Below are 288,358 nucleotides of genomic sequence, written 5' to 3'. Positions count from 1 at the left end.
AAGAGGATTGTAGGTGATTTTAGGAGGACATGGACAGGTTAGTAGATTGAGTAGATGTCAGCTGAAATTTAATGTGCAGGAAAATCTCTAAATTCTAAGCTGCAGCTTGAATAGAACATTTACCCAGGACATGAGATGCAGCGCAAAAGCTGAACATTTAATAGGGCTTGGCATGGGTAAGCAGTAAATATCGAACACACTGACGGACAAAGCTTTGTGCAGGCAGTCTTGGGCTATTTCTTGAACTCATGGCAGTGTCAATACTCTTAACTTTCCAGATTCCTCAAAGTGCGCTGGCTTCTCCTGTATCTTTCTGAGTCCTGAGATAGGCAGCAAAGTAGAATTGAGGCCACAATTGGATCAGCTTGAGGTGTTGAACGGCCTACTTCTCTTAATTTGTATGTTTGTGTGTTCGTATGTACTTTTTTCTGACTGACACTTTTCAGCCACTCCCTCTTCACATTAGAAAAGGCTGATATGTATCAGAGCGTGATCAACCGGCTGCGTTGCACTCGTTGCCGGTAGAATCCGGAAGCCTTTACGCCTCGTGGGGATATACAAAGTCCCGTGAGGTGCTGGAATCAGAATCCCGCCCAAAAGTAGGTTTTAAACCTATGTAGGCGTGTTTAACCGGGATCTACCGGCCTCCCGGGATCTACCAGTCTCCTCAGCGAGGCCACAGCCGGGCGCCATTCAGCATTGATCCACACAAACTTGGACTAGGCGGAACAGCACCCAGGGGTCTCCCTGGTCAAAGGAGGCCCCTGGGTGAGAGGGATAGCGCAGGGTGGCCCCTGGAACACGGGCACCTTGACACTGCCCAGCTGGCACCTTAGCAATGCCACCTTGGCACTGCCCAGGTGGCACTGCCAAGTTGGCAGCAGCACTGATTAATCTAATAAGCTGATTAATCAATATAATTGCCTAGCTTTGCAGCAGCAGCTAGGCCAGAAAGCCTAAATTTAGCTGGACTGAACTCAGCCCTCTGATTATCTGTCAAATGTGTCAGTCGCATGCAGTTTATTGGGGTCATTCTGGTTTCTAGTTGGACACTTTCTATCATCCTTCTAAATTCTAGTATAGCGGAATCTTTGCCACTGACAATCATTGCCAGTTCTTGTAAAATTGTTTATGATTTAAACAAAATTATCTCACTAGGTTTACAATGTCACTAACCAGATCATAACTTGAGGATTTTCCCCTTCCCTGACGAGGCTTTAGGGATTGAACATAGAAATAAAAAAAGGGGCAGTCACACTGATAGAGGAGCAAATATGTAGGCAAATTTCTGCCTGTAAGAACAAGAGGGCAGTAATAGTAGGAGACTTTAACTATCCCAATTTCAACTGGACATCAAATGTAAGGGGAACTCGGGGAGAGAAATTCATGCAGTGTGCCCAGGAAAATCTGTTCAACGAGAGGAGATGCAATTCTAGACCTAGTCTTGGGGAACAAAGAAGGGCAAGTGGGTGAAGTGACAGTTGGTGACCATATTGGGGATAGTGATCACAATTCAGTTCGATTCAGTTAGTATTACCATGGAAAAGGACAGAGATAAAGCATATAAGGCATAAACATTTAGAACTGGGGGAAGGTAAATTTTGTAGAAATGATAAGGGTTAGGGTTAGGCTGAGGTGGATTGGCCAACACTGCTCGAGGATAAATCTGTGGAAAATCAGTGGGAAGAACTAAAAGGAGAAATCCTAATTGTACAAAGTAGACATGTCCCCTCCAAATATAGAGTGGTGCTGCCAAATCTAGACCCCTGCGCCCGCTCCTAGTCGTCTAGAGGAATGCAGGGGAAGATCAAACAGAAAAAGAAAGTGAAGATATGCATAAAGAACTAAGCACTGCAGAGAGCCTAGACGAGTATAGGAAGTGCAGGGATGAAGTCCAAAAGGAAATAAAAAATCTAGAGAGGGCATGAAAAAAGATGAGCAAGTAAATGTTTGTGGGCGCAATTCTCCGGCCTCGTTGTGCCGATGAGATACTAGATGGGATAATCATAAAGCGAGAGGAAGTACTCGAAGGATTGAAATCCTTGAAAGTTGATAAGTCGCCAGGGCCAGATGGATTGATTCCAATGCTACTGAAGGAGGTCAGGGAGGAGATAGCAGATGCTCCGAGTATGATTTTCAAATCCTCATTAGACACAGGGGAGATGCTGGAGGACTGGAGAAATGCAAACATGGTTCCATTGCTTAAAATGGGATTGAAGGAAATGCCAAAGAATTATAGGCCAGTTAGTCTTGCGTCAGTGGTGGGCAAATTAGTAGAATCAATCTTGAGAGATATGATTAACTGTCACATAGAAAGGTATGATGGACTAATCAGGGATAGTCAACATGGATTTATTAAAGGAAGGTCTTGCCTCACAAATTTGATCGAATTCTTTGAGAAAGTGACAAGAAAGGTTGATGAGGGTAGTGCAGTGGATGTGGTGTGCAAGGATTTTAGCAAGGCGTTTAACAAAGTCCCACATGACAGATTGGTCATTGGGTCACTGCCCATGTGGAGTTTGCACATTCTCGTTGTGTCTGCATGGGTCTCACCCCCACAAACCCAATGATGCGCAGCGTAGGTAGATTGGCCATGCTAAATTGGCCCTTAATTGGAATTGGATTGAATCGAATCCGGGTCCTCAGCACTGTGAGACAACAGTGCTAACCACTGAGCCACCGTGCCGCCCTTAAAAAAAGTTGGCTTAGTAACAGGAAACAAAGGGTAATGGTTGATGGCTGCCCATAGCAATTGGATAGTTGATTCAAGCGGTGTTCCACTTGCGGCTTACAAACAAGAACTCAAGCGTGCTGAGCCAGTCAATAAAACCGTGCAGTGCTGGTCTGAGGAATCTGAGGACATCCTCCGCGACTGCTTGGAGTCTGTGGACTAGCCCATATTCAAGGCCGTGGCAGCTAACCTGGGCGAGTACGCAATCACCGTCACAGACTTCATCAGTAAGTGTGTTGAGGACTGTGTACCAAAGAAGACAATACGAGTGTTCCCCAATCGGAAACCCTGGCTCAACCAAAGGGTTCACTCCCTGCTTAAGTCCCGGATGGAGGCGTTCAAGTCTGACGACCGTGACCTATATAAGAAATCCAGGTACGTCATGCGGAAAGCCATCAGGGGTGCAAAAAGACAATACCGCATCAAACTAGATTTCCAGGCCAACGACACTAACCCACGACGTCTATGGCAGGGCCTACACTAGATCACAGGCTATAAAGCAACGCCAGGCGGAATATCTGGGGCTGGAGCATCCCTACCCGATGATCTGAACAAGTTCTATGCCTGCTTTCAGCAGTCAGCCAATGTATCAGTGCCACCCGCCCCAACAGCCTTGGACACACCCATACCCACTATTACAGCCTTAGAAGTTAGAGCTGTCTTCTTGAAAGTGAATCCGCGGAAAGCGACGGGCCCCGACAGAGTCCCTGGGCGAGCACTCAGAGCATGCACAGACCAGCTAGCGAGTGTATTCGCAGATATATTCACAACCTCACTCCTCCGCTCTGAGGTCCCCACCTCCTTCAAGAAGACCACCATAATGTCAGGACCAAAGAAGAACAAGATAGCCTGCCTCAACGACTACCTACTGGCGGCCCTGACGTCTGTTATCATGAAATGCTTTGAGCGGCTAGTCATGAGACGGATCACTGCCAGCCTCCCAGATGGCCTCAATCCACTGCAGTTTGCCTATCAACGCAACCGGTCCACGCAGATGCTATCTCCCTGGCTCCATAAACAACACTCGAACACCTCTACAACCTATGTAAGACTGCTGTTCATCGACCACAACGCCTGCTTCAACACCATTATCCCGACAAGACTAATAACCAAACTCCGCAATCTTGGAATTGACTCCTCCCTGTGCAGCTGGATCCTCGACTTCCTCACCAACAGACCGCAATCTGTCAAGATAGGCAACAGCACCTCCTCCATAATAGTCCTCAACACCGGAGCCCCGCAAGGATTTGTGCTCAGTCCTCTACTGTACTCCCTATACACACATGACTGTGTGGCAAGATTTAACTCCAACTCAATCTATAAGTTTGCGGATGATACGACTGTGATGGGCTGTATCTCAAACAACGACGAATCAGACAACAGGAGGGAGATAAATCACTTGGTTGCATGGTGTACCGAAAACAACCTTTCTCTAAATGTTGGAAAGACCAAGGACTGATCATCGACTCAGGAAGCATAGCACGACACACACTCCCGTCTGCATCAATGGCTCCGAAGTGGAGATGGTCGATAGCTTTAAGTTCCTGGGGGGTCACCATTACCAACAGTCTGTCCTGGTCTACTCATGTTGATGCAACAGTCAAGAAAACCCAACAACGTCTCTACTTCCACGGAAGCTAAAGAAATTTGGCATGTTTACATCGACACTCTCAAATTTCTGTAGATGTGCAATAGAGAGCATCCTACCCAACTGCATCACAGTCTGGTATGGCAACTGCTCAGTCCAAGATTGCAAGAAACTGCAGAGTGTGATGAACTCAGCCCAACGCATCACACAAGCTTGCCACCCCCACATTGATTCTGTATACACCTCCCGCTGCCTCAGGAAAGCAGACAATATTGTCAGAGATCCCTCCCACCCAGGCATTGCCTTCTTCCAGAACCTTCTATCAGGTGGAAGGTACAGAAGACTGAAGACCCGCACATCCAAACATAGGAACAGCTTCTTCCCCACAGTTACAAGACTCCTCAACGACTCCCCCTCAGACTGATCTGTTCCCTGTAAGAATATGATTCACAACTCCCTGTGCTGCTCTTGCTCATGTATTTGCTTTGTTTGGCCCCTTGTTCCGCACTGTAACCAATCACTGTTTGTCGATGTACCATTTGTCAATGTACTCTGCTGATTATTCTTTTGTTTACTATGTACGTACTGTGAACGTTCCCTTGGCCACAGAAAAATACTTTTCACTGTACATGTGACAATAAATCAAATCAATCCACAGGGCTCAGTGTTGTGACCCTTAATGTTTGTGTTATATATTAATGATGCAGACGTGAACGTGGGGAGGGGGGTATGATTGGGAAATTTGCAGATGACACAAAGATTGGCCGAGTGGTGGACAGTGTAGCGGATAACTATAATCCTTAAAATAATATAGATGGATTGGTGGGGTGGACGACAAAGTGTCAGATGGAATTTAACACAGAAAAGTGTGAGATCATGCATTTAGGGAGGTCAGAGAGTTGCAGGGAGTACAGAATAAATGTGAATATACTAAGAGGGTTAGAGGGGTAAATGAAGTGAGACCTTGGCATACAGGTTCACAGGTCCCTAAAGGCAGCAGTTCAGGTGGACAAAGTTGCTAAGAAAGCATATGGAATGCTCCCCTTCATTGACAGTGATATAGAATATAAAAGTAAATATTTTTTGTCTTGTGCTCTCTCTCACATGCACACACATGTGGGAAGGCCCATACACGTACGTTCTCATGTGGACACATACACAGAGACCAGTGCACACAATGGCAAACAACATGTGAAACAAAAATTACTGGGCAAATTAGTTCTTCATTCCATTTCTGAGAAGTATTCATTTTGTATCACTACATCATAGAGATTGAGAGAAAATACAGGATGTCAAAAGGAAAAAGTTCTAAAATGATGCGATTTACTCTGGGTCAGGTGTCCTGGAAACCTCTCCCATGGGCTTGAATGCCTGCGGATTAATACTTGACTCAGAATGAGGAACACTACACTTTTGAAAAGTATTCTACTTTTTTGAAGTTTTTGTTTTGGGGGCTACAAAACCTCAAACAAAGCACACCAGACACGTGATCTGACAGGGTCATTTGCTACATGATCTTGGTGAAAGACAGTTCTGTCCTTGGAAGAAAGCTGAGATGCATTATTAATGGTACAAATGTATCTAAATTATTGTGTAGCTTTGTAAGAGGCCACTGTTGGATCAATGCATCAATATTTTTGTATGTTTTTTTTTCATTTAATTTTCCAGAAATCCCCTTGGTTTCTGGAAAACTGAAAACAATTTAAAGGAATTAAAGTAATGTTCCTACCTGCTGGTGTAATTGCATTGGCATCTTGGCCAAGAATTTCCATTGCAGTGGTGGGTAGTGCCTGCACACCACTGCTGCACTCCTAACCTTGGCCAATTTCACAGGGTTCGACTAACCTAAGTATTGCAAGCAGGACTCCTGACTCTGTCATACAATCAATCTTGGGTGGGGAGGAAGGATAATTACTGACAGACCTTGGGCCAGTATGCTTTACTTAAAGTAAATCCCCCTCAATCTTGTCTTAGATGATACAGTCAATCATTTGACTTAATCATATGGCTACGGTAGCTCTTCAAATTGTAAAGAAACCCATTTGTAAGATACACACTTGCCATTGACGCTGTGCAAATTATTACAAATATGTTGGATGATGAATTCATGTCCTTAAAACATGCCCACCTAAGTTGGGGTGAAGAATTTGGGGTTGCCTGCACAGTTAGCTCCCTGTCTGATTTTGCAGCCTTGCTGTTACGTTGCATCTCTATTGGAAGAACCAACCCTGTTCCAGATGTTGTCTGCCAGTTATCCTGCCATTGACAGTAGCATTCTCTCACAGCCTGTCTTGTGAAGTGGAAAATGCCCAGGCTCACCACCATGTGTGGTTACAATTTAAGCGTTGCCAACAACCACAAATAATGAAGAAAACCAGAAGTAGAGGAAAAGGGAAAACCAAAAATGTCAGACTACCCAGTCGTGGATAAAAGAACAATAAAGCACAATGTAATTGAAAACGTGACATGGACACACAGCTTAAGTTACATCTCTTTCTCTTTGTAAAGTCAATTTGAGCAAGCCAGGTCCAAGTGAAACCCACGTTACCATTTATTGTGGAGGGGCTACATGGTGTGAGAGGAATCTAGGGTGGCACGGTGGCACAGTGATTAGCACTGCTGCCTCACAGTGCCAGTGACCTGGCTGAATTTTAGCCTTGGGTGATTGGCTGTATGGAGTTTACACTTTCTCCCCGTGTCTGCGTGGGTTTCCCCCGGGTGCTCCGGTTTCCTCCCACAGTCCAAGGATGTGCAGATTAGGTGGATTGGCCATGATGAAATTGCCCTCTGGTGTCCAAATGATGTGCAGGTTAGGTGGGGTTATGTGGATAGGGCAGGGGAGTGAGCCTAGGTAAGATGCTCCTTCAGAGGCTGGTGCCAATGGGCTGAATGGCCTCCTTCTGCACTGTAGGGATTCTATGGTAAATTCAACATAGGACTAGTTATACCAAATTATTCTACTTCAAGCCCATGTATGATTACAGTGCAGATTCATTTTCTCTATCAATTGCAGTGAAAGTTCTGCCTGAAGCATTTCAAATTCCACAAGGATGCAGGTCTGATTTTATGGCCTGTTGCTGCTATCGGTGAAGCTCATGCCACCAGTGGAGCCTTGTGAAGTGTGAGATTAATGTGCCTTAATATAACCTCCAATACGTACCCCTACTAAACCAATGAAACAAATCAAAATTTTCTACACTGGTTGTATTTTGTTAATGGAAGATCCATTTAGCGGCTGTTTGAGCCCAGTTGTTACTAGATTTCAAATTGATATAGGGCCCTTACGTTTTGTCTGGTTTTAAACACTAATCTTCAGTATTATTGTAAATCTCACAAGTGCTAGGGTGACAACAATGGGTAAGGTATTGATTGCCTGTTTACCTATATTACTGAGATTCAAATCCATCCCAGATTGATGGGATGAAACTTTTCTTGGAACTGCCAGCTGTAAGGATCATATGTGAAAAGTGTTAGGGCAGTCTTAATCGAATTTCTAGTAGGCATGGGAAGTGCAGTATGATGTGTGTTCCTGACATTGGGGTGAGAAAGAGGGAACTTTCTATCTGGTTTTGCTATGCCTTGTGGTATTATCATAACTCTTAAGAACTGCAAGGGTTAATGAAGTGTCTAGAGTAGCCACTAGAGGGAGCTACAGTTACACGTATATAAGGCAGTGATGCTAAGTCTTATGGGAGAGTGCGTGCAGGAGTTAGCTAGAGAGAGTCATAAGTACAAATAGTGTGAGTGAGAGCAGATCATAGTTTATATCAGTATTAAGATTAACTGTAGATGAGTATAGTTTAAATGTTCATAATCAACTGTGAATTCTTTAGGAGTATGTGTCGAATCCAAATTAGTAGTGTTAATAAATTTATAACTTTGTTTAAGTTCAAGCTATTTTGTGGTCTTTGTGAACAACACTACGCCAACCATCCTGAATTTAGCAACACAAAGAACACCACGTGCCTGACCTGAGAAAAGTTCCATTCTAATATATTCCATTCTGTTGAGCACAGAGATTTAAGGAGGGGGAAAGAAAAGATACATGTCATGTGAAACCAGCATTTTTATGGTGTACAGTAAAGTGACTGCAATAGACACAAACTTCTTACGCATTAAGAATCCAAATTACAGTTAATTTTTTTAGATAATTGTAATATGAGAAGTGAATGTTCATTGACTGATGGCATTTACATTAATTGATCTTTTTTTCAGGCAATCTGGTGCTGTTGGCTCACGGCTAACTGGTGCTGGATGGGGAGGCTGCGCAGTATCAATGGTGCCCACCAGCAAGTTGGATAGCTTCCTGTCAAAGGTGCAAGAAGTCTATTACAGAGCTGATATTCAAAGAGCAGCTTTACAGACACACAGCCTGTTTGCCACCCAACCTGGAGCAGGAGCTACAGTTTATCATGAGGCTTAAATAAGGTGCAAGACCTGTGAGAATTAGGTGGTCTTTTATCCAAAATAAACTAGTAAGCTGATCCACTTATCACGTGTTGCTTTGTGTAGTTAAGATGCATTTGTTCAAATGAAATATTTATAGTTTTGCAAGAAACTTGAGCTCATCACAAACCATTGTTTCTTCACAAGCCTTCTTTTAATTTGTGCTGAGACCATTACTGACAATGCTCCTTTTATGATAAAAGATGTAATTGTAACTCTTAATGTTTTACTAAAAACTAGCTATACCCAAAATGAATCATCATCTGAAAATTCCATGTCACATACAATGGCATCTGAGTCTGATTCTGTTTCTACTTCTTTCCCTGCATCTTGCTCTGTTTCTATCACACCCCCTTTCTCTGCTTCTTTCTCTGCTTCTGTCTCTGCTTCTGTCTCTGCTTCTGTCTCTGCTTCTGTCTCTGCTTCTGTCTCTGCTTCTGTCTCTGCTTCTGTCTCTGCTTCTGTCTCTGCTCCTGTCTCTGCTCCTGTCTCTGCTCCTGTCTCTGCTCCTGTCTCCGCTCCTGTCTCCGCTCCTGTCTCCGCTCCCGACTCCGCTCCCGACTCCGCTCTCGACTCTGCTCCTGTCTCTGCTCCAATCTTTACTTCTTTCTTTCCTTCTGTCTCTGCCGATTCTTTCTCTGCTCCAAGATCTGCTTCCATCTCTTTTTCCATCTCCGCTTCCACCTCTTTTTCCATCTCCGCTTCCACCTCTTTTTCCATCTCCGCTTCCACCTCTTTTTCCATCTCCGCTTCCACCTCTTTTTCTGTCTCTGCTTCTGTTTCTGCTTCTATTTGAGGTTTCTCATCAAATTCAGTTGTAATGTTCTAAAGGAGATGAAGATAATAATCTTTATTAGTGTCACAAATAGGCTTACATTAACACTGCAGGTTACTGTGAAAATCCCATGGTGAAAAAATAAAATTCATGTTGCTGTTAAACTTGTGTACTATGCCAGATATTTTTAACATTGCACCTTCAGACTAGAATGTTTTGTTCGATAACATTTTTCTACCCTACATTAGGAAACAGATGTGAACAGAACAGAAAGGTGATCTAAGTAGATTGTCCACTAGGAAGACTCCATTATCATTGAAGTCCAGCTAGCGTGCATTAAAAATGTGCAAGATGGTGTTTCAACCAAGTGGTTAATTAGTGCACATCATGAATGAAATGAAAATCGCTTATTGTCACAAGTAGGCTTCAAATGAAGTTACTGTGAAAAGCCCCTAGTCACCACGTTCCGGCGCCTGTTCGGGGAGGCTGTGATGGGAAGGTTGAATGGGTAGTTTGAGGTTGATAGATAAATGCAGAGCCAGAAGAAAAGAAACTGGGATTTATAAAATGCCGCATCACCTCGTAGAAATATTTCAAAGCATGATGCCTTTGATCAGATGCATTTCTTTGAAGTAAGCAAAAGCACAGCCTAATTTATAAACTCAAACTGTGGAGTAGACCTTGAAGGAGCAACTATCTGTCTTCTAAGCAAGTTCATACTTTTGAGTGTTGATTGGTATTGACGCCTATGTGGATATGGGAAAACAAGTAAATGGATAAGCTGGGTGTTCGAAAGGTGTGCATGTATTTGTAGTTATTTTTAGTCTTGTCCTTGTGACAAGTGATCTTCAAACAAGGTTCCAAAATACGTTGATCTTGCACATCTCGTTCAGTAACATATAATGGCATTGGTAAATTTTCAATGCATGAATTAACAATCTTGTACCCACTGTAAAACTGCTTGTGAAAACAATTTTTGTATAAATTCACTAACAGTAAGTCATTTAAAAATAACATTCTGAAACAATTAAATTACGTGATTGTGATTGGTATCTACATTGCTGACTAACAATTTTGTAACTTGACGTTCCTGGTCCTGCAAGACATAAGACCTAATGCATCAGATACATTAACACTGCATGATGACTGAAGTTCTTTTCATACTGTAATCCAGAATAGTGCTAAATGTATCAGCTTCATAGAATGATTAGCAGACATCATAAATGGCATCAAGGAATCGTGAAGTTCAATTCAAACCTTAATCACATGATATGCAAACTTACCAACTTGCTGGGCATTAACTCAGACTCTTGTTCTGCGCAGTTGGAGAACTCCTTTTTCAGCCTTATGTGACATAGACAAAGAAAGGTTACAGTTTCTTCCTTTCAGGGGAAAATAATTTAAATTTTGCAATGAATTGACACTTGTAATTTTATGACTATAACAGGTTTGTATATAACTTCTGTAAAGGTAGAAGTCTCTCTCAGATTTTATTTTTTCCTCGCCTCCCTCAAAGGTACTGACCCGTGATACAACAAGGTTCCAGAGGTAACAATCCTAGCGCGACCAAAACAACATTTTCATTTTCAGGTCTAGAGTGTGAGAGGCTATTCAACTACAGACGTCAACACAGCAAACTAATCTGCCCTCACCTGACATTCACAAAATTTGCACTTTTCGTTGAGATTACTGGATAATGTTCAGACACAGTTTTACTGCTTAATTATGTAGGGATGCTATTCTGTTCTTTCCAGAATTCCAAACTTTATGCTGCTTTTACATAATGGGGAATTTTCCAGAAAACCCCGATGGAAGGTCGACATTATGTTTCACACAGATGGAAAGGCGTGCCACGATTGTCCTCCCCCAGCACCACCAGTGATGTAATGGGAATTCCGATGCCAGGATCCCCATTGCAATAAATTTACATCTATCAGGCCTCTATACCTGATAACCCCCTCACTGTTACATAATCTATTCACGTTGGCATGCCAGCAAGCAGAACCCACCAAGGGATTGGATGGGTGGGGGGGGGTCTTCATTTTTGACTTTCTTGTATTGGGTCACCATTGTGAACTGTCCCTTCAACGTTTTTGAACTATTAGCCAAACAATACAGTAGAAAAAGTCGCCATTGGGCCTACCGCTTCCAGGCTGTTTTTCCAGCCCTTTGTGCCACTCTGCTGCAAAATGGGAAAATTCCGCCCTGTGTGTTTGATGCAAGGCTGATGGTGACTGCAGGATGAGAGAGTTTTCAGTCTGCTTCCTGATTGACTGGCAATGTTTGACAAGCCAGTATGTAAAGGACACTTACTAAGCACTACTGCATAGACATTGTGATCAGGCGACTATGGCAGTTCTAAAGTTTGTTCACTTTATCTGAGTAGTTGAGCTAGGAAGCATTCTTGTAGTTCTCCTCTGGACCTTTCCAAAGACATTTGTTCCTCAGTTCCACTCTCGTAGCCACTAAGAATTGTTGAGTTCAATGGATAGTTGTTATCTGTGGCCTTGCTCTGACCTCAGCCTGCCACTGTTGTGCAGCACCATGTTCCCTCAGCGGAGCCCGCTAGATTTGTGTGCTCCCACATCTCTTGCAAGACCTCGACACCCACAACACCATGAGATAACTCAGGAGCTTTCTGATTGGTTGAAAATGTGTAGGTAACCAGTGTGAGGGGCAGCAGAGAGTGTGAAAGAGGGAAACTGATTGGCGAATCTGAGAAAGTGCGGAAGGGGGCAAGGAAAGGGAAAGCTATGATTGGATGATATGGGAGTATACAGGGATAACAGGAGGCTGAGAATAGAGGATCAGCGAGTGCAGCAAGGAAAGGAAGGTTGTGATCGGTGGATCAGCAAGCTCAGAAGGGATGGAGTTCCTTCATTGGTGGTTTAACGAGCATCCAAGGGGGACATGAAGAGTTACTTCAAAAAATTCTAGCGTTTCGGATTCTTTTTAGGGCACGCATGGAAAGTTGCTCATATCATTTTAAAGCTCAATGCAACCCCAGCCCCACCCACAAATTGTGCTGCCCTTGCTGTGATTGCACCTGGAGCCAATTCCTTTTCCAATGTATTTCACTCCTGTGGATCCCACAATATTCTACCTTGTGAAGGAACTAACTGAGGGTGAGGTACCTTATCAAAGGCTTTGTAAAGTCCAGATTGACAATGACAACCAGACTTTCCTCATCCCTGCCTTGGATGAGAGTTTGTGAGAGGTAATCTAATGGAGGTGTAAAAGATCATCTGTACAGAAAAGATTAATGTGGAAAACTGCTTTTTAAGTTACAAGAGTAACACAAATGGGCATGGCCTGAACACACAAACTGCAAACTTAGGATGGATATTAGTAATTATCTTGTGATTCAATGAATGTACAGTCCACTTGTTTCTTAAATAATTCCAGAATTTTCTTTTCTTTCATTATACCTTGTAAGTCCATTAAAAGACTTATTTGAGCTATCTGTATTCAACCATAGATTTCTGTCCATATTTCTCTCACTGTTATTGCAGTCTTCCTATTTAAAAATGAGCAGCGCTGGTCACAGCATTACGTGTCTGTTTTTAATAGTATTCCAAATGTTGTATTGACAGAACCCAGAGGCTACATCAATAGGATGCATTTATCTCCTCTCACTGCTAAAATGCTCACAAAAGAGATGTCATAATTCTGGTAACACAGTCAGCATTTGCCGTATCATTACTTCAGGCAATACAAAAATCTCACGCTCATCAATAGAATTTTGTACAAAAGTAGTACAAACCTGTCAATTTTTTTGTTAAACTGGATACGGTCCCACCTTAGTTTTTCAATTTCCCTTTGGGTTTGCTCATAGAAACTAAATGGCAGGGGTTGATGTAAAAAGCAGAACAAATAAGAACAGGTGAATCACTATTCTACATGCACAACTGCATTAATTGCTTATTATATGCTGTATAAGATATGTATGCAATTGGCACCACAGCATTACATAGATGTAAACTTTACTCTGAAATCAAAAACTTTGCTTAAGTACTTTTAAAAAAAATAAGAGTCGGGGAGGTGATAGTGTGACCCGTAATCAAAGTAAATGGAGACTTCTAACTTACTCGATTTTTTGCTGGTGGCGTACTTTGCTGAACTTCTGTGTTTCCTTGATTATATCTTGGTAGGTTGGAGCGAGTGGCGTGCATTGGTTTCAGTTAAAGTTAAAACGATAACTACTTTGGGACTATTTACTATCCTAAGATAGTAATTGCCTCGTTACTTCTTTTCTCATTAATCTTGCAATTTCATGCTTAAAAGATAGAGGACAAGTTAACAAAACGGAGCCAAAAACAACATTAGAATTTGTTTTTAAAAAACGGGGCCCAAATCAGTTCTCTGCAACTCAACATAATTTTGAAACTTCCTGGGATAATGAACAAAACCATAAGCTTAGTTAAAGGTCAAGGCTTAGCATTGAAAGTTTAATCACCAACAAATTAATTCAAAACTTAAAAATCCAGACGTAAATTAGACTCTTGCTGCAGGCTTACATTTGGCTGAATATTCCTTGCTAGCAGATTGATACCACCATGTTAGCCCACCCACCAAACTGTGAATTAATGGTTCAGGGTGATGGAAAGGTAAAAATTGATAATCCGCAGCTGCAGAGCAAATTGGTATGGCAACAAGATTATTGCAGAGTATTTAATTCAAGAAAATAATTTCCTCATATTATAACATTCTAATTTGATTACTGAACTTGTGAACTATGAACTGGCTCAGTACTAACCTCCATATGACACTTTCTACTTTCACTTCTAACAATGCTTTTCGAAATGGAAGCAATTTTTTTTTAGAAATGATTGTTTTATTTCCATGTAAAGACTTTAAAACCTGTTTTGTTAGTCTGTATTTCACAATGGCATTGCATTGTTCATGTAAAATGTATGATTTTACATTCTTTTTGCTTTTAAGTAAAATAAACCTAGGTTCTGTGTGGCTCATTTAAATCTTACTGAAGGTAACATAGTCGTTATAACCGGTTGTAAAATGTGTTTTGCCCACAGTACACCAAGCATTATGGAATGTTATTAAAATTAGCTCCTGACCAGTTCCAATATTGAGAGGTAGGTTCACAGATAGAAAAGCTCTTACTGGCAGCAAGATGTGTTCAGGTGATATGCAAAAGCACCTCTGTTCCTGCATGGAAGGATCTGGACTTCATCTGCAAATAGTTTAGACAATAAAAATGTAACGGACATTGCTTGGAACTACCAGGCAATCTAATCAATGTCATCAACCTAAAGATATTATTGTGCCCTGCATGAAATGCTGACTGAGCTACACAATCTAAACAGTGGAAGACAGCAACATGCCACTGACTATCTACACCTCCCGCTGCCTTGGGAAAGCGGGCAGCATAATCAAAGACCCCTCCCACCCGGCTTACTCACTCTTCCAACTTCTTGCATCAGGCAGGAGATACAAAAGTCTGAGAACACACACGAACAGATTCAAAAACAGCTTCTTCTCCACTGTTACCAGACTCCTGAACGACCCCCTTATGGACTGACCTGATTAATACTACACTCTTGTATGCTTCACCCGATGCCGGTGTCTATGTATTTATATTGTGTGCCTAGTGTTGCCTTATTATGTATTTTCTTTTCTTTTCATGTACTAAGTGATCTGTTTGAGCTGCTCGCAGAAAAATACTTTTCACTGTATCTCGGTACACGTGACAATAAATAAATCCAATCCAATAAGGATACCTGCCCTGCTCATATATATCCTTCTCAAGGTCTCTGGCAGAAAACAAAACTCTCTAGTATATAGTTTTGTAAAATTTAGATTATGGTAATACTGGGGTTAAAGTTCATGAAACAAGCCAAGATGAGAAGCAAACGTCCAAGTTGTATACTATCTGCTGGGAGTATTCTGCCACACAAAGAAAGGCGATGGCTATAAGGATAACAACAAAGATGATCTGAATGAAGACACTGCCTTGGGAAACAAAACTAATCTTAATTTGATATGACTATCTGCCAAACCTGCCCGCTGGAAGCAATTATACATTTAGGAAGGATAGAACTAATTAAGATGATATTTAGTTCCGAACGACATTAGTTTAATATGTAAACAATTATGCCTACGTTGTATCAGGGGACAACAGATGTAACTTGGTGTAAGACAACATGACTACACTGTACTTTTGACATTTCCTCCAATAAGATATTACATAATGGTGTCACTGCAAATTGTATGAAAATCTCAAGCTGATAAAAGGTTTCGTTGAAAATAAAATTAAGAAGTGTCACAAGTACAGAGTACAGCCCACATTACATTAGTGGTTTATATATGTTAATCTGGAAAAGTTGAGATTACTTAAGGAGAGCATTACTTTTAAATACAATTGCGTGAAAAAACTCTGATGATTTTTATTATCAGCCTGGTTGTGAAATTACTTTTAGCCTCAAGTTAGATGCGCCTCAAATGAAGCTATGTTGTTAAATTTATGCACTGTGGTGTGACAATTGAACAACTTCTAAGACCGTTGCTATTATCTTTCCTGTCCTTTATCAACCTCATTGCTTGATGGCAATAGTTATGACCCTGCTATTGTTACACAATTTTTGAAAATTACAGAAGTGTTCAGGCACTATATTACATCTTCAAATATTTCAGTTTGCATTTAAATACTAAATTGCCATAGAGATTCTAGTTTCCCACCTGTTAAGTGTCCTTGCTTTAGCTACAGTAGACTCGAGAGGCATGAGATAATTTATCATATATTGAAAGTGGTTATAATTCAAGTAAGATTAGTTTGCCAGTGCAGTCACCAGCTGTTCTGTGAGGTTGCCAAGTTTAACTCAAATGCATCACAGCTAAACCTATGCAGCATGGAATATTACTATTGTTGCTACTGTGAGAAGTATATCAGTCCATCATTAATAGAGTGCAGTATAAAATAAGATAAAGACTGTATACTGGAAAGAAGCCTGACCCTTAAAGGATATGGATTTTTGGAAATTTCAGTGCGTTGCATTTTTGGTCCTGTGGTGCTCAAGCTTCTGCCTCCGATCTTTTTCACATTGAGAAAGTGAGCGACCAGCGGGCTTCGACCAGAAAGTCTGAACAGTAAATGTTTAAATTCAGGGCCTTGGCCAGCGTAAGATGACTGTGAAAAGATAAAGTTCAGATCACTTTACTAATTGACTAAGAATATAATAAAAATATATGATTCACAACTTTTTGTTTCTCTTCAATTAGTTAGATATTCCATGATTTCAAATAGTTAATCAAAATATATCTGTCCCCATTTAGAGCCTTCTGCATTAGGCGTTTCAAAAATTTATTCCTGCGATATGTATGCCACTGGCATTATTGTCCTTGAAAAGCTGGTGGTGAGTAGTCTGTGTGGTGTAGGTGTTCCAGGATTTTGACACAGCTACACTGAAGGAATGGTGACATTTCCAAGTCAGGTTGTTGACTGGCTTCGAGGGGAAATTGCAGGAGATGCTATTCCCATGTGCCTGCTGCCCTTGTCCTTCTAAACGGTAGAAGGTGCTGCCTAAGGAACTTTGGTGAGTTCCTGCAGTGCATCTTGTAGATGCCAATGTGTGTTGGTGGTAGAAGAAGTGAATGTTTCTGGATGTGATGCCAATCATGCGGGCTGCTTTGTTCTGGATGGTGTCAGGCTTCTTGAGTGTTATTGAAGCTGCGCTCCAGACAAGTGGAGAATATTCCATCACACTCCTGACTTGTGACTTGCAGAAGGTGGACAGGCTTTGCAGAGTCAATGGGTGAGTTACTCACTGCAGAATTCCCAGCCTCTGATCTGCGCTTGGAGCCCCAATATTTATATGGCTATCCAGTTCAGTTTCTGATGAATGGAAAGCCCCAGGGTGGAGATAGTGGGAGATTCAGTGATGGTAATATCACTGAATGTCCAGGAGTGATGGTTAGATTGATGGAGATGGTCATTGCCTGACACAAATATTACTTGCCATTTGTCAGCCCAAGTCTGAATATTGCCCAGGTCTTACTGCATTTGATGTGGAGATGCCGGCATTGGACTGGGGTGAGCACAGTGCGAAGTCTTACAACATCAGGTTAAAGTCCAACAGGTTTGTTTCGATGTCACTAGCTTTCGGAGCGCTGCTCCTTCCTCAGGTGAATGAAGAGGTATGTTCCAGAAACATATATATATATATATATATATAGACAAATTCAAAGATGCCAGACAATTCTTGGAATGCGAGCATTAGCAGGTGATTAAATCTTTACAGATCCAGAGATGGGGTAACCCCAGGTTAAAGAGGTGTGAATTGTGTCAAGCCAGGACAGTCGGTAGGATTTCGCAGGCCAGATGGTGGGGGATGAATGTAATGCGACATGAATCCCAGGTCCCGGTTGAGGCCACACTCGTGTGCGGAACTTGGCTATAAGTTTCTGCTCGGCGATTCTGTGTTGTCGCGCGCCCTGAAGGCCACCTTGGAGAACGCTTAGCCGGAGATCAGAGGCTGAATGCCCTTGACTGCTGAAGTGTTCCCCGACTGGAAGGGAACATTCCTGCCTGGTGATTGTCGCACGATGTCCGTTCATTCGTTGTCGCAGTGTCTGCATGGTCTCGCCAATGTACCATGCTTCGGGATATCCTTTCCTGCAGCGTATGAGGTAGACAACGTTGGCCGAGTCGCACGAGTATGTACCGCGTACCTGGTGGGTGGTGTTTTCACGTGTAATGGTGGTATCCATGTCGATCTGGCACGTCTTGCAGAGATTGCCATGGCAGGGTTGTGTGGTGTCATGGTCACTTCTGAAGACTGGGTAGTTTGCTGCAAACAATGGTTTGTTTGAGGTTGCGCGGTTGTTTGAAGGCAAGTAGTGGGGGTGTGGAGATGACCTTGGCAAGATGTTCATCTTCATCAATGACGCGTTGAAGGCTGTGAAGAAGATGTCGTAGTTTCTCCGCTCCGGGGAAGTACTGGACGACGAAGGGTATTCTGTCGGTTGTGTCCCATGTTTGTCTTCTGAGGAGGTCGGTGCGGTTTCTCGCTGTGGCGTGTTGGAACTGTCGATCGATGAGTCGAGTGCCATATCCCGTTCGTACGAGGGCATCTTTCAGCGTCTGTAGATGTCTTGCGCTCCTCGTCTGAGCAGATCCTGTGTATACGGAGAGCTTGTCCATAGGGGATGGCTTCTTTAATGTGTTTAGGGTGGAAGCTGGAGAAGTGGAGCATCGTGAGGTTATCCGTGGGTTTGCGGTAAAGCGAAGTGCTGAGGTGACCGTCCTTGATGGAGACGAGTGTGTCCAAGAATGCAACTGATTTTGGAGAGTAGTCCATGGTGAGTCTGATGGTTGGATGGACGCTGCGACAACGAATGAACGGATATCGTGCGACAATCACCAGGCAGGAATGTTCCCTTCCAGTCGGGGAACACTTCAGCAGTCAAGGGCATTCAGCCTCTGATCTCCGGGTAAGCGTTCTCCAAGGCGGCCTTCAGGACGCGCGACAACGCAGAATCGCCGAGCAGAAACTTATAGCCAAGTTCCGCACACATGAGTGCGGCCTCAACCGGGACCTGGGATTCATGTCGCATTACATTCATCCCCCACCATCTGGCCTGCGAAATCCTAACGACTGTCCTGGCTTGACACAATTCACACCTCTTTAACCTGGGGTTACCCCATCTCTGGATCTGTAAAGATTTAATCACTTGCTAATGCTCGCATTCCAAGCATTGTCTGGCATCTTTGAATTTGTCTATATATATGTTTCTGGAACATACCTCTTCATTTACCTGAGGAAGGAGCAGCGCTCCGAAAGCTAGTGACATCGAAACAAACCTGTTGGACTTTAACTTACTGCATTTGGGCATGGACTGCTTCATTATCTGAGGAATTGCAAATGGTGCTGAACATTGTGTAATTATCAGCAAAAAAAACAATTTTTGATCTTATGATAGAAGGAAGATAATTGATGAAGCAGCTGAAGATGGTTGTGTCAAGGGAACTACCCTGAATAATGGTCTGGGACTATGATTGACCTCCAATATCCACAACCATCTTCCTTTGTGCTGGATCTGACTCCAACCAGTGGAGAGATTCCCCCCTGATTCCCAATGACTCAAGCTTTGCTCAGGCTCTTTGATGCTATACTTGATCAAATGCTGCCTTGATGTCAAGGCCAGTCATTCTCACCTCACCTGGATTTCTGCCCTTTTTGTCCATGTTTGAACCAAGGCTGTAATGCCGTCAGGAGCTGAGTGACCTTGGCAGAATCCAAACGGAGTGTCAGTGAGCAGGTTATTGCTAAGCTATTCATAGAAGCCCTACAGTGCAGAAGGGGGCATGTGGCCCATCGAGTCTTCACTGATCCTCTGAAAAAGCACCCGACCCATGTTCACTCACTCGTCCACCCCACCCTTTTAGCATAGCCAATCCATCTAACCTGCACATTTTTGGACTGTGGGAGGTAACTGGAGCACCCGGAGGAAACGTATGCAGACACAGGGAGAAAGTGCAAACTCCACACAGACAGTCACGCAAGGCCAGAATTGAACTTGGGTCCCCGGCACTGTGGATAGCCATGCTAACCACTGTGCCACCCCCAATTGTTGGCTTGATGGTATTGGTAATGGCCAGTTCCTATCACTTTACTGATGATTAAGAGTAGACTGATGGGGCGGTAATTGCCTGGGTTTGATTTGTCCTGCTTTTTGTGTACAGGACGTACCTGGGCAATTTTCCACATTGTCAGGCACATGTCAGTGTTGTAGCTGTATTGGAGCAGCTTGGTTAGGGGTGTAGCAAGTTCTGAAGTCATGTCTTCTGTACTATTGCTGGAATATTGTCAGGGTCCATAGCCTTTGCAGTATCCAGGGCAGGATTCTCTGATCCTGAGGCTAAGTGTTGACGCCATCGTAAACGCCGTTGCGTTTCTCGACGGCATCCACATGGCCTCAGGAGCAGCAATTCTGACCCCTACAGGGGGCCAGCATGGCACTGGAGTGACCCACGCCGCTCCAGCTGCCGATCCCCAGCATAAGATGGGCGCTGTGGGTCTGCGCATGCGCAGTGGGACTGGTGCCAACGCGCGCATGCGCAGTGGGACCGGCATAATTGCCGTGCATGCGCGGTGGCTCCCTTCTCCGCCCCGGCCCCGACGCAACATGGCGTAGTCCTACAGGGGCTGGCGCGGAACAAAAGAAGCCCCCAGCCCGAGATGCCGGCCCGCCGATCGGTCGGCCCCGATCGCGGGCCAGGCCACAGCGGAGGCACCCCCTGGGGTCGGGCCCCCCCCACAAGGCTGCCCCCAGATGCATCCACCTCGGTGCCGTGAGGCAGCAGTGCTATCCACTGCGCCACCGTGCTGCCCTGCCATTAGCCATTTCTTGATATCATGTGGAGCGAATTGACTGAAGACTGTGATGCCGGGGACCAAGGTGGTTCATCCACTCAGCACTTCTGGCTGAAGATTAATTGTGAATGCATCAGCCTCAACTTTTGCACGGATGTGCTGGGCTCCTCTATAATTGAGGATGAGGATATTTGTGGAGCCACCTCCTCCAGTGAGTTGTTTAATTGTTCACTACCATTCATAATTGAATGTGGCAGGACTGCAGAGTTTAGGCCTAAACCGTTGGTTGTCGAATTAGTCCTAATGTAACCTCACCAGGTTGACAACTCATTTTTAGGAATGCCTAGTGCCGCTCCTGGCATGCCATCCTGCTCTCTATAATGATCCCCTGGCTTGGTTGCAATGGTAGAGCAGGCCATGATGTTACAGATTGTGACTGAGTTACAATTCTGCTGCTGCTAATGGCCCACAGTGCTTCATGGTCGCCCACTCTTGAGTTGTTGAAATCTATCTTGTTTAGCACAGTGGTAGTGCCATACAACATGATGGTGGGTATCCTCAATGTGAAGACAAAGGCAGCAGACACCTGGGAACACCACCCACCTGGAAGCTCCTCTCGATATAGTTAGATTGGAGACTTGGGCACAGAGATGACAGATGGAGTTTAATCCGGACAAATGCGAGGTGATGCATTTTGGAGGATCAAATCTAGGTATGAATTATATTGTAAATGGCAGAATCCTTAGGAACATTACCATACAGAGGGATCTGGGTGTGCAGGTCCACAGTTCCCTAAAAGTGGTAACAGAGGTGGCCAGGATGATTAAGAAGCTTTATGGCATGCTTACCTTCATCAGCCGGGGCATTGAGTACAAGAATTGGGAAATTATGTTGCAGCTATATAAAACCTTGATTCGGCCGCATTTGGAGTATTGCGTGCAGTTCTGGTCACCACATAATCAGAAAGATGTGGAAGCTTTGGAGAGAGTGCAAAGAAGGTTCACCGGGATGTTGCCTGGTCTCAAGGGTGTTGGCTATGAGGAGAGGTTGAATAAACTAGGATTGTTTTCACATGAAAGACGGAGGCTGGGGGAGGGGAGACCTGATAGAGATCTGCAAAATTATGAGAGACATAGACAAGGTGGATAGTCAGAGGCTTTTTCCAAGGGTCAATTACAAGGGAACATAGGTTCCAGGTGAGAGTGGGAACGTTTAAGGGAGATGTGCGAGGTAGGTTCTTCATGCAGAGAGTGGTGGATGCCCGGAACGCGCTGCCAGAGGATGTGGCAGAAGTAGGCACATTAGCAACATTTATCAGGCACCTGGATGGATACATGAATAGGGAGGAAATAGAGGGATACTGACCAAGTAAGGGCAGAAGGTTTTTTTTAGTTAGGGCTTCATGATCGGCACAGGCTTGGAGGGCTGACGGGCCTGTTCCTGTGCTGTAATTTTCTTTGTTCTTTCTTTGTTCAATCTAGTCTAGAAACTATGGGTGTAATTCAGCAGCCTCAAGTTAAAGTTTGCTGAATGGCGTGTTGAGGTGGGTGTTTCTTGGTGCTGACCCCGCTATTCAACGGCGTTTCGTTTTTCTTGACCTTAGCGAGGAACTCCCTGTCAAGGCCACACTTTAAGACATTACTCACGGATCGGGGCACCATTTTTAAACCCAGTCTGATCTTTTGACCTCTCTCAGCATGGCCTCAAGAACACCCCCACCCTCCACTTCACCCAACCTGCCTCTTCTGGAGTCCTCGGGGCCCTCCTCACCCCACCTCTTACCCCTGGCACAGGAAACCTGGCACCTTGGCACTGCCAAATTGGCAGAGCCCCTGCAAGCCTGGCAGCACCATCCAAGCATTCTAGCAGTGCCTGGGTGCACTGCCAGGGTGCCAGGTAGCAGTGCCAAAGTTCCAAGCTGGCAGTGCCCAGGTGCCAGGGAGAGTGCCAGGGTACCACCCTGTCCTGTCCCCAACCATCCGGGGCCTTAACTGCCCAGTGAGACCCCCTGAGGTGCCAGTATCAAACGGTGCCCCGTTGAGGTCTTGCTGATGAGGCCGGTGAATCCCAGGCCCTGGCGAATTGGGTGAGCGCATATTTAAATAAGGCTAATGGTTCATTTAAATATGCGTACCTGGATCTTGCCAAGCGAGAGCAAGATCCAGATCGTGACATGCCATGGGATATCATTGAATCTCCTGACACGTTTCGAGTGTGACCAATTTTGATGCAGGCCAATCATGTGATTCAACGGCCTCGTCCCCACACCAAGTCAGGTGTGACGAGGTTGCTGAATCATGCCCCATGTCCTTTAGGACTCGACTATCTCAGTCAGTAGTGGTGGTACTGAGCCACTCTTGGTGATGTACATTGAAGTTTCCCACCCAGAGTACATTCTGTGCCTTTGCCACCCTCAGTGCTTCCTCCATGGTGTACGACATGGAGGAGTCCTGATTCATCAGCTCTTGGGTGGGAGGACACACCCAGGTGGAGGTTCTCTTGTCCATTTTGACCTGATGCTATGATACTTCATGGGTCCTACATGCATGGCATAAAGGGTCAAGCCCAAGTATACTTTAGTATTTGAATGAAAGGCGATTGAGAATGACTTGATAAGCTGGGGATTCACCATGGAAAGAGATGTCGCAGAGGGGATCATAAAGGGGAGAAAATATCCATTACATTGCTGTAAATAAGCAGTCATGAATGAAACTGGAAAAATGTTCACTAAAGGTAAGATTGAAATCAACGTGGAGTCACAGAGAATTCTGCATCAATTACTAACTGATGAGCCTTTCACGTAAATCTATTGAATTACTTTGTCATTATAATGTGAGCAGGATTTTTGAATTAAAATAATTATTATTATTATTGTCACAAGTAGGCTTACATTAATGCTGCAATGAAGTTACTGTGAAAACCCCCTAGTCGCCACATTCCGGCACCTGTTCCGGTACACTGAGGGAGAATTCAGAATGTCCAATTTCCCTACCAAGCACCTAAATTGAAACCGGGTCCCTGCTGGCACTGTGAAGCAACAGTGCTAACCACTGTTAGCCAATTCCCGGCTTGGGTCACTGTCTGTGCGGAGTCTGCACGTTCTCCCTGTGTCTGCGTGGGTTTCCTCCGGGTGCTCCGGTTTCCTCCCACAAGTCCCGAAAGACACGCTTTTTAGGGGAATTGGACATTCTGAACTCTCCCTCAGTGTCGCCCGATGTACCTTTTACTGTGAAAGGAAGCGATTGGCACAGTTTGGCTGTGATGTTGCTTTTTTTTAAAAATGGGAACTAATTGCCTGCACCCTATTCTGCAGATGCCCAGTTCCCACTGCTATATTTATGGGGTCAGTTTTTTTAAAGGTGAATTTAAGCAGGTTTCAAGTCATTTGAATATGTAAATGATGGACCTAACTCACATTCAACATTTGATCAGACTGAATATGCTGAACATCCCTCAATGGCCTCAAAACGTTTGGTGCCCTAATGTTTTTCAAAAATAGTCACTGATAAGATACCTCTGCCTTAGTAGGAAGCGCAGCTGTGGCTTTTGGAGTTGTCACATCTTTCGTATCCAGAGTTCTTGCATCTTTTTTTATTATCTCACGAAAGTCAAAATCAAATTTCCACCTTTCTAGAAAATCAAAAAACATTGATCAGTACCGATAGCCATTCTTTTGCTATTTCATTGTAGAACTAACTACAACATGAGAAATCACAAGCTGTTTAGAGCTTCTTTTTGCTGTTCAGTCTCACTTGCTTCAATTCTGTTTACTCCAAAGAGAATCACTAAGTTGATTTTAGATCTTCTACCACCCACACAGGTCTGGCACTTGGCAAATCTCCACCACATTCACAGAGTCATTTCCCCAACCAAGTGCTGCACTGCAAATTTGTACGGTGGCCATCAGTAAATATAGTTCAATCTGGTCATTTCTGGGAAAAACCTACTGAGAAATATTTGTAAAGTAACAGATAGCTAAATATTAAATTCCGAATTAAAGCAGAAAATGCCGGAGAAACTCAGCAGGTCTGGCAGCATCTGTGACGAGAGAAACAGAGTTAACTGTTCATGGTACATGAATCACAAGGTTAGCATGCAGGTACAGAAAGTGATTAGGAAGGCACATGGAATGCTGGCATTTATTGCAAGAGGAATGGAATATGAGGTAAGGAACTTTTAATGCAGCTAATTAGGGACTTGGTGAAATCACATCTGGAGTACTGTGCACAGTTTTGGTCTCCTCATTTGAAAGAAAATATATAATTACTTTGGAAGCAATTCAGAGAAGGCTCACTGGACTCATTCCTGGGTTGAAGCTGTATATGCATATGTATCATGTTGCAGCTAAATAGAACCTGTATAGAACCTTAGTTAGGCCACACTTGGAGTGTTCATTCTGGTCGCCACACTACCAGAAGGATGTGGAGGCTTTAGAGAGGGTGCAGAAGAGATTTACCAGGATGTTGCCTGGTATGGAGGGCATTAGCTATGAGGAGAGGTTGAATAAACTCGGTTTGTTTGAGGGGCGACCTGATAGAGGTCTACAAAATTCTGAGGGGCATAGACAGAGTGGATAGTCAGAGACTTTTTCCCGGGGTAGTGGGATCAATTACTAGGGTGCAAGGTTTGGAGGAGATGTACGAGGCAAGATTTTTACACAGAGGGTAGTGGGTGCCTGGAACTCGTTGCCGGAGGAAAGCAGGGACGATAGTGACATTTAAGGGGCATCTTGACAAATACATGGATAGGATGAGAATAGAGGGATACAGACCCTGGAATTGTAGGAGATTTTAGTTTAGACGGGCAGCATGGTCGGCGCAGGCTTGGAGGGCCGAAAGGCCTGTTCCTGTGCTGTACATCTCTTTGTTCTTTGGAGGTTTTTTCTTAAGAAAGGTTGATCCATTGGAGTTTAGAAGAATGAAAGATGAGCTTATTGAAACATACAACATCTTGAAATGACTGGATAGGGTGGTTAGGGGCTGGGTGTTTCCTCTCATGGGAGAAACTGGAACTCGGGAACATAGTTCAAGAATAAGAGGACTCCCTTTTAAGACAGAGATGTGGAGAAATATTTTTAATCAAAGGGTTATTAGCATGTGGAATTCTCTTTCCCAGAAAGCAGTGGATGTTGAGCCTTTAAATTTATTCAAAGCTGGGTTAGGTAGATTTTTGATAAGGAAGGGAGTTACAGGGGGTCAGACAGGAAAGTGGAGCTGAGACCACAGCTGGGTCAGCCAACATCTTACTCAATGGTGGAGCAGGCTCAAAAGGACTGAATGAGTCATAGATGTTTACAGCATGGAAACAGGCCTTTGGGCCCAGCTTGTCCATGCCGCCCACATCTACTCCTACATCTACATCTGTTCCTAAGGCCTATATTTCTATGTATAACTTGTTCAATTAAAACAAGCCCTGGAAGCATTTCACCGACCATTTAATTTTTATCAATAGTAACTGACCCCAACTGGAGGTTGGTACATGGTGCCCCATGTATGTATCTGAGTGTGAATGTCATCCTGGATTTGGGACGAAGATAAAACTTTGAGAATAACAGAAATGAGTTGCTTAATAGTTGCAGGCCAGATGAGGATGGGCAAAAACTACTTGGAACCACATCTGAAGAACAATTTAAAAACCTTGCATTTAGGTGGAATTTAATTATTGTTGCCTTCAAGCAGGCTAGAATATGTCTGCTGAAATTTGAGTTTTTAATGTGTCCTAAATTGACACAGGTATAAAATTGTGAAAACAATAAGCTTGATGAAGCTTTTGAAGGAGAGGGAAAAAGTAGCAGCAAGGTGTGAAATCAAATAATAGTAGAGTGATAGAAATAGAATGCATTCAATTAGACCAAAGAATTCTGTAGTGCTATTAAAAGCAAGACAGGACAGTGCGTCATTATCAGTCACAAAGGGTGTCCTTGATAACTCTGCATTGCACACAGTGAACACCATAGAATCATAGAACTTATAGTGCAGAAAGAGGCCATTTGGCCCATCGCGTCTGCCCTTGGAACGAGCACCCTACTCCTCCACCCCATCCAGTAGCCCCACCTAACCTTTTGGACACTAAAGGGTAATTTAGCATGGCCAATCTACTTAACCTGCACATCTTTGGGCTGTGGGAGGAAACCGGAGCACCCGGAGAAAACCCACGCACACACGGGGAAAAAGTGCAAACTCCACACAGACAGTCACCCAAGGCTGGAATTGAAACCGGGACCCTGGGGCTGTGAGGCAGCAGTGCAGACGACTATACCACGTGCCATGCCAAATTGAAAGGATTCATCCTGATTAAAGAGATGGTTGACATCCGAGTTAGGCATAACAACAAATAGGAGGATGATAGAAAGAAACAGGAGGCTGCAGCTTAAGAGGATAGAGGGATGAAGGGAACAATAATGGGAGCATTCTGGGAGGAGAAGACCGAGGAAAGGATTGGGCCAGATAGCTTCGTACTTACGTGGGTTAGGAGGGGATCAGGTCTCACAGAAGAAACAAAGTGTGTGAAACTAGAGGTTGGGAAATTAAGGATAAGCCATAAAGTGACCAGAGATCAGAAAAAGTACATGGAGCAACTCGCCAAGTCTCTTTTGACAGCAGCATCCAAGCACGTTATCTTTAGCACCCAGAAGGGCAAGGGCAGCAGATGCAGGGGAACCCCACCACCTGCAGGTGCTCCTCCAGGCCACACACCATCCTAACTGTATCACTCACCTTCACTGACTCTGGGTTAAAACCCTTCATTACAAAACTACGCAGGTATTTACAGCACATGGATTGCAGCAGTTCAAGAAGGTGGCTTACCACCACCTTCTTGAGACTAATTCAGATTGAACAACAAATGCTGGCCTAACCAGTGATGTTCACATCGTACAAAAAGATAAAAAGAGAGATCAGGGCAGGAAAGAGATTCCACAACTTTTGTTTTTACATCAAACAAATATTTGCCTTGAACACTTTTGTATCATTCCCAAGGCTCTTATGCTAAAAACGTATTATTATTTATAATCTTAAGTGGTATGTTAATCTCTGGCAGTGATAATCAACAGAATACTATAGGGAGGTTACTTCCAAAAGCCTGATATCTTCTCCAGGGTACCCGGAGGCTGTTGGAATACACAATATCAACAAAAATAACATTCCCACATAATTAGGAAAATATTCCACCAATTATCTTTATCATTTTCTGTTTATCCAATTCACACAGTTTTAGCCATGCAGTCTGGTAGTTAGCAATTTTAAATATGTTCATTAAGTTGGCACTAATTTGCTTTTTCCTAAATTCTTGAATCCCTGTTACGTTGTTAGTTGATAGAATGTCATAAATAATATAGAAAACACAAATATTAAAACTATTTGATGAGTTACTTTGTTTTAATATGCCAAGCAAATCTCAGTGGGGTATATATATTTTTTTCCATTTTATTAAATTAAAATAATATTAAAAACAGAACTACGGTCATTGGTTGACCAAGTTGTCAAGGGATGGAAAGAAGGTGGCAAAATTTGGGAAAGCGCGGCAAAATTTGGTTCCAACTCCATCTACATGTTGGCTGACGACACGACCATAGAGGGTTGGATTGCGAACAATGACGAGTCAGAATACAGGAGGGACCAGATGGGGGGAGTAGATCCGTGGAGATTTGTCAGGCCTTTGGCCAGAGAATTTTCTTTTTTCTCCCACGTACATAGGCCTAATCCCGGATAGATTTTTTTGTTCTGGGCAGGGCATTGATCCCGAAAGTGGAGGGAATGGAGTATTCGGCCATAGCCATTTCAGACTATGCCCCGCATTGGGTGGAGCTAGAGCTGGGGGAGGAGAGGGACCAACGCCCGTTGTGGTGGTTGGATGTGGGACTGCTGGCAGACGAGGAAGTGTGTGGGAGGGTGCGGGGGTGCATCGAAAGGTATCTGGAGGCCAACGACAATGGGGAGGTGCAGGTGGGAGTAGTATGGGAGGCGCTGAAGGCGGTGGTCAGGGGAGAGTTAATCTCCATCAGGGCTCATAGGGTGAAGAGTGAGGGCAGGGAAAGGGAGAGGTTAGTGGGGGAGATTTTAAGGGTGGACAGGAGATATGCAGAGGCCCCTGATGAGGGACTACTCAGGGAGAGACGAAGTCTCCAGATGGAGTTCGACCTGTTGACCACAGGGAAGGCACAGTGGAGGAAGGCACAGGGGGCAATATATGAATACGGGGAGAAGGCGAGTCGGATGCTGGCACATCAGCTCCGTAAGAGGATGGCAGCGAGGGAAATAGGATGGCAGGGGAACTATGGTGCGGTGTGCGGGGAAAGTGAATAAGGCATTCAAGGACTTTTACGAGGCGCTGTATAGGTCCCAGCCCCCAGGGGGAAAAGAGGGGATGTGACGATTCTTGGACCAGCTGAGGTTCCTGAGGGTGGAGGAGCAGGAGGTGGCTGGTTTGGGGGCGCCAATTGGGGTGGAGGAGCTGGTTAAAGGACTGGGGAGCATGCAGACAGGGAAGGCCCCGGGGCCGGATGGGTTCCCAGTGGAGTTTTATAGGAAGTATGTAGACCTGTTAGCCCCGTTGCTGGTAAGGACCTTCAATGAAGCAAGGGGGGGGGGGGGGGACGGGACCCTGCCCCCGACAATGTCAGAGGCGACGATCTCTTTGATCTTGAAGCGGGATAAGGACCCACTGCAATGTGGGTCGTATAGACCGATCTCGCTCCTCAACGTAGATGCTAAGTTGCTGGCAAAAATGTTGGCTACGATGATTAAGGACTGTGTCCCAGGGGTGATTCACGAGGATCAGACGGGATTCGTAAAGGGCAGGCAGCTAAATACTAATGTACTAATGTGATAATGATGCCATCGGTGGAGGGAGAGGCGGAGATAGTGGCAGCCATGGACGCGGAGAAGGCCTTTGACCGAGTAGAGTGGGAGTATCTCTGGGAAGAGCTGAGGAGGTTTGGGTTCGGGGGAGGGTTTATTATTTTGGTTTAGCTCCTGTATAGAGCCCCGGTGGCGAGTGTGGTCACGAGTATTTCCGGCTGTATCGAGGGACGAGGCAGGGGTGCCCCCTGTCCCCTCTGCTGTTTGCATTAGATATTGAACCTTTGGCCATGGCGTTAAGGGAGTCGGGGAAATGGAAGGGGGTTGTTCGAGGGGGAGAGGAACATCAACTGTCACTGTCCGCAGATGACCTGTTGCTGTATGTGGCGGATCCAGTGGAGGGGATGGTTGAGGTCATGCAGATCCTAAGGGAGTTTGGAGACTTTTCGGGCTGTAAGCTCAACGTGGGAAAGAGTGAGCTCTTTGTGGTGCATCCGGGGATCAGGGAAGAGGGATAGATGACCTAACGTTGAGGAGGGCGGAAAGGAGCTTTCGATACTTGGGGATTCAGGTAGCTAGGAGCTGGGGGGCACTGCACAAACTTAATTTGACGTGGCTGGTGGAACAGATGGAGGAGGATTTTAAAAGGTGGGACATGTTGCCACTCTCGCTGGCGGGCAGGGTACAGTCGATTAAAATGGTGGTCCATTTTTCAATGCCTCCCAATTGTGATTACCAAGGCCTTCTTTAAGAGGGTAAGCAGGGGTTCCGGTTGCGGCGATGCTCAGCTAAGCCGCATGTTTTGGCGGCTCCAGCTCCAACGGACTTTTGGGCTCTTTTTGAGAGCCCCAACGGGAATTTTTTTTGACAAAACCCGGTGTGGGGTGAAGAAATAAGGAGTTCCCCCCCCCAGTGTGCAGGAAAAAGATCGGTGGCGGTGGCCAGATCACGAAGGATCCTCGAGGGCAGCGGCAGAGAAAAGAAGGGAGCAAGATGGTGTCGGAGGGAGGCCGGGCGACATGGGGACCAGATCAGGATGAATTCCTCAGAAGGTGTGTGGAGGAGTTAAAAAAGGAGGTGCTGGCCCCGATGTTGCTGGCAATCGATGGGCTCATAGAGACACAAAAGGCCCAGGCGATAGAGCTCCGTGTGGTGAAGGAGAAGGTAACTGAAAACGAGGATGAGATCCTGGGCCTAGCGGTCAAAATGGAGACGCACGAGGCGCTACATAAGAAGTGCATCGAAAGAATTGAAGTCCTGGAAAATAGATCAAGGAGAAAGAACCTCCGGATCCTGGGTCTCCCCGAGGGAGTGGAGGGAGCTGACGGCGGGGCTTATGTGAGCACGGTGCTACATTCGCTAATGGGAGCTGAGGCCCCCTCGGGCCCCTTGGAGGTGGAAGGGGCTCACCGGGTCCCTGCGAGGAGACCAATGGCTGGAGAACCACCAAGGGCGATGGTCGTGAGATTTCACCGCTTCAATGACAGAGAGGTTGTTTTGAGCTTGGCCAAGAAGGTACGGAGTAGCAGATGGGAGAATGCGGTGATACGAGTGTATCAGGACTGGAGCGCGGAGGTGGCGAGAAGGAGAGCGAGTTTCAATCGAGCCAAGGAGGTGCTGCATAAGAAGAAAGTAAAGTTCGGGATGCTGCAGCCGGCGCGATTATGGGTCATGTACCACGATAGACACTATTATTTTGAAACGTCGGAAGAAGCATGGACCTTCATCCAAAAAGAGAAACTGGACCAGAACTGAGGGACTGATGTTGGGGGGGAAACGACAATATTGATGTATAGAAATGTAAATTGGGGAAAGGGAGGTTCACTGTATCGGGACGGTCTTTGACGGGGGGGACACTGAGAAATGTGGGCGCCGGTGGGGAAAAAAGGGACATAGGTGGGGAATGGGAACGGGGCTGTAGGGGGAGCTGCGCCATAGGGGGCGGGACGGTTCTAGGAAAGCGGGGGTCTTTTCCCACGCTAGAGAGATGATGGTGGGAAGACAGGCGCAAGGAGGATGGGAGTTCCACACACGGGGGGGGTCATGGAGAGAGCGGGAGAAGCCGGGGTCAGTTGAAGTCAGCTGACTTTCGGAAGCAATATGGGGGGAGTAACCATGCTAGATGGGGATCTAGCGGGGCGGGGGGGGGGGGGGAGGGGGGTAACTGGGTTGCTGCTGGGATCGAGAGGGAGCTGGTAAGAGAAGAGGTGGTCAGGGCGGGAATGCGCCGCCTGGGGGACTGGTGGGTGCGCGGGACCTGGACATGGGACTGGCCCAGAGTGGGTGATGGCTAGTCGACGCGGGGGGGCAGCCCCCAATCCGGCTGATCACGTGGAACGTGAGAGGCCTAAATGGGCCGATTAAGAGGGCCCGAGTGTTCGCGCACTTAAAAGGACTGAAGGCAGACGTGGCCATGCTTCAGGAGACGCATTTGAAGGTGGCGGATCAGGTTAGGTTAAGGAAAGGATGGGTGGGACAGGTGTTCCACTCAGGACAGGACGCAAAGAATAGAGGGGTGGCTATATTGGTGGGGAAACAAGTGTCGTTCGAGGCTAGGAATATAGTAGTGGACAACGGTGGCAGATATGTGATTTTGAGTGACAGACTGCAGGGAATGGAGGTCATGCTGGTAAATGTATATGCTCCGAACTGGGACGATGCGGGATTTATGAAGCGGATGCTGGGACGTATCCCGGACCTGGAGGTAGGAAACTTGGTAATGGGGGGGGATTTCAATACCGTGCTGGACCCAGGATTAGATAGATCTAGATCCAGGACCGGAAGAAGGCAAAGAGTTCTCCTTTTTCTCCCATGTCCATAAGGTATACTCCCGGATAGATTTCTTTGTTTTGGGTAGGTCGCTGATTTCGAGGGTGGAAGGAACGGAGTACTCGGCCATAGCTGTTTCAGACCATGCCCCGCACTGGGTGGATCTGGAACTAGGAGAGGAGAGGGAACAGCGCCCAATCTGGCGACTGGATGTGGGATTATTAGCGGATGAGGGGGTCTGTGGAAGGGTGTGGGGATGTATCGAAAGGTACCTGGAGGCCAATGATGATGGGGAGGTCCAAGTGGGGGTAGTATGGGAAGCGCTGAAGGCGGTGGTCAGCGGAGAGTTGATCTCCATCAGGGCTTACAAGGGGGAAACAGAGGCGAAAGAGAGGGAGATTACTGGGGGAGATTTTGAGTGTGGATAAAAGATATGCGGAGGCCCCGGACGAAGGACTATATAGGGAGAGGCGAAGACTCCAGACGGAGTTTGACCTGCTGACCACAGGGAAGGCAGAGGCACAGTGGAGGAAGGCACAGGGATGAGATACGAGTATGGGGAAAAGGCGAGTCGGCTGCTGGTCCACCAGCTTCGTAAGAGGACAGCGGCGAGGGAAATAGCGGGAGTTAGAGATGAAACGGGAACTACGGTGCGGAGAGCAGGGAAGATAAACAAGGTGTTTAAGACCTTTTATGAGAGGTTATATAGGTCCCAACCCCCGGAGGAAAAAGAGGGGATGCAGCAGTTTCTGGACCAACTAAGGTTCCCGAGGGTGGAGGAGCAGGAGGTGGCAGGCCTGGGGGCGCCAATTGGGGTGGACGAGGTGACTAAAGGGCTGGGGAACATGCAGGCAGGGAAGGTCCTGGGACCAGACGGGTTCCCGGTGGAATTTTATAGGAAATATGTGGACTTGCTGCTGGCAAGAACCTTTAACGAGGCCAGAGAAGGGAGGACTCTACCCCCGACAATGTCGGAGGCGACGATATCACTAATCCTGAAGCGAGATAAAGATCCGCTGCAATGCGGGTCTTATAGGCCTATCTCGCTCCTGAATGTGGACGCCAAGTTGCTGGCAAAAGTGCTGACAATGAGGATAGAGGATTGTGTCCCGGGGGTGATGCACGAAGACCAGACAGGGTTTGTAAAGGGGAGACAATTGAATGTCAACGTGCAACGGCTATTGGGGGTGATAATGATGCCCCCAGCAGAGGGGGAGGCAGAGATAGTGGCAGCAATGGATGCAGAGAAGGCATTTGATAGGGTAGAGTGGGAGTACTTATGGGAGGTGCTGAGGAGGTTTGGGTTCGGGGAGGGGTTTGTCAGCTGGGTTAAACTCCTCTATGGGGCCCCAGTGGCAAGTGTAGTCACAAATCGGCAAAGATCGGAGTATTTTCAGTTACATAGGGGAACAAGGCAGGGGTGCCCTCTGTCCCCATTACTGTTCGCGCTGGCAATTGAACCACTGGCTATAACTCTGAGAGACTCTAGGAAATGGAGGGGGGAGGTTAGAGGGGGAGAGGAACACCGAGTGTCACTCTATGCAGATGACCTACTGCTGTATGTGGCGGATCCAGTGGGGGGGATGATAGAGGTTATGCAGATATTGAGGGAGTTTGGAGACTTTTCGGGATATAGGCTTAACATGGGAAAGAGTGAGCTTTTCGTAATACACCCTGGGGACCAGAGTAAAGGGATAGATGGCCTGCCGCTAAGGAGGGCGGAAAGAAACTTCCGATATTTGGGGATTCAGATAGCCAGGAGCTGGGGAACTTTACACAAACTCAATTTGACTCGGCTGATGGAGCAGATGGAAGAGGATTTCAAAAGGTGGGATATGCTGCCGCTGTCACTGGCGGGCAGAGTGCAGGCCTCCCGAGGTTTCTATTTGTGTTTCAATGTCTCCCCATCTTGATCACTAAGGCCTTTTTTAAGAAAATAGATAGGAGCATTATGAGCTTTGGTGTGGGCAGGGAAGGCCCCGAGGGTAAGGAGGGGGTTCCTGCAACGTAGCAGGGACAGAGGGGGACTGGCGTTGCCAAATTTAGGCGACTATTAATGGGCCGCTCTCCCCGAAAAGGTTTACCACGAACCCAGTGGTGGCGGCAACATTAAGTATCTGGGGGCAATGGAGGCGACAGAAGGGTGTGTTGGGAGCCTCGGTGTGGTCCCCGATCAGGAACAACCATAGGTTTGCCCCAGGAAGGTTGGACGGAGGGTTCCAGAGCTGGCACCGGGCAGGAATTAGGAGAGTGGGAGACTTATTTATAGATTGGACGTTTGAGAGCTTGGGAGCACTAGAGGAAAAGTATGAGCTGCCTCCGGGGAATATCTTTAGGTATATGCAGGTGAGGGCGTTCACGAGACAACAGGTGAGGGAATTTCCGCTGCTCCCGACACAGGGGATCCAGGATAGAGTGCTTTCGGGGGGGTGGGTCGGGGAGGGCAAAGTGTCCGAAATATACCGGGAGATGAGAGAAGAGGGGGAGGAGCTGGTAGAAGAGCTGAAAGGAAAATGGGAAGAAGAGCTCGGGGAGGAGATTGAGGAGGGTTTGTGGGCTGATGCCCTAAGTAGGATAAATTCCTCTTCCTCGTGTGCCAGGCTTATCCTGATCCAATTTAAGGTGCTACATAGAGCACACATAACGGGAGCGAGGTTAAGCAGGTTCTTCGGAGTTGAGGACAGGTGCGGGAGGTGCGGGGGAAGCCCGGCGAACCACACACATATGTTTTGGTCGTGTCCAGCACTGGAGGAGTATTGGAGGGGAGTGGCAAGAGTGATCTCGAAGGTGGTGAAGGTCCGGGTCAAGCCAGGCTGGGGGTTAGCTATATTTGGGGTAGCGGATGAGCCGGGAGTGCAGGAGGCGAAAGAGGCCTACATTGTGGCCTTTGCGTCCCTGGTAGCCCGGCGTAGGATTTTACTCATGTGGAAGGAGGTGAAACCCCCCGGCGTGGAGGCCTGGATAAACGATATGGCAGGGTTCATAAAACTGGAACGGATGAAGTTTGCGCTGAGAGGATCGGCTCAGGGGTTCTCCAGGCGGTGGCAACCGTTCCTTGACTAGCGGAAAGTTAGGGGAAAATAGATAGCCAGCGGCAGCAGCCCAGAAAGGGGGGGGGGAAGGGGGGGTGCAACTTGTTTTTGTTCTAGTTGGGGTGGAGGGGGGGGGGGGGAGCACCATTTCTTGTTACTTTGTTAGTTCACTACTTTATTTAAACAATGTTATCTATTAGTTATTGTTGATTTGTAAGGGGGAAAAATTGTGTTTGAAAACTTTAATAAAATATATTTTTTTTAAAAAAGAGGGTAAGCAGGAGCATTATGGGATTTGTGTGGGCGAGTAAGACCCCGAGGGTAAGGAGGGGCTTCCTGGAGCGTAGCAGAGATAGAGGAGGGTTGGCCTTGCCGAACTTGGGTGGCTACTACTGGGCAGCCAACGTGGCGATGGTCCGTAAGTGGGTGATGGAGGGAGAGGGGGCGGCGTGGAAGAGGTTGGAGATGGCGTCCTGCAAAGGAACGAGCCTGGGGGCGCTGGTGACGGCACCGCAGCCGCTCTTGCCGACAAGGTACACCACGAGTCCGGTGGTGGCGGCAACGCTAAAGATCTGGGGGCAGTGGAAACGGCACAGGGGTGCGGTGGGAGCCTCGGTGTGGTCCCCGATCAGAGATAACCATCGGTTTGTCCCAGGAAGGATGGATGGGGGGGGTTTCAGAGCTGGCATCGGGCAGGGATTAGAAGAATGGGGGACCTGTTCATCGATGGGATGTTTGCGAGCTTAGGGGCGCTGGAGGAGAAATTTGGACTACCCCCGGGAAATGCCTTCAGGTACATGCAAGTGAGGGTGTTTGTGAGGCGGCAGGTGAGGGAATTCCCGCTGCTCCCGGCACAGGGGATTCAAGACAGGGTGATTTCGGGCGTATGGGTCGGAGAGGGCAAGGTGTCGGCGATATACTAGGAGATGAAAGAAGAGGGAGAGGCTTTGGTAGAGGAGCTGAAGGGTAAATGGGAAGAGGAGCTGGGGGAGGAGATTGAGGAGGGGCTATGGTCTGATGCCCTAAGTAGGGTTAATTCCTCTTCCTCGTGTGCCAGGCTTAGCCTGATACAATTTAAGGTGGTCCACAGAGCGCACTTGACGGGGGCGAGGCTGAGTAGGTTCTTTGGGGTGGAAGACAGATGTGGAAGGTGCTCAGGGAGCCCGGCGAACCATGTCCATATGTTTTGGTCATGCCCGGCACTGGAGGGGTTCTGGAGGGGAGTTGCGGGGACAGTATCTGAGGTGGTGAAAGTCCGGGTCAAGCCAAGCTGGGGGCTAGCACTATTTGGAGTAGTGGACGAGCCAGGAGTGCAGGAGGCGAAAGAGGCCGGTATTCTGGCCTTTGCGTCCCTAGTAGCCCGGCGAAGGATCTTGTTAATGTGGAAAGAGGCGAAGCTCCCCAGCGTGGAAGCCTGGATAAATGATACGGCAGGGTTTACCAAATTGGAGCGGATAAAGTTTGCCTTGAGAGGGTCTGCGCAGGGGTTCTACAGGCGGTGGCAACCGTTCCTGGACTATCTCGCGGAGCGTTAGATGAAGGTCGGACAGCAGCAACAGCAACCCGGGGGTGGGGGAGGGGGGGGAGGAACATTGTTCGTTTGGGGGGGGGGGGCGTGGGGAAGGTTTTTTTTTCTGGGGGGTATTTGAGCAAGGAAACACATGAATGATCCGGAAAACTGAAATGTACGGGAGGAATCCAATGTACAAAGTTCTGTATCTTATTGACTTGCCATGTTCATGTCTTGCTATGCGAGCTTTCTTTCTTTTTTTAACAGGGAGGGGGGGGGGGGGGGTGTTTGTTTGTATGGTTGAAAATGTTGTTGAAAAATTCTTAATAAAAATATTTAGAAAATAAAAAAATAACAAAACATCCAGGGGTCTCTAATGGCCTAGGAGACCCCTCCATGTGCCTTTATGCCTGGCCCACGCCTGCGAAAACCAGTACTGAACAGCGCCCTGGCGAGGTTTCCCAGGCATGGCATTAGGTCCCGGGCATCGGGAGAATCCTGCAAACACAAATGGCTGATTTAAATATGCAGATCTGGATCAAGCCTACTGAGGGTGAGATCCAGATCGCAAAGTCTCACAGGATTCTGTTATATCTCACAAGGTGTTTCGAGTGTCGCAAATCCCGCGAGAGGTCTCTTGTGAGATTCAATATCCTCGTCCGACACCAAGTCAGCCGCGAAGAGGCCATTGAATCGTGCCCTGTATATTCGGAGGAAAATGCCCTATGCGGTTCCTCAAAGGGGACACAACTGCAATGCAGCTAAGAGGATCAAAGATGAATATTTTTAGAAGCATTCAACTCTGAAACCGAGAAGATTCAAAGGAATATTCAGCTCTCAAACTCCATGAAAGCAACACACATCCTGAACTAAATTCTGCCTGTCTGAATAATTCCTTTTCTATTTAATTATCAGATTAGTACAAAGAAAGAGCAGTAACAAACGAGGCATGTATTACAGATGCATTGGAAACGATGGGTGGCACGGCGGTTAGCACTGCTATCTACAGTGGCAGGGACCTGGGTTTGATCCTGCTCTCGGGTGACTCTGTGTGGAATTTGCATGTTCGCCTGTGTCTGGGTAGTTTTCTTGCCACAGTCCGAAGATGTGCAGGTTAGGTGGATTGGCCAAGCTAAATTGCCGCTTACTGTCCAAAGATGTGGGCCGGGATTTTCCGACCCGGTGCCGGGTCGGAGAATCCCTGGGGGAACGCAAGAATCGCGCCCTGCCACCCCGACGCCGGTTTCCCCAATCTCCGGAGGCGATTCTCGGGCACTCACGGGGTTATCTCCGCGCCGGTCGGGGGCCGTTGACAGCGGCCCCCCCCCCGGCGATTCTCTGGGCCGACGTGTTTAGCCGAGTCTCGCCGACGTGTGTTACTCAGGTCCCAGACGGCGGGACCTGGAAGGTGAGTCTGCGGGGGCCATCCTGGAACAAGGTGGGGGCGGGGGGGGGCATGGTGGCCTGGCCCGCGATCAGGGCCTACCAATCGGCGGGCAGGCTGGTTCCATGGGGGCCTATTTTACTCTGCGCCGGGCCCCTGTAGGGCTACGCCATATTGCCCGGGGGCCGCGGCGGAGAAGGGAACACCCGTGCATGTGCGGAAATACACCGGCCGTTCCGCGCATGCGCGGACTTGCGCGGGCCGTTCCGCGCCGGCTGGAGCTGGAGGCATCACTCTGGCGCCAACCTAGTCCCCTAGGAAGGGGAGCATTCCCCATTATCGGGGACCGTTGACGCCGGAGTGGTTGGCATCGCTTTTCACGCCAGCGTGGGGACATAGAACATAGAACATTACAGCGCAGTACAGGCCCTTCGGCCCTCGATGTTGCGCCGACCTGTGAAACCACTCTAAAGCCCATCTACACTATTCCCTTATCGTCCATATGTCAATCCAATGACCATTTGAATGCCCTTAGTGTTGGCCAGTCCACTACTGTTGCAGGCAGGGCATTCCACGCCCTTACTACTCTCTGAGTAAAGAACCTACCTCTGACATCTGTCTTATATCTATCTCACCGCAATTTAAAGCTATGTCCCCTCGTGCTAGACATCACCATCTGAGGAAAAAGGCTCTCACTGTCCACCCTATCTAATCCTCTGATCATCTTATATGCCTCAATTAAGTCACCTCTTAACCTTCTTCTCTCTAACGAAAACAGCCTCAAGTCCCTCAGCCTTTCCTCATAAGATCTTCCCTCCATACCAGGCAACATTCTGGTAAATCTCCTCTGCACCCTTTCCAATGCTTCCACATCCTTCCTATAATGCGGCGACCAGAATTGCACACAATACTCCAAATGCGGCCGCACCAGAGTTTTGTACAGCTGCAACATGACCTCATGGCTCCGAAACTCAATCCCTCTACCAATAAAAGCTAACACACCATACGCCTTCTTAACAACCCTCTCAACCTGGGTGGCAACTTTCAGGGATCTATGTACATGGACACCGAGATCTCTCTGCTCATCCACACTACCAAAAATCTTACCATTAGTCCAGTACTCTCTTCCTGTTATTCCTTCCAAAATGAATCACCTCACACTTTTCTGCATTAAACTCCATTTGCCACCTCTCAGCCCAGCGCTGCAGCTTATCTATGTCCCTCTGTAACTTGTAACATCCTTCCGCACTGTCCACAACTCCACCGACTTTAGTGTCATCTGCAAATTTACTCACCCATCCTTCTACGCTCTCCTCCAAGTCATTTATAAAAATGACAAACAGCAGTGGCCCCAAAACAGATCCTTGTGGTACACCACTAGTAACTGGACTCCAGTCTGAACATTTCCCATCAACCACCACTCTTTGTCTTCTTCCAGCTAGCCAATTTCTGATCCAAGCTGCTAAATCACCCTGAATCACATGTCTCCGTATTTTCTGCAGTAGCCTACCATGGGGAACCTTATCAAATGCTTTACTGAAATCCACATGCACCACATCAACTGCTTTACCCTCATCCACCTGTTTGGTCACCTTCTCAAAGAACTCAATAAGGTTTGTGAGGCAAGACCTACCCTTTACAAAACCGTGTTGACTATCTCTAATCAAATTACTCCTTTCCAGATGGTTATACATCCTATCTCTTATAAACCTTTCCAAGACTTTGCCCACAACAGAAGTAAGGCTCACTGGTCTATAGTTACCGGGGTTGTCTCTACTCCCCTTCTTGAACAAGGGGACAACATCTGCTATCCTCCAGTCTTCTGGCACTATTCCTGTAGACAAAGATGACTGAAAGATCAAAGCCAAAGGCTCAGCAATCTCCTCCCTAGCCTCCCAGAGAATCCTAGGATAAATCCCATCCAGCCCAGGGGACTTATCTATTTTCACACTTTCCAGAATTGCTAACACCTCCTCCTTATGAACCTCAAGCCCTTCTAGCCTAGTCGCCTGAATCTCAGTATTCTCCTTGACAACATTGTCTTTTTCCTGTGAGAATACAATCGAAAAATATTAATTTAGCACCTCTCCTACCTCCTCGGACTCCACGCACAACTCCCACTACTGTCCTTGACTGGCCCTACTCTTACCCTAGTCATTCTTTTATTCCTCTCTTTAGGTCCTTCCTAGCTAAATTGTAATTCTCGAGCACCCTAACGGAACCTTCATGTCTCATCTTTACATAAGCCTCCTTCTTCCTCTTGACAAGTGTTTTGACTGCTTTAGTAAACCACGGTTCCCTCGCTCGATCACTTCCTCCCTGCCTGCCAAGTACATACTTATCAAGGACACGCAGTAGCTGTTCCTTGAACAAGTTCCATATTTCCATTGTGCCCACCCCCTGCAGTTTTCCTCTCCATCCGATGCATCATAAGTCTTGCCTCATCGCATCATAATTGCCTTTCCCCCAGATATAACTCTTGCCCTGCGGTATATACCTATCTCTTTCCATCATTAAAGTAAACGTAATCGAATTGTGGTCACTATCACCAAAGTGCTCACCTACCTCCAAATCTAACACCTGTCCTGGTTCATTATCCAGTATCAAATCCAATATGGCCTCGCCTCTCGTTGGCCTATCTACATACTATGTCAGGAAACCCTCCTGCACACATTGAACAAAAACGGACCCATCTAAAGTACTCGAACTATAGTGTTTCCAGTCAATATTTGGAAAGTTAAAGTCCCCCATAACAACGACCCTGTTGCTTTCGCTCCTATCCAGAATCATCTTTGCAATCCTTTCCTCTACATCTCTGGAACTTTTCAGAGGCCTATAGAAAACCCCTAACAGGATGACCTCTCCTTTCCCGTTTCTAACCTCAGCCCATACTACCTCAGTAGACGAGTCCTCATCAAAGGTCCTTTCTGCCACCGTAATACTGTCCTTGACTAACAATGCCACCCCTCCCCCTCTTTTACCACCTTCCCTGAGCTTACTGAAATATCTAAACCCCGGCACCTGCAACGACCATTCCTGTCCCTGCTCTATCCATGTCTTCGAAATGGCCACAACATCGAAGTCCCAGGTACCAACCCATGCCGCAAGTTCACCCACCAGGATGCTCCTGGCATTGAAGAAGACACACTTTAAACCACCTTCCTGCCTGCCGGTACACTCCCGCAACTTTGAAACCTTACTCATGACGTCACTACTCTCAACCTCCTGCATACTGGAGTTACAATTCACGTTCCCAACATTGCCCCATTATTGGAGAATCACATCCGTGCAGTTTAACTGGGGTTACGGAGAGAGGGCGGGGGAGTGCGCTTAGGTAGGGAGCACATTCAGAGGGTCAGTACAGACTCGATGGGCCGGATGACCTCCTTCTGCACTGTAGGGATTCTATCTCCTTCTTCATACAGGGAGAGCTAAGTTTGAAAGAACTTGAAGGTGGTATTTCAATATGGAAAAGTGTACCTCACATGTACATTCTTGCTGAATTAAGGTTGGACTGGAAGACTGACGGAATCAACCCATGGCCTTGTCCTACAGTCACGCAGCCTGTCCTCAATTTGATCAAACAGTTTATACATATATTATTACTTAATTATGACCTCACATTGAGGTCAACAGTAATCAGAATAAACCCACCAAATCTGATTTCAAAAGCAAACCAGAAAACAACAAATGAAGTGACACCATATGTAAGATGGTACATTACATCACTTCTATGAAAAAAAAGTCTAATTCACACAAACTTTCTGGATCACAAGGGTTGTTACATCTGTTTTCTGCCATTTCTATTAGATCTGAGCGAGATCTAAGCTTTTCAGTTTAAAAATTTGGTTTTGATTACATTGCCTCATCAAGGCCAAGTTCTGGTAGGCATGGTTCTTAGTTTTGGTCTCTTACATAATTATAAAGCCATAAAAAAAAGCCTCCGAACATTTTGTAAATTGACTCATTTAGAAAAAAACACCCACAAATTTTTTTTTTTTAAATGTGCGCCAGATTTCTAATTACGTGCCAGGTCACTCTGTTTGAGTATTTTTTCAAATTAATTGGGAGTTCACTCAATGTCATTGCACTGTCTTAGTTAATACCAGTTGATGTTACACAGTAAAATCTGACAAGAATTAAAAACAAAGTTGATCTGGAAAGTAACACTTAAGGGTTCTGCTACATTGAACTTGTCAAATTACTGGATGCTTGAGCATGTTCATGGGTCTAAATCCTAACTCTCTAATGTAAGAGGAGCACCCACGAAAAAACAATTTGGTCATGGTCACACTGCTGTTTGAGGGGACCTTGCTGTGTGCGAACTGCGTTTCCTACTTTACAATAGTGACTACACTTCAAAATTGCTCCAGCATGTTGAGGTTGTGGCAGGTGCTATATGAATGCAAATGTTCCTTTCCTTCTTATAAGTTATGCCAACTCCACCTTTTTTTGTCTTTTTGTGCAATTTATCTTCTGCAGATAAGACTGTACTTTGTCTGACCACAAAAAGGCTGCAGATTGATCACATGACTTTTCAGCACCCTCTTTCAGGCGAATAACAACCTCCAACCAGTTTGGCCAAGGCTCAGGTTGAAGCTCCATTCTTGCAATTTCTAGTGTGAAGAGATAGTGCTCCAGTAGTCAGCAACACCAGTGCACTCTTTTTAAGAGATTGTATGGAATTAACAGTCCCAATGAGTGCATGTCGACTATCTTAGAGTTATGTGTTGTGGTTTGCTGGGGGTGTCAAATAAACAAATTCCAGATTTTCCCCCCTCAAATTGGCTTGGGTTTAATCTGTTGTTTTTGGATGGGGGTGGAATAGGATATATTAAGGTTAACGTGCAGGTTCAATCAGTAGTTAGGAAGGCAAATGCAATGTTAGCATTCATGTCGAGAGGGCTAGAATACAAGACCAGGGATGTATTTCTGAGGCTGTATAAGGCTCTGGTCAGACCCCATTTGGAAAATTGTGAGCAGTTTTGGGCCCCTATCTAAGGAAGGACGTGCTGGCCTTGGAAAGGGTCCAGAGGAGGTTCACAAGAATGATCGCTGGAATGAAGAGCTTGTCGTATGAGGAACGGTTGAGGACTCTGGATCTGTACTCATTAGTACGAAGTCTTACAACACCAGGTTAAAGTCCAACAGGTTTGTTTCGATGTCACTAGCTTTCGGAGCGCTGCTCCTTCCTCAGGTGAATGAAGAGGTATACCTCTTCATTCACCTGAGGAAGGAGCAGCGCTCCGAAAGCTAGTGACATCGAAACAAACCTGTTGGACTTTAACCTCGTGTTGTAAGATTTCGTACTGTGCTCACCCCAGTCCAACGCCGGCATCTCCACATCATGTAATCATTAGAGTTTAGAAGGATGAGGGGGATCTTATTGAAACTTACAGGACACTGCGAGGCCTGGATAGAGGAGACGCGGAAAGGATGTTTCCACTTGTAGGACAAACTTGAACAAGAGGAAACAATCTCAGACTAAAGGGACGATCCTTTAAAACAAAGATGAGAAGGAAGTTCTGCAGCCAGAGGATGGTGAATCTATGGAAACCTTTGCCGCAGAAGGCTGTGGAGGCCAAATCACTGAGTGTCTTTAAGACAGAGATAGATATGTTCTTGATTAATAAGGGGGTCAGGGAAAGGATGCGAAAAGCAGCGTCGAAGAAAGGAGGAAACGCGGGTTCGCCGCCAAAGGAGAAGACGAGCAAAAGTGTTGACAGGATGGCGGAAGCCAAACTGCAAGGCGGGGCCGCACTACTTACGGTGGAGAAGATGACCGAGGTGATGGCGGTGGAGCTGGAAAAACAGTTTGTGAGGCACATGGAGGTCCTGAGGAAAGAGATGGCGGTCGTGTTGAGGTCATTGTTGGAGGAGGCAATCGGCCCGATGAGGGTGGAGGTGGCAAAGGTATTGGCCGAGGTGAGAGAGCAGGGCGAGAAGATGAAGGAGGTGGAGGAGGCCGTGACACGACACAGCGACCAGGTCACCTCGATGGGGGACGAGCTGCGGAGGGTGGTGGAGGTTAACAGAGGACTCCGAGCAAAGCTGGAAGACTTGGAAAACCGCTCAAGGCGGCACAATTTGAGAATTGTGGGCTTGCCCGAAGGGACAGAGGGCCCAAGGCCAACGCAATACTTCGCTAAGAAGTTGGCGGAGCTGATGGGGGAGGGTGAAAGCCCCACCCTGTACGAGCTAGACCGAGCTCATCGGTCATTAAGGCCGAAGCCCAAAGTGAACGAGCCGCCAAGGGCAGTAATTATCTGCTTCCGTAAGTTTTGCATGAAGGAGAAATTATTAAGCTGGGCGAAGCAGGAGCGTGAGGTGCTGTGGGATGGTACTGCGGTTCGGATCTGCCAGGACTGGACGGTGGAGTTGGCAAAAAGACGAGCGGCGTTTGGGCGAGTGAAGGCGGCTTTCTACAAGAAGGGGGTGCGATTTGGTGTGGTGTACCCGGCGAAGTTGAGAGTAACATATAACGCAAAAGACTTTTATTTTGAGACAGCGGAGGCGGCTGAGGCGTTCGTGAGGGCAGAAGGCTTGGGACAGACGTGAAGAGGGGAACTGGAAGAGAGACTGTGGACTGTGTTTGAGCATCTGGACAATGTACAAATGTTACAACTTTCTTTTTACTGATTTGTATTGAAATTTACTTCTCTTTGCAATGTTACAGAGTTCAAGTTAATGGCGTTCTGTGTTGCGACGGTTAAATGTTGTGTTAGTGAATTGTAGGGGTTGGATTGTTGGGTTTGTTTTGGTGTTTCTTTCTCTGGGACTGGGCAGAAGGGAGCGAGAGGTCTTGGCGGGGGGAGCCACCCGCGCTAGCTAACTAAAGTCAGTTAGTGAACGGGGGTGAGGTGAGAGGAGGACTGCGGACGTTGGAGCCTGGATAGCAGGCTTCAATGGGACTACGAGGCGAGGAAGAGGGGGTGGAGGGATGGATGTTGGGGGATGTTTTTGTAGGGGGGGTTCTTGGGAGGGGGGGAAGGGATTTGATGTTAACAATGGACAGGGGCGGGTCAGGCATATGGAACAGGGCTCAGGGGTATGATGATGGTGGATAAGAAAGGTGGGGGGGGTGAGAGACCCCCAGTAAGGATAATCACGTGGAACGTGAGAGGGCTAGGAGGTCCGGTCAAGAGGTCAAGGGCGCTTGCACATCTTAAAAGTTTGAAAGCCGATGTAGCAATGCTGCAGGAGACTCACTTGAGGGTAAAGGACCAGGTGAGACTTAAAAAGGGCTGGGTTAGCCAAGTGTTTCACTCCGGATTTGATGGAAGGGCTCGAGGGGTAGCGGTGCTGGTCAGCAAAAGGGTACGCTTCCAGATGGAGAAGGTGGTGGCAGATCAGGGGGGTAGATATGTGATTGTGACAGGGGCACTGGAGGGGAGATTAGTGGCGCTGTTAAGTGTATACGGCCCCAATTGGGACGATGTGGGATTCGCGAGGAAGGTGTTTGGGGCCATTCCCGACTTAGACACACATGAGCTGATTGTGGGGGCGACTGGAACTTGGTGCAGGAGCCAAGGTTGGACAGATCACGGCCGCGCTCGCTGGTCCCATCAGGGGGGCAAAGGCGCTGGCTGGGCTAATGGTGGAAATGGGAGGGGTAGACCCTTGGAGGTTCCTGCACCCAAGGGAATGGGAGTATTCGTTTTTCTTAGCGGTCCATAAGGTATACTCGCGGATTGACTTTTTTGTGGTGGGGAAGGCTTTGCTGGCTGGAGTCAAGGGGTCGGAATACTCTGCAATTGCAGTGTCAGATCACGCTCCACATTGGGTGGATATGGTACTGGAGAAGGGGGTAGTGCAGAGGCTGGGGTGGAAACTGGATGTGGGGCTTTTGGGGAACCAAGTGTTCTGTAAGAAAATTGAAAAGGTAATTAAGGAATATGTAGGTTTCAATTGTACGGGTGAGGTGTCGAAGGCAGTCGTCTGGGAGGCTCTAAAGGCGGTGGTGAGAGGAGAGGTAATTTTGTTTGAGGCCAGGGTGGATAAAGAGGAGAGGTTGGAGTGGCAGAGGGTAATAGATGAGATGTTGGAGGTAGATAGGTGGTATGCAGAGGATGGGGACCCGGCGAAGCTGGAAAACAGGAAGGAACTACGGGCGAGCTTCAACCGACTGTCCACCAGGAAGGCGGTGCGCCAACTGAGACGAGCAAGGGGTGCAGTTTATGAACATGGAGATAAGGTATGTTAGCAGGTCAGCTCCGGAGGGAGGCAACGGCAAGGGAAATTCTTCAGGTGAAGGATAGGGCAGGGAAGTTGGTGGTGGCCCCAGTGCTGATTAACAAGGTTTTTGAGGAGTTTTATGAGAAGTTGTACAAGTCAGAGCCACTTGGGGGAGACCGTGAGATGCAGAAATTTCTAGATGGGTTGGAGTACCCGAGGCTAGGGGAGGGGGACAGGGCTACATTAGAAGGAGCAATAGTGGAGCAGGAGATAAAGGATGCGATTGGGAGGATGCAGTCGGGGAAGGTGGCAGGGCCGGATGGGTTTCCGGTGGAATATTATAAAAAGTTCAGGGATAGGTTGGCACCCCTGATGGTGAGGATGTTGAGGAGGCGATAGAGAAGGGGGTGTTGCCGCAAACCTTGGGGCAGGCATCGATTTCCCTGTTACTAAAAAAAGATAAGGATCCGACGGAGTGTGGGTCGTATCAGCCCATATCACTTCTGAATGTGGACTTAAAAGTGTTGGCGAAGGTACTGGCGGGTAGGCTGGAGGAGTGCCTTCCGAAGGTGATAGGGGAGGATCAGACGGGGTTCGTGAAAGGGAGGCAGCTGTTTTCGAACATTAGGAGGGTTTTGAACGTTGTTATGGCACCGGCGGAAAGAAAGGAAACAGAGATAGTTGTGGCATTGGACGCCGAGAAGGCGTTTGATCGGGTAGAATGGGGGTACCTAATGGCAGTGCTGGAGCGATTTGGGATTGGACCAAAGTTTGTGAACTGGGTAAAGCTGTTATATAAGGAACCAAAGGCAAGTGTCCGCACAAATAATAGCAGTTCGAGATACTTTTCTCTCCACCGTGGGATGAGACACGGATGTCCTATGTCCCCCCTGCTGTTTGCACTTGCGATTGAGCCGTTGGCCATCGCATTGAGAAGTTCGGGAGCATGGAAAGGAATAGTGCGGGGGGGGGGGGGGGGGGTGGGGTGGTGGGGGATAGAGCATAGGGTGTCCTTATATGCCGACGACTTGCTGCTGTATGTGTCGGAGCCGAGTGCGTCGATAGGAGGAATATTTAAGCTACTGCGGGTATTTGGGTCTTTCTCGGGGTACAAGTTGAACCTGGACAAGAGTGAGTACTTTGTGGTGTCTCGGCCGGGGGTGGGGGCAGGGGGGGGGCTGCCATTCCGTAGAGCAGGGACTCATTTTAGGTATGGGACATGAGAAGTATTTGGCAGGAAGGATCAAGGAAAACCCAAAAGCTTTCTATAGGTATGTCAGGAATAAGCGAATGACTAGGGAAAGAGTAGGACCAGTCAAGGACAGGGATGGGAAATTGTGTGTGGAGTCTGAAGAGATAGGCGAGATACTAAATGAATATTTTTCGTCAGTATTCACTCAGGAAAAAGATAATGTTGTGGAGGAGAATGCTGAGCCACAGGCTAATAGAATAGATGGCATTGAGGTACGTAGGGAAGAGGTGTTGGCAATTCTGGACAGGCTGAAAATAGATAAGTCCCCGGGACCTGATGGGATTTATCCTAGGATTCTCTGGGAGGCCAGGGAAGAGATTGCTGGACCTTTGGCTTTGATTTTTATGTCATCATTGGCTACAGGGATAGTGCCAGAGGACTGGAGGATAGCAAATGTGGTCCCTTTGTTCAAAAAGGGGAGCAGAGACAACCCCGGCAACGAGAGACCGGTGAGCCTCACGTCTGTAGTGGGTAAAGTCTTGGAGGGGATTATAAGAGACAAGATTTATAATCATCTAGATAGGAATAATATGATCAGGGATAGTCAGCATGGCTTTGTGAAGGGTAGGTCATGCCTCACAAACCTTATTGAGTTCTTTGAGAAGGTGACTGAACAGGTAGATGAGGGTAGAGCAGTTGATGTGGTGTATATGGATTTCAGCAAAGCATTTGATAAGGTTCCCCACGGTAGGCTATTGCAGAAAATACGGAGGCTGGGGATTGAGGGTGATTTAGAGATGTGGATCAGAAATTGGCTAGCTGAAAGAAGACAGAGGGTGGTGGTTGATGGGAAATGTTCAGAATGGAGTTCAGTCACAAGTGGAGTACCACAAGGATCTGTTCTGGGGCCGTTGCTGTTTGTCATTTTTATCAATGACCTAGAGGAAGGCTCAGAAGGGTGGGTGAGTAAATTTGCAGACGATACTAAAGTCGGTGGTGTTGTCGATAGTGTGGAAGGATGTAGCAGGTTACAGAGGGATATAGATAAGCTGCAGAGCTGGGCTGAGAGGTGGCAAATGGAGTTTAATGTAGAGAAGTGTGAGGTGATTCACTTTGGAAGGAATAACAGGAATGCGGAATATTTGGCTAATGGTAAAGTTCTTGACAGTGTGGATGAGCAGAGGGATCTAGGTGTCCATGTACATAGATCCCTGAAAGTTGCCACCCAGGTTGATAGGGTTGTGAAGAAGGCCTATGGAGTGTTGGCCTTTATTGGTAGAGGGATTGAGTTCCGGAGTCAGGAGGTCATGTTGCAGCTGTACAGAACTCTGGTTCGGCCGCATTTGGAGTATTGCGTACAGTTCTGGTCACCGCATTATAGGAAGGACGTGGAGGCTTTGGAGCGGGTGCAGAGGAGATTTACCAGGATGTTGCCTGGTATGGAGGGAAAATCTTATGAGGAAAGGCTGATGGACTTGAGGTTGTTTTCGTTGGAGAGAAGAAGGTTGAGAGGAGACTTAATAGAGGCATACAAAATGATCAGGGGGTTGGATAGGGTGGACAGTGAGAGCCTTCTCCCGCGGATGGAAATGGCTGGCACGAGAGGACATAACTTTAAACTGAGGGGTAATAGATATAGGACAGAGGTCAGAGGTAGGTTCTTTACGCAAAGAGTAGTGAGGCCGTGGAATGCCCTACCTGCTACAGTAGTGAACTCGCCAACATTGAGGGCATTTAAAAGTTTATTGGATAAACATATGGATGATAATGGCATAGTGTAGGTTAGATGGCTTTTGTTTTGGTGCAACATCGTGGGCCGAAGGGCCTGTACTGCGCTGTATTGTTCTATGTTCTATGTATCTGGGGATGCAGGTTGCCCAGGGGTGGGGGAGGCTTTGCAAGTACAACATCACTAGTTTGGTGGGGAGAGTGAAAGCCGATCTGGCAAGGTGGGATGGCCTTCCTCTGTCACTGGCGGGTCGGATACAGGCGGTTAAAATGAATGTGTTGCCGCGATTCCTGTTTATTTTTCAATGCCTACCGATTTTCCTGCCAAAGTCTTTTTTCAGGGCGATTGAGGGAAGGATTACCTCATTCATATGGGTAGGGAAGGTGGCCAGAGTGAGAAAGGTGCTGCTACAGAGGGGAAGGCAGGCAGGGGGTTGGGTCTCCCGAACCTGTTGTACTACTACTGGGCGGCGAATGTGGAGAAAGTGCGGAGCTGGGTCAGAGGGGTTGATTCTCAGTGGGTCAGAATGGAGGAGAGTTTGTGTAGGGGGTCGGAGCTGAAGCCACTTGCAACAGCGCCGCTCCCGATAGCTCCGGGGAAATATTCAGGGAGTCCGGTAATAATAGCTTCATTGAAAATCTGGAGGCAGTTTCGCCAACACTTCGGGTTGGGTTTAGGGTCAAGGGAAATGCCGATTCGGGGGAACCACAGATTTGAGCCAGGGAGGTGGGATGGAAGTTTTCGGAAATGGGAAGAGAAGGGGATTAAGACACTAAAAGATTTGTTTCTTCGGGGTCGGTTTGCAGGATTGAGGGAGCTGGAAGCGAAGTATGGGCTAGAGCAGGGAGAAGTGTTTAGGTACATGCAGGTTCGGGATTTTGCCAGGAAGGAGATACAGAGCTTCCCAGAGGAACCGGCCTCCACATTGCTGGAGGAGGTGTTGACGACAAGGGGACTGGAGAAGGGGGCATTGTCAGTGGTGTACGGAGCTATTCTGAAAGAAGATAAGGTACCACTGGAAGGGATCAAAGCAAAGTGGGAGGAAGAGCTGGGAGAGGCTATAGAGGAGGGGGGCTGTGTAGATTAAGGGTGACTACGGGTAATCCCTGATTCCTTTTTGTCATTTGTTTATGTAAACATGTGGGCTGAGGTTTGGGGGTTGGTGGGTGGATGGGATCGTTGTTATTATGGGGATTGACATATCTTGCTGATTATTGTTTATTGTTGATGGGTGTAAATGTGGGAGAAAATGTGAAAAAGGAGAATAAAAATATTTAAAAAAAAATAAAAAATAAGGGGGTCAGGGGTTATGGGGAGAAGGCAGGAGAATGGGGAAAAATTATGAAACAAAGCTAAGCCAGACATCCCGGCGCCAGAGGAGACTAAAACGGCCACCTAGGACACGTCCAGCAAGTAGGGAACCCACCCCTCTATTGGAGGAAAATCGATAAGGACAATTGGGAAATGGCCCAATTAATTGGCCATTGGTTCAAGGCCCGCCCAAAAGCACGCAAAGCCCTTTTGGGGTATAAAAAGGACTCCCCAAGAGAGGATCACTCTCTTGACCTTGGCTCTCAGCGAGGAGAGACCTGCCTAGCAGCTACACCAGACTAAGTAAGTTCCAAGTCAACGCATGCTACGAGATAGACGCTCCTAGTTGCTATCCTGTAAACAGCTCAAACCAGCAGCCTCAGAACCGAGCAACAGCCATTGTCCCTCTGACTGAGTGGGCACCCGAAGCTAAATATAGGCTTTTTGTAATAGTGATAGTTTAGGTTGTAGAGTTTTATGCATGAGTAGATTTGACTGTGTGTAAATAAATGAGCATTGCGTTTGAACTTACTAAATGGTGTATCGAGTCTTTGATCAGTATTCGGTTTTGAACTTTGTGGCGGTGTCGAAAAATACCTGCCGACTCTTGAGCAAATGTAATTAAACAGAGCCAAATTAAGAGACAACAGCAAGTTAGCAACATTTACTGGCGACTCCGCCGGGACTCGATTTAGAAGTGGCCTAACCACTCCGAGAGAACCCAAAATTTGAATTGGAATCCAATTGGAAACAGAAAAACCACAAGTGTAAGAACAGTACCGATGAAGCCTCTGAGATTCGGAAGTGTGTTAATGCATGCGTACTAACAGGAATATAAGGTAAACCTGAGAGACTTTGTTGCGTAAAAATGTCGGGAGTTTTGTCGGCCGGAAATTAGCGTAAGCCATACCCATGTTTATATCACCACTTTATCACCCCCTGTTCCAAATTCAGTAGAGAACCTAGATAGAGAAAATGGCAATGAAGGCAATGGAATGCCTTATGAACCCCCAGAAATTCGAGGTCGCAGCTACCAGTAGAGTAGGACAGTGTCCCGTTTGGGAAGAAGAGACCAGGAAATATCTCAAAGGGAAAGGATGGCCCCTTTGGAGTGAATTCTGCACTAATGGTGAAACATGTCCCGGGAGTATAGGACATACTTGGTGGGAGAACCTGTCAGAGATACACAAGAGCTTAGGGAAAGCTCGCAAGCCGATGGCAATCGTGTCCTGTTTGGCACAATTGCGAGGCACAGAGGAGGTCGTTAGGATGCTCCGTAGAGAGATAGAGGAGAGAGACAGAAGTAGTAAGGTAGATGTGAGCGAAGTAGAGAAGGAGAATAGAGATTTAAAAGAGCAGTTAGCAGCAAGGGACAGAGAGGTGGATGATGCCAAGTGGGCACACCAGTCTTGTCTCGCGCATTTGAGTAGTTTCCAAACGCAATACGAAGAGGCCTACCAGGACACGCAACGTGCGGTCTTGGTAAGACAAGAGACAGAACAGCAAGTTGAGAAATTGCAGAAACAGTGCAATGATCGGAAAGCAGCTCTACAAGCACTCCATACTTCCACGCCGGAACAAATGCAGAGCTCCGTAGACCACGCAAAGTGCCGGAAGCAAATTGCAGAATTGCAATCTCTGCTTTCCGTTCAAAATGGGTTTCAAAGCACATTTGGACCACAATTAGATCAGGAAAATGGCCCCGACTGGCAGGAATTGAACGAGACTGCCCACAGATACGTACATGGGACATGTACGCAGGAAAACCCCCAGAAAAGGAGAGCGCCCCAATCCCCAACCGAACAGGCAGAACACACACCCATGAGCCCTGTAACCACCCACCACAGGGCCACAGCAGAAGGAGAAGCAGATTTCCTTTACATTAGCCCGTTAACCGTGACCCAATTACGGGACACGTGTGGAAAAATTACCCCGTTCCTTCCCACATCAGACCCCCACCAATTTTTTGCGTAAGTCAAACAGCAGGCAACCATGTACGACCTGGACGAAAAGGAGCAAGTGAAGCTCACAGTTTTAAGCCTCGACCCTTCAGTCGTGGCAGCCCTTCCCGACCCACAGAATGTAGGAGGAGGCACACTCCAAGAGATGCACACAGTGATCCTTGATGCAATCGGCTATAACAGAGGAGACCCCGTAGAAGGCCTAAATAAGTGTAGGCAAAAGAAGACAGAGCACCCCACAGCGTTTGCTGGACGCCTGTGGATACACTTCACAGCAGTTTTCGGAGAGTTAGCCCGTGCCCATTTGTCCCAAGATAATATGGCCAAATGGACTTGAATCCTAGTCTTTCACGCGGCAGACGCAGGACGAAAAGCTTGCGCAAATTATGACCCCTCAGATGAGGCCCACAATGAAAAATGGGTTTTGAAGAGATTGTCCCACGCTTGGGAGCAACCAATTGCAGGCAAAACAGCATTTATAACACCCAATGAAGAGCAGGCAGAGATGAACCCAGTTAAAGCGCACCAGAACCCCGCATCGGTAAATGAAGACAGGAACAGCCCACCCCAGCCCAAAGCTCAAGAATGTTACAACTGTGGACAGCTGGGACACTTTGCACGAGAGTGCAACGTGCCCCAAAAGCAGCAGAGAAGCCAACAGACAGGCACCCTAAACAGGAATAGGGCAAAGCTGATCCATAGCGTTTGTGCCCGTTCAGAGAATGCAGACATGAACGGCACCGACTGACGGTGTTTGGGCTCCCCAACTTGGGTCTGCGACACCCTTTGGGACAAGTCCGGTAGACTGGTAGTAGCAGGCAAAGTTCGGGGACACCCCATAGAATTTCTTTGGGACACAGGAGGGTCCCGCACCACACTCAATTCCTCCACGATGTTTCAGCAAGCCACGTGGCCCACAACAGACACACTCAGCGGTTTTACAGGTCATTTACAACAGGGACACATCACAGCCCCTGTAGCAATACAAATAGGGAACATCACAACTAAGCACCCCGTAGTTTTAGTTGATCTGCCCCAGACAGCAGAACATATCCTTGGGATCAATTTCATGAGCTCCCATAACCTTTCTTTTGACCCAGTTAACAAGTGTGTATGGAAAATGGCAAAGACAGCACGAGCCCCTGCCACGCTCACAGTAGGAGAGTATGTAAACAGGATTAGCTAAGGAGGAGACGTCTGGTTCGATCCTCGAGCCATTAGTGCAGACAAACAGGTTAGGGCAGTCCTGCAGGAACATAAAGCAGCATTTGCACAGCACAAGCACGATTGTGGCAAATTGGCTGGCTTTGTGAACATTACAGGTCCCGACCCCAAACCCCAGAAGCAGTACGGATTTCCCCAGGAAGCAAAGGGAGAAATCTCCAAAGTAATAGAGAGTTTGTTGGATCAAGGCGTACTCAGATCAGTAGCCTCCACAAACAACGCACCAATTTGGGCCGTCAGGAAACCCGATGGATCATGGTGACTGACCATTGATTACTGGAAATTGAACAAAGTAACCCCAGCAGCAGCCCCCACCGAAGCCACGAGTCCCGAGACCATGCTCAATCAGGGACTCCAGTCAATTTTTTTTTCAGTTTTGGACATTAGTAACGGCTTTTGGTCCATTCCATTGGCTAAAGCGTGCCAGTACAAATTCACCTTTACATTCCAAGGGCAACAGTATACGTGGACGTGCCTTCCACAAGGCTTCCACAACTCCCCCTCCATTTTACACTGACAGCTGGCAAATGGATTAGCAACATTTTCCCACCCCGATTGTCTGGTCCGGTATGTAGACGACTTGTTACTACAGACAGACACAAAGGGAGAGCACATTTTGCTTCTCGCCGAACTAGCACTCCTAAAAGAAATTGGTTGTAAAGTCAACCCCAAGAAGGCCCAGATTTACTTGGGAACAGTGATCACACATGGTAAATGCGAGATCGAGCAAAAGAGAATTGACTCGATCGTCAAATTGCCCCTTCCCCACAATGTCTCAGCCCCCTGGTCATTTTTAGGACTGGTTGGCTACTGCCGAAACCATATTGACGGTTTTGCCATGAAAAGCAGCACCCCTTTCCGAACCTCTCAAGAAGCAGGCACCTTGGGAATGACTTCCATAGCATACGGATGCCGTGGATGCTTTAAAAAGAGCACTCAGCACAGCCCCCGCACTACAGGTCCCAGATCCACTTTCCCCGTACGCTATCGAAGTAGCAAGCACAGACCGAACCCTTTCGGCCGTACTCCTCCAGGAACGCCATGACCAATTACGCCCCGTAGCATACGCCTCACGTGTGTCAGACCCCATAGAGCAAGGATTTTCTGCCTGTGAAAGGCACCTCCTCGCAGTTTTTTAGGCAGTACAATACTTCGCCTACATTACAGGACTCAACCCCATCACCATTCTCACAGAACACACTCCGACACAACTATTGTCAGATGGCCGACATAAGGATGGCACAGTCAGCCAAATCCGCGCAGCCCATTGGACCCTTCTTTTACAGGGATGGGACATCACAGTAAAACGAACCAAGACCCACACCTTCCTTGCCGATAATTTGCAGTATGCAGGCAGCCCTCATGAGTGTGAGATCATCACCACAAAGCAAAACACAGGCCCATTTATTCCCAAAACATAGGTAGTACACCCCAGAGACCCCAGTCCACAGACACGTGCGCACCCCTGAAGATTTATGTGAATGGCTCCTCCACAGTGTTAAATGGAAAGAGAATCACCAGTTGTGGTATTTACGTAAAGGACGCGCAGGGACGCGCCCTAGATGAGATTTCACAAAAGTTGCCAGGACACTTAGGCTCGCAGGCAGCAGAGCTGGCAGCAATTGCTTATATTGTAGACCACCCCGACTCGTTCCCGACCCCAGCAGATAGCTATTCGGACAGCTTGTATGTCTGCAATAGTTTGACGGAATTCCTACCCTTGTGGGAAACAAGAGGATTTGTTTCCACGGACGGTAAACCCCTACCCTCAGCCCCATTACTCCGCCATATCTTTGAGACAGCAAAGGATAGAAAATATGGAATAATTAAGGTCCGCAGTCATCACCGTTCTTCCCCCTCTGGTAACGTTAAAGCAGACGCCCTAGCGAAGGCAGGCTCCAGGCATGGTTATTTTTGGAACACCCTGAAAGCACCCCAGTACACGCAGTTCAGGTCTCACAGACCAACATTCAGGATTTAGCGAAGACACAGCGAGAGGACGAGAAACTCAGGGAAGTTTTAAAGGGAACCTTCCCAGCCCCGTATGATAAATACAGGAATGCAATAACCACACATGATGGTGTGATTTTAAAGGATGGCATTTATATAGTTCCCAGCCAGGACAGGAACCAGATCATAGATATCATAGAATTTACAGTGCAGAAGGAGGCCATTCGGCCCATCGAGTCTGCACCAGCTCTTGGAAAGAGCACCCTACCCAAGGTCAACATCTCCACCCTATCCCCATAACCCATTAACCCCACCCAACACTAAGGGCAATTTTGGACACTAAGGGCAATTTATCATGGCCAATCAACCTAACCTGCACATCTTTGGACTGTGGGAGGAAACCGGAGCACCCGGAGGAAACCCACGCACACACGGGGAGGATGTGCAGACTCCGCACAGACAGTGATCCAAGCCGGAATCGAACCTGGGACCCTGGAGCTGTGAAGCAATTGTGCTATCCACAATGCTACCGTGCTACCTGTAAATTGTCAGTTCCATGATAATCATGGGCACCAAGGAATTAAACCCACCCTAGCCCACCTCAGACGCTTTGCTGGTGGCCTGATTTAAAAACCGATGTAACGCACTACACAGAGAATTGCTTAATCTGTGCCCAGAACAATCCAGACAGATATGCGAAAAAGGCTCAACTTAATCATACCTGCCCCATTAATGGACCCTGGACAAATCTCCAGATAGACTATATAGGACCCCTACCCCCTTGCAGAAATGGTTATAAGTATGTGTTGGTGGGCATAGACACCTTCACAAAATGGGTGGAAGCATTTCCATCGCAAACTAATGCGGCCAAGACAACGGCTAAAATATTAGCACATCACATCTTTACAAGATGGGGACTCCCCCACAGTATAGAGTCCGATCAAGGCTCCCATTTCACAGGACGTGTAATGAAAAACGTACTCACGATTTTCGGCATTCGACAAAAGTTTCAAATTGCATACCACCCCCAGTCGAGTGGTATTGTAGAGAGGATGAATAGGACATTAAAAGCCACCCTCAGGAAAATGGTTCAGCAGAATAACAGCACCTGGGATTCAGTTTTCCCATTTGCTTTAATGTTTATAAGAAACACGGTATCCACGTCCACAGGATACACCCCCCCCACACCCTCATGACCGGACCCCCATGAAAGGCACTGAGTATTTATTAGGATTGGATTTGGCCATCCCCGCAGTTACAGCCCTCACGCATGAAAATGCGGTTCAACAATAGACGTGGGACCAGGAAGAAACAGAGCAAGGCATGTTTTGACAAAACAATACACGCCACTGAGTTTGCAGTAGGACAGCAAGTGATGCTTTCCCTTTACAACCCCAGTTCATTCCTTTCCCCTAAATTTTCCGGACCGTACTCCATTTCGGACAAAGTCAGCCCCTCGGTATACAAAATTACATATCCCAATGGTAAGTCTGCCTGGTTTCACATAAACCAGCTCAAGGCTTATGGCTCGCAGAATAACCACACACACCACATCCTGCTCGCAGCAGCAGACGAGCACGCCCTGCCCACAGATGATGTTTTCACACCCTCCCCCAACCAGTCCAGCCCGCTCTCAGACACGACTTCAACTCCACCCCAGAGACACGACTCCGCCTCTCCCTTCCTTCAACCAGCAGCGACAGCGACAGTGATAGCGACGGCAATGACGACAGCCACAGCACACCACATTATGATTATCCTCCTGTACCAGGCCCCACTCCCAGCGAATCGGAGTATGATTCCACTGATTCCTTCGAGATTACATATATTAAAGCCCCTGACCCAGACCCACCGCCCGACGATTACGGATTGAAACCTAGTAGCTCCAACCTCGACACACGATTCTGGCACCGAGACAATTCGTTCAGGCTCATCCGGAATGATGGGATGGACCCCAATTCGCCCCAAGCAGCTTTAGCACGGTTACTGCAGTCAAGAGTTTGGCAGCCGGGAGAAGATGATACATAGAGTCTGACTCCCACCAAACTAATCCCTTTGTGACCCTGTTCGCTATTGAGCAGTGAGGTGTCCAGATGATGGAGAAAAAGGAACCGCTGGAGAGATACGGTGTCCTTTCTGATGGAACCTGCACCATGTCTGTTGTATGTTTGTTCATCAGTGCTAATGTTAAGTGTTGTTTGTAACCTCGAAAGTTTTCACGGCCCTACGTCACCACTCCTTTAACGCCCCTGGCTGTTAATGGAACAAGTTTGTCCCCAGACAACAGTTCAGAGGAACTAGTTTGTCAACAGAAACCAGTCTAGAGGTACAAGTTTGTCGCCAGACAACCGTTCAGAGGAACTAGTTTGTTGACAGACACGACTCATAGCTACTCTCCTGATTCGAGAGGAAGCCCCCACGACGACCACATTCTTACCCGTTCTTGCCAGTTGCTCAGGCAGTGGAGAAACGACATTGGTCTCCGCCCTGCCTGAGGACCCCCCCACTGGTCAGCTACACTCGGGTAGAGCACAAACGGCATTGATCACCATCCTATCCGGGGATTCCACCCATTTCTCACCCGCCCATACGCACCCCATTTTGGCACTTTCAGTTCAAAATTCTTTTGTTTGGTTTTGGCAAACCTTAGGTTGCTTCCGGATGCTATTTACATCCTAAAACACTAGGATGGTAGATCGCACAGGCTGCGAGACAGCTCGCACTATGTCAATATTTTATCGGATGTCTTGTCCCAAATATTTGGCTTAAAAAAAATGAGGGAGTCACAGATGGTGACCAATTATAAAGGGAAATTGGCAACAAAGGACAGACAGACAGGCATACGAGAGCTTAAGCAAGATAATAGCAGATATTATGCTTGTGTTTACAGAACTCCGGAACCTCAGGAACCCCAGAGGAAGACAAGGAAGAAGACAGAAAGACGGAAAGATGAAGACGACCTCCATCATGTTCACCTGGATCTTAGCGGGATCCCTTCAGTTGCGCGCGGACGCTACCCCCCTGACCCCTACCACACAAGTAAAGGTCAGGCTTTGCAAGTTACATTGGAAGTCCAACCCCAGGAGTGTAGCCGCGCAGAGGTGCGGCAGGACATAAAGGCGGAAATTGTTGAATTTCCTGCCTTGGACAGTGAGGTCTGCTAGGCAGAACCCCTTTATCTCCACTGAGTGTGCTCCAGAGGCCAGGGAGATCCTTTGGTTTACAGGATGGGTAACAAGTGAACAGCGCCTTACCGTGTCGGGGTGTATAAAGCTCTCCGTGCTCCCAGAGTCGATCAGGCAAAACGTCTCGTGGCCGTTGATGAACACCGTCGTCGATGCCGTCGCGAGTGTCCGAGGTCGATTTTGGTCCAGCGTCACCGGGGCCAGATGGAGCAGTTGCGGGTTGTGATCGGGCAGCGTGTAGTCGGCCGTGCTGGGGGCCTGGGGCCCCCATCCACGATGGCGTCTCCCATGGATCGCACGTGGTGGTCGGGGATGGACAAAATGGCAGAAGGAGGATGGACAAAATGGCGACGCCTATCCGTCCAGCATGGTGTCCGAGCGGCAAGATGGCCACGCCCGTGGGTCGGACGTGGCCCTAGGATAGGGGGGTGGCGGTGAGTGCTGGCTGCCTGAGGTCCGAGGGGAAGATTGCCGCGGCGGTCCGGAGTCGCTGGAGACCGCGGCCACGGCTCGTGCTTGGCAGACCCCCACAAAATGGCCCTTCTTGCTGCACCCTTTGCAGGTGGAGGTGCGGGCCGGGCAGCGGGTGCGGGGATGCTTCGCCTGCCTGCAGAAGAAACAGCGGGGCCCGACGGAGTTAGCGGGGCCGTCTTACGGCGCAGGCCTGCGGGGACACGGGGAAGGTCAGTGGGGCTGCCGCTGCGGGATGCCACGCAGATCAGGGGGCCGCCGCGCGGTCGGGCGCATAGGACTGCGTGTTTCTGGAGGCAATATCCATGGACCCTGCCAGGGCCCGTGCCTCTCTTAGTCCCAGGGTGTCCTTTTCTAAGAGTCTTTGGCGGATCTCTGAGGAGCTCATACCTGCTACGAAGGCATCCCGGATTAGAAGTTCCATGTGCTCGCTGCCCGAAACTTGCGGGCAGCCACAGTTTCTGCCCAGCACCAAAAGCGAATGGTAGAAGTCCTCCAGCGATTTCCCGGGGCTTTGCCGTCTAGTTGCAAGCAGGTGACGTGCGTAGACCTGGTTTACAGGGCGTATATAATGTCCTTTTAACAGTTCGATCGCAGCATCATAGCCCTCTGCCGCCTCGATGAGGGTAAAGATTCCAGGGCTTACTCTCGAGTGCAGGAGATGCAGTTTCTGTTCTCCTGAGGAAGTGCCTCCGGCCGTCTCGAGGTAGCCTTTAAATCACGCCAGCCAGTGCTTAAATATCGCCGCCGAGTTCTCCGCGTGGGGGCTGAGTTGTAGACACTCCGGCTTGATTCGGAGATCCATTCTTTCAGCTTAAGAGTAGTCTATTAAATTGATGCACGATCAATTAAACTCAAAGACGAGGTTGTAACATAACTGAAGGCTTCAAGAGACTAAATCTGTTCCCCAGCAGCTTCGGTACAGAATGAGGGTTGCTGGGATGGCACCATTTCTTATACCCCGCCTGTCAGGGCAGAACTACATACCAAACAGCCAATGGTAAACTCCTAGGTTTACCCAATGGTCTACAGCCTCTCGGGTACTGCAATACCTGATAATACTACACCGATGCCCTCTGGTTCTCGATTCCCCAACCCTGTGAAAAAGACTGAGTGCATTCACCCTATCCATGCCTCTCATGATCTTATACACCTCTATAAGATCACCCCTCAGACCTACACTCCAAAGAAAAAAAGTCTTAGCCTGTCCAATCCCTCCCTATAACTCAGTCCCTTGAGTCCTGGCAACATCATTGTAAATCTCTTCTACACTCGCTCCAGTTTAATAATATCTTTCCTACAGCAAGGTGACCAAAACTGAACACAATACTCCAGGCGCGGCCTCACCAACGTCCTGTACAATTGCAACATAACTTCCCAACTTCTATACTCAATGCCCTGACTGATGAAGGGTTGCGAAGCTATGGAATTCCCTGCCCAGTGAAGCAGTTGAGGCTCCTTCATTAAATGTTTTCAAGGTAAAGATAGATAGTTTTTTGACCAATAAAGGAATAAAGGGTTATGGTGTTCAGGTGGGAAAGTGGAGCTGAGTCCACAAAAAAATCAGCCACGATCTCATTGAATGGCGGAGCAGGCTCGAAGGGCCAGATGGCCTACTCCTGCTCCTAGTTCTTATGTTATTATGATGACCAGCATGCCAAAAGCCTTCTTCACTGCCCTATCTATTTGTGACTCCACCTTTAGAGAACCGTGAACCTGAACTCCAAGGTCCTTCTGTTCCACGATACTCCCTAAAGTCCTACTTTGATTTGACTTTCCAAAAAGTAACACCTCACACTTATCTGAATTGACCTCCATTTGCCATTTCTTGCCCCACTAATCCTGCTGCAATTTTTGATAACCTTCCTCATTGTCTACAATACCACCTATTTTACTGTCATCTGCAAACTTACTGATCACGCCTTGCACATTCTCATCCAAATCGTTGATATAGATAACAAACAGCAATGGGCCCAGCACTGACCCCTGAGGCACACCACTAGTCACAAGCCTCCATTCCGACAAGCATCCTTCCACCATCACCCTCTTCTTCTGACCATCAAGCCAGTTATATATCCAATTTGCCAGCTCTCCCTGGATTCCATGTGATCTAACCTTCCAGAGCAACCTACCATGTGGAACTTTATCAAGGCCTTACTGAAGTCCACATAGACTACATCGACCGTCATACCCTCATCAAACTTTCTGGTCCCTTCATCAAAGAACTCTAACAAATTTGTAAGGCATGATCTCCCATGCACAAAGCCATGCTGACTACTCCTAATCAAACACTGTCTTTCCAAATCCCTGTATATCTTACTCCTCAGAATCCTCTCTAGTAACGTACCCACCACAAATGTTAGGCTTACTGGTCTATAATCCCACTTTCCAGCACTTGGTCTGTAGCCTTGTAAGCTCTGGCATTTCAAGTGCTCACCTAAATGCTTCTTAAATGTTGTGAGGGTTCCCGCCTTTACTACCCTTCCAGGCAGCAAGTTCCAGATTCCCACCATCCTCTGGGTGAAAAGGTTTTTCCTCATATCCCCTCTAAACCTCCTGCCCCTTAACTTGAAAATATGCCCCCTGGTTATTGACCCCTCGCTAAGGAGAAAAGTTCCGTTCCTATCTATATATTATAGTTTGTAATGGCAGAAAAAAGTATATGTGTTAGTCACAGTAATACAGGGGTAACCTATAATTTAGAATATGCAAAACATCTTACTCTAAAAGTTGGAAGGTTTCTTTTGAGGAGGTAATATTTTAACAGGATTTTTGAATCCAAAATAAGCTCAAGTGGTAATTTTTTACAGGTCCTACCAAAGGACCATGATGGCCCTTTCCACCCCCCCTCCCCCCCCCCACCCCCAGGCCCACCCCCTCCTCCTCAAGGAAAGAAACTGAAGAGACGTCTGTACCATCTGCACAAACTTCAAAGCATCACGTGAGATTTGCTTTAATCTATAGCTTTCAATATTTAATTCATCTGACGAAAAACACAGCCATATTTTAAGCCTCTATAGTTTTGATGGATTACATATTTATAAGTTAAAAGTTCTCTACTAGTTACTATTTTCATGCTGTTTAAACCAGGGATAACGGATGACAAAAAAAAATCCGCAAGCTTTCGTAGTTTTAAACTTTCCAAGTAACTTAGACAATTCTAAAAAATCCAGGGAAAAATTACTGCTAATGGTTCAAGCAAAATTGTAATATATGTTAACAATGTATTTACATATAGCGAAGAGCAGAACACTGCCTTCCTCAGAGACAACAAATTATGTTCATGAATTGACCTATTATTCATTTGCGTTGTGCATTTATTTAACCAATGTGTTCAGTGCATCGGAATTGAGAGAGGATTTTGGTGTGATGTCACCATGAATTAACATAGCACCACAAACCTTTTGGGCGACTGGTACTTTTCAAATTTCTACTGCAGGGGTAAATCTGAAATGTCAAAATCCATGCTTAAGGTTATTGCGACTTTACCTGGAAGAGTTGATAAAGTTCACTTCAACCTTATAGCAATAATTAAAATCAGAAGCAGCCAAAGGGACGAAGGGATATGGGGAGGGGGACGGTGGGATCAGGGTATTGAATTTGATCAGCCATGATCATAATGAATGGTGGAGCAGGCTCGAAGGGCCTAATGGAATCCTTCTGCTTCTATTTTCTATGTATGTTTCTATGTAAAATATGAGGATTATTTTTGTCAATATGGGATTTCTGAATATCTTACACTCATTAACTATCCACATCATGCAATTATCAACAGTGTCTACATGCCAATGCAAATGCCTTCACCTAGACAGGCACAAGCCTTGAAGTTAATTTAGACCAGTTTGTAAACACCCAAAATGCGTCATAGTGGCATTGTCACTGAACTAGTAATCCAGAGGCCCAGGCTGATGTTCTGGGGAACACGGGGTTCAAGTCTCACCACAGCAGCTGGTGGAATTTATATTCAGTTAATGAAATCTGGAGAGTAAAGCTAGTCTCAGTAACAGTAACCATGAAACTATCATTGATTTGTTGTAAAAACCCATCTGGTTCACTAATGTCCTTTAGGGGAGGAAATCTGCCGTCCTTACCTGGTCTGGCCTACATGTGACTCTAGTTCCAAAGCAGTGGGGTTGTCTTTCAATTACCCTCTAAAAATAGCCTAACAAGCCACCCCGTTCAAGCAAAATTAGGGATGGCCTTGCCAGTGATGCCCATATCATTTAAAAAATGTTTCCAACAAACTAAAAGCTTTCAAAGTCAATGGGTAGAATTTAATGCCTTTCCCTGAGGCAAGATTTGGGGGGTGGGGTGGAGGGGGATTGGGAACCTTGCCACCTTGCTGTCTCTTGCCTGATTACTAATGGGTAGAAGGACTCCTGGACAGCCTTCCTGCTGCCAATTGATGCCTTTAAGTGGGCAATTAATGCCCATTGTAAAGTGCTATATAAATGCTAGTCTCCCCCGGAAAGGCCATCTGTAGTCCATTCCACTGAGTCAACACTTTTCCAGCAACCATGTTGTAGCCACTGGGACATCACGTGCAGGGAGCACAATGACAGGCAGAGGCACATAAGACAGGCCTTAAAGAAATGCACAAGGGTGATTAGTTGAATTTTGTGTTAAATATGGAATGATTTGCTTTATAAATTTGATTATTTTGTGATAATTTTTGTGATATCATTGCCAGTGGATACTGTGAATGCTCAGTGAGGAAAGGAAGACGCGGGACTGTTGGTGAATTGGGGATTGGTATATTGGACACTGATGATTTCGTCATTAGGTAGAAAGGGGTTGCCTAGGTTTCCTCCGTCCTCTCCCTCTTCCCCCTTATGCTTTTCAATTACTCACTGTACAGCTGGAGGCAAGGGCTCTCTTCATGATGGTGAGGTTGTGCAGCATAGAGCAAACCACTGAGAATCACCACCCACCCCACCAAGTACGACAGAGCAGTCCAAGTCAATGGTGTCTGCTCTATCATATTTTGTGCGGTCGCATGGCTTTCAACGTGTGCATGCTGCACTTGTGCATGGATTACGTGCCGGAGTCAACTGCCATGTGCCAGTCGCTGGCCCTCACCATTGAGTAGCCAATCTTTGGTTTGCCATGTGGCTCATGTGATACTGGTACAGTGGACTGCTGCAGAATGAAGGCATCATGACAACTGCCAGCATGCGGGGAAATGAGCATTAACCTTCATGATTTGCTATCTATGGTCACCCAGCAGCTGGATATTAATGGAGTAGAATCGTTTTTGGTTCTGCTAACTGGCAGAGATAATAGCACCTACACCATGGGGAAGCCTACAATCCTAGCAAAGCTGTATGCTTGTCCAGCCTGCTTCTCTCTACGCATGAGAGTAGTTAGTTTCTGCTAACAATTGAAAAGAGAGCTTTTTAAAATTAATGATAATAATCTTTATTGTCACAAGCAGGCTTACATTAAAACTGCAAAGATGTTACTGTGAAAAGCCCCTATTGTGGCCTCCAGTGTGCAACAGTGGATGGCAAACTGCAAGATGTTACGCTACCCTCCAGCTCCAGCCTCAAAGAAGCTTGATGCATAAAAGTTCATTGCCACAGTGTGTGTCATGTTCTGAGGTTGCAGTAATAGCTGAAACAGGTGAACAATTTGCAGACATCTCCCACATTATTTCTCCACTGAGGCCCAAGTAAGAGACTTGCTGGGATTGGATTGGATTGGATTTGTTTATTGTCACGTGTACTGAGGTACAGTGAAAAGTATTTTTCTGCGAGCAGCTCAACAGATCATTAAGTACATGGGAAGAAAAAGGAATAAAAGAAAATGCATAATAGGGCAACACAACATATACAATGTAACTACATAAACACAGGCATCGGATGAAGCATACAGGGTGTAGTGTTAATGAGGTCAGTCCATAAGAGGGTCATTTAGGAGTCTGGTGACAGCGGGGAAGAAGCTGTTTTTGAGTCTGTTCGTGCGTGTTCTCAGACTTCTGTATCTCCTGCCCGATGGAAGAAGTTGGAAGAGTGAGTAAGCCGGGTGGGAGGGATCTTTGATTATGCTGCCCGCTTTCCCCAGGCAGCGGAAGGTGTAGATGGAGTCAATGGATGGGGGGCAGGTTCGTGTGATGGACTGGGCATCACATGGGTGGATATGGCTGCTGAGAACTCTACCTCTCTTTCCTCCCCCTCCAGTAGTTTGCTGTGCTCTATGTGGCCTTTGTTCGTTCTCTAACTCATGCTGCATTCCAAGGAGAATGTCTATTCGTGCATTCATATCTGAGAGAAAATGTGCAGAAGCCTTGCAACTAGCAAAAGATCCTTCAGCAACTACTATACTCTGCCCCATAGATTTTCAAAACAGGCCATAAAAGGTGGGCCATGATGCTCCAGATTGGCCATTGATTTTTTTCTTGCTATCTTCTGGGAATGCACTTTTTCCACTGCATTTGGATTTGTTCATTGTCACGTGCCGAGGTACAGTGAAAAGTATTTTTCTGAGAGCAGCTCAAGCAGATCATTTAGTACATGAAAAGAAAAGAAAAGAAAATACATAAAAGAGCAACACAAGGTCCACAATGTAAATACATAGACACAGGCATCGGGTGAAGCATAGAGGAGTATAATATTAATGAGGTCAGTGTGGTAATCACCACTAGTAGTATATTACATGTATTACGGCACTGCCCGTATAGTAGAGGTACATGGGTACATCCTTGCCTGCTGGTTCTGCCCAGTAGGCGGCGTATAAATGTGTGTGCTCGCCGGTGCTGCAGCCATTCTGGTTCCAGCTACAGGAGGCACAACATCTTTTCTCAATAAAGCCTCGATTATTCCACTACTCTTGTCTTTGTGGTAATTGATAGTGCATCAATTTATTGAGCAAAGATTTTTTTTAAATGATGGATCTCCGCATCAAGCTTGATCACCTGCAGCTGAGCCCTCAAGCAGCCAACGCTACATCCGCCTGCTTCGAAAGCTACCTTCGAACATCCGCTGAGGAACCCTCGGACTCGCAGAAACTGCAAGTCCTCTATTCACGGGTGAGCCCTGAAAATTTTCCTCTCATCCAGGATGCGCCCACTTACTCTGAAGCAATGGAGCTTCTGAAGGGACACTACGTTCGACCAGTCAATCAAATATACGCCAGGCACCTCCTGCCCACGAGACAGCAACTCCCCGGGGAGTCTTTGGATGATTTCTGGCATGCCCTGCACATCCTAGGTAGCAACTGTGACTGCCAGGTAGTTTTGGCAGTCCAGCGCACCAAACTTTTAATTCGAGACACTTACGTTACGGGCATGAAGTCTGCGTACGTCCGCCAGCGGTTACTGGAAGGGGCCACGCTTGATCTTGCGGGAACTAGGCAGCTCGCTAATTCATTAGAAGTGGCTTCCCGTAACGTCCAGTCCTACGCCCCCGACCACACGGCACCCTCGTGGGCATCGTGGGCCCCACCAGCTTCCGACTCCAGCTCACCGCAAGCCTGCGCCGCGCGGCAGCCAGCCAACTCTGGGGGGCCCAAGTGCTATTTTTGTGGGCAAAACAAACACCCCAGGCAGCGCTGCCCAGCGCGGAGCGCGACCTGCAATGGCCGTGGGAACAAGGGATACTTTGTTTCTGTTTGCCAGGCCCGGTCGGTCACCACTGTTTCCAGGCCCGGCGTTCCTACACTCCCCACGTGCGACCCACGGGCACCACCATTTTCCCCTTCGCAAGCCATGTGCGGCCCGTGGGCGCCGCCATCTTCTTCACCGCAAGCCACGTGCGGCCCATGGGCACCGCCATCTTTGATGTCGCCCACCATGATCGCCCAGTGGGTGCCGCCATATTCGGCGCCATCTTGGACGCCGTCTCAGGACCCCTGCTCGTCTGGCCGTTCATCGCCTGCCACTACCTCCACCACCGCTGACCAGCCCGGGACCTCCCAGCATCTGCCGCAGCTCGCCTCTATCACCCTGGATCAGTACCGGCCCCGCAACCTCGCGACCGCGACAACGACGCTGAAGATCGATGGGCACGAGACGACCTGTCTTTTTGACTCCGGGAGCACAGAGAGCTTCATCCACCCCACTACGGTAAGGCGTTGCTCCCTCCCGGTACACCCCATCACCCAGAAAATCTCCCTGGCTTCCGGATTCCATTCCGTGGAAATCTGGGGGTACTGCATCGCAACCCTCACCGTCCAAGGCGTAGAGTTCAGCAACCTCCGGCTCTACGTCCACTCCCACCTCTGCGTTGCCCTGTTACTCGGCCTGGACTTTCAGTGCCATCTCCAAAGCCTAACCTTAAAAGTTGGTGGACCCCTACCCCCCCCCCCCCCCCCCCCCCCTCACCATATGCGACCTCACGACCCTTAAGGTCGATCCACCTTCCCTGTTTGCGAACCTCACCCCGGATTGCAAACCCGTCGCCACTAGGAGCAGACGGTACAGTGCCCAGGGTAGGACTTTACTCAGGTCGGAGGTCCAATGGCTTCTGCGGGAAGGGGTCATTGAGGCCAGCAACAGCCCCTGGAGAGCTCAAGTGGTAGTAGTAAAGACTGGGGAGAAGCAAAGGATGGTCATTGACTACAGGCAGACCATCAATCGGTACACGCAGCTCGACGCGAACCCCCTCCCATGCATATCTGACATGGTCAACCAGATTGCGCAGTATTGAATCTTTTCCACAGTGGACCTGAAGTCCGCCTACCACCAGCTCCCCATCCGCCCGGAGGACTGCCAATACACTTCGAAGCAGATGGCCACCTCTATCACTTCCTTAGGCTTCCCTTCGGCATCACTAATGGGGTCTCGGTCTTCTAGCGAGAGATGGACCGAATGGTTGACCGGTACGGTGTGCGGGCCACCTTTCCGTACCTAGATAATGTCACCATCTGCGGCCATGATCAGCAGGACCACGACGCGAACCTCCAAAAATTCCTCCAGACCGCCAAACTCCTTAATCTCACATACAATAAGGAGAAATGCGTGTTCCGCACCAACCGCTTAGCCATCCTTGGCTATGTCGTGGAAAATGGAGTCCTATGGCCCGATCCCGACCGCATGCGCCCTCTCATGGAACTCCCACTCCCCCACTGCCCCAAGGCCCTGAAACGATGCCTGGGGTTTTTCTCCTACTATGCCCAGTGGGTCCCTAAGTATGCGGACAAGGCCCGCCCACTCATTCAGTCCACAGTTTTTCCCCTGATGGCTGAGGCCTGCCAAGCCTTCAACCGTATCAAGGCAGCCATCGCCAAGGCCATGATGCACGCGGTCGACGAGTCCCTCCACTTCCAGGTGGAGAGCGATGCATCGGATGTAGCTCTGGCTGCCACCCTCAACCAGGCGGGCAAGACTGTGGCCTTCTTTTCCCGCACCCTCCATGCCTCTGAAATCCGCCACTCCTCTGTCGAAAAGGAGGCCCAAGCCTTAGTGGAAGCTGTGCGACATTGGAGCCATTACCTGGCCGGCAGGAGATTCACTCCCCTCACTGACCAACGGTCGATCGCCTTTATGTTTAATAATACACAACGGGGCAAGATCAAAAATGACAAGATCTTGAGGTGGAGGATCGAGCTCTCCACCTATAACTATGAGATCTTGTATTGCCCGGGGAAGCTAAACGAGCCCCCTGATGCCCTATCCCACGGTACATGTGCCAGCGCACAAGTAGACCAACTCCGGGCTCTCCACTATGACCTCTGTCACCCGGGGGTCACCCGGTTCTTCCATTTCATCAAGGCCCGCAACATGCCCTACTCCATTGAGGAGGTCAGGACCGTCACCAGAGACTGCCAGGTCTGCGCAGAGTGCAAGCCGCACTTCTACCGGCCAGATCGAGCGCACCTGGTGAAAGTCTCCCGCCCCTTTGAGCGCTTCAGCATGGACTTCAAAGGGCTCCTCTCCTCCACCGACCGCAACACGTTCTTTCTGAACGTGATTGATGAGTACTCCCGGTTCCCTTTTGCCATCCCATGCCCCGATATGACTTCTGCCATGGTAATTAAAGCCCTCCACAGCATCTTCGCTCTGTTCGGTTTCCCCACCTACATCCACAACGATCGGGGATCCTCTTTTATGAGAGATGAGCTGAGTCAGTTCCTGCTCAGCAAGGGCATTGCCTCGAGCAGGCCGACCAACTACAACCCCTGGGGAAACGGACAGGTGGAGAGGGAGAACGGGAGGGTCTGGAAGGCCGTCCTGCTGGCCCTGCGGTCTAAAAATCGTCCGGTCTCCCGCTGGCAGGAGTTCCTCCCGGAAGCGCTCCAGTCCATCCGATCGCTCCTTTGCACCGTGACTAACGAGACCCCTCACGAACGTGTGTTTGCCTTCCCCAGGAAGTCCACCTCCGGGGTCTCGTTCCCAACATGGCTGACAGTTCCTGGACCCGTCCTCCTTCGGAAGCATGTGCAGACCCATAAGTCGGACCCCTTGGTCGAAAATGTCCACCTCCTACATGCGAACCCGCAGTACGTCTACGTGGCACACCCCGACGGGCACTGGACACAGTCTCCCTCCGGGACCTGGCACCCGCTGGATCCCCACCCACGACGCCCGACCTGACACCCCCCCCCCCACCCCCGGTTGTCTCATTCACCCCTGTGCCACTCAGCCTCCTTCCAGCGAACCTCACCGCAGCCCCCGCCCCAGGAGGATCCGTCCTCCCACTGGTTCCACTCAGGGGTGACGAAGACGAGGACAACACGCTCCCAGAGTCACAGGTGACCAAGTCGGCGCCCACATCACCACCAGGACTAAGGCGATCCCAGAGGAGGGTCAAGGCCCCCAACAGACTTAACTGGTAATGTTTCCACCACCCCCGCCGGACTGTTTTTTTAACAGGGGGTGAATTTGGTAGTAGTATATTACATGTATTACAGCACTGCCCGTATAGTAGAGGTACATGGCTCCGCCCAGTAGGCGGTGTATAAATGTGTGTGCTCGCCGGTGCTGCAGCCATTCTGGTGGCAGCTACAGGAGGCACAACATCTTTGCTCAATAAAGCCTCGATTGTTCCACTACTCTCGTCTTTGTGGTAATTGATAGTGCATCAGTCAGTCCATAAGAGGGCCGTTTAGGAATCTGGTAACAGCGGTGAAGAAGCTGTTTTTGAATCTGTTTGTGCATGTTCTCAGACTTTTGTATCTCCTGCCCGATGGAAGAGTTGGAAGAGTGAGTAAGCCGGGTGGGAGGGGTCTTTGATCATGCTGCCTGCTTTCCCAAGGCAGCAGGAGGTGTAGGTAGAGTCAATGGATGGGAGGCAGGTTCATGTGATGGACTGGGCTGTGTTCACGACTCTCTGAAGTTTCTTGCGGTCATGAGCTGAGCAGTTGCAATACCAGGCTGTGATGCAGCCAGATAGGATGCTTTCTATTCGCTCATAGCATGGGATCGCATTCAACGGTGGGCTCTGATGCTTCCAGAGCAAGTATAGGTGCTGTTGTGCTTTCTTGGTGATAGTGTCGACGTGGGTGGACCAGGACAGATTTTTGGTGATGTGCACTCCTAGGAATTTGAAGCTGTTAACCATCTCCACCTCAGCTCCGTTGAAGCAGACAGGGGTATGTACAGTACTTTGCTTCCTGAAGTCAATGACCAGCTCTTTAGTTTTGCTCGCATTGAGGGATAGATTGTTGTCGTTAAACCACTCCGCTAGGTTCTCTATCTCCTTCCTGTATTCTGACTCGTTGTTATTCGAGATCCGACGCACTATGGTTGTGTCGTCAGCAAACTTGTAGATGGAGCTGGATCCAAATTTTGCCACGCAGTCATGTGTGTACAGAGAGTATAGTAGAGGACTAAGTAGACAGCCTTGTGGGGCCCTGGTATTGAGGACTATTGTGGAGGACATGTTGTTGTTTATTCTTACTGATTGTGGCCTGTGGGTCAGAAGTTCAAGGATCCAGTTGCAGAGTGATGAGCCAAGTCCTAGGTTTTGGAGCTTTGCTATGAGCTTGGCTGGGATTATGGTGTTGAAGGAGGAGCTGTAGTTAATAAATAGGAGTCTGATGTAGGAGTCCTTGTTTCGAGATGCTCTAGGAATGAGTGTAGGGCCAGGGAGATGGCATCTGCTGTGGACCGATTGCGGCGATATGCGAATAGCAGTGGATCTAGGTGTTCTGGAAGTATGGGGTTGATGCGCTTTATGATCAACCTCTCGAGGCACTTCATTACGATTGGTGTCAGGGCCACCTGACGGTAGTCATTGAGGCACGTTGCCTGTTTCTTCTTTGGCACCGGAATGATGGTGGTCTTCTTGAAGCAGGTGGGGACCTCGTAGCAAAGTAGGGACAGGTTAAAGATGTCCGCAAACACATCTGCCAGCTTGTCCCGTCTGGACCTGTCGCCTACTGAGGGTTCACTTTCAGGAAGGCCGATCTGACTTCGGAAGCTGTGATGGTGGGTATGGGTGTGTTTTGGGCATAGAATGATTGAGTTCAATGGGGAGGGGTGCGCTGCTGCCGGAGATACTGCTCGGCTTTGCTTTGTAGCCAATTATGTTGTTTCGGCCTTGCCACAACTCAGTGGAACTTACCTGCTGTTGGTTGAGTTGATTGAAATTAGGAACTGATCGTGCTTGTGCAAATCATGCACTCTGCTTTGTGGTATGTTACTTTGATATAGAAACCTTGTTTGATATACAGTTTTAAAGGACCTTTTGAGTAAGTTATTTAATCAGTGCTGTCCATATGTGATATTTTTTGTTGAAGAAGAATTTATTTCACTTCCCAGCATCAATAGCAGAATGGTCATGCATTGACCTTTTGAAGGCAGAACTAAATTTCGAGTGGGAAGGATCAATGTGGGCACTATTTGAAAGTGTCAGTAAGTTCAAATTTGTATTGTAAGATCACTTGGGCAATGTTCCATAAGAATTATAAGGGGACACTCATACTGCACATTTAGAATCCATCAGAGTGCTGAGTCTTGTCCACAGTACATGAAGAGACTAGAAATTAACGAATCATTCCATTTTTCTGTCAAAAGAATATTTGTTCTGAATGGAAATAAAATGTATTTATACTCATAATCCTTCAGGCGTACCTATATAACAGATAACGAAAGCAGAAATGAATTCTCATCCAAGAGATTAGCTTTAGACAAGTCTGCTGTGCCCTTTGTATATATATAGTGATCTGTTTAATATTACTCTTACCATTTATTTTCCTAACACTTGCTAAATATAAAAAATAAACATATGACCTAACATATCAGTGTTTGATAAAGGGTTTAAAAAGAATTAAGGAAATCGGCTCCAGATGTAGATTTAATTTTGTCAGTGTCATTTTGTAGCGTTGAAACTAATGGTCTGTAGTGATCATTAGAATGAAATTGAATTAGTTATTATTTTTGAATATTTAATGTTTACAAAATCCTTGCCTAAGGGTGGACTTAGTGATGACTGAGTAGAATTTTCACTTTGAGCCCACCTGGCAGTTCAGATACAAACTGGGCTCGATTTGACGAGCACTATTTTCCATCTTTCGTTTTCATTCAAATTCATTTGAAAACTTTTGGTGTGACCCGAAGAATCAGCCAGCATTTAAAAACATTTTTGCTTTAAAGTTAGTGGTAAAACTTGGTTAAATGTGATTAAAATGTGTTTGTCACAACGGTGTCAACCTACCTCTATTGAGTAATCTAATTTTAAGTTACTGTCATATGCTTTTGAAAAATATACACAGCAATTTCCTGGTTAAGACCTATCTTAATTTTTAAAACCTACCTGAAGACCTGCAATTGGTGTCACTAATTCACTCCAGAGGTTTGGCCAATTCTGTGGATGGAGCTCACTTCCAATGCAATGATTTTAAAACTAGCATAACAGGTTGTGGAAACTTGAGTCACACTTGAGTGGAAATAGTGCAGGATGTTCCACGATCCTTTGCGCTAGTTACAGCCATTTCAAATTGCACAATTTGTAAAAATGACACAATTTAGCAGAAACCTGACGCCATGGTCTGTTTTCAGAATCTCAGGAATTTTGTGTTTTGTCATCAGATCATAGATTTTCAAACTATGAGCATATTGGACGCTATTAGCACAGGATGCTGCTACCACCAGAAACAAGAGCGGCAATGTTGTGAGGCATCACCATCGACAAGTTGCTCTCCAATTAAGTTACACACCGTCTTGACTTCAACATGCACCATCCTCCGTTATCACAGCATCAAGGTCCTGGAATTCTCAACTTACACATCACCACTACAGGATCTTCATCATAACAAGTCTACAAAAGTTTGAGGAGGAGGCTACATCTCTCAGGGGAACTAGAAATTGCTAATAAATACAGCCTTGTTTGCATCCCAAGGACATTTTAAAAAAAAAAACGTGTTTAAAGTCATATCCTGGGCCCGACGGAAGCATATGGATTGGGGATCTGGTTTTCCCAGAAGCCCTTGGAGAATGTGAAGTCCCCCGCTCAAAGTGGGTGCGGTTTCCATGGATTGGCTGGCTCAGAACCAGCCGGCACTCACCCGGAGGAGTAGCGTGAAGGAAAGTCTCTTTAACAAACTTTAATAAACCTCCTGTTTATCCTGCAACTGGCGACATGGAAAAAATAACTTTCCCTTGTTGACACTGCAACCTTCCGCCTGGACCTCCCATTGCAGGATTGGTGCCATGGTCCGTTGCGGCAACCCCCGGCAAACACCCCCTCCCCCGTCCAGTCGCACAGGCTGTGGGGCCAAGGGCAGTGGTCGCTGCTCCGCCCTCCACAGCTGGAACCTTTTGTTGGTCCACTCGAGGGTGACATGCTCCATTTGTGATGTTTGGCTACTGGTGTCGGGGTGACCACGGACAGCTGGAGCCCCTGATACACCATCAATAATACACGATGAGTGATAAACGTAACTGAGGCTTTAATACACTAAACAGCAAGTCTCCTGCCTCTGGACCCGAACTGGGCCCGGAGGCGGAGACTTGCCACTTCTATGCAGAAGCCCGAGGGGAGGAGCCACAGGTGGAGCCAACCTGGACAAGCCCAGGCATGCAGTATACTGCACAATGCATATAATACAATAACGTGGTTGACCACATTCACCCCCTGTTTAAAAAAGAGTCCGGCGGGGGTGAAGTGGTCTTAAAGGTCAAGTCTGTCGGGGACCTTGACCTTCCACCGTGATCGCCTCAGTCCCGGCTATGGTGTGGGCACCAGCGTCGAGACCTGCGTGTCTGGGAGCATGTTGTCATCTTCTTCACCCAGATGTTGAGTCAGCGAGGGGGGTGCGGTGTATGAGCGGAGGTGGTGGTGCTTGTCGCCGGTGGGCCTGCGGGTGTCAGTTCGCGAGGGAGGTGAGCAGGGGTGGGGGAAGATGGTGTAGGGTGGGGGGTGGTGGTGATGGTCTACGGGGAGCCTGCAGGAGCCAAATCCCGAAGGGAGACCGTGTCCTGCCACCCGTCCTGGCGTGCCACGTAGGCATATTGGGGGTTTCCATGGAGCAGCAGGACCTTCTCGACAAGGGGGTCAGTTTTAATGGCTTCTCACATGCTGCCGGAGAAGAACGGGCCCTGGGACTGTCAGCCAGGACGGAAGCGAGACCCAGAAGATGGACTTCCTGGCGAAGGACAGCACGGTAGCATTGTGGATAGCACAATTGCTTCACAGCTCCAGGGTCCCAGGTTCGATTCCGGCTTGGGTCACTGTCTGTGCGGAGTCTGCACATCCTCCCCGTGTGTGCGTGGGTTTCCTCCGGGTGCTCCGGTTTCCTCCCACAGTCCAAAGATGTGCAGGTTAGGTGGATTGGCCATGATAAATTGCCCTTAGTGTCCAAAATTGCCCTTAGTGTTGGGTGGGGTTACTGGGTTATGGGGATAGGGTGGAGGTGTTGACGTTGGGTAGGGTGCTCTTTCCAAGAGCCGGTGCAGACTCGATGGGCTGAATGGCCTCCTTCTGCACTGTAAATTCTATGATTCTATGTTCATGAGGAGTCTCGTTAGTAGCTGTACATAGGAGCGACCGGATGGAGTGAAGTGCATCGGGGAGGACCTCCTGCCAGCGGGAGACTGGGAGATTTTTCGACAGGACGGCCAGAAGGACGGCCTTCCAGATCGTTGCGTTCTCCCTCTCCACCTGTCCGTTTCCCTGGGGGTTGTAGCTGGTCGTCCTGCTGGAGGCGATGCCTTTGCTGAGCAGGAACTGACACAACTCGTCGCTCATAAAGGAGGAGCCCCGATCACTGTGGATGTAGGCGGGGAACCCGCACAGGGTGAAAAGGCTGTGCAGGGCCTTGATGACGGTGGCAGAAATCATGTCAGAGCAGGGGATGGCGAAGGGGAATCTTGCGTACGCGTCAGCAATGTTGAGGAAGTACACGTTACGGTCAGTGGAGGGGTGGGGCCCTTAGAAGTCCATGCTGAGGCGCTCAAAACGGCGGAGGCCTTTACCAGATGTGTTCTGTCTGGCTGATAGAAGTGCGGTTTGCACTCCGCACAGACCTGGCAGTCCCCGGTCACGGACCTGACCTCCTCGTTGGAGTAGGGCAGGTTGCGAGTCTTGCTGAAGTGGAAAAAGCAGGTGAACCCGGGTGGCAGAGGTCGTTGTGGAGGGCCCAGAGTCGGTCGACTTGTGCACTGGCACATGTACCACAGGACAGGGCATCTGGGGGCTCATTGAGCTTCCCGGGTTGATGCAAGATATCATAGCTCTAGGTGGAGAGCTCAATCCTCCACCTCAGGATCTTGTCATTCTTAAATCGGCCCCGCTGTGTGTTATTGAACATTGTGGTAGTCTGTGTAGAGGTATTTCGGTACCTGGTAATGCTGGAACACCATTGGTAGATATTGTATGCTTCCTATTGGTCAAGCTGTATGGTAGCTCCGCCCTGCGAGGCGGGGTATAAGAGCCCATGCCACCCCAGCAGCCTTCATTCTGTACCTGAGCTGCTGGGGGAAACATCTAGCTTATTAAAGCCTTCAGTTGGACTACAACCTCGCTTTAGTGGTCATTGATTGTGCATCAATTTAATAAGCTAGATTTAAAAGGATGGAGCTCTGAATTAAGCCGGAGTGTCTGCAACTCAGCCCCCACACGGCGAACTCTGAAGCAATTTTCAAGCACTGGCTGGAGTGTTTTAAAGGATATCTCGGAACGGCCGAAAACACACCCACAGGAGAACAGAAAATGCAAGTCCTGCACTCGAGGGTGAGCCCGGAAATTTACACCCTCATCGAGGACGCGGGAGACTTTGATGCGGCAATAGAGCTGCTAAAAGGACAGTATATCCGCCCAGTAAACCAGGTCTACGCCCGACATCTGCTAGTAACGAGGCGACAAATCCCTGGGGAATCGCTGGAAGAATTCTACCATGCACTCCTGGTGTTGGGGAGAAACTGCAGCTGCCCGCAAGTTTCGGCGTGCGACCACACAGAACTCTTGATCCGGGACGCTTTTGTGGCAGGTATGCTGTGCTCCCAGATCCGCCAGCAATTGCTGGAAAAAGACACCTTAGGCCTCAAGGAGGCAGGGGCCCTTGCAGGCTCCCTGAATGTGGCCTCCAGAAACGCCCGCGCCTACGTTCCCGACCGCGCGGCAGCCCCCTGGGCAGCATGGAACCCCTCCGCTGCCGTCCCTGAGACATCCCCCAACCCCCCTCAAGCTTGTGCTGAAAGGCGGCCTGGCAACCCTGGGGGGCCCCGCTGCTACTTTTGCGGGCAGGCCAAGCACCCCCGTCAGCGCTGCCCGGCCCGCGCATCCACCTGCAAGGGATGCAGTAAAAAGGGCCATTTCGTGGTGGTATGCCAGGCCCATGCGGTCGCCACAGTCTCCGGCGGCGATTGCGGACCGCCACCACAAACCTCTCCATGGTCTCTGTGCGGCCAGCGAGCACTGCCATCTTCCTACTCTAGGGCGACGTGCGGCCCTCGGGTGCCGCCATCTTGTCCCGCGGATGCCACGTTCGATGGATGGGTGCCGCCATTTTGTGCACCCCCAGCCATGTGCGACCAATGGGAGCTGCCATCTTGGATGGACTCCCAGGACCCCAGCTTGGCTGACCACACACTGCCCGAAGAGAACACTCAACTGCTGAGATTAGCCTCGGTGACTCTGGATCAGTCCCGGCCTCGAACACTCTCAACTGCTACAACGACAGTACTAATCAACGGGCACGAGACGTCCTGCTTAATCAACTCTGGGAGCACGGAGAGCTTCATTCACCCCAACGCGGTAAGCCGCTGTACTCTCCTCATCCACCCTGTTAATCAAAAAATCTCCCTGGCCTCCGGTTCCCACTCAGTAGAGATAAAGGGGTTTTGTGTAGCAAACCTCACAGTCCAGGCAAGGGAGTTTAAAAATTACCGGCTCTACGTCCTTCCCCACCTCTGCGCGGCCACACTCCTAGGTTTAGACTTCCAGTGTAATCTCCAAAGTCTAACTTTCAAATTCGGTGGCCCTATACCCCCCCTCACTGTCTGCGGCCTCGCGATCCTCAAGGTCGATCCGCCTTCCCTGTTTGCGAACCTCACCCCGGATTGCAAACCCGTCCCCACCAGGAGCAGACGGTACAGCGCGCAGGATCGGATCTTCATTAGGTCAGAGGTCCAAAGGCTACTGAGGGAAGGAGTCATTGAAGCCAGTAACAAGTCCCTGGAGAGCTCAAGTAGTGGTGGTAAAGCCTGGGGAAAAGCATAGGATGGTCATCGACTACAGTCAGACCATCAACAGGTTTACACAGCTGGACGCGTACCCTCTCCCCCGCATATCCGACCTGGTAAACAGGATCGCGCATTACAAGGACTTCTCCGCAATGGATTTTAAGTCCGCCGACCACCAGCTCCCCATCCGCACTAGTGACCGCAAATACACTGCCTTCGAGGCAGATGGGCGGCTCTATCATGTCTTAAGGGTTCCCTTCGGTGTCACCAACGGGGTCTCAGTCTTCCAGCGCGAGATGGACCGAATGGTTGACCGGTACGGTTTATGGGCAACATTCCCGTATCTCGATAATGTCACCTTCTGCGGCCACGACCAGCAGGACCATGACACCAACCCCCGAAAATTCCTCCAGACCGCAAAGATCCTTAACCTTACATACAAGGACAAATGCGTATTTAGCACCGACCGCCTAGCCATCCTCGGCTATGTAGTGCGAAATGGAGTTATAGGCCCCGACCCTGAGCGCATGCGCCCCTTTATCGACGAGTCCCTCCCCTTCCAGGTCGAGAGCTCTGGCGGCCACCCTCAACCAAGCGGGCAGACACGTGGCCTTCTTCTCACGTACCCTCCATAACTATAATTCTACCACGTTACCATGTTGTAGTATCAGGCCATCACCCCCGCCGGACTCCCCCTATCTCCACTCCGCTCCAGGAACACCCTTCTCACTCTCAGAGTCCCTCGCGCCCACACAAACCCCATTATACCCCTGTTAACCCACCTGAAAAGAGCCTTCGGGATAAACATGGTGAGGCACTGGAACAGGAACAGAAACCTTGGGAGCACCATCATTTTGATTGACTGCACCCTACCCGCCAAGGACAGCGGCAACGCGTCCCACCTCTTGAACTCCTCCTCCATTTGCTCCACCTGCCTTGTAAAATTAAGCCTATGCAGGGCCCCCCAGCTCCTGGCCACCTGGACTCCCAAATACGTGAAGCTCCGCTCCGCCTTTTTTAGTGGGAGCTCGCCAATCCCCCTCTCCTGGTCCCCTGGCTGAACTACGAACAGCTCGCTCTTCCCCATGTTGAGCTTGTACCCCTAAAAGTCCCCGAATTCCCTAAGAATCCTCATTACCTCCGGCATTCCTCCCACCGGGTCCGCCACATACAGCAGCAGGTCGTCCACATAAAGTGACACCCTATGCTCCTCCCCATCACGCACCAACCCCCTCCAGTTCCTTGACTCCCTCAGTGCCATAGCCAGGGGTTCAATCGCCAGTGCAAAGAGCAGGGGGGATAAGGGACACCCCTGTCTCGTCCCTCGGTGCAACCGAAAGTACTCGGACCTCCTCCTGTTTGTGGCCACACTCGCCATCGGGACCTCATACAACAGCCTAACCCACCTGATAAACCCCTCCCCAAACCCGAACCTCTTCAGCACCTCCCACAGGTGCCCCCATTCTACCCTATCAAAGGCTTTCTCAGCGACCATTGCCACCACTATCTCCGCCTCCCCCTCCCTCGCCGGCGTTCAAAAGCCTCCGCACATTCGCGTTCAACTTCCTCCCCTTCACAAATCCCGTCTGGTCTTCATGGAGGACCTGCGGCACACAATCCTCAATCCTCGTGGCTAAGACCTTCGCCAGCACCTTGGCATCTACATTTAGCAAGGAAATCGGTCTGTAGGACCCACACTGCAGGGGACCCTTGTCCCGCTTCAGGATCAAGGAGATCAGTGCCCGGGACATCGTCGGGGGCAAAGCCCCCCCCTCCCTTGCCTCATTGAAGGTCCTAACTAACAGCGGGCCCAACAGGTCCATATATTTCTTATAGAATTCGACCGGGAAACCGTCTGGCCCCGGTGCCTCCCTGCCTGCATGCTGCTCCTTGTGGGCCCTAATGGAGATCAGCTCTCCCCTCACCACCGCCTTCAGTGCCTCCCATACCATCCCCACTCGGACCTTCCCGTTGTCATTGGTCTCCACGTACCTCTCTAAACTTCCTCGGACCCGCTCACTCACCTCCTCGTCCGCCAACAGCCCCACCTCCAAGCGCCACAGCGTGCGCTGGTCCCTCGCCTCCCCCATCTCCAAGTCCACCCAATGCGGGGCGTGGTCCGAAATGGCTATTGCCGAATACTCAGAATCCTCTACTCTTGCTATCAGCGCCCTAATCAAGATGAAAAAGTCGATTCGGGAATAAGCCTTATGGACATGTGAGAAGAATGAAAATTCCCTAGCCCCCGGCCTTGCAAATCTCCAAGGGTCCACCCCTCCCATCTGGTCCATAAACCCCCTCAGCACTCTAGCCGCCGCTGGCTTCCTACCCGTCCTAGACCTGGAGCGATCCAGTGCCGGATCCATCACCGTGTTAAAGTCTCCCCCCATTATCAGGCCCCCCCACTTCCAAATCTGGGATCCGACCCAACATACGCTGCATAAAACCCGCATCGTCCCAGTTTGGTGCATACACATTGACCAGTACCACCCTCTCTCCCTGCAACTTACCACTTACCATTATGTTGGTATGTTGCCTCCCAGGTGCAAGGGTACGTGATGTCTCGGATCGTGTTTTCCGGGTCCTTAGGGGGGAGGGGGAGCAGCCCCAAGTCGTAGTCCAAATTGGCACTAACGACATAGGTAGGAAAGGGGACAAGGATGTCAGGCAGGCTTTCAGGGAGCTAGGATGGAAGCTCAGAACTAGAACAAACAGAGTTGTTTTCTCTGGGTTGTTGCCCGTGCCACGTGATAGTGAGATGAGGAATAGGGAGAGAGAGCAATTAAACACGTGGCTACAGGGATGGTGCAGGCGGGAGGGATTCAGATTTCTGGATAACTGGGGCTCTTTCTGGGGAAGGTGGGACCTCTACAGACAGGATGGTCTACATTTGAACCTGAGGGGCACAAATATCCTGGGGGGGAGATTTGTTAGTGCTCTTTGGGGGGGTTTAAACTAATGCAGCAGGGGCATGGTAACCTGGATTGTAGTTTTAGGGTAAGGGAGAATGAGAGTATAGAGGTCAGGAGCACAGATTTGACATCGCAGGAGGGGGCCAGTGTTCAGGTAGGTGGTTTGAAGTGTGTCTACTTCAATGCCAGGAGTATACGAAATAAGGTAGGGGAACTGGCAGCATGGGTTGGTACCTGGGACTTCGATGTTGTGGCCATTTCGGAGACATGGATAGAGCAGGGACAGGAATGGATGTTGCAGGTTCCGGGGTTTAGGTGTTTTAGTAAGCTCAGAGAAGGAGGCAAAAGAGGGGGAGGTGCGGCGCTGCTATTCAAGAGCAGTATTACGGTGGCGGAGAGGATGCTAGATGGGGACTCATCTTCCGAGGTAGTATGGGCTGAGGTTAGAAACATGAAAGGAGAGGTCACACTGTTGGGAGTCTTCTATAGGCCTCCAAATAGTTCTAGGGATGTAGAGGAAAGGATGGCGAGGATGATCCTGGATAAGAGCGAATGTAACAGGGTAGTTATTATGGGAGACTTTAACTTTCTAAATATTGACTGGAAAAGATATAGTTCGAGTACATTAGATGGGTCGTTTTTGGTACAGTGTGTGCAGGAGGGTTTCCTGACACAATATGTTGACAGGCCAACAAGAGGCGAGGCCACGTTGGATTTGGTTTTGGGTAATGAACCAGGCCAGGTGTTGGATTTGGAGGTAGGAGAGCACTTTGGGGACAGTGACCACAATTCGGTGACGTTTACATTAATGATGGAAAGGGATAAGTATACACCGCAGGGCAAGAGTTATAGCTGGGGGAAGGGCAATTATGATGCCATTAGATGTGACTTGGGGGGGATAAGGTGGAGAAGTAGGCTGCAAGTGTTGGGCACACTGGATAAGTGGAGCTTGTTCAAGGATCAGCTACTGCGTGTTCTTGATAAGTATGTACCGGTCAGGCAGGGAGGAAGGCGTCGAGCGAGGGAACCGTGGTTTACCAAAGCAGTGGAATCTCTTGTTAAGAGGAAGAAGGAGGCCTATGTGAAGATGAGGTGTGAAGTTTCAGTTGGGGCGATGGATAGTTACAAGGTAGCGAGGAAGGATCTAAAGAGAGAGCTAAGACGAGCAAGGAGGGGACATGAGAAGTATTTGGCAGGTAGGATCAAGGAAAACCCAAAAGCTTTCTATAGGTATGTCAGGAATAAGCGAATGACTAGGGAAAGAGTAGGACCAGTCAAGGACAGGGATGGGAAGTTGTGTGTGGAGTCTGAAGAGATAGGCGAGATACTAAATGAATATTTTTCGTCAGTATTCACTCAGGAAAAAGATAATGTTGTGGAGGAGAATGCTGAGACCCAGGCTAATAGAATAGGTGGCATTGAGGTACGTAGGGAAGAGGTGTTGGCAATTCTGGACAGGCTGAAAATAGATAAGTCCCCGGGTCCTGATGGGATTTATCCTATGATTCTCTGGGAGGCCAGGGAAGAGATTGCTGGACCTTTGGCTTTGATTTTTATGTCATCATTGGCTACAGGAATAGTGCCAGAGGACTGGAGGATAGCAAATGTGGTCCCTTTGTTCAAAAAGGGGAGCAGAGACAACCCCGGCAACTATAGACCGGTGAGCCTCATGTCTGTAGTGGGTAAAGTCTTGGAGGGGATTATAAGAGACAAGATTTATAATCATCTAGATAGGAATAATATGATCAGGGATAGTCAGCATGGCTTTGTGAAGGGTAGGTCATGCCTCACAAACCTTATCGAGTTCTTTGAGAAGGTGACTGAACAGGTAGACGAGGGTAGAGCAGTTGATGTGGTGTATATGGATTTCAGCAAAGCGTTTGATAAGGTTCCCCACGGTAGGCTATTGCAGAAAATACGGAGGCTGGGGATTGAGGGTGATTTAGAGATGTGGATCAGAAATTGGCTAGCTGAAAGAAGACAGAGGGTGGTGGTTGATGGGAAATGTTCAGAATGGAGTTCAGTTACAAGTGGAGCATCACAAGGATCTGTTCTGGGGCCGTTGCTGTTTGTCATTTTTATCAATGACCTAGAGGAAGGCGCAGAAGGGTGGGTGAGTAAATTTGCAGACGATACTAAAGTCGGTGGTGTTGTCGATAGTGTGGAAGGATGTAGCAGGTTACAGAGGGATATAGATAAGCTGCAGAGCTGGGCTGAGAGGTGGCAAATGGAGTTTAATGTAGAGAAGTGTGAGGTGATTCACTTTGGAAGGAATAACAGGAATGCGGAATATTTGGCTAATGGTAAAGTTCTTGGAAGTGTGGATGAGCAGAGGGATCTAGGTGTCCATGTACATAGATCCCTGAAAGTTGCCACCCAGGTTGATAGGGTTGTGAAGAAGGCCTATGGAGTGTTGGCCTTTATTGGTAGAGGGATTGAGTTCCGGAGTCAGGAGGTCATGTTGCAGCTGTACAGAACTCTGGTACGCCCGCATTTGGAGTATTGCATACAGTTCTGGTCACCGCTTATAGGAAGGACGTGGAGGCTTTGGAGAGGGTGCAGAGGAGATTTACCAGGATGTTGCCTGGTATGGAGGGAAACTCTTATGAGGAAAGGCTGATGGACTTGAGGTTGTTTTCGTTGGAGAGAAGAAGGTTAAGAGAAGACTTAATAGAGGCATACAAAATGATCAGGGGGTTAGATAGGGTGGACAGTGAGAGCCTTCTCCCGCGGATGGAAATGGCTGGCACGAGGGGACATAGCTTTAAACTGAGGGGTAATAGATATAGGACAGAGGTCAGAGGTAGGTTCTTTACACAAAGAGTAGTGAGGCCGTGGAATGCCCTACCTGCTACAGTAGTGAACTCGCCAACATCGAGGGCATTTAAAAGTTTACTGGATAAACATATGGATGATAATGGCATAGTGTAGGTTAGATGGCTTTTGTTTCGGTGCAACATCGTGGGCCGAAGGGCCTGTACTGCGCTGTATTGTTCTATGTTCTATGTACCTGCCGCCATTATCTGCCACAATGCTCGACGCCTCAAACGACACCTTCTTTCCCATCAAGATCGCCACCCCTCGATTTTTGGCATCCAGCCCCGAGTGAAACACCTGACCTACCCACCCTTTCCTCAATCTTACCTGGTCTGCCACCTTCAGGTGTGTCTCCTGAAGCATAACCACATCCACCTTGAGCCCCTTCAGGTGCGCGAACACGTGGGCCTACTTAACCGCCCCATTCAGTCCCCTTACATTCAAGGTTATCAGCCGGATCAGGGGGCTACCCGCCTCCCTCCCCCGCCGACTCGCCATGACCCCTCCTCGGCCAGCCACGTGCCCGCACCCCACACCCGGCCCGTTCCCCACAGCGGCATACCCCCGTCTCGACCCCCCCCCCCCCTCGCTCCAGCTCCTCCTTGACCATAGCAGCAGCAATTTGATTCCTCCCCCCCCAACCCCCCCCCCCCCACCCCCCCCCCCCCCCCCCCAGTCTAGGACCCATCCTAGCTGATTTACTCCCCCCATTGCACTTCCGCAAGTCAGCTGACTCCTGCTGACCCCAGCCACTCCCGCCTCTCCTTCGACTCCTCCCATTGTGTGGCACACCCTCCTCTCCCGTTCCCCATCCATAGGCTTTCCCCCTCCCCCTTCTGTTCTAGGCGCGGGAAACAACCCTTGCTTCCCCGCCCTGGCCCCACCCCCTCCAGTCTTCAGCGTGGGAAAAAGCCCCACCTACCAGGCCCCGCCACCTCTGACACAGCTCCTTTTACAGGCCCGGTCCCCTCACCCCTGACTCGGGCCTCCCCCTCCCCCGCGGGGCCCCATCTCACCTCCAAGAGCCCCCCCCCCCCCGACCAACACAACCAAAACAGTGCCCAACCCGCCCCAGCCACCCTCACCGACCCAAATGAGAAAAAACACAAAGAAAAAGAAACCCAGAGCAATACAAAGGCCCCCCCCCCCGAAACAAAAATAAACATAGCATTTCAACCGCAGTCCACAATCGCTTGTCCCGACCCTCAATCTGTGTCCAATTTCTCGGCCTGAACAAAGGCCCATGCCTCCTCCGGAGACTGAAAATAATGGTGCCGGTCCTTGTAGGTAACCCACAGTCGCGCCGGCTGCAACATGCCAAACTTCACCCCCTTCCTGTGCAGCACCGCCTTCGCTCGATTGTACCCGGCCCTCCTCTTCGCCACCTCCGCACTCCAGTCCTGATATATCCGAACCTCCGCGTTCTCCCACCTGCTGCTCTTCTCCTTCTTGGTCCACCTGAGCACACACTCCCGATCAACAAACCAATGGAACCTCACCAGCACCGCCCGCGGAGGCTCGTTAGCCTTGGGCCTCCTCGCCAGCACTCTATGGGCCCCTTCCAGCTCCAGGGGCCCCATGAAGGACCCCACTCCCATCAGCGAGTTCAACATGGTGACCACATAGGCCCCCACATCCGGCCCCTCCAGCCCCTCCGTGAGGCCCAGAATCCGCAGATTCTTCGCCTCGACCGATTCTCCATCTCCTTGAACCGCTCCTGCCATTTCTTGTAGAGCGCCTCCACCTTTACCGCCAGGCCTAAGATCTCGTCCTCATTGTCAGAGATCTTTTGTCGAGCCTCTTGGATCGACACCCCCTGGGCCGTCTGTGTCTCCAGCAGCTTATCAATAGATGCCTTCATCGGCTCTAGCAGGTCCGCTTTAATCTCTCTGAAGCAGCGCTGGATACCCTCCTGCTGCTCTTCCGCCCACTGCATCCACGCTGCCTGGTCTCCACCCGCCTCCATTTTGTCCTTCTTCCCTTGCACCTTCTTCGGGTCCACCACCACCTATTTGGCGCCCCGCTCCTAGTTGAAGCCATATACTCTTGGGGAGCTGTTGCAGACTCCTTCCCACACCAGGAAACGTCGATAAAGTGCCATTGGGGGCCCTGAAAAGAGCCCAAAAGTCCGTTTTTGCGTGAGCCGCCGAATGTGCAACTTAGCTCCGCATAGCCGCAACCGGAAGTCAGTGTCCCCACTTCTAATAATCGCTGGCGGATATAGTTAGAGTGCATGTCCGCGACATAGGCGTCTCTGATTAGCAGCTCCGCGTGCTGGGTAGCCGATATCGCCCAGCAGTCACAATTCCGGCAGAGGATGCGCAAGGCACGCAGGAATTCTGCGAGTGATTCCCCAGGGCGTTGCCGTCTCGTGGCGAGGAGATGCCTAGCATATACTTGGTTAACGGATTTAACGTAATGTCCTTTTAGCAGCGTTATTGCCTCCGCGTACGAGGGGGCGTCCCTGATGAGGTTAGAGACTCTTGGGCTCACCCATGCGTGGAGGACCTGCTTCTTCTGGAGGTCTGTGAAGTCTTCGTTGAAGGATACGAGGTACGCTTCGAAGCAGCTTAGCCAGTGTTCAAACGTTTCTGCAGTGTCGGCTGCTTGTGGGTCCAGTTCCAAGCGATCAGGCTTGAGTGAGGAGATCATCTTGAGTGAAGAGTCCATCTTTAGAAGTTTAGTGTATTAAATTGATACACCATCAATAATACACGACGAGTGATAAACGTAACTGAGGTTTTAATACACTAAACAGCAAGCCTTCTGCCTCTGGACCCAAACTGGGTCCGGAGGCGGAGACTTGCCACTTTTATACAGAAGCCCGAGGGGAGGAGCCACAGGCGGAGCCAGCCTGGACAAGCCCAGGCATGCACGATACAGCACAATGCATATAATATAATAACGTGGTTTACCACAGCCCCTGAGGTTCCATCGCCCTGGTCGGGGTCGGCGCCGGCCCAGAGATTAAGCTTACCGCTTGGATGCTCTGAATGAAGAAGAGGCCATGGTGCAACTCTATTGCTAAGCGGCCCCTCATAGCCCCCATCTGCTTCCCCGTGCAGGTGAATGGACACTGGCTGCGTATGGAGCTGGACACTGGGGCGTCAGTGTCGGTCATAGGCCAGAGCATATTCGACCACATACAAGGTGTCCGGACATTGACGTTGCCCCTCACCTCGACTCATCTGGCGATGGATACAGGAGAACAGTTGATGAGTCTAGGGATGGTGCAGACCTCCGTTGTCTACGGTCATCAGGTGGTTCAGCTCCCCCCTGGCCGTAGTTCGGGGTGAGGATCCCAGTCTCTTTGGGCACAATCGATTTTCGCTCAGCCAGGCACCACATTTTGCAGGTTGGGTCCGGCAGACTGGACTAGGTGCTAGGGAAATTCCCCAAAGTTTTTCAGCCTGGTTTAGGATCCATCCACGGGGCTATGGCCAAGATCCATGTCGATCTGGATTTTGTCGACTTGCGCGATTTATCAACGTGTGATGGAAGATATTTTGCGCCGCCTACTGTGAGTCGCGGCATATCTGGAAGACGTCCTGGTCACAGGCGCAACTGACCAGGAACATATACGGAATCTCGAGGAAGTGCTCCGGCCGTTTTCAGAATTTGCCATCTGCCTGTGGCAGAAGAAGTGTGTTTTTTAAGCTAACGAGGTTGTCTACCTGGGCTACTGTGTGTACCGAAACAGGTTCCACTCGACGCAGGACAAAGTGCGTGCCAGACAGCTGGCCCCAGCCTCAATGGACGCAACGGGGCTCCACTCCTTTCTCGGTCTGGTGAATTACTGCGGGGAGTTTGTCCCGAACTTGGCAACGGTGTTGGCCCATCTGCACCTCCTGCTGAAGAAACACCAGGACCGGCTCTGGGGTGCCACCCAGGAGGCGGTTTTCCGTCATGTCAAACTGCAATTATTCTCATCGGGCATGTTGACCCACTATGATCAGGGTGATCGGGGCCGTCCTGGCCCATCTGATGCTGGACGGTAGTGAATGACCAATCACCTTCCCGCCCAGGACATTGACCACAGTTAGTGCATGTATGCACAGATAGAGAAGGAGGTGGTCTTTGAATTTAAGCGTTTCCATCAGTGCATCTATGGTCGCTGTTTTACTGTGGTTAGGAACTACAACCCCTCCTGGGTCTTTTTTGCGAGGATAAGGTGATTCCGCTCATAGCATTGGATCGCATCCAACGGTGGGCTCTGATGCTCACTGCTTATGAGTATTGTCTGGAGATATAAGCTGGGGACTCGGCGCATGCCGATGTGTTCAGCCGGCTGCCCCTGCTGGCCATGGCCTTGCCCCCCCCCCCCCCACCAATTTGGCGGATGAGATAGTGGCTGTGTTGAACTTTATAGACTCCTTCCCAGTTACCATATGTCATATCTGCAACAGGACCCAGATGGATCCCTTCCTTGCCCGGGTATGTCACCTCGTCCTCCAGGATGGTCAGCATCACCAGTTGCCCAAGGAGCTGCGGGCATGTGGCATCTGAGGACAGCCCCCTCTCATGCGGGCTGGCAGAGAGGGCCATCCAGACCTTCAAACAGGGCCTCCAGAAACAACAAATGGGATCCTTGGACACGCGTTTGGCCCAATTCTTGTTTGTGTACTAGAACACGCCACAGGCCGTAATCAGGATGGCTTCAGTGGAACTGCTCATGTGTCGATGCCTCCACACCCACTCAGGCTTGTTGCTCCCAGACATCGGGGCAAAGGTGTGACCCAAGATCAGCAGGTGCGTGCCCCTGCCCCACATCGTTCAGCCCGCCATTTTGCCTCAGGAGACCATGTTTTCATCCAAACTTTCACCCTTGGTGTCTGTTGGCTATCCGGCACTGTGCTGCAACAGACTGGTCTGGTGTACAATCGGGATAAGTTAGGGGCCCAGCAGTTAGGACAGCATTTAGATCATCTTCTGGCATGGCGACCACCTTTGTGTCCACTACCAGTGACACATCCCATTCCTGTGGATCCAGGGCCAGGGTTCTGCGACCCCATGATGCCGTCATCCACCCGCCCACCCCCGGACCCCCAGCAGTGTCCTCTTTAGATTTAGAGATGGAGTCCAAACCCCATGGGGCATCCGGGGGGAAACCGGAGGTACAGGTTCGACCCACCACTGTTCTGTCACGGCATTCCAATCGTAAGAGAGATTCTCCGCCGGGGGTGGTGGGCCCACAACCCCTATCTTCAGAGGTTCCTCCAGCACCAAAGAGGGTTCATCGGGCCTCTTCTCCTTCAATCTCTCCTCCTCCATCCTGTTAACGGCTCACGGATAGGTTTTGGACTTCACAGCGCCAGGGTCCAGGTTCGATTCCCGCTTGGGTCACTGTCTGTGCGGAGTCTGCATGTTCTCCCCATGTCTGCGTGGGTTTCCTCCGGGTGCTTCGGTTTCCTCCTACAATCCCGAAAGACGTGCTGTTAGGTGAATTGGACATTCTGAATTCTCCCTCTGTGTACCTGAACAGGCACCAGGGTGTGGCGACTAGGGGATTTTCACAGTAACTTCATTGCAGTGTTAATGGAAGCCTACTTGTGACACGAATAAAGATTATTATTATTAAACTTCAATAAACCGCCTTTTGTCCTGTAACCCGATGTGGACTCCTTCCTTTGGGGGCGGTTACCATATAAAGTAAATGGGTTGGTTCCTGCATTGAAATCGTGGACAGAGAAAAGTTAACATTTAACTGCCTCCAAACATTTCTAACTTATATTGCCGTTTTGACTGAAGCTCGAGGTCCAGAAATGAAAATAAATGATACTAAAATGCACAAAATCCTGTTTGCAGGAATGGAGGTTCTCAGCTGGACCTGACCGAGTTCCTACAGTCTGGGATTTGCAATCTTTTCTTATATTGTCACTCCTCACATTTCCCCATCGACTTTGACCATCCTCATACAGATGGTAAGAGCTCTTTTCCCATTTAATCTATGGTAACAAAGTAACCTTTGTCACGAGCTGGTAAGCAAACTAAAAACCACTTGTGAGGTGGCAGAACACAAACGGACACTGCAGGAAAGTGATCAGCATCATAGTAGCGCCCTGTAATAAATCTTAAATTTATTGCGTAGATTAGCTCCCTAAGCTAAAACCAAAACTAGCAGTTCGAGATTTTAGGTCAGATGAAAGTAGTGATTGCAGGTTTGGGACATTAAGCAAGAGCTGAACTCGAGTTTTACATAGACCCCAAGAGGTGACTGACTGCTGGTTTATCCTTTATAAAACGGGAAATTTATGTATTTTCCTTGTCTCCCTAAGCTGACAATGGAAGGTACTTGCCAACGTACTTTTGTGGATCACATTTTTTCCCATTTGAAAGTATGTGAGAAAATGTATTTTTCTGTGTTTACACACATAAACATATGGAACTTATCTTAAACTGGGATTTTGAAATTGTAGTTAGTCCAAAACCGGCAATGTCTCTCAGGAAACAGGATTTTGTAATTGACCCTGAAAGTATGGACAGCTTTCTTCTGTTAAGGATTGTAAACTTTATTGGGAGAAAGCTTTCTAGACATCATACAAATAACAGCTTCAACGACTGAAGGTGCAAAGTCTTGTACAAGGAGCCTCGTCAATTCATACGTCAGGTTTTCATTTCGAACCTGTTCAAAGAGGGAATTAAAATATGCCCTTCCGAGTGGGACAAAATGGCCATTTAGTGAAAAATTATTAGCTCAGTGGAACATTTCTACTTATGCATACGAACATAAGAAAAGACCTGTTAGTCTATTCATCTTGTCTCAAACAGTTGTGATGCCTTATGAATGAAGATTTAAGGCACTCACCTAATTTGAGGTCTGTGAATCAATATTGCTTTGGGAAGCATATTCTAAAGATTGAGTACATTGATCATTGCAGATCATTTTGTTGGGGTTTTGACAATTCATCACCTGTGTTGATGCGTTAAGGGCAGCACGGTAGCATTGTGGTAGCGCAATTGCTTCACAGATCCAGGGTCCCAGGATCGATTCCGGCTTGGGTCACTGTCTGTGCGGAGTCTGCACACCCTCCCCGTGTGTGCGTGGGTTTCCTCCGGGTGCTCCGGTTTCCTCCCACAGTCCAAAGATGTGCAGGTTAGGTGGATTGGCCATGCTAAAATTGCCCATAGTGTCCAAAAGTGCCTTAACTGTTGGGTGGGGTTATTGGGTTATGGGGATAGGTTGGAGGGCTATTACTGGTTGATTCAAACAATCGGTGGGCTCAAAACCTCCTGGAAAACGAGCAAAGTAAGAAAATAAGGGCTAGGCTGTGTAAAATAGGAGAGTCCTGCCGAAGCTGGGGAGTCGTTTCCAGCTGTGCGACTTCGCATGTGGCGGGCTGCAGCGCCAGATCCTTGATCTAAGAGAGGGAGACTGGCTTTTGAAAAAACAACAATTCAGAATGGAAAAAGAAATAATGATAATGTGATAATAAATCAAAATTAAGCAGAATTAAAGGTGAAATCTTCTAGTTTTGGAACAGCAGGGTAGATGGATTGGCCACTAAAATTGCCCCTTAGTTGGAAAAAAAAAATAATTGGGTACTCAAAATTTAAAAAAATACAGAAGATCAGAGCAACATGCAAATGCCGATACTCGATCATGTCTACCAATCCAGGATGAAGCCAAATCACAGGAAAACTATGTGAACCATGTGTACTTTTCCCAGGTTGATACTGTACCTATTACAACTTCTCAAGTGCAAAGACACACGAGGTCAGATCTCGTGATGGACATGGTTTTGGAAGGTACACCACTGGATAAACAGAGGAGGAATCCGGAATCCAAGCCGTACCGAACAAGGGACCTTGAATTAATGGTACAAAATAAAGTACTTCTATGGGCGATCAGGGGCTTTGGCGCCGAATTCGGGAGTGACACCGGTTTTTCAATTCTCCGCACACCGAAAATCGACGTACTCATGGTGTACGCCGCATCGAGTATCTTCCGCCTCAGGCCATTGCCTGAGGTCTGCCCCGCGATGCTCCGTTGCTGACCAGTTGAATTCTCGCCGGCGTAGCTTACGTGTGCTCACACCATCCGGGATCCTCACGTGGTGGGGAAGGGCCGATCGGCGTGCAGAGGGCACTTCATTTGGGTCTGGGGGCAATGTGGGCGGCGGTCTGGGGCGCGCGAACGGCCGATGTGGGCACTACTTTAGCGGTCCAGGTCCGCAGGCTGAGTCTGCGTGGAGCACGGTGTGACTGCTGCAGGCCGCCGCCGTGCGCATGCGTGGCCTCTAACCCGGAAGTGCTGGGGGCATTTTAGCAGCTAGAGCTACGAGCTCTATGATGGCTGCTGCTAGCCCCCAGCAAAACGGGGAATCTGTGGCCTTTTGACATCAGTTTTCCTGGCGTAAAAGACCACAGCTTTCACGACGGCGTGGGGGCTTAGTCTCCAAAATGGAGAATCCAGCCCCAGGGTTATTATTCCTCCTTGCTTGCAGAGTCGTGTACTGGATCAGCTCCACAAAGAATGCACAAGGGGATATTTCTGGTGGCTGGGACCAGATTCACAAATTGAAGAAAGAGTAGGTCAATGTCAGTCTTATGCTAGGATATGGGATACTCCATCTCTTCAACCACTTCATCCTTGGGATTAGCCAAAACAGCCATGGCAGAGAGTACATATTGATTTTATGGGACCAATTGAAGGATATGTGTCTCTTGCCATGGTGGATGCACAATCCAAGTGGTCTGAAATAATTATGATGAAGTCGACGACGACTGAAAAGACAATCGAACGACTAGACAAAGTAATTGACGGTTTGTCAAACCGTTAGTGACAAATTGTTAGCGATAACGGTACTTTTTATAAACTTTATTGTCACAAGTAGGCTTACATTAACACTGCAATGAAGTTACTGTGAAAATCCCCTAGTCGCCACATTCCGGCACCTGTTCGGGTACAAGGAGGGAGAATTCAGAATGTCCAAATTACCTAACAGCACGTCTTTCGGGACTTGTGGGAGGAAACCGGAGCACCCGGACGAAACCCATGCAGACACGGGGATAATGTGCAGACTCCGCTGTCATGTGAGAGTACCTTTAAGACATGGATGTTTAAGCAATGTATCTTTAAGACAACAGTGATGTCAGAGAGTGGGTGGAGCTGGGCTTTAGATCAGCCATTTTGCAGTTAAGTTTTGCAGTTTGAAAAAAGCTTGTGAGTGTCTGTGTTTGCAGTGAGTTGGATCTCTGACATGAAAGACTATCTCTGGATCATTTGGGTGATTTAAACTCATAATAGTAAAGCCTTTAACCTGATGTGATTCTGTTTAAAGGTATTAAGTCTCTTGGAACTTTGAAGGAACATTTTGAGGAATTATTTACTGTTGCAATTTTTCTGAGTTATCTTTGAAGTAAGGGGTGTTAAGAGATCCAATGTCTATTTAAGATGTTAAGTTGAGTTCATGGAATAAACATTGTTTTGTGTTTAAAAACCCACGTGTCCATAATTGTAATCCCACACCTAGGGAACAAGCTGTGTGCTAGGAAAAGCAACAAATACATTAAAGGGAGAGATTGGTTGAACTCCATGATACATTTTGGGGTTCTGAAAACGCCTCGCCCATAACACCGCACAGACAATGACCTAAGCCAGGAATCAAACCTGTGACCAGTAATCCAGAGACCCAGGGTAATGCTCTGGGGTCCCAGGTTCAAATCCCACCACAACAAATGGTGAAACTTGAATTCAACAAAAATGTGGAATTAAAAGTGAAATGGTGACCGTGAAACCATTGTCGATTGTCATAAAAACCCATCTGGTTCACAATGTCCTTTAGGGAAGGAAATCTGCTGTCCTTGCCTGGTCTGGCCTATTTGTGACTCAAGATCCACAGCAATGTGGTTGGCTCTTAAAATGACGCTCAGTTCGAGGGCAATTAGGGACAGGCAACTAATAATAATAATAATCTTTATTAGTGTCACAAGTAGGCTTACATTACACTGCAATGAAGTGCTGGCCTCCGTGAAAGAATAAAGGAAAAAAACCGCTGTGTAACTAGAACTTCTTAGCTTTTCTAATCCTGCTACTACATTGTGTTGCATCCTCAATATCTACAATGGAGTTGGAGGCAACCTGTGATAACCTTATGCTTGTCCTCTGGAAGGTCGAAACCTGAAGGGCCCCAGCCTTCTTTTGGGGTCCTGCTGTGTGGCACTCGCCTCAGCCTGGGGAGCTGGAGCTGAAACGGTCACAGGAAGAGGGGATTTGGATGGGTGGGACATTACCAGAGTCACCTGGGTGGATGGCCCATCCGTTATGTGAATCAGCTCATCCTCTTCCCTCTGGGTGGCAGCCCATGAGCCCCTGACTTCCTCCTTATGATAGGGGGACGGTAAATGACCTTGGGAATCCCCATCATCCTTTGATAGATCCCAGCACCTGCGTCATGGAGTGCATATCCTGCAGCAGTGCAGGCCAAAAGTCTTGCACCAAGGTCTCGATGTCACTTCCTCGGCCTACTGTGGCTCTGAAAGATGTGCTCACCAGATTGTGACCCCGAGGCTACTCTAGAACTAGGTCCCACCGAGGTGTGTGTCTCAGTGCTAGTGTGGGTTAGTGCTGTGATGGTTCTTCTACATTGGGGTGGGTCAATCCCAGATCTGTCTGTGAATTAAAGAGTGTTCATTAGTGCATGGCAGACATCTTTAGAAACAGGAGACATGATTCGCAGCAGTGCTGTCCGACGGACAATGCAGTGCTGGATCCTCACTTGGTTTATCGCTGTCGACAATCAGCACAGGAGCCGTCAACATCATCACCAGCCAGCTGTATGGCTCTGCTCTAAAAGTCCAAGAGTTCTGGCATCCCTCTGCCTGTCTGAGATCTCTCCCTCTTGTTGTCTGCCAGCTTGTCCTGCATGAAAACAGATGGAGAGAGTGTAGGCGGGATGTGTGCCAGCGAAGATGATAAGGATCCTGGCAGGTGTGGATGGTGGCTGGGACCAGAGAAGTGATAAGGACACTGTGGTAGTGTGTATTGGGGGGTCATGTGGGACTGGAAGCCCTAATGTCATTGGCTGACAGATCCCGGGTCCTGGTTGGCCATTGACCTCAAGCTCCGCCCTGAAGGCGGAGTATAAGAAGCCAGAGTCTTCCCCCGCAGGCCAGTTTACTATCGAGCTGCTGGGGAACAGACACGCTTAATAAAGCCTCATTGACTTCACTCTATTCGTCTCATGGAGTCTTTGAGCGCTACAATTTATTAAGCGTGCCTAAAAAGGACTATGGAGCTCAGGATCATTCCAGAATGCCTGAGGATCAGCCCCCACGCAGTGAACGCGGCAGCAGCCTTCAAACACTGGCAGACTTGCTTCGAGGCCTACATCAGAACGACCACCGGCCGAGTCTCAGACGAACAAAAACTGCAGGTCCTGCACTCGAGGGTGAGCACGGAGATTTTCCCCCTCATTGAAGACACTGACGATTTCCAGACGGCGTTTGCAGCACTCAGAAGTCTCTACATTCGCCCAGTTAACCAAATCTACGCTCGCTACCAGCTCGCGACGAGACGGCAAGCTCCCGGAGAATCGATGGACGAGTTCTACGCCGCGCTGCTGATTTTGGGACGAGCCTGCAGCTGCCCGTCGGTGAACGCAAACGAACACACGGACATGTTAATGCGCGATGCTTTTGTGGCAGGTATGCAATCCTCCCAAATCCGCCAAAGACTTCTAGAAAAAGAGTCGCTAGGACTCTCAGAGGCACGGGCCCTAGCAGCCTCCCTAGACGTGGCCGCGCGTAATACCCGTGCCTACGGCCCCGACCGCGCGGCAGGCCATTGGGCCCCGTACGTACCCGTCGCGGCAAACCCCCTACCCCCCCCCGGACACCCCACAGGCTTTCGTGGTCCAAACGCCGAGTCGCACCGGGGGCGCCCGCTGTTATTTCTGCGGCCAGGCGAAACACCCCCGACAGCGCTGTCCGGCCCGCGCAGCCATCTGCAAAAGCTGCGGGAAAAAGGGCCATTATGCGGTTGTGTGCCGGTCCCGCAAGGTCGCCGCCGTCCCAGGAGCACAGGGAGCCCTGCAAGCAGTCTATGCGCCCCAACCCCCCCAGCACGCCATGTACGACCCGCAGGCGCAGCCGCAGCCGCTCTGGGTCCCGACCACCGCAGTCCCGGGAGAACTGGGAGTCCTGCACGCCGCCTACGCTCCCCAACCCCCCTCCCCGCAGCCCATGTATGACCCGCCGCCGGCGCTACCGCTTTGGGTCCCGGCCAACACTCTCCACGGAGAGGAGGGAGTTTTTCGCGTCCCTAACGCCACCCTAACCCCCGTCCCGCGCCCCACGCCTGACCCGCCGGCGCCACCTACTTGGACCCCGACCACCGCTGTCCCCGATGAGGGAGCTCCACGCGGTTCTTGCGCTCGCGGCCCCACGCCTGACCCGCCGGCGCCGCCGACTTTGGCCCCGACCACCGCTGTCCCCGGTGAGGGAGCTCCGCGCGGTCCTAGCGCTCGCGGTCCTAGCGCTCGCGGTGAGGGAGCTCCGCGCGGTCCTAGCCCTCGCGGTCCTAGCGCTCCCTGGCCTACCCAGCACACCATGTGCGACCCGCAGACGCCGCCATTTTGGGTCCCGACCACCACGAGGGGAGGAGGGGCGCCGCCATCTTGGAACGCCCCAGACCTGTACGACGCATGGGGGTGGCCATTTTGTCCACCCCCGCCGCCATCTTGTGACCCCCCAGCCACGTGCGATGTATGGGGGCGGCCATTTTGTTCATCCCCGACACCATCTTGGACGGCATCAACGGACCCCACTCCACTACTACAACCACGGCTCGCTTCGATTACGCTCGATCAGGCTCGGCCCCGGACACTCCAGACGACGACGACAATGGTCCTAATAAACGGCCACGAGACGCCATGCCTAGTCGACTCCGGGAGCAGGGAAAGTTTTATACACCCCGACACGGTAAGACGCTGTTCCTTGACCCCCTATCCCAGCGCACAAAAGATTTGCATGGCTGCAGGATCCCACTCCGTACAGATCCAGGGATTCTGCATAGTTACCCTTACGGTGCAGGGGAGGGAGTTCAAAAACTACAAACTTAACGTCCTTCCCCAACCCTGTGCCCCCACCTTGCTGGGATTAGATTTCCAATGTAATTTACAGAGCCTTACGTTCAAATTCGGCGGCCCAATACCCCCACTCACTATCTGCGGCCTCGCAACCCTCAAAGTGCAACCCCCGTCCTTGTTTGCGAACCTCACCCCGGATTGCAAACCCGTCGCCACTAGGAGCAGACGGTACAGCGCCCAGGACCGGACCTTCATTCGGTCCGAAGTCCAGCGGCTACTAAAGGAGGGCATAATCCACGCCAGCAATAGTCCCTGGAGAGCGCAGGTGGTAGTAGTGAAGACAGGGGAGAAACAAAGGATGGTCATTGACTACAACCAGACCATCAACAGGTACACACAACTAGACGCGTACCCTCTCCCCCGCATATCCGACATGGTCAATCGGATTGCCCAATATAAAGTCTTCTCCACCGTGGACCTCAAGTCCGCCTACCATCAGCTCCCCATCCGCCCAAGTGACCGCAAGTACACAGCCTTCGAGGCAGACGGGCGATTATACCATTTCCTACGGGTCCCTTTTGGCGTCACAAACGGGGTCTCGGTCTTCCAACGGGAGATGGACCGAATGGTTGATCAACATGGGTTGCGGGCCACGTTCCCGTATCTCGACAATGTAACCATCTGCGGCCACGATCAGCAGGACCACGACGCCAACCTCCAGAAATTCCTCCAGACCGCCAAAGCCTTGAACCTCACGTACAACGAGGACAAGTGCGTTTTTAGCACCGACCGGCTAGCCATTCTTGGCTACATAGTACGCAATGGGATAATAGGCCAGGACCCCGAACGTATGCGCGCACTCATGGAATTTCCCCTCCCGCACTGCCCAAAAGCCCTGAAACGCTGCTTGGGGTTCTTTTCGTACTACGCCCAGTGGGTCCCCCAGTACGCAGACAAGGCCCGCCCCCTAATACAGACCACGACCTTCCCTCTGTCGACAGAGGCTTGCCAGGCCTTCAGCCGCATCAAAGCGGATATCGCAAAGGCCACGATGCGCGCCATCGACGAGTCCCTCCCCTTCCAGGTCGAGAGCGACGCCTCCGACGTAGCTCTAGCGGCCACCCTTAACCAAGCGGGCAGACCCGTGGCCTTTTTCTCCCGAACCCTCCACGCCTCAGAAATCCGCCACTCCTCAGTGGAAAAGGAAGCCCAAGCCATAGTGCAAATTGTGCGACATTGGAGGCATTACCTGGCCGGCAGGAGATTCACTCTCCTCACTGACCAACGGTCGGTAGCTTTCATGTTCGATAATGCACAGCGGGGCAAAATTAAAAATGACAAGATCTTAAGGTGGAGGATCGAGCTCTCCACCTTCAACTATGAGATCTTGTACCGTCCCGGAAAGCTGAACGAGCCGTCCGATGCCCTATCCCGCGGCACATGTGCCAACGCACAAATTAACCGCCTCCAAACCCTCCACGAGGACCTCTGCCACCCGGGGGTCACTCGGTTTTACCACTTCATCAAGTCCCGCAATCTCCCATACTCTTTAGAGGAGGTCCGTACAGTCACAAGGGACTGCCACATCTGTGCGGAATGCAAGCCGCATTTTTTCAGGCCAGATGGAGCGCACCTGATTAAGGCTTCCCGCCCCTTTGAACGCCTCAGTCTCGATTTCAAAGGGCCGCTCCCCTCCACCGACCGCAACGCATATTTTCTTAATGTAGTGGACGAATACTCCCGCTTCCCTTTTGCCATTCCCTGCTCTGACATGACCGTGGCCACAGTCATTAAAGCCCTGAACAGCATCTTCACACTGTTCGGTTACCCCGCATACGTCCACAGCGACAGGGGGTCCTCTTTCATGAGTGACGAGCTGCGCCAGTTCCTGCTCAGCAAGGGCATAGCCTCAAGCAGGACGACCAGCTACAACCCCCGGGGGAACGGGCAAGTAGAAAGGGAGAACGGCACAGTCTGGAAGGCCGTCCTACTAGCCCTACGGTCCAGGGATCTCCCAGTTTCACGGTGGCAGGAGGTCGTCCCGGACGCTCTCCATTCCATCCGGTCGTTATTATGTACGAGCACTAATCAAACGCCTCACGAGCGTCTCCTTGTCTTCCCGAGGAGGTCCTCCTCTGGAACGTCACTGCCGACCTGGCTGGCGGCTCCAGGACCCATCCTGCTCCGAAAGCATGTGCGGGCACATAAGGCGGACCCGTTGGTCGAAAGGGTTCACCTCCTCCACACAAATCCCCAGTACGCCTACGTGGAGTACCCCGACGGCCGACAGGACACGGTCTCCCTGCGGGATCTGGCGCCCGCCGGCAACACGCACACCCCCCGACACCATCAACCCAACCCCCCCCTTCCTGCCACCGCCGCACCCCGCGACCGCCCCCTTCCCAGGAGGATCGGTCCCCCTCCCTTTTGCACCGACAGCTGAAACCGTACGGCTCCTGGAGGCGACAACACTGGTACAAGCACCACCACCACCGCCGGGGCCGAGGCGATCGACACGGACGACCAGACCGCCTGACCGACTCGTGGCGTCGATGTAACACAAATATGGACTGTTCACAAGAACATTTTGCTTTTCTTCCTATACCCTCTGTAAATAGTTGCAACAGGACGAAATTGTCCAATACTGTATTGCCATGTGAATGTTTTATCCTCCCAGGACCAGCCCTGTAAACCCTTACCACCATACGAAGCATCACCCCGCCGGGTTCATTTTTGACAAGGGGTGAATGTGGTAGTATGTATTGGGGGTCATGTGGGACTGGAAGCCCTAATGTCATTGGCTGACAGATCCCGGGTCCTGGTTGGCCGTTGACCTCAAGCTCCGCCCTGAAGGCGGAGTATAAGAAGCCGGAGTCTTCCCCCGCAGGCCAGTTTACTATCGAGCTGCTGGGGAACAGACACGCTTAATAAAGCCTCATCGACTTCACTCTATTCGTCTCATGGAGTCTTTGTGCGCTACAGACACGACCTGTAGAGGAGATGAAGATGTGTGTAGGAGAGTGAGTAGGAAATAAGAATTCTTTAGGCCTCTGGAATCATCCGTTGTCATAATTTACTTTCTGACAAAATAATCAGAGGAGCCTCAGGTACAGAAATGATTGTTCATTGACCAAAACATTGGAAGAGCACAACTTTGGAGAAGGGTCACCGGAGCTGACTCTACTCAACTAGAAAATCAAGTAACATTTATACATTGCAGGTCACAAAGGCAGACATTGTTTACATTTGAGGTTCACCTTTACATTTAAGCAAGTTGCAGATGTGCATTCAGGCAGAGTTGAGTATTATCCACCCCTATCTTTCTATGATCTTTCCCCAATCTCTTTCCTTGTTGTTAGAAAAGTTAGATGTGTCTGGTCTATAGGTTAAACTAGAAAACATATTGTTGACTCTCATTCTGACTTCTCGCAGATGGGGTCTCAAAAAACAAGTTGCAAGGTCACTAAGAACCAGTTAGACTGAAAACATGCTGTTCGACCCTTATCCTGACTATTTGCAGATGGTGCCATGTCAACCTTCCGTTAGCATCATTTGTGTCCATTTGCCACATCAGCATATTAATGGTTGACCTATTTGTAAAATTATCCTCTACTGCTCTAGTATATTATACTGTATAAATTCAAAAATCCCAAAGAACAATTATTAATTGCCCTAATAAATTGTTGTTAGTAAACCCTATTCATTTGCCTCCCCACGACACATCAATGGAATTTCCTCAGGGCTCCTTCTGCTTGACAACCATAACATTGGCAAATGCCCAGTAGAAATCCTGATCACACTGAGCCTCTGCTGAAATTACCGTGACAGAGTGTGGTAATACCAGGTATTGCGGTACCAGAGCGAGGAATAACCATTGGCTAGACCGTGGGGTCTACCATTGGGCAATGTACATAGCCCCGCCCTGAGAGGCGGGGTATAAGAACCAGTGCCGTCCCCAGCAGCCTTCACTTCTGTAACTTCGCTGCTGGGTACAGTTCTATCTGATTAAAGCTGAATCGATATGACTCCACGTGGACTCAAGCGTATTGATTGTGCATCAGTTTAATCAGATAAGTACTTTTGAAGGATGGATCTCCGCATCAAGCCGACGTGCCTTCAGCTCAGCCCGCACGCAGAAAACTCCACCGAGATTTTTAAGCATTGGCTGGCATGCTTCCAGAGCTACCTCGAGACGGCTGCCGACACCCCCACGGAAAGGCAGAAAATGCACCTCCTACGCTCGCGGGTGAGCCCGGCGATCTACCCCCTGATCGAAGGGGCGGCGAACTATGATAAAGCCATGGAACTGCTGGAAGGACACTACATCCATCCACTTAATCAGGTCTACGCCCGTCACCTGCTGGCAACGAGACGGCAGAGCCCAGATGAGACGCGAGAAGATTTCTACAGGGTGCTGATCGTGCTGGGCCAAAACTGCGGCTGCCCAGCGGTGACGGCGAACGAGCACTCCAAACTTTTAATTTGAGACGCCTTTGTGGCAGGTCTGATATCCCCTGATATTCGCCGAAGGCTGCTCGAAATGGAGACGTTGGGCCTCGCCGAGGCCTGGGCCCTGGCAGGGTCTATGGACGTGGCATACAGAAATGCCCTGGCGTACGCCCCCGCGCGCACCGCGCCCCCCTGGGCTGCGTGGCAACCCGCCGCGGTAGCACCCCCGACTTACCCGCCTAACCCCCAGACTTACCCGCAAACTCCGCAGGCCGGCGCAGCAAGGCGCCCCGCTCCCGCCGCAGGCCAACGCTGCTTCTTCTGCGGCCAGGCGAATCACCCGCGCGCGCGCTGCCCGACCCGCACCGTCACCTGCAAAAGGTGCGGCATGAAAGGCCGCTATGCTGCGGTCTGCCTCGCCCGCGCGGTGAACGCGGTGTCCAGCGACTACCCTCAGCCATTCCTCCAGCCGCCCGCCGTGCAACCACAGCCGTTCCTCCACGCCCCGACCGTTCCAGGCCCACCGCCGCACTCCCTTTTCCCAGCCCCGCCGGCCCAACGCGCACCGCAGTTTTTGCCCCGCCAGGCAGCGTCGCTGCCACAGCCTTTCTTCTCCACGGCAACCACGCTGGAGGAGTACGCGCAGCCATTTGGTCCCTCGCCGATCCAATCGTCGGGGTCTCCGTCCCCGAACTCCACGGGCGACCCCAGGCCGGCGCCATCCTGGACCGGACCTCAAGCCCCCAGCGCGGCTGGCTACGCGCTGCCGGGCCAAAACCCCTCGCTGCAGCTGGCCTCCGTCACACTGGAGCAGCATGCGCCGCTAGTTTACTCCTCCCCGCCCAAAACGCCGCAGCTCCAGGCCCCGACCGCCCACCTCTCCCCGCCCCGCGCCGTGGCCGCGGTCTTTTGCGCACCCGGAACGACGCAGCACGCCTCGCTCCGGGCCCCGACCGGCCAGCGCTCACCGCCCAAAACGCCGCGGCACGCCCCGCTCCAGCACTCACCTCCACCCCCCTGCCCTAGGGCGACGGCCGACCCACGGGCGCAGTCTTTCTGGCGGGTCCAGGCCGTCCAAGGCCCACCTCCGCCAGTTTGCTCCTCCCCGCCGCCATCTTCCGAGTCCCCGGACTCCACGTGCGATCCATGGCCGGCGGCATCTTGGATGGGGCCTCAAGCCCCCAGCGCGCTGGCTACGCGTCGCCCGACCAAAACCCTGTGTTGCAGCTGGCCTCCGCCACGCTGGAGCAGCGTGCGCCGCCAGTTTGCTCCTCCCCGCCACCATCTTCCGAGTCCCCGGACTCCACGTGCGATCCATGGCCGGCGGCATCTTGGATGGGGCCTCAAGCCCCCAGCGCGCTGGCTACGCGCCGCCCGACCAAAACCCTGTGTTGCAGCTGGCCTCCGCCACGCTGGAGCAGCGTGCGCCGCCAGTTTGCTCCTCCCCGCCGCCATCTTCCGAGTCCCCGGACTCCACGTGCGATCCATGGCTGACGCCATCTTGGATGGGGCCTCAAGCCCCCAGCACAGATGGCTACGCGCTGCCCGACCAAAACCCGTTGTTGCAGCTGGCCTCCGCCTCGTGGGAGCAGAGTGCGCCGCCATTTTGTCCCTCCCCACCGCCATTTTGTTTCTCCCCGCCACCATCCTCGGAATCCCCGGACTCCATGTGCGAGCCATGGACGGCATCATCTTGGATGGGGCCTCAAGCCCCCAACACGGCTGACGATGCGCTGCCCGATCTTCACTCCTTGCTGCAGCTGGCCTCTGTCACCCTGGACCAGAGTCGGCCCTGAACGCTAGCAAAGGCCACCATGACGATCGGTATCAACGGCCACGTGATGTCATGCCTCATCGACTCCGGGAGCACGGAGAGTTTCGTCCACCCCGACACGGTAAGGCGCTGTTCTCTGGTCACCTACCCCACCCAACAAATGATCTCCCTGGCCTCCGGGTCACACGCGGTGCAGATAAAAGGGTTCTGCCTCGCGAACCTCACCGTCCAAGGCAGGGAATTCCGCAATTTCCGCCTATACGTGCTGCCGCACCTCTGCGCAGCCACCCTTCTGGGACTGGATTTCCAGTGCCACCTACAAAGCCTTACTTTTAAATTCGGCGTCCCTATACCCCCCTTACTGTTTGCGGCCTTGCGACCCTTAATGTCGACCCGCCTTCCCTGTTTGCGAACCTCACCCCGGATTGCAAACCCGTCGCCACCAGGAGCAGACGGTACAGCGCCCAGGACCGGACCTTCATCAGGTCCGAGGTCCAAAGGCTGCTGAAGGAAGGGGTCATCGAAGTGAGCAACAGCCCCTGGAGGGCTCAGGTAGTGGTGGTAAAGACCGGGGAGAAGCATAGGATGGTCATAGACTATAGCCAGACCATCAACCGGTTTACGCAACTGGACGCGTACCCCCTCCCCCGTATAGCCGACCTGGTGAACGGGATTGCGCAATTCAAAGTCTTCTCCACGGTGGATCTCAAGTCTGCCTACCACCAGCTACCCCTCCGTACTAGTGACCACCAGTACACTGCCTTCGAAGCAGATGGGTGGCTCTACCGCTTTTTAAGGGTTCCCTTCGGTGTCACAAACGGGGTCTCGGTCTTCCAGCGTGAGATGGACTGAATGGTTGACCGGTACGGCTTACACGCAACGTTCCCGTATCTTGACAACGTCACCATCTGCGGCCATTACCAGCAGGACCACGACACCAACCTCCGTAAATTTCTCCAGACCTCCTGAATCTGACCTACAATAAGGAGAAGTGCGTGTTTAGCACCGACCGTCTAGCCATCCTAGGCTACGTAGTGCGAAATGGAGTCATAGGCCCCGACCCTGAACGCATGCGCCCCCTTATGGAGTTCCCACTCCCTCACTGTCCCAAGGCCCTAAAGCGCTGCCTCGGCTTCTTTAGCTACTATGCACAATGGGTCCCTAATTACGCCGACAAGGCCCGACCCCTAATCCGATCCACGACCTTCCCCCTGTCAACGGAGGCCCGCCATGCCTTCTGCCGCATCAAAGCGGACATCGCAAATGCCACGATGCGTGCCATCGCAAGTCCCTACCCTTCCAGGTCGAGAGCGACGCGTCTGACGTAGCTCTGGCCGCCACCCTCAACCAAGCAGGCAGGCCCGTGGCTTTCTTCTCCCGCACTCTCCATGCTTCCGAAATTCGCCACTCCACGGTCGAAAAGGAGGCCATGGCCATAGTGGAAGCTGTGCGGCACTGGAGGCATTACCTGGCCGGCAGGAGATTCACTCTCCTCACGGACCAACGGTCGGTGGCCTTCATGTTCGATAATGCACAGCGGGGCAAGATCAAGAACGACAAGATCTTGCGGTGGAGGATCGAACTCTCCACCTTCAATTAAGAGATCTTGTATCGTCCCGGGAAGCTGAACGAGCCTCCTGATGCCCTATCCCGCGGCACTTGTGCCACCGCGCAAGTAGACCTCCTCCGAGCCCTCCACGAGGACCTCTGCCACCCGGGAGTCACCCGGTTCTTCCATTTCGTTAAGTCCCGGAACCTGCCCTACTCCATCGAGGAGGTCAGGACTGTCACCAGGGACTGCTAAATCTGCGCGGAGTGCAAACCGCACTTCTACCGACCAGAGAGGGCGCATCTGATCAAGGCTTCCCGTCCCTTTGAATGCCTCAGCATGGACTTCAAAGGCCCCCTCCCCTCCACCGACCGCAACACGTACTTTCTTAACGTGATTGATGAGTACTCCCGGTTCCCATTTGCCATCCCCTGCCCGGATATGACCACAACCACCGTCAGCAAGGCACTCCAAACTATTTTTACACTGTTCGGTTTCCCCGCATACATCCACAGTGATAGGGGGTCCTCCTTTATGAGCGACGAGCTGCGCCAGTTCCTGCTTAGCAAAGGCATCGCCTCGAGGAGGACGACCAGCTACAACCCCCGGGGAAACGGGCAGGTAGAAAGGGAGAACGGAACGGTCTGGAAGACCGTCCTGCTGGCCCTTCGGTCCAGGAATCTCCCAGTCTCCCGCTGGCAAGAAGTCCTCCCAGTGGCCCTGCACTCCATTCGGTCACTGCTATGTACTACCATGAACCAGACACCCCATGAACGTCTCCTTGTTTTCCCCAGGAAGTCCTCCTCGGGGACCTCGCTCCCAACCTGGCTAGCAACACCTGGAACTGTTCTGCTGCGGAAACATGCGAGGGCGCACAAGTCGGACCCGCTGGTCGAAAGGGTCCACCTGCTGCATGCCAACCCCCAGTACGCCTACATAGCATTCTCCGACGGACGCCAAGATATGGTCTCCCTCCGGGACCTGGCGCCCGCCGGAGCACCACGCGCGCCCGAGCCACTGCCATCCACCCCCCGCCCCCCCCCCCCCCGTACCTGACCGGAGGGTCAGTACTGCCGCCAGAACCCGGACCCGGAGCCGAGCAGGCACCGACGCCCCCTTCAGGCACCCCTTCCTTCTGCCCATCCTTCGATCTTACAGCGCCGACTAGGGGTGCCGAAGCTGCCTGGGAGGAAGACATCACGTTCCCGGAGTCACTACTGCCGGGGCCCTCACCAGGATTGCCGCCGAAACTTAGACACTCCAGTAGGACGACCAGGCCGCCCGATCGTCTGATTGCAGCATCATGAAGAAGAATTAACAACGCAAGAACTTTCTCCGCAACCCTCGATAGCATGGTACCTGCAATACCTGGTCCTACCAGAAAAAGGCGACAGCAATACTGGCCATCACCCCGCTGGCTCTTTTTTTAACAGGGGGTGAATGTGGTAATACCAGGTATTGCGGTACCAGAGAGAGGAATAACCATTGGCTAGACCGCGGGGTCTACCATTGAGCAATGTACATAGCCCCGCCCTGAGAGGCGGGATATAAGAACCAGTGCCATCCCCAGCAGCCTTCACGTCTGTAACTTCGCTGCTGGGTACAGTTCTATCTGATTAAAGCTGAATCGATATGACTCCACGTGGTCTCAAGCGTATTGATTGTGCATCACAGAGCAGACAAAGTTTTGAGGAGGTTCACCCCCATTATATTTTTATTGAGTGTTGATTTTCCAGCCCGAATTACCTGCCTAAAGATGCTGGTATGAGGCTCTCAGCAAATTGGGCCCTGAGCCTTCTCTGCATAAAATCAACAAGGGTGCCTGATGCAGATTGCCAGCCAACATCTTGGGACAACTGTCTAGTTCCACATTGAGCTGGCCGACGGGTAAGGCTTGGGCATAGTTGGGGGAGGAAATCCAGAGAGGAGCAGCCTGCCTGCAGGACTATTGGGCAACTGTAAGTTACATAATCAAGTGGAAAAAGATACTTACCGTATTGTCAAAAACTTCCTTTCAGTACCTCTAGTTAGGCTGCTGTGGACAAGAAGCTGAGCGGGGCATGCATGGTTTATGTTGAAATTGGGAGTGGCATCCTAAAATACACATTGAGATCATGATCAGCAGATTCAAGGAGCCTAACAAATATTTCAGCAGGGCATCTTGGACATTGAGAAACTGCCAGCTCTCAATCGAACACTGCTGGGGAATGGCCAGAAACAGTGGGGTATGTGCCAGGCAATGCCCATCTTCAAAAAAGGGGCACCCAAACAACTCCACTTGACATTCGACAACATTACCATTGTCAAATCGTCCACCGTCAATATCCTGGGGTTATCGGTGAGCAGCGACATAGCGACTGTGGTTGCAAGAGCAGATCAGAGTCTGGATATTCTGCAGCAAGTGGCTCACCTCCTGACTCTACAAAGTCTTTCTACCATCCACTAGCATAAGTCAGGAGCATCATGGAATACTCTCCACACGCCTTAATTTGTGCAGCTCTAACTCCACTTAAGAAGTTCAATCCTAAGACTGGATCAACTTCAAAATATATTAATCTATCTGTATATTTACTGGCAATATCTAATCTCCAGCTGTATACGTTCTTTTTCTGTAATTCAGAATATTTTTATGAGAATCTGGCAATGATAGCATTTATAATTCCTCAAATTGTGAATAGAGTCCAGTTTAATTTCTTTATCCCCGAGCCCCAATGGTCTGTTTGGCAATCCTGCTTTTGGCATGAGAATCATAATAATCGTGAATTTTCTCCAAGGGCACGAGCAAAATTCATGATTTTAAATTAGCTATGTGAATTCCTTACACATAGCATTCTTTTAAAACATGTGTAGAGATTGGGGTAATAGTCACACAGGGTTTAAAATAGAAAACGTTGCACGCTATAAAAAGGACTTATTATTCCATTTTCATCATTTAATTTGGCTGCCCTCTTCGTTTCTGTTGAACTCCTTTCATGGTCCAGTTGATACAAATATTCTACTTATCCATTGTCTGCGTGGGGAAAACTTATAGCAGGCAAATAAAATTTTGCCTCTCTTTCAGTTAAAGAGAGGACTTCCAAGGTATTTAAGGTCAGTCTCACATGTTCTTTTATAGCATATTACAGAATAATATTAAGAATTCTAGCCACTTTCTGTGCTATCGACAATTAGATTGCAAGTGAAGAACATGGTTAAGGGAAGGGAATTTGGGCAACATAGCACTTCCAAAACGGAGTCAATGATTTCCAATCATAACTTCAGTTCTAAGTGTCGACTTACAAAATACATTAAAACATTTCTGCAGTGAGTCCATTTTTAAACTTTATCTGAACTCTTAAGGTTGAGAAAATGTGGCTTTTCCTGATTAATAACAAGAAAATGAGATGGGGGGGCGGGATGATGAATCAGGTTTGTGTTTATAAAATGTGTACCTTTGTACATATCTTAAACAAAAGGGGCACCATTTTGTGCATGTTTCTCCCCACTTTTGAGCTTTTAGAAATAAGGGAAAGTAATGTCAAATCAATTGCCAGTCAAACTGGATTCCAGGTTAATAATAATCTTTATTAGTGTCACAAGTTGGCTTATATTAACACTGCAATGAAGTTACTGTTGGGCAGCACGGTAGCATAGTGGTTAGCACAGTTGCTTCACAGCTCCAGGGTCCCAGGTTCGATTCCTGGCTGGGTCATGTCTGTGCGGAGTCTGCACATTCTCCCCGTGTCTGCGTGGGTTTCCTCTGGGTGGTCCGGTTTCCTCCCACTGTCCAAAGATGTGCGGGCTAGGTGGATTGGCCATGCTAAATTGCCCTTAATGTCCAAAAACATCTTAAGTGGAGGTTACGGGGATAGGGTAGATACGTGGGCTTCGGTAGGGTGCTCTTTGTAAGGGTCAGTGCAGATTTGATGGGCTGAATGGCCTCCTTCCGCACTGTAAATTCTATGAAAACCCCTAGTCGCCACACTCCGGTGCCTGTTCGGGTACACTGAGGGAGAATTCAGAATGTCCAATTCATCTAATAGCACATCTTTTGGGACTTGTGGGAGGAAACCGGAATGCCCGGAAGAAACGCAGACACGGGAGAAGTGCAGACTCTGCACAGGCAGTGATCCAAACCGGGAATCGAACCCGGGTCCCTAGCGCTGTGAAGCAATAGAACTATCTGCTGTGCTACCGTGGCACCCCTAAACTCATTGTAAAATTGTGCAATTTAAGGTAAGTTGGAGTTATTTTCTTACCTTGTCAAACATTTGCATGAAGAAGTAACATTTCATTTAAGATTGACTGGCATCTGCTAATTTAGTTCAAACTGAGCAGAGACAGTTTACCTATTCTTTACTTCATGTAAAGCACCAAATCTTAAATTCCCAGTGTTGTGAAAAGCTGAAGCTGATGGTAAATGTATTGCAGCTGTTCATTCAAGCTTTACAAGGTATTGTATTTCAATAACGCTGCAGATCTCTCATCATATTAATTAGATCATTTATATTTATTCATAATTGAGAATGACGCCCTTGACCTATTACTGGATTTCATCAAATTCCTGACAGTTAGGTAAAGTGAAGAAAAATATACTTAAATCTGCCTGTGATGGGAATGCTACGGAAATGTTACCTTTAAAATCATAGAATCCCTACAGTGCAGAAGGAGGCCATCCGGCCCCTCGAGTCTGCACCGACCTTGTGAAAGAACACCCTACCTAGGTCCACTACCCCGCAACCCCACCTATCCTTTTGACACTAAGGGGCAATTTAGCTTGGTCAATCCACCTAACCCGCACATCTTTGGACTTGCAGGAGGAAACCGCAGGGCCCAGAGGAAACCCATGCAGACACAGGGAGAAAGTGCAACCTCCACACAGACAGTCACCCAAGGCCAGAACTGAACCAGGTCCCTGAGGCTGATAGGCAGTAGTGCTAACCACTATGCCACTGTGTCACTATCCCAATCTGCTTGGGATGGTGAAAATAAATATCTTAATTTTAAATATTGTAAATCACACACTACTATTTATTTTATAGTTCTTAGCAATTATCAGAGAATAAAAATATATAACTAAAATTGCTTTGAAGGTTAGTATTTTTCATTTGTCTTAATGCTTTAACATTGTACTGTACACCAAGTAATGTGGCATAGGTCTTTGGATAGCAATAATTGCAAGCTTTTTTTAAAGCATAAGGTCTGATATCTTGACCTTTGAATTTATCCAGTTTTCAATCAAAGGGCTATACTAACCATTTACATTGGTAAGAATACATTATTAAATGCCAAATTCTACACTTGCCTTAGTTTTTAATTAGTAATATAAAGAGATATTGATAATTTAGGGATATTTTATAATATTCCTGTTTGAATCAACCTTTGTTCAGTCACTTGGGGTTTGAGAACTGAGTACATCATTGAAATATATCATCAAAGCACCAGCCTTAGGTTCTGTGCCAAAATGGTCCCACAAATATCTATCTCCCTGGTGAGTTTAGACAGGTTACAATTAAAAGGATCTAAATTGTTTACTTAGATGAAAAGCCTAGCAAATAGACAAGCTAATGACAGGCATTTTAGCTGTCTAGGACAATGCTTTATTCTATAGCGCTTTATTCGTGCCCACAAAAGTTATAGTGCTCTTGCAGAGATATTTTTTTTTCAAGCAACAAAGAGCCTGCCAAGGTGTCATGCCTGGCTTCATTTTTGATAAGTAAATAGCACAAGTATTGAACACTACTGTTGATTTTTAATAGTACTCCAGGAAAATAAGAGAAAACCAACAAGATGGTTAGGATATTTGTTTAAATCAAATACGTTTTCCAGGGGGAGACGTATCTATCCAGTTGCAGGATTTACCAAAAAATTAATCTTTAAAGCAAATTAGAATTGAACCGAGAGGCTGTGCCAAGCATTACAATGAATGAACTCAAATCACCAGGCACATCAGTGAGATACGTTTCAGGCCAGGATACCTTGCAGACTGTGGGATATCTTCTATTGAAACAATCTGATATGACAGAACACAGCTCTTCCTCTTTAACTAAATTGCAAATTTCTTTAGGCAGTTATATGTGTATAAATCTCCAAAAATAACGCAATAACTTTCTGAAAAACAAATACATATAACGGCCTGAAATTACTTTTAAATATTCAAATTATAGCTGTCATTCTTTTCCTAAGTATGTATTGTGGTCTTTATTGTTCAAGCTGCAGCTTTAGTACATAATAAAGCACTTTGCTGCCATCTCTAATATAATGTCAGAACTGTTTTTATGTGTTAGTATTTCCTGTGTTCTGAGACTGAGAATTATTCAAACATTGAGGACGCTGCATGTCTAATGCTCCAATCCCAAGAAAAATGCACTTATTGTACATACAGGAAACTGCAATGGAATCTTGCACTGAAATTATTACATCAAGAATTTTGATTAACCCACAAAGATATATATTTCTACTTTAGGTTGTAAGGTAGCACACCATCTTGCAATGAACTAAACAGATTTACTCAGAGTTTAAGAATTTTAGAACGTCCGAGGGGAAATTATTTTGCTCAAGGCCCATAAAGATAGGATGGGGAAGGAGGAGAAGCTGCAATTAATGGATGAGATAGTTGAGGTGGATAGGAAGTACTCTTTGGCCCCCACAAAGGAGTTGCTGGTGGAAAAAAAAGAGGCTGCAAGGGCAGTTTGACCGGTTGATGATAGGAAGGGCGGTGAGTCAGGGGAGAAGGCCAGCCGTATATTGGCACACCAGCTGTGGTGAGAGGCAGCGTCAAAGGAAATCCGTCAGGTGAAGGCAGAAGGGGGGTAAGTGGTGTCAGACCTGTAATGATATGTATATTGACTGGGATGTAAAGAGTTAACAAGTTAATGATAATGGTTCTTACCACTAGAGGGAACCACAGAAAATCATATATATATGTATACATGTGACTTTGGGGATTCTGGAAGAACGTGTTAGGGGTTAGAAGGCAGCTGGAAGAGTGCCAGGCCTAGGGGCAATTGTACTGTGGAAGCCTGCAGTTAGAGATAGCATAGTTTAATATAGAAACCTTCTACTTTAGGAATGTGAAAGGATCTTAGTTAGTAGAGTAATTAAATGTATAGTTTTGTTCATTGACAAAGCATTGTGCTCTTTATTCAACACTACGTGTCCAAGCAATCCAGGTAAAGCAAAATAGAGAACATAACATGGCACCAGAAGTGGTCCTAGAGTAGATTAGTAAGGTTTAGGGAGAACCAATCTCCGCTCGAAAAAAGAAAAAAATGAGCGAAAAAGAAATCTCAACCAGACTCCAGTAGCAACAATCAGACTACGAGAGCAACGACCAGAAGCATCACAAAAAGAAATACCGAGCCGAAACTTCATGGAGGGTCTGCAGACTCCAAAGACATTCAGGACATCGGGTAATGTAGATGTGAACTGGAAAATTTTCAGACAAGGGTTTGAACTGTATCTTTCAGCCTTAAATCTCCAAGCAGCCAGTGAGAAGTGAAAGATTACGCTTTTATTCACTTTGGCTGGACTGCAGGCCACAGAAGTGTATAACTCATTTCACTTTGAGAATGAAGTTGAAAAAAATAAGTTTGAAGTAGTCATTAAGAAATTTGATAGCTATGGGATCGTTGTTATTGATATGGGGATTGACATTACATTCGTTACTGATTACTGTTTATTGGTGGGTGTAAATTTGGGAGAAAATGTGAAAAAGGAGAATAAAACATTTTTAGATGATTCGAAAAAAAAAAAAAATTTGATAGCTATTGTGACCTTAAAAGAAATGAAAAGCTGAGTAAACGACTGCAAAAGCAAAAAAATGTAATGCTGGAAGATTCTATTAAAATGGCCCATGCGCGTAAAGCAACTAAAAATAGATGTTCCAAAATGTTGAATCGGGAAAGTGGCACGAAAATTCTCAACTCTGTTGAAGCTGTGGCGCAGCTAAAAATTCAGTGCGCTCAAAAAGATGGTCGGCTCGCGCAAGCGCACTTGAAAAACAAGCGCGCTTGGGAAGACAGGCTGTTCGCACATGCGCAGTGGAAGAAAAGACGCCGTCCGGAAGATGACCGTTCTGCGCATGCGCGCAATGTTGCTTATACTGTCATGTGAGAGTACCTTTAAGAAATGGGTATTCATAAATCGGTGTGTATATAAATATCTGTAGTGAGAGTACCTTTAAGAAATGGGTGTTCACTACTGAAGTGATGTCAGTGAGTGGGTGGAGCTGGGCTGTCTGTCAGCTTTTTACTTTCGTTTTAGGCTGTTTGCTGCAGGGTGTGTTTTAGTTTCGTTTTCAGTGTTGGAGCTGAAGCCAGACCAAGCAGGTGTACTGCTGTTCTCTCTGCCATCAAAAGACTATCTCTTGATCATTTGGTGAATTCAGAATTATAAATGTTCTCAGTAGTGAATGTAAATCTAATGTGCTTCTGGTAAAAGGTGTTTTAAGTCTTATGGATGTTAAAAGGACAGCTTACGGGTTACTTACTGTTGTATTCTTTGGGGGTTGTATTTGAATTGATGGTTGCTAAGATGTTCACTGTATGTTAAAAAGGTTAACTTGAGTTCATAGAATAAACATTGTTTTGCTTTAAAAAAAATACTTTTCCATTTCTGCTGTCCCACACCTGTAGAGTGGGCCGTGTGCTCCCCATACCACAGACTATTAAAAGTTGTGGGTCAGGTGAACTCCATGATAACACTTTGGGGTTCTCTAGACCCTGACCCACCACAGTACGCATTTGAAAAAAGAGTGCACTTAGGATGACGATCGCTTTGCGCATGAGCAATGGACGTTTGCGCGTAACGTCACAAACGGGATGACGTGTAGATGTTGTGGCCACGCCCACTTAAGAAAAGAATGCCCGGCAATCGAAAAAAGAGGTTCAAAAGGCACCAAACAGAAGCATTTTACCTCGCAAGGCAGAACATTGCCTGAATTTGAACCGACAGCTGAAGAAGACTTTTGCAGCACCATTAAACTAGCAGTTTACAGCATGAAAGACCCCAGAAAGATGGCAGTGAAAGACTCCAGAGGGAGAGCAGTGAAAGAACAAGACAATTTTAACCATTATAAGAATACAGAAGATAAATCCTACATTGAAGAATATTACTCAGATATGGCAGAGATATTTGGGTTAGATAATTATTGTGTTAGTAACATGATTGAAAAGCTAAATAACACTATACTAATGATAGATAAATCCAATACATTGATGGAATGGCAGATCATTGTGACATCGGATGACAGTAATCTGACAAATGAACAACACGAGGAAGACTATGAGGGTCTCTCTAATTTATTTGCTGAGCCAGAAGAAGAAGACTATGAAAGTCTATCCACTGTATTTTCCAGTAAGGACAATAGTGAAGAAACAGATGATGAGCAACAAAAAGAAGACTATGAAGGTCTATCCACTTTATATGCCAATAGTGACGAAGTGATCATAGTTGCATACAAGCTGTGCAGGACAAAAACGAGACTGACAGATCTCAGCTGGACTGTTCAAAGGCTGACAACCAGAGTGCAACAATGAACAGATCAAGTGACAACACATCAATTGTGAACAGCCAACAAGAACATAACAATGAAAGTGCAACAGTGATCTGATCGATTGAAAGCACATCAATCGTGAACAGCCTTACAAGAAAATTACATCTGGGAGAAGTTGACTCCAGGTGAGAAGCACCAAGGGATCACAGATACTTCAGGTCATCCAACAGGAACTGATATCACAAAGCCTGACGAGACATCAGATAATGCTAAGGACATGGATGGTAAACTAGTTAAAATTGAATCAACCAAGCGAAAAGGAACCGATCTTGAGCGCACCAAGAATAGTTATGGTGCTACAGTATATACTCAGAGGTACGACTGTAATATCAAAGGACAATTCAATGACACATGGCACTTGAATGACAACAAAGTGTTGAAACTTGCAGTCATGTTTCACAAACCATGCAAGATGGGAAGCAATCCAGGTGACAACCGGACAAGGGACTGCAGCACAGTGTGTGCAACACAGCTACCATTCACGGTAGAACAAACCGATGCGTGTGTTGACAATGCCAAGTTCACACATAATGGCACCAATGTCAGGAAGAACAGGACACTGTTCGGAAAGAAACAACGACATTCCAATGGCCTGCAAGTGGTGGTTCTTGCTGAAAAACCAGACACCAAACAGGTCTTGAAGGCAAAGGAAACACAAAAGCAACATCACAAGCACAAAAATAGATCACGTGAGATAACGAACATGGTTCAACCGTTTGAACATTTGATGGCTTGGACTGATAACTTGCTGGTACTGTATCACACTACCACAGTACATGCTCACATTTGTGGACTGTAAAAAGTTTCAAAAAACAGTTTAAAGAAAAATTGTTAACTAGTACTCAATTGCTTGTAATGAACAGACAATGATGTTGATATATGTTTGTAGAAATCTCCAAACATGTTTGGAAAAAAGGGGGATGTAATGATATGTATATTGACTGGGATGCAAAGAGTTAACAAGTTAATGATAATGCTTCTTACCACTAGAGGGAACCACAGAACAGTCATATATCTATCATGTGACTTCGGGGATTCTGGGAGAAGGAGTTAGGTGTTAGAAGGCAGCTGGAAGAGTGCCAGGCCTAGGAGCAGTTGTACTTGAGAAGTCTGCAGTTAGAAATAGCATAGTTTAATATAGAAACCTTCTACTTTAGGAATGTAAACAAATCTTAGTTAGTAGTGGAATTAAATTTGTAGTTTTGTTACTTAACAAAGTTTTGTGTTCTTTATTCAACACTACGCATCCAAGCCATCCAGGTTGGATTACTTTGACGTACAGTGGAGCCCATTCATGACTTTATTTGAGGAGCTGTTTGTCGTGAGGAGGGTGGGGAGGGGGGAGTAAATGGAGGAAATATGTACAAACTATCTTCTGTTAGATGTTTTACTATGTTGATCATATTTGGATTTGGAATAATAATTTTTAAAATTGTACAATTTTAGAACAACAATGAGTAGCTTACTGATGCAAACAATGGGCTGGATTTTACAATCACACGCTGGTGGATTTGAAGAGCAATGACAGAGGCATGTAAAATTGGATGGGTGGTCTTCTGTGACTACCCTCCCGCTCCGACCTGTCTGAAATTTTACAAGGTGCGGGGGAGGTGTTGGAAGGCCCATCTTTCCTTTGGCTCTATTGAAATGTTTAATTAATAGCCATGTAAGGGCCCCATCTGGCTGCCAACGGTATTTTACCCGTGGAAGGGTGAAGTCCACAGCATGCAGGAAGCCTGGCAGCTTTAGCTGCGTGAGCTGCTGTCAGGCAAAGGGGGAGGGACCACCCATTTGGCCACCTGGGCCATCCTTGAGAGCCAATGGAGGCTTCCTCCAATAATGGTCACCCCCCATCCACCCCCATTATTGCCCTCCCCCTGTCGTCCTGAACACAGCCCCTCAACTCCTCATTGAGACTCACGACCCTGGACTTACCTGGGCTCATTGGAATGGTGGGATTGCCAGTAGTCCCAGCAGTAGCCACTGTTCCTGCTGGCGCTGATGGAACTACGGAGCTGTTGGCCAAACTGAACGGCCGGCAGCTTTCTAAGGCAAGACTGTCTTCCAACTTAGGAGTGGAAGTCTCACCTTAAAGTAATTAATGCTGCTCCCTTTAAATCCAGCGAATATTATTATTGATTGAAGCTTTCCACTATGTGCATATAATTTCTGCTGTTTCTGAGTTTGTCAATTACTAACTTAATTGGAGGTCTTGGAAATATAACAAGGGGGTCATTGTGCCTTGAGCGCTAAAATTCCTCTTTTACTGTAAATTTCAATCACTTTTAATTTAGATTTTTCTCCCTATGAAATCTTTGATGTGCCAACACATAGCATACTTTAAAAGAGTTTTAGAATAATGCATATGACATTGAACAAAACATCTAAAGGAAAAGACAATGTAAAATCTAGCTGAGAATCAAATTGATCTGTTATTGATAAAAGGGTAAAAATCAATAAGTAATGTTGTCAATTTTTCCTAATCCCCTCATTCTTTGCCTTTCTTTATTTAACTTTCTGTACATGATTTGGCATTGACATAAACATTCTACCTTACACATCCTGGCTCAAACCCTCAATGGCTCTGGAAGGATTTTTCAGCCTGATTGGTTAGGGGAGACTGTTGAATAGCGTTGCCGGCCTCGCTGGGTCAAGTGGCAGGAAGCTCGCAGCAATTCACGCTCACCGCCACACTTAGAAAGCTTTCTGGAGAATCGCACCTCGTCTGTGTCATTTTGGGCGGGTTGGGCAGGGTGTTTCTCACCGGCTTTTTGGGTGACATCCACACCGCTATTCAACCACACTTAGGGCAATGGAAAAAGAAGAGTCCCATTTTGGGTGCATTTGGTGGGGTGTTTCCTGGTGTTTGCAGCGGCAAGAACCACCCTGCTATTAAATGGACTCTGCTACTTTTTCGGCCTCAGCCAGGAGTGCCCGCCAAGGCCTCACTGAGACTAATTTCCTGTACTAATGAGCTCAGCTCACCAGTGCAAGAAGATGGGGGGCCCGGATCTCCCTCCCCCTCCCCCCCACCGTGGCCTCTGGACACCCGAACTTACCAATTAAGGGGTCCTCAAGCCTCTCCGCACCTCACCTCATAAGGGCAGGGTGCCCTCGGGTGAGATCCAGATCGCGACGCCTCGCGTGCTCTTGATGATTTCATGAGGTGTAACAAGCGTTGAAAATCTCGCACGAGGCCCCTTGTGAGATTTAATGACCTCATCGTGTCACCGGTTCGGACACGACAAAGCTGGTAGATTGTGCCTGTATTCATTTTTGGGGGCCTTGGGAAGTTTCTCCCCAGTCAAGCCCACACTTAGAAATCTTTTCATCACTGAACTCGTCAGCCAGACCAGCTCCTCAGAGTTTGGGCTACAATTTTGAAAGGTTGCCCCGATCTCTAAATGAACTTGAGGGTTCTCCACACCATCCACCCACAGGCAATATCACTGCCCCCCCCTGTAAAAATGGGCATTACTCCACACCTCCCCAAGTGAGGACACCCCACTATGGTGCCGTTGAGGGCCCCTCTCCCATTTTTTTAGGCATCTCCACCCCCCTTTCCAGTTCCCCCCATTTCAGGGCCCCCACTCTTAACCTCCTCAACCTTTAAGAGGCCCCTTCATACCCACTCTTCAACCTCCCACCTTTCATAACACCCCTAATCCTCCATTCATGCCCATGACCTCTTTCAGGCCACGACCCGTGGCAGTGCCACTCTGTCAACTGGGCACCCTGGTGCTGCCACCCTAGAGTGCTGTCAGTGCCCCTGTCAACATGGCAGTGCCACCCAGGCACCCTTGCAAAACTGCCAGGCTGGCAGTTCTAAGGTGCCCATGTGCCAGAGGGAGAGTCAGGGTGTCACGCTGTTCTGTCCCCAACCACCCAAGGGTCTCCAATGGCTTGGGAAACATCCCCCCAGGTGCTGTTACTCCTGGTTCATGTTTGTGTGGACCAGTATTAAATGGCTTCTGGTTGAAGTCTCGCTGGGGAGGCCATTCGGTCCTGTGTGCTGGAGAATCTGGAAAAATATATTTCATTGAGCCTAATAGCTCATTTATATGTGGTGATCTGGTTTTCGCCCAGCGAGGGAGAGAGCCAGATCGCGATTTCTTGCGAGGTTTGGCTGAATCTCGTGAAACGTCTCAAGCATTACGAATCTCGTGAGATTCAATGGCCTCGTCGCGTCACCAATTCGGGCGCGATGAGTCGAGTAAATCACACTCACAAATTCCGAATCTTTAGGAGCCATATATAGGAATTGCTTTTAGGGTAAGTGTATTCGAAAGGCAAATATATTTGGCTGGATTCTCTGCCGACCCCTGCCGGTAGCAGAGTTCCCAATGCAGTGGAGAATCCAGCGTTGTCAAAAAAGTGCGATTGGCGCCCCTCCGAAGTTCTGGTTCCCCGCTTGCAGCAGTATCAAGGTTCACGCCCCCATACCAGCAGCAGGGTGAAAATGGGTCAAATGGAGGGGGAGCAGCCGCTGAACCTCGCTATTGGGCCACCCACTCAAAATGGCAGCCCAATAGCAGGATTCACGAGGGAATCTCTTTCAATCCCCGCCATGCATAAATTTGCATGGCAAAGGATAGTGAATTGCATTCCGATTCCCGCTACCACAGTGCGAGTGCAAATCAGAGGCGATTCATTTCCGGTGGGAGAACATAGGGCAGGGTTCTCTGGTTCCCCAGTAGCGTGTTTCTCGGCGGTGCGCCATTCGCTAGTGGTGGGATTCTATCTTCCAACCGCTTGTCAATGGGATTTCCCATTGTAACCATCCAACGCTGTTAGGAACCCCACAGGCATGGGTATGCTGCTGGCGGGAAAAGTGAATTGCAATGCCTGGAAAATTCCAGCCATAGTCTCCCAAATAGAGCATCCAGCCCATTATCTTACTCTTTCTAGACTAGAACATAGAACATAGAAAATACAGCACAGGACAGGCCCTTCGGCCCACGATGTTGTGCCGAACCTTTGTCCTAGATTAATCATAGATTATCATTGAATTTACAGTGCAGAAGGAGGCCATTCGGCCCTTTGAGTCTGCACCGGCTCTTGGAAAGAGCACCCTACCCAAACTCAACACCTCCACCCAACACCAAGGGCAATTTGGATATTAAGGGCAATTTACCATTGGCCAATTCACCTAACCCGCACATCTTTGTACTGTGGGAGGAAACCGGAGCACCCGGAGGAAACCCACGCAGACACGGGGAGGACGTGCAGACTCCGCACAGACAATGACCCAAGCCGGAATCGAACCTGGGACCATGGAGCTGTGAAGCAATTGTGCTATCCACAATGCTACCGTGCTGCCCTTAAGAACAAATAAATCTACACTATATAATTTTACCGTAATCCATGTACCTAGCCAATAGCTGCTTGAAGGTCCCTAATGTTTCCGACTCAACTACTTCCACAGGCAGTGCATTCCATGCCCCCACTACTCTCTGGGTAAAGAACCTACCTCTGATATCCCTCCTATATCTTCCACCTTTCACCTTAAATTTATGTCCCCTTGTAATGGTGTGTTCCACCCGGGGAAAAAGTCTCTGACTGTCTACTCTATCTATTCCCCTGATCATCTTATAAACCTCTATCAAGTCGCCCCTCATCCTTCTCCGCTCTAATGAGAAAAGGCCTAGCACCCTCAACCTTTCCTCGTAAGACCTACTCTCCATTCCAGGCAACATTCTGGTAAATCTTCTTTGCACCTTTTCCAGAGCTTCCACATCCTTCCTAAAATGAGGCGACCAGAACTGTACACAGTACTCCAAATGTGGCCTTACCAAAGTTTTGTACAGCTGCATCATCACTTCACGGCTCTTAAATTCAATCCCTCTGTTAATGAACGCGAGCACACCATAGGCCTTCTTCACAGCTCTATCCACTTGAGTGGCAACTTTCAAAGATGTATGAACATAGACCCCAAGATCTCTCTGCTCCTCCACATTGCCAAGAACTCTACCGTTAACCCTGTATTCCGCATTCATATTTGTCCTTCCAAAATGGACAACCTCACACTTTTCAGGGTTAAACTCCATCTGCCACTTCTCAGCCCAGCTCTGCATCCTATCTATGTCTCTATGAGACGTGAATTCAAATCCTGCAGTGTTATGTGTTATATTGGGTATTAGGTTATTACTGAGCAATTCTAATAGTTTGATATGCTAATAACATGCTGCGTGCAGTCCGGTGGTGGAGTCAACTATTAAGATCTGCAATCAGTTGAGAAGGCACTTTAAATTGAGCCACATGTCGGTGCTGACGCCACTGTTTGGGAATCATAGGTTTGAGTTGGGGAGTGGTGGATGGGATGTATAGGCCATGGAGGGAGGAAGTCAGGAATATGGGGCTGGATTCTCCGATTCTGGGGCTATGTCCCCTCAGCGGCGTTTTACGCCAGACAAAATGGTGCAAAACAGCCACCGATCCTCCGTTTTGCTGGGGCTAGCAAGACAGCAGTGTAGAGCACACGGCTCTAGCTGCCAATACGCCCCAGAGAATTGCCGGGTCCGTGTCCGCGCATGCGCATGGCGGCGGCCTGCAGCGCAAAAGGAGCAGTCTTCATTCCCCTAATTACCAGAGTATATGCTACTGGAGAAAATGAGGTGAGGAAGGGTAGGATTGAGGATGGCTGGGAGAGCAGGGCAAGGCATTAGTGAAAAGGATCAAGTGGAAGTGGGAGGAGGAGCTGGGAAGGGCGATAGATGGGAGACTGTGGCGTGAGGTGATGTGGCGAGTGAACTCAACCTCCTCCTGTGCAAGAATGAGTTTGATACAATTTAAAGTGGTGCACAGGGTCCATATGACTCGGGCTCGGATGAGTGTTTTTTTTCCGGGAAGCAGAAAACTCATTCTTGCACAGGAGGAGGTTGGCTGGGGGACCTGTACGAGTTTCTCTGGTTGGAGATGTTCTTATATTGGAAGAAAATATCTTTTAAAAAAAATATACTGTGTACATTATCATATGAAATTATGCAATGTGTGAGTCTTTCAAGTGACAGTTGATTATGGTTCAGGAAAAGTATGGGAAGTTTAGGGAGCCTTGGATAACGAGGGATATTGTGAACCTCGTCAAAAAGAAAAAGGAGACTTTTGTACGGTCTTGAAGGGTGGGGACAGTCGAAACCCTTGAGGAGTATAAAGAAAGTAGGAAGGTATTGAAGCGAGAAGTTAGAGGGACTAGGAGACCATAAGACAGAGGAGCAGAATCAGGCCACTCGGCCCCATTCTCCTGCCTTCTCCCCATAACCCCTGATCGCCTTATTGATCAAAAACCTATCTATCTCTGTTTTAAAGACACTCAGTGATTTGGCCTCCACAGCCTTCTGCGGCAAAGAGTTCCACAGATTCACCACCCTCTGGCTGAAGAAATTCCTCCTCATCTCTATTTTGAAGGATTGTCCCTTTAGTCTGCGATTGTGTCCTCTGCTTCCAGTCCTCAACCGTTCCTCATATGACAAGCTCTTCATTCTCGGGATCATGAGGAGGGGGTCATGAAAAGTCCTTGGCAAGTAGGATTAAGGTGAATCCGAAAGCTTATTATTCATATGTACAAAGTAAGAGGGTGGCCAGGGAAAGGATTGGACCACTTAAGGACAGTGGGGGAATCTATGTGTTGAGCCAGAGGAAATGGGCAAGGTACTAAATGAGTACTTTGCATTAGTGTTCACCAAAGAAAAGGACTTTGTGGAAGATGGTTCTTGGGTAGTGTGTGTGGATAGTCTGGGTCAGGTTGACATCAAAAAGGAGGTATTGGGCATTTTAAAAGACATTAAAGTAGATGGGATCCTGGGTCTGATAGGATTTACCCAGAATACTGAGAGAAGCAAGGGAGGGGCCTTGACTGACATCTTTGTATTCTCATTGACTACAGGTGAGGTCCCAGAGGACTGGAGAATAGCTAATGTGGTACCACTGTTTAAGAAAGGTAGCAGGGATAATCCAGAAAACTAGAGGTCAGTGAGCCTCATGTCGGTAGTAGATAAATTATTGGAGAGAATTCTCAGAGACAGGATTTATACCGATTTGGAAACAAATGCTAACTCCCCTGGGAGGGGCCTCCCTATTACAGATGCCACTGGGGGGAGGGTCTCCCTATCTCAGGGGTCTCTGGGGAGGGGGGCCTCTGGTAGACGGGGGGGGGGGGGTGCAGGCAGTACCTTGCAGGGGCTGGCCCTCAGTTGGGCCTGGATGGTCTTTACCAGCGTGGCCCTGGTATGGTTAACCTCGCGGTGGGCCACCACGACAGGGCCATGCTGGTAAAGACTACAGCTGATCCATGCCCACATGATTCCCAGCTATGGGGACCGGAGAATCATGGATGGCCGGAGCATAGGGTGCTGGGCCCACTAAATGCATGTAAATGGGTCATTAAGGCCCATTTTAACTAATTTACATCCACTGAAGGTGTGTGGACCTCTATCCTGCTACCAGCAGGGGGTCGGAGCATCACAATCAAGTCCTGGGTCTGGCAGGATGTCTGATCTGTTTAATTTCATTTCCCTTCACACTTGAAGGGATCTCAAGAACTCTGCTGTGATGTTTATAAACATCTTATGAGTGATAGCTCATGACCACATCAAAAGCAGTTAAACAGTTTCTGATGAGTAAAAGAGGAAGTGAAAGCACTTAACTCTAAGATGTTTATAAATAAAGCTTCGACAAAGAGTCAACCAGACTTGGAAACTTAGCTCCCTTCTCTCTCCACAGATGCTGTCAGACCTGCTGAGACTGTCCAATATTTTCTGTTTTGGTTTCATATAAATCTAAGTTTGTTGTGTGGAACTTGGAGCCACCATTGAACTTAGTAATATTATAGTTGTGGGCTAGCAGTACAGATGTTATTCACCACTTGAACTGGTTAAAAATCTAGAAAATTAACACAATCAGGAAGAAGATACTTTACCAATGAGGAAGGCCCTTAACCAATAAGAAGGACGAAAACTGAGAACATTCAGAGAACAATGTCGATAAACATTGATGACAGACTCTCCAGTCAGGAACTGGGGTTATTACTCCATCAGATTCTGAGTCCTGGCAACATGAGAAAAACTCCGAATGGAGTTGTCAAACCCTTGACATTAGTGTTAGCTGGAATCAGATGACGATTTGACTTTGGCACATGTATTGATGCGTAATTGGCACTACTTGACATTGACCGGAAATTTGGGAAGTCATATCATTACAATGTTGCATGATTAATTTCTGGGGAAAAAAACAGGAATTTACAGAGAAAAGATATACCGAGAGCAGTTTTGTCATGAACCTTCCCGTTCAACTTGATGGTGATAGTGAAATTGCTCGACGTCTATATTATTGAGTTATTCCTGCTGCAACAATTTATGATTATTATTTAATATCATAGAGTACCTGTTAATTACATTATTAAGGGGCCTCCAATGCCACTCAACCTAAGGAGGCCCTCATGCCTGCATCTTTTGTAGACTAATTTGTAGAGATTGATTGCTATAATTAGTCAAAATAACGACATTATCATCATATAATATGTCTATAGAATGGTATAAAGCAAACCAGATGGTCATTGGTCTTTTACCATCTAACAATTTTATGTTCCTTTGAAAACAGTGCAATGATACATCCACTGGGTATTCCAGTGTTTCTGGTCCTAATAGCTGGAAAACTGGGTCTTTAGTTCATCAGTCAAGAATGTTTGTACATCTAACACACCTATCCTGCCATTTGATCATTGATTTCTCAAGGATCAGTACGATACCAATTCCCAAACATATCTGAGTGTTCCCTTTTTATTTTTAAAATTTTTCTCTCCATTTTTTCACTTGTATGATCCACTTTTTCTTTCCCACACTTTGGGTGGAATTTTCCAGCCCTGTTGTGGCAGGGGCAGGACTGTGAAATGCAACAAGCTGTTCAAAGGTCGACTGTCATCAGCGGGATCGGAAAATCCCACCAGTAGAGGGTCCATAAAATTCTGCCTTCTATTACTCTCTTTGTTTCTTTCCACTTCATTTGGTTGTAATTCCTTCTCCATCATTCACTCTCACTTTTCGTTGTCCTTTTCTTTCATTGGTTAAGGAAATAAGCTTTTTGGCATGATATCCATGAGCACCCAGATGCTGCGCTATTATCCTATCCTTGCCTATCAATTTGTAGCAAAAATATATTGTGAGGTCAATGATGAGCAGAAAAGTCCAATTCAACTTGCCACCATCAAACCTAACATTGTAACAATTTTGGGTCAAGTGTTAGGTACAATGTTACATTTGTCTTCACAGACTGCTATGTCACCCTTATTCAATATTTCCCCCTTTTTATTTTCTACTCTGTTGACCTTTGGTTGTGTATTTCCAATTCTGTAAATCTTGACTTGTTATGCAGTGGTGATCTTCTTAGTACAGCTCCTCTGCTCAATTCTCCGCAGCTTGCAGTCCTGCGCTATTCTCTTCAGTTACTCGGAAAAGCCTTCCGTTTTCAACTTCAATAAGCAATATGGCGGTGGAAAGAGGACATGAGCTGGTTTCCTGTTGTCTTTCTCATGTGTACTTAAAAGAAACGTCCTCTTGGCAAAGGACCCTCTGCCTTTAAGCAGCCATTGTCCATCGAGGTTCTAGATCTTTTTCCATCACTAAAAATTTGCTCTTTCTGAGCCATTGGCCATGGTTCTTTACCTTGAACATGGAACCATTAGCTGGGTCTGGGGTGACTCACAAAGTGTGTGAATGACCATCCCCTGAGGTCCCAAATGTCCCTGCTATTATCTAGCATATTATCAAGAGAAAGATAATTTAGAATAATAAGACAGAACTCAATCTCGCTGGGAACTATTGTGGTACAGCATGATATAGCCATAATGTTTTGTACTATGAAATAGTAAGGATTTGGCTTCCTGCCTCTATTTTCCTAAACTGTCAGCTTTCCATTTTTTGTGTTGGGAACCATCTGGGGCGGGATTCTCCGTTTCTGAGACCAAGTGTTGACACCAAAGCAGAATTTGTAGACTTTCACGACAGCAAAACTGGCGCCAAACCTGCATCGATTCACGAGACTCTGGGGTGGTCCCGGCAGATTGGAAATTAGTAAACGTGTCACCACTGTCTAAAAAAGGAGGTAGGCAGAAAGCGCGTAATTATTGGCCAGTTAGCTTAACTTCGGTAGTAGGAAAGATTCTGGAATCTATCATCAAGAAAGAAATGGCGAGGCATCTGGATGGAAATTGTCCCATTGGACAGATGCAGCATGGGTTCATAAAGAGCAGGTTAACTAATTTAATGGATTTTTTCAGGACATTACCAGTGCAGTAGACAACGGGGAGCAAATGGACATGGTATATCTAGATTTCCAGAAAGCTTTTGACAAGGTGCCACACAAAAAGGTTGCTACATAAGATAAAGATTCATGGCGTTAAGGGTAAAGTCGTAGCATGGATAGAGGATTGGTTAATTAATAGAAAACAAAGAGTGGGGATTAATGGGTGTTTCTCTGGTTGGCAATCAGTAGCTAGTGGTGTCCCTCAGGGATCACTGTTGGGCCCACAATTGTTCAAATTTATATAGATGATTTGGAGTTGGAACCAAGTGCAATGTGTCCAAGTTTGCAGATGACACTAAGATGAGTGGTAAAGCAAAAAGTGCAGAGGATACTGGAAGTCTGCAGAGGGATTTGGTTAGTTTAAGTGAATGGGCTAGGGTCTGGCAGATGGAATACAATCTTGACAAATGTGAGGTTATCCATTTTGGTAGGGATAACAACAAAAGGGATTATTATTTAAATGATAAAATATTAAAACATGCTGCTGTGCAGAGAGACCTGGGTGTCCTAGTGCGTGAGTTGCAAAAAGTTGGTTTACAGGTGCAACAGGTGATTAAGAAGGCGAATGGAGCTTTGTCCTTCATTGCTAGAGAGATGGAGTTTAAGACTAGGGAGGTTATGCTGCAACTGTATAAGATGTTAGTGAGGCCACACCTGGAGTATTGTGTTCAGTTTTGGTCTCCTTACCTGAGAAAGGATGTACTGGCGCTGGAGGGTGTGCAGAGGAGATTCACTAGGTTAATCCCAGAGTTGAGGGGGTTGGATTACGAGGAGAGGTTGAGTAGACTGGGACTGTAGTCGTTGGAATTTATAAGGATGCGGGGGGATCTTATAGAAACATATAAAATTATGAAGGGAATAGAAAGGATAGATGCGGGCAGGTTGTTTCCACTGGCGGGTGAAAGCAGAACTAGGGGGCATAGCCTCAAAATAAGGAGAAGTAGATTTAGGACTGAGCTTAGGAGGAACTTCTTCACCCAAAGGGTTGAGAATCTATGGAATTCCCTGCCCAGTGAAGCAGCTGAGGCTCCTTCATTAAATGTTTTCAAGATAAAAATAGATTTTTTTTGAAGAATAGAGGAATAAAGGGTTATGGTGTTCAGGTGGGAAAGTGGAGCTGAGTCCACAAAAGATCAGCCATGATCTCATTGAGTGGCGGAGCAGGCTCGAAGGACCAGATGGCCTTATCCTGCTCCTAGTTCTTATGTTCTTATGATTCAGCTAGCACCGGCGCCACGTGGAACACAATCGATTCCAATGAAAAACGGTGTGGGATTCGTTGGGTCCGTGATTGACACTCGGGAAACTGAGAAGCTGCAGCCGCACACATACATTACACCCCACACACACTCATCCCAGCCAAGAAGATGGCACAGGTTGTGCTGGAGTGCGCCCATAAAACTATTGGGTTGGCTGGGGCCAGAGGGCACCTGGAGGAGTGTGGCCTGGGGAGACCCTATACGACCCGTGGCCCTAAGTTCACAGTGGGCTGTTAGTGGCATATGCAGCTGCATGCTGTTTGCCGACTGTGGATGTTCCATGCCCATCCACCCTGATCCCACAGCCCACTTCCTCGCCACCCCCCACTACTCCCCCCGGCCCTGGCAGAAGCCCACCGGCACAACTGTGAGCAAACTATGGCGATGTTGGACACTTTCCGTACCCCCTCTCTCTCTTTCAGCAGCCATGACGCCCGTTTCACGATTTCTAAAAGCACAAGTGAACCGTGCCATCGGGAACTCGGCCAATCGGAGGCGGAGCAACGCAGAGGCCCCAGAGAATACCGGGTCTGGCCCACAAATGACATGCAAATGGTATTTACTGTATGTGTGTTCCGGACCACATTGCCGTCTCTATCAAGGTGACGGAGAATTGCGATTTGGCGTTGGAACAGGGGGCATCATTCTCCGACCCCCCGCCGGGTCGGAGAATGGCCATTGGCCGCCGTGAATCCCGCCCCCGCCGAAGTCTCCAGTACCGGAGATTGGGCGGGGGCGGGAATCGGGCCGCGCCGGTTGGCGGGACCCCACGTTCAATTCTCCGGCCCGGATGGGCTGAAGTCCCGCCCAGAAATTGCCTGTCCCACCGGCGTAAATCAAACCTGGTATTTACCGGCGGGACCAGGCGGCGTGGGCGGGCTCCGGGGTCCTGGGGGGGGGGCGCGGGGCGATCTGACCCCGGGGGGTGCCCCCACGGTGGCCTGGCCCGCGATCGGGGCCCACCGATCCACGGGCGGGCCTGTGCCGTGGGGGCACTCTCTCCCTTCCGCCTCCGCCACGGCCTCCACCATGGCGGAGGCGGAAGAGACTCTCCCCACTGCGCATGCGCGGGAAACTTTCAGCGGCCGCTGACGCTCCCGCGCATGCGCCGGGAAACTGTCAGCGGCCGCTGACGCTCCCACGCATGCGCCGCATTTCCGCGCCAGCTGGCGGGGAAACAAACGCCATTTCTGCCAGCTGGCGGGGCGGAAATCCCTCCGGCGTCAGCCTAGCCCCTCAATGTTGGGGCTAGGCCGCCAAAGATGCGGAGCATTCCGCACCTTCGGGCCGACGCAATGCCCGTCTGATTGGCGCCGTCTTTGGCGCCAGTCGGCGGACATCGCGCCGTTGGGGGAGAATTTCGCCCCTGTTCTCTGCCCAATTGCGTTTCGCGATTTCAGCATCAACCAACGGAGAATCCCGTCCCTGAGCTCCCAAAGACGATGGCGAAACATGAGGGTGAATCATCCTGGTAACTCTCCTAGCTGCTGGCTCCAGAGTCTTTGGGAGCTGAACTCTAACCCATTCTGTCGGCTTGGAAAATTACATGAAGGTTAATTCTGCTTTCCCAGCAACACTTTGCTAATGTGGAGCAAAAGCTGGAGAATCAGGGTGTACTCGTCGCAGCCTTATTGCCAACCCAAGCCTTTTTTGAGTGCAGCTTCACATTTGGGTGTACAGAAATAGCTCTTATCTACAGATTTTAAAATTGTCACGTTCAAGACTTTAAAAAAAATCATGATCCTCTTTTTCCTCACTCAACGTGGAATATTTTATGTGGCAACACAGTGAAGAACCTTGAAAATTCATCCATTGACTGCAGCTGAGTATAAATATCAGTCATGGCAGGAATTAAAGAATACATCTCTGTTAGTCCAACATTTAACTATTGGACTGATAAACATTTTCTGTAAGCAGGTCGGTTAAAGTGTACTTAAAATCTTCCAAGAAGTTCTGAGAATTCAAAGCCCTCTCTCAAAGAAGGTTACTTTGCAGATTGCTAATGCCTCTTCTACTTAATTCTCCCATTAATTACAGTATAGATTTCAATATTTTAAAAAGAAACTTTTGATCTTTTGAGGTCTGTAGTATTTACAACCGGAGGTTTGGAGGTGCCACGTTCACATAAAAGAAAAATAATGGGTGGAGTGTGAAGTTGTCAAAGGAAATAAAGCTCTGTGATATATCAGAAATTAAACAAAGAGTCTAGTGGATTCTGAAGCTATAACACCACAGTGTTAGACAGCCGATCAGAAACCATGATTTTATTCCCTCTCCTGACAACAACAAAAAAAATCACACTCCGATTACCCCTACAGGGCACGTTTACTGGGTTGGGTTGTTCAAAGAAAGGAGGGAAAGTGTGACACAAAGGGGTCGCTTACCACATTGCTCATAGCTACTTTCTAGTAGGCCATGATGGTATCCCTGGAGATGTTTATGGGTAGGTACACACTGACTTCTCAGTTCAAAGCTCTTCCCCCGGCCCCGGGGGTGGGGGGGGGGATAGAAAAATAGGTTAAAATAGAAAACTTTGCATGTTTTAACATGTGATAACATAGAATGGAGATAGAAACATCATGTTGGAAACACAACTTTCTTTTTCATTGCTACAAAACAAGTACTTTGCACGGCACAACGTGCATGCCAACTTGTTTTTCCAATCATCAATAAGTTAATCTGTTTTAAAGCATGGTATTAATTCGATTAAATGTGCAAAATGAAGAGAAGACTTCATTCTATTAAAGCAATTGGTAATTTTACATATTTCAAGTGTATAAAATAACACTTAGTAGGTGTAACTTGCCATGTTTTAGAATCAATCTATAGATACTTTTGATCTTACTTGGAGCAATATATCCATCAAATGATCAGAACATTTCAATGCAATGAATAATTCCAGGCATTCCTCCTTTGGAAAAAGCTTATAACTCATTCATGCCTGCAGCATTTATGAGCTTTCGGTCTTTCACGTTCATAAAAGAATGCCCATAACTTACCGATACCACAGGGCTAGCCTCTGTTATCAATACTTCACATTGTTGGTGGTCACTCAGAAATGTTAGAGAACTTTCCCTCAATTTGCAGGATCAATCTAAGTGGTAATAACTGTGCACCTTTAAAGGTTTTGAACTCAGAAAAAGCAAGTAAAACCTTTGCTCACCAATGCCAGCAACTCCCACAATGAAATTCATCATTCGGTATTACACAAACTAATTTCATAGCATTGCTTACAAGAAATAGTCAGGTGGTATAATTTCCTCGGCTGCCACTTCACATGAGGGAGCAAAATAATCCCCAATTAATGTGGCAAGCAAACAATACTTGGCCAATTAAAGATCAATTGTTTTAACACAGAATTTTTTTTTTTTTAATGCATTTCAACATATTGGAGCCTTTAGTGTTGAGATAGGATAAAATTCCCAAAAGCACACTGAGGATATGAAGGAAGACTCGTATTTCTACATGCCGTAGATTCATTCTTGAATCTTGTTTGTTCAACAGATGGGAATATATCTGGAGGGACAGAGCACATTTTTCTACCATGATTGGAGCAGATCTGAATTACTGAGCAGAGAATAAATAATTGTGATATTGTGTGGAAATGAGAAAGACCACTGTGAGTTCATGACCATGTGGACATCTAACAAAGGGAACCTCACTTCTTCTTTGTTCATGTATCCAACTGACAGCTGACTGGCTAAGATCTAATTACTTCCAAGTGAGGTCAGGGAAAGGCATTTATCGAACAGAACTGCACAACAACAGGCTCAAGATGCCCAGAAAATCCCTCTCGTGTTAACACTTGATTTATGGAAACAATTATGATTCTGTTGGAATCCTCCTGGACTTAGGAAATAGTCCACAACACCGCACGAGCTGATGATGTGAGGGGGGAGGAGAAACAATGGATTTCTTCCATCCACAGTTTGTCTTCAACAAAAACAAAAGTAAGTTTTATACACAAATTGTCTGTTATTATGTTATTCATACAAAAATATTTTGCCATAGGATTGTTTGAATTATGCTGGCTCAGATTAAACATGTGTAGTTGACATCGAGGTAGTTCTGAATGTTTCCAGCCGGTCTAGACATTGAAACAAGAATTGTGTGTGGGAAACATGGGACGTTCCATGGAAAACATTTGGTTCGCCACATAAAAAGAGCGGTGATTACTAATGAATGAATGCATACAAGATGACAAGTGTACAGAAGCTTAGGGGAATTGATTATGCAACAGTGCTTAGCAGAGTAGTTAAAACAGCAGTGGAGTGCTCGCATGGAACACACACCATGCTACAAACATCACACTTTTTAAATCATACTGATACTGCAGCATGCAGCAGTTATTGAAAAAACAAACTACCTACTGTACTTTTTTGGCTTTACGTTTTTTAAACTAGAAACTGGCAACTCGATCTATTTTTAAAACAAACTTTGGAATACACCTCCAAAGCTTGTTGCTATGGTTGTAATTTATTTGTAACAACTAACTGTAATAGCTTGTTAAAGTTAAGTGATACTTCTGCTTGCAGCTTTATTATCGTCAAAGCTCTCTGTACAAAAGGAAGATTCTGATAGCAAGGAAGATCAAGACATTCAAGACCACTGCAAATTGATTTGTTTATAGTGGAAATTGACAGTGCATCAGTTCTCTGAAGAAACCCTGGCTCAGCACCATAAACCTTCACAAGAAACCTTACACACATTCTAAACTGCTAGTGCCACAAATAAAAAAGAGACCCAAGGTCGCGGAGTCCAGGCAGAAGCTGAGACCCCAAACTAGCAGTATCGTCTCATTCATACTTTAAATTGCAGTATGTTGTTCATGAGAACCCAGAGCAGTGCACTATAATGCGCAAATGGATGCAAACATGGATCCTGCCAACTCTGTTGTACAGACTATACTTTCATTGTATTCTTCTAGCAGGGAGTGTGTCTTTTGCTTGCAATGACATGACTCCAGACCAACTAGCTGGAAGCGTGAACTGTTCCTCCAGTCCTGAGCGGCACACCAGAAGTTACGACTACATGGAAGGTGGAGATGTAAGAATAAGGAAACTTTTCTGTCGAACACAGTTTTATCTGAGAATTGATAAAAAGGGCAAAATCAAAGGCACAGATAATCCCAGCTGCAATTACTGTAAGTAACATTTTAATTAGCTTTGAATATTACATATTTAAATGTTTTAGCACACTAAATGAGTGCATAATTTCAAGTTTACTGGGTCTTACACAGCAAACTGAGAATTAATTCAAAATCATTTCTGTATGCCTGAAACATCTGGTGCTCATTTTCAAAAATGTGTAGCTCTTAGCGATATGTACCCAACAGATTTTAATTCTGCTAATGTATTACGTTGACAGCTGGTAAACGTTTGCAAAAATTATCCCTTTTATTCAAACTGACAAGGAACTGAGACATCAGATAACACTTTAGACCAAAGTAAAAATCATTAGTGTTATCTGTTTTTCATGTAAGTTGACATTTGAAAAGTAGATTACTGGGAAAGTGGAACTCTGTGACATTTCCTTACTTCAGCCTGTACAGCTTTGAATGCTTGATTCCTTAGCGGGAAATTTAAAACGATTTGTACACCGATGCATTGTACCTACACAACTCCAAAAGGGTAGAACATAAACTTACTTAGTATCCTGAATGCATTCCATCTAAAATAATTGTATTTTACTCAGATTAAATCAGAGATCAGCGCTGGCCATACCAACTGGAAATAAGTGTTAAAAAACTGTCTCTAAACATTTTTCTGAAATTATTTATAGACGTAAGCAATTTCAGGTGGTCACAAGGGCAATATGTCTCAACCATGTCAAAATTACCTCAATTAAAAAACTGTGTTATGCCTTTCTAATTAATGTTACCGCGTGTAAAGCTATCTCAAACAGGGATCACTACTACAATATGTGCAGTACTACCCATTCAGCAGCAAGGAGGAGATGTGGTTGTATGAAAATGTAGTTGTGTCTAAAGCCTGTAACTTTTATAATGCCTTACAAGCACCATGAACCAGCGAAAGAGCTCCCATACAATAATTCACGATACAGGAGCATTAACTCCTTGACCCAATTACCAATGCAACACTGCATCTGATACATTACGGAAAAGAAATAGCATGATCAACAATGTGACAATTCATGAAGTGTTGCACATTTGCTTATCAAAAAGAGTGAAGATGGGGTGGTGAGAAAATAAAGATGGAATATAAAAGAGGAAAATAAAATTACAGCCCAGGTTCCCCATGTCTGTTGCAAAATAGAAAAAAAATAAGAACTGAAGGTTGATTTTTAAAAACTGATATTGTTAAAGGGCATTTGAACCTAGTCTGCCAAACTTTCAACCATTTGCGACTCTTACACTTCTGTCCCAAGAAATTACGGACTGTTCAATATTTTTGTATTCTTTTCCTTATTACTCTCCCTTCCCCCAGTTAACTTCTTGCAAATGGCCACTTTTGCCAGTCAAGTGGTTGGTTAAATCTATGAAAAGTCTATAGACATCATCAGTTCCTTATTCAATCCACTAGGAGACATGCTTGAGTATAGCAGGTTAACAAGTCCTTCTTCCTCAGCACGTTTCCCCTGCTCATTAGACTAATTCACAAAAAGTCAAACTTCAAAAGAACTGATAATATTACAATTTCTGCCTTAGTTGAAAGTGCAACAAACACCAGCCGAGAATAGTTAGCTCTTGTCCAACTTAAGTTTATTGTCAATGGAAATTATTTTAAATTTTGCTCTGTGCCATTGGCAAAAGTAACACTACTAAATTTGCGAAATTTAAATACAACCAGTATTTCACACAGCTGAAAAATAAAGTGGTGAAACATCACAAACACTGCACAGGTTGCAATGCGACAGCAACTGGATCTCATCAACAATTCTCTGTAGTTACAAATGTCATCAGCAGTTAGAGCCTGATGAGCAGTTCATGTACTTTATGTGGTTTAATTACGGATTTGCTCTGCTTCTCTGGTATTCAAATCTGATGAAAGCAGGCATTGTACCATTTTCACACACATTACAAGCACCTCTCCCTCATGACCTATTAGGTAAAGCTATCATTTAGTGTAGCACTAAGCTACACAGACCAGATGGTCCTAGGTTAGATCAATGATGTGTATTAAGTGAACTGATCTGCCAGTTCCGTGATAGGGTTGCTAGAATTAATTTCAGTGTTTATAGCAAGGAGAACATCATCTAGAGTTCCTTAGTCTGATTTCTAGCCTACAACTTCTGGATAGGAGGTATTTCTGGCCTCTTATGAGGAATGATTGACTTTGATGTCCCCTGTGATATTTATACCAAGGACCCAATTTTAACCCTGAGTGGACCGGTTTTGATTGGGTTAAAATCTTACCTGAACTGAGCATGCATGATAAATGGTCGCTTCAACACAGAATTAAAGGGATGCTTAAAACTGTTTCACTATGCTCCAGAGTCAACCCACTAAGTGTGTGGGGGAGAGGAGGAGGATAGTTGAGGGGGGGGGGGGGGGGGGGAGTGGTGGGGGAGAAAAGAATTGTGTTTCTTAATGCTGTATAACTGGTAACTACAAGTTTAATTGCATTGCAGTTACTGGGCCCCTGAAATGAACCCTATTTCCAGCGCAATGAGATATCCATAAAGACATATCAACAACACATGCAAGATATAATCATATCAAACAATCAAATTTGCAAATATCAATTCACTCATGCAGGTGTCTTTAATTTAGAAAAGGAAATTGTCTCAGTTTAAAGAAATATGTTTGCTGCATATGTTCAATGTTGTAGTTTACTTTAAAAGAATGTATGGAGTAAACATTACAACTTTGGTTCCTATTCAGGTTTGCAGGCCTTCTCACAAATGTTATTCTGTATATTAGATGAACAACAACAGGACATAATCAGCATCAGTTGCAGGAAGGAAAAATTGTACAAGGTTACCAAAGCATAAGCCATAGACTTTCCATAGCTCTCCGATATCATTTGTGTGGAAAGGAACTGTGAACACTGTATTTAAACTTCAGCCTTTAATAGAGCTCTAGCAATGTTTTACTGAGAACTCTGGAACAGAAGAGGCAGTGTGTGAGGTATTTCCTCATGGCATTTAGAATAGACCACTTGAATTGATACAGAGGGTATAAGCACTCCTGTAGCTTCCCTGGCATAAGTTTAAAGATCTGGTTTGAGTGCTGGTACAGCTGCTCCAGTCATAATCTAATGGGTAATGAACAAGCTATTGTTACAGTATGAAGTTGGACATAATCCTCAAGTCATCTGCTCAGCACAGTTTGTAACTGTACCAAGCTCAGGAACACGATAGCTGACTTCTTTTCAACCTACCAAATAGGTTTTCATAGAATAATACAACACAGAATGAGGCTATTTGGCCTCTTGTGCCTGTGCTGACACTTCCCTGCTCTTCCCCATAGCACTGCATTTTTTTCCCCTTTGAATATTTATATAATTTTCTTTTGAATAATACTATTGAATCTAGTTTCACTCCCTTTCAGGGCAATACATTCCAGATCATAACAACTTTGCTTACACCACATGAACTGTAGTGGTTCAAGAAGACAGCTCACCACACTTCTCAAGTGCAATTAGGGAAATGCAATAAATTCTGCTCCAGCCAGCGATGCCCACAGCCCATGAATGAATTTTTAAAAATTGTTGTATTAAAAAAATGGTTCCTCTTGCTGCCTCTAGCTCTTTTGCCAACCACCTTACATCTGTGTCCTCTGGTTGCTGACCCGTCGAACATCGGAAACAGTTTCCCTTCATTTACTCTACCAAAACTATTCATGGTCTTGAACAAATCTCGTCATAGCCTTCTCTGCTCTATGTAGAACAACTCCAACTTCTCTAGTATCGCTGCTTAACTGAAGTCCCTGATCCCTGGTAACATTCTAGTCACACCTTCTCCATGGTCTTGACATCGTTCCCAAAGTGTGGTGCCCAGAATTAGACAATTGCTCCAGCTGAGGACTAACCATTGTTTTAGCAGAAAGTCCTTGCTTTAGTACTTTTCTTCTTTAATGAAGCCAAGGATTCCTTCTGCTTTTAAACAGCTTTTCACCTCATCCTGACATCTTCCAGTTAGCTATGGTGCATTAAGCAGAATCTTGAAGTCGGCAATAGTGAGCCAAACCATTTTTGAGGATTCATATCCTTGTGACAAGTTTTGTAGTCATAAATTCTCCTTGTCTGCCCTAAAATGGGGAAGATGTCCTTACTGAGTGACAATGCTAATTATTTTTCTACTTAATGGAAATTTGCAATATTTATAAAATGGAGGTAGTTAAGAAATAGCATGGGCTGTATCCTCAACATGGTTATTCCTGGCTCTGAAAATGTACACAATTTATCCATTTACCGCTGAATTCTGTGATTATTTATCTACAGTGGTTTTGTTGCCACTTGTCTTTCAGCAAGCATTATCATCAGTGAAAAGACCATCTGCGGGATTCTCTATCGGCGGGATACTCCGCTTCGCCAGTAACGCACCCATGCCCGCAGTGAGGTGGCCACAATGAGAATGCCGCTGCCGGCAGGGGTGCGCCGCTTTGGAAAACAGGGCTGGTGGGACGGAGAATCCCGCCCCATGATTTTTGATGACATCCAGCAGGTTGTTGATAAAGATGATAAACATCAGTGGACCGTGCACATTTTCCTGAGTAGGTGTTACAAAAAATTGACAAACTTAAATTTTGCCGGCGGGACCTATTCTCTAGATCCTCCACCTTCTCCTGGAGCCTTTTGAGTCCTCTTGATCAAACTTGAATAAAAGGTAATATAAGATTATGAAGGCAGAGTGAGCTAACGTTTACTGGAAAACTAGGGCAGCAAAGTTCCGGCTGTTCACTGGCGGGATCTTCCGATCCCTCCGATGTGGGTTTACTGGCACTGCTGGCCAATGGCAGGCTGCCTCCATCTCTGCGAAATACATGATGGGTTGGGTGGAATATCCTGCCTTAGATTAAAAGATAGGACAGTAAAGGTGCAGTGGCAGACTTTTCAGGGGATATTGGGCGGAATTTTCCCGTAATTTGTCAGTGTCAAGCTCTGACTGAAAACTGCTGTGTGCCTCTTCAGATGCACAGTCGAGTTTTCAGATCAGGGACGACATTCTTCATCCCACTGGCATGCCGTCGGGATTCTCCATTTTGCCGGCTGGCCAATGGGGTTTCCCATTATGGGGCAGCCCCACGCCATCAGGAAACCCCCGGGCTGCCGGCGCAATGAAGAATCCCGACGGCGGAGAATTCAAACCCAGATCTTTAGCCACTCTGGCAGAAGAAAATCTGGGGGCTTGGTTAACGCCATCTTTAAAGGGTGCCCCAATCAGCACTAAAGTTAAACAACCCCCCTCCACCCTTCCTGGATGGGAGGCCCCCGCCACTAGCATTAGTGTGATTCCCCCCACCATGGAGATATTGGGGTCCCCCCCCAAAACCGCACAAGTATCGGGGCTCTACCCACACACCTTCATCACTGCTGTAATATTGCTGGCACTCTCCCCCCTCACAGCCAAGTCTATCCCCCCCTTCACATACAGGTCTCCCTCCTTCACAAGCACGTTTCCCCCCCCCCCCCCCACTTCACAGGAAAGTTCCCCTCCCCTCAAAGGCATTGCATTTTCCCTTCCATCCCCCCACCACAGATAAGGGGAACCCCCTAATGGGGCTTCCAAGAGGGCCTGCCCCCGGCATTGCCCCGACACAGGTTTGCATTGCCAGATTGGCACTGCCCTGGCACCAAGTGCCAAGGCACTTCCCAGGCATGTTCCTTCTCTCCCATGGGGTTATACTTTCCTTGGCGCCCCCGATGGGATCCCCTTGAATGCATCCCATCTTTAAATACCTGTTGTGAACCTCGCAAATGGCTGTCGGTTTTGTTTGAATATTCAGTGAGGGGATCATGTGACCAGAAGGCCCGTTAATAATATTAAAATGTCAAGGGGACAGGAGAGGAGACTGAAGGAGCTGCCACTCAGGATGGTAGAGAGGAGTTTTCGCTACCTGGGAATACAGGTGGCTCGGAAATGGGAGGCAGTACACAGGCCCAACCAAACCTGGCTGGTGGAGCAAATGGAGGGGGACTTTAAAAGATTGGATATAGTCCCATTATCGTTGGCGGGGAGGGTACAGACCGTGAAAATGACAGTCCTCCCCAGATTTTTGTTTGTCTTCCAGTGCCTCCCCACCTTCATCCCTAAAGCCCTTTTCAAGTGGGTAAACAAGATTATTTCGGGCTTTGTATGGGCGAATAAAACCCCGCGGGTGAAGAAAATGTTGTTGGAGCACAGTCGGGGGGAGGGTGGGTTGGCGCTGCTGAACTTTTGCAACTAGTACTGGGCGACGAATATAGCGATGATTAGGAAGTGGGTAATGGGGGAGGGGTCGGCATGGGAGCAGATGGAGGCGGCATCATGCAAAGGCACCAGTTTGGGAGCACTGGTAACGGCACCTCTGCCGTTCTCGCGGGCCCGGTACTCCACTAGACCAGTGGTGGTTGCGGCATTGAGGATCTGGGGGCAATGGAGGAGGTATAAGTAGGTGGAGGGTGCGCAGTCTGCACCCCGATTTGCAATAACCGCAGGTTCGCGCCGGGCAGGATAGATGGCGGGTTCCGAAGTTGGCAGAGAGCAGGAATTAGACAGATGGGGGATCTATTCATAGACGGGAGTTTTCCCAGTCTGAAGGCGATGGAGGACAAGTTCAAGCTGCCGCCGGGGAATGGTTTCAGATATTTACAAATCCGGCACTTTCTGAGGAAACAGGTGTTGGCTTTCCTGCTGATGCCGCCACGGGGGATACAGGACAGAGTAGTCTCTGGTATCTGGGTGGGGGAGGGGAAGGTGTCAGATGTCTATCAGGAGTTGTTGGAGGTGGAGGAGACCCCGGTGAAGGAACTGAAAGGCAAGTGGGAGGAGGAGCTAGATGGGGAGTTAGAGGCGGGTCTGTGGGTGGACGCCTTAAGCAGGGTTAATTCCGCCTCATCATGTGCCAGGCTCAGTCTAATACAGTTTAAGGTGCTACACCGGGCACACATGATGGCGGCGAGGATGAGCAAGTCTTTCGGGGTAGACGATAGATGTGAGAGGTGTGCGGGAAGCCCAGCAAACCATGTACACATGTTCTGGGCATGCCCGAAGCTTGGAGGATTCTGGCAAGGGGTTTGCCAAGGCTGTGTCCAAGGTGCTAGGTACGCGGGTGGTGCCGAGTCCAGAGATGGCGATCTTTGGAGTGTCAGAAGACCCGGAAGTTCAGGGAGTGAACGAGGCCGACGTTTTGGCCTTTGCCTCCCTGGTAGCCCGGAGACGGATCCTTTTAATGTGGAGGGACCCGAAGCCCCCGAGTGTGGAGACTTGGGTCAGTGACATGGCTGGGTTTCTCAGTCTCGAGAAAATAAAGTTTGCCTTGAGGGGGGGTCAATGCTGGGGTTCTCTCGGAGGTGGCAGCCGTTCGTCGACTTTCTCAGGGAAAATTAAAATGTCAGCAGAAGCAGCATTGTGAAGGGGGCGGGAGGGGGGTGCGGGTAGGTGCAATATGGTTAAGGGTTGTACAGAAGGGGTTGGGTGGGAAATGTCTAGTTTACCATGTTGATGTTTATGTTAGCCATGATGTGGAGATGCCGGCGTTGGACTAGGGTGAGCACAGTACGAAGTCTTACAACACCAGGTTAAAGTCCAACAGGTTTGTTTCGATGTCACTAGCTTTCGGAGCGCTGCTCCTTCCTCAGGTGAATGAAGAGGTCTGTTCCAGAAACACATATATAGACAAATTCAAAGATGCCAAACAATGCTTGGAATGCGAGCATTAGCAGGTGATTAAATCTTTACAGATCCAGAGATGGGGTAACCCCAGGTTAAAGAGGTGTGAATTGTCTCAAGCCAGGACAGTAGGTAGGATTTCGCAGGCCAGATGGTGGGGGATGAATGTAATGTGACATGAATCCCAGGTCCCGGTTGAGGCCGCACTCATGTGTGCGGAACTTGGCTATAAGTTTCTGCTCGGCGATTCTGCGTTGTCGCGGGTCCTGAAGGACGCCTTGGAGAACGCTCACCCGGAGATCAGAGGCTGAATGCCCTTGACTGCTGAAGTGTTCCCCGACTGGGAGGGAACATTCCTGCCAGGTGATTGTTGCGCGATGTCCGTTCATTCGTTGTTGCAGCGTCTGCATGGTCTCGCCAATGTACGACGCTTCGGGACATCCTTTCCTGCAGCGTATGAGGTAGACAACGTTGGCCGAGTCGCACGAGTATGTACCGCGTACCTGGTGGGTGGTGTTCTCACGTGTAATAGTGGTATCCATGTCGATGATCTGGCACGTCTTGCAGAGATTGCCATGACAGGGTTGTGTGGTGTCGTCGTCACTGTTCTGAAGACTGGGTAGTTTGCTGCAAACAATGGTTCATTTGAGGTTGCGCGGTTGTTTGAAGGCAAGTAGTGGGGGTGTGGGGATGACCTTGGCAAGATGTTCACCGTCATCAATGACGTGTTGAAGGCTGTGAAGAAGATGACGTAGTTTCTCCGCTCCGGGGAAGTACTGGATGACGAAGGGTATTCTATCGGTTGTGTCCCATGTTTGTCTTCTGAGGAGGTCGGTCCGGTTTTTCGATGTGGCGCGTTGGAACTGTCGATCGATGAGTCGAGTGCCATATCCCGTTCGTACGAGGGCATCTTTCAACGTCTGTAGATGGCTGTTACGCTCCTCCTCGTCTGAGCAGATCCTGTGTATACGGAGCGCTTGTCCATAGGGGATGGCTTCTTTAATGTGTTTAGGGTGGAAGCTGGAGAAGTGGAGCATCATGAGGTTATCCGTGGGTTTGCGGTAAAGCGAAGTGCTGAGGTGACCGTCCTTGATGGAGACGAGTGTGTCCAAGAATGCAACTGATTTTGGAGAGTAGTCCATGGTGAGTCTGATGGTTCGATGGAACTTATTAATGTCATCGTGTAGTCGTTTCAGTGATTCTTCGCCGTGGGTCCAAAGGAAAAAAATGTCATCGATGTATCTGGTGTATAACATCGGTTGAAGGTCCTGTGCGGTGAGTAGGTCCTGTTCAAACTTGTGCATGAAGATGTTGGCGTATTGGGGTGCGAATTTGGTCCCCATGGCTGTTCCGTGCGTCTGGATGAAGAACTTGTTGTCGAAGGTGAAGACGTTGTGATCCAGAATGAAGCAAATGAGTTGCAGAATTGCGTCTGGAGATTGGCAGTTGTCGGTGTTGAGTACTGAGGCTGTTGCAGCAATGCCGTCGTCATGGGGGATGCTGATGTAGAGTGCCGAGACGTCCATTGTGACGAGGAATGTTCCTGGTTCAACTGGTCCATGGGTGCTGAGTTTCTGTAGGAAGTCTGTCGTGTCGCGACAGAAGCTGGGTGCACCTTGTACGATGGGTTTCAAGATGCCCTCGATGTAGCCAGAGAGGTTCTCACACAGGGTCCCATTGCCTGAAACGATTGGGCGGCCTGGTGTGTTGGCCTTATGTATTTTTGGGAGGCAGTAGAGATCTCCAATGCGGAGAGTACGTGGGATGAGAGCACGTAGGGTGCTCTGAAGATCTGGATCCAAGGTCTTGATCAGTCTGTTAAGTTGGCGGATGTGTTCCTTGGTTGGATCTGCGGGTAACTGTCTGTAGTGTTCTTGGTTGTTCAGTTGTCGGTATACTTCTTTGCAGTAGTCCGTTCTGTTCAGTACGACAGTGGCCCCCCCTTTGTCTGCTGGTTTGATGACGATGCTGTGGTTGGTCTTGAGAGCACGGATGGCATTGCGTTGTGCTTGGGTGACGTTCGGGGTTGTCTTGTGAATGCGACTGATGAATCTGGCATTGACGCGACTCCTGACGGCTTGAGCATACATCAAAATGGACCCCATCAGTCTCGCGGCAGACACGGAGGAATTCATCAGGCGAATGAGGCTCCGGGAATTCTTCCACAGACCCCAAGAGGCCAACAGCGAACCCAAGCAGACTACTAATGAACCGGAACAGCAGACCGAGAGATCTGCGGTGCGACAACCGAAGAGGAAAGAGTCGGATTGGACCCCTCCGGAAGGCCGCTGCCTTAGACTCGACATGTATGCTCAAGCCGTCAGGAGTCGCGTCAATGCCAGATTCATCAGTCGCATTCACAAGACAATCCCGAACGTCACCCAAGCACAACGCAATGCCATCCGCGCTCTCAAGACCAACCACAGCATCGTCATCAAACCAGCAGACAAAGGTACTTTGTACCTTTACGACAGGTTCTGTCGTACTGAACAGAACGGACTACTGCAAAGAAGTATACCGACAACTGAACAACCAAGAACACTACAGACAGTTACCCGCAGATCCGACCAAGGAACACATCCGCCAACTTAACAGACTGATCAAGACCTTGGATCCAGATCTTCAGAGCACCCTACGTGCTCTCATCCCACGTACTCCCCGCATTGGAGATCTCTACTGCCTCCCAAAAATACATAAGGCCAACACACCAGGCCGCCCAATCGTTTCAGGCAATGGGACCCTGTGTGAGAACCTCTCTGGCTACATCGAGGGCATCTTGAAACCCATCGTACAAGGTACACCCAGCTTCTGTCGCGACACGACGGACTTCCTACAGAAACTCAGCACCCATGGACCAGTTGAACCAGGAACATTCCTCGTCACAATGGACATCTCGGCATTCTACACCAGCATCCCCCATGACGACGGCATTGCTGCAACAGCCTCAGTACTCAACACCGACAACTGCCAATCTCCAGACGCAATTCTGCAACTCATCCGCTTCATTCTGGATCACAACGTCTTCACCTTCGACAACAAGTTCTTCATCCAGACGCACGGAACAGCCATGGGGACCAAATTCGCACCCCAATACGCCAACATCTTCATGCACAAGTTTGAACAGGACCTACTCACCGCACAGGACCTTCAACCGATGTTATACACCAGATACATCGATGACATTTTTTTCCTTTGGACCCACGGCGAAGAATCACTGAAACGACTACACGATGACATTAATAAGTTCCATCCAACCATCAGACTCACCATGGACTACTCTCCAAAATCAATTGCATTCTTGGACACACTCGTCTCCATCAAGGACGGTCACCTCAGCACTTCGCTTTACCGCAAACCCACGGATAACCTCATGATGCTCCACTTCTCCAGCTTCCACCCTAAACACATTAAAGAAGCCATCCCCTATGGACAAGCGCTGCGTATACACAGGATCTGCTCAGACGAGGAGGCGCGTAACAGACATCTACAGACGTTGAAAGATGCCCTCGTACGAACGGGATATGGCACTCGACTCATCGATCGACAGTTCCAACGCGCCACATCGAAAAACCGGACCGACCTCCTCAGAAGACAAACATGGGACACAACCGACAGAATACCCTTCGTCATCCAGTACTTCCCCGGAGCGGAGAAACTACGTCATCGTCTTCACAGCCTTCAACACGTCATTGATGACGATGAGCATCTTGCCAAGGTCATCCCCACACCCCCACTACTTGCCTTCAAACAACCGCGCAACCTCAAACGAACCATTGTTTGCAGCAAACTACCCAGTCTTCAGAACAGTGACCACGACACCACACAACCCTGTCATGGCAATCTCTGCAAGACGTGCCAGATCATCGACATGGATACCACTATTACACGTGAGAACACCACCCACCAGGTACGCGGTACATACTCGTGCGACTCGGCCAACGTTGTCTACCTCATACGCTGCAGGAAAGGATGTCCCGAAGCGTCGTACATTGGCGAGACCATGCAGACGCTGCGACAACGAATGAACGGACATCGCGCAACAATCACCAGGCAGGAATGTTCCCTTCCAGTCGGGGAACACTTCAGCAGTCAAGGGCATTCAGCCTCTGATCTCCGGGTAAGCGTTCTCCAAGGCGGCCTTCAGGACCCGCAACAACGCAGAATCGCCGAGCAGAAACTTATAGCCAAGTTCCGCACACATGAGTGCGGCCTCAACCGGGACCTGGGATTCATGTCACATTACATTCATCCCCCACCATCTGGCCTGCAAAATCCTACCAACTGTCCTGACTTGAGACAATTCACACCTCTTTAACCTGGGGTTACCCCATCTCTGGATCTGTAAAGATTTAATCACCTGCTAATGCTCGCATTCCAAGCATTGTTTGGCATCTTTGAATTTGTCTATATATGTGTTTCTGGAACAGACCTCTTCATTCACCTGAGGAAGGAGCAGCGCTCCGAAAGCTAGTGACATCGAAACAAACCTGTTGGACTTTAACCTGGTGTTGTAAGACTTCGTACGATGTTTATGTTATTATTGTTTGTTATTGTTATAAAAATTTTGCAAATGCTTCAATAAAAATATTTTTAAAAATAATAATAATATTAAAATGTAGTCAAATGTATTTAAATGAGGTTCCCGTTGTTGCGTTACATGGGCAGGAAAAAATAGGAAACTTGATCTTGCCGATAAGAATCTCATTTCCGGTCTCTCGTGGATTTTGTGTCCGCGACGTTGCTTTTGCTCGCGGCAGACTGGAGCACAAATTTACCCCCATTTAATAAGCCTCAGCAAGGATTCATCCCAGTAAGAAAGAAAGAATCTTTGAGAAGGTGGCATAATTCCTGGCTAAATGAGGAAGTTACGGAGAGTATTAGATTGGAAGAAACACTGTAAAAATTGCGAAGATTTGGATTTGGTACACCGAGGTACAGTGAAAAATATTGTTCTGTCTACAGTCCAGGCAGATCGTTCCAAACATGAAAAACAAAGGACATAATGATAGACACACAATGTAAAATACATAGACACAAGCATATGGTGTGTGGTGCTATTCAGTAGAGAAGATGCGTGGAGAGATCAGTTCAGATTAGTGTTAGGTTAGAAGATTGGTCAGGTTTTAAGAGCCAGCAAAGAACGTTTAAAAATAAGGAAGAGGGAGAAAGTAGGGTTTGAGAGAAAGCTAAATAGTAATGTAACACAGAGCTGTAAGTGTAAAAGTATCCTGCGGGTCTACCAAGACCTGAGTGTGGAGGTTGCCAGGAGAGCAGGCTTCAACCAGATTAGGTTGATCTTTTTTAAGACAAAGGAGAAGTTCGGACTGTTGTATCCGGTCCGTCTCTGGGTCACGTATGAGGAACAGCACTTTTATTTTGAGTCGCCTGAGGACGGGCTGGACTTTGTGAAAAGGAAAGGACAGGTGGTGGACTGAGAACTTTTGAACTTGGCTGCAGCGTTCATGTTTTTTTTTTCTTTTTGTTTCTCCGTTCTTAAAAAAAATGTTTCTCGATTTTGATTTTGTGGAAGCTGTTTGTAATGCCTTCTGTATTGATTTGGGACCAGTGGCAGAGCTGAGTGAGTTAAAGTTTTCATTTGCACTGTTGGGGGATGGCGGTGTGCTTGTTTAGATTCTGTTTTTTTTTCTGTTGGGCAATTGTGTGGGGATTGTTTGATGTTGGAGTATGTTTGTATGAGTGGGGGTGGGGAGTGAACAATAGGTGGGAGACTATCTGGCGCCAGGGATGGGGGCCACCAAGTTAGCTGGGCGGGCTAGCTCACGGAAGCACAGTGGGGGGTGTGCATATGTTTGGTTTATCTAAGGGGTTGGGTTACGGAGTGTTGTTACTAGGGGGGGGATTGTTCTGCTGACGAGGGAGGGACTTGGGCCAAGGGACAGAGAGGAGGTTGGGGGCAGAGGCTGCCTGGGGTCGGGCCGGTGGAGGTGCGGAGCATGGGCTGGAGGCGGGTCCAAAAAAGAGGATGGCTGATCGGCGAAGGGATGAGCCCCCCAACTAGGCTGGTCACCTGGAATGTTTGAGGGTTAAATGAGCCGGTCAAAAGTGCATGCAGAATTACCTACAGGTTAATGACATGGGGGAAGTCTCAGCAGCGTTGGTCTGGGAGGTGCTGAAGGCAATGGTGAGAGGGGTGCTAATTTCGATCCAGGCTGATAGGGACAGGATGGACGGGCAGAAACGGACCGACTGGTTAAGGAGATCTTACAGATAGACAGGAGGTATGCGGTGACCCCAGGGGTGGAGCTCTTAAGGGAACATCGGAGGCTGCCGGCTGAGTTTGGGGTTTTGTCCACAGGTAAGGCAGTGGAGCAGCTTAGAAAGGCGAGGAGTGCGTTTTACGAATATGGGGAGAATGCCAGCAGAATGCTTGCACAGCAGCTTAGGAAGAGGGAGGCGGCCAGGGAAATAGAGAGGGTGGTTGATGGGGATGGGAAGTTGGTAGGGGAGTCGGCAGGCCTAAACAGGGCGTTTAGGGACTTTTACAGTCGGCTCTATTGCTCGGAACCCCCTACGGGGCCGGAGGTGATGAAACGCTTTTTGGATGGACTGACCTTCCCCAGGGTGGGTAGGGAGCTGGTAGATGGGCTGGGGGCCCCGATTAGGGCCGAAGAAATAGTCGAGGGCTTGAAGGCAATGCAGTCTGGTAAAGCCCCGGGGCCGGACGGGTACCTGTGGAGTTCTATAAAAAGTATTCAGGGATTTTAGGGCCGTTGCTGGTCAAGGTTATCAATGAGGCAAGGGACAGAGGGGTGCTGCCCCCGACGATGTCGCAGGCCACTATTTAGTTGATACTGAAGCGGGACAAGAACCCGGAGCTATGCGGGTCATATAGGCTGATCTCCCTGCTTAATGTGGATGCCAAGCTGCTGGCCAAGGTTTGGCCTCCAGGATTGAGGATTGTGTGCCGGATGTGATTATGGAGGATCAAACCGGGTTTGTCAAGGGCAGGCAGTTGGTGGCCAATATAAGAAGGCTGCTTAATGTGATCATGGTGCCCCCGGACAGTAGGGAGGTTGAGGTAGTTGTGGCAATGGATGCGGAAAAGGCGTTCGACCGGGTGGAGTGGACTATCTGTGGGAGGGGCTGGGACGATTTGGGTTCGGTAAGGGCTTTATCAACTGGGTCAGGCTGTTGTACCAGGCCCCGGAGGCTAGTGTAAGGACGACTAGGACGACCTTGGACTATTTTAGACTGTACCGGGGGACAAGACAGGGGTGCCCCCTTTCTCCACTGTTGTTTGCGTTAGCTATAGAGCCGCTGGCAATTGCTCTGAGAGCTTCAAGGGGCTGGAAGGGGCTGGTTCGGGGGGAGGGGTGGGGGGCGGAACATAGAGTCTCGCTGTATGCGGACGACCTGCTCTTATACGTATCGGATCCAGGGGCAGGGGATGGGCAAAATTATACCGATTTTGGGGGAATTTGGCCGGTTTTCTGGGTATAAACTGAATATGACAAAGAGTGAGATGTTTGTGGTCCAGGCGAGGGTCAGGAGGGTCGGCCGAGGGAGCTGCCGTTTAGGTTGGTAGGGGACAGTTTCAGGGACTTAGGGATACAAGTGGCGCGCGACTGGGGCCGGTTACACAAGTTGAACTGGTCCCGGTTGGTTGAACAGATGAGGGGAGAGTTCCGGAGATGGGATGCGCTCCCGCTGTCGTGAGCTGGGAGAGTGCAGACGGTCAAAGTGACGGTCCTACCGAGATTTCTGTTCGTATTTCAGTGTCTCCCAATTTTCATACCACGGTCCTTTTTTAAGAGGGTTAATAAAATCATCCTGGGCTTTGTGTGGGCGGGTAAGTCCCCGCGAGTGAAGAAGGTGATGCTCGAGCGGAATCGGGGGGAGGGGGGGCTTGCGCTGCCGAATTTTAGCAATTATTACTGGGCGACTAACATAGCCACGATAAAGAAGTGGGTGGTGGGGGCGGGGTTGGTTTGGGAGCAGATGGAGGCAGCTTCCTGTAGGGGCACCGGTCTGGGGGCGTTGATAACGGCATTTCTGCCGTTCCCGCCGGTGAGGTACTCCACCAGCCCCGTAGTGGTGGCGGCCCTGAGAATCTGGGGTCAGCAGAGAAGGTACGTTGGAGCAGTGGGAGCATCGGTCTGGTCCCCAATACGTGACAATCAGCGGTTTGCCCCAAGGTGCTTGGATGGGATGGGGGGTTCTGAGTATGGTGAAGGGTGTGAATTGAGTGGATGGGGGACTTGTTTTTAGAGGGGAGCTTTCCTAGCTTGAAGGCGCTGGAGGAGAAGCTTGGGTTGGCAAGGGGGAACAAATTTGGATATTTACAGGTGCGGGTGTTTCTGCGCAGGCAGGTATCATCCTTTCCACTCCTGCCACTAAGGGGGATCCAGGATAGGATAGTGTCTAGGGGTTGGGTGGGATGGGGAGCGTCTCGGACATCTACAAAGAACTCATGGGGGCACAGGAGACGCAGACCGAGGAGCTGAAGCGTAAGTGGGAGGAGGAGCTTGGTGGTGAGATGGAGGATGGCTTATGGGCAGACGCGTTGAGCATAGTCAACGCGATCGCAACATGCTCCAGGCTCAGTTTGATCCAATTTAAGGTGGTCCACAGGGGCCACATGACAGTGGCCCGGATGAGTAGATTCTTTGGGGTGGAGGACAGGTGTGTAAAATGTGCGGGGGGGGACTAGCGAACTATGTTCACATGTTCTGGACGTGTCCAAAACCTAGGGGATATTGGCAGGGGTTTGGGGACGTCATGTTCAGAGTATTGAAAACAAGGGTGGCAATGAGGTCAGAGGTGGCGATTTTTGGGGTGTCGGAAGATCCGGGAATCCAGGAGGAGAAAGGGGCAGATGTTCTGGCCTTTGCTTCCCTGGTAGCCCGGAGACGGATACTGCTAGCTTGGAGGGACTCAAAGCCCCTGAAGTCGGAGACCTGGCTGACTGACATGGCAAGCTTTCTCAGCCTAGAGAAGATAAAGTTCGCCCGGAGGTGGCAACCATTCATCGACTTCTTCGCGGAGAATTAATCGTCAGCAGGGGTGGGGGGGGGATTAGGGTAGCGTAGAATAGGGGGTCCATTAGGCGGGTCTTGGCAGATGGGAGTCGGTGATTGCACTATGTCTATAGGGGACTGAAGGCGGATGTGGTAATGTTGCAGGAGATGCACCTTAGAGTAGCTGACCAGATTAGATTGAGGAAAGGCTGGGTCAGTCAGGTCTTTCACTCAGCACTGGATTCAAACACTAGAGGGTCGCGATCCTGATCAATAAGCGGGTGGTGTTTGAGGCGGGTACAATAGTCTCGGATGTGGGAGGCCGGTACATTATGGTCAGTGGGAAACTGGAGGGCTGCAGGTGGTATTAGTAAATGTGTATGCGCCAAATTGGGATGATGGGGAGTTTATAAAGAGAATGCTGGGGATTATACTGGACCTGGACGCGTACAGGTTGGTCATGGGAGGGGACTTCAACACAGTTATTGACCCTCCCTTGGACTGGTCAAGCTCAAAAACGGGCAGGGTGCCAGCAATGGCAAAGGAACTAAAAGGGTTCATGGAGCAGATGGGGGGGTGGATCTATGGAGATTTGGACAGCCGAGGATGAAGGAGTTCTCCTTCTACTCACACGTGCATAACGTGTACTCCTGGATCGATTTCTTCGTTTTGAGCAGGGCCTTACTGGCAGGGGTGGTGGACACGGGGTACTCACAATCTCGGACCATGCTCCGCACTGGGTTGACCGGCAGATTAGTAAAGACAGTAACCAGCACTCGCACTGGACGTTAGATGTGGGACTTTTGGCTGACGAAGGGGTGTGCGAGCAGCTGAGGAAATGTATTCAGAACGACCTGCAGGTCAACGACACGGGGGAAATTTCAGCAGCGGTGGTCTGGGAAGCACTGAAGTAATTGGTTAGAGGGGAGCTGATCTCGATACGGGCCCACAGGGAGAAGGTAGACAGGGCAGAGACGGACTGACTGGTTAAGGAGAGACTACAGATCGATAGGAGGTGTGCGGAGACCCCAGAGGCAGGGAACGGCGGAGGCTAGAGGCGGAGTTCGGCTTGTTAACCACAGGGAAGGCGGTGGAGCAGCTGAGAAAGGCGAGGGGGGCGATCTATGAGTATGGAGAGAAGGCCAGCAGAATGCTTGCACAGCAGCTTAGAAAGAGGGAGGCAGCCAGGGAGATAGGGAAAGTAAATGATGGAGATGGGAACCTTGTTGGAGATTCAGCAGGGGTGAATAAGACGTTTACGGATTTCTACAGTAGGCTGTATAGGTCAGAATCCCCTACGGGGCCGGAGGGGATGAGGATGTTCAGTAAGGCAAGGGAAAGAGGGGTGCTGCCCCCGACGATGACACAGGCCACGATTTCGCTGATTCTGAAGTGGGCCAAGGACCCGGAGCTGTGTGGGTCCTACAGGCCGATTTTCCTGTTGAATGTGGACGCCAAACTGCTGGCCAAAATTTTGTCCTCCAGGATTGAGGATTGTGTTCCAGACGTTATTGGGGAGGACCAGACGGGGTTTGTTAAGGGTAGGCAGTTGGTGGCCAATGTAGGAAGGCTGTTAAATGTGATCATGATGCCCCTGGAAGGTAGGGAGGTGGAGGTAGCGATCGCAATGGATGCAGAAAAGGCTTTTGATCGGGTAGAATGGGATTATCTGTGGGAAGTACTGGGGCGGTTCGGATTTGGGTGGGGCTTTATCGACTGGATCAGGTTGCTGTATCAGGCTCCTGTGGCAAGTGTACGGACGAATAGGACAACATTGGACTATTTTAGACTGCACCTGGGGACGAGACAGGGATGCCCCCTCTCCCCACTGTTGTTCGCGCTAGCTATAGAACCGTTGGCAATTGCTCTGAGAGCCTCAAGGGGCTGGTCCGGGGGGGGGCGGAGCACAGAGTCTCGCTGTGTTCAGACGACCTGCTCCTGTATGTATCGGACCCATTAGAGGGGATGGAAGAAATCATGAGGATTCTAGGGGAATTTGGCCGGTTTTCGATTGTTATGAGCGAGGCGTTTTCAGAACCCCACAATGTATCATGGAGTTCAACCAACCTCTCCCTTTAATGGATTTGTTGCTTTTCCTAGCACACAGCGTTTTCCCTAGATGTGGGATTACAATTTTGGACACGTGGGTTTTGAAACACAAAACACTGTTTATTCCATGAACTTAACTTAACATCTTAAATAAACATTGGATCTCTGAACACCCCTTACTTCAAAGATAACTCAGAAAATATTACAACAGTAAATAATTCCTTAAAATGTTCCTTCAAACTTCCAAGATACTTACCACCTTTAGACAAAATCACATCAGGTTAAAGGATATATATTTTTTCTGTAGAATGGCAGAGACATATTAGCTTAGTTGATTTCAGCTCCAGCACCTTGTTTTTTTCATGCAGCTCTCTGGACACACACAGACATACACAACCTGCTTTCTCCAACTGGCTTTCTCCTTTTAATCAGCTCACAGCAAAACAGCCAGGCACTTTGAAGCTACTCTCAGCAAAACAGCCAGGCACTTTGAAGCTGCTCTCAGCAAAACCAGCCAGGCACTTCTAAAACTGAAACTAAAAACCTGCAAAATGGCTGACCTGATCTGAGCTCCACCCACTCTATGACATCACTGTTTTCTTAAAGGTACATTGCTTACACATCCATTTCTTAAAGGCATTCTTGCATGACACCTCCCCCCAAGAAAAATAAATAAACCATCAACTTCAAGATGGTTTTATTTTTCACTTTTGCACCATCCACTAAGAAATGTACACAGTAAATATACCTTTTCGTTTAAAAAAAAACAATTCATGCACACAGGCATAATAATCTAGTCCATTTTTCTTTGTTCTTCTTCCTCCAACCGAAAACCTTCTCGATTGACAGTCTCTTTGAACAAAGTCTCTGCACGATCCATCCATTCTTCTGCTCCTCGGCATTTCTCTTTAGAATCAGATACTTTAGTTCAATCTGACCACAAAGTCCCTTGCAATTCTCCAATACAGGAACATTGGTGATCACAGCTTTCAGGCAGTCAAATGCCTGTTGAAAGTCCGCTATCCATTGAAATTTTGTTTAGGTTTCTTTAGCAAGTCCATCAGTGGAGTAATCACGCCACAAAACCTTTGCACAATTGTTCGATCAAATTCATTCATGCTAAGAAATCGCATTATTTCCCTTTGTCTTGAAGATAACGGAAACTCCGCAAGGAAAGTGATTTGGGCTTCTCCAAATTCACTTTCGGCTAGGTTCATCACCAAACCTGCCATCTGAAGTCGACCGAAGAACTCCATACGATGTTTTAAATGTTCTTTCCATGTCTGGAAGTTGGAAATAAAAGCGGAGTGTCCCACTTTCTCCATGCAATCCCTCAAACGTGGGATGGGATAAGAGTCCATTCTTGTAAATGCATTCCCCTTTCTGTAGTCCACACACAACTGTTGGGTACCGTCTGATTTAGGTACCATCACTATGGGTGAGCTCCATTGGCTGCAACCCCCTTCAATTATGCCATTTTTAAGCATACTCGCAATCTCTTTGTCAACCTGTGCCAAATTTAAAGGGTTAAGTCTATATGGATGTTGTTTGATAGGAACAGCATTTCCCACATCTACATCATGTATAGCCATTTTAGTACTTCCCAATTTATCTCTACAAACTTGCCCATGTGATATCAATAACTCTTTCTGGTCAGTTTGTTTTTCCTCTGGAAGGTAACTTAACAATTCATCCCAATTTTTAAGAACATCCTCATTTTCCAATTTAATTTGAGGTATGTCAAATTCACAGTCGTCTGGATTTGGTTTGTCACTTTGAGTTAAAATCATTAAAACCTCCTTTTCCTCTCCTTCCCTTTCAAAGTACCTTTTAAGCATATTCACATGACACACTCGGTGAGTCTTCCTTCTATCTGGTGTTTTTACCACATAATTCACCTCACTTAATTTCCTTTCAATCTGATACGGTCCACAAAACCTTGCTTTTAAAGGATCCCCTACCACTGGTAACAACACTAAAACTTTATCCCCACTGGCAAAACTACAAACTTTGGATTTCTTGTCCGCTACCCGTTTCATCACATTTTGTGCAACTTTCAAATGTTGTCTAGCCAATTCACCTGCTCTATTTAATCACTCCCTAAAATTTGACACGTAATCCAATAGTGTAATTTCTGATTTCTCACCCACCAATTTTTCCTTAATCAATTTAAGTGGTCCTCTTACCTCATGACCAAAAATTAGTTCAAAAGGACTAAATTTGGTAGTCTCATTAGGTACATCCCTAATTGCAAACAATACGAATGGGATTCCTTTATCCCAATCCTCTGGATAGTCTTGACAATACGCCCTCAACATTGTCTTCAATGTCTGATGCCACCTTTCTAACACTCCCTGCGATTCTGGATGGTACGCAATTGATTTAAATTCTTTTATTCCTAAGCTATCCATAACTTCTTTGAATAACTTTGAAGTAAAATTTGTTCCTTGATCCGATTGAATTTCTGTGGGTAGTCCATATCTAGTAAAGAATTTAAGTAACTCCGCCACCATCCTTTTAGCTGTAATATTACGTACTGGAATGGCCTCTGGAAACCTAGTAGACACATCCATTACAGTCAAAAGATATTGATTCCCACTTTTTGTTTTAGGAAGCGGTCCTACACAATCGATTAGGACCCTTGTAAAAGGTTCCTCAAATGCTGGAATGGGTATTAAGGGCGCTGGTTTTATCACTGCTTGAGGTTTCCCTATCACTTGACATGTGTGACATGATTGACAAAATTTAACTACATCTTTATGTAGTCCCAGGCCAATAAAAATGTTTCTGTATTTTAGCTTGAGTTTTCCTTATTCCCAAATGACCTCCTACTTGTACCTCATGTGCAACTCGCAACACCTCCTTTCTATACCCTACCAGCAATACTACTTGATGAACTTCTACCCACTTTTCATCCGCCTGCATATGTACAGGTCTCCATTTTCTCATCAAGACATCATTTTTACGGTAATAATATTCTGGTATACTCTCAGATTCCTCTTCCGTATATGCTTTCTGATATATCCGTTTATTTCTACATCTTTCTGTTGTAACTCCGCCAATTTTCCTGAACTAAAAATATCTGCCTCATTCTCCACCTGTTCTTGTTCTTTTTCAACCATCTGATCAAAAATCGCTTCTGTAAATTGCACTTCAACTTCATCTTCACTCTTTGATTTCTCCTCTTGTCTTAACCTGTGACTTTGCGACCTTGTTACTACACAATCTGGAAAAATCCCAGGATATTCGTCCTTCAACACTTCAGTTGACTGATTTTCCACTGGCTTATCAAACACAGAAGGCATCACTCCCACCTGCGATCCAGCTATATCATTACCCAAGATAAACTGTATTCCTGGACAACATAGTTTATCTATTACTCCTACTACCACTTCACCACTCTTCACTGGACTTTCCAACCTTACCTTATATAATGGAACGCTACTCCTCTCACCCTGAATTCCACATATCACCACCTTTTCTGTCAATATTCTTCCCAAACTACATAATTCCTCATCTCTTACCACTAAAGATTGACTAGCCCCTATATCTCTTAAAATTGTGACTTCTTTACCTGCTCTTCCTGATACACATGAGTAAACTTTACCCACACAAGTAAATTCTTTAAGACATCTGGCACCTTCTTAACAATTACTTCTTGAACAGGCTGTACAATCGTTTGCACCTCCTTTGCTTCCCTTGGGCTTTCCTTTACCATTTTAACAAACCCCACTGTCTTATCCTGTTTTATCACATCAGCCTTCCCAGTGCTTTTCTTCAACCACCAACACTATGACTTTACATGGCCTAGTTTATTACAGTGAAAACATCTGAAACGTTTCATTTCTTTTCCACCCTCCTGGATTTCCTTTTTAATCTGTGGTACACTCTCTTTATTGTCTCCCATCAGATCACCTTTACCACTTGAGAATTTCTCATGTCCCCAGTTTCTATCCCTCACTGGCTGAAACTGATGTCGGAAACCAATCTTTGATTTATGAACTAATTCATAATCATCTGCCATTTCCGCCGCTAATCTTGCAGTTTTAACCCTCTGTTCTTCCACATGAGTTCTCACTACATCAGGAATTGAATTTTTAAACTCCTCCAAAAGTATACTTCTCCGAGAGCTTCATACGTTTGGTCGATTTTCAAAGCACTTATCCACCTATCAAAATTACTCTCTTTGAGCCTTTCAAACTCCATGCATGTTTGACCAAATTCTTTCCTTAAATTTCTAAACCTTTGTCTGTAAGCTTCAGGCACTAGCTCATATGCACTTAAGATGGATTTCTTCACATCCTCATACGTTCCAGATACCTCCTCCGGTAGTGATGCAAACACTTCACTAGCTCTATCTACCAGCTTTGTTTGAATCAGTAACACCCACATGTCCTGTGGCCATTTCATTTGTTCAGCTACCTTCTCAAATGAAATGAAAAAGGCTTCCACTTCCTTCTCGACAAACCTTGGCAATGCTTGGACATATTTAAATAGATTCCCACCAAGCCTTTGACTATGACGCTCTTTCTCACTATCCTCATCACTATCATCCAACTGTACGTTTCCCTTTACGTCTGCAAATTTTAACTGATTGTCATGTTTCATGGCCATTTTCTGAAGTTCAAACTCCCTCTCTTTATCTTTTTCCCTGATCTGTATCTCCCTTTCTTTTTCTTTTTGTTCTGCTAGGACTATTCTTTCTTTTCTCCTTTCTTCTCTCTCCTTTTCTTTTTCCTCTCTCTCTCTTTCTCTTTCTTTTTCCTCTCTCTCTCTTTCTCTTTCTTTTTCCTCTCTCTCTTTTTCTCTTTCTTTTTCCTCTCTCTCACTCTCGTATTCCAGTCGTTTTAATTCTTTCTCATGTTCCATTTGTTTAATTTGCAACTGAATTTTTGCCATTTCCAATGAGTCAAACTCTATCTCAGGCAACTTTAAATGCTTAACCACCGCCATAATTACCTCACCTTTTCGCATTTTGTCAGGTAAGGTTAACTGCAATGTTCTTGCCAAATCTAACAACCTGCTTTTTGTTTCTGTCCGTAAAGCACTACGTGTGACATTTTCCACCCCCAAAAACTTCTGAGCCTCTGAAAGAGCCATTGTTCACAAACCTCTCCCCACTTAAACTAAAATACCACACCGGAAAAGCAACAATCCTTCACTGTCTTTAAGTTCGCAAAAGCCAATCCAATGGATTGATTTTTATCCCCCTCGAGCCCCCAATTGTTATGAGCGAGGCATTTTCAGAACCCCACAAAGTATCATGGAGTTCAACCAACCTCTCCCTTTAATGGATTTGTTGCTTTTCCTAGCATACGGCGTTTTCCCTAGGTGTGGGATTACAATTATGGACTTGTGGGTTTTTAAACACAAAACACTGTTAAACACTGTTTATTCCATGAACTCAACTTAACATCTTAAATAAACATTGGATCTCTTAACACCCCTTACTTCAAAGATAACTCAGAAAATATTGCAACAGTAAATAATTCCTTAAAATGTTCCTTCAAACTTCCAAGAGACTTAACACCTTTAAACAAAATCACATCAGGTTAAAGAATATATATATTTTCTGTAGAATGGCAGAGATATATTAGCTTGGTTGATTTCAGCTCCAGCACCTTGTTTTCTTCGTGCAGCTCTCTGGACACACACAGACACACACAACCTGCTTTCTCCTTTGAATCAGCTCACAGCAAAACAGCCAGGCACTTTGAAGCTGCTCTCAGCAAAACAGCCAGGCACTTTGAAGCTGCTCTCAGCAAAACCAGTCAGGCACTTTTTAAAACTGAAACTAAAAACCTGCAAAATGGCTGAGCTGAGCTCCACCCACTCTATGACATCACTGTTTTCTTAAAGGTACATTGCTTACACATCCATTTCTTAAAGGCACTCTTGCATGAAACGGGGTATAAGGTAAATACGGGGAAAAGTGAGATGTTTGCGGTCCAGACGAGGGGACAGGAGAGGCGATTGGGGGAGCTGCCGTTTAGATTAGTAGGGAGAAGCTTTAGGTACCTAGGCATTCAAGTGGTGCGGGAATGGGACTGGCTGCATAAATTAAATCTGGCCCAGCTAGTAGACCAAATGAAGGACGATTTTCGGAGATGGGATGCGCTCCCGTTGTCTTTAGCTGGGAGGGTGCAAATGGTGAAGGTGACAGTCCTCCCGAGATTCCTGCTTGTATTTCAGTGTCTACCCATCTTTATTCCGCGGTCCTTTTTTAAACGGGTCAACAAAGTGATCTCTGGCTTTGCTTTGGCGGCAAGACCCCGCGGGTAAGGAAGCTAATGCTTGAACGGAGTTGGGGAGAGGGCGGGCTGGCGCTGCCAAATTTTAGTAACTATTACTGGGCGGCGAATATAGCCATGATGAGGAAGTGGGTGGTGGGGGAGGAGTCGGCATGGGAGCGTATGGAGGCGGCTTCATGGAAGGGCACCAGTTTGGGGGCGTTGGTAACTGCGCCTCCGCCGTTCCCCCCGGCATGGTACTCCACCAGCCCCGTGGTGGTGGCGGCCCTGAGAGTCTGGGGGCAATGGAGGAGACGTATGGGAGCAGAGGGAGCATCTGTCTGGTCCCCAATCTGTAATAATCATCGTTTTGCCCCAGGAAGTATGAATGGGGGATTGCGGATATGTCGGAGAGCAGGGATTGAGAGGATGGGGGATATGTTTATAGAGGGGAGCTTTCCGAGTATGAGGGCACTGGAGGAGAAGTTTGGGTTGCCGATGGGAAACATATTCAGGTATCTGCAGGTGCGGGACTTCTTACGTAAACAGGTGTCAACCTTCCCGCTCCTACCGCTAAGGGGGATTCATGAGAGGGTAGTTTCCAGAGGGTGGTTGGAGAAGGGAGCATCTCAGACATTTACAAGGAACTTATGGGGTCGGAGGAGACGCAGACCGAGGAGCTGAAGTGCAAGTGGGAGGAGCAGTTGGGAGGAAAGGTAAAGGATGGTCTATGGGCGGACGCGTTGAGTAGAGTCAATGCGTCTGCAACATGTGCCAGGCTCAGCCTGATACAATTCAAGGTCATTCACCGGGCTCACATGACAGTGGCCCGGATGAGCAGATTCTTTGGAGTGGAAGACAGGTGCGCAAAGTATGCGGGAGGGTGAGCGAAACATGTCCACATGTTCTGGACATGTCCACAGCTTAGGGGATTTTGGCAGGCGTTTGCAGATGTCATGTCCACGGTGTTAAAAGCAAGGGTGGCACTGTGTCCAGAAGTGGCGATTTTCAGGTTGTCGGAAGACCCGGGAATCCAGGAGGAGAAAGAGGCAGACGTTCTGGCCTTTGCTTCCCTGGTAGCCCGGAGACAGATACTATTAGCATGGAGGGACTCAAATCCCCCAAAGTCGGAGACCTGGCTATCGGACATGGCTAGCGTTCTGTTTGGAGAAAATCAAGTTCGCCTTGAGAGGGTCACTGTTCGGGTTCGCCCGGAGGTGGCAACCGTTCGTCGACTTCTTTGCGGAAAACTAATCGTCAGCAGAAGCGGGGGGGGGGGGGGGGGGGGTAGTTTAGTTTAGAGTAGGGGGTTAATAAAGGTGGGACCTGTAAGGGAGGGACACGGCTTTTGCACTATGTTTATAGTTTCATGTACATTGTTTACTGTGTTGTTGTTATAATACCAAAAAATACCTCAATAAAATGTTAATTTAAAAAAAAGTAGGAATATAAAAACAGACACTAGGCATTTCTATGAGGAGTTAAGTAGGAAATGAATAACTAAAGCTAGTGCTGGTCCTCTAAAGAATGAATCTGGGGAACTAATCATGGAAAAGACGGAAATGACAGGTGTGGAATAGATGTTTTGTGTCTGCTTTCACTGCAGGAAACTTCCCAAAGACACTTCAAAATAAAGAGGTGAAAGGGAGTGAGGAACTTCAAACAATCGCCATCACCAGAGAAAAGCTGCTGGGAAAACTATTAGACCTAATGTTTGACAAGTCCCCAGGACCAGATGATCTACATCCTAAGTCTTAAAAAAATGTTTGCAGAGATAGATCCAAAATGCCTTAGATTCTGGAAGGGTCCCAGTGCATTGGAAAATAGCAAATGTTATGCCTTTATTCAAGAAAGAAGGAGACAGAAAGCAGGAGGAAACCAGTTAGCCTAACGTGCAATGTAGGTGTTTTGTTGGGTTGTCACTGCGTGTGTTGTATACTGCTTAGGCAGTATTAAGTAACCTTGTAGAAGTTACCACAAAGTCTTTATTAACAGTACTGAACTATGTACACATTTACAGTAGAGGGTGCAGCTATGTACAGGACTCATGGCATGTCCTTACATGTTGCTGTCTTGCTCTCCACTGTTGACCTAAGCTCTAGGTCAGGTGCATTCTTACATCACCGGAGGAGGGAGGACTGTATTCATACCCAGGTTAACCCAAAATGTATTGGCTCCTTCTACTACACCTCCCCGCAAGTCTTTATCCCCTGGATATAGATTGACAATAGTTATATACAGTTTGATTCAAGTCTTGTACAGTCATAAAGCTTGTGTACTTGCATAACTTCAGTGTTGCAACTATATCTACTCTAACATAAACTACTTCATGGTTAACCATATAACATTCACAGCCTGCATTAACAGAGTTAATCAGAGTCGACATGATTTTATGTTGGGAAATCTTGTTTAACTGATTCTTTGATGAAGTAACAAACAAAATGGTTAAAGGGCAAACTGTAGATGTACTAATAATAATCTTTATTGTTGCAAGTAGGCTTACATTTACACTGCAATTAAGTTACTATATGAAGCCCCTAGTCACCACATTCCGGCGCCTGTTCGGGTACACAGAAGATGAATTCAGAATGTCCAATTCATTTAACAGCACGTTTTTCGGGACTTGTGTGAGGAAACCGGAGCACCCGGAGGAAACCCACGCAGACACGGGAAGAACGTGCGGACTCCGGACAGAGAGTGACCCAAGCCGGGAATCGAACCTGGGACCCTGGCACTGTGAAGCAACATTGCTAACCACTGTGCTACGGTGCTGTCCTGTAGTGTACTTGCAGTGTACTTGGATGTCCAAACAGCATTTGATAAGCTACTACATAAAAGGTTACTACACAAGATAAGAGCACAGGTGTAGGGGTAACATATTAGCAGGGTTAAAGGATTGGTTAGCCAACAGGAAACAGGAAGTAGAGAGGAATGCATCTTTCTTGGATTGGCAAGCTATAACTAATGGAGTACCATAGGGATCAATGTTGCGATCTCAACTATTTGCAATCTATGGGCTTGAGTTAAAGTTTGTTGAACGGTGCATTTAGCGGGGTGTTTCTCGGTGTTTGTAGTGCCAAGAAAGGTCCCGCTACTCAACGGCACTTAGTCATGTTTTTTGGCCTCGGCGAGGAAGACCATATCGAGGCTGCACTTTAAGTAATTTCCTCTCCAGTGCAGGAAGACTACTCGCGGAGCGGGGCGTGATTTCTAAAGGCAGCCCCGATCTTTCAACTCTCCTCACCTGCCTCCGGACTTCACCACTTCACCCAACTTACCTCTCCCTGGGTCCTTGCACTCTGACTTAGCTAAAGCAGGCTCTCACAGTGCCTTTTTTAAATAAGGGACCACAACTGTACACAGTACTCCAGATGTGACCTTACCCCAGATGTGACCGTACCAAGTACCATGGATGGGCCTGCTGCGCAAGAGGGGAGGAGGAAGAATGTCAGGGCTATAGTGGTAGGGGATTTAATTGTAAGGGGAACAGACAAGCTTTTCTGTGGCCGCAAAAGTGACTCCAGGATGGTATGTCACCTCCCCGGTGCCAGGGCCAGGGATGTCACTGAATGGCTGCAGGGCATACTGAGGGGGGGAGGGCAAACAGACAGATATCGTGCTACATATTGGTACTAATGATATAGGCAGAAAAGGGGTGAGGTCCTGAAAGCAGAATTTAGGGAGCTAGGAAGTACAGTAAAAAATAGGATCCAGAAGGTCGTAATCTATGGATTACTTCCGGTACCACGTACTAGTGAGTATAGAAATAGGAGGTTAATCCAGATGATTGCATGGCCGGAGAGATGGTGCAGGAGGGACAGCTTTAGATTTCTGGGACATTGGGACCGTTTTGGAACAGTGGGACTTATACAATGCAGACGGGTTGCACCTGAACCGAAATGGAACCAGTGTTCTTGCAGGGAGATTTGGTAGTGCTGTTGGGGAGGGTTTAAATTAACTTGGCCAGGGCCTGAGATCCTGAGAGAAGGTTCAGCAGGAATAGATGCACAGTCAAAATTAGAGGAGACATGAAGTGAGTCAGGAAGGCACAGAATGTCTAGACCAGTTAAGTCACCAGAGAGTTTGGCAAGATTGGATGGTATTTATTTTAATGTCAAGAGTCTTACCGAACAAGGCACAAATGAATTGAGGGCACAAATTAAAACATGGTGATATGATGTTATTGCTGCCACTGAAACATGGTTGAGAGAGGGGCAGAATTGGCAGCTCAATATTCCAGGATACAGAATCTTCTGGCGAAATAGGGAAGGACATAAAGGAGGAGTGGAGGGGGGTGGGGGGGGGGGGGGGCATAATTTTGATCAGGGAATCAACTACAGCATTAAAGAGGGATGACATCTTAGGCTCTTCAACTGAGGCCATATGGGTAGAACTTAAAAACCAAAAAGGAGCAATCACATTGGTGGCAGTGTTCTATAGGCCCCCATACAATCCGAGAGAAAGAGAAGAGCAGATATGTAGGCAAATTTCAGAGAAGTGTAAAAGTAATAGAGAAATTATATTAACTGGGGGAGCCAAAGTGTGAAAGGTTTAGAGGGAGCGAAATTCGTAAAATTCATCCAGGAGAATCTTTTAAGCCATTACATAGAAGTACCTACAAAAGAGGGGGTGGTCCTGGACTTAATCTCTGGTAATGAAGCTGGAAGAAGGAACTGAAGGCACTGTTGCTAAATTTGCAGATGATAGAAAGATCTGAAGAGGGGCAGGTAGTATTGAGGAAGCAAGAGGGCTGCAGAAGGACTTGGACAGGCTAGGAGAGTGGGCAAAGAAGTGGCAGATAGAATACAATGTGGAAAAGTGTGAGGTTATGCACTTTGGAAGGAGAAATGGAGGCATAGACTATTTTCTAAATGGGAAGATGCTTAGGAAATCAGAAGCACAAAGGGACTTGGGAGTCCTTGTTCACGATTCTCTCACGGTTAACGTGCATGTTCAGTCGACAGTTAGGAATGCAAACGCAGTGTTAGCATTCATGTTGAGAGGGCTAGAATACAAGGCCAGGGATGTACTTCTGAGGCTATATAAGGTTCTGGTCAGACCCTATTTGGAGTATTGTGCCCCGTTTTGGGAGTTTTGTGGAGTTTTGGGCCCCGTATCCAAGAAAGGATGTGCTGGCCTTGGAAAGGGTCCAGAGGAGGTTCACAAGAATGGTCCCTGGAATGAAGAGCCTTCACTTGATGCTTCTCACCCAACTTGGATCTCTCCCTGAAACACCCAAAAACTGCACTCTAAAGTCACTGAAATTGCAGAGCAAACAAATGAGTTTCCTCAACTCAGTCTTCCAGTAGCACTTACATTAAACTGATTCTGGAATCCCATAACTGATTATTCAGTTAACTACTGTCCCATTAGCTGTTTACAGCAGTGATGTAAACAAAAGACAGCAACCATGTGAGTGGCACGGTGGCACAATGAGTAGCACTGCTACCTCACAGCGCCAGGGACCCGGATTCAATTCTGGCCTTGGGTAACTGTCTGTGTGGAGTTTACACGTTCTGGGTGGGTTTCCTCCGGGTGCTCCGTTTTCTTCCCACAGTCCAAAGATGTGCAGGTTACGTGGGGTCACGGTGATAGGGTGGAGAAGTGAGCCGAGGTAGGGTGCTCTTTCAGAGGGTGGGTGAAGACTAGATGGGCCGAATGGCCTCCTTCCGCACTGTACGAATTCTATGGTTCCATCTCCCTCTGAATGTCCCGGCTGCTCCCTAATGTCTCTATCAGCTCTGGGTAACCCTGTTCCAGAGGTTCAGCATCAGGCTGGGACCTGGGATACAGCAGACCTCCAATTGCTGTCTCGCTTGGGGGTTCCTACCTCCACCTGATGTACATCAGCAGCTGTGTGGTGCTCACCAGATTGTGCCCTAGAAGCCTGTCCACATTCCCACTGAGGTGTGTGTATCTGCACTGGTGGAGGGTGGGGATGACAGCTGTGATGCGTCGATCGTGTCCTCCTCGAGGCTCTCCTCTGACGTGTCTCCTGGGAGGTAGGGGAGGGGGTCACCCGGGATGGGCCGTCACCATCGGCTAGAGGACCTGTCGGAGAATGGATCTGTGGTCAGCGGGAGGGTTGAGTCAGTCAGTATGGCATTAACAATTCACATGACAGTTCCTCCGGCTGGGTCTGAGTGAATCTTCACCCCTGCGGCATATGCCAACCTCCGCATTGGTGATGGCTCTGACCTCGGCCATCCCAGTCACTTCCAGGCCCCATTCTTCGAACGCGGTGAGGATTCATATGTCCGGCACACAGCCGCCAGTCTGGGCCCTCTCCCAGCGATTATGGGAGAGCTTCTCCTGCAGAGACACGGAGAGGGAATCGTCAGCTGCACACATGATTCACAATGGGAGGGTGGTGTGAAGGGAGGTTTGGGGGCCGCATAGAGTGTTTGGGGGGATGCTTGCATGGGAGTGAAAAGGTCTCGGGGGGGTGGGGGGGGGGGGAGTTAGGGGGCAATGGTGTCAACTCACCTGTGCTGCCCGGTGTAGGTTGTTGACCTTCTTGTGATACTGGAGGCCAGTCCTTCTGGTCACATTCCCTGAGCTCATGGCCGCCGCCACCTCATCGCTGATGGCTCTGGCTGCCCTGTGGCTCACCCTCCTGGCCTCCACTGCAGCAAGGAGCCTCCCCAGGTTTGCATCCCCAAATCTTGGGGCTGGGCGTGCTCCACCCTAGTGCAGGAAGAGATCGGAGCGCTATTGGCACACTTATTTTCTTGACCTCCCAAATCCATCCCCGGATCCCCCTAACTTACTGAATAGAGTGTCCTCACCCCACCTCATAAAGGCCACCTAGGGCCCAATCCTTGGTAAAGGGTGGCATTCCAGGGTGACTGGGCGGTTTTGCCAGGCTGAAAGGGACATTGCCAGGGTGTCAGGCTGGCAGTGCTAAAGTGCCTGGGTGCCAGGTTGCCTGTGATGGGGATTGGCCCCGGGGATGCCCTGCCCTTATAAGGTGGGGTTAGGGCAGGGGGCTCGATGATTCCCTAACAGGTAGGTTGGGGCGCTGGGGGGTGGGTCCAGAGGCCTCAATGGCGCCCCGATCTGCGTGAAGGAAATGAAGGCAAGTGTGTCCTGGGCAGGGTGTTCCTCACTGAGGCAAAAAAAACTCCAGCGTCCCGTTTGATAGCGGGGCCGTTCTTGGCACTGCAGGGGCGGAGAAACACCCTGCTAAACGTGCCCAAAATGGGACTTTTTTTTTCCTGTTGAATCATGACTACTTGGATGTCAATATTGCACTTTTACTAATTTGTAATAGCTGATAAAACATGATTCAAAACCATTAGGATGCCAAATGTGTATTTTAGACCTGGGAAAACATAAATTCAACATTTTGGTCTACCACATAGACACCAAATAAATGGGGGACCATCATAGGGGTCAAACCGTTAAATTTGTAATTTATAGTATAGGACAAAACATTGTTACACCAAGATAGTCATCACAATTATGATGCAAAGGTACTGAAAATCTTGAAAGAAAAAGCAACCTTTCTCCCTTCTGAGTCAATCCAGATTCCCTGATAAATTGCATATTTTAAATCCAATTGTAAGTTCATTGTTTTTTTGAAACAAATTCCACTTCCAGAGGTCAGCATATAATTTAGCTGACATTCCAGAAAAGAATTGTGATATTGGAGGTATCATTCTTTGAACGAGATGTTAAATCAAAGGTCCATGTCTGTGCAGGTAAATGTTTAAGAACGGATGACATACTTCTGGTGGCAGCCATGAAGTGGGCGGTCGCACATTTGGTAGCTCCTGCTCAAGGTGGATTTTTTTGGTCCTTTCCTCGTTTGAAGGATGGAGGTTTGGATGGAAAAAGGTGCAGGGGTAGCAGGAGAAAGTGTGACTCCTCTGGTGTGGCTGGTGGATGGATCCATGAACTAGGATTGGGTCGAGAAGAAGGGAGCTAGTGGAGCAGGAGAATCTTTGTGCGTCACAGGTCAAGGTAGCAGAGAGCAAAGGGCCTGTTCTGCCTGCCCAGTGGTCAACGATGCAGCTGATGGACTTCTTAAATGAGAAATTCAGCCAGCAGAGAAGGGAAGTCTCTGAGGACTTGGTGAAGGTGGTAGAGCTGCTCAAAGCAGGGATTGATCGTGTTGAGCAGAGGCTGGAATCCCAGGGCCAGGCGATCCAGAAAGTGAAGGAGGCTGTGGGGGAGCACGAGCAGCAGCTTGCCTTATAGGCGGCCGAGATGGAGGTGATGGAGGAGATGCAAAAGAGGTTGAAAGAGAAGGTGGAGGATCTGGAGAACCACTCCAGAAGGCAAAACTTGGGGATCGTGAGGATGCCCAAAGGCATGGAAGGAGCGAAGACCTGTATGTATGTGGCCAAGGTATTGGAAATGCTGATGGAGGAGGGGTCCTTTGCCCAGCCTCTGGATGTTGTCTGAGTGCACAGGGCGCTGATGAGGAGGCCGCAGGCGGGTGAGTAGTCAAGGGCAATGGTGGTGCGGTTGCACTGTTTCTTGGACAAAGAGAAGATTCTTCGGCGGGCGAGGCGGACGAGGAGGTGCACCTGGGAGGTGAACGAGATGTGGGTGTGCCAGGACCTGGGCACAGAGCTGGCGAAGAGGGGAGCCCAGGTTTAACCGGATCAATGCTGCCCTCTTCAAGAAGGGGATGAAGTTTGGAATGCTGTACATGGCACCCCTCTGGGTGAGTTTCCAGAATTGAGAATACTATTTTGGTACGCCAGGGGAGGCGATGGAATTTTTGAGGGACAATGGACTGGCAGGAGAAGAAGGAAATTGAACTTTGGAGGAGTTGTGAGGAGGTATTTCCTGTTGGTGGTTGTTGGAGAGTTTTTTCTCCGTTGAGATGTTTTGTTGGGTTTGGTGGTGGGGTGTTTGGGATGAATAAGGGTGAGTGCACCTTTTCCTATTTCTTTGGTTCCTGAGGGAGTGTGGACAGTGTGGGGGAGGGAATCCTGGGGGTTAGGAGATCTTGGGCGGGTGATTCCATGCTAGCTGTGCGGGCTAGTTAACGGGAGTGCAGTGGGGGGTGGTCAGGTTGTTGGTGTAGGGGAGGGGGATGGGGTTGTTGTTTGGTTTGGGGAGTGGGGGAGGGTGCTGACAAAGGTGTGGTCATGGTGGCGCAGTTCGAAAGGGAGTGATGATGGTGGATATCCAAGGGTGGGCCTGGAGGATCACGTGACACGGGCCGGGGGCAGGCCCAAAAAGGGATATGGTTGATCGGCATGGGAAGGGGGACGGGAGCCCCCAAACCAGTCTGGTCACGTGGAATGTGATGGGGTTGAATGGGCCGGTCAAATGGTCACGTGTGTTTGTGCACCTGAGGAGTCTGAAGGCGGACATGGCTTATCTACAAGAGAGGCACTTAAAGATAGGGAATCAGACAAAGCTGAGGAAAGGATGGGTAGGGCAGATGTTCCATTCGGGACAGGACATGAAGACGGGCGGCACGGTGGCACAATGTTAGCCCTGCTGCCTCACAGCCCCAGGGACCTGGGTTCAATTCCGACCTTGCGGAACTTTGACAAAGCTTTGACAAAGAGTCATTGGAGTCGAAACGTTAACTCTTTTCTCTTCCCACAGCTGCCAGACTTGCTGAGATTTTCCAGCATTTTCTCTTCCGTAACTGTCTGTGTATAGTTTTCACATTCTCCTCATGTCTGTGTAGGTTTCCTCCGGGTGCTCCAGTTTCCTCCCACAGTCCAAAGATGTGCAGGTGAGGTGAATTGGCCAAGCTAAATTGCCCCTCAGGGTGGGATTGCAGGAATAGGATGGGGGGATTGGGTCCATAGTATGGTCATTCAAAGGGTGGGTGTAGATTCTATGGGCTGAATGGCCTTCTTCTGCACTGTAGAGATGGGTCAAGGGTTCGGAGATTGGCCTGCATTGTGGAAGAAAGTGACAGAGGCGACATAATGGTTGTACACAAGGGTGTTTAATGTGTAATACAAATATCCACTCTCCCGATGGTGCCGCTCCCCCACCCCTCCACCCCCCTCACCCCCTATCTACCTCCTCACCCCCTCCCCCTCCCCCAGTGCCCTCAGTGATCTTCGATGTGCTTGGTCTTCCTAGCTCTACCACCATGTTTAGGTGTCTCCCCAGGTTGCACATCAGAGGTGGAGGCAGCCAGCTGCTTACCACTTCCCATGTCCTTTGATGCCCCCGGCGGCCGTTGTCTGGGTGCTCTCTGGCCGGAGAACTCCGGCGCACTTGTCGGTGGCACATGCACAGCCATGTCACCCTGAACCCGTGTGCTGACTGTGAGACGCGGACTCATCAAAGGGGTGGAACTCGGGAACGGATAGCCACCATTCCCACTCCATGGGACGGGTCCAGGTTGGTGTTCAGTGCCCCTTCCTCTTGGTCGATACCCATAGGGTCCTGGGGTTCACCATGGTATGGAGGGACAGCTGGTTCATGCCCTGGCTGCCCCTGCACCACCGGCTCTGCTGGCCCTGGCGGTTCCCCATGGTCTGCACCATCGTGTTGATGCCCTCGCCATTGCTCCTCAGTGACTGGGCCATGCGCTACTGTGCCTTGGCAATGCCCACCTGCGACTGGGTCAAGCTCCTCAGCGTCTCGGCCATTCCAATCTGAGAGCGGGACATGTCCCGCAGAACCTCATTAAGGTAAGCCTGGTACTGGGCGACAGTCCCCAGCGAGGCAGACATTCTGTAGAGACCCTCAGCCTTGGCCGTCCCCGACTGCGCGCTGCCTTGGACACCTTCACTAATGCTGCCGACATCGTGCACCAGGCTCTCCACTGCAGTCACCACCCTAGCAATGTTGGCCTCGGTGCCACGTATTGCCGGCGACATCTCTGGGACTCCTCCAAGCGGCTATAGATCTGCTGGAGTGACGCTGACATCTCCCTCTGAATGTCGCTGCTGCACCCTAATGTCTCCATCAGTTCCGGGTAACCCTGTTCCACAGACTCAGCATCAGGCTGGGGCCCAGCTGGGTCCTGGTACCCAGCAGCCTTCCGACTACTGTCTCGCCTGGGGGTTTCTGCCCCCACTTGATGTATATCAGCAGCAATGTGTGTGCCCCCAAAGTCTGCCCACTAACATTCCCCACCGAGGTGTGTGTATCTGCACTGGTGGAGTGTGTGGATGACAGCTGTGACGCGACTATTACGGTGGCATCCTCTGAGCTCTCCTCCGAGGTGGTCTCCTGGCAGGCTGGAGAGGGGCCGCCGGGGATGGGCCGGCACCATTGGCTAGAGGACCTACGGGATAATGGACATGTGGTCAGTGGGAGGGATGGGTCAGTCAGTAAGACAATGACCCATGTTTGACAGGCCACCTGGGTGGAGCCCGGTGGTTCCTCACCTCTGTGGCGTATGTCAGCCTCCACATGTGTTTGTGCACCTGAGGAGTCTGAAGGCAGACATGGCTTTTCTACAAGAGAGGCACTTAAAGATAGGGGATCAGACAAGGCTGAGGAAGGAATGGGCAGGGCAGGTGTTCCATTCGGGACTAGATATGAAGACGGGCAGCACGGTGGCCACACCCGGTCATCTCCACGGCACGCTCCTCGAAGGTGGTGAGGATTCTTAGGTCTGGCACGGCCCTCTCCTGGCAATTATGGGAGAGCTTTTTCTGAGGAGACACAGGGAGGGCATCGTTAGTCACACGAGTGATTCACAGTGTGGCAGGGGTTGTGTGAAGGGAGAGATGGAGGGGTTGAAGGAGGAGGGAGTGGAGGGAAGGTTCAGGATCGCATGGAGAGTTGAGGGATGGGGGGCGTTTAGTCTACTCACTCGTGCTGCCCGCTGTAGGTCGTTGACCTTTTTTCGGCACAGGAGGCCAGTTCTCCTGGTCACATTGATGCATGATCAATTGCACAAAGACGAGAGTTGAATACAACTGAGGCTTTATTGCTCTAAGATGTGTGGCCTCCCACAGCAGCTGGCAAATGGCTGCTGCACGGAGGACACATATTTATACTCTGCCTACTGAGCGGAGCCAGCAGGCAGGGACTACCGTCGTACCTGTAGTACAGGTCCTACCTTACATCACCTAATATAGGTACCACATTCACCCCGTTAAAATTGAGTCCGGCGGGGGTGGTGGAGAATTATATACAACAACTGAATAATACTTGTACAATTTTTGTGAGAAAAAAAATGTCTTTTGAAATCCAGTGGACCAGTTAGAGATTCAACCGGTCCGGATCCTTGATGTGCCACTGGGAGCGACGCAGAGGTGGCGGCGATGCCGATGCTGGTCTGGTCTTTGGTGACTCCGGGAGCGTGCCGAAATCCTCTTCATCCTCGGGCGTGGGCAGGGGGAGGACGGATGGTCCTGGGGGGGTTGCTGCTGGGAGTGCCGGGGGAGGGAGGGTGGCGCCGGGCCGGAGGGGGGTGTGTGTATGGGGAACCTGCTGGTGCCAGGTCCCTGAGGGAGACAGTATCCTGGCGGCCGTCAGGGTACGCCACGTAGGCATACTGGGGGTTCGCATGGAGCAACTGCACGCTCTCCACCAACGGGTCCGCCTTGTGGATTCGGATGTGCCTACGGAGAAGGACGGGTCCTGGAGCTGCGAGCTTAGTCGGGAGCGACACCTCGGATGTGGACTTCCTGGGGAAGGCAAAGAGACGTCCGTGGGGTGTGTTGTTCGTGGCGATGCACAGTAGTGACTGAATGGAGTGCAGTGCATCAGGGAGAACCTCCTGCCAGCGGGAGGCCGGGAGGTTCTTGGACCGTAGGGCCAGTTGGACGGCCCTCCATACCGTCCCGTTTTCCCTCTCTACCTGTCCGTTTCCCCGGGGGTTAGAGCTTGTCATCCTGCTGCAGGCGATACCCTTGCTGAGCAGGAACTGACGCAACTCATCACTCATGAATGAGGATCCCCTGTCACTGTGGATGTAGACGGTGAAACCGAACAGAGTGAAGATTGTGTTGAGGGCTTTGATGACGGTGGCAGACGTCATGTCGGGGCATGGGATGGCGAAGGGGAATCTGGAGTACTCATCGACCACACTGAGAAAATACGTGTTACGGTCGGTGGAGGGGAGGGGCCCTTTGAAATCCATGCTGAGGCCCTCAAAGGGGCGGGAGGCCTTCACCAGGCGTGCACGGTCCGGCTGGTAGAAGTGTGGCTTGCACTCCGCACAGACCTGGCAGTCTCTGGTGATTGTCCGTACTTCCTCGACAGAGTAGGGCAGATTGCGGGCCTTTATAAAATGGTACAACCGTGTGATTCGCAGGTGACAAAGGCTGTCGTGCAGGGCCCGGAGTCGGTCTACTTGCGCGCTGGCATATGTACCTCGGGATAGGGCGTCTGGGAGCTCGTTCAGCTTGCCGGGGTGATACAAAATCTTGTAATTGTAGGTGAAGAGCTCGATCCTCCACCTCAAGATCTTATCATTCTTGATCTTGCCCCACTGTGTGGTATTGAACATGAAGGCTACCGACCGTTGGTCAGTGAGGAGAGTGAATCTCCTGCCGACCAGATAATGCCTCCAGTGCCGCACAGCTTCAACGATAGCTTGGGCCCCTTTTTCGACGGATGAGTGACGAATTTCTGAGGCATGAAGGGTGCGGGAAAAGAATGCCACGGGCCTGCCTGCCTGATTGAGGGTGGCGGCTAGGGCGACGTCTGATGCGTCGCTCTCCACTTGAAAGGGCAGCGTCTCGTCTACTGCGTGCATCCCGGCCTTGGCGATATCGGCTCTGATACGGATGAAGGCCTGTTGAGCCTCGGCCGTCAGGGGAAATTGGGTGGACTGTATGAGTGGGCGGGCCTTGTCCGCATAGTTTGGGACTCACTGGGTGTAGTATGAAAAGAACCCCAGGCAGCGTTTGAGGGCCTTGGGGCAGTGGGGGAAGGGGAGCTCCACGAGGGGGCGCATGCGGTTGGGATCAGGCCCCAGAACTCCGTTCTGGACCACATAACCGAGGATGGCAAAGCGGTTCGTGCTGAACACGCTCTTCTCCTTGGTGTAGGTGAGGTTTAGGAGAGTGGCGGTGTGGAGAAATTTGGCAAGGTTGGCATCGTGGTCCTGCTGATCATGGCCGCAGATGGTGACGTTGTCTAGGTACGAAAAGGTGGCCTGCAAACCGCAACGGTTGACCATTCGGTCCATCTCCCTTTGGAAGACCGAGTCCCAGTTGGTGACGCCGAAGGGTACCCTGAGGAAGTGATAGAGGCGACCGTCTGCCTCGAAGGCAGTGTATGGACAGTCCGCTTTATGGATGGGGAGCTGGTGGTAGGCGGATTTGAGGTCTACCGTTGAGAAGACCCGGTACTGTGCAATCTGATTGACCAAATCAGATATGCGTGGGAGGGGGTACCGATTGATGGTCTGGCTGTAGTCCACGACCATTCTGTGTTTCTCCCCAGTTTTAACTACTACCACTTGGTCTCTCCAGGGGCTGTTGCTGGCCTCGATGATGCCTTCCCGAAGCAGCCGCTGATGAAGGTCCTGTCCTGGGTGCTGTACTGTCTGCTCCTGGTGGCGATGGGTTTGCAATCTGGGGTTAGATTTGCGAAGAGGGAAGATGGATCGACCTTTAGGGTCGCGAGGCCGCACACAGTAAGGGGTGGTAGGGGCCGGCCGAATTTCAGGGTTAGGCTCTGGAGGTTACACTGGAAGTCCAGGCCAAGTAGTAGGGCAGCGCAGAGATTAGGGAGGACGTAGAGGCGGAAGCCGCTGAATTCTATGCCCTGGACCGTGAGTGTGACCGTACAGTACCCCCGGATCGCCATGGAATGGGATCCTGAGGCTAGGGAGATTCTTTGATTGGCGGGGTGTACTGCGAGGGAGCAGCGCCTTACCGTATCCGGGTGGATGAAGCTTTCGGTGCTCCCGGAGTCCAGCAGGCAAGAGGTCACGTGTCCATCGATTTTATCTCTGGTCGATGCGGTAGCCAGGTTGTGCGGACGAGACTGGTCGATGGTCACTGAGGCGAGTCGTGGTTGGTCGTCGCTGGTGCCGTGGGGGAGACAGGATGGGGGGACTACCGTCGTACCTGTAGTACAGATCCTACCATACATCACCTAATATAGGTGCAACAGTGGCTTACCACGCACACAACCGGCGCTCACAGCTATGCGCCACCTCATCCCAGGCAACATTGGCTGCCTTATGGCTAACCCTCCGGGATCCTCGGGAGGATAGGACATCCCTCCTGCCATCCAGGGCAGCCAGGAGCCTCCCTAGCTCAGCGTCCCCAAAACTTGGGGCTAGTCTCTTCGGCGTCATTGTTGCGAGCTGGCTAGGGTTGGCTGAGCAAGTGCAGCTTAAGTGTTGCTCGACTTTGTTAGCAGGGGCCTGGCGAGCGCGGTGCCAGCGAATCGGCTGGCAAGCCTTCATTTGTGGCGAGAAATCCATGGGGCCTTTTTAAGTGGACCAATTAATGTTGAAAAGCGTTGCCAGCCTCACTGGGTCGAGCATCGGGATGCTTGTGGCAATACCTGCTCGCTTCCACACTTAGAAATCCTTCCGGAGAATCGCGCCTTTAGATTTAGTATTTACTGGCAAATTTTAACATCAGGTGACTGGAAGCAACGGATGTTGATGTAGAAATTATTTTCCACTGATCTTGCACTGATGATTTGAAAATGCCACTTTGCAGAATTGTTTAGCATTTTCCTTCATCCTTCTGAGAGGATACAGCCCAGTCCAGGAGAATCCTTGAAACTGGAGAACAACACTAATATTCTAGCTGCAAATTTTATTTCCAGTAAGCTCTCAAATGTTTCACACTGTAATGATTAGGAATAACATAGCATGCCAGTTGCACATTAATTCTCTCGCATTCCTCATGTCACGACTCGAGGAGACTCCCTCGCTACAGATATTTGCAAGTGCGTTTAATTTTTTTTATTGTTGTTTAGAGCATGTGTATATGGTTAAAAAAAAGTTGCATGCTTCTTATATTTACCCCAATTTTCTCTTCTTGCTGGGTCACACATGCTCTATGGCCCAGGGGGTTGGCAGTTATCCCATACCAAGGCTCTGCCAATGCCATTCTTCAGCCAACCTCCAGAACATGTGTGAACAGAGCACAGTCAGGAGTTGCGGGCCTCCACTGGGAACTCTCCACAATCTCCCACCACACGGCATCACTCTGACTGATTTTAATAACATACTCTGACATAAATCACAGTCTGAATCACATTTCCGTGGTACGGATGAATAATTTGTGTTATTGTTTGATTACAAACATATCTGTAATCCAAGTAACTTCAGAATTTTACTGCTACAACTCTTTTGGATTATAGGTGACTCGTAGCAAGGTACAATATAGTAAATGAAACCCATAACCTTTAGAGCCAGAGGCAAACGTGCTACCACGTTAGCAAAATTGACAGTGCAGTACTGGGAGACTACTGCATCATCAAAGCTGCCGCTTTTCTGAAGGGATATAGATTAGAATTTACAGTGCAGAAAGAGGCCATTTGGCCCATCGAGTCTGCACCAGCCCTTGGAAAGAGCACACTACTTAAACCCACGCCCCCGCCCTATCCCTGTAACCCAGTAACCCCACCTAACCTTTTGGACACCAAGGGGCAATGTAGCATGGCCAATCTACTTAACCTGCACATCTTTGGACTGTGGGAGGAAACCGGAGCACCCAGAGGAAACCCACACAGACGCGGGGAGAAAGTGCAAATTCCACACAGACAGGCACCTGAGGCCGGAATTAAACCCTGGACCCTGGAGCTGTGAGGCAGCAGTGCTAACTACTGTGCCACTGTGCCGCCCTATTGAACTAAGTCCTGCTCAGCAAAAAATTAATAATCCCAATAACACTAGAGTTCTCCTGCTGTCACGGCCATCATTTCTCCTTTATTCAACACCAAAGATAGACTTTATGGGAAGTTATGCATTTGATCGAAATGGGACTTTCTGTGCAGAAATTCTTTATAATGTTTGGCTACTTACCAAATGCCCTTAACAAAATCTCCTTAGAATATCATATGAAAAGTACTATACAAATGCAACATATTTCACTCTTTTAGATTTTATTTCAGAACTCTTAAGATTCACTTTTTTGCCATATAGTCCTCTCAGATATTTTTTGTTCTTTATAACACATTCCAGGAAGTTTTTACATTCACTTGGCAGTGTTGTTCTCTTCAACTATCAGTGAGCAGCATTTTTGAAACATTAGTAATGGTACATTGTAGATAGAAATAATAATTCCAGATCCTTTATAGTTAACATATATCGTAATAAGAAAGTTTAAGATTATCATGAGGTTATTTTCAATTGAACATCTTGGCAAATAATTGAATTTGGGAGCCTACATATACTTATTTGTGCAGTTCTTATTGAAATTAGTAAAAGTTCTTGAAAGCTGTGAACTTTGAGTATCCTGTGTGTTACAAACCCCATGATGCCCATGGGGATCCCCTGATTGATCTCCCCATTGGACTTGTGGAGTGTGGGCTTCCCCGCTAGTGGGCGAAGGCCCGCCCAGCTGGGCCTCATAAGAACTTAGTACAAAGGCCGGCCCGGACAGGGACCGGCATGTTGGTTGTCCCAATGGGACTGTACTCTGTAAATATATTCACTACCATGGGCAGACTTTTTGTGACCATAAATAAAACACATTCACCTTACCACTCAGCTTCCTGGGTCTTAATACTGTGGAAAATTGGTTTGCCTCAATCCAGGTTGATCTATATGTATGATGTGGGGATGTCGGCGTTGGACTGGGGTGGGCACAGTAAGAAGTCTTACAACACCAGGTTAAAGTCCAACAGGTTTGTTTCGAATCACTAGCTTTCAGAGCGCAGCTCCTTCATCAGGTGAATGAAGAGGTGTGCTCCACAAACACATATATAGACAAATTCAATGATGCAAGATGATACTTTGAATATGAGTGTTTGCAGGTAATTAAGTCTTTACAGGTCCAGGTGTAGTGACTGGAGGTAGGGATAATCACAGGTTAAAGAGGTGTGAATTGTCTCAAGCCAGGACAGTTGGTAGGATTTTGCAAGCCCAGGCCAGATGGTAGAGGGTGAATGTAATGAGACGTGGGGCTGGGTTCTCTGCTGGCGGGATGCTCTGTTTTGCCGGCAGCCCGGGGGTTTCCCGACGGCATGGGGCTGCCCCACAATGGGAAACCCCATTGATCAGCTGGCGTAACGGAGCATCCTGCCAGCGGGGTGAGACAGAAATATAGCGCAGCGGGGTGGAGAATCCAGCCCACGATCTATAAGTAGCCTAACCAGAAGTTCTTAAAGGAATTGCTGCTGGCCACCACCAAAAAGTCCATTTAAAAATAATATACTCAATTGAATGGGGACGTGAGGTGATAGTAAACGGCCCTTGGCATCAAGGTAGCATTTGACCAAGTGTGGGATCAAGAATGCTTAGCAAAATTGAAGCCACTGAGAATCATGGAAAAATTCTCCATCAGCTGGAGCCATACCTCATACAAAGGAAGATGGTTGTGGTTGTTGGAGGCCAATCATCTCAGTCCAGGACATTACTGAGAGTGTGTCCAAGGCTCTGCCGTCTTCAACAGCTTCACCAATTACCTTATCTTTCATCATTAGGTCAAAAGTGATGATGTTCACCGATAATTGCAATGTTCCGTCCCGTTTGCAGCCTCTCAGATAATGAAGCAGTCCATGACCCCAAGCAGCAAAACTTAGACAGCATGTAGCCTTGGGCCATAAGTGGCAAGTAACTTTCATGCCATACAATTTCCCGTCAATGATCATCTCCAATAAGAGAGTATCTAACCATCTCCCATTGACATTCAATGGCAATACCATCACCGAATCCCCCACCATCAACAACTTGGAGGTTACCATTGACCAGAATTTTTTTTTTTTAAATCTTTTTATTGGCATTTCTCATATTTATAAACAGTTGTATATATACATATCACATTTTTCTTGCCTGCGCTAATTTCCTTTATTGTACAGAGGTTTAGTTTGTCCTTCGTTTAACTGACCCTACGTACCTTTCATTGCCCTCTGGATCGGTCTATGGTTCCTCCCCCTTTCCCGTTCACCCCCCCCCCCCCCCGGATTGCACAGTCTTTTGGTAACTCATCTATCTTGGTATTTTAATAATAAAAAAATAAATAATAACATTCTTATTAGGTTTATCCTCATTGTTGGCCTTGAACAGGTTTTGGAACCGACCGACAAACTGACCCCAAGTATCCAGGGAGCCTTCCTCTGACCCTCAGTTGGCGTACTTAATCTTCTCCAGGTGGAGAAATTCCGAAAGGTCAGCGAGCCAGTCTGCAGCTGTGGGTGGTGCTGCCGATCGCCAACCGAGCAGGATTCTCCGGTGTGCGATTAGGGAAGCGAAAGCAAGGGCGTTGGCCCCCTTCCCCATGTGTAACTCTGGCTGCTCCGATACCCCGAAGATCGCCACTACTGGGCATGGCTTCACCCTCACCCCCACAACCTTGGACATTGCCTCGGAGAAGCTGTCCAGAACCCAGCAAGCTTGGGGCAAGCCCAAAACATGTGGGTGTGGTTGGCCGGGCCCCTCTGGCTCCGCTCACATTTGTCCTCCACCTCCGGGAAGAAATTGCTCATTCAGGTTCTGGTCAGGTGCGCTCTGTGCACCACTTTGAGCTGCATTAGGCTTAGCCTTGCGCAGGAGGAGGTGGAGTTCACCCTGCTCAGTGCTTCGCTCCAGAGTCCCCATCCTACCTCTGTCCCCAGTTCATCCTCCCATTTTTGTCTGATCTCGTCCAGTGGAGTACGGGCTCTGTCCAGTAACTGTCCGTATATTTTCCCAAATAGCCCTCCCTTCTCGTTGCTTGTGCCTATCAGGTCCTCTAGTAGTGTGCTTTCTGGGGCCCCAGGGTACCCCACTGTCTCTTTGCGGAGGAAGTGTTTTATTTGGAGGTGTCTCATTTCCTGTCCTTTTGCTAGCCTCCACTTCCTCGTCAATTCGTCCAGTATCGCCAGTCTGTGCCCTACGTAGAAGTCCCCGACCATCAATGTGTCCCCGTCCCGCCTCCATCTTTTGAAGATGGTATCTAGCATGGCTGGGGGGAATCTGTGATTGCCGCAGATGCGGGCCATGGGGGATATTTTAGTTATCCCAAAGTGTTGTCTGAGCTGGGTCCATGTTCTCAGCAGGGCCACTACCACTGGGCTTGTTGTGTATCTTGCTGAGGAGGATGGGAGTGCTGCTGTGGCCAGGGCCCGGAGGGTCGTTCCTTTACAGGATGCCTCCTCCATTTGTACCCAATCTGTGTCAGGTTCTTGTACCCATCCCCTCACTTTTTCTGCCGTTGCTGCCCAGTGGTAGTATTGTAGGTTTGGTAAGGCCAAGCCCCCTTTGATTTTCCTTCTTTACAGTGTCTGTTTCGGGATTCTCGGGTTCTTCCCCCCCCCCCCCCCCCCCCCCCCCCCCCCCCCCCCACACACACACACACACACAAACGCCATGATTAGACTGTATACGTTTTGGAAAAAGGCCTTGGGGATGAAGATCGGAATGGATCTAAACAGGAAGAGGAACCTTGGCAGTACGTTCATCTTGATCGTCTGCACTCTCCCCGCCAGGGAGAGTGGGAGTGAGCCCCCCCTTTGAAGGTCTCTTCTTACTTCCTCCACCGGGCTGGTCAGGTTCCACTTGTGGATCTGTGTCCAGTCTCTGGCTATCTGGATCCCCAGATAGCGGAATCTGTTCTGGGCTGTTTTGAATGGAGCCCCTCCAGCTCTCTCCCTCCCCCGTTTGGGTTCACTGGGAATGTCTCGCTTTTGCCCAGGTTAAGTTTGTAGCCCGAGAAGGTTCCAAACTCTTTCAGTATTTGCAGTATTGCCTTCAGTCCCTCCTGTGGCTTCGAGACATAGAGGAGCAGGTCATCTGCATAGAGTGAGACTCTGTGCTCTCTGTCTCCTCTCCGGATTCCCTTCCAGCGTTTCGCGTCCCGCATAGCTATCGCCAGGGGTTCGATGGCTAGCGCGAACAAGAGTGTGGACAGGGGTCAGCCCTGTCTTGTTCCTCTCTGCAGCTGAAAGTATTTAGAGCTGGTGGTGTTAGTTCGGACGCTCGCTTTGGGAGCGTTGTACAAGAGCCTCACCCAGGCGGTGAACCCCACTCCTAGCCCAAACCGTTCCAGTACCTCGAGGAGGTATTTCCATTCGACTCTGTCGAAGGCCTTTTCTGCGTCCAGGGAGACGATCACCTCTGGTGTTCTCTTTCCAGATGGGGTCATTATTACGTTCAGCAGAAGCCTGATGTTCGCTGTGAGCTGCCAACCCTTGACAAAGCCGGTTTGGTCCTCTGCGACCACCTCTGGTACACAGCCCTCCAGCCTTTTGGCCAGGACCTTTGCGAGTATTTTCGCATCCACGTTCAGCAATGAAATGGGTCTGTATGATCCACATTCCGTCAGGTCTTTATCTTTTTTGGGTATCAGTGAAATTGTGGCCTGCGCTAGCGTTGGGGGCATGGTGCCCCCTGCCAGTAAGTCTGCAAACATGTCCCTTAGATGTGGCGCAAGGACTGGTGCAAATCTTTTGTAGAAATCCGCCGGGAACCCATCGGGTCCCGGTGCCTTCCTCGCCTGCATGGAGCTGATGCTCTCCATGATTTCTCCCAGGTCTATTGGTTCTTCCAGCTCCGCCCGTCTGTCTTCCCCCACAACTGGTAGTTCCAGTCCGTCTAGGAACAGATTCATCGCCGCGTCCCCGTTGGGGGGCTCGGAGGTGTACAGTCCCCGGTAGAAGGTCACAAATGCCCGATTGACCTCCTTTGGTTCTGTTACCAGTCTGCCTCTGCTATCCTTTACCTGCGCTATTTCCCTTGTGGCTGCCTGCTTTCTCAGCTGGTGAGCCAATAGGTGGCCAGCCTTGTCTCCGTGTTCGTAGAAGGTCCCCCGTGTCTGATGGAGTTGGTACACTGCTTTCCTAGTGGGTAGCAGGTTAAAGTCCATTTGCAGCTTTTTCCTCTCCGCCAGCAGCCCTACGGTCCCGTACAGTGCACCAAACACGTGTGTACAGTTCGTGATCTTATTGTCTCTGTTTGCGGTCTGCCCGCTGCTCTTTGTTCCAATTCTTCCTTTCTTTTCCATCCCCGTCGCTTTCATGATGGCTGTTGTGGCTGTCCCTCCCCCAGTTTGTTTGCTCTAATGAACTCCTCCACTGCCGCTGGGGTGTTAAAAAACAGCTCCTTCCCCTCAAATGTTACCCAGAGTTTGGCCGGGAATAACATCCCAAATTTCACATTACTTTTGTAGAGTGCTGATTTGGCCCTGTTGAATTCAGCCCTTCTTTTGGCCAGGTCTGCCCCAACGTCCTTATGGTCTTCCCTTCCCACGTGCTCGCTTCGTCTGCCGGGCCCACTTTAGGATTTTTTCCCTGTCTTGGAACCTGTGCAGCTTCACGATAATCGCTCCGGGTTACTCCCCGGCTTTGGGCCTGGGTCGGAGCGCCCTGTCTGAGGGGTTTGGAAACTTCTCCCTTCCCACTAGCTTGCCCAGCATTTGGGTGACGTAGCCTGTTGGATCTCTGCCCTCCATCCCCTCTGGCAGACCCAATACTTTAACATTCTGCCGTCTGGACCTATTTTCATGGCCCTCCACTTTCTCTCTTAGGCTCCCCTGGGTCGTTACCAGCCTTTTCACCTCGGTTTCCTGAGTTACCATCCTGTCGCTCTGGTCCGAGGCGGCCCTCTCCAACTCCTGAATAGTTTTCTCCTGCACCTCCACCTTCCTTTCCAGGCCGTTGATGGTTCGCTGCATTTTTTATGTTGTCTCCGCCAGTATCTCCTTCATCATTGTGTGGAGCTCCATCCTGAGTGCCTCCCTCATGGCGTTTATCTGTTTTTATCTCCTCTTTTATGGCGTTTATTTCCGTTTTCAGCACGCTTCTCCATTCCTCCCCCTGTGCGGGCAGGGGTGGGGGTGGGGGGGGGGGGGAGGGGGGATGGTCGCCGCGTCCTGTTCCTGCTCAGCTGGCCAGCTTTTCCGCTTCCTGTTCGCCTGAACCTCCGCCTCGCCCCGTGGGGTCGTCTGCCTGCGCTGCCGCAGCTCCTGCTTTTTTCCTTCGCCTTCGCTGCTGTTCTTTCTTACATCTCGCCGTCCTCTCAATTTATTATTTGTAGGCATATTTCTGTCTGTGCCTTCCTTTTAAAAAATGATTTTTTTTTTATAAAAAGGGATTTTTTTAAAAAAAAGTTTTTTTTTCCCCTTTAAAAAAGTTTTTCTTTTTAAAAAAAATTTTGCATGAGAGGAACAAGGAAGGTTGAATTAAAACATTCTTATTTTGTTCTTGTGATCCTCTCCGTGCTCCAACTTTCAGGCCGTTTCTGAGCGATCCCCACTCCTCCTCCACGTGCAGCTCACAGGGATCAGTCTCTCCTTTTTTTCCTCTCCCTCTCCAGGTCCGTGGATCGGAGCTTTGGCGCCTGGGCGGGGCCTAAGGAATTTTTTTTTGTTGTTGAAAATTCCCCGGGAAAACCCCCCAAAAGAGCCGTGATTTTGTGGCTGTGCGGGAGCGTCTTTGCTGCGGCCGCTCTGTTCGCGATCGCCACCAGAAGTCTCATTGACCAGAAATTTAACTGAATCAGTCACATAAATACTGTGGCTACAAGAACAAGTCAGAGGTTGGAAATTCTGTTGTCAGTAACACACCTCCTGACTCCCCAAAACCTTAGGAGTGTGATGGAATACACTTGCCTGCAAGACTGCAGCTACAACACTCAAGAATCTCAACACCATACAGGACAAGGCAGCCTGCTTGATCGGCACCACATTCACCACCTCTAACAACCACTCCCTCTTGCAACTGTGTATAGTGGCAGCAATGTGTACCATTTCAAGATGCATTGCGATAACTCCAGAACACTCCTTGGCAGCACCTTCGAAACTCACAATGTCTGCCACCCAGAAGGACAAGGGCAGCAGTTGTATGAGAAAACTACCACCAGCAAATTCCCCTCCAAATCACACGCCATCCTGATTTGGAAATGCATCACTGTTCCTTCACCATGACTTGGTAATGATTCGAGCACTAGATCCTGTACAGCAATGTGTTGCACCTGCATCATATGCGCCACAGCAGTTCAAGAAGGTGGTTCAACGCTATCATCTCAAGGGCAATTTGGGGTGGACAATAAATGCTGAACATGCAAGCAATGTCCAATGAACAAATAATCCCAGGAGGTACAGAAAGGCTCCTCCTGATTCCACATTCAAACCATGCGTCACTACTTCCAGAAGGAAGAGTTAAGACTGACTCACTGTAGTGAGTTTAAAACCTACAACTTTCTGATAAGAGTGTTACATATTAAGCCAAGCTGGTGCATTGAAGTCTGATGAAGGGTGCAATAAACAGTGGTAACTTATTCTGCAAACTGCTAGCATTTTTATTTTTACTTTAAAAAAGCACACGAAAGCAGAAGAAATTTAGAAATTGGTCTATGGATTGGTTTCAGTTTTAAATTGTACTTTCTCTGTCTTTAGAGTGCTTTAAAGTACTTCTCAGCCAAATAATTACTTTTAAAGCTTAGGCACTGTTCCCACTGGTAAATAAATATATATGTTAATTTGCACAGAAAGGTGCAGGTTGGCCAATCCGCTCTTCCTTTTCGTTGAATAGCGCCTTATAAGAAAGTGATGAGAAAGTGTTCCATCTCTCAGATAAAAAGATGTCCTAGTTTTCCCTACTCTTGAATCAAGAAAGCATTAAGTTCTTTGGATTTTGTGGAGCTCCAATGACAACTTAACAGAATTATTACCTGGTATCTGACAAGAAACCGCTATCAATTGAGGCCTTAATATATTGTGGATTACAGGATCCATCACAGTATTAAAAGCATCACCTTCATCATTCTCTATCCAAGGAGCCTGGTAAATCCGAGGCAAACATTACTTCAATAAAGAAGTAAGAAGTCTTACAACATCAGGTTAAAGTCCAACAGGTTTGTTTCGAATCACTAGCTTTCGGAGCACAGCTCCTTCCTCAGGTGAATCACTTCTTCAATAAGGAAGGCACCCATTTCTTCAATGGAAGCAACCAGTGTGCTTCTTTCCAAAGCAACATGTACATAACATCAATGTTCCTTTTAAGCTTCACAGGTCCAGAGCGGTGCAGAACTGTGAATATGCTACAGGGACTAACGGGCCATGCAGTGCAAGAGACGGACCATGCACGGTGAAATGACATTAGAGGGAACACTGCATGTCATCTACTGTCAGATGTACTATAGGGCTGGCAAAGCTAATAGCAATGTTTGCCACACCTGCTTCCATTTCCTTCCAGATATGCTGCAATATTGATTTTTTGCATGGAATGGCACAAACTGCAACCTTTCTTGCTGGCACTTATGTAGTATCATCTCCATTGTAATTATCATTAAAATGCAGTGCGAGCTGGCTTCCTCCCTCACTCGTTTGCACGTTCACCTGCACTTCGGGTTCCCTTTCTCCTTTCGCTTTGGAGATGTCTGCCAATGGGTTGAAATGCCTTTTGACTCCTTCTAAAGGCTTTCACAAAAGTTGCCCCTTTACTTCTTTCCATTGACTAACTGTTTAAATTTTGCTTACATTTGAATTTTTGGGTCCTACAAAATATTGCTCCCTACAACCATTCAAAGTTGCAGGTTAATTTGTAAATATTGATTCAATAGTTGATCCACAGAATTTCAGTGCTATTGGTATTACTAGTCTGGCTCGGTTAGAATCAGATCTTCACAGAGAAATTTACAGGTTGTTCAGGCCAACCAATTTATATTTGTAAAAGCAAATTACTGCGGATTCTGGAATCTGAAACAAAAACAGAAAGTATTGGACAATCTCAGCTGATTGGACAGCATCTGTGGAGAGAGAAGGAAGCTAACGTTTCGAGTCTGGATTACTGTTTGTCAAAGCAATGACTCTTTACCAATTTATATTGGCACGGTGGCACACTGGTTGGTACTGATGCCTCAAAGTGCCAGGGGCCCGGGTTCAATTCCGGTCTTGGGTTACTGTCTGCACACTCTCCCCGTGTCTGTGTGGGTTTTCTCTGGGTGCTCCGGTCTTCTCCCACAGTCCAAAGATGTGCAGGTTAGGTGGATTGGCCATGATAGAATTGCCCCTTAGTGTCCAATGATGTGCAAGTTAGGTGAATTGGCACATGATCAATGTGTGAGGTTGTTGGGTTGGGGATGGGGCTGGGGAGTGGGCCTAGGTAGAGTGCTTTTCGGAGTGTTGATGTAAACTCGATGGGTCAAATGGCCTCCTCTGCACTGCAGGGATTCTATGATTCTATGATCCTTCACGTGAACAGCAGACCTAATCACATGTGACTGTCCTATTCCCACATCCTCTTGCACCATTTCCCTTCCAGTCGGGGAACACTTCAGCAGTCAAGGGCATTCAGCCTCTGATATTCGGGTAAGCGTTCTCCAAGGCGGCCTTCAGGACGCGCAACAACGCAGAATCGCCGAGCAGAAGCTTATAGCCAAGTTCCGCACACATGAGTGCGGCCTCAACCGGGACCTGGGACTCATGTCGCATTACATTCATCCCCCACCATCTGGCCTGCAAAATCCTACCAACTGTCCTGGCTTGACACAATTCACACCTCTTTAACCTGGGGTTACCCCATCTCTGGATCTGTAAAGATTTAATCACCTGCTAATGCTCGCATTCCAAGCATTGTCTGGCATCTTTGAATCTGCCTATATATATGTTTCTGGAACATACCTCTTCATTCACCTGAAAGCTAGTGACATCGAAACAAACCTGTTGGACTTTAACCTGGTGTTGTAAGACTCCTTACTGTGCTCACCCCAGTCCAACGCCGGCATCTCCACATCATTTCTTTCACCTAACTAACTTTTATTAAAAGGTATTATGGGCTGATTTTTCTTTAGAACTGCTCTCGTTCAATCATCATTATTTAATGGGAAATGCAGTGGAAACCCTGATCATGTGATTAAATGGAACTTCCACCACACTTACTCTAGTGTTACTCAATGGAGAATGAGCAGCTTTGAAAAGGAACTAAAATACTTGCTATTGAATCTACTTCCATCACAAGCTACATTTGGGCATTCCATAGGTACCCAAAAAACTCAGAAATTGCCCTAAAATTTATTTTCAGTGTTCCCTTTTCCTCAGTTTCTTCCTTTCTAATCAGTTATTAATCCAAATTTCTACCCTTTTCCTAATTCCGTACACCTTAATCACTCCAATAGCCTCCTTGTCAAGGGTTTTCTGCAAGTCCTTGTATATTATTTTCACTGCATTTCCAACATCCTCCAAATGTACCACCTCCTCAAAGAGCTCCAGCAGGCTTGGCAGTCATGAATTTCCCACTTCAAACTAATTTAGTGGGTGAACATCAGTTCCATCATTCCCTAGATAACCCTGACAGCATCATGACAACAGAATCAGCTCTCCTTTTTTTATTTTAACGTACCAACGTTTTTCAGTTTGGCTGTGAAAAGCTTGACCGTATCACATTCCTCCATGAATTTGTCATGATATCCACATCAGCATATCATGGTGCAATCACACACACACTGATGGACAGGCAGTTGGACCAACCAGCACACACATAACATCGCAGCCAATCACCAGTGAGAGCACACGCACTATAAAACAGGGAACAACACAGTTCCTGCTCATTCTACCAGGAGATAGCTCAGAGCACAGAGCTCACAGCGTGCCACTTAGACATAGACCATGTGCTGAGTGCCTCACTAAGATAGTGATAGGGCTGGGTCCACAGGTTAGCTGGTGAAGCACGTACCCAAGCCAGTAGTTAGTTGTTATAGTTGTTTGGACAATAAAACTCAGTTGTACCATCTACAGCCGTGTTGGATCATTTGTGCATCATAACACCCAACACAACAGAATTCAGAATGAACTTCTAATATATTCAGGAGGATAATTCTCTAGATTAGACTCAGAAATTTCCAATTTTCCATTAAAATAGGTGATGCTGTCAGGCATGGATTCCAACTCTCTCGCTATTGGTTCTTGTAACGTGGTCCTTTGTACGCGTTTAATCATTTACTGACCAGGATTAATGTAACAAGCGCATGAGAAACCCATTGCCTGCTGATGCTCCAGTACAATCTTCCAAATTTCTTTGCACTGGCAATAATCAATAGGTCAACTTCCTGATACCTATGTCCTTTTTAAAGTTATCCCCACCTGCATCTTCTTGAAAAATATAACCTGCAGGAACAACAAATCCTCACACTCACCTTGGTTTGCTATTTGGCTTGTTCTGCATTCTACACCTTTTGCAATTTAAATATGTGTTTTTTGTACAACCTATTGAAGAGTAAACCGTTTTTTTGCATCGATTGGGATAACTGAAAATGAAATGAAATGAAAATGAAATGAAATGAAAATCGCTTATTGTCACAAGTCGGCTTCAAATGAAGTTACTGGAGAAACAAACTGGCAGGTGACTTTGGAAGCTCAGCAATCTTGCTCTCCCCTTCAAGCACTGTGCTGCACTCACAAATCTATTTTGCACATATTTATGTCAAATGCTAATGAAAATGAAATGAAATTGTCACAAGTAGGCTTCAAATGAAGTTACTGTGAAAAGCCCCTAGTCGCCACATTCCGGCGCCTGTTCGGGGAGGCTGGTATGGGAATGCTTCATACAAGGTAAAATTAGAGAATAATCTAATTGCTGATGTTTCAGTGGACAAACCTGAGCTTTGAAGCTGAAAGAAAGTAGGGTTTCATGATTTTTGGATGAATACTGTACATAAAAATTAAAAACAAAGAAATCAAAGCAAATCACTAAGGGTACATTTTAGTTCTTATCAATATTAATAGAGGTACAGAACAGTCACAAATTAGATTATTTTGCCGGAGGCTATTATAAATAGCTAGATAAATTTGTTCAAGCTGAAGGAAAACCTCATAAAAGTTCTCTAAACAGCAAAGGCTCTATAAAGAAACATTTGCAGTCCATATGTGAGCTCTGGGATCTCCTGACAATCTGTAAACATCTGCGGTCGCAGCTACGTAAAATGTTAATAAAGTACACACTCGGCAGTACCCATGGATATAATCCACCCGTTGTTTGAAAGTTTCAGTTACCAGCAAGTTTCTGAGGCCCTAACACTGTGCTAATATGGAGCAGCAGATTTAAGATGGCGGTTAAATTAGCTATTTCTGACCATCTCCAGATCACCATAAACCTAACCGCAAGACGCAGAAATATTTTGATAGATACAAATAATCATAAAAAAGGAAACAATTGAAGGACACATTTGGAAAGCAAATTAAGTGAAGACATAAACTACTGAGTTAGCTCATCGCCACTTGTGAGTTAAAAACCATATGTAGGTAAAATATGGTGCCAGGAACAGACACTGGACAAATGATTCATTTATGTATTTTATTGTATGTACATTAACTCTTTAAAGGAGAATGCTAACCTCAAATCTGTAAAAACTCTCTTAATGGAGAGTTTATTAGAGTCTAACCAATCCTGGGAAAATTTCTAGTGTATCTGGTCTAGAAGATTTTGACCCATTGAAGTGCTTTGCTTAGGTGATGAGAATCCGGACCAAGAGTAATAGATTATCCAATGCAGGCATTAAGACATTCTTCCAAAATTCACCCTTTATAGAACATGTAAATTGTCCTCATGCCAGGAAAGAAAACTACCTGAATCAATGGCCCATTAAAAAAAGCAAGCCCTGACCAAGCATTTAGTATTGTGCTACTCTTCTATAGATTATGGTTTATTCTGAGGTACGTCTTTGGTTCTCTGCCTGGAAGAAGCAGCACTATAATAGCTGATGGCAAAACTACTGAAGCATAACCAATAAACAGGTATCTGCAAGACTTGCCAAATCAGAAAGATGAAAGAAAGAAAACCAACACAAAGCCTAAATTCCTTTCAAATTAATAAGATTATACCTATTTAACTCATTCATTTACATATGTTAGTATCCTGAGCTTCCAACTCCAATCAGGAATGCTCAGTAAAATTGTCTAGACTGCACAAGGATGCTGCTTTGCAGTTGCCATCTGCAGGAATCATCCACATGTTGTCTCAAGATGCTTATCAATACAATAAGCTATAATTTTATCCCTCTGCCAGCGACAATCTAGTTTGCTAGATGCTGCCAGACCTGCTGCACGGTGGGCAGCACGGGAGCAGGGCAGCACGGTAGCATTGTGGTTAGCACAATTGCTTCACGGCTCCAGGGTCCCAGGTTCGATTCCCCACTGGGTCACTGTCCGTGCGGAGTCTGCACGTTCTCCCCGTGTCTGCGTGGGTTTCCTCCGGGTGTTCCAGTTTCCTCCCACGGTCCAAAGATGTGCGGGTTAGGTGGATTGGCCATGCTAAAATTGCCCTTAGTGTCCAAAATTGCCCTTAGCGTTGGGTGGGGCTACTGGGTCATGGGGATGGGGTGGGAGTGTGGGCTTGGGTGGGGTGCTCTTTCCAAGAGCCGGTGCAGACTCGATGGGCCGAATGGCCTCCTTCTGCACTGTAAATTCTATCTATCTATGCTGAGATTTTCCAGCATTTTCTCTTTGGTTTCAGATTCCAGCATCCGCAGTAATTTGCTTTTATCTAGTTTGCTAAATCTGTTTCATAAATTTATTAAACTCTTGTTCTCAAAAGAAACAGGTAATTGTATGAACTTATAGATCTCACGTTGTCTGTTTATGTAAAAAGGAAAAAGGCTAAGGCCCAGTGCGCATAAACTAGATGATGCCTGTCACTGGGCTTGATTCTCTGGTTCACCAGCCACGGGTTTCTCGGCTGGCGGCAGGATTCTATCTAACCGCCGCTTGTCAATGGGATTTCCCATTGAAACCACCCTGAGCTTCTTGGAAACCCATGGATGGGGGTGTGCTTCTGGCGGTTAAAGTGAAATGCTATGGTCAGAGAATTCTGGCCACTGTCTGCAGTTCATTAGCTTGATGGCAATGAAGCCCAGTGCCCAATATCGGGCGTGCCTTAGGCCTCACCATTCAGGCTCAGAATATGATTATTGCACGTGCCTAATAAAGGGTAGGCCTCAATGTCTAAGATCACTGTACAGAAGAAGTTGGACTGGGACCCAGTCCAACGCCGGCATCTCCACATCATGGTTACAATCGACACCAGAAGAAGTTGGATTTTGTTTCAAAGTTACGATGCAATTGAATTGTTTACTTGCCAGATATTTGGTTAAATAACGACAGCTATACATAGAAAAACGTAAGCAGCTATAATGCTTCTTTAAGTCAATGAGGAGGTTAAGAACAAAAGTGAGTCAGAAAATGAACTGATTACATTATGAGCAAAATGGCTGTAAATTATTTAACAGGAAGATGTAGAAGGAAAGGACAAGATTAATATCTTGCAGAAATATAAGTCTCATAACTTTAATGTGAACTCACCATTAGATCAAAATGGGTTGTGCATTACTGACATTATGTCACAATACCTCATTTATGTTGTAAGTATTTTCCCACAAATGATCTGCTATCATGAAAATTTACCCACTAAATCCTTACTGTCTAGTGGGCTATGCCCATCAGAGTGTTTACAGTGGAATTGGGGTGCCTTCAGACAATCTGTAATGTTTATGTTTCCGACAATGACATAATCTGTGGCTTCCTGCCAGTCCTGATTTCCCCAACTTAGATGCCGCTTTCAGGACTGGAACTATTATGAGACAACGGGCCAGATTCTCCAATTCTGAGGCTAAGTGCGGAGGACCTGTGATATTTTACGTGCAAAAAAATCAGCACCGCCCCCTCACCAATGCTGCGACCGGTGAGGGGCCAGCAGCCACACTACGTAAAACACACGGCCTCCACAAAATAAACGGCCGGACAATGGCCGGGTCCGTGGCCACGCATACTCACGATGACGACCTGCAACGGTCGCGCCGTAAAACATGGCGCCAGCCATGCGCGGACCTGACCTGCCAGATAGTGCCCCCCTGGCCACCCGCCACCAGTCCTCCCAGCCCTCATGGAAGCCCCCCTGGCCAGCATCACAGTTCACAGCCACCACGCCGTGTTCGCGCACGGCTGAGACCAGAAGTGAACCGTGCCATCGAGAACTCGGCCCATTGGGGGCGGGGCATTGGGTGAGGGCCTTCAGGTGACGCATTGAGGCTGTTCCAACGACGTCCGGCGCGCGCCATGATGATGCCGTTTCGGAGGAGACAGTGCATGCAAAACTTGTGTCAAACAGGCGCCGCCCCCGAAATCAGAGTCGGGGAGCGGAGAACCTCACCCAACATTTATTTAATTATGTAAATATTTAAGAATTTTGTGTAATTTGCACTCTCCCATGGAGAATCACCAGTCTGACCTCCAGTTGTTCAGGAGACATAGGGCCCTCGGTAGCGGGATGCTCGAGCCGGCGGAAAATTAGGATCGCCGATCTGAACGCATTGCTCCGACCCCCTGCAGGTGGAGCGATTGAGGTTCGCACCCACCCGCCAGTGGGAGGGTGTAAATGAATGCAAATGGGGGGGGGGGGGTTTGGCTGTTTTGCAGTGCGTGGGGGTGCCCGCAGGATTTCGTTATCGAGCCGCCAACTCAAAATGGGGGCCCGGTAGCTGGATTCCCTCGTGAATACCTCACAATCCTCGCCATGCAAAAATTTGCATGGTAAATGATACTGAATTGCTTCTCGATTTGTGCTCTCAGGGGGAACATAGAACATAACAATTCTCCTACGGCGGGGGAACATAGGGTGCGATCTTCCCAAAAGGGAACAAATTTCCTGAGCGAGCACGTTTAGCCGCGTGATTCCCGACTGTGGCACTGACTGGGGGGCGAGGGACACCAGATGGACCCGCCCCATCTCCAACAAGTCCTGCAGGAGGCATGACAGGACACATGATTTGTCCGGGCCGGGGGGGGGGGGGGGCGGCAGTGAAGGTGGGTGTGGTGTGAGGGTGGTGTGGGGGTGGCGTTGGAGGAGGGATTAACACACATGGTATGGGGAACCGCAACTAAGCGGGGTCTCACTTCCTCGCCTGCGGCCGATCTCCACCCCAGTGATTTCCCTTTCCTCTGGGCCACAGACCACGTCCAGGGTCCTCTGCTCAGCTGCGATGAGGGGCCGCAAGTCCGGCGGTTCCCCCTCTAGTTTTCTCCCGCTCCCGACGGTTATGGGCGGCCTTCTCCTCGCTACTATCTTGTTGGCTGGGATGGAGTGTGTAGCGAGTGAAATGATATGCAGCTGCAGCTTGTCAGCCTCCTGAGCGCCAATCGCGAATCCGGCAAGTCCCACAGCGACTGTGTTCCATGTGGCACCGGTGCTAGCCCCTCAACAGCCGCTGAATCGATTCAGGTGCGGTACCAGTTTTGCTGTCATGGAAGTCCACGAATCCACCCCGACGTCACCACTTAGTCTCAGGAATGGAGAATCCCACCAGCATGCTATCGTTCACCTTGCACTCATCAGGATAACGTGCAAGGAATTACAAAGTAAAGGGGAACAACTATTTATACTTCATGAGAAGAGAGTGCTAATTGGTTGGCAAGTGGACTCTGTTAGGTGGAAGCATTGCCATGGATAATGCAGCATGGAACAGTTAACTGCTCGGCTTTCTTCAAAATTTAAACTGGGCAGATCATTTATGATTGATCAAGGCATTGATTGTCTTGGGGAATGAACCAAGCATTCCTTTAGTTGAAAAATGTTCAATGTGTGGACATATTCCTTCTGCCTCCAAATTTACAATTTCTCAAAGCAAGTATTAGTCATTAAAGAATTGAACTGACATACTTATACGGACTTTATTAAGTTATTTGAGCAATCAAAATAGACCTAATGAGAGACTTCCAATCTCCTTGGTGCAGGGTCTTTAGCAGCGATCTTCTGGGCTGGAATGACGGTCTGTGCTGAGTGGAGCGCTTAAAGGCTGCTCAAGCTTGTCAATCCCAAACCCAGCAAATCAGATGCTGGAGGGCCAGGAATCAGGCGGGCTGCACATGGGCTGCGTGTTGGCTCATTTGCATGACATGACTTTCTCCTGGACAGGCGCACCTAGTGGGGCTGCGCAGTTCCTGCGATTTTACACCAGCCAGCGGCAACACGTAATCTCCAGAACGGAGAATCTAGCCCAGTATTGCGTGACAGGAACAGAAAGCAGAAGAACATCACAGTTGCCATGTTCTACCAACACTTGGTGATGGCCTTTAATCAGATGTTTTGTTGTCTGAGTAATACCTCCTTATATTTTGCATTCACTGATGTCATGACCACTTGAAAGCACTAAAGCAACAAACCAGTTGGCATGTCTGACCACTATTTGATCTGTATCCAAAAAGCCGTCATCAATATTTGAAAAGAATACCACATGAAAGCCACTGGAACAGTTTCAACAAGTTCAATCTGTAGACTAACATTTCATTGATCAGTCCAAAGATTTTGATGAAGGAGATTATATTCAGTGCTGCTGAGTGTCATATCCAACCAAGCAGATAAACTTTGGCATCAGTTCACAGGGTTGGTTTAATGAAGCTGTGTCACAGAATTAGCCATTGTTTTTTTTAATGCTTCACTAATCGGGCCAATGGGTACAGAGTGAGAGGCCAGCCTCTTCTTACATTATGTCCTAAAATTAAAAGACCATCATCAGTTTATCTGGCATACAAGTCCAAGATTGTGAATGTCAGGCAGGCTATAAGGACTAGAGACAAATTGCTTCTAGTCTCAAAATTGTTCAGAGGGTGGATTATAACCCAATTTCTGGACAAATGGTGCTGTCAAAAACAATATCTGTTGAAATGCCATCGACGGTAAAATATCAAAAGTCCCACGAATCAATTGTGATATATTTAATGAGATGCTATATTTCTCATCTTTCTCAGCAATGATCAACAGGATTGCCAAATCTCATAATTATGTTTAGCATGGAAAAGGTCTTGTATAGTAAAAATGTTAGGTATAAATTCAGTCTAACTCAAAGAATTAAAATTAATACAGCCATAAGGCTTGGACTGGGGAGGTGGGGGGGGCGGGGTGCGAGGTCAAGATGAGAAACAATCACACAGGGGAGTGTGAAGAGTAAGACATTTACAATAATCCAGACACCCATCGAAACTCATAACTGTCTAGGAAAAGACATTAAAAACGCAAAGTCCAGGATATGAAAACAATGGCTGTTACAGGCCAACATACTCAAGACCTCTTGCAATTACACAATGGGTGAAGTATTTCAAGGCAAGGTGGTCAGCCACTTGAGAGGGGTTGCAAGTGACATGGGCAGTGTCAAGAAAATCGTCAGCAGAGGAAACAGGCTGAAAGTTGCTCTCCTCTTTCTTCTAGAATAAGTGTGTTGCGAAGTTCAAGAAGCCAACTCTACCAGGAATCTACCAGCGAACTGTGATCTCGTTATAATTGCAATATCTTCTACATCTGAGTAATCAATCTGAGTTGATTACATCTTAATCAACCATGGCATTTAAAAACTATGCCTCAGGGATAATCAAAGGACACTGAACCGTATATCATTTAACCTTTTTTTTGCACTCCTACTCCTCGTATTTCTGGTACCTGTGTGTGTGTGTGGGCCCGAATGACTGCATGAGGGCTGAATGCTTGATGTTGTGTTTTTGTTCTTTTTCTCAGGTTCATAAATTTGCCTTTTCTTTGACTCAAGAAAACCTTTTTCGATTGGCTCTTTATTGTTTAGCTTAAATAGTGTGTTATGGGCCAGGGTTTAGAGAACCCCAAAGTGAATCATGGAGTTCACCTGACCCACAACTTTGAATAGATTGTGGTTATGGGGAGCACACGGGCCCACTCTGCAGGTGTGATGCAACAGAAATCTACAGTACTTTTAAATTAAAACACTGTTTATTTATGAAACCAGTTAACACTTTATAAACCCACTGTAAACATCTTAACAACTATCAACACCAAAATATCCACCAAAGAATACAGTACTCTCTAAGTAACTCTTAATCTTTCCTTGCAACATCCATAAGACAAAAAGAACCCTTTTTACAGAAAATCAGGTTTAACTTCACTACTGAGAACAGTTACCACTTTGAATTCATCAAATGAACATTCATAAGCTTGCAGAGATTCATACACATCTTTCTGTGACAGCAGCTTCTCCAAATCTAAAACGAAACTAAACACACCCTGTAGCTGGGAGCCCAAAGTGAAAGTAAATGCAGACAGACAGCCCAGCTCCAACCACACTTTGACATCACTGATAAACACCAATTTCTGAAAGGTACATCCACTACAGCTATTTTATAAACCCCCATTTCTTAAAGGTACTCTCACATGACACCTCCTCCCAAGAAAAAAAAATCATCAACTTCAAGATGGTTTCATTTTTCACCTTTTCACTTTCCTTCAAGAAATATGGACAATGAATATACGTTTTTTTTTAACAAAACAAAACATGCAAACATTTAATAATAACATAGTCCATTTTTGTTCTTCTTCCTCCAACCGGAATCCTTCTCGATTGACAGTCTCTTTGGACAAGAAGGTCTCTGCACGATCCATCCATTTCTCTACGCCTCGGCATTTCTCTTTAAAGACAGATACTGTAGTTCAATCTGATCCCTTCTAATTCTCCAACACAGGAGCATTGGTTATCACAGCTTTCAGGCAGTCAAATGCTTGTTGAAACTCTGCTGTCCACTGAAATTTTTGACGTTTCTTCAGCAAGTCTGTCAATGGAGCGACCACACTATTGAAAGTTGGCACAGATTTCCTGTAGAATCATACGTTTGGTCTATTTTCAAAGCCCTTATCCACCTATCAAAATTACTCTGTTTGATCCTTTCGAACTCCATGCATGTTTGACCAAATTCTTTCCTGAAATTTCTAAACCTTGTCTGTAGGCTTCAGGCACTAGTTCATATGCACCTAAGATGGATTTTTTCACCTCCTCATACGACTCAGATACCTCCTCTGATAGTGATGCAAAAACTTCACTAGCTCTACCTACCAACTTTGTTTGAATCAGTAATACCCACATCTCATGTGGTCATTTCATTTGTTTAGCTACCTTCTCATCAAACCTTGGCAATGCTTGGACATATTTAAACAGATCCCCACCAAGCCTTCGACTTTGACGTTCTTTCTCTTTATCCTCATCACGATCCTGAAACTGTACGTTTCCATTTATATCCGCCAATTATAACTGACTGTCATGTTTCATGGCCATTTTCCGAAGTTCAAACTCTCTCTCTCTCTTTCTTTTTCCGCTCTCTCTCTCTTTCTTTTTCCCTGAACTGTAGCTCCCTTTATCTTTCTTTTTGTTCAGCTAGGGCTATTCTTTCTGTTTTCCTTTCTTCTCTCTCTTTTTCTTTTTCCTCTCTATCTCTTTCATATTCAAGCTGCTTTAATTCTTTCTCATGTTCCATTTGTTTAATTTGTAACTAAATTTTTGCCATTTCCAGTGAGTCAGACTGTATCTCAGGCAATTTTAAATGCTTAGCCACCGCCATAATTATCTCATCTTTTCGCATTTTGTCAGGTAATGTTAACTGCAATATTTTTGCTAAATCTAAAAGCCTGATTTTAGTCTCTGTCCATAAGGTACTGCGTGTGACCGTCTCGACCCCAAAAACTTCAGAGCCTCTGAAAGAGCCATTGTCCACAACACACTCCCTACTTAAACTGGAATACCACACCTGAAAAGCAAACATAGTATGCTCACCCCTCACTGTCTTTAAGTTCACTAAGCCAATCCAATCGATAGACTTTTATCCCCCTCGAGCCCCCAATTTGTTATGGGCCAGGGTTTAGAGAACCCCAAAGTGTATCATGGAGTTCACCTGACCCACAACTTTGAATAGACTGTGGTTATGGGGAGCACACGGCCCACTCTGCAGGTGTGATGCAACAAAAATTTACAGTACTTTTAAATGAAAACACTGTTTATTTATGAAACCAGAACACTTTGTAGTGATCTCTATATGTGCATGTACACAAGGGGCTAATGTGTAATCAGTAGCACCACATGGTAATGCATTTTTGAAGGTCTAATGCAGGTAGGGAATATACAGTGAATGGTAGAACCCTCAAGAGTATTGAAAGTCAGAGAGATCTAGGTGTACAGGTCCACAGGTCACTGAAAGGTGCAACACAGGGGCAGAAGGTAGTCAAGAAGGCATACGGCATGCTTGCCTTCATTGGCCAGGGCATTGAGTATAAGAATTGGCAAGTCATGTTGCAGCTGTATAGAACCTTAGTTAGGCCACACTTGGAGTATAGTGTTCAATTCTGGTCGCCACACTACCAGAAGGATGTGGAGGCTTTAGAGAGGGTGCAGAAGAGATTTACCAGAATGTTGCCTGGTCTGGAGGGCATTAGCTATGAGGAGCGGTTGAATAAACTCAGTTTGTTCTTACTGGAACGACGGAGGTTGAGGGGCGACCTGATAGAGGTCTACAAAATTATGAGGGGCATAGACAGAGTGGATAGTCAGGGGCTTTTCCCCAGGGTAGAGGGGTCCATTACTAGGGGGCATAGGTTTAAGGTGCGAGGGGCAAGGTTTAGAGTAGATGTACGAGGCAAGTTTTTTACCCAGAGGGTAGTGGGTGCCTGGAACTCGCTACCGGAGGAGGTGGTGGAAGCAGGGACGATAGTGACATTTAAGGGGCATCTTGACAAATACATGAATAGGATGGGAATAGAGGGATACGGACCCAGGAAGTGTAGAAAATTGTAATTTAGTCGGGCAGCATGGTCGGCACGAGCTTGGAGGGCCGAAGGGCCTGTTCCTGTGCTGTACTTTTCTTTGTTCTTTGTTCTATCACTAGAAGGCCGGACCAACAGGGGTATAAAAGGCAGCCAAATTGGGTCTCTCCCTCTCTCTTGGGTGCACTGTGAGCAGAGCAATAGCAGACCAGTTCAGATGGCCAGTGGAGTTACGTACAGTTACCGTAGTTAGATCTTGTTAACCTTATCACGAGTATCAAAGTTAAAGTAAAGAACTAATGTAAATATTGTTGTAGTTACTCAATAAACCTTTTGTTACTACTGGACGGTTCGAATCTTCTTCATCGAGATTCAAAATACCTCATCACTAACCAAGGATTGAGTAGCACATGTTACCTACCACACAGGTAACAAAATACACTTTATAAACCCACAGTAAATATCTTAACAACTATCAACACCAATAAATCCGCCAAAGAACACAGTACTCTCTAAGTAACTCTTAATCTTTCCTTTCAACATCCATAAGACAAAAATAACTTTTTTTACAGAAAGACATCAGGTTTAACTTCACTACAGAGAACAGTTACCACTTTGAATTCACCAAATGAACATTCATAGGCTTGCAGAGATTCATACACATCTTGCTGTGACTGCAGCTTCTCCATATCTAAAACAAAACTAAACACACCCTGAAGCTGCGAGCCCAAAGTGAAAGTAAAAGCAGACAGACCGCCCAGCTCCACCCACTCTCTGAGATCACTGGTAAACACCCATTACACTACAGCTATTTTATAAACCCCCATTTCTTAAAGGTACTCTCACAAGACGAGTGAAATACATTCTGATTTGGAAAATGCATATCCTCATGAAAAAGAAGCTTACACCTTTATTGTGACCGAGGAGGTTGAATAGAGGGGAGTCAGTTCTCCCTTCTCATCTCATCGTAACAAGTAAAATAGACTTGGGGCGGCATGTGGCACAGTGGTTAGCACTGCTGCCTCACTGTACCAGGGATCCAGGTTCAGTTCTGGTCTTTTCTGTGTGGACTTTGCACGTTCTCCCCATGTCTGCATGGGTTTCCTCCGGGTGCTCTGGTTCTCTCCCACAGTCCAAAGGTGTGCATGTTCAGTGGATTGGGTGCGTTAAATTTCCCCTTAGTGTCCGGGAATGTGTAGATTAGGTTATGGTGATAAGGGAGGGGTGTGTAGGGGGGTGTCGAACTCGGTAGAGAGCTCTTTCAGAGGGTCAGTGTGGGCTCACTGTAAGGATTCTATGATTCTAAGTTCAAAACACATGCATCTAGTCTTGTTATAACTGTTCCCTGCGCAATAATGTTCTATATGATGACATTATCAGATATAGGGTTGCATCAGTTAATTTCTGAACGCCAGAGTCCACTTACAGGAGTGATTATTGCCACTGGAATGGAGTAAACATTTACAGTAGACCTACAATTTATAACATGGATGTTATGAAAATATTTCTTGAAGATACAATTCTCCATGTTGGTTAATTGTTCTACTTGAAAGACGAGAAATTAATCACTGCAGGTAAACATATACTGCATTGCACAAGGGTCGGACAAACTGTACTTTATATATTTAGCACTGAGAAGATGGATACGAATTAAGATAACAGTACTAAGTTGCTCAAAGTACAGGTGCCTCATGTGTGATCACCACTGGACTGGGAGATTTTAATTCAGCCAATTGATGGAGTGTGTCAGTTGGCTTATTTATAAAGACCCCTCAACTCTCTCCACAGGTGATGGGAAACTGAGCATGCCGAGACCCAGAAGAGAAATTACCACATCTATTTTCTTCCACTGTACCCAGCAGCAACATAAAGTAGTTGTAATACACAGAAGGATTCACCAGGTGTATAGTGATGTACTCAGTGTAGACCCTAGTCGGGGAGTGACAGGAGGCCAGTGTTGGAGAGAAACATCCCCTGCCTGTCTCTCTCCCATGCCAAAGGAGGCAGGCCTTGGGGAAGCAGCTTTTAAAGAGGTGATAAGACAGTATGTGACAGGTACTAAAGTGCTGTTTTTGAAGATAGATTTGCAGTTGTCCTGGTCACAAATCCAAGACGACGGATTTGACTCATGTGGAAAAACCCTCAGGGAACAATGAGCGAGGGATCCACAGAAATTGTTGATGTTAAACAGGCTTTGCTCACAGAGATTATTTGTTCTCTTGAGGAGAGACCCTCTGGCGTTGCTGAGTAGTGAGGAATGTGCCAGTTGATTTTCAGGTCATCACAAAACTATGCATGTGGCAGCATAGCAGGAAACCATCATGCTTGGAGGAGTTTCCTGGCATTCGTTATGTATCCTTGTTTCCCCGTCTTAGTCAATGGAATCATGCGTCATGGGAGAATTACTTAGGTTATATCAACAAATAACCAACCATCCTTCCTTTTCCTTCAAACAGTTCTGTAATTTTGGGCTGCCTAAGAATTTAAGTTTCGGGGTATTTTTCCCAAATACTTTAGATGCTTAAGAGCCTCTGAAGAGGTTTTAAGCTTAAATGATAGCTTAGCCCAGATTTAGCGCCAAACATCACCTTGGTAAAGAAATTGAAGCTTGCTCTCGGGCCGACTGTCTGAGGATCGTTAAGCAGTTGATTGCCACTTAAATTACTTTCCATCATTCATTAAGGAAACTACATGACAACCTGGAGGCTAACAGATGATCTCATAACCACTGTTAACAGAGGATCTTGAGTGCTCCTTAAAAGTATATCTGTAAAGGTGCTACTTAAAGGTAGCATAGTGGTATTGTCACTGGACTAGTAATCCAGAGACCCAGGGTAATGCCGGGCTCGAATCCCACCTCGGAAGGTGGTAGAAATTAAATTAAATAAAAGAATTAGGAATTAAAATGCTATGATTGTCAATTGTCATTAAAAACCCATCTGGAAGTCCTCAACATCGACTCTGGATCCTAAGGTGGGTGGCACATTAACACAGTGATTATCAACGTTGCTTCACAGCTCCAGGTCTCAGGTTCGATTCCCGGCTTGATCACTCTCTGTGTGGAATTTGCACGTTCTCATGTGTCTGCGTGGGTTTCCTCAAGGCTCTCCGGTTTCCTCCCACAAGTCCCGAAAGATGTGCTGTTAGGTAATTTGGACATTCTGAATTCTCCCTCTGTGTACCTGAATAGGCACCGGAATGTGGCGACTAGGGACTTTTCACAGTAACTTCATTGCAGTGTTAATGTAAGCCTACTTGTGACAATAAAAATTATTATTATTATTAAGAAGTCTCATGGTATCCAGAAAGGAAACCCCTTGCTGGTTACCACGTACCTACATGTCCACGGGCACCGGACCCCCTTCCCCAAACAGCCTCCCTCCCCCTCAGCTGATGAACACCACTTGGAGGACATACTGAGGGAGGCAAGGGTGCGGATATACTCTTGAGTGGGAGACTTCAATGTCCATCACCAAGAGTGGCTCGGTAGCACCACCACTGACTCAGCTGGTTGAGTTCGAAAGGACATAGTTGCTAGATTGGATCTACAGTGACTGGTGAGGGAACCAAAAAGAGGGAAAACATACTTGACCTCATCATCCTCACCTACCTGATGCAAATGCATCTGTCCATGACAGCATTGATAGGAGTTACCACCACAAAGTCCTCCATCAAGTTGTATGGGATGATAAATGGGATAAATTTTGAACACATCTAGCAACTCAAGACTGGGTATCAATGGGACGCTGTAGACCATCAGCAGCAGAAATGCACTCAAGCACAATCTGTAATCTCATGGGCCGGCATATCCCTCACTCTACCATTACCACCAACCCAGGGGATCTTCCCTAGCTCAACGAAGACTTCAAGAAGGCAGCTCACCACCACCTTCTCAAGGGCAATTAGGGATGGGCAATAAATGCTGGCCTAGCCAGCGAAGTCCAAATCCCTTGAATACATTTTTTAAAAGTTACTGTCCACTGGGTGAAGGTTTGAAGAGGATTTTTGAGATATGTTTGTCAAAGCTACACCAGACTCCACTAAGTTAACTCAAAATTCTTACTAAAAAGATTAATCGGTGTTTTACCCTACCTTATCAGATGCCTTATAGGAGTAACCAGGAGAAAGGCGGGTGCTTGGTAATTGGCATCTTACTAGGTATCCCTTTTGGTTTTCAGGAAGAATGGAAGGATGACATGAGACCAGGCAAAGCAGCACAGCTGAGAAAGGGACAGTAGGGATATGAGTGCAAGGTGAACGTTTTCCTGATATGGGTACAGGATGTTACTCCTTCTCTGGGCCTTCTCCAGCAGGATGCAGCATCCAGGAACCTGTGACACCACCATTTGGTCATGAATATTCGTGAAACATGCCACTGTCTATCAGCCAGCACACTCCACACATTCAATAGAAGTGGGTGCATGGAGCCCACACAAAATGCTGTCTGAAAATTGGGCTTATCCAGTGATTGAGTGCTAAACCTGCAGTGTTTATCATATTAGCACCTCCAGGGAAATTCAGATTATGATAGTCAGCAATTAGGGCCAAAATTGCTGCTAAATCCAGACTTTTAAACAGGCATGTTTAATTAGTATCTATTTAGTGGCTGTTTTCATGCTTTCACCAAAAATAACCCCATGTGCTCTCCAGGAAACCATGGATTGGTGTACATGAGCATCTTGTTTTTGGTCACATATCAGTTTCATATTAAGGAATAATATATTTTTCCATTTGGGAGTACAATCCAACTATTGGTTAATGCTAAAGTAACTCTATCAATGTAATCAGTCATGTCTTGTCCACTGTGAAAACTGGTAATTCTAAAAATACCTAGTTGCCTTTCGGCCAAATAGTGAAATCACTATTCAAATCACCAAATCACTGTGAAACTTGATATCTGTGGATGATAAAATAGGTTATCAGTGATATCATTAATAAAGAACAAACTTTGATGCTCTTGATGGTCCAATGGAAATTATCTGGTATATATATTGAGGGATGTTTTGATCACAGGACGCATTCCGATTGATACACGCCGCTGTCAGCACCAATAGTGCCGAGTTGGAGATGGTTGACAGCTTCAAATTCCTGGGTGTAAACATTACCAACAATCAGTCCAGGTCCACCCATGTCAACGCTACCACCAAGAAAGCACAACAGCATCTATACGTTCCCAGGAAGTAAGGAAATTCCGCATGTCCACATTGACTCTTACCAATTTTTACAGATGCACCATAGCAAGCATCCTATCTGGCTGCATCACAGCCTGGTATGGAAACTGTTCGGCCCAAGACCGCAAGAAACTACAGAGAGTCGTGAACACAGCCCAATCCATAACGCAAACCCACCTCCCATCCATTGACTCTGTCTTCACCTCCCACTGCCTTGGGAAAGCAGGCAGCATAATCAAAGACTCCGAGGTTATTCTCTCTTCCAACCTCTTCTATTGGGCAGGAGATGCAAAAGCCTGAGATCACGCACTAACAGGTTGGAAAACAGTTTCTTCCCCACTGTTACCAGGGGCAGGATTCTCCCATCCTGCGGCAGAGTGTCCACGCCGTCGTAAAGCGTGAACGGGCTGCTGCCAGGAGTAATTCTGGCCCCTACAGGGGGCCAGCATGGCGCTGGAGCGGTGCACGCCACTCCAGCTGCCGATCCCGGCGCGAACTGTGCGCCGCAGGATCCGCACACGCGCAGTGGCGCCGGCGCCAACGCGCACATGCGCAGTGGCCTCCTTCAACGCGCCGGCCCCGAAGCAACATGGCGCAGGGCTACAGGGGCCGGCGCGTAGGAAAGGAGGCCCCCAGCCAGAGAGGCTGGCCCGCCAATCGGTGGGCCCCGATCGCGGGCCAGGCCACATTGGAGGCCCCCCCCGGGTCGGACCCCCCCTTCCCCCCCCCCAGGTCGCTACCCGATCCTTCAACACCAAGGTCCCGCTGACTCAGAGCAGGTTAGAACGGCGCCGGCGGGACTCGGTTCTTTTCCTACGGCTGCTCGGCCATCCGGGCCGGAGAATCGGCGGGCCAGCCGTGTAGAGTGGCCCGCGACCGGCGCCGCGCCAACCACACCGGCGCCAATGGCGCCGATTCTCCACGTGCCGGCGTCGGGGCAGCGTGGCCCGGTCGTGGGGATTCTCCAGCCCGGCCCAGGGCTGGGAGAATCCCGCCCAAAACTCCTGAATGACACTCTTATGGACTGAACTGATCTCTTCACACATCTTCTCTACTGAGCAATACTATACTCTGTATGCTTCACCTGATGCCAGTGTCTATGTATTTACATTGTGCATTTATGTATGTGCTTTGTTTTTTCATGTATGGAACGATCTGTCTAGACTCTGCGCACAACAATATTTCTCACTGTACCTCGGTACACATGACAAGAAATCAAATCAAATCAAAATCAATCAAATCTTACAAATCCTGATGCATGAGGTAACCTAATAATAACCAGCTCCGTGACTCTGAGCCTATCAACACTGATGCCGCATGAAGTCAAGGCAAACGTTGCTGTCATTCCAGAGATTCATCATGGCGTAGGTCACGATTTGTCTCATAGTCTCCTCTGATGTCTGTGTGCCTAGGTTTGCTATTCATTGTAACACAGTGCAAGTTAGCCTGGAAAGGGCAGTTGATTTATTTTTTCATGTTACAGACCAATAGTGTTGCAGGGGAGGGATATCCACCAGCCAGATGAGTCCTTGATAAGTTTATGATTGCATGAAACCAGTGTTTATACCAAACAAGGATTCATGGAAGAGGAGAGCTGTTACAGGGATTGCAACAGTCAGTCATCATTAAAAGTGCGTCGCTTACATGCACAAAAAACTAGTTAACTATCTCTTGTTTAACCCAGGTTACTGAATCATGCATCAGGCTATATGGGAAATTAATTGGCCATTTTGGTACCCTAATAATATATCTTCCAAACTCATGGCAACCATCAACATTAAACTTTTGAGACATCTGTCATCCAGCTGTTTGCCACCTGACATACAAAACAAAAATACTGCCATCTGTTATTCACTTTGTACATTACAGAAGATAAGTAATTTCCTGGGGACAGAATAGAACAAATCATTACTTCACCCTCTCTTCTGATCACGATACTACCCATTGTGAGTGTATTGTAAATCTTGGGCAGCCTATCACTTTCCAGCCCCTGTAAAATTGAGCCCATCCAAAACACAGCTGCCTGTGTCCTAACTCAGACCAAAGTCCTGTACACTCATCACTCCTGTGCTTGCCAACCTATATTAGCTTCCGGTTAAGCAACATCCCGATTTTACAAATCTCACCATAATTTCCAAATCCCTCATGGTCTTTATCTCTGTAATCTCCATAATCTCCTCCAGCTGCACAACCCTCCAAGATAGCTGCTCTCCTCTAACTCTGGTCTTTTGAACATTTCACATTTTCATAGTCTCACTACTGGTGCCGTGCCTGTTGCAAAAAGCTCTAAACTCTGGAATTCCCTCTCTGCCTCTTTACCTCTCTGACCACCCTTCAGAAACTCCTTAAAACTTACCACTAAGCTTTTGGCCATCAGCCCTACTTCTTCCTTATTTTGGCTTGGTGTCAAAATTTTGCTTTATGTCGCTCCTGTGAAGTGCTTTAGGATGTTGTTGTTGTCATTATAATATAAAAACATTTCAATTGTCATTCATGTCACTGACCTTTAGGATTGACAGATATTAAGATAAACTCAAACTAAAATTGTCAAATGACACAATAAAAAAACTTATTATATTAAAATATAAAATTATAGTTCTCCTAAGTAAATCTCAGCCTTACAGCAATCAGTTTTGGGGGCTCTCTAAACTTTTAGAAAGCTTTAAGGAACATAGGAATTGCTAGATGAAAAGGATCAATGGTTCGCCCATCCTGGTGTTAACCGTATGATTCAATGATAGTGGAATTATTGACTCATCAATTGCTTTATCAATTTGACCCAGACATAATGTGAAGAAAGCTCCAGTGGTAGAGTAATCTGGGAACCAATAAGTTCAAGGTCACCTCCTCTTCCCAATTATGTTACACTTACCACAGGTCATGTGTGAAATTACTCATACTGTGATCTAAATTTGATTGAACTTATCTTTTACTAAAAGTGGATTACAGTCAAAATGTAACCAGAATATCTTTCCACCATTATCACCCCACAAAAAGTACTACATTGCCGTGATAAATAGCGACACAGTTGTTTTATAGCTAAGTCCTAGGACTGTACAATATTCTAATAAAGCACAAAGGTCTTAATTACATAATAAACATTAGTTAGTAATATTTCAGTTATTTTGAAGTCTATTAATGATGTTGCAAGACTGACAAAAGAGATTTTTTTTGTGATGTTTTATAATAGAACATTTTCCTACATTCAAGACAATTCCATTAAAATTTAAATAAGTCTCGTTTATAGAACATAGAAAATACAGCACAGAACAGGCCCTTCGGCCCACGATGTTGTGCCGAACCTTTGTCCTAGATTAATCATAGATTATCATAGAATTTACAGTGCAGAAGGAGGCCATTCGGCCCATCGTGTCTGCACCGGCTCTTGGAAAGAGCACCCTACCCAAGGTCAACACCTCCACCTTATCCCCATAACCCAATAACCCCACCCAACACTAAGGGCAATTTTGGACACTAAGGGCAATTTATCATGGCCAATCCACCTAACCTGCACATCTTTGGACTGTGGGAGGAAACCGGAGCACCCGGAGGAAACCCATGCACACACGGGGAGGATGTGCAGACTCCGCACAGACAGTGACCCAAGTCGGATTCGAACCTGGGACCCTGGAGCTGTGAAGCAATTGTGCTATCCACAATGCTACCGTGCTGCCCAAAAGAACTATTGTCGTGATAAATAGCTACACAGTTGTTTTGTAGCTAAGGCAATTTTCAAAATTGTAGGTATGCAAGTTGGAAGTTTGTTTTAATGAACATTTTAGTTTAAAAAATATATATTTTTGTTCAAGGCATTTTCATTTTCTATACAAAATATAACCATCTTCATTCAACTTTTATGTATCAAGGCTCCCCCATTACCTCAAACACCCCACACGCCCTGTTTTCTGGCTATAATGTAAAACAATGATAACTATAACTCAAAGCAAAAAGCAAATACACACCCCCCCACCACCCCTCCCCCACCCGCTGATGTTTACAGATCCTTTTAAAAAAATATATTTTTATTGACACATTTATACATATACATCAAACACAACCATAACAAAAAAAGCAAGCAAACAGGAATGCAAATAACCAAAGAAAATAAATATGTAACCGCCCACCGTCCCACCCTCCAGTTTACAGATCCTTAAAGAAGCAGATGTACAACCTCCACCTCGAGAGGAACCCCTCCTCCGACCCTGTAATGACGAACTTCATCTTCTCCAGCTTTAGTAATTCCGCCAAGTCACTCACACACCCCGCTGCCTTGGGTGGCTCCAGAGCCCAGCACCCTAACAAGATCCACCTCTGGTCTGTCATGGAGGCAAAGGCTAACACATCAGCCTCTCTCCCCAACTGCACTCGTGGATCCTCCGAAACCCCGAACATCGCCATCCATGGGCTCAGAGCCACCTTCACCCCCAAAATCTTTGACACGGTCCCCAAGAAGGACTCCCAAAACTCCATCAATTTTGGTCCCCTTAAACACCACCCACATCTATCCTCCACCTCCGTAAAAAAACAACTCATACACGATTTTATCATGTGTGCTCTATGCAACGCTTTAAACTGAATTAAACTCAATCTCGCACAAGAAGAAGTCACATTTACCCTCCGCAAGGCCTCACTCCAAACCCCCCCAACAAATGCACCGCTGAGCTCCTCCTCCCACTTCCTCTTTACTTCCTCCAACGAGTCCCTCTCCCCATCCATTAACTGCCCGTAAATATCTGAGACCCTATCCTCCCCTATCTCAGCAACTCCACCCAGTGTGCCTCAAGACCTCCAGAAAAAGCAATCTAATAAAGTTAAATAACCTGATAAGAGAAGTGCTGCATTGTTTTATTTCCAAGGAAATTTGCAAACAGTTGATTTATCCTGACTTTACATCAAAATATTTCAATGTGCAAAGTTCCTTGATCGTTTTCATCACTTCCCAAACCCTGATTGCTCATTTATATAATTCTGCTCCCATGCAAAAGCCAATTTCATAGAATCATAGAATTGACAGTGCAGAAGAAGGCCATTTGGCCCATGGAGTCTGCACCACCGTGCTTAAACCCACGCCTCCACCTTATTCCTGTAACCTCATAACCCCACCTAAACGTTTGGACACTAAGGGCAATTTAGCGTGGCCAATCCACCTAACCTGCACATCTTTGGACTATGGGAGAAAGCCGGAGCACCCGGAGGAAACCCACGCAGACACGGGGAGAAAGTGCCCTACAATTATGCCAGTAATGTGCTGGTGTAGATTTAAACCCCAAATTATCAGCACAGCAGAACTTAAAGTCACTTCATATTGGCATACATGGAGAAGCTAGTGCATCTCCCAGGTTTGTAGCTTGAATTTAGGAGCCGCAACTGTCGACAGTTTCTTCTAAATAAATGGCGGGCTGTAATTTCCGAGTTCCCCAGTGTCAGATCGTGGGGATACCCCAAAGTTGCACTAGGGAACCCCTCTCAGATCTAGACAGTTGGGGTTTGCATGGCAATCGTCAGAAGTGCAAACTTCCTTTGGGGAGTGACCTGCACTGGGAACTATCTTGAAATGTGCTTCAGGGTTCTGGCAGGGTTACACCAATACTTGTTCAGAAAAGTTTAGAAGAATTAAAACCTCTTCTAACATCTGGGTAAATATTGTAAAGGCCCTGCCTCGGACTTCTTCCGACACCCTCAAACTCCCACAGAGCACCCCCACACCTCCAATCCCAGGGGACTCCCCCGCATCTGCCAACCACCAACCCCCATGGTATGTCACCACCCACTGATCCCCACCGACACAGGGCTCTTCCCCAACTTCCCACAGGCCTCACTCTCACCCCCATGTCCCAACCTGACCTGCCCTGACCCCTTCCCAACTTCACAACCCTGTACCCAACCCCTCCTTCCCAACCTGACAACCATACCCATACCGCACCCCCTCCCCTACAGGCCCACCATGGCCCCCCCTGGACTCAATCCCCGTCCTCCACTAAGATATGACCCCCCCTACCAATCCACAATCCCCCTCACGGAGGTCTGACTCATGCCACCCAGCTCCACACCCCATTGCACACTCCCCAGGCTCATCTTTGACAGCACCATCCAAAGCCATGACCTCTGTCACCTAGAAGGACAGGGGCAGCAGACTTAAGGGAACAACATCATGTTCCCCTCCAAGCCACACACCATCCTGGCTTGGAACTATATCACCATTATTTCATTGTTGCTGAGTCAAATTCCCTGAACAAACTTCCCAATAGCACTGTGGGTGAGCCTCCACTAGATGGACTGCAGTGGTTCAAGAACCTGGGTCACTGCCATCTTCAAGGACAATAAGAGATGGGGATAAATGCTGCGCAGACAGCGGTGCCCACTTCTCATGAAATGATTTTTAAAAAACTAATAAAGGGATTTGTTAACTGTCATTTAAGTAATTCTTAAACTAGAAGACAGTCCTATACACATCTTAAAGAAAGTGGTGCAATTCATTTTTCAAATTTGAATTCAAATCAGTTGATTTTTAGGATGTGTTTTTGATTTTTTGCAGAGCCTACCTTTCTCCGAGAGAATCAATCATCTGGGAATCACTTAGTTGCATACTGTCACACATTTTTCCATCTTAACATTCCAAAGAATGTACCTAATCTGGGTATTTGAACTAACTGACCAAACATCATGAAGAAGATATTTAGGTTTCACTGAGCTTGGGAACGGAGGTGAGTGAGCACTAAAAATAGCCCCGTCCTGTCCCAAGAGCATTTTCCCAGAGAGAGGTTCGGGGGAAGGGGTTTGAGGGCGGAGTGTGGGGGGAGGGGGGGGGTCCTGCCCTCAAGCACCAGGTAACTAACTGAGCTTGCTAATGTCGAACCAAGGTCCATTGAAGGAGGATTTTCCAGTCAGCCTCCAGACCTCGCAGGTTAGTAAAAACATTTTAGCTGCCTGGAAGGCAAAAGCTTCATGCAGGCTTAGGAGCCGCTTGCCTAGATGCAGCAGAAGCTGCAGGTTTCCCTGTGCAGGGGCTTTTCCTGTCCCTCCCATAGTGGTGACCCAACAGCAAAGACTAGTTTTTACTTTAAACTTGAAAAAATTGGGCAGGGGGCACCTCCATTTTGGGCACCTTTGCACTCACTGACCTGCCATGGCATGCTGCATAAGCTTTGAAGCTGGACGCTTTTTATTGATCCTCCAGATTCAAGAGCCTGTCCGTTATTTTTAATTAGATGGTGAGCCTAGCCTTTGGTCACTAATAGGCCAACTCAGGTAAAGAAATCACAGGTGACTAACCTTTTCCCACACATCCAGGGCTGGATTTTATGCCCCTGAACCCAACAGCAGGTTTGAAGGAAGGGCCACGTAAAATCCAGTTGGTGGTTGTAATAACCTGCACAGGGCCTATGGGGAGGAAAGTTTGCCTTTCCCCATGCTCCTTGCGGAGTACGAGCTCCCCCGCCAGGGAAGGGGCATCTCAATTACTAGAATATATAAGGTCAGTAAGGCACCGACCAGAGAAGTACCCAGTAGTGGTCTACCGCGGAGTGTAAATATAATCTTTGTAAATAAAACTTTGTTCTTACTTTTACTTGTTTGGGCTCCCATGTCGTTATTAAACTGGCGACAAGGAGAAAACGAGCGCCAGCCGGTCACACTGTTGATGACCTGTGTTCAGAGTGATCCAGAGTCTCATTTACTGGGCAAACATTCGACCAGCTTGTGACACTTTTGGCGAAGCATTTTAACCCAACCCTGTTGATAATCGTTCAAAGATATCAGTTTAATACGTCACTCCAGTGAGTCCATCACTGAGTTTGTGTTTCAGCTACAGAGGATAGCCGAGTTTTGTGAGTATGAAACTGTTTTATCCCACATGCTTGGCAACTGCTTAGTCTGCGGTATCAACAATATGGAAACCCAGAAAAAGCTTTTGATTGAAGTTTCCCTGACTTTTCAGCAGGCTCTGAAGATCTCATTATCCCAAGAAAACACGTAACACGCGTGCAAGAGATACAAGGGATGGAGGTTAATGTTTTGGGGCATCGCCCCTCACGTGGTAGCCCGCGGCCCAGGCTGAACTCTGCTGCAACTCTAGCTTTTGGACGAAGAGCCGGTGCCGAGATATGCGACGTCCCCGAACTCGCCTGAAGGTGATTCTGGCCCGTGTGCTACATGTGGACGCCGGTCTAGGCATACCCGCTGGCAGCAGGAAGGCCAGCATGCCAGGCACCCCAGTCGAAGTAGGCTTCAGCCCTGGGGCTGGGCCTTTCATTTAGATGACCGAGAAGAGGCTGAGATGGTTACAGGACAGGAGGGGGCCATTCTGCCCCTCTTAAGGGGAAATTCACCTCGTGTCACTCCCCTGTCTTTTCCCCATAGCCCTGCAAATTTTTCATTTTCAGATAATGCGCCTATTGCATTTTGAAAGCTTCAATTGACCCTGCCTCCACCACACTCCTCGGTAACACATTCTAGTTCCTAACTGGGTGGCACAGTAGCACAGTGCTTAGCACTATTGCTTCACAGCGCCAGGGTCCCAGCTTCGATGCCCGGCTTGGGTCAATGTTTGAGCGGAGTCTGCACACTCTCCCCGTGTGTGCGTGGGTTTCCTCCGGGTGCTCCGGTTTCCTCCCACAGTCCAAAGATGTGGAGGTTAGGTGGATTGCCCTTAGTGTCCAAAATTGCCCTTGGTGTTGGGTGGGGTTACTGGGTTAAGGGGATAGGGTGGAGGTGTTGACCTTGGGTAGGGTGCTCTTTCCAAGAGCCGGTGCAGGCTCGATGGGCCGAATGCTCTCCTTCTGCACTGTAAATTCTATGATAATCTATGATGTTCATTCGTAACTTCAGTAACGGTGCTCGCTGGCTCTCTGCCAATGTCGTCTGTCAAACGAAACCTGTCTCATACCAAGTTCAGGGCTGGGGCCAACTAATGAAACAATACCTCAGGATCACACGGCAGTTGCTCCCTCATGAAGTGTGTCAAAAGAATCCTGCCCTGGATCCTCCGGCTCCATTGCCAAACCAGCCTGTTGTGACCCCTCTAGTCTCTCTTCACATCAATATGCCCAAAGTTGTCTCGTCAGATCCGAGATGGAGACACGGACCTTTGAGGTCCCAGACGCCGACTCCGTAGGAGCCGCCTTCTGACGATCATCCGCCACGTTTTTCCTGCCGCTGATGGCATTCACCGGCGCGGTATACGTTAAACGAGCCAGCACATCAGCTCCATGAGGACTTATCGGAGCCGAAGAGACTCCGGCGCCCTCTTACTGCTCCTCCTTCTCTATCTTATCGCTTGTCGAGGGGGTCTTTGGACTTTGGGGGGCGAGGAATTTAATATCCCGCACTGGGCCTATGGGGTTGGAATGCTTGTCTTCCCCGTTCTCCTTGCGGGAGGGGTATCTCAATTACCTAGAATATATAAGGTCAGCCAGTAAGGCACCAACCAGCGGAGCTCCTCAGTGCAGAAAGTGAGGCTATGTGCAGCCTTGCGTTCCCCACTGAGGCCCCATATCTAACTGGAGCCGCGATAAATAGCGGGGTGTCTCTTGGCGCTGCAAGCACCGGGAAACACGTGGCTAAATGCATTTGTGAGATGACTTTGTTTCCATTTGGTTAAATTGTGCCCCTCATTTATTTCTTACATCATTAAAGGAATTGGACTAGAAGAACAAATGATGCTCATTTTAAAATTAATCTTCACCACTATTTCAGTTGTTGTAGTATTTTCACTATTATTGAAACATGGAAACTTCAGTGTTGTCTTTAAATGTATTATTTTGAAAACATTTCTGGTATTTATAGTATTGATATCCCCTGCTCTTAAAAGACCTGACTACAAGGGCATATTGTTTCCACGTTAACCTTTCCTTAGATTTTACAGCCTCTAGTTGACTGGGAACAGTTCATAACACCTGAGGCTGAAGTTTTGCAAGTCAGTGAATAAGGAAATCATTTGATTTGTTCGTTTAATATACAACAAGCATGTGGAGACAAAAATTGGCATAAATGTTTAGCATAGCAAGCTGCCCTACTATGCACTACATTACATTCCTGATCTGGGGCGAAATTCTCCGTTATTGGCGCGATGTCCGCCAACCGGCGCCAAAAACGGCGCAAATCAGTCCGGCATCGCGCCGCCCCAAAGGTGCGGAATCCTCCGCATCTTGGGGGGCCGAGCCCTAATCTTGAGGGGCTAGGCCCGCGCCGGAATGATTTCCGCCCCGCCAGCTGGTGGGAAAGGCCTTTCGTGCCCCGCCAGCTGGCGCGGAAATGACATTGCCGGGCAGCGCATGCGCGGGAGCGTTAGCGGCCACTCACGGCATCCCCGTGCATGCGCAGTGGAGGGGGTCTCTTCCGCCTCCGCCATGGTGGAGACCTTGGCGAACGCGGAAGGAAAAGAGTGCCCCCACGGCACAGGCCCGCCCGCGGATCGGTGGGGCCCGATCGCGGGCCAGGCCACCGTGGGGGCACCCCCCGGGGCCAGATCGCCCTGTGCCCCCCCCCCAGGACCCCGGAGCCTGCCCGTGCTGCCTTGTCCCGCCGGTAAGAGAGGTGGTTTAATCCACGCCGGCGGGACAGGCATTCTAGCAGCAGGACTTCGGGCCATCCGGGACGGAGAATCGCCGGGTGGAGGCCCGCCAACCGGCGCAGTGCGATTCCCGCCCCCGCCGAATCTCCGGTGCCGGAGAATTTGGCAACCGGCGGGGGCGGGATTCACGGCAGCCCCCGCCGATTCTCCGACTCGGCGGGGGGTCGGAGAATCTCGCCCCTGGTGTCTAACACTATTGATTTGGAGAACTGCAGGCAATGGGATTTTGAGCCAACTTTGCAGGAAATCAGCAAGGCCTTTAATACTTTTAGGGTAGGGACTTCCGGTTGCGGCTATGCAGATCTAAGCAGCACGTTCGGCAGCTCCGGCCTGGAACGGACTTTTGGGCTCTTTTCAGGGCCCCCAACGGCATTTTTTCGACATTTCCCGGTGTGGGGAGAAGATTGCAACATTACCCCGACAGTGTATGGCTTGGACCAGGAGCGGGGCGACTAAAAAAGTGGTGGTGAAGCCAAAGAAAGTGCGAGGGAAGAAGGGCAAGATGGCGGCGGGCGGGGACCAGGCAGCGTGAATGCAGTGGGCACAGGAGCAGCAGGAGGTTATCCAGCGCTGCTTCAGGGAGCTCAAGGCGGACCTGCTGGAGCCGATGAAGGCTTCTATTGATAAGCTGCTGGAGACCCAGGCGGCCCAGGGGGTGGCAATCAGCGAGGTCCGACAAAAGATCTCAGATAACGAGGACGAGATCTTAGGCCTAGCAGTAAAGGTGGAGGTGCACGAGGCGCTCCACAAGAAATGGCAGGAACGGTTCGAGGAGATGGAGAATTGTTTGAGACGGAAGAATCTGCGGATCCTGGGCCTCCCAGAGGGGCTGGAGGGGTTGGACGTGGGGGCCTATGTGGTCACCATGTTAAACTCGCTGATGGGTGCGGGGTCCTTCCAGAGGCCCAAGGCTAACGAGCCGCCACGGGCGGTTCTGAGGCGGTTTCATCGGTTCGCTGATCGGGAGTGTGTACTCAGGTGGGCCAAGAAAGAGAGGAGCAGCAGGTGGAAGAACGCGGAGGTTCGAATATATCAGGACTGGAGTGCGGAGGTGGCGAAGAAGAGGGCCCGGTACAACTGGGCGAAGGCGGTGCTGCACAGGAAGGGGGTGAAGTTTGGCATGCTGCAGCCGGCGCGTCTGTGGGTCACCTACAAGGACCGGCACCATTATTTTGAGTCCCCGGAGGAGGCGTGGGCCTTTGTTCAGGCCGAGAAGCTGGACACAAACTGAGGGTCAGGATGGGGGGTCGGGTGTGGGGATGGTCGGGGATTGTTGTTGTTGTGTTACTGTGGTGAACCACTGTAATAGGAGATGTAAGGTAGGACCTGCACTACAGGTTTGCCGGTAGCGAACATTATTATGATGCCGGCGAGGGAGGGGGAGGTGGAGATAGTGGCGGCGATGAACGCTGAGAAGGCCTTCGATAGGGTAGAGTGGGGGCACTTGTGGGAGGTGCTGAAGAGGTTCGGGTTTGGGGAGGGGTTCGTCAGGTGGGTTAGGCTGTTGTACGAGGTCCCAATGGCGAGTGTGGCCACGAACAAGAGGAGGTCTGAGTATTTTCGGTTGCATCGAGGGACGAGGCAGGGGTGTCCCCTGTTCCCCCTGCTCTTCGCACTGGCGACTGAACCCCTGGCTATGGCACTGAGGGAGTCGAGGAACTGGAGGGGGCTGGTGCGGGGTGGGGAGGAGCATAGGGTGTCGCTCTATGCGGACGACTTGCTGCTATATGTGGCGGACCCAGCGGGGGGTATGCCGGAGGTAATGAGGATCCACAGGGAGTTCGGGGATTTCTCAGGGTACAAGCTCAATATGGGGAAGAGTGAGTTGTTTGTGGTTCACCCAGGGGACCAGGAGAGGGGGATTGGCGAGCTCCCACTAAAAAGGGCGGAGAGGAGCTTCAGGTATTTGGGGGTCCAGGTATCCAGGAGCTGGGGGGGCCCTGCATAGACTTAATTTCATGAGGCTGGTGGAGCAAATGGAGGAGGAGTTTAAGAGGTGGGACACGTTGCCGCTGTCCCTGGCGGGTAGGGTGCAGTCAGTCAAGATGACGTGCTCCCAAGGTTTTTGTTCCTGTTCCAGTGCCTCCCCATTCTTATCCCGAAGGCCTTCTTTAGGCGGGTCAACAGGAGCATAACTGGATTTGTGTGGGCACGAGGGACTCCGAGGGTGAGAAGGGTGCTCCTGGAGCGGAGTAGGGATGGGGGGGCTGGCGCTGCCCAACCTCTGCGGGTACTACTGGGCCGCCAATGCGGCGATGATGTGCAAGAGGGTGATGGAGGAGGAGGGGACGGCATGGAAGAGGCTGGAGGGGGCGTCTTGTGAGGGTACGAGTCTGGAAGCGCTGGCAACGGCGCCGCTGCCGCTCCCTCCAATGAGGTATACCACGAGCCCGGTGGTGGCGTCTATCCTCAAAATTTGGGGGCAATGGAGGCAGCACAGGGGGGATGTGGGGGCCTCGGTGTGGACCCCGATACGGGGGAACCACCGGTTTGTCCCAGCGAGAATAGATGGAGGGTTTTCGGGGTAGCACAGGGCAGGGATAAGAAGGTTGGGGGACCTGTTTGTGAATGGGAAGTTTGCGAGCCTGGGTGAGCTGGAGGAGAAGTACGGGCTCCCCCCGGGAAACACCTTTAGGTATCTACAGGTAAGGGCGTTTGCCAAGCGGCAAGTGGTGGAATTCCCGCTGCTGCCGCCACGCACGGTACAGGACAGGGTGCTCTCGGGGGTGTGGGTTGGAGAGAGGAAGATCTCGGCAACGTACCAGGTGATGCAGGAGGAGGAGGAGGCCTCGGTGGAGGAGCGGAAAGGTAAGTGGGAGGAGGAGTTGGGGGAGGAGATCGAGGAGAGGATGTGGGCAGATGCCCTAGGGAGGGTGAACTCTTCCTCTTCGTGTGCGAGGCTCAGCCTCATACAGTTTAAGGTGCTGCACATGACCGGGACAAGGATGAGCTGGTTTTTTGGGGGTGAGGACAGGTGTGTTAGGTGCTCAGGGAGCCCAGCAAACCACACCCATTTGTTCTGGGCATGCCCAGTGCTGGAGGAATTTTGGAAGGGCGTAGCGAGGACGGTGTCAAGGGTGGTAGGATCCAGGGTCAAACCGGGCTGGGGGCTCGCAATATTTGGGGTTGCAGAGGAGCTGGGAGTGCAGGAGGCGAAAGAGGCCAGTATTCTGGCCTTTGCGTCCCTGGTAGCCCGGTGAAGGATTCTTCTTCAGTGGAAAGATGCGAGGTCCCCACACGTGGAATCCTGGATCAACGATATGGCGGGGTTTATTAAATTGGAGAGGGTGAAATTTGCCTTAAGGGGATCGGTGCAAGGGTTTTTCAGGCGGTGGCAACCGTTCTTAGACTTCCTGGCAGAACCGTAGACAATGGTCAGCAGCAGCAGCAGGTATTTTATTTTTGTTTGTCTATACTGGGGGATCTGAGGGGGTGTATATATTTGCTATATTTGCTATGTGTTTCGGCGGGTGTTAATTTATTATTTATGTATAGGGGGGGAGGGGGGCACTGGGTTGTTTTGTTTTGTTTGGTATTTAATTCCATTGGGTTCCTTTTACATTTTGTTGTTGATATTTTATGAAAACTTTAATAAAAATTATTTTAAAAAAAAAATACTTTGAGGATAGTAAGCATTCATAAGGGCATTTCTGCTGATATAATATTCCAAATTTACTACAAAATCAAACAAAATCTTCGAAGAGTCGTACTTTTGCTAACAGTTTAATAGTCCCACATTGCTCATCAGCCACATTCTGTAAGGCACCTGTTAGAAGTTATACCTTGCTTAAATTTCTGTCCACATTTTTCTGTGAGCGTTATTATATTGGAATATTTTGATTATGGCATATAACATGTAGCATAATTGAAACAGTTGTGGATCAACAAAATTAAAGACTGGTGTAAGATTAATTTGAACTTTGCACCACTCCAATCTTCTCGTCTTCAACATTCTTGTGTTGTTAAAGTAGAGGATGGATGAGAAAATTGTCGGGCACAATTCAGTGGCCTCGTCCCGCCTGACTTGGTGTCGGGATAAGAGCGTTGAATCTCACGAGGGACGTTGAATCTCACAAGAGGCCTCTTGCGAGAATTGCAACGCTCAAAATATCGTGCGATCTGGATCTCGTTCTCGCTGGGCAGGATCCAGGCGCGCACATTTAAATGTCATTGGGCTCATTTAATGTGCATTCGCTGGATTTACCCGAGGCCCAGGGTTCACCAGCCTCGCCAGCAAGGCCTTAACCTGGCGCTTGTACTGATTTCCAAAGTCATGAACCAGTCATGATTAAACCTGGGGGTGGGGGGGGGGAGTCTCACTGCATGTTGAGGCCCCAGGGTGGTCAGTCACTGGGCAGAGTGGTGTCCTGGTACATCCCCTGGCACCTGGTCACTGCCAGCCTGGTATCTTGGCACTGCCACCTTGGCACTGCCAGGGTGCCCAGGTGACACTGCCAGGCTGGTCGGTGCACTTCCTGGCTGGAGGGGCACTGCCATGGTGCCAGGCTGGCAGTGACAAGTTGCCCAGGTGCCAGGTTGCCCTGACAGGGGTTCGGCACGGGGGAGGGGGGGCCTTGCCCATAAGAGGTGAGGTGAGGGGGGGCTCGAGGACCCCTGAAGTGGTAAGTTAGGTGAAGTGGGGCGGGGGTGGTCTGAGACACTGAGAGAGGTCGAAAGATCGGGACTGCCTTCAAAAATGGCGCCCCGATCCGCAAGTAGTGACTTAAAGTAGCGACTTGATGGCAGGTTCCTCACCGAGCACCATAAAAACGGCAAAGTGCCTCTGCAGGTGCCGAGAAATACCCCACTAAACACACAGTTCAGCGGAGTTTAACTCAAGTCTACTGAATCGCACTCATCATGTTCTCTGGCAAAATGAAAGAGAGGTTTAAAGAGTAATAGTATGGTAACATTTAAAAGGGAGATCAAATGTTCAGTTAATAATCTTTGACAGTGGGTGTATGGGCAATGGTCCAGTCACACTATCTTAAGGCTATGAAACTTGCAGCACAGATTCAGTTAATTAAACTTGAAGGCTAATTTAGAAAGTGAAATCTAAATGAGACCTCTATTAAAGGCTCAGCAATCTACCCAACATGATGCTGAGGGGAATATAATGATTATACTATCAATAACACAATATGAAAGAAGTTAATTACAATCTCTGTAAAGAGGGCGGCATTCTACAATGATTTTGGAACTAGATAGTTAATCTTTGTAAACACGGGATATTTATAAAATTGTCCAGACAAATAAATCAGCAATTTATCACAAGTTAACTGCACATGGATAGTGACCGGGGCCGGGATCGAACCTGGGTCCTCAGCGCCGTGAGGCATCACTGCTAACCACTGCGCCATAGTGCCGCCCCAATTTAAGGAGTTAGACAAATTTTTAATTAGTAATGGGGTGAAGGGTTACGGAGAACTGGCAGGACGGTGGATTTAAGGACAGGATTAAATCAGCCATTGTCGTATTGAACGGTGGAGCGGCCTCAAGAGACTAAATTGCCTACTACTGTTCCTAGTTCATGTGTTCTGAGAAAGAACTACTCGGGCTGATTTCACCATTGAGCTCTTGGTCTGGAGCATTGTGGTAACAGCACCCCAAGCACAAATATGGTGTTCATGATCAATAAGGGGATTTCTTGATGAATATAAAGATCAGGGGTTACGGGGGAAAGCAGGAGAATAGGGATGAGGAACATATCAGCCATGATCGAATGGCGGAGAAGACCCAATGGGCCAAATGACCTAATTCTGCTCATATATCTTGTGAACTTATAAATCTTGGAAGCCGCAACCAATACAAAGCAACAAAATTAACTATATCAAACAACATAGCTAAAGCAGTCGGTGGAAGTCATAAACTAAGTGCCTAGAGTTCTGGTTGGCTGAACTGTACAGGCCACCCCATAGCAGGAAAATAGACAGATGGGCCCATAAATGAGGACACCATGCCATTGTGGCATGCATGTCACTGGTTCATCCACCCACACAACTCCAGGATTTTACAGGTGGCGGGGAAGAGGTTAAGTGGGCAGGGTTAGGCTTATTTGTAGCCCAACTGCGGCCCACAAGTGGGAATTAGAATTCGTGCCCAATTAAGGGCCTTATCTTGCTGTCACTCCTGCGAGAAAGACCAGAACACAATGTGTATCAGGCATGTCATGTGAGAGTGCCTTTAGGAAATGGATGTTTAAGCAATGTACCTTTAAGGGATGGAGCTGATCATATTACTGAAGTGATGTCATAGGTTGGGGGGAGCTGAGCTCACTTCTGCTTTTGGTTTCAGTTTGAGAGAGCAGCTTGGGTGTGTCTGTGCGTTTTGGGAGAGAGCAGCTAAAAAGTGCCTGGCTGGCTTGCTGTGAGATGCTTGAAAGGAAAAAGCCAGTTTGAGAGAGCAGCTTAGGTGTGTCTGTGTGTTTCCAGTGAGCTGCAAGAAGAAAACACAGAACTGGTCTGTTGATGTCTGCAAATCCAAAGACTATAAGTATATTGAATGTAACCTCATGTCTGTTGTGAAAGGGGAGTCTTTTGGAGGTTTGAAGGAACATTTTGAGGGATTATTTAGTGTTGTATTATTTTCGGGGTTATCTTTGAAGTAAGGGGTGGTAAGAGAACCAATGTTTATTTAAAAGGTTAATTTGAGTTCATGGAATAAACATTCTTTTGTTTTAAAAACCACGTGTCCATAATTGTAATACCACACCTGGGGAACAAGCCGTGTGCTTCAAAAGCAACAATCCATTAAAGGGGGAGGTTGGGTGAACTCCATGATACATTTTGGGGTTCTGAAAACGCCTCGCCCATAACAATTGGGGGCTCGAGGGGGATTGGCTTTTGTGAACTTAAAGACAGAGAAGGATTGTTTCGTTTCCGGTGTGGTATTTTAGTTTAAGTGGGGAGAGTGTTGTGAACAATGGCTCTTTCGGAGGCTCAGAAGTTTTTGGGGGTGGATGCAGTGACACGTGATACCTTACGGACAGAGAGTAAAAACAGACTGTTAGGTTTGGCAAAAGCATTGCAGTTAACACTGCCTAGCAAAATACAAAAAGATGAGGTACTTAACGCGGTATCTGCGCATTTACGTTTGCCTGTGATACATTCTGACTCATTAGATATGGCAACGCTCCAGTTGCAGATTCAGCAATTTGAACATGAAAAAGAATTAAAGCAACTTAAACATGAAAAAGAATTAAAGCGGCTTGAATATGCAATGAGAGAAAAAGAAAGAGGTAGAGATAGAGAGGAAAAAGAAAAGGAGAGAGGAAAAAGAAAAGGAGAGAGAAGAAAGAAACAAAGAAAGAGATAGAGAGGAAAGGGAAAAAGAGAGAGAGTTTGAACTTTGGAAAATGGCTCTGAAACATGAAAATCAGTTAAAATTGGCAAAGACGCAAAGGGACATGGACAGTTGGAGGAGCTGGATTTGGATAATGAGCCAGAGCGCCATAGCCGAAGACGTGGTGGGGATCAATTTAAATATGTCCAAGCATTGCCAAGGTTTGACGAGAAGGAGGTAGAAGCCTTTTTCATTTCACTTGAGAAGGTAGCTAAACAAATGCAATGGCCACAGGACATGTGGGTATTACTGATTCAAACAAAGCTGGTAGGTAGGGCTAGTGAAGTGTTTGCATCACTACCAGAGGAGGTATCTGGGACGTATGAGGTGGTGAAGAAATCCATCTTAAGTGCATATGAGCTCTTGACTGAAGCTTACAGACAAAGGTTTAGAAATTTAAGGAAAGAATTTGGTCAAACATACATGGAGTTTGAAAGGCTCAAACAGAGTAATTTTGATAGGTGGATAAGGGCTTTGAAAATAGACCAAACGTATGAAACTCTCAGAGAAATTATACTTTTGGAGGAGTTTAAAAATTCAATTCCTGATGTAGTGAGAACTCATGTGGAAGAACAGAGGATTAAAACTGCGAGATTAGCAGCAGAAATGGCAGATGATTATGAATTAGTTCATAAATCAAAAATTGGTTTCCGACATCAGTTTCAGCCGGTGAGGGATAGAAACTGGGGACATGAGAAATACTCAAGTGGTAAAGGTAAAGGTGATCTGATGGGAGACAATAAAGAGAGTGTACCTCAGATTAAAAAAGAAATTCAGGAGGGTGGAAAAGAAATGAAAAGTTTCAAATGTTTTCACTGTAATAAACTAGGCCATGTAAAGTCACAGTGTTGGTGGTTGAAGAAAAGCACTGGAAAGGCTGATGTGGTAAAACAGGATAAGACATTGGGATTTGTTAGCGTGGTAAAGGAAAGCCCAAGCGAAGCGAAGGAGGTGCAAACGATTGTGCAGCCTGTTCAAGAAGTAATTGTTAAGAAGGTGCCAGATGTCTTTAAAGAATTTACTTGTGTGGGTAAAGTTTACTCATGTGTATCAGGAGGAGCAGGTAAAGAAGTCACAATTTTAAGAGATACAGGGCTAGTCAATCTTTAATGGTAAGAGATGAGGAATTATGTAGTTTGGGAAGAATGTCGCCAGAAAAGGTGGTGATATGTGAAATTCAGGGTGAGAGGAGTAGCGTTCCATTATAAAAGGTAAGGTTGGAAAGTTCAGTGAAGAGCGGTGAAGTGGTAGTAGGAGAAATAGATAAACTATCTTGTCCAGGAATACAGTTTATCTTGGGTAATGATATAGCTGGATCGCAGGTGGGAGTGATGCCTACTGTGGTTGATAAGCCAGTGGACAATCAGACAACTGAAGGGTTGAAGGACGAATATCCTGGGATTTTTCTGGATTGTGTAGTAACAAGGTCGCAAAGTCACAGGTTAAGACAAGAGGGGAAATCAAAGAGTGAAGATGAAGTTGAAGTGCAATTATCAGAAACGATTTTTGATCAGATGGTTGGAAAAGAACAAGAACAGATGGAGGATGAGGCGGATACTTTTAGTTCAGGAAAATTGGCGGAGTTACACCAGAAAGATGTAGAAATAAAACGGATATATCAGAAAGCATATACGGAAGAGGAATCTGAGAGTATACCAGAGTGTTATTACCGTAAAAGTGATGTCTTGATGAGAAAATGGAGGCCTGTACATATGCAGGCGGATGAAAAATGGGCAGAAGTTCATCAAGTAGTATTGCCGGTAGGGTATAGAAAGGAGGTGTTGTGAGTTGCTCATGAGGTACCAGTGGGAGGTCATTTGGGAATAAGGAAAACTCAAGCTAAAATACAGAAACATTTTTATTGGCCTGGACTACATAAAGATGTAGTTAAATTTTGTCAATCATGTCACACATGTCAAGTGATAGGGAAACCTCAAGCAGTGATAAAACCAGCGCCCTTAATACCCATTCCAGCATTTGAGGAACCTTTTACAAGAGTCCTAATCGATTGTGTAGGACCGCTTCCTAAAACAAAAAGTGGGAATCAATATCTTTTAACTATAATGGATGTGTCTACTAGGTTTCCAGAGGCCATTCCAGTACGCAATATTACAGCTAAAAGGATTGTGGAGGAGTTACTTAAATTCTTTACTAGATATGGACTACCCACAGAAATTCAATCGGATCAATGATCAAATTTTACTTCAAGTTATTCAAAGAAGTTATGGATAGCTTAGGAATAAAACAATTTAACTCAACTGCGTACCATCCAGAATTGCAGGGAGCGTTAGAAAGGTGGCATCAGACATTAAAGACAATGTTGAGGGCATATTGTCAAGATTATCCAGAGGATTGGGATAAAGGAATCACATTCGTATTGTTTGCAATTAGGGATGCACCTAACGAGTCTACTAAATTTAGTCCTTTTGAACTAAATTTTGGTCATGAGGTAAGAGGACCACTTAAATTGATTAAGGAAAAATTGGTGGGTGAGAAATCGGAAATTACATGATTGGATTACGTGTCAAATTTTAGGGAACTATTAAATAGAGCAGGTGAATTGGCTAGACAACATTTGAAAGTTGTACAAAATGTGCTGTAACGGGTAGCGGAGAAGAAATCCAAAGTTCGTAGTTTTGCCAGTGGGGATAAAGTTTTAGTGTTGTTACCAGTGGCAGGTGGGCCTTTAAAAGCTAGGTTTTGTGACCATATCAGATTGAAAGGAAATGAACTGAGGTGAATTATGTGGTAAAAACAGCAGATAGAAGGAAGACTCACCGAGTGTGTCATGTGAATATGCTTAAAAGGTACTTTGAAAGGGAAGGAGAGGAAAAGGAGGTTTTAATGATTCTAACTCAAAGTAACGAACCAAATCCAGATGACTGTGAATTTGACATACCTCAAATTAAATTGGAAAATGAGGATGTTCTTAAAAATTGGGATGAATTGTTAAGTTACCTTCCAGAGGAAAAACGAACTGACCTGAAAGAGTTATTGATATCACATGGGCAAGTGTGTAAAGATAAATTGGGAAGTACTAAAATGGCTATACATGATGTAGATGTGGGAAATGCTGTTCCTATCAAACAACATCCATATAGACTTAATCCTTTAAAATTGGTACAGGTTAACAGAGAGATTGAGAGTATGCTGACAAATGGCATTTTGGTAGTGGGTTGCAGCCAAATGAGCTCCCCATAGTGATGGTACCTAAACGAGACGGTACCCAAAGGTTGTGTGTGGACTATCGAAAGGTGAATGCAGTTACAAGAACAAACTCTTACCCTATCCCACGTTTGAAGGATTGCATTGAGAAAGTGGGACAATCTGCTTTTATTTCCAACTTCCAGCCATGGAAAGAACATTTTAAACATCGTATGGAGTTCTTCGATCTACTTCAGGAAGCAGGTTTGGTGATGAACTTAGCCGAAAGTGAATTTGAAGAAGCCCGAATCACTTTCCTTGAGGAGTTTCCGATACCCTTAAGGCGAAGGGAAATAATGTGATCTCGTAGCATGAATGAATTTGATCGAACCTTTGTGCAAAAGATTTGTAGCGTGGTTGCTCCACTGATGGGATTGCTGAATAAACGTAAAAAATGTCAATGAATAGGGGACTTTCAACAGGCATTTGACTGCCTGAAAGCTATGATCACCGATGCTCCTGTATTGGAGAATTGCAAGGGGCTCTGTGGTCAGATTGAACTAAAGTATCTGATTCTAAAGAGAAATGCCGAGGAGTAGAGGAATGGATGGATTGTGCAGAGACTTTCTTGTTCAAAGAGACTGTCAATCGAGAAGGTTTTCGGTTGGAGGAAGAAGAACGGGAAAAATGCCCGTCTGTGTGTGTTGTTTTTTTTTTGAAACGAAAAAGTATTTTTACATTTTACAATTCTTAATTGATGGTGCAAGGTTAAAAATGAAATCACCTTGAAGTTGATGGGTTTTTTTTTCTTGGGGGGAGGTGTCATGTGAGAGTGCCTTTAAGAAATGGATGGTTAAGAAATGTACCTTTAAGGAATGGAGCTGATCATATTACTGAAGTGATGTCAGAGGTTGGGGGGAGCTGAGCTCACTTCTGCTTTTGGTTTCAGTTTGAGAGAGCAGCTTGGGTGTGTCTGTGCGTTTTGGGAGAGAGCAGCTAAAAAGTGCCTGGCTGGTTTGCTGTGAGATGCTTGAAAGGAAAAAACCAGTTTGAGAGAGCAGCTTAGGTGTGTCTGTGTGTTTCCAGTGAGCTGCAAGAAGAAAACACAGAACTGGTCTGTTGATGTCTGCAAATCCAAAGACTATAAGTATATTGAATGTAACCATGGGCGCGATTCTCCAACTCCCCACCGGGTCGGAGAATCGCTGGGGGCTGGCATGAATCCCGTCCCCGCCGTGTCCCGGATTCTCCGCCACCAGAGATTCGGCGTGGGCGGGAATCGCGCCGCGCTGGTCGGCAGGGGTGGGAATCATGCCGCGCCAGTTGGCGGGCCCACCCCCGGCGATTCTCCGGCCCGCGATGGGCCAAAGTCCCGCCGCTGTCAACCCTCTCCCTCCGGTGTGGATTAAATCACCGTTTCAACGTCAGGACAAGGCGGCGCGTGCGGGCTCTGGAGTCCTGGGGGAGGGGGGCGCGGGGCGATCTGGCCGGGGCGGGTGCCCCCACGGTGGCCTGGCCCGCGATCGGTGCCCACCGATCCGCGGGCAGGCCTGTGCCGTGATGGCACTCTTTTTCTTCTGCCTTCGCCATGGTCTTCTCTATGGCAGAGGCGGAAGAGACCCCCTCCCCTGCGCATGCGCGGGGATGACGCTCCCGCGCATGCGCCGCCCGGCGAAGACCTTTCGGCGCCGGCTGGCATAGCGCCAAAGGCCTTTCCCGCCAACCGGCGGAGCGGAAACCACTCCGGCGCGGGCCTAGTCCCTCAAGGTGAGGGCTTGGCCCTTAAAGGGCGGCCCGACGCCGGAGTGGTTCCCGCCACTCCATTACGCCGGAACCACCCGCCCTGCCAGGTAGGGGAGAATCCCACCCCTCATGTCTGTTGTTAAAGGGGAGTCTTTTGGAGGTTTGAAGGAACATTTTGAGGGATTATTTAGTGTTGTATTATTTTCGGGGTTATCTTTGAAGTAAGGGATGTTAAGAGATCCAATGTTTATTTAAAAGGTTAATTTGAGTTCATGGAATAAACATTCTTTTGTTTTAAAAACCACGTGTCCATTATTGTAATACCACACCTGGAGAACAAGCCGCGTGCTTCAAAAGCAACAATCCATTAAAGGGGGAGGTTGGTTGAACTCCATGATACATTTTGGGGTTCTGAAAACACCTCGCCCATAACAGGCATTTGGGTTTAAACAATGATTCTAAAGACTAGGGCAGCACGGTAGCATTGTGAATAGCACAATTGCTTCACAGCTCCAGGGTCCCAGGTTCAATTCCGGCTTGGGTCACTGTCTATGCGGAGTCTGCACACCCTCCCCGTGTGTGCGTGGGTTTCCTCCAGGTGCTCCGGTTTCTTCCCACAGTCCAAAGATGTGCAGGTTAGGTGGATTGGCCATGATAAGTTGCCCTGAGTGTCCAAAATTGCCCTTAGTGTTGGGTGGGGTTACTGGCTTATGGGGATAGGGTGGAGGTGTTGACCTTGGGTAGGGTGCTCTTTCCAAGAGCCGGTGCAGACTCGATGGGCCGAATGGCCTCCTCCTGCACTGTAAATTCTATGAATTCTATGAACTAGGGGCGGGATTCTCTGATCGCCGAAATCGCGTTCGGCGATCGGCTGGAGAATCCATTTTTACGCCCGCCCTGCCAGGTAGGGGAGAATCCCACCCCTCATGTCTGTTGTTAAAGGGGAGTCTTTTGGAGGTTTGAAGGAACATTTTGAGGGATTATTTAGTGTTGTATTATTTTCGGGGTAGTGTTATTGTTTCAACGCTCTGCCCCCTCAAAATCGGCATTGGGATGGCCTCAGGACGTCACCCGAGGCCCTCCTCTGATGCTCCGTCCCCGATTGGCCGACTTCCTGAGGGCATGGGACACGTGGTCCTCTCCAATTTTCGTAAACCTGCCGTGGCGGCTGAGGACTGCGTCCAGCGCCGCCAGTCGGGGGGGCGGGGGAGGGGATGAGGGGAGCCGTTCCGCTGGCAAGGGAGGCTTCGGCGGGGGTTTGGGGGACTGTTGGGAGGTGGTCCGGGGTGGCGAGGAGGGCTACAGGAGGGCAGTTTTTGACAGGCTCAGTCCGTGGCAGCCGGCGCCATGTTGTACGGCACGGCCGCCACAGGCTGCCACCGTGCGCATGCACGGCCACGGAACTGGCCACTCTGCGTCCGCATTGGCAGGTAAAGCCGGGGGCTTACGTGGCACGGTTTCTCGCCCCCCCATCGGGCGGGGGCGGCACCAACGTTTTGGTCATAAGACCAGGGACGGGATTCTCCGTGAATCGGCGCGATGGCCCGAACCTGGTGGCAAAAACGGCACGAATGACTCCGGTGCGCATCCACCGGACCGTCGCAAATTCTCCGGCCAGGAATGGGCTAGCAGCGGCGTGACGCCATTCGTGATGGCGTCGCCCAGTCACGGACGCCGCGCGGTGTCGCAGCACAAAGGACGGCCCCCCACCCGCGTTGCAGCACAAAAGACGGCCCCCCCGCGTCACAGCACAAGCCCCCCCCCCCCGCCCTCCCCCGGAGACCCATCAAAATGGACGCCCGCGCACAGCACCGAGGTTCCAGCAGCGGGACATTGAGGCGCTCCTGGACGCAGTAGAGCAGAGGAGGGAGGCCCTGTATCCCGGACACGGCCACAGGGTCACACCACGCCTCAACCGGCGCCTGTGGAGGGAGGTGGCAGAGGCCGTCAGTGCCGTGGCCGTGTCAGCAAGGACAGGCGTCCAGTGTCACAAGAAGATCAATGATCTTGTCAGGGCAGCCAGGGTGAGTACTCCCCCCCCCCCCCCCCCGATGTGCGGCACAGCCCTAGGTGCAACCGACATGGCTGCACCCACCCATGCAGGCTGCAGTGGCAGGATACACACAACCGCTGGTCCGCATTTATATGTCTGCCTAACACTGTTGCCCTTTATCCCTGCCAGCCTCCCGCCCCCCACAGGAGAAGCACGCTCACAACAACCAGGAGTGTGAGAGGACCGGAGGGGGTCCACCCGAACTACGTCCACTCACCATCCATGAGGAGAGGGCCCTGGAACTTGCAGGCGGACCCGAGGACCGGGAGGTTGCGGATGCAGAGGTCGGGGGCACAGCACCAAATGAGATCCCCCACTGCCTGCCCCCCTTATCCCCATTCCCCCCATCCCCGTTCCCCCATATCCCCTTCCCCCATATTCCCCTTCCCCCATATTCCCCTTCCCCCATATCCCCCTCCCCCATATCCCCTTCCCCCATATCCCCTTCCCCCATATCCCCATTCCCCTCCATATCCCCCTTCCCCCATATCCCCTTTTCCCACATCCCCTGTATCCCCCTTCCCCCATATCCCCTTCACCCATATTCCCCTTCCTCCATATCCCCCATCCCCATATCCCCCTCCCCCATATTCCCCATGTCCCCTTCCCCATGTCTCCTTCCCCCATATCTCCCTTCCCCCCATATCCCCCTTCCCCATATCCCCTTCCCCCATATCCCTCTTCCCCCATGTCCCCATATCCCCCCCATATCCCCTTTCCACCATATCCCCCTTCCCCCGTATACCCGATATCCCCTTCCCACATATCCCCCTTCCCCCATGTCCCCCCTGTCCCCTATCCCCGTCTGCGTGTCTAACCATGCATGTTGTATTGTGTATTGCAGGACCAAACGTCGACCCACCCCCATGGATGGCGACCACCCCCAGCACGATCCAGGGCGGCCATGACCCGGCCCATCAAGCATACGACGCCCCCAGGATGATCCAGGGCGGCCACAAGCCAGGCTCAGACCCGGAGCACCAGGGAGACGCGCCCCCATCTAGTGCGAGTGCAGAGACGCGGGCGGGCCAGACCCAGCGACGAGGGGGGCAGCCGCAGGAACACGCCCCCGTCGCAGCTGACCCAGGACACACCTACCCAGGACACACCTGCCCAGAACACACCCACCCAGGACACACACGCCCAGGACACTGATGCACAGGGCACTGACGCACAGGACACCGACGCACTGGACACTGACGCACACGACACTGACGCCCACGACACTCACACACAGGGGATGGATGGACACGAATCACCACTCCAAGGGACCCTGGACTTCGGGTCGGATGAGGAGCACGACACTCCGCCACTGCTATCTCCTACACCCTCCACCATCGCAGAGACACTCACCTCGGTTGGGCACTTTAGCGATGAGGCATCTGGGACACTAACTGGTGCGCACAACACAGCCATCCCGGTACAGCAGGTGGAGGCAGGAGCAGCCGAGGGGCCGGGCGGTCAGAGGGTAGCCCAGGCCAAGCGAACATCTGCTGCCCAGACGGGTCCAGGGTTCCTGGAGTTACCACACCCACCCATAGACCCGATGCAGTCACGGGCCAAGGGACGATCGAAGGGGGTGACGGCCGGCTTGCGGCAGCTGCAGACGCAGGTGGAGGAGTCCACCCACGTACAGGAGCAGGGAGTGGTGCCGGTCATGCATGCCACCCAGGCCAAAACCGCACGGGTGGCGTCTGCGGTTGAGGCAATGGGTGCGACGGTGTCAGATATGGGTCGCAGTATGCAAGGCCTGGGGCGTTCTGTGGGGGCGGCGCCGTGGCCCAGGACATGGCTGTTCTCTCACAGGAAGCCTTGAGCCAGAGCCAGCAGCAGATCGCAGAGGCACTCCACGCCATGACCCAGTCTCAGCAGGCCATGGCGCAGTCCCAGCAGGCAATGGCCCAGTCTCAGCAGGCCGTGGCCCAGTCTCAGCAGGCCATCGCTGAGGGCATCGGCGCCATTGGTCAGGTGGTCGGCGTCGCCCAGACACAGACAGGGATGGCCAGCTCCCTGAGCTCCACGGCTGCAATCTTGCAGACCCTTGTAGATACCAGGGCGGGCCTCCAGGACTGGCAGCGCCATGTGTCGGGGGGGTGTCGGATGATCGGTCCGTTCGCATCTCCGACCCATGTAGAGGCCCGGGGGCCATCGGGCACCCCGAGGGAGGAGGAGGTACTGTGGCCCGTTCCGGGTCCCCCTGTAGGGGAGGTCCCGGAACACTGCGACACCTCGGACTCCCCCCTCCTCCCTCCCCCCCCCCCCCCCCCCCCGCCCACCTTCCGTCCCAGGAGCATCTGGTGGGTGTTGTGTCATGCTTCTTCACGTAGCATAAGCTGCTTCCTTGATGTATACTCTGACAAAGGAAGGGTCATACTTGGAGATAGGTTTAACACATTTATTGAACAGTTAACAATTCTCCTACTTGGGTTTGACTCTCCTGCTAATCTAACTATAGTAATGCAATCCAACTAACCAGTCTGCTCGAATCCATGCGGTGGGTGTGATGCTTCCTGATCTGCCCCTGTCTCTCTGAGTGTCCCCTTGTGGTAGTGTCACCTCTGGGTGTGTCTTGACTGCCCATTGGTCGTGTCCTATCTTACTGACCTATTGGTTGAATGTCTGTGTGTCATGATGTCTCTGGTGCTCCCTCTAGTGTTTACTTAGTCTTAGTGTATTTGCAGTAACCCCTTGTGTATTTACTTTTTTAAAAATATATTTATTAAGAATTTTAACACAGTTTTTCACCCTTACAAACAAACCCCCCCCCCCACCCGTAACAAAAAGAAAGCGCATAGTAAGACATGAACATGGTAAATCGATATGATACAGAGCTTTGTACAATGGATTCCTCCCGTACATGTCAGTTTTCCAGATCCTTCATGTATTTTCTTGCTCGAATACCCCCCCAAACAAGCTCCCCTTCCCCCTCCCTCCCTCCTCCCCCCCCACCCCACACAAGACATCCCCCCCTCCCCCCCCCCGGGTTGCTGCTGCTGCTGACCGACCTTCATCTAACGCTCCGCGAGATAGTCTAGGAACGGTTGCCACCGCCTGTAGAACCCCTACGCAGACCCTCTCAAGGCAAACTTTATCCGCTCCAATTTGATAAACCCTGCCATATCATTTATCCAGGCCTCCACGCTGGGGGCTTCACCTCTTTCCACATTAACAAGATCCTTCGCCGGGCTACTAGGGACGCAAAGGCCAGTATGCCGGCCTCTTTCGCGTCCTGCACTCCCGGCTCATCCACTACTCAAAATAGTGCTAGCCCCCAGCTTGGCTTGACCCGGACTTTCACCACCTTAGATATTGTTCCCGCCACTCCCCTCCAGAACACCTCCAGTGCCGGGCATGACCAAAACATATGGACATGGTTTGCCGGACTTCCTGAGCACCTCCCACATCTGTCCTCTACCCCAAAAAACCTACTCAGCCTCACCCCCGTCATGTGCGCTCTATGAACCACCTTAAATTGTTTCAGGCTAAGCCTGGCACACGAAGAAGAGGAATTAACCCTACTTAGGGCATCAGCCCATAGCCCCTCCTCAATCTCCTCCCCCAGCTCCTCCTCCCATTTACCCTTCAGCTCCTCTACCAACGCCTCCCCCTCTTCTTTCATCTCCTGGTATATCGCCGACACCTTGCCCTCTCCGACCCATACACCCGAGATCACCCTATCTTGAATCTCCTGTGCCGGGAGCAACAGGAATTCCCTCACCTGTCGCCTCACAAACGCCCTCACCTGCATGTATCTGAAAGCATTTCCCGGGGGTAGCCCAAACTTCTCCTCCAGTGCCCCTAGGCTCGCAAACGTCCCATCAATGAACAGGTCCCCCATTCTTCTAATCCCTGCTCGATGCCAGCTCTGAACCCCCCCGTCCATCCTCCCTGGGACAAACCGATGGTTACCCCTGATCGGGGACCACACCGATGCTCCCATTGCACCCCTGTGCCGTCTCCACTGGCCCCAGATCTTTAGCTTTGCCGCCACCACCGGACTCCTGGTGTACCTTGTCGGCGAGAGCAGCAGCGGTGCCGTCACCAGCGCCCCCAGGCTCGTTTCCTTGCACGATGCCATCTCCAACCTCTTCCATGTCGCCCCTGCTCCCTCTATCACCCACTTACGGATCATCGCCACATTTGCTGCCCAGTAGTAGCCACCCAGATTCGGCAACGTCAACCCTCCTCGGTCTCTACTGCGCTCCAGAAACCCTCTCCTTACCCTCGGGGTCTTAATCGCCCACACAAAACCCATAATACTCCTGCCTACCCTCTTAAAAAAGGCCTTGGTGATTACAATTGGAAGGCACTGGAACACAAAAAGAAACCTCGGGAGGACCACCATTTTGACCGACTGCACTCTACCTGCTAGTGAGAGCGGCAACATGTCCCATCGTTTGAAGTCCTCCTCCATCTGCTCCACCAGCCTCGTCAGATTAAGTTTATGTAGGGCCCCCCAACTCCTAGCTATTTGGATCCCCAAGTACTGAAAGCTCCTCTCCGCCCTCCTCAGCGGTAGATCGTCTATCCCCCTTTCCTGGTCTCCTGACTGGACTACAAAAAGCTCACTCTTCCCTACATTAAGCTTATAGCCCGAAAAATCCCCAAACTCCCTTAGAGTCTGCATGACCTCCGCCATCCCCTCCACTGGATCCGCCACATACAGCAACAGGTCGTCTGCATAAAGCGACACTCGATGCTCCTCTCTCCCTCGGACCACTCCCCTCCATTTCTTAGACTCCCTTAATGACATGGCCATGGGTTCAATTGCTAATGCAAACAACAGGGGGGACAGGGGGCACCCCTGCCTCGTCCCACGATACAGCCGAAAATACTCCGACCTCCGCCGATTCGTGACCACACTCGTCACCGGGGCTCTGTATAGGAGCTTAACCCAACTAATAAACCCTCCCCCGAACCCAAACCTCCGCAGCACTTCCCAGAGGTACTCCCACTCTACTCGGTCAAAGGCCTTCTCCGCGTCCATAGCCGCCACTATCTCCGCCTCTCCCTCCACCGATGGCATCATTATCACATTTAGGAGCCGCCGCACATTGGTGTTTGGCTGCCTGCCGTTTACAAATCCCGTCTGGTCCTCGTGGATCACCCCTGGGACACAGTCCTCGATCCTCGTAGCCAGCACTTTTGCCAGCAACTTAGCATTCACGTTGAGGAGCGAGATCGGCCTGTACGATCCACGTTGCAGTGGGTCCTTGTCCTGCTTCAGAATCAAAGAGATCGTCACCTCAGACATTGTTGGGGGCAGGGTCCCTCCCTCCCTTGCCTCATTAAAGGTCCTCACTAGCAACGGGGCTAACAGGTCTACGTACTTCCTATAAAACTCGACCGGGAACCCGTCCGGTCCCGGGGCCTTCCCTGCCTGCATACTCCCCAGACCTTTGGTCAGCTCCTCCAACCCAATCGGTGCCCCCAAACCAGCCACCTCCTGCTCCTCCACCCTCGGGAACCTCAGTTGGTCCAAGAATCGTCGCAAACCCTCTTCCCCCGCTGGGGGCTGGGATCTGCACAGCTCCTCATAGAAGGCCTTGAATGCCTCATTTACTTTCGTCGCACTCCGCACCATAACTCCCCTTCCATCCTTGACTCCACCTATCTCCCTCGGTGCCATCCTCTTACGGAGCTGGTGTACCAGCATCTGGCTCGCCTTCTCCCCATACTCATACGTCGCCCCCTGCGCTTTCCTCCACTGTGCCTCTGCCTTCCCTGTGGTCTACAGGTCGAACTCCGTCTGGAGATGTCGCCTTTCCCTAAGTAGTCCCTCTTCAGGGGCCTCTGCATATCTCCTGTCCACTCTTAAAATCTCCCTCACTAACCTCTCCCTTTCCATGCCCTCTATCTTCTCCCTATGAGCCCTGATGGAGATTAGCTCTCCCCTGATCACCGCCTTCAGCGCCTCCCATACCACCCCCACCTGCACCTCCCCATTGTCGTTGGCCTCCAAGTACCTTTCAATGCACCCCCTCACCCTCCCACACACCGCCTCATCTGTCAGCAGTCCCACATCCAACCGCCACAATGGGCGTTGGTCCCTCTCCTCTCCCAACTCCAGTTCCACCCAGTGCGGAGCATGATCTGAAATGGCTATAGTCGAATACTCCGTTCCCTCCACTTTCGGGATCAGCGCCCTGCCCAGAACAAAAAAATATATCCGGGAGTAGGCTTTGTGCACATGAGAGAAAAAAGAAAATTCCCTGGCCTGCGGCCTGGCAAACCTCCACGGATCCACTCCCCCCATTTGGTCCATAAACCCCCTAAGCACCTTGGCCGCAGCCGGCCTCTTTCCGGTCCTAGATCTGGAGCGATCCAGTGCTGGGTCCAACACCGTATTAAAATCCCCACCCATTATCAACCTCCAGGTCCGGAATGCGCCCTAACATACGCTTCATGAATCCAGCATCATCCCAGTTCGGGGCGTATACATTTACCAATACCACCCACGTCCCCTGCAACGTACTGCTCACCATCACGTATCGACCTCCATTGTCCACTACGATATTCTTGGCCTCAAACGACACCCGCTTCCCCACCAATATTGCCACCCCTCTGTTCTTTGCATCCAGCCCCGAATGGAATACCAGTCCTACCCATCCCTTTCTTAACCTGACCTGATCCGCCACTTTCAAATGTGTCTCCTGGAGCATGACCACGTCTGCCTTCAGTCCCTTTAAGTGCGCGAACACTCGGGCCCTCCGTACCGGCCCATTCAGGCCCCTCACATTCCACGTTGTCAGCCAGATTGGGGGGGCCTCCCCCCCCCCCCCCCCCCCCCCCCCGCCGACTAGCCATCCCCTTTTCTAGGCCAGTCCCGTGCCCGCGCCGCCCTCACCCTCCAATCCCCCAGACGTGGGACCCCCGCCCCGACCACCTCTTCAGTGTCCAATTCCCCCTCGGCCAGTGCAGCAGCAACCCTATTTCCCCCCCCCCACACTCCCGCTAGACCCATGTCTAGCTCTTTTGCTCCCCCCATAGCACTCCCGTAAGTCAGCTGACTCCTGCTGACCCCGGCTTCCCTCGCCTTCCCATTGACCCCCCCGTGTGGGAATCTCCCCATCAGTGTGCACTCCTCCATTCCCCCCCACCTCCGTCCTTCCCTAGCGCGGGAAAAAGCCCGCGCTTTCCTAAGCCTGCCCCGCCCCCTCTGGTGCAGCTCCTGTCGCGGCCTTGTCTCATTTCCCCCATCCCCAAGCCTCCTCTCCCTCCAGCACCAGCGCCCACCGTCTCGTACGGTCTTCTCACCCGGTCCCTTTCTCCAGCCCCATCCATCACCCAACCCGTGAAACATTTCCTGCGCGTGATTAACACCCTATGTACAACAAACATCGAACATCCCCCCCCACCCTCACAAACCCTCACTTTGAGTCCAACTTTTCAGTTTGAATAAAGGTCCAAGCCTCCTCAGGCGTTTCAAAATAGTGATGTTGATCCTTGAATGTGACCCACAATCGCGCTGGCGAATCTCACTCCTTTCCGATGCAGCACTGCCTTGGCCCGGTTGAAACCCGCTCTCCTCTTTGCTACCTCCGTGCTCCAGTCCGGGTAGATTCGGATCTCCGCATTCTCCCATCTGCTACTCCGCTCTTTCTTGGCCCATTTCAAGACCCTCTCTCTGTCCGTGAACCGATGAAACCTCACCACAATCGCCCTTGGTGGTTCATTATCCTTGGGCCTCCTCGCCAGCACCCAATGCGCCCCATCCAGCTCCAGAGGCCTCGGAGGGGCCTCCACACCCATCAGCGACTCGAGCATCGTGCTCGCATATGCCCCGGCATCGGCCCCCTCCACTCCTTCAGGGAGACCCAGGATCCGAAGATTCTTTCTCCTCGACCTCTTCTCCAGGTCTTCAAATCTTTCCGCCCACCTTTTGTGCAGCGCCTCGTGCGCCTCCACCTTCACCGACACGCCCAAGATCTCATCCTCGTTCTCATTAACTTTTTTCTGCACCTCCTGGATTTTTACCTCGTGGTCCTTTTGGGTCATCCCTAATCCTTCAATCGCCCACAGCATAGGCGCCAGCATCTCTTTCCGCAGCTCCTCAAAACAGCACTTAATGAACTCTTGCAGCTCCGGCCCGCCGTCCACTTTATCTCCGGCCGCCGCCATCTTGTTTTTCTTCCCTCGCTTCTCTCTCTGCTCCAATGCCGCTTTTTTTGCCGTTTTGCTTCTTGTCCGTTCCATATACGGTGAAGGGGGACCTCACTCTCACCTTTCCACACGGAACGTCTTCAATAAATTCCCGTTGGGGCTCCTCTGGAGAGCCCGAAAGTCCGTGATCGCGGGAGCTGCCGACTCATGCGGATTAGCTCCACATCGCCGCAACCGGAAGTCCCTTGTGTATTTACAATGATGCATATCACCACATCCCCCCTTTTTTCGTGTTACGTATTTTCTGTACAGTGTTAAAGAAAATTGAACAAAATAGGTAGATAAATGATGACATGTACAAGTCATGATGACAGTGATGATTATACAATACCAAATAATATGTATGAGTCCAAACTTTATGAATTAACATGGTCAAGTGGCTTTCTTGTTTTGTTATTGAAGTGTCAACGTTGACGTTGTCATTTCCTTGTGAACGCCGTCAGTGTCCCTGTGGTTAAGGAACCAAGAAGTGGTCAAATCACTTTGTTGTCTGATTTGGACTCTTTTTTTTTATGCTTGTGGTAGCGATGCAGTATGTAATCTGGGTCGTCCAACCTGGGCTGTTTCTTCTGATTGCAATATTGATGCAGTATGTCATCTGCCTTGAAAGCTGGTTTGCTTGTTCGTAGTGGAGCAAACTCATCTGTCTTGAAAGCTGGTTTGCTTGTTTGCAGTGGAGCAAACTTGAATCGGTGAGATTTGCTGTCATGCCATGGTATGGCTGTACTCTTGCCAGTGTTAGGAGCTGTGCTGTTACATTGTCCTGCATTTGCAGAGTTGTGCCATGTCGTGCCAGTCGTTGTTCCAGTGTTGTTGTTTTCGCCATGCTTGTTGTTGACGTTGGTGCCTTTGGTACGCTTCCTGTAGTTGTCTTTCTCGTTGTTTTTGTAGGTTTTGTTGTTGTGTTTGTTGTGCTCAATAACCACACCGAGTGGAGAAGTCGAGTCCTTCACAAAGTTACTCGTGTCAGTGTCCCTTGTGGCATCTGCTGTTTCATTAAGAGTGCCGTTTCTGATTCCTCGGCGCTCCTCGTCTGGAGTCATGTCCGGTTCACTAAAATCAACTTCCGCTTGTCGATGCTCCCCTTCTGGAGTCCTTTCTGGTTCACCTGAATCAGCTTTGGTTTGTTGACACTCCCCGTCCGGAGTCATTTCAGGTTCACTTGAATCATATGAGGTGTCACTTGAATCATCTGAGGTGTCTTGATGCTCTCCGTCCGGAGTCAAAACGTTTAGGAATGTATTTTCTTGTGGAGAGGTTCGAGTGGATGAGGTTTGAATTAACCTGGTGTCACTGGTAACCTCACTTTGAACATCGAGTGCCTCAAAGAACAAACAAAGAACAAAGAAATGTACAGCACAGGAACAGGCCCTTCGGCCCTCCAAGCCCGTGCCGACCATGCTGCCCGACTAAACTACAATCTTCTACACTTCCTGGGTCCGTATCCTTCTATTCCCATCCTATTCATATATTTGTCAAGATGCCCCTTAAATGTCCCTATCGTCCCTGCTTCCACTACCTCCTCCGGTAGCGAGTTCCAGACACCCATTACCCTCTGCGTAAAAAACTTGCCTCGTACATCTACTCTAAACCTTGCCCCTCTCACCTTAAACCTATGCCCCCTAGTAATTGACCCCTCTACCCTGGGGAAAAGCCTCTGACTATCCACTCTGTCTATGCCCCTCATAATTTTGTATACCTCTATCAGGTCTCCCCTCAACCTCCTTCGTTCCAGTGAGAACAAACCGAGTTTATTCAATCGCTCCTCATAGCCAATGCCTCTGTACATACTAGCTGAGGTCTGTCAGTCTCGCTGTCATGTTGCACATCCTGTATGGGAATTATGAAGCCTTCGTCACTTGTCGCACATACAGTGGGTAGACCTTCAGTGTCTTCTTGTCGGTTAGATGAGCTGGGTAGACTGTCAGAGTCTTCTTCTGGTGGCTCAAATAATCTGGGTAGACTGTCATAGTCTCTTTGTTGTTCACGTGAGTGTGGAGACTGTCATAGTCTTCTTGCTGTGCACTTGAGCGTGGCAGACTGGCATCGTCTGCTGCTAGTTGCTCACATGAGGTTGCTAGATCCTTATGGTCTTGTTCATGCAAGGACTGCACTCTGGAGCCTTGCGTTGCTTCCATCGTGGAGTCTGTCAACGAGCTCGCCGTGGAGGCTTGTACCGCTCTCTCTGTGGAGTCTGGCATCGTTCCCTGTGTGGAGTAATGCAGTGGCCTTGCTGTGGAGTCGATCTGCACGCTCTCAACGGAGACGTGCAGTGGTCTCGCTGTGCAGTCTGCCATCACTTTCAATGCAGAGTCGGGGACTCTTCGTGGTGCGTGGACCACCCTCTGTGTGGAGTCGGGTACTCTTCGTGATGCGTGGACCACCTTTCGTGTGGAGTCGGGGACTCTTCGCGGTGCATGGACCACCCTCTGTGTGGAGTCGGGGACTCTTCGCGGTGCATGGACCATCTTTCGTGTGGAGGCGGGAACTCTTCACGGTGCATGGACCACCCTCTGTGTGGAGTCGGGGACTCTTCGCGGTGCATGGACCACCCTCTGTGTGGAGTTGGGGACTCTTTGTGGTGCGTGGAGCACTGTTCGTGGTGCGTTGACCACCTTTCACGCGTTCGGGGACTATTCGTGGTGCGTGGACCACCCTCTTTGTGGAGCCGGGGACTCTTCGTGGTGCGTGGAGCACTGTTCGTGGTGCGTGGACCACCCTCTTTGTGGAGCCGGGGACTCTTCGTGGTGCGTGGAGCACTGTTCGTGGTGCGTGGACCACTGTTCGTGGTGCGTGGACCACTGGTGTGGCATCAGGCCGCCTCTCTGTGGGCTTGGACCTCTCTCTGTCTCTTGGCACAGGCTGCTCTCCCTGGGCTTGTACCGCTCTCTGTCTCTTGGCGTCAGGCCGCAGCAGAATCCTGTACTTCTGGGTTAGGATGTCGTCTGTGCTGGGCTGAGGATCCTCAAATCCGAAGAACTCGTCCATGTCTGTGTTGGATTCTTCACTGTACAACACATCTCGTTGCAGTTCGGATTTGGTACTGAGGTCGCCACGTCCAATGATGAAATCATCGTCTGAGTCGTAGTCTTCAAGGACCATATCATCACTTTTTGTGTCGGAGCTGTCATTGTGCTCGCGATGTCCAAAGAAGTAATCAACGTCTGAGTCGTAGTCTTCAAGGACCAAATCATTTCTTTGGGCGGTGCTAACTGCTTGTTTCAGGGTTCTGCGGAGGTTACTTTCAGCTACTGGTCGAAGTTCAGGCATTGCGCTGTCATTCCAGGTGAAAGAATTGTGTTTTCCAGCTTTAATTTTTAAAAAACTGTTTTGGGACATTTCCCCTTTAAGTGAGCGTGGTCCAGGGCCTCTGACATCATGATGCTTGTGACGTAGAGCGTAGGAATGGATTGCGCATGCGCAGATCGCTGTTCCTTTACTTGGTGCCTTTTTCGCAACTGCGCATGCGCAGCTTCTCGCGCATGCGCAATGTTTTGCCGGTACGCTTTTTCTGGGGAACTGCGCATGTGCGGCTCCTTTCTCAAGATGGCTGCCAATCAAAACTGCAGTTTTCTGCATTTGCAGGCCGACCTTCGCCTCGTGGTGAGTATTGGCGCCTCTTTTACCGTTTTCTCTTGTGTGTTCCTCGCAGTATTCTTGAAACTTGTCCAGGACTGCCTGGATGTCTCTCTTGTCTTGCCCTTTGGAGTACTTGAAGGTCTCGAAGATTTCTGCTGCTCTTGCACCGGCAATTGTGAGCAGAAGCGTTATTTTCTCTGCATCCACCATGCCATCTAGGTCAGAAGCTACCAGGTAGATCTCGAATCTCTGCCTGAACGCATGCCAGTTTGCACTGAGATTGCCGTGGTACCTGAGCTGCTGTGGAACCGGAATCGCGAACATCTTGCCTGGGTGCTGTTGCTGGTAGTCACGGATTTGTTGAGTTGAACTATAGGGATTTAACAGGTCACTAACTGGTACCATGTTGTGTTATGCTTCTTCACATAGCATAGGCTGCTTCCTTGATGTATACTCTGACAAAGTATTCAGACTTGGAGATAGGTTTAACTCATTTATTGAACAGTTAACAATTCTCCCACTTGGGTTCGACTCTCCTGCTAATCTTTCTATAGTAACTCAATCCAACTAACCAGTCTGCTTGAATCCATGCGGTGGGTGTGATGCTTCCTGATCTGCCCCTGTCTCTCTGAGTGTCGCCTATGGAAAGAGAACGTGCATTTGTGCCCTGTCAAAGAACAAAGAACAAAGAAATGTACAGCACAGGAACAGGCCCTTCGGCCCTCCAAGCCCGTGCCGACCATACTGCCCGACTAAACTACAATCTTCTACACTTCCTGGGTCCGTATCCTTCTATTCCCATCCTATTCATATATTTGTCAAGATGCCCCTTAAATGTCCCTATCGTCCCTGCTTCCACTACCTCCTCCGGTAGTGAGTTCCAGGCACCCACTACCCTCTGTGTAAAAAACTTGCCTCGTACATCTACTCTAAACCTTGCCCCTCTCACCTTAAACCTATGCCCCCTAGTAATTGACCCCTCTACCCTGGGGAAAAGCCTCTGACTATCCACTCTGAATATGCCCCTCATAATTTTGTATACCTCTATCAGGTCGCCCCTCAACCTCCTTCGTTCCAGTGAGAACAAACCGAGTTTATTCAACCTCTCCTCATAGCTAATGGCCTCCATACCAGGCAACATTCTGGTAAATCTCTTCTGCACCCTCTCTAAAGCCTCCACATCCTTCTGGTAGTGTGGCGACCAGAATTGAACACTATACTCCAAGTGTGGCCTAACTAAGGTTCTATACAGCTGCAACATGACTTGCCAATTCTTATACTCAATGCCCCGGCCAATGAAGGCAAGCATGCCGTATGCCTTCTTGACTACCTTCTCCACCTGTGTTGCCCCTTTCAATGACCCGTGGACCTGTACTCCTAGATCTCTTTGACTTTCAATACTCTTGAGGGTTCTACCATTCACTGTATATTCCCTACCTGCATTAGCCCTTCCAAAATGCATTACCTCACATTTGTCCAGATTAAACTCCATCTGCCATCTCTCCGCCCAAGTCTCCAGACAATCTAAATCCTGCTGTATCCTCAGACAGTCCTCATCGCTATCCGCAATTCCACCAACCTTTGTGTCGTCTGCAAACTTACTAATCAGACCAGTTACATTTTCCTCCAAATCATTTATATATACTACAAAGAGCAAAGGTCCCAGCACTGATCCCTGTGGAACACCACTGGTCACAGCCCTCCAATTAGAAAAGCATCCCTCCATTGCTACCCTCTGCCTTCTATGGCCTAGCCAGTTCTGTATCCACCTTGCCAGTTCACCCCTGATCCCGTGTGACTTCACCTTTTGTACTAGTCTACCATGAGGGACCTTGTCAAAGGCCTTACTGAAGTCCATATAGACAACATCTACTGCCCTACCTGCATCAAGCATCTTAGTGACCTCCTCGAAAAACTCTATCAAGTTAGTGAGACATGACCTCCCCTTCACAAAACCGTGCTGCCTCTCACTAATACGTCCATTTGCTTCCAAATGGGAGTAGATCCTGTCTCGAAGAATTCTCTCCAGTAATTTCCCTACCACTGAAGTAAGGCTCACCGGCCTGTAGTTCCCGGGATTATCCTTGCTACCCTTCTTAAACAGAGGAACAACATTGGCTATTCTCCAGTCCTCCGGGACATCCCCTGAAGACAGCGAGGATCCAAATATTTGTGTCAAGGCCTCAGCAATTTCCTCTCCAGCCTCCTTCAGTATTCTGGGGTAGATCCCATCAGGCCCTGGGGACTTATCTACCTTAATATTTTTTAAGACACCCAACACCTCGTCTTTTTGGATCACAATGTGACCCAGGCTATCTACACCCCCTTCTCCAGACTCAACATCTACCAATTCCTTCTCTTTGGTGAATACTGATGCAAAGTATTCATTTAGTACCTCGCCCATTTCATCTGGCTCCACACATAGATTCCCTTGCCTATCCTTCAGTGGGCCAACCCTTTCCCTGGCTACCCTCTTGCTTTTTATGTACGTGTAAAAAGCCTTGGGATTTTTCTTTACCCTATTTGCCAATGACTTTTCATGACCCCTTCTAGCCCTCCTGACTCCTTGCTTAAGTTCCTTCCTACTTTCCTTATATGCCACACAGGCTTCGTCTGTTCCCAGCCTTTTAGCCCTGACAAATGCCTCCTTTTTCTTTTTGACGAGGCCTACAATATCACTCGTCATCCAAGGTTCCCGAAAATTGCCGTATTTATCTTTCTTCCTCACAGGAACATGCCTGTCCTGTATTCTTTTCAACTGACACTTGAAAGCCTCCCACATGTCAGATGTTGATTTGCCATCAAACATCCGCCCCCAGTCTATGTTCTTCGGTTCCCGCCTAATATTGTTATAATTAGCCTTCCCCCAATTTAGCACATTCATCCTCGGACCACTCTTATTCTTGTCCACCAGTACTTTAAAACTTACTGAATTGTGGTCACTATTACCGAAATGCTCCCCTACTGAAACATCTACCACCTGGCCGGGCTCATTCCCCATATGGGTAGCCCCCTTGTGGTATTGTCACCTCTGGTTGTGTCTTAACTGCCATTGGTTGTGTCCTATCTTACTGACCTATTGGTTGAATGTCTGTGTGTCATGATGTCTCTGATGCTCCCTCTCGTGTTTACTTAGTCTTAGTGTATTTGCATTAACCCCTTGTGTATTTACAGTGATGCATATCACCACAGTGGGCAACGGGCAGGTCAGGCTGGCAGCACGCCATCCCAGTCGCCCGAGCCGCAGCCTGGCCCATCTAGGCCAGGCCGCCCTAGGAAACGGCCGCCAAAGGGGTCCCTCGTCACAGGGCAGGAATCAGAGGAGTCCACCTCCAGTTCTGCTGTACCATCTGGGGAACCACCTAGACCTGGTCAAAGGGCCTGTAAGGCCAGAAAATTAGACACTGAGTAAGTTGGCACGGGTGCAGGGCACAGATTAGTTATAGGGTCTAGGGCACATGTACAAACTGTTTGTTATTAAAATCACTTTCACACCTACAGGAGCTGCCTTTGTGCTCTGTCCGATGCGTGCGGGGGGGGGGGGGGGGGGGGGGTTGTCAGGTAAGCGCCAGTGTGTGTGTGAGGGGTGGTAGAACGTCGGCCTCAGGTGAGTGTGCCCCCCCCTCCCCCTGGGTTGCCCTCGCCATCCCCCCGGGCAGACGACGGGACCGTGCGCTGCAGTATCACGGTCGCATGCAGGGACCATCCGGATGGAGGGTGGTACTGTGGCCATGGGTCAGACGTTGTCCAACGATGTAGAGCCCAGAGCTCATCGCAGAGTGGGTTGTCATCATCCTCCATGGCCTGCAATAGACACGCTTCCACCAGCGACCATGTGAGCCCAGCCGTTGTGCAGCAGGTGGATGTGCAATGGGGGGGTGGTGTGCATGCGGGTGGGGTGAGGGTGGTTGGTGATGGGAGCGTGGGGTGAGGGTGGTAGGCTGGTACGACGAGCGGGGCCGGCCACACGGGGCCTCATTGAGCTTCTCCGTCGCCGTGGCACCACCACCTCCTCCTCCTCCTCATCCTGTCGGACGGGCAGCCCTCCAGCCTGGGCGCCTGCCACTGCCTCCCTGCAGCGCGCTCCTCTGCGGCAGCCTCCGCCGCCTCCCTGGCACGCTCCTGCTCCACCAGGGCAACATATAGAAGTGCGGCTCCCGCCACGGCGGCCAACATCGCTGGGTGATGACCAAACATAACGGCCTGCAGGGGGTGGGGGTGGGGGGGGGATAGATGACATGTCATCGTTGCCCCCCCCCCCCCCCACACAGCCAGGTGCCATGGGCTGCATGGTCCCGACTGTTGGAAGCTGGCACCTGGCCTGGCGGACACCCTCCCCAAACACTCCCCAACCAGCACTGGCCTCCCCCCTCCCCAGCACGTGCCCTCTCCTCCCGGCACTCGCCCCTTCCTCCCCGGCATTCACCCTCTCCTCCCCGGCACTCGCCCTCTCCTCCCCGGCACTCACATTCTCCTCCCCGGCACTCGCCTTCTCCTCCCGGCACTCGCCCTTTCCTCCCCAGCACTCGCCCATTCCTCCCCGACACGTGCCCCCCAAGTCCCCTCGTCCCTGGAACGTGCCCCCCCCTCCCCGGCACGCGCCCTCTCCTCCCCGCCACTCGCCCTCTCCTCCCCTGCACTCGCCCACTCCTCCCTGGCACATGCCCCCCCCCCCCGGCACTCGCCCTCTCCTCCCCGGCACTTGCCCTCTCCTCCCCGGCACTCGCCTTCTACTCCCCGGCACTCGCTCTCTCCTCCCCAGCACTCGCCCACTCCTCCCCGACACGTGCCCCCCAAGTCCCCTCCTCCCTGGCACATGCCCCCCCCCCCTCCCCGGCACTCGCCCTCTCCTCCCCAGCACTCGCCCACTCCTCCCTGGCATGTGCCTCCCCCTCCCCGGCACACGCCTCCCAACCCCCCCCCTCCACGGCATGCGCCCCCCAAGCCACCCACCCCCCACCAACCTCCGCGCTGGCCAGCGTCAACCAGGCACAACTGGTTGACGTTGTTAAATAGGTGGTTTGATTTACGCCGATGTGGCCATGGGACTTCGGCCCATCCGGCCCGGAGAATTCGGGCGGCCCGGGGCCCATTGATTCGCCCCAGTCCTCGCCATTCTCCGAGGCGGGCGGCGCGATTCACGTCGATGGGATTTTTGGGGGGCCGGAGAATTCGGCAGCCGCCGCCCCCTGCGATTCTCCGACCCGGCGGGGGCTCCGAAAATCCGGCCCCAGATGGATCCTGCAGACATAGCCGCAGAATCGGAGAATCAAGTCCTAGGCCTTTTGAACTTAGAAAAGAGGCAATTGAAAGCTTAACACAGAAAGGTACAGAAGATACTAAAACATATAAGTAAAGTTCATCTGAAATATCACTTCAAATTTAACAATGATAATTCTTGGTTTGACATGAAGATATTTGATTGATGGCCCCCACGTTAAGGTCCACTGGTTAGACTGAAGAAGCACTGACCAATATACTGAATGCCCAGGAGATGCGCGACTCGGTTTCTGACCAATTTTGAACCAGGACCTTCAACGGAAACTAGGCCGCTTTTAGCACGTGCAAGGATTCTACCAGAAGAGGTCTGTATAAAATGACCACCAGTGAATACCATCCAATTCAATACAGCACCCTTTCTCCCTTATTTTATGCCTAAAAAGCAAGTAAAACAGAGTTACTCTGAAAAAGAAAGACTGAAAAATATCAGTGTAATTTCATGCAGCACGTGGATGGCAGTGTGTTAGATACAGATTTGAAACAAGTGCTGATTAATTGGTTGTACCTTCTCTTATTCAAGCATCTTTCCAACAAGACAGCTGTCTATAATTTGTCAAACTTATTATGAAAGGTGACAAAGGTGAATGGTCAGGTAAATGGAATATTTATACAGAGGTGCAGGAAAGATCCTTTTCTGAAGTTGGGGTAAGGTTTTCAGGAACAGCAGAAGGGATGTTAGCTCTTCCTTTGGCCCACACTATGGGCTGAATTCTTCTGCCCCACCCGCCGCAAGATCGCCATGGGCGAGATGCAGACAATGAAAAAGTCCATTGACCCCGGCCGTGCGGACGCGGCCATAGAATCCCACCCTATATCCATCCTGCGAGAATTTGATTCAAAAACTAGCTGCCGAATTTGAAAAGAAATCTGGCACTTCCCACCACTGTTTCCATGAAGTTGATAATCATGTTCAGAAAAGCATGTTAAAATTTTGCCAAAGGAATTTTACATATATCATGTCTGTACTTATAAAAAAAATAGAAAATAACTTTACAAGTTGTATCCTGTAATGCAATCACTGTTGTGATTCTAGTAGTTAATATTGAATACTATTAAAACTAGGATTACTAAAATGTAATATCTTATTCGTTGATCATTTCGCTGTAATTATATTAAATATTTTAAGTGTGGCAAGCTGCAGTGCATATAAAATGCAGTTCACATAACCAGAGCGCTGTTTTAACTCATTTTTATATTTTGATTTTTAAAAAAATGTTATTAAAGTTTTCACAAAATATCAACAACAAAATGTAAAAGGAACCCAATAGAATTAGATACAAAATACAAAACCCCATACCCCACTCCCCCGATATATAAATAATAAATTAACACCCCGAAACACATAGCAAACATAGCCAATATACACACCCCCTCAGATCCCCCAGTATAGACAAATCAAAAATAAAATAGAGCCCCCCCCCGCGCTCATTGCTGCTGCTGCTGACCATTGTCTACCGTTCTGCCAGCAAGTCCAAGAACGGTTGCCACCGCCTGAAAAACCCTTGCACCGATCCCCTTAAGGCAAATTTCACCCTCTCCAATGAAATAAACCCCGCCATATTGTTGATCCAGGATTCCACGCTTGGGGGCCTCGCATCCTTCCACTCAAGAAGAATCCTTCGCCGGGCTGCCAGGGACGCAAAGGCCAGAATACCGGCCTCTTTCGCCTCCTGCACTCCCGGCTCCTCTGCAACCCCAAATATTGTGAGCCCCCAGCCCGGTTTGACCCTGGATCCTACCACCCTTGACACCGTCTTCGCTACGCCCTTCCAAAATTCCTTCAGCGTTGGGCATGCCCAGAACATATGGGTGTGGTTTGCTAGGCTCCCTGAGCACTTAACACACCTGTCCTCACCCCCCAAAAAACCGTCTCATCCTTGTCCCGGTCATGTGTGCCCTGTGCAGCACCTTAAACTGTATGAGGCTGAGCCTCGCACACGAAGAGGAAGAGTTCACCCTCCCTAGGGCATCTGCCCACGTCCCCTCCTCGATCTCCTCCCCCAACTCCTCCTCCCACTTACCTTTCAGCTCCTCCACCGAGGCCTCCTCCTCCTCCTCCTGCATCACCTGGTATGTTGCCAAGATCTTCCCCTCTCCAACCCACACCCCCGAGAGCACCTTGTCCTGTACCGTGCGTGGCAGCAGCAGCAGGAATTCCACCACTTGCTGCCTGGCAAACCCCCTTACCTGTAGATACCTAAAGGTGTTTCCCGGGGGAGCCCATACTTCTCCTCCAGCTCACCCAGGCTCGCGAACTTCCCATCCACAAACAGGTCCCCCAACCTTCTTATCCCTGCCCTGTGCTACCCTGAAAACCCTCCATCTATTCTCGCTGGGACAAACCGGTGGTTCCGCCGTATCGGGGTCCACACCGAGGCCCCCACTTCCCCCCTGTGCCGCCTCCATTGCCCCCAAATTTTGAGGGTAGCCGCCACCACTGGGCTCGTGGTATACCTCATTGGAGGGAACGGCAGCGGCACCGTTGCCACCGCCTCGACTCGTACCCTCACAAGATGCCATCTCCAGCCTCTTCCATGCAGTCCCTCCCATTCCATCAGCCACTTGCGCACCATCGCCGCATTGGCGGCCCAGTACTACCCACAGAGGTTGGGCAGCGCCAGCCCCCCCCATCCCTACTCCGCTCCAGGAACACCCTTCTCACCCTCGGAGTCCCTCGCGCCCACACAAATCCCGTTATGCTCCTGTTGACCCTCCTAAAGAAGGCCTTCGGGATAAGAATGGGGAGGCACTGGAACAGGAACAAAAACCTTGGGAGCACCGTCATCTTGACTGACTGCACCCTTCCCGCCAGGGACAGTGGCAACGCGTCCCACCTCTTAAACTCCTCCTCCATTTGCTCCACCAGCCTCGTGAAATTAAGTCTTTGCAGGGCCCCCCAGCTCCTGTCCACCTGGACCCCCAAATACCTGAAGCTCCTCTCCGCCCTTTTTAGTGGGAGCTCGCCAATCCCCCTCTCCTGGTCCGCTGGGTGAACCACGAACAACTCGCTCTTCCCCATGTTGAGTTTGTACCCTGAGAAAACCCCGAACTCCCTGAGGATCCTCATTACCTCCGGCATTCCACCCACCGGTCCGCCACATATCGCAGCAAGTCGTCCCCATACAGCGACACCCTATGCTCCTCCCCACCCTGCTCCAGCCCCCTCCAGTTACTCGACTCCCTCAGTGCCATAGCCAATAGTCCATAGTTCAATCGCCAGTGCGAAGGGCAGGGGGGACAGGGGACACCCCTGCCTCGTCCCTCGATGCAACCAAAAGTACTCAGACCTCCTCTTGTTCGTGGCGACACTCACCATCAGGACCTCGTACAACAGCCTGACCCACCTGACGAACCCCTCCCCAAACCCGAACCTCTTCAGCACCTCCCACAAGTACCCCCACTCTACCCTATCGAAGGCCTACTCAGCGTCCATCGCCACCACTATCTCCGCCTCCCCCTCTCTCGCCGGCATCAGAATAAAGTTCAGGAGCCTCCGCACATTCGCGTTCAACTGCCTTCCCTTCACGAACCCCGTCTGGTCTTCAAGGATAACCTGCGGCACCCAATCCTCAATTCTCGTGGCTAAGACCTTCGCCAGCACCTTGGCATCTACATTTGACAATAAAATCGACCTGTTCGACCCACACTGCAGGGGATCCTTGTCCCGCTTCAGGATCAAGGAGGTCAGTGCCCGGGACATCGTCGGGGGCAAGGCCCCCTCCTCCCTTACCTCATTGAAGGTCCTAACCGGCAACGGGCCCAACAGATCCACATATTTTTTGTAGAATTTGACTGGGAAACCGTCCGGCCCCGGTGCCTTCCCCGCCTGCATGCTCCCTATCCCTTTGGTCAGCTCCTCCAGCCCAATCGGACCCCCCAATCCTGCCACCAATCCCTCCTCCGCCTTCGGGAACCTCAGTTGGTCCATAAAGCGGCCCAACCCTCCCTCCTCCAGTGGGGGCTCGGACTGAGACAGTTCCTTATAAAAGTCCATGAAGACCCCATTGATGCCAACCCCACTCCGCACCACACACCCTCCCCTATCCTTAACTCCCTCGATCTCCCTAGCTGCGTCCCGCTACCGAAGGTGATGCGCCAGCATCCGACTTGCCTTTTCCCCATATTCATAAATCACCCCCTGGGCCTTCCTCCACTGTGCCTCCGCCTTCCTGGTGGTCAAGAGGTCGAATTCGGCCTGGAGGCTACGCCTCTCCCTCAACAGTCCCTCCTCCGGCACCTCCGCGTACCTCCTGTCTACCCTTATCAACTCCCCCACCAGCCTCTCCCTCTCACTCTGCTCTCTCCTCTCCTTGTGGGCCCTAATGGAGATCAGCTCTCCCCTAACCACCGCCTTCAGCGCCTCCCAACCATCCCTACGCGGACCTCCCCGTTATCGTTGGCCTCCAGGTATCTCTCTATGCTTCCTCGTCCGCCAACAGCCCCACCGCCAAGCGCCACAACGGGCGCTGGCCCCTCTCCTGCCCCAGCTCTAGATCTACCCAATGCGAGGTGTGATCCGAAATGGCTATCGCCGAGTACTCGGTATCCTCTACTCTCGCAATCAGCGCCCTGCTCATAACAAAAAAGTAGATCCGGGAATAGGCCTTATGAATGTGTGAGAAGAATGAAAATTCCCTAGCCCCCAGCCTTGCAAACCTCCAAGGGTCCACCCCTCCCATCTGGTCCATAAACCCCCTCAGCACTTTAGCCGCCGCCGGCCTCCTACCCGTCCTAGACCTGGAGCGGTCCAGTGCCGGATCAAACACCGTGTTAAAGTCCCCCCCTATTATCAGGCCTCCACTTCCAAGTCCGGGCTCCGACCCAACATGCGCCGCATAAAACCCGCATCGTCCCAGTTCGGGGCGTACACGTTGACCAGCACCACCCTCTACCCTTGCAGCTTACCACTTACCATTACGTACCTGCCGCCATTGTTTGTCACAATGCTCGACGCCTCGAACGACACCCTCTTTCCCACCAAGATCGCCACCCCCCCGATTTTTGGCATCCAGCCCCGAATGAAACACCTGACCTACCTACCCCTTCCTCAATCTAACCTGGTCTGTCACCTTCAGGTGTGTCTCCTGGAGCATGACCACATCCGCCTTGAGCCCCTTCAGGTGCGCGAACACGCGGGCCCGCTTGACCGGCCCGTTCAGTCCCCTTACGTTGCAGGTGATCAGGGGGCTACCCGCTCCATCCCCCGCCGACTAGCCATAACCCCTCCTCGGCCAGCCATGCGCCCCCACCCCGTTCCCCACGGCAGCAGACCCCTGTCCCAACCCCCTCTACTCGTTCCGGCTCCCCCTTGACCAGCAGCAACCCGGTTCCCCCCCACACACCCCCCCACCCACCCCCAGCTAGGATCACTCCTAGCTGCATTGCTCCCCCCATTGCACTCCCACAAGTCAGCTGACTCCTGCTGACCCCGGCCACTCCTGCCTCTCCTTCGACTCCTCCCCTTGTGGGATTTCCCCTCCCCCTCCATTACCACCAGCAGGCTCTCTGCCTCCCCCTTCCATCCCAAGCGTGGGAAAAAACCCGCGCTTCCCCACCCCGCCCCCTACAGCCTTCAGCGCTGGAAAAAGCCCGCGCTTTGCAACAGCCCAGCCCCGCCTCCTCTGGCGCAGCTCCTTTTACAGGCCCAGTCCCCTCACCCCCGACTCGGGCCTCCCCCTCCCCCGCGGGGCCCCATCCCCCCTACCGGCTATCCACCCCCTACTCCATTTACTTGCCCCCTCCAAGAGCCCACCCGACAGACCCAACCGAAACAGTGCCCAACCCACCCTAACCACCCACACTGAACCAAAAAGAAACAAGAGCAAAGAACCCCCCCTCAAAATGTAACACAACAACAACAATCCCCGACCATCACCACGCCCGCCCCCCCATCCCGACCCTCAGTTTGTGTCCAGCTTCCCGGCCTGAACAAAGGCCCACGCCTCCTCCGGGGACTCAAAATAATGGTGCCGGTCCTTGTAGGTGACCCATTGACGCGCCGGCTGCAGCATGCCAAACTTCATCCCTTCCTGTGCAGCACCGCCTTCACCTGGTTGTACCCAGCCCTCTTCTTCGCCACCTCCGCGCTCCAATCCTGATATATTCGAACCTCCGCGTTCTCCCACCTGCTGCTCCTCTCTTTCTTGGCCCACCTGAGTACGCACTCCCGATCAGCGAACCGATGAAACCGCACCAGCACCGCCCGCGGCAGCTCGTTAGCCTTGGGCCTCCTCGCCAGCACTCTATGGGCCCCTTCCAGCTCCAGGGGCCCCTGGAAGGACCCCGCTCCCATCAGCGAGTTTAACATGGTGACCACACAGGCCCCCAGATCCAACCCCTCCAGGAGGTCCAGGATCCGCAGATTCTTCTGCCTCGACTGATTCTCCATCTCCTTGAACCGTTCCTGCCATTTCTTGTGGAGCGCCTCGTGCGCCTCCACCTTTACCGCTAGGCCCAAGATCTCGTCCTCGTTATCTGAGATCTTTTGTCGGACCTCGCGGATCGCCACCCCTGGGCCGTCTGGGTCTCCAGCAGCTTATCAATAGAAGCCTTCATCGGCTCCAGCAGGTCCGCCTTGAGCTCCCTGAAGCAGCGCTGGATAACATCCTGCTGCTCCTGCGCCCACTGCATCCATGCTGCCTGGTCCCCGCCCACGGCCATCTTGCTCTTCTTCCCTCGCACTTTCTTTGGCTTCACCACCACTTTTTTAGTTGCCCCGCTCCTGGTCCAAGCCATACACTGCCGGGGGAATGTTGCAGTCTTCTTCCCACACCGGGAAATGTTGAAAGAATGCCATTGGGGGCCCTGAAAAGAGCCCAAAAGTCCGTTCCAAGCGGGAGCTGCCGAACGTGCGACTTAGCTCTGCGTAGCCGCAACCGGAAGTCCCTATATTTTGATTTTTAACATACAAACATATGAATTAGAAGCAGGAGTAGGCCACTCGGCCCTTCGTGCATGCGCCAACATTCAATAAGGTCATGGTTACTCAGATTATAACCTCAACTCCACATTCCCACCTACCCCCAATAACCTTTCACCCCCTTACTTATCAAGAATCGATCTCACTCTGTCATAGAAAAACGGCCTGAAAAAAAAACCTCTGCCTTTAAAAAAAAAATTGCATTGTTTGTACAATAGAACTTGTCTTTACACCCATACTGGATTCAAATAAAGTACAAGAAATGTTACATTAATGTATAAATGTCTTAAAATAATGAAACTTTTGATGTAATCTTGTTTACAGTGAATTAGTAATGTATCATTTCAAATTTTTAAAGGACTCACGTTTAAGCCCACAAGATAATATGTAAATCATTTATTTTACAGCATATTTGTTTCTTATCAGTTTTCTGCACAGTATATTCTTTAAATGAGTGCACAGGATTATGTTTGAATATTAATAACAGCACATCCTTCATATCTACAACTCAAGTTATTTGGCTAATTTATTTCAATAATTCACAAGAATTTTCTGACTAGGACGAAACACAGTATTTGCGACATAGTTGCGTTTCATGATATACAACCATGTGTTTCATCTAGGGTACTAACATTTTAGTTTTAAAAATATATAATTGCCTGCACCATGTCCATAACACATCATTATTTCTGGTTATACTAGGTGAAGCTGTTACATTTCCCATGAAACATACATGACACAGTCAGGTCAGAGGTGTCCCAAGATCATAGGATATGCTTATTAAAGTTCTTTGAGGATAAACCGTGGGAAGCTTGAAATTCAACCTCTATCTTGTTGATCAGAACACAGACATATATTTCAGCAACTAATGTTAGTATAGAGGTCATACTCATGGAAATTCTAAATCTGTCATGCATGTGTGGAATTCTGTCTGCTGATGATTTAATAAGATATCCCAGGTATGTAATAATTCTGAACCAAAACCTCCAAGCTGAAACTGATTAACAGCAAACTAGAACTGTATTCCTTCAATAATTAATAATTCAAAGTGATTAGTGTGAATTGGTTAAAGATGGCATTGTAATCTATTACAGGTATTCTGGAAATCAGAACTGTGTCTGTTGGAGTGGTTGCAATCCGAGGCGTAGAAAGTGACTATTTCCTAGCAATGAACAAATCTGGAAAATTATATAGCAAGGTAAGCCTGTACACAAAATACCACGCTTATTAATTATCAATTATACACATTTTTTTATTATTCTTTAACATTAATGTTCTTAAATGGGAATTCCTACAGTCTTGGGGACATAGTGTCACCAAGGAAAAAGTTTAATGCATCCAGGTTTGCTGATGATACAAAGTTAGATGGGATAGAAGACTGTGAGGGAATGCAATAAGGTTGCAAAGCGATATAGAAAGGTTACGTGATGGGAAAGAACATGGCAGGTAGAAAATAGGGCTGTATTTTATGCAGTGAGTGGGGGGCTTTGAGAATGGGTTGGAGTGGCCTTGTCCAATGATGTAAAAGTCAGAGGCAAGACTACCACCACATTGATGGCTTGCCCCACAACTATTTAATATCTATTAGGCTGTTGATTGGCTCAGGGAAGGCCTTCCCTTCCACCCCAGTGGAGAAGAAGTCTTAACTCTGAGAGCTGTCTAGCAGTAAAATGGAACAATGGCCACTGCTGGGATTGCTGGCTGTCCCCAAAACAGAGGAGTCATGAAGTCCGGACTTACAGGTAAACCTGGGGTCTCGCTGGGGCCAGGTTGGAAGGCCCAGGTGAATGGGGGTTCAGGATTGGAATGGCAGGAGGGGGGAGCAGAAATGTGAAAGGGGCCAAAATATCTGAGGGGGCAATCTCTGATGGGACAGGCTTAGGTATGATGCTGTTAGGTAAAAACTGGGAGCCTGGACACTGAGCATTGGCTGAACCCTCCATGGAAAAAATCCCAGCCATGGTGGGAGGAGGCCCTTAAGTAGCCATTAATTCCATCCATAATTTACAGAGGTGTTAATTATACACTTTGAAAGGAAAAATAGAAAAGCAGAATATTTTGTAAATGGTGAGAGATTAAGAAATCTTGATATTCAGTTGTATCTGGGTGTCCTTGTAGATGAATCACATGACATTAACATGCAGATAAAGCAAGAAATTAGGAAAGCAAACAGTATATTAACCCTTATCATAAATGGATTTGCGTGTAAATGTAAACAAAGGGGCGGCACATGGCACAGTGATTAGCATTGCTGCCTACGGCACTGAGGACCCGGGTTCAAATCCCGGCCCTGGGCCACTGTCCGTGTGGAGTTTGCACACTCTCCCCGTGTCTGCATGGGTTTCACCCCCACAACCCAAAGATGTGCAGGGTAGGTGGATTGGCCACGTTAAATTGTCCCTTAATTGGAACAAAAAATAATTGTGTACTCTGAATTTATAAAATAATAAATAAATAAATGTAAACAAGTATTCTACAATAATGGAGGGCCTTGATGAGACGGTGTGCATGATTTGGAGTGAGAATAGCGGGGTGTTTCTCGGAGTCTGTGAGGGCGAGATCCAGGTACCGACGTCTCGCGATATCTCATCGTGCGATGTCCTGAGCATCGTAAATCTTGCGCGATTTAACGGCCTCGTCGCGTCACAAGCCATGCGCGATGAGGCCATTCAACCGTGTCCCATATATGAAGCAGTATACAATTTTAGTCACCTTGCCCGAGAGGAAGTGCCACAAAGGTTCACTGGACTAATTCCTGGTATGAGGAGGATTATCCTTTAGACATGTCAGCTCTTGCAAAGTTATCACGAGAAATGCAATTTCTAAGTAAAGCATTTCTCGTGCTTTAGCAGAACTCTGAAACCTTGGAATTTTTCAAAATTGTAAGACTGAAATGCCAACATCTTTCTGACCTTTGCTGTATGCCAGTCAAATTCAACCAATAGTCAGGGACTCCCAGCTGCCTCGCCCAAACTCGGATTTCAGTTATTCTTGGGCTGCTCTTTTAAGTAATCAGTCACACTTGAAGGTTCCTTATCTTAGACTCGATAAGGGTTCTCAGGTGTACAACTCCAGACACTGGGTGTAATGTTCTTGTCGGATGGCCTGATTTATATTCCAAGAACACTTGTAGCTAAAGCTCTAAATGTATCGGTAGGTTCTTCTACCTTTCTGATTACTTTTAATTTTGTCATTCTGTCTAGCTCCTTTTTGAGGTAATCCCAAAGAGGTGCAGATGCTCTTCTTGGTGCCTGTATCACCGGTTTTGCATCCTCTTTGAGTTGTAGCTTGTAGGTGAATGGTAGTGCACCAAAACCTGTGAACGCATCGCTGAATTTGCTGATAATGTTTTCAGAATCGTAGGAGTGTTGATCCAATCCTTTGTGGATGCTATATACCAACTGCACTAAAACCAATAATGAATCCAAGCCCTCAGATACAATACAGAATGGGATGGAATAAAATGTGTTCTTCACCACCACACTCAGGGAACAAGCACCATAACATTTAATGCTGGAACCATTATAATCTCTCAGAGATATTTTGTGATTTCTTCTAATCGGCTGAATTATTTGATTTTTTAAATCAGTCAGGCTGATTAAATTGGCTTTGGCACCAGTGTCTAACTGCGATTGGACCAATGGATCCTTCAAGGATAACCAGAAAGCTTTCTATAGATATGTCAGGAATAAAAGAATGACTCGGATTCAGAGTAGGGCCAGTCAAGGACAGTAGTGGGAAGTTGTGCTTGGAGTCCGAGGAGATAGAAGAGGTGCTAAATGAATATTTTTCGTCAGTATTCACACAGGAAAAAGACAATGTTGTCGAGGAGAATACTGAGATTCAGGCTACTAGACTAGAAGGGCTTGAGGTTCATCAGGAGGAGGTGTTAACAATTCTGGAAAGGGTGAACATAGATAAGTCCCCTGGGCCGGATGGGATTGATCCTAGGATTATCTGGGAAGCTAGGGAGGAGATTGCTGAGCCTTTGGCTTTGATCTTTAAGTCATCTTTGTCAACAGGAATAGTGCCAGAAGACTGGAGGATAGCAAATGTTGTCCCCTTGTTCAAGAAGGGGAGTAGAGACAACCCCGGTAACTATAGATCAGTGAGCCTTACTTCTGTTGTGGGCAAAATCTTGGAAAGGTTTATAAGAGATAGGATGTATAATCATCTGGAAAGGAATAATTTGATTAGACATAGTCAACACGGTTTTGTGAAGGGTAGGTCGTGCCTCACAAACCTTATTGAGTTCTTTGAGAAGGTGATCAAACAGGTGGATGAGGGTAAAGCAGTTGATGTGGTGTATATGGATTTCAGTAAAGTGTTTGATAAGGTTCCCCACGGTAGGCTACTGCAGAAAATACGGAAGCATGGGATTCAGGGAGATTTAGCAGTTTGGATCAGAAATTGGCTAGCTGGAAGAAGACAAAGGGTGGTGGTTGAATGGGAAGTGTTCAGACTGGAGTCCAGTTACTAGTGGTGTACCACAAGGATCTGTTTTGGGGCCACTGCTGTTTGTCATTTTTATAAATGACCTGGAGGGCGTAGAAGGATGGGTGAGTAAATTTGCAGATGACACTAAAGTCGGTGGAGTTGTGGACAGTGCGGAAGGATGTTACAAGTTACAGAGGGACATAGATAAGCTGCAGCGCTGGGCTGAGAGGTGGCAAATGGAGTTTAATGCAGAAAAGTGTGAGGTGATTCATTTTGGAAGGAATAACAGGAAGACAGAGTACTGGGCTAATGGTAAGATTCTTGGCAGTGTGGATGAGCAGAGAGATCTCGGTGTCCATGTACATAGATCCCTGAAAGTTGCCACTCAGGTTGAGAGGGTTGTTAAGAAGGCGTACAGTGTGTTAGCTTTTATTGGTAGAGGGATTGAGTTTCGGAGCCATGAGGTCATGTTGCAGCTGTACAAAACTCTGGTGCGGCCACATTTGGAGTATTGCGTGCAATTCTGGTCGCAGCATTAAAGGAAGGATGTGGAAGCATTGGAAAGGGTGCAGAGGAGATTTACCAGAATGTTGCCTGGTATGGAGGGAAGATCTTATGAGGAAAGGCTGAGGGACTTGAGGCTGGTTTCATTAGAGAGAAGAAGGTTAAGAGGTGACTTAATTGAGGCATACAAGATGATCAGAGGATTGGATAGGGTGGACAGTGAGAGCCTTTTCCTTGGATGGTGATGTCTAGCACGAGGGAACATAGCTTTAAATTGAGGGGAGATAGATATAAGACAGATGTCAGAGGTAGGTTCATTACTCAGAGAGTAGTAAGTGTGTGGAATGCCCTGCCTGCAACAGTAGTGGACTCGCCAACACTAAGGGTATTCAAATGGTCATTGGATAGACATATGGACGATAAGGGAATAGTGTAGATGGGCTTTAGAGTGGTTTCACAGGTAGGCGCAACATCGAGGGCCGAATGGCCTGTACTGCGCTGTAATGTTCTATGTTCACTTCAAATGGTAGCAGCCATTTTTCCTCATCGACCGTATTTATTTTAAATGGAGTATCAGCTTGGAATTTTTAAGTGCTGGAGAATTTTGTGATGTCTCCAAAAAATTATTCTTCTCTGTTATTACTCCAACAACCAATGATGTTTCATCACTGGAGACTGTGTCTTCCACTGATGCTGACTGATCTGGGGTTGAGTTTGGAGGAACAATTCTGAGCAAAGTGATTTTTTTCCTTTGCACCTGAAACACAACTTGCCAAACGCTGGGCACTAACTTAATTTGTGCCATTGACCACACCTTTTACACAGAAATACTTTGTCTTGATCTTTAGCCTGTGTATTGGTGTGTGAGGAGCTGCAGGAACTTTCCTGCCTTTTTTTGGAAGTTCCTGTCTTTTTGGAAAAAGGGCGGCAACCGGAGTGCTTTTCACCAAGAAGACGCCGCCATTACTGAGAAACATTTAAAAATTCTGTGCTGCTAGCTTGTGAGCCTGACAAATCTTAACTATTTGTTCCAAAGACAGCAACCATTCCCTCAGCTTATTTACATTCACACCAAACACAATCTGGTCCCGAATCATGGAAGATTCCACTGCAGACAGATTACAGGTTTTAGCTTTTAACTTTAAATCAGTGATGAAATGATCTATGGACTCTCCTGTCTTCTGTAAACATGATCTAAACACATAGCATTCATACATTTCACTATTTCTGGGGCTGCACTGTTCATCAAATGTTCAAATTACTTCACTAAACTTTTTACTATCTTCATTGTTTGCAAATTTAAACGTATTAAACACAGCAATTGCTTCGGGCCCTGTTGTTAGCAACATCGCTTCCCTACGCGTATCTGATTGATCACCTAAATTTAGTGCAGTACAAAACAGATTAAATTGTTGTTTAAACACACGCCAGTTGCGGTCTACATTAGCATGAAACGTGAGACTCATTGGTGGCTTCAACGACTCCATGTGGTTCATTCTTGCAATCTGCAAAATCTGAAAATCTCTGTGGACCTTGTGGCAGGCTGATAGTTTCTCTCAGTGTTTAATATCATCCAACCTTGGTACCATGTAATGTTCTTGTCGGATGGCCTGATTTATATTACAAGAACACTTGTGGCTAAAGCTATCAATGATTTATTAACATTAACTGTGGGTCAAATATATACAAAACAACAGATGAATAACAGTATCAACATGCACGAACCATTATCTCTCTCCCAGCTCCCTAGTCAGTCTGAGGTCACCTGACTCTGACCTTCACTTACATACTAATAAGACTCCTAGTGATCAGTCGATGAATTACAACACAACCATGCTATCACTACACTGGGAATTCATAAAATATTACAGTTTACGTTTCATAGCAAGTCCTGATTGCGATTGAGAATAGTTGGGGGAAGTGGGGGCAGGTGGTGTTTGTAAGGGTGGGAGTTAATATTGTTGGGAGTTTGGGATAATTGGTGTCAGTTGGGGATCTGGGCAGCTGGTAGTTATCGGAAGACTCATCAGCAGTTACATTAAAACATAGAAAATTTAGGACCCAGACGATGCCAGTCAGTTCATCATGTCTGAACTGACAGCAAAAAAAACTATCCAGGTCTAATCCTAATTCCCAGTAGCCCTGTAAATTACCACTCTTCCAATGCATATCCAAGTATTTTTAGATATGATGAAGGTTTCTTCCTCTATCCTTTCAGGCAGTGAGTTCCAGATCACCACCACTCTCTGGGTGAAAACCTCGACTTCCACTTTAATTCTTCTGTCAATTAAAAATATCTATGTCCCCGGTTATGGGCCTTTCTTCTAAGGGAAATACATCCTTCTGAGCCACTCTATTTAAGCTTCTCATAATTTCATATACCTCAATTAAATCTTCCCAGCCTCCACTGTTCTAAAGAAGACAACACCTGCCGATCCAATTTTATCTCATGGCTAAAATTTTATATTCCTGGCAACATCTTCATAATGTAATCTGTATTCACTCTAATACAATCACATCCTTCCTGTAATGTGGTAAGCAGGAGGCCAAGTCACTGAGTGTCTTGTTAAGACTGAGATAGATAGGTTCTTAATTAATAAGGGGACCAGTGGTTACGGGCAGAATGGGGATGAGATACATATCAGTAAGATCAAATTGCGGCGCAGACTCGATGGGCTGAATAGCCTAATTCTGCTCCTATATCTTATGGTCTTATTGTCTGTACACAATACCCTAGCTGTGACCTAACTATTGATTTATGCAGTTGGTGTTTGTTTGGCTGGCGAGGGGTCGTTGATGTCTGTTGGGGGGAATGGTGGGCAGTTGGCGTGTGTTGGATGACATGGGTGAATATTCTGAGGGGAGATGGAGGGTTAAACGCTTGAGAAAACAGTTGAAGGAGAAAGAGTGAATTTTAGAGGGGGGATGTTGGGAGACAGAGGTAACTGTTATGGGAGTTTGAAAGAGAAGGGTAAATGTTTGACTGGGTTAGGCACAACTCTTTTAACCAATCTTGCTTTCCTCTATATGGAAGAGTTCTGGTGGAGTGTGTGATGGTCTTGGCTTATTTTGGAAGTTGGTGGAATGCCAGGCAAAATTACATGTAACCCTCAGGTTCAAGTCAACTAAACTATCACTGAGGAAATTGTGCAGGCTCCTCAGTCTTCACCATTCATGGATAGTTGACAAGTAGAATCCAGAAACATTTTAAGATACGGCAATATGGTTTTTGTAAAGAGCTCTATCTTAAGATTAATTAAGTCACTAATAAGGTTTATAAACCAACTGTCAATCCATATTGGCCGATGCTTGAAAAAAATAGTAACATGATTTTTTTTTTTGTAGAGAGCTCTGATCTGTGAGAGATTAATTAAGTCACTAATGAGGTTTTTAAACCAACTGTCAATCTATATTAGTTTATGCTTGAAAAAAATAATAACATAATTTTTCTACCAAGTCTCTTGATTTATGTAGTAGTAAAGTATACATCTGTTTGATTCTATGAGGAGAAATTGAGTACACTAGGCCTATACTCAATTGAATTTAGAAGAATGAGAGGGGATCTCATTGAACCATAAAATTCATAAGAGGTTTGACCGGGTATGTAATGTTGTTATACTGATATAACACTACTTATTCATGAAAGGTTGGGTAAAATCTAACCTAGGGCTAAATTATCTGATTTTGAGGCGATGTCCGGAGGATCCGGGGCGTTTTACGTGAGAAAAATCGGCGGCGCCCCAGCATCCGATCCTCCGACCGTGAGGGGCTAGCAGCCGTGCCACATTTAAAATGCCCGGCCTGCACAAAATAAACGGCCAGAGAATTGCCGGGTCTATGGCCGCGCATGTGCATGGCGATGACCTGCAACGGTCGCACTGTACAGCATGGCGCCGGCCGTGCGCGGACCCCACCTGTCAGATAGTGCCCCGCTGGACATCCCTTTGCCACCCCCTGGCCACCCTCCAACAGTCCTCACAGCCCTCACCAAAGCCCCCCCGGCCAGCAGCACGGCTGCCGCCCGACTGTGGCGGTGTTGGGCACAGTCTGCAGCCACACCAGGTTCCCGCACGACTGGGACCACACGTCCCCCACAACGTTGTGAACACGGCCCATCGGGGGCAGAGCATTTGGGGAGGGCCTCCAGGAGACGCCCTGAGGCCATCTGAACGGCGTGCGGCACGTGCCGCGATGACACTGTTTTGGTAGAGCATGCATAACCTGCGTAAAATAGGCGCCGCACTCGATTCAGTCATAAAAATGGATTCTCCGCCCGATCACCAATTATGAAATCGGCGTCGGGAAATGGAAAATCTCGCCCCCAATTTTTTCAAAATGTCAGGCTCAGACTTAAAATGGTGTGGAGCTCTCCAGCTGCACAGACCAGTTTTCCCTCCAGATGTTAAGCCTCTCTGTGTAAAAGAAAAAAGTGGGTGGGGTATATGTCATCACTCTCGTGGGGCGGGGCCTGATAGAGTCGGCAAGGTCAGCTCCACAGAGATCGGGGCACCATCTTTAAAGGATGCTCCAATCGGCACTGAAGTGGAACTCCATCCCCTCTCTCCCCCAGACAATCATCGGGTGCTCTACCCCACTGCCGCTTCCCCACTCGGGATGGGGTGGGGAACACTTCAGAGGGGTTGGGTTTGGTCAGGGAGCTGAAGTATTCCAGGTCAGGAGTCGACCCTGGGCTGGTGGTGGTGGCGGTCGGTGGGGGGGGGGAACGACAGACTAGTGAGGGACTTTGCATCTGTCAGGCCTTCAAGCCATCTTTAAAGATTGTGGAGACCAATAACAGGACAACCACAGCTACAGCCTGTCTGTCCTGCCATAGTCTTCCAGGACAGAGCCTTGCTCCAGATTCTATCCTGAAATTCAATTTCACTCCCTTTGACTGTGAACAGCCTCCAGCTTCATAGTTGAAGGCTATTTCAAATGAGGAATTAGCCTTGTTAGTTATGAGAGCACCTCATCTTCCTCAACACTGATGGTACTCTGAGAGAAGGGCTTAGGGGATTAGAAGGGTCCGGATGGAAGCCCTAACAGATTGTCAGTCTTTCTCCTTCTCCAATTCCTTCCAGATATAACAATGTTTGCTGGCGTCGATCCTGGAGCGGCAGCCCTCATGTTGCTTGTGGCAGCCGAGGTGGCCAGAGACCGTAAATGGCAGCAGCAGCAACACAGGCTGGAGGCGGCATGTGCAGGGGGCCACCCCATACCCTGAAGTCCTAGCCCCCCATCAGGCTCTGGATCCAGAAGAGGAGGCCAGCGATGGCCCAAGGCGTATAAGCGTTGTTGGTCATTCAATTAGCTGGTCGACACCATGTGATGCAGAGGACTGCATGCCCGATTCAGAGTCCGGTTTCAGGCATGTTTAACATCGCATGTTTCTCGGCGATGTCCCGCTATTCACCAGCCTCAGTGAGGAACCACCTTGTTGAGGCCACATTTTAGTAATTTCCTGAGCTCAACTTGCCAATGCAGGAAGACTACTCGTGAATCCAGGCGCCATTTTAAAAGGGAGCCTCGATCTTTCAACATCCCCACCAGAAACCCCACCGTGGCCTCCGGACCCCCCACTTCACCAAACGTAGCTCTTCCAGGGTCCTCAAGCCCCCTTTCGCCCCACCTCTTATGGGCAAGGCACTCCCAGCTCGATCCCTAGCACAGGCAACCTAGCACCCAGGCATCTTGGCACTGCCAGCCTGGCACCATGTCAGTGCTCCTGCCAATCTGAGTGTCACCTGGGCTCATTTAAATGTGCTGATCTGGAACGCACGCAGCGAGAGTGAGATCTAGATTGCGATGTCTCATGAGGTTCAGTTGAATCTTGCGGGACGTCTTGAGCATTGCGAATCTCGTGAGACTCAATGGCTTTGTTGCGACACCAAGTCGGGCGCAATGAGGGAGGTAAATTGTGCCCTGCGTCTCAGTAGATAAGCAGTGAGGCACCTGTGCCATGGCATCCCATAGAGGAGGAGGATACCCTCTCCTGGTGACCGTGAAGGTCACTACAGCCCTAAACGTCTATGCCACCGGGTCATTCCAGGGTTCGACCAGGTACAGTCATCTGCCCACAGGTGCATCTGGGAGGTGATGGATGCTCTGTATGCCCGGCCTCAGACTATATCACCTTCAAGCGAGGCCAGGCCCACCAAGATACCCAAGCTGCAGGATTTGGTAACATTGTCCGGATTCCCCAGATCCAGGGGGCGATCGATAGCACACATGTCACCCTGCGAGCACCAGGGCAGCAGGGAATCCCCTATATTAAAAGGAAGGCGTTCCACTCCCTGAATGTTCAGATCGTGTGCAACCACTGCCTCCAAATTATACATGTATGTGCCCGCTATCCTGGGAGTGTGCAGGATAGCTACATCTTCAAGGACCACCCCAGGATGATGGGTTGGCTCATGGGGGAACAAGGGATACCCATTGAGGTCATGGCTGATAACGCCAGTGCAGAGGCCTGAGACAGAGGTAGAGACCCGATACAATGAGGCCAACATTGCCACCCGTGCTGTCGTTGAATGGTGCATCAGGCTGCTCACAATGCGGTTCCGATCACTTGACCGCTCTGGCGGTGCCTCGCAATAAAGCCCCCAGAGGGTCTCCTGCTTTGTGTTGTCTCCTGTCCCCTCCACAATCTGGCACTGTAGCAGGGTGACATGCTGGAGGAACAGGAGGAGGCGGAGGATCATGAGGCCTCATCTGAGGATGAGGAGAATGAAGCAGTTCAGGAGGGGGTGGAGGACCAGCCCAAGGAGGAGCCGGAGGATGGAGGACAGGTGGTAGCAATGATCCAACATGCTAGGAGGACCAGGGGTCCCTCATCGTCTCCAGATTCTCCTAGGATGAGGCTGTGTCCATCAGCTCAACATCTCCCCATTTCCTTCCCTCCAACCCCATCCCCTCTCCCATTTCCATCCCTACCCCGAATCCCCCTCTCTCATTTTGTTCCCAGCTCTCCCATTCCCCTAGCCCCCATATCCCCCTTCCCAGTTTTGCTCATAGTCTCCTTGGTGGCAGGACGCGGGTTGGGCTCCAGTGCTTCCTGTTAATTGCCAGTGCCTGTAGGGCCATGGGGGACTCCATGGGACGAAGGGGCAGCTGGGATGATCTCCAGAGGACTCTTAGCCATCTGGCGCTGCTAGTCCTGGAGGCTCCCCATCGTCTGCAACACGGTGTCAACGCCCTCAGCGATGTTCCTCATTGGCTGGGCCATGGTCTGCAATGCCTCGGCAATGTCCTCCTATGTCTGGGACACGTCCCTCAGCGACTGGGTCATGATGTCAATCCAGTCCCTTATGCCCTGGCTGGTCCCTCAGCCACGTTCATTACAGACTGAGCCATGCCTTGAACACCACCACTCAAGACGCGGATGTTGTGCTCCAGGCTGTCCACTGCGGTCGCCACCCTAGCAGTATTAGCCCTTGGTGCCACGCATGGTTAGCGCCATCTTCTGCGCCTGCAGCCTTTAGGATTCTGCCAAATGGCCATGCAGTCACTGTAGTGTCACTGACTTCTCTCCTGCATCTCAAGGCTGTGTCCTGTAATTGCATCAGCTCTGGGAGAACCTTGCCCTAAGGCTCGGCATCCTTCTGGGACCCAGCTGTGTCCTGGGATCCAGAAGATCTCTGACTGCTGTGTCCTTTGGATGATCCTGCATCCACCTGATGTGCACCAGCAACTGTATGTTGCTAACCAGATTGTGCCCCAGAAGCATGTCCACTATTGTCGCCCTCTGAGGTGTGTATCTCTGCACTGGTGGAAGGTGCGTGTAACAGTTGTGACGCCTCGCCGGTTGTCTCCTTGGAGCTTTCCTCCGAGGTGGTTCTCTTGGGTGGCGGGGGGGTGGGGGCAGGTACGACTCTGGATGGCCCGGTCTCCTCAGAAGCTGATCCTGCGAGACAATGGACATGTGGTCAATGAAAGGGAAGGATCATTTTGTCTAACATGAACAACTCACTTGTTGTATTTCCAGCATTTTCTGTTTTTGTTCCAGATTTCTAACCTGTACATAGAATTCTGATGGTCAATTTTAAGACAGAACTAGATGAGCATATTCTGTTTATTCTTTGACCAGTCTTGCTGGCGCTTTGAATCAAACTAGCTAACGCATACTAAAGAGAAGATTAAGCTTTGCTATTAACTGAAGAACCACGGGCTGGATTCTCCGATTCTGGGGCTGTGTCCCCACGCCGGAGTGGGAACGATGGTCTTTTACACCAGAAAAACTGGCACAAAACGGCCAACGATTCCCCAATTTGCTGGGGGCTAGCAGGACAGCAGAGTAGAGCACCCGACTCTAGCTGCTGATATGCCCCAGAGAATTGCCAGGTCCGTGGCCGCGCATGTGCACGGCAGCGGCCTGCAGCGACCGCACCGTGCTTCATGGCGGAGGCCGCTCAAAGACCTGGCACGCAAAATAGTCCCCCCTTTGGCCAGCTCGCGCGCCCTGGACCGCCCACCACAGTGCCCCCAACCCCAAATAATGTTCCCTCTGCCCGCGGAACGGCCCTCCCCCGACTGTGGCAGCGCTGGACTGAGTCCGCAGCCGCCATGCTGAATTCCCGACGGATGAGACCACACGCGTCACGCGCCGTCGGGAACTCAGCCGGTCAGGGGCGGACCATCGGGGAATGGGCCGCAGGCCGTCGATATGTGGTGCGGCATAGTCGCATATTAGTGGATCCAAAAAAGGTTAGGTGGAGTTATGTGGATAAGTCAATGGATTGGGCCTGGGGGTTGCTCTTTCAGAGGGTCAGTGCAGACGCGATAGGCCGAATGGCCTCCTTCTGCACTGTAGAGATTCTATGATTCTATTTTCATTCAATTTATAAGGCAGTTGTTTCACATTCCAACACGGACATCTTAAATTAATTTAAACAAGAGGAGACAAGACATGATATGGCTAATTGAGAATGGTACAGGAATCCAAAATGTTTTTGTTCACATAAACAACTTAACAAATGCTGAATAGCATATTGATAATAATCTTTTCGTAACTCATTAAAGAGGTAAATTTGGCATGTGTTTTGGACAACAGATTCAAAATGAGGAATCCAGTCACAAAGGAAGAAGTTGGGAATTTTAGCTTGTGGTGAACAACTTAGTGGCAGAAATGTATCTTGGGGCATGCAGTGGTATGGGCCATAACATGTTCAGCGTTCACTAATGTCATAGAGGAAGACCATGTGGGCCACATATGTAGCAACCCATAGTGCCGTATGCTCCTGAGAATTGGCACAAGTCTGTGTAGCTAAATGAATGAATTTCCCTCCCTTAATCTTTTGATCAAGGAATTCTAAATTCTACAAAATCTGTTACTTTTTTCTCATTTATTGTCCTATTACCTACATCAGGAGTAATATTCTCAAAATTATGTTTTTTTTAAAAGAGGAAAGAGGTCACATGTGTTCTGAAGATCTAGTGCAAGGGCAAGCATAGACCTGAAACACAGTAATCTCTCTTGGCAGCCAAACTAAACAATAGGTTTGGTGAAAGTATGAGGATTATATTGTGTAGCTGGTTCACAGATGTTGTTTTTGGGTATGACGTTTCAATCTATTGTTTAAAACAGTTGTGCAGTGACCCTGATTTTGGCTGGAGGAACTGATCAATGCTTGAATAAACCTGTCATCAAACACCGGTTGCTTCTGTGAAGAAAAACACTTAGTAGTGCATTTACTCACATCATACCAACCATATAATTAATTTCATTCGCGATTTATACGCAGCAGGGAACACAGGCATTTCTTATGCTAGATTGAAAAATAGAGATTACAGCTGCCAAGAACTGTATAGGTAGTATAAGCTATGTATCAACCTCATGTTAACTGCACATGACTAATACATGTAAACACCTCTTTCATTAATTCATAATCATTATCAGGAGAAGCCTTTCCGGGATGCATAGAGGAATATTACTGCTCCTCCTGGACACACGAAGGAAAGAAAACCACTTAACTTTTTCATCTTAAATTGCTGAAGCTCTTCTAACCCAGTTTGGCCTAGTGTTGTAAAATCTCCCGCATGTGGGCCTGAGATAAAATTGCCGTTAGGTGCCAATCACATCATTGGGACCTGACATCCATATGCAAAGAAAGCTTTGCATTGGGGTTTTCTAAAAAAAGAAGGCAATGTGCCAGGTTTGACAAGACAACCATATTTCTCCCCAGAAACACAGCTAGGTTTCCTATCCAGATCTTCTGAGACTTTGTCAGAAAAAAATTGGGGGGTGGGGGCGTGTTTTGCTCCACCATTCTGGCAGGACAGAGGCTCATAGAGCCTGCAAGCCCAGCTACACAGAGATCGAGGCGCCATCTTTAAAGGGCTCCCTAATCTGCACTAAAAATATACATCCTCCACAGCCATAGAGGACCCCCCCACCTCCCACAAGCCTCTGGTGACCCCCCCCACCATGGAAGTAGCCGGGCACTCTCCCCAACTCTCCCTCATCCCCATGCGTTCTCCGTCGTGCATCCCTCTTCACCCCGAGCACACATAAGGGGAAGCCCTCCTCGCAAATTGAGAAGGGTTTGCACTCTGTCAGTGCCCCCGGCACTGCCCAGCCTCAGCTCTGAACCCGTGGGCCTCCAGGCACCTCTGCACCCCAACATGGTCATGACGGCAGTTTTTTTATTTTGAAAGCCAATTGTGATTCCCGCCGGCGGGGGGGGGGGGGGGGGGGGGGGGGAGAGACATGACAACATCTAAGGCACCTGGAAGCAATGGCGTTAAGCCATCCAATGAAATTAAATACATTTATATTCATGGAAATCAGGTTCACGGCCAGTGATTACAATGCCGGCATGGGGCGGTCATGATCTAAAACTGAGATCTATCCACTACAAATCCCATTATGGCCCTCTCGCGAGAGTTTGTGGCCATAACTGGATTTGTGCCCACGGCGAATGGGCCCTGAGGATCGTGCCCTTGATTGGCTGCTCAGCAGTATAACACAGTGAGATTTTGCCAGCTTCAGGACGGGTATGTAAAACAAGAGATTTAACTGCCTACCTACCAGGTTTTCGAAGGGTCGCTTGTATTATCAAAGTAATGAAATCAATACATGATTTAAGGCTAACACATGAATATCATCATCAATTGCAAATAAAGCTAGCTAATGCTTCCATAGTAATAAATATTTTTTTTCTTTCACTTTTTCACAGAGAAACTGCAATGAAGACTGCAATTTTAGAGAGCTTATAGAGGAAAATAATTACAATACGTACGCTTCAGCAAAGTGGACACATAATGGCCAAAAAATGTTTGTTGCCTTGAACCAGAAAGGAATGACCATTAGAGGCAAAAGGACAAAGAAAGAAAGTAAATCATCTCATTTCCTTCCAATGGCAGTATCATAATGAAGTACACACAATGAGAACATCAATTCCACTAATAAAAGATGTTCCGTATCTGCACATGTATCACTGAAACCCTAACTACACAAGCTAAAATACTACTGACATCTGGAACAAGCTGGGCTTGCGCTTTGCTATAAAAACGTACTTATAATTTTGTACGATTGTATACTATGCAACCCAATGTTACAACAGATGTAAAAGGTGAACTATGTAAATTTATTCCTAAACTTATATCTAAGAAACATTTGAATGCAAGTAGTATGACTGATCATCTAACCAAATGTGTAAAGAGGTGCAAGGAGCTTGTACATAGAACCTTTCCTTAAATAATACTTTTTGGGGGATAATGGTACTTCATACTTAAACAGTACTATATACATTTTCCAGATAATCATTGTTACATTAAGACACCTTGCATTCAAACTGATACATTTATTCCCTTGAGAAAGCACTATGGACTATTGTTGAATTAAATATCATCTAATATATGAATCTAGTGATGAATGTGTAGCTTTCCATACAGCATTTAATTTTTGTAATTCAATATTTTTAAAGAGAAAAATTGTAGTTACTGTAGTACTCTTGATTTTCACAAGATGGAGAGTGTTCAAGTATCTTGTGGACGATCACCATTTTTGCCATGCTGTAAATTACTTGTGAAAATAATGATTCTACAGTATCGGCAGTGCTGCTCAGCTCAATAAAAATTAATTCTTTCGACATGGATTTTTCAAGGTCATTCATTTTAAAGTTGTGAAAAGTATGGGTCAGCACGTTAGCATTAGATTCTCTCTACAAAAAAGGAACTACAGAGCCATTTGACATTGGGAAAACAAAATATGGCTAGATTTCAATTGAAGTCAAATGGTCCTGGGTTCAAAATAGAATGCAATTGTTCTTTTTAGTATGTGAATAAGCATTGAAACCATTGTACAACCTAATTTGATCTCACAAGCTTGTTAAACTGCAAGCTATTCCATTTTAAATTTTTGGTTAAGGTCCTATTGCACTTATACAGATAAGAGAAGAAACTTATTCCCAAAAAGCAATGATCCACCCACAACGACAGGAATTTAATAGTTGTAAACCATCTGTTCCTGACCTGTGAGCTTGCCAAGTTTCCAATAAAAATACTGTAATGCTTGTTCAAGAGGTTTACATGCAGTAATGATCCTTCTGAAAGATGTAAGCTACAGAGCATGTTTACACCTTCAATACGCACTGCTGGGCAGTGAAATTTGTAACGTCTAATCCCACAAGTAATGAAATATCTGTTCGCATATATCTGTAAATGGCTTACATTTGCTATCAATACAATTCCAGCTGCATGCAATATGCCACTAAAAAGTGTAATGACAAAGCAGTAATTCAAAAGATCCAGCCATACTGCAGTCAGGCAATAACGTGACAGGGGCAAATTAAAATTGGTTGTGCGGTTACAGACTTCACAATTAAAACTGTCAATTTCAATAGCAGAAAAAATAAAGTAAAATATACTAGCATGAAACTGATGAAATAAAGAAATACATTGAAGAAATTGGGATTTGATAAAAGATTACTTAGGGGGTAGAAATTTGTCTTGGATGGTGAGGCAAAATGGTCAATATTGGATTAACTGTCCGCTACATCCAGCACCTGATGGCTAGTTGCATGGCAGTACATGGAACTGAACATCAGACATTGTGTACAATATGTTGCCTCTCCTTTATCACCTGCTTTATGCCACCACCCAACTGAACCTTTACCACAGGGCGGGATTCTCCGTCCCCCCCGCCGGGTCGGAGAATCGCCGGGAGCTGGCGTGAATCGCGCCCCTGCCGTTTGCCGAATTCACCGGCACCGGATATTCGGTGGGGGCGGGAATCGCACCGCGCCGGTCAGCGGGCCCCTCCCGGCGATTCTCCGGCCCGCGATGGGCCGAAGTCCCGCTGCTGTTATGCCTGTCCCGCCGGCGAGAATCAAACCACCTCTCTTACCAGCGGGACTAGGCGGCGCGGGCGGGCTCCGGGGTCCTGGGGGGGGAACCCGGGGCGATCTGGCCTCGGGGGTTGCCCCCACGGTGGCCTGGCCCGCGATCAAGGCCCACCGATCCGCGGGCGGGCCTGTGCTGTGGGGGCACTCTTTTCCCTCTGCCTCGGCCACAGACTCCACGATGGCCGACGCGTAAGAGACACCCCCCTCCGCGGGGGTGACGTCAGCGGCCGCTGATGCTCCCGCGCATGCGCGGACTTCCACCGCCCGGCGAAGTCCTTTCAGCCCCGGCTGGAGTGGCGCCAAAGGCCTTCCACGCCAGCTGGTGGAGCGGAATCCACTCTGGCATGGGCCAAGCCCCTCACGGTGAGTGCTTGGCCCCTTCTCCGCACCTTTGGGGCGGCCCGTGCCACTCCATCCCGCTGGGTAGGGGAGAATCCTGGCCCCAATCTCTCCACCTGTTTTCCTTTCTTCTCTAATATTTTGTGTTTTAGGAGATTCAGTGCCTCATACAAATGCCCATTTTTAATTTGAGTCTCTCCAGTTCACATTGCTAAATTATTCTCATCTCAATTGCCAAGTATGAGAAAATTACAGACTTTCTTCATCTCAAAGGTTGAGGCTATCTGCATGTCTGACTGAGTTTTCTACTCCTCATTTCCCTCACCCATCTGTGACGATTCAAGCCTTTACCTTTGCACATCAATACAGCCCCTCAAACTGATCTCATCCATTGAAGCTATCTTTTGGTCCCTTGATTTTGATTCACCCTGGCCACATAACTACCTTTCTTTGTCTCAGCACTTTCTAAGTCATCATGAGCAACTTTTCACAAATAGCATTCCATTGCCCCTTCAATACAATGATCATTTGCCTCCTCCAAAATCCATCCTCAAACTTTTGGTTCTCCAGCCACTTTATGGGCTCCTAGCTTAATTGGACTTACATGCCAAAAATGGCAAGCACTCTACATTTCTGCTGGCTCCCAAGACCTTTGAACTGGTTTACTTGAATTGGCAAGCACTGGGCATCTCTGAGGCTTTACTGGACTCAATATTCTGCAAGCACAAAGACAGGAGCAAATTCATTCCATTCATTGTCTACTAGCTCACTGAATACCTTTGTGTCTTTAAAAAAAATCATTTATGGGATTAGGGCATCGCTTGGTAGGCCAGCATTTATTGTCCATTCCTAGATGCCCTCGAGAAGGTGATGTTGAGCAGCCTCCTTGAACTGCTGCAGTCGCTGAAGTGTAGGTACACCCACAGACCTGTAAGGGAGGGAATTCCAGGATTTTACCCAGAGACAGTGAAGTGACGGAGATATATTTCTATGTCAGGATGGTGAGTGACTTGGAGGGGAACCTCCAGGTGGTGGTGTTCCTAGGTTTTCGATGCCCTTGTGTGGTGAGCTTCATAGAGCATGTTTTGCTGAATCATCCCTGATTTTCTTGTTTTTAGTTGGACAAATGTCACCCTGTAGTGGTCTCTTCTAATTAAGGGGTGACACCCAATAATTTAGCAGATGCATGATTAACCTCACTAACAATAGTTTCACATTGACTATCTAGTTTCAGCGATGGTTGACAACCTTACCCAAAATCCTCCCATTGTCAATTGACACCTACTTGTTATAGTTGAATGCGTTTGGGAACAGCACACAGGGATTTCTGACCTCTTGCCCAAGTTTTCAGATTCAGATTGCGCTCAATCCCACATTGGTTCATATTAAAATAGAATCTATTCCATGGGTTATTTTTATACTTCCGACAGTGATGCATTGCCTTACATTTGTCGATATTGAAAGTCCATTTGCCACACGACAGCATATCTGCTTAAATTTGTTCATGTCCCTGTGCACCATTAATCTGAATTTCAAGTAATCAACCTGACCAAATAATTTGGCAGCAACAGTAAATTAAATAAATAAATAAATAATCTTTTTATTGGCACAAGTAATTAATGTTCTAATTTTCCAATAAGTATGTGTTCTTCATTTATTTATAAATAGTGTACAGTCTGTAACATATTCTTGTTATTTTGTCAAGCAACACAAAAATCATTCAGCCATTATTTCTGCAGTCAACATTCATTACTTCATCTTTAAAATAAAATGCAATGTAACTAATAAGTTTTGGTTGGTTTTACTCTCTTCCTTTAAGGAGTCCAGAGCAACCCAGAAAACAACTAATGATTTATGACTGTTGAGATGTGACTTGAGCTGCACATACTTCACTCAGAATAACTGCAAGACAAAGGTGGTGGCCTGGTGGTGATGTCACCGAGGCTCAGGAACCTGCTCTGGGGACACAGGTTCAAGCCTCACCAACTAATAAATCTGGAATTAAAAGCTTGTATCAGTAATGGTGACCAGGAAAGTAGTTGATTGCTGTAACTTTGTCTTTTGGCTAAGATCAAGCCGAAGATGAGATGCCATGCCTTTTCGTGTCAGCTTGGATCTAGTATGACTCTCTTGTGGGGATCTTGAATTGCATTTAATTTGAATTTGAATTGCTTTTTGGAGCAAGCAATGTGATGGATTAGGGGTTGCCGTGTCCACTCTGCGCATCGGCTTTGTAACTTTAAGAATGGAGTGATTTTTTTTAAAAATCCAATTGGTTCACTCATGTCCTTTAGGAAATCTGCCATCTCTGTCTGGTCAGGTCTACATGTGTCCCAGAGCATGGTTGACTCCTAACTGCCCTCTGAAATAGTCTAGCAAGCCATTAAGTTGAATAAAATCGCTGCAGACAAGTTGATAAGAAATGAAACTGGATGGACCACACGGCAGCGACCGAGGCAACCAAAACATCAACAGCACACTCAGTTCTGTCGACTCTGCAAAGTCCTCCTTACAAACATCTGGGGGCTTGTGCCAACATTGGGAGAGATGTCCCTCAGGACTAGTCAAGCAACAGTCTGACATACTCCCAGAATCATACTTTACAGACAATATGCCAGGCACAACCTGTCCTGTCCCATCAACAGGACAGACTTACCAGAGGTATTGGCACAATGGTGCGCAGTCAGGTAGCGCAAGGAGTCCTCAAAATTGATTAAAATCTCATTACATCCATTGATACTGTTGGTGACAGATGCATCTGCGACAGGTAGATTGGTGAATGTAAGAGGGTATATATAGTTGGGAATACAATATGGTGGGACATGTCGAAACACGTTATATCATCACTACATCAGCATCACATCACATGATTGAGTATCATTTACAAGGTGCACTCCAGCAACTCATCAAGGTTCCTTTGGCGGCAGCTTCCAAACCCACGACCTCTACCGTCTAGAAAGGCAGAAGATGCATGGAACCATCACCATCTGCAAGTTCTCCTTCAGGTCACTCATCATCATGAATTGGAACTATATCGCTGTTCTTTCACTGTTGCTGGGCTGAATTCACTCCTTCACGATTCTGGAGGCAAAAATCGTGATCGGGCGTATGTGGTAGTATGCATTAGGGGTCATGTGGGACTGTGAAGCCGTGATGTCATTGGCTGACAGATCCCAGGTCCTGGTTGGCTGTTGACCTCTAGCTCCGCCCTGAAGGTGGAGTATAAGAACCAGGAGTTCTCCCCCGCAGGCCAGTCTGTTACTGAACTGCGGGGAACAAGTCACGCTTAATAAAGCCTCATCGACTTCATCTCTATTCGTCTCTCGTGAGTCTTTGTGCGCTACAATTTATTAAGCGTGCTTAAAGGACTATGGAGCTCAGGATCATCCCGGAATGCCTGAGGATCAGCCCCCACGCAGTGAACTCAGCAGCAGTTTTCAAACACTGGCAGACTTGTTTCGAGGCCTACCTCAGAACGGCCCCCGGCCGGGTCACAGAAGACCAGAAACTACAGGTCCTGCACTCGAGGGTAAGCCCGGAAATTTTCCCTCTCATCGAAGACGCAGAGGATTTCCAGACGGCGTTCGCAGCATTAAAGAGCATCTATATTCGCCCAGTGAACCAGATCTACGCATGCTACCAACTCGCAATGAGACGGCAAAGTCCCGGAGAATCGCTGGACGAATTCTATGCCGCGCTGCTAATTTTGGGACGGGCCTGCAGCTGCCCGCCGGTAAACGCGATTGAACACATGGACATGTTGATGCGCGATGCTTTTGTCGCAGGTATGAACTCTCCCCAAATCCGCCAAAGACTTTTGGAAAAAGAGTCGCTGGGACTCTCAGAGGCACGGGCCCTTGCAGCCTCCCTGGATGTAGCCGCGCGAAACGCCTGCGCGTACGGCCCCGACAGCGCGGCAGCCCCTTGGGCTCCGTGGACCCCCGTCGCGACAAACCCCCCCCCCCCTACCCCACAGGCTTGCGCGGTTCAGACTCCAAGTCGTCCCGGGGGAGCCCGCTGCTATTTCTGCGGCCAGGCGAAACACCCCCGGCAGCGCTTCCCGGCCCGCGCAGCGATTTGCAAGAGCTGCGGGAAAAAGGGCCATTTCGCGGCTGTGTGCCGGTCCCGGGAGGTCGCCGCTGTCCCAGGAGAAGAAGCAGTCCTGCACGTTTCTAACGCTCCCCAACCCCCCCACTGCCCTATGTACGACCCGCAAGCGCAGCAATTCTGGGTCCCGGCCACCGCTGTCCCCGGAGAACAAGTGTCCTGCGCGTTTCAAATGCTCCCCAACCCCCCCAGCGCCCCATGTGCGACCCGCAGTCGCCGCCATTTTGGGTCCCGGCCACCACGAGGGGAGGAGGGGCGCCGCCACCTTGGGAACCCCCAGCCCTGTGCGACGCATGGGGGCGGCCATTTTGTCCACCCCCGCCGCCATCTTGTGACTCCCCAGCCATGTGCGATGCATGGGGGCGGCCATTTTGTTCACCCCCGCCGCCATCTTGGACGGCAACAACGGACCCCAGTGGCGACGGCTCCACGGGGTTCGAGGAAGACGCTCAAGCACTACGATCACGTCTGGCCACAATGACGCTGGACCAAGCACGGCCCCGGACGCTCCAGACGACGACAACAACGGTGCTGATAAACGGGCACGAGACACCATGCCTGCTCGACTCTGGGAGCACAGAAAGCTTCATCCACCCCGACACGGTAAGACGCTGTTTTTTGACCATCCGCCCCAGCGCGCAAAAGATTTCCCTAGCTGCAGGATCCCACTCCGTACAGACTAAAGGCTTCTGCATAGTAACCCTAACGGTGCAAGGGAGGGAGTTTAAAAACTACAGGCTCTACGTCCTTCCCCAACTCTGCGCGCCCACATTACTGGGATTAGACTTCCAGTGCAATCTGCAGAGCCTAACCTTCCAATTCGGCGGCCCAATACCCCCACTCACTATCTGCAGCCTCGCAACCCTCAAGGTTGAGCCCCCATCTTTGTTTGCAAACCTCACCCCGGATTGCAAACCCGTCGCCACTAGGAGCAGACGGTACAGCGCCCAGGACCGGACATTCATTCAGTCCAAAGTCCAGCGGCTACTGAAGGAAGGCATAATCCAGGCCAGCAATAGTCCCTGGAGAGCACAGGTGGTAGTAGTAAAGACAGGGGAGAAGCAAAGGATGGTCATAGACTATAGCCAGACCATCAACAGGTACACACAACTAGATGCGTACCCTCTCCCCCACATATCCGACATGGTCAATCGGATTGCCCAATATAAGGTCTTCTCCACCGTGGACCTCAAGTCCGCCTACCATCAGCTCCCCATCCGCCCAAGTGACCGCAAGTACACAGCCTTCGAGGCAGACGGGCGATTATACCACTTCCTAAGGGTCCCATTTGGCGTCACAAACGGGGTCTCGGTCTTCCAACGAGAGATGGACCGAATGGTTGATCAACACGGGTTGCAGGCCACGTTCCCGTATCTCGACAACGTAACCATCTGCGGCCACGATCAGCAGGACCACGACGCCAACCTCCAAAAATTCCTCCAGACCGCTAAAGCCTTGAACCTCACATACAACGAGGACAAGTGCGTTTTCAGCACAAACCGGCTAGCCATCTTGGGATATGTAGTGCGCAATGGGATAATAGGCCCCGACCCCCGAACGCATGCTCCCCCTCATGGAATTTCCCCTCCCTCACTGCTCAAAAGCCCTAAAACGCTGCCTGGGGTTCTTTTCATATTACGCCCAGTGGGTCCCCCAGTACGCAGACAAGGCCCGCCCCCTAATACAGACCACGACCTTCCCCCTGTCGACAGAGGCTTGCCAGGCCTTCAGCCGCATCAAAGCGGATATCGCAAAGGCCACGATGCGCGCCATCGACGAGTCCCTCCCCTTCCAGGTCGAGAGCGACGCCTCCGATGTAGCTCTAGCGGCCACCCTTAACCAAGCGGGCAGACCCGTGGCCTTTTTCTCCCGAACCCTCCACGCTTCAGAAATCCGCCACTCCTCAGTGGAAAAGGAAGCCCAAGCCATAGTGGAAGCTGTGCGACATTGGAGGCATTACCTGGCCGGCAGGAGATTCACTCTCCTCACGGACCAACGGTCGGTAGCCTTCATGTTCGATAATGCACAGCGGGACAAAATTAAAAACGACAAGATCTTAAGGTGGAGGATCGAGCTCTCCACCTTCAACTATGAGATCCTGTACCGTCCCGGAAAGCTGAACGAGCCGTCCGATGCCCTATCCCGCGGCACATGTGCCAACGCACAAATTAACCGCCTCCAAACCCTCCACGAGGACCTCTGCCACCTGGGGGTCACTCGGTTCTACCACTTTATAAAGTCCCGCAACCTCCCCTACTCTGTGGAGGAGGTCCGTACAGTCACAAGGAACTGCCACATCTGCGCAGAGTGCAAACTGCACTTTTTCAGGCCGGATGGTGCGCACCTGATCAAGGCTTCCCGTCCCTTTGAACGCCTTAGTCTGGATTTCAAAGGGCCCCTCCCCTCCACCGAACGCAACATATACTTCCTGAATGTGGTGGACGAGTACTCCCGTTTCCCCTTCGCCATCCCCTGCCCTGACATGACAGCGGCCACAGTCATTAAAGCCCTTAACACCATATTCACACTGTTCGGTTGCCCCGCATACGTCCACAGCGACAGGGGGTCCTCCTTCATGAGTGACGAGCTGCGCCAGTTCCTGCTCAGCAACGGTATAGCCTCGAGCAGGACGACCAGCTACAACCCCCGGGGGAACGGGCAAGTAGAGAGGGAGAACGGCACGGTCTGGAAGACCGTCCTACTGGCCCTACGGTCCAGGGACCTCCCAGTTTCACGGTGGCAGGAGGTCCTCCCGGACGCTCTCCACTCCATCCGGTCGCTACTGTGTACTAGCACTAACCAAACGCCTCATGAGCGCCTCCTTGTCTTCCCCAGGAAGTCCTCCTCTGGAACGTCGCTGCCGACCTGGCTGGCGGCCCCAGGACCCATCTTGCTCCGCAAACATGTGCGGGCGCACAAGTCGGACCCGTTGGTCGAGAGGGTTCACCTCCTCCACGCAAACCCGCAGTACACTTACGTGGAGTACCCCGACGGCCGACAGGACACGGTCTCCCTGCGAGATCTGGCGCCCGCCGGCAACACGCACACCCCCCCCGACAACAATCACCCCCTCCCTGCCACCGGCGCACCCCGCCACCGCCCCCTTCCCGGGAGGATCGGTCCTCCTCCCAGGTCCGACCAGAAGTGAAGCTGAAGCAGAAACCGTAAGGCTCCCGGAGACGACAACACGGGAACAAGCACCACCACCGGGGCCGAGGCAATCGACAAGGACGACCAGACCGCCCGACCGACTCGTGGCATGGATGTAACACTACAATGTTGTGGACTTTAACGAGAACTTTTTTTCTTTTCCCCCTTACGACTACTGTAAATAGTGCAAAACAAAAAAAAAACCCTGTACATACTATGATGACATGCAAAGGTTTTCCTCCCAGGACCAGCCTTGTAAACCCTTACCACCAGGCGAAGCACCACCCCGCCGGGTTCATTTTTAACAAGGGGTGAATGTGGTAGTATGCATTAGGGGTCATGTGGGACTGTGAAGCCGTGATGTCATTGGCTGACAGATCCCGGGTCCTGGTTGGCTGTTGACCTCTAGCTCCGCCCTGAAGGCGGAGTATATGAACCAGGAGTTCTCCCCCACAGGCCAGTCTGTTACTGAACTGCGGGGAACAAGTCACACTTAATAAAGCCTCATCGACTTCATCTCTATTCGTCTCTCGTGAGTCTTTGTGCGCTACAGCGTAGAATTGCGTGAAATGGAAAAAAATCGTTTTGCCCTCGTTGCTGATACCTACACCATGCACCCTCGTTGGCAGTGATATTAAGGTTTGCACCCATGCCTCAAACAAAACGCAAATCTAAGCAAACTGTTTGCATACATTTTAATATCATTTGCGGCTTGGACACTCCATGCCTCACCCTCTCCATGATGCTCCGCCCCCTCTTAGGTGGATGTCTTTCAGGTGCAAATTAGTGAAAGTACTTACAAGCAGGGCCTGGGTGCCATGGCTGCAGAGGGGGAGAGTAAGGCCAAAAAAACCTCTGAAAAAGCCTAAAAAATTGTCACGCTTTCTGGGGCATGCCCAGGCCCGGGGGCAGTAGCGGGAAACAACTTAGTGCCAAGTTTGCAGATTCAGGGTAGCCCCTCGGGATCGCGGTGGCCAGGCAGGCGCAGACCGCCATCACTGCAGTATGTGTTTTAAACACTCACAGGCTCCTGGCTGCTCACACTGTTGAGTGCTACCTGGGTCCTTTGAATGTTCAGAGTCCCTGGTCATCTGGGAGTCCACCCAGACGCCCCTCCAGACATCCATATTACCCAGCTGTTTGATCAAGGTGCCCACCATGTGTTGGCACTCCTCAGAAGTGCTGCCCCACTGCAGAGGAAACAGAGGATCAGCAGAGCTCACCCCAACCAGAGGACACCTGCACTGAGGCGCTTGGAACCCGCTGTGGTTATCTGTCACTCTCAGTGCAGAGGCCTCACCAGTGATCCTCCACTCCTCAGGATCACCAGCTGTCTCCTCCTGGTGAGGTTATCAGCGCTGACTGCCTCTCCCACCATCTCCCAGGCGCTGTTTAGGAGGGCAGGTTTGAGTCTGCGACTCACCCTTTGGAAGAGGAAGAGACTCAAACCTCTCCTCACTGGCATGCAGCTGTGGGTCCACCTCAAACTCCCAAACTTGGGGGGCAGGTGGGAGGGGGGTGGGAGGTCTTATGTAAACCATCTTCGTGGCTGCAGCGAGTGTGTGGTAAGTGGAGTGCTTAAAAATAGCTCCATCAGTCAGGCTCTTTGGCGGTAACTCCGGCCCCAGAGGTTACAACACCTGCTGGGCCACAAATTGTTCTCAATTTGCGTCAGCAAAGTTGGCACATCTGTATATCATGACTTGATTGACTAATAGTGCCCCCAACTGCTATTCAGTCCCCATGGCAACACTGAGGCGCAATTTAATGGCCTTGTTGCGTCCGACTTGGTGACGCGATGAGGCCGTAGATTCTCGTGAGATTCGTGATGCTCGGAACGCCTCGCAAGATTTTATAAAATCTCGTGAGACGTCACGGTCTGGATCTCGCCCTCGCTGGTCGACATCCAGATCTCGCCCTCGCTGGTCGATATCCAGAATAACATATAGAAATATATCTATGCCAGATTATCCCCGGTCCTGGGAACTAACAACTTCGCCTAACTAACAGTCGCTGTGTTGAGGTTGCCGCTGACGCTCCCACGCATGCGCGGACCCGCAGGGTCCCTTCGGCCCCGGCTGGCGCGGCGCCAAAGGCCTTCCATGCCGGTCGGCAGGGCGCCAACCACTCCGGGGCGGGCCTAGCCCCTAAAGGTGCGGAGGATTCACGCCACTCCGTCCCGCCGAGCCCCCCGCCGGGTACGGGAGAATCCCACCTATTATGTTTGGACTTAGGTAAGCAGGTATGGGGATCTGAGTGGGATAAAGATGATGTAATTAATGGGAGGAGCCAGGTCTGTAGCAGGAAGTTTAGTTTTGTAGTATGCTAGGAGTTTTAAGCTGAGCAGCAACTTTTGCAAAAGGCTTTGACAAAGAGTCATCCAGACTCGAAATGTTAACTCCCTTCTTTCTGCACAGATGCTGTTAGACCTGCTGAGATTGTCCAGTATTTTCTGTTTTTGTTTGCCAAAGGCTGTCAGGTTGAGCAGTATTCTGAAACAGACAGAAGATCTGTAGGCTGTTTCCTGAAAGGATCGCTCTCTCTTTTCAAGCAGTCCTTCCAAGAACTCTCTATACAAGTGTATAGTAAGTAACCCTGTGTTTGCTAACTTTATTTATAAGTGTTTTTTGACCTGTGGACAAGGATAAGAGTGGTCCTAGGATGAATGTGCTAAATTGGGGGAAGACTAATTATAACAATATTAGGCGGGAACTGAAGAACCTAGATTGGGGGCGGATGTTTGAGGGCAAATCAACATCTGACATATGGGAGACATTCAAGTGTCAGTTGAAAGGAATTCAGGACCGGCATGTTCCTGTGCGGAAGAAGGATGAATATGGCAATTTTCGGGAACCTTGGATAACGAGAGATATTGTAGGCCTCGTCAAAAAGAAAAAGGAAGCATTTGTCAGGGCTAAAAGGCAGGGAACAGACGGAGACTGTGTGGAATATAAGGAAAGTAGGAAGGAACTTAAGCAAGGAGTCAGAGGAGGGCTAGAAGGGGTCACGAAAAGTAATTGGCAAATAGGGTTCAGGAAATTCCCAAGGCTTTTTACACGTACATAAAAAGCAAGAGGGTAGCTAGGGAAAGGGTTGGCCCACTGAAGGATAGGCAAGGGAATCTATGTGTGGAGCCAGACAAAATGGGCGAGGTACTAAAAGAATACTTTGCATCAGTATTCACCAAAGAGAAGGAATTGGTGGCTGTTGAGTCTGGAGAAGGGTGTGTAGATAGCCTGGGTCACATTGAGATCCAAAAAGACGAGGTGTTGGGCGTCTTGAAAAATATTAAGGTAGATAAGTCCCCAGGGCCTGATGGGATCTACCCCAGAATACTGAAGGAGGCTAGAGAGGAAATTGCTGAGGCCTTGACAGAAATCTTTGGATCCTCACTGTCTTCAGGTGATGTCCTGGAGGACTGGAGAATAGCCAATGTTGTTCCTTTGTTTAAGAAGGGTAGCAAGGATAATCCAGGGAACTACAGGCCGGTGAGCCTTCCGTCAGTGGTACGGAAATTACTGGAGAGAATTCTTCGAGACAGGATCTACTCCCATTTAGAAGCAAATGGACGTATTAGTGAGAGGCAGCATGGTTTTGTGAAGGGGAGGTTGTGTCTCACTAACTTGATAAGAGTTTTTCGAAGAGGTCACAAAGATGATTGATGCAGGTAGGGCAGTGGATGTTGTCTATATGGACTTCAGTAAGGCCTTTGACAAGGTCCCTCATGGTAGACTAGTACAAAAGGTGAAGTCAGATGGGATCAGGGGTGAGCTGGCAAGGTGGATACAGAACTGGCTAGGTCATAGAAGGCAGAGAGTAGCAATGGAAGGATGCTTTTCTAATTGGAGGGCTGTGACTAGTGGTGTTCCGTAGGGATCAGTGCTGGGACCTTTGCTGTTTGTAGTATATATAAATGATTTGGAGGAAAATGTAACTGGTCTGATTAGTAAGTTTGCAGACGACACAAATGTTGGTGGAATTGCGGATTGCGATGAGGACTGTCAGAGGATACAGTAGGATTTAGATTGTTTGGAGACTTGGGCGGAGAGATGGCAGATGGAGTTTAATCCGGACAAATGTGAGGTAATGCATTTTGGAAGGTCTATTCAGGTAGGGAATATACAGTGAATAGTAGAACCCTCAAGAGTACTGCAAGTCAGAGAGATCTAGGTGTACAGGTCCACAGGTCACTGAAAGGGGCAACACAGGTGGAGAAGGTAGTCAAGAAGGCATACGGCATGCTTGCCTTCATTGGACGGGGCATTGAGTATAAGAATTGGCAAGTCATGTTGCAGCTGTATAGAACCTTAGTTAGGCCACACTTGGAATATAGTGTTCAATTCTGGTCGCCACACTACCAGAAGGATGTGGAGGCTTTAGAGAGGGTGCAGAAGAGATTTACCAGAATGTTGCCTGGTATGGAGGGCATTAGCTATGAGGGGCGGTTGAATAAACTCGGTTTGTTCTCACTGGAATGACGGAAATTGAGTGGCGACCAGATAGAGGTCTACAAAATTATGATGGGATGGTCAGAGGCTTTTCCCCAGGGCAGAGGGGTCAATTACTAGGGGGCATAGGTTTAAGGTGCGAGGGGCAAGGTTTAGAGTAGACGTACGAGGCACGTTTTTTACACAGAGGGTAGTGGGTGCCTGGAACTCGCTGCCGGAGGAGGTGGTGGAAGCAGGGACGATAGTGACATTTAAGGGGCATCTTGACAAATACATGAATAGGATGGGAATAGAGGGATACGGACCCAGGAAGTGTAGGAGATTGTAGTTTAGTCGGGCAGCATGCCCGGCACGGGCTTGGAGGGCTGAAGGGCCTGTTCCTGTGCTGTACGTTTCTTTGTTCTTTGTTCTTTGAAAGCTATGGCCTGAATCTACCGATTCTGGGGAATGGGTGAGAAATGCCTGTGGTGATGACTGAGAAGCCCAAGTCTTCTCTGTTCCCCCTCTTCCTGTAACATACAACATACAGGGGGATTGGGAATGGCAGATGGCTGCTGTACAACCACATGTATTAAAACAAATGAACAAGCAGTAGGAACAGGAAAGAAAAAAGCATCAAAACAGTACAGACCCCGGGCTGGATTCTCTGCTGTCGGGATTCTCCGTTGCACCGGCAGCACACCCACGCCCGAGGATTTCCTGACGGCGTGGGGCTGCCCACAATGGGAAACCCCATTGGCCAGCTGGCGGGACGGATAATTTTGTTCCTTCACTTGTCACATCACCACTCCCTTTTGCCTTGTCCCATGATCCCTTTATGCTGTAATCATTCCTTAAAATTTTTTTTTAAAATTCTCCTCCTTTTTCACGTTTTCTCCCACATTTACACCCATCAACAATAAACAATAATCAACAAGGTATGTCAATCCCCATAATAACAACGATCCCATCCGCCCACCAACCCCCAAACCTCAACCCGCATGTTTACATAAACAAATGACAAAAAGGAATCAGGGATTACCCGTAGTCACCCTTAATCTACACGGCTCTCCACCCCCCCCATCCCCCCACCCACCCCCCCAACCAATGCCATCCAGCCTCTAGGAGAGTACCGTACATGATGCCCCAAAGTTGTACCCCCCACCCCCCCCAAGTCTCCAGCTCCTCCCGTCCACTGCCTCTTGTAAAACCCTCCTCCCAACCTCTGTTCCCTCCCCCCAACTTTCCACCCCGGCTAGACGACTCGGACCCTGTTCTGTCAGGCTCTGATGGCCGCAGCCCCTCCCCCCACCTCACTCCCGTTCACTGGCCGGCTTAAACCGGCCAGCGTGGAGGCCCCCGCCCGGGTCCCTTTCCCCCTTTCCCGGCCCTAGGAAAGCCCAAAGATCCCCTTTTAGCACACAAACCCCGCATATTCACCTACACCCCAAAGAGCCCTCCTTTCGAGTGAAAGTCCCGCCCCTTCCCTTGTCCAAATATATGCAACATTGGCTCCTTTAGCCTCGTGTTCGCGCAGTGATACAAAAAAGAAAATACAGTCATGAGGTTACATCGGCACATGGCCATTCCTCAATTTGTCAGTTCTGCCACAGTCCTTCTGCTTTCGCAAACTCCTCCACTGCTTCCGCCGTTCCAAAATAAAAGTCCCTGAGCTTGTAAGTCACCCTCAGCTTTGCTGGATATACAATGCCACACTGCACCTTGCCAATGTACAGTGCCCTCTTCACCCGGTTGAAGGCAGCCCGCCTCCTCGCCAGCTCCACCGTAAAGTCCTGGTATACACGTATACCAGCTCCAGCCCACTGCACCACCCGCTTCTGCTTGGCACAGCTCAGGACCTTCTCTTTCACACTGTACCTACGGAAGCACAGAGTCACTGCCCTTGGCGGCTCACTCGCCTTTGGTACAGGCCTCCACGACCGGTGAGCCCGATCCAGTTCATATCGGGAGGGGTCCTCCCCCTCCCCCAGTGGTTTTGCCAGCATCGCGGCAAAATACTCAGTCGGCTTCGGTCCTTCAACTCCTTCGGGCAGCCCCACGACCCTCAAATTCTGTCGCCTGGATCGGTTTTCCAGATCTTCCATTTTTCCTTGCAGATTCTTGTTCGTGTCCATCACCTTCCGCATCTCCTTCCCCATCGAGGTAAGTTGATCACCGTGCTGCAATACCGTCTCCTCCACTTCCTTCAGCGCCTCCCCTTGCTCTCGCACCTCCGCCACTGCGCTCGCCACCGCCGTCTTCACCAGGGAAACCGCCTCCTCCACCAGCACATTCAAAACCTCCCTCATCTCCTTCCTCGCCATCTCCATACATTTCTCAATCTGCGCCAACTGCTTTTGGAATTCCGCAGCCATCACCTTAGTTAGTTCTTCAGCCGTAAGCACTGTGGCCTCCCCTGGTGCTCCAGCCTCCATTTTCTTTGTTGACCCCGCCGTGACCTTTCCCCTCTCCAACGGACTTTCAGCCGCTTTTTTCCCGGCCGTTTTTTTTGGTGTTTTTCGACATCCTTCTTCTCCTTGCGCTATCTCCCGACTTTTACTGCCATCGCTGGCCCTAGGACCGGGCGTTACTCCCTGAAAATGCCGTTCCCGAACGGGAGCCCTCCAATGTGCGGCTGCCTCCCGCCCGCCGTCACCGCAAGTCCCTGCTGCAATCATTCCTATAAAGGATCTCCCCTTTTGCTCCTTGCAAGCCATGTTATATCTCAAACTTTTGCCAGTTCACATGAAAGGTTATCGGCGTGAAGCATTAATGCTGCCTGACCCAAGTATTCCAGTAATTTTTGTTTTTATTCAATAAAATAAAAAGACTGATTTAAGAAATGCATCTCTAAAGTTTTCTACGATAATTTCTGGTTTCTTTAAATTCATTTCTACCTTTTCGGTAATAACACTGGATGCTGTTTAATGGAGATTTGATTAAGTTTGGGTGGAATTGAGACAGCAATGTAGGGAGTGATGATGGGAGGGAGCTCAAGGGGGCAGTCAGCACAAGGGGAAGGGGACTTCGGAAGTTTAACTTCACTAGCTTGGTGGGGAGGGTGAAGGCTAATTTGCTAAGGTGGGACAATCTCCCTCTGTCGTTGGCAGGGTCAGGTGCAGGCAGCAAAGATGAATTATTTTCCGCGATTCCTGTTTTTTAATGGGGGTGGATAGGCTGATCTCCTCGTTTGTTTGGGAAGAGAAGGTGGCTAGGATTAGGAAGGTGATACTGCAGAGGGGACGGCAAGCGGGAGTTTAGGCATCCATAATTTGTTGTATTATTATTGGGTGGCAAATGCAGAGAAGGTCGGGGTTGATGCAGGGAGTGGTGGGCTTTGTGGAGGCGGGCTCTTGCATTGGGTCGGGGTTGCGGGCGCTGGCAATGGCACCGCTCCCGATGGCCACAGGGAAGTATACGGTGAGTCTGGTGGTGGTGGCCATATTGAAGATCTGGAGGCAGTTGAGACAGCATTTTAGGTTGGGAGCTGGGTTGGGAGGATGCCGATTAGGGGGAATCATGAATTCGAGCCGGGGAGGATGGATGCAAGGTTTTGGGGGTGGGAAGAGCGAGGGATTAAGGAAATGAAGGATTTGTTTCTGGGAGGGTAATTTGACAGTTTGGAGCAGTTGGGCGAGAAATTTGGCTGGCGCGGGGTGAACGTTTCAGGTATATGCAGGTGCGGGACTTTGCGAGGAAGGTCTTCTCGACCTTCCTGATAGCGCCTATATCCTCGTTGCTGGAGGCAGTGCTGTCAGCGGGGGGTTTGGAGAGGGGGGTTGTCCTGGCGATTTACTGGAGCATCTTGGAGGAGGACGGTGTATGAATGGAGGGGGTTAAGGCGAAGTGGGAGGAAGAGTTGGGGGTTGTGCTGGAGGAGGATATGTGGTGCGAGGTGCTGCAGAGAGTAAATGCCTCGACTTCATGTGCGAGGCTGTGGCTAATACAGCTGAAGGTAGTGTACAGGGTGCACCTCACAAAGTCTCGGATGAGCCGGCTGTTAGAAGGGTTGGAGGATGTCTGTGAACGATGTGTGAGGGGCCCTGTGAACCATGTACATAAGTTTTGGTCCTGCCCTAAGCTGGAAAGGTTTGGAAAGATGGTGTTCAGCACCATCTTGGGGTTTTATATGTGGATGTGGAGCCCGGGGTGTTGGATTGGCCGGAGCTGCTGGCGGGTGTGGGGGCAGATGTTTTTGCCTTTGCCTCTCTGATTGCTCGTAGTGGGTCTTGTTGGGGTGTTGGGGTGGAGGACAGCTTCTCCACCATGTGCCTCGACGTGGCGGGTGGGCCTGCTGGAGTCTCTGATCCTGGAAAAGGTGACATTTGCTCTGAGCCCCCCTCAGTGACGGGTTCTACAATTGCTGCGGTTTGTTCATCATGCATTTACGGAAGTTGGTTACCGTTGCCTGTTGAGGGAGGGGGGTGTTCGGTGGAGGATGGTGGGGTTGTGTTGTATTGTAGAACTGTTGAAAATTTGTTGAATAAAAATATTTTTTTTAAGAAAGCAAGGGGAGGGGGATGGTTCTCAGTGCATTCCCCGCTTCTGGTGCAGGATCATCAATCCGAAATAAGGCACTAAGTGCCTTTTGAGCTGCCCCCAACCCCGCAAGCTTGCAAGAAAACATGCAAGGTTTTCTCATGTTGCTCTCCACATGGCAAGCCCCCACCCCTGCCCATCTCTGGGTTAAAACAGCAGTGAGGTGAAACCCTTAAGTGGCTATTAATTCCTTTTCACCATGGACTTGATCAGAATGGAGGAGGAAGGTGGTGGAGATCCTAACTGCCACCCTCATAGCAATTAAATGCTCTCCCTCCCCGCCAACCAAATCTGCCATAAAGGGGGGAGGGGGGCACTGGATGCCACCTGGTGGTGAAAAATCAGGCATGCAAAAAGTAGATGGGAATCCTGAAGAATAAAGAACGCTCCCACTTTCAATCCTACATGCCCAAATTTGGGCAATGTATAACAGAGTCCGGCCTCAAGTGCTTTTATCGCTTATAAAAATTCCCAGCATCATTGTTATCAACCTCAGAAACAGCATGAGAAACAAGTTTTACTTCTGTCTAATTAAGTTCACAAAGGAAAGGTCAGTGATGAAATAATTGGGACTGCCAAAGTCAGGATCTCTTGATTCCATGCTAAGCTCCAGAAACTCCTCCTGCCACCTGAAACTGCTGCCAAAAATACAGTTCATGAACTTATACTAATAATGCAACTGATTGCTCCCTCTCAACTAAAGTGCTTGCAGCTTAGAATGATGCTGCTCCAGTGTAAGGGATGCCTGTTACCAGGCAAATTAGCTCAAAGGACGATAATGTCACATTTCTTTGAGCTGTCCCTGACCTTTTGCTACATGCACCATCAACATAGTAAGCCAAAGTCCAATTATTTCCTTCTCTGATATAAAATATCCCCAGGATTCCCTAATAAATACCATGTTACTGCTCTAAATGATTATTGCTACGACCAAGGGAACCTCGACTGTTACAGATACCAGGTTGCATACATTCCATCCCAATTTTGCCCCAATTGTTAATATGTTCCAGCAGGATTAAATATACGTACATGAACATGTGTTATCTGGAAGCATTTCAGAATTCATTAGGGAAATGATTGTAAGGAACTCTACATCAACTACACTCTGTTACAAGGCACAGGCAGCATTTTAAGAACATGTGAACATATGAACATAACATAAGAAATAGGAGCAGGAATAAGCCATTTGACCCATTGAGCCCTCTAGCGTACTGAATTCCAAAGATCTATAACCCTTGGAGTGAAGACATTTCTGATTCCAGTGCTAAATAGTCCCCTTAGTCTGAGACTATGGTCCCTAGTTCTAGACTCTGCAGCCAGCATCCTAGCATCTACCATATCAAGCCCCCTTTGAATTGTATGCTTCACTGAGATCACCTCCAATATTTCTAAATTCTAAGGAATATAGGCTTTGTCTATGCAATCTCTTCCCATAGGACAATCCCCTCATCCCAGAAATCCATCCACATCACCGTCATTGTTTTCCAATCGAGGCTGGTATATCCTTCCATAGGTATGGAGACCAAAAGTGTGTACAGTATTCCAGGTTTGCTCTCACCAAGGCACTGGAGGTTGTGGCAAGATTTCTTCACTCCAATACACCAATCCCTTTATATTAAAGGCTAACATAACATTTGCTTTCCCAATTGCTTGCTCCACTTGCATGTTAACTTTCAGTGATTCATGCAGAAGGACACACAGGTCTCTCTGAATACCTACCTTGCCATGCTGCTCACCTGTTTAAAGAAATTCTCTTTTTTTCATTCCAAAGTGGATAAATTCATGGTTCTGCACGTTATCTTCCATCTTTCACGGTCCTGCCCACTGGCTTAATCTTTGCATATTCCTTGGCAGACTCGTCTTTACAAATATCCCACCGAGCTTTGTTTTGTCAGCAATATGTCACTTCATCACGGTCATTGATATATTGATATAGATTGCAAATAACTGAGGCCCAAGCTCAAATCCTTATGGTACCTAATAATTACAACCTGCAAACCAGAAAATGACCCATTTATTCCTACTCTCTGTTTCTGTCTCGTACCCAAACCTCGGTCCATTCTAATATATCACCCTCAATCCCATGGGCCCTAATTTAATCATGGAAAAATAGAAACCCTACAGTGCAGTAGGAAGCCATTTGGCTCATCAAATCTGTACTGGCCTGCCAAAAGAGCACCCTGACTAGGCCCACTTCCTCGCCCGATCCCCATAACCACACCTAACCTGCACACCTTTGAACACTAAGGGGCAATTCAGCATGGCTAAAACACCTAACCTGCACATCTTTGGACTGTGGGAGGAAACTGGAGCACGACAGAGGAAATACTTGGGGAGAGCGTGCAAACACCACACAGCAAATCACCCGCGGCCGCAATTTAACCCGGGTCCCTGGTGCTGTGAGGCAGCAGTGTTAACCACTGTGCCGCCCCAAAATTAAAGTGGAGAATGTGGGCATCGATCACACTACCTCCCACAAGCTAAGTGAGCACGCTGCCACTTGAGCTTATTCCCCCTAGTAATTACCCCGTGATTTGCTTATTAACAGATAGTGAGCTAGATTCTCTGCAGCCCGCCACTGGTAGCAGAGTTTCCGATGCAGCGGAGAATCCAGCTTCAGGCAAAAAAGGGGATCAGCATTGGCGGCGGGCATTGAGGTTCGCGCTCCATGCCAACAGGAGATGCAAATGGGTCATTAAAACCAATTTGCATTCTAGTAATGGGCCAGGCCGCATATTCTCCAAGCCTGCGTGATTCTCTGGGTCGGGGTTCACGTGGGCAAGAATTGGTGCAGGTATTTACAAACGTGGCCCTGATGTGGTGGGCCAAGGGGTAACTCAAGGGAGTTGCCCTAAAGATCCATCAGAGGGCCAACCTCCCCCCCACAATGCAAATCCTGCCCACCCCACCCCACCATACCCCCAACCATCTCCCCCACCAGAGAGATCCCAAATAGAGAGTCCCAACCAGAGAACCCCCATGAGAGCGATTTCCACCAGAGACCCCCCCAATTACAAAGACCCGAACAAGAGACCTCTCCATGAGAGAAGCCCCCATAAGAGGCCTATCTGGAGTCCCCCATGAGAGACACCCCTGCCTAGAAGCCCCCCATAAGAGAGACCCCTGCCTGGAAGCTTCCCCATCAGAGGGACCACTGCTTGGAAGCCCCTCAATCAGAGACCCTGCCTGGGAGACGGTTGTGTTGTCTTCCTGGTCCCAGGGTTTAGGACATCTGCCCAAGGCTAGAGAGGAACTTACAGTGGGAGGGTGTGGATCCAGTGATTGTGTTCCCTGTAGGTCAATGACAATGGCAGGATGATGAAGGTGGGTCTGCAAAATCAGTATGAGGAGTTAGGCACCAAAGTAAAAAGCAGAATCTCAAAGATAATAATCTCTGGCATATTCTGAGCCATGTGCAAATTGGTATAGCGCAAATAAGATTAGAGAAATGAATGCATGGTTCAAAATCTGGTGTGGAAGAAGTGGTTCTGGCTCGTGGAGCACTGGTACCAGTACTGGGGAACGTAGGGGGTGCACTGTTGAGGCGATCTTCACCTGAACCGTGCTGGGGCTGCGTTCTAGCGAGCTGCTTAACTAGGCAAGTAGAGAGGGGTTTATACTAAATACTAGGAGCAAGGGATCGAATTTGGGTAGAATAAAGATTAGAATCAAGGCAAAAGCGAAAGGTATTAATCAGGAAAATGATAAACAGAACGTGACAGAAAGGTACAGAAAGTGCAAACTTAAGAGTAAATCAGCACTCAAGGCTAGATGGTACAAAAATAATGAAAGAACAAAACTAAAGCTTCTGTATCTGAATGCACATTCAAAACAAAAAGAGAAACAGATAGCGCAAGTAGAAAAACTGAGTATGATCTAATAGCCTTTGCGGAGACATGGCTACAAAATGACATAGATTGGGACCAGAATACTGAAGAGCACATAACATTTAATAAGGCCAGAAAGCTAGGAAAAGGTGGAGGGATGGGTCTGTTAATTAATGATGGCATTAGTACATTAGAGAGGGATGACCACCCTTCAGGAAACAACATGCAGGGCAGCATGGTAGCATAGTGGTTAGCACTGTGGCTTCACAGCGCCAAGGTCCCAGGTTCGATTCCCTGCTGGGTCACTGTCTGTGCGGAGTCTGAACGTTCTCCCCGTGCCTGCGTGGGGATAAGGTGGAAGTGAGAGCTTTAGTAGGTCGGTGCAGATTCGATGGGCCGAATGGTCTCCTTGTAT

At 48.6% G+C, this 288,358-nt stretch overlaps 2 protein-coding genes across 4 annotated transcripts in view; both read left to right on the top strand.

The window, feature by feature from the left end:
- galk2 (galactokinase 2) overlaps nt 1-9,704 on the top strand; it is a 206,237-nt gene extending 196,533 nt beyond the window's left edge. For all 3 annotated transcript variants that reach the window (XM_072470681.1, XM_072470683.1, XM_072470682.1), the window contains one exon: nt 8,535-9,704. In XM_072470681.1, the coding sequence (XP_072326782.1) occupies nt 8,535-8,742 (208 nt within the window). In that variant the 3' untranslated portion in view covers nt 8,743-9,704. The remainder of the gene's footprint in view (nt 1-8,534) is intronic.
- Nucleotides 9,705-130,417: 120,713 nt separating this feature from the next.
- fgf7 (fibroblast growth factor 7) lies at nt 130,418-266,300 on the top strand. Its single transcript, XM_072470677.1, has 4 exons — nt 130,418-130,691; nt 131,277-131,884; nt 250,365-250,468; nt 265,386-266,300. The coding sequence occupies exons 2-4, from the start codon at nt 131,596-131,598 to the stop codon at nt 265,578-265,580; spliced, it is 588 nt and encodes a 195-aa protein (XP_072326778.1). The 5' UTR covers nt 130,418-130,691; nt 131,277-131,595; the 3' UTR covers nt 265,581-266,300.
- Nucleotides 266,301-288,358: the final 22,058 nt, after the last annotated feature.

This window comes from Scyliorhinus torazame, chromosome 12 (assembly GCF_047496885.1).
Source record: "Scyliorhinus torazame isolate Kashiwa2021f chromosome 12, sScyTor2.1, whole genome shotgun sequence".
In the NCBI taxonomy this organism is placed as follows: domain Eukaryota; kingdom Metazoa; phylum Chordata; class Chondrichthyes; order Carcharhiniformes; family Scyliorhinidae; genus Scyliorhinus; species Scyliorhinus torazame.
The sequence above is the reverse complement of the archived record's forward strand: the minus strand, read 5'-3'. Positions and strand labels throughout refer to the sequence as shown.

Excerpts from the sequence above, each read along its gene's own strand:
- fgf7 (XM_072470677.1), top strand. The coding sequence starts at position 131,596 with ATGCGCAAATGGATGCAAACATGGATCCTGCCAACTCTGTTGTACAGA. Across the intron at positions 131,885-250,364 it reads TAATCCCAGCTGCAATTACT|GTATTCTGGAAATCAGAACT; the intron begins GTAAGTAACATT and ends AATCTATTACAG. Across the intron at positions 250,469-265,385 it reads CTGGAAAATTATATAGCAAG|AGAAACTGCAATGAAGACTG; the intron begins GTAAGCCTGTAC and ends ACTTTTTCACAG.